The following is a 243,793-nucleotide window of genomic DNA, read 5'->3' on the forward strand; positions in this document are numbered from 1 at the left end:
TTTATTGTTTTTTATTTTGTATTTATTAGAACATAAAAAAAGTTAACATTTACAAATGTGATTGTTAACAGCTACATTAGCCATAGACTGTGTCGCAGGTATTAGCGCCCAACTCCAGAAAGCAGACAGCGTTTCTAACACTCAATATAATGTAGTTACTTATTACTTATATTTTCTTACTTACTTTTACTTATATAAAACTTAGTACGTTACGTGTATGTATCTAACTCCAAGTGACCGTGCCACAGCGAGCGGCGCACTCGCGTGACGGACGACGACAGTGACTACTTCAGCGCCAACAGCGTGTGGCTGAACGCGGCCGAGCGCGACGGCCTGCAGCGCTACCAGGCCGAGCTGCACGACAGGAAGCACGCCTCGAGGCTCCAGAAGAAGATGACCTTCGACTTTGCGGGTAATTACATACTTAATAAGTGCTGTGCTTCTCAGTTTTTCAGCGAACACTTTAATATTTTTTGAATTCAATGGTCTATTAAGAATATTACTGGGGATCCCACATGCCGTTTCCTTCCAATATATATCCCCCTAAAATCAATGGTCGTGCTCAAAATGGATTGGATAGGGCGCGGGATCGTTCGTTGTGACACATTTTCATTTAATATAAGTATAATGTGTAGGACGTCAAATTGTGGAGGATAAGACAATAGAACATGAAGTGGACGAGGATCATATCCGTAATATATCGAGCAGCAGCGCGCCCAGCATTCAAATGCTGCGACCAGATATGTTGGCCGATTCGTTCGACCGAGACGTCGCTCCCGGTGTTAACGCGCCCGTACTACAGGTACCATTGCCATTCGGCACAAACTCACAAGCCATTTAAATCAATCATGCGTTTCGTAGTTGACATTGGCAGAATATTTTGCTTACGAGCTTGCATTATTACAAAATTTATTAAAAATAATTTTTTTTTTTCAATTTTAAATGAGTAGACTTACTATTATATATATTGGTTTAATTTTAAATTTATTAAAATAATATTTTTCTTTTGCGTGATTAGTGAATGTTGGTTTTTTTTAAGTTCGATCAATCAGTAGAGTATCAAAGCTACTCGTCTGCTGCGAAATCGAGCTGGTCCCAGTCTTCCCGTATACAAGATCTTGAGCTGCAGGAGATGAGCGACACGGGCAAGTGTCTTTCGATGCACCAACCCTGGGCCTCCTTGCTCGTCGAGGGAATTAAATTGTGAGTGTTATTTTTGAGGTTGTCTTATAAATATGGCATTGTTCTATCATGTCATCTATCTCGTCAATTTTCATTTTCTGCATAAAATTTTCTACTTTTAAAATTTTATTGTTTTGGTTTTTTTTTTTGAGTGAAAAGTCTTTACGTAACTTGATATATGAGAAACATAAAAAACTGTCTGCGAGGCCCCTTTTTTGGCTAAGTACTCGGCTCTCCAAATTGAAATGTTAAGGCAGTTGAGTCAACTACGAAGATAAGCGATATACATTTAGAACAAATACAATGGATCATGTTAATATAATGAAAAATCAGTCACTTTTTTCTGTGTTAAATAGTAAATGTTATATGATAAAAAAAACCACGTTTCTGAATCACGCTAACGTTTGGTTTACTCCGGTATATATACGTTCTCGACTTTTCAAATATGGTTGACATTTTCCTCAACGCCTCGGGGTAAAAGTTTGGAGTGTATTCCACTACGTTGCTTCAACGCGGGTTGGTGGATACACATATGACAGAATTTTCTCCGACACACACACGCTTATTTAAATTATTTCCTTTCCCGCTCTTCACGAGATGTACCAGTAACAGCCTGTGATTATCCCACGGCTGGGCTAAGGCCTCTTCTCCCTTTTTGAGAAGATTTTGGAGCTTATTCCACCACACTGCTCCAATGCGGGTTGGTTTTATCACGATCACACATGCAGATTTCATCACGATCTTCACCGCCAAGCACGAGATAAATTATAATCACAAATTAAGCACAAGAAAATTCAGTGGTGCTTACCCGGGCTTGAACCCACGATCATCGGTTAAGACTCACGCGTTCTTACCACTGGGCCATCTCGGCACGAGATGTATATAAGCTCAAATTACAAATACTTAAGTGATGCTTGCGGGTTCAAATTCGAACAGGATTTGAACCCGCGAGCTTGAGGTAAGATTCACGTCTTCTAACCACCGAGGCTATCACGGCACTGAGGATTTGTGTTTTAATCGTTTTTGTATTGTGGTAGACACGAAGGCCGCACGTGGTACACGAGTCACCGCGGCCGCCTGTGGGTGGCGTCCACGGCCAGGGCGCCCGAGCCGAGCGAGGTGCGCGCCGTGGAGGAGCAGCACCGCGTCCTTCACCCCGGTCAATATATATATTTTTTTTATAGTATAGGAAGGCGGACCAGCATATGGGCCACCTGATGGTAAGTGGTCACCAACGCCCATAGACATTGGCATTGTAAGAAATGTTAACCATCGCTTATATCACCAATGCGCCACCAACCTTGGGAACTAAGATGTTATGTCCCTTGTGCCTGTAATTACACTGGCTCAATCACCCCTCAAACCGTAACACAACAATACCATGTACTGCTGTTTTGCGGTAGGATATCTGATGAATGGGTGGTACCAGTAGAAACTTTCGACATTCGAAAGAAGAAGACACTGTATTTTTAACTAAACCAAGTTTATAAGTAAAACCGTAAAAGTATAAGATAATTATACGTTAAGTGCAAAATGATTTGATTTAATGTGCTAACCGAATAATGTTACTTCTATTTATAGATAAACAGTTCAAGTTTCCCTCTTTCTATCCAACGGGTTGTCTTCTAGGCTGTGTCAATGTGGACGATTGTTTGCCCCAAGAAGAATATTCTAAAAAGTTAGTATAAATCATTAATTATCATTAATCATAAGCCGAGATGGCCCAGTGGTAAAAATGCGTGAATCTTAACCGATGATCGTGGGTTCAAACCCGGGCAAGCACCACTGAATTTTCATGTGCTTAATTTGTGTTTATAATTCATTTCGTGCTTAACGGTGAAGGAAAACATCGTGAGGAAACCTGCATGTGTCTAATTTCATTGAAATTCTGCCACATGTGTATTCTACCAACCCGCACTGGAGCAGCGTGGTGGAATAAGCTCCAAACCTTCTCCTCAAAAAGGGAGAGGAGGCCTTAGCCCAGCAGTGGGACATTAACAGGCTGTTACTGTTACTGTGTATTAATTATCATAAAAAAGTGCCCCGCCGCGTTTGTTTGTCTGTATTATTTATAAGCTTTTTTTTTTTTTTTATATGCCCCGGGAAGGCAAATGACTCTACTCCACCTGATGGTAAGTGGTAGTAGAGTCCAAACGCGACGACGGCCAGTACAGTCGGGAAGAATGTTCTGTACTAGCCGTCCCCGCCTTGCCGGCCCGCAAGATGCCTCTTCACGCCTCGTTTGAAGGAACCCGGGTTGTAAGAGGAGGGGAACACGTGAGCTGGTAAGGAATTCCATTCTTTGGTAGTGCGACAAAGAAAGGAGTTGCCAAATTTCTTTGTGCGCGATGGAATTGATGTCACAGTTAGGCGGTGACATCGAGAACCAGCTCGCGTGGAAAAGCTTGTGAAAATTGAATGAAATACGACAATAAATTCTCAGGGTTTGCGGCTTTAAAAGTTAGACATAAGATTAACGTGGAAGTCATGACATCTTAGATATTGGGAATATGGATAATATTTCTTACAATATTAACGTTTATAAAGAGAGGTGGCCATTTTCCATTAAATCTTCTATTAATTTGTAAAATCAAAATTAATTGCGATGAATGTACTAAACATATCGTTTTTGTTTTTTTTTTATTTCAGATATCCGGATGGCGAAAGTGACAGTCCTTACGTGTTTATTTGTTCCAATCCAGTCAGTTTGAGGCTTCGGTTCCCCGTGAAGGGACAGCATAAGATTTGTAAGTACCGTCCACAAAATATTTGTCAATAACTCTTCCCATATGTCTTAGGTGTCTTTTTGTATATATATATAATAATAATAATAACCAATAAATAAAATATAATAATAATAATAACAAATATATTTTGTATATATATATATACAAAATTATATTACCAGAAGTATGGCAGACAATATATACTATTTTTTAATATCTTTAGTATTGAGCAATAATAAGAAAAAGGACAGGCAATGTGCCACCTAATGGGAGGTGGTCTCCATCGCCCATAGACATTGGCGCTGTATGAAATATTAACCTTTCCTTATATAGCAAATGCGCCATCAAACTTGGAATCTAAGATGATATGTCCCTTGTGGAGTTACTTCGCCTCACTCTCATTTTAAACCGGAACACAATAGTACTACGTATTGCTGTTTGGAGCTAGATTATCTGATGAGTGTGTAGTACCTTACCAGGCGAGTTTGCGCAAAGCCCAACCACCAACTAAACATCTGATTCCACCTAGTTGTATTACAACTATTTATAATTATACATAATTTACGCTACTCTTAAAGTTCGTTATCAAATTCAATCCAATGTCGCTATTCTACTTCTTTTTTTACTTTAATTGTTTTTTATTACAGATACTTTAGACAAAACAATTCATCAAGCAGCAGTGAAATGCATTCAGAAAATGGCGAAGATGCAAGCCGAAGAGGCTTATGCAGGCTGAGTTACGATATATATTAATTTATTTCCATGTATAAGATAAATAAAACAATTATTACATTAAGAAAATAATTTATTTACACTTTAAATAACTATAGTTCAACATAAATATTTAAGAAACATCCTCGCACACATACAAAGGAATGACAAACACATACATGGTTTCAAATTAATTTGTACAAAGTAATATTAAATCAGAAGGCTTTTACTAATTTGAAGCCACAGATAATAAATATTATTTTAATTGTAAAATACCCATCTCTACTGATAAGTTATTTAGAGAATCTCTTGTCATTTTATTTTAATAAACATAGCTGTAAGAGGAAGATTCTTTACAAGCAAAACGGTTCACAGTTTACAGAGCAGCTCAGTTTTTTTATAGCGAATAATTCTTGATTTAAAACTAATGAAATAATTGTAAACTATAATTTAATAAAACAAAGTTAGTTTCGACTTAACGTTCGATTCGTATTGTTTTGAAATTTTATAACATTTGTACAAATTACAACAATGGATTATATTTAACGCACGCATTCATGTAACAGCCATACAATTATAATACTATCGACCATATCTCTAGATATGACAAACTTAAGCCTAAAATGAGCACCAATAGAATAAACAATATAAAATTGTCAAAGGTTTTAAAGAAATGCAGGTGGGGTCTTATACAACCACATTGTAAATGCTAGCACTAATATTGCATAAAACTAGAAAATAAATTTTGACGCTTTGGCAGTCGAAAAGATTTGGTTTCATCATTTAACAATAGGAACCTCACGATTCCTTCTTTTGATTTAGCTGAGGGAAGAAAGCCTCTATTGGTAGTATGGGGTCGTCAGTAGCTATTGTAAAGTAACTCGGTATTCTTCGGCTATTTGAAGCTATAGTTTTAAACATACCCGGGGTGTTGTAATCTTTACTGGCCGCGAGGGTTAAGTCTGACACTCGCTTCGAATGTTCGAAGAGGCGTTCAATGTGATCTTGATGTTTCTTATCTGCTATTTTCATTATAGCGCTCTCAGACCGTGTTCTTTCTGACGTAATGTCATTCCTATGTTCGTTTACAGTCGTTTCGGTGACAGCTAGATCTTGAACAGATTCTCCGATGTCTGAGTCTTGAATCCTCTTTCTTAGGGGTCGTCTGTTGTGGACTGTGGCTTGACTTGATGTTTCAGAAGGTTCTTCAGTAGGTCTCGGTCTTCGCTGCCCAGTACGTATACGGGATGAAATCTTCTGTGTACTTCCTTCGATACCCTCCGAATTCTGTTTTTGTCTTACCGTTTGCCTGGAATGAATTTCCTGCTCATTAATTTCTGTTCTGTTAAATTTATGTCTCGGTTCTTTTGGTGTGAATTTCTTCCTTTCTGTTGTTGTTTCGACGTCTGTGAAAATTTCGCTGTAGGGATTTTTCCTTTGTGGATATCTACTTTTAGGTGTGTTTTCGACAATTTTTTCAGTTGTACTCGTTGTAGAATTCAATCGATTTCTATAATCTTTGACACTGAATTTTGGTCTATCCTGTTTACTCTTGAGCCTCGGTCTTTGTATTTTTGTTTGTCTCGTATTGGCTTCTGTACGAGATGCGAATGTAGTTGCTTCATGCTCATTTTTGTCTTTGGCAGACTCAGTTGTCAGGTCTTTATTTTCTACAGGTGGAACATCCCTATGGAATGAGAATTCTTTTAAGGCATCGTTTGTTTTAAGCGTATCAGAGAGGCTCACTGAAACATCACTTGTTGGTGTATCTTTCTCATCTTGTTTGTGGCTATAATCTGGAATTTCACTATTCTTGAATTCGTAAGTATTCAACGGTGATTTTGATAATTGAGGACGAGACGATATTTTCATTATTGATGATTCTCTACTATTATAATCTTGTATTGGTTGAGTTGTGGTTTCGATTTTATTTGAAACAGTCGTTAGTGGTCTGCGATGTCCAATTAGCTTCTTTTTTACTATTGTTGGTTTTGTGGGCGAGGTAGTCGGAAGAGCACTTGTAGTTAACTCAGTTGTATCACTCGGAGTTGTAACACCTGTTTCAGGTTTTGCCTTAGATGGCCTTGTTCGGGGTCGAATGGTATGTATTTCTTCTGTAACTGTAGTAATGGTGCTCTCCGTAGAAGTTACATCGTTACGCGGACTAGTTTCTTCTCTATTACGGTTCGCGAGTGATGGACGACGTCTTCTTATTTTGTTTCGTTTCCTGATTTTATCCCTGTCTAAAGTATCGGATGTGCTTGGTCGCTTGAAATGTTTGTTAGGTGGTAGTGTTGGAAGCGTTTCGACTGGAACATCCGTTACTTCTTGATTGACATTCGAAGCCGTTGTCAATTCAAGTTTCGGTGTTTCAGTTGTCGGTTTCTTAGTGCGTCGGTAAGTTTTATGTTCATTATATGTCGGAGTTGATACTTTATAGTAGTAGTCTTTCAATTTGTTCTTTCCGATGGGTTCAAAGTCGTCACCAAGTGGACGTCTGCTTTGAGATTCAAATTGACTATCGTAATTGTAACCATTTTCATAACTTTTGTCGCCTTCAGTGACAATAGCGTATTCTTCCGGTAAATTGGGTAAAGGCGTCGTAGGCTTTTCAAAAACGTTATCCACGTGTTCATGTTTGGTAACTGACTCATCGGTTTCTTTTTGGTTGTATTTGTAGGACTGTGGAGTTACAGTCCAAGCAGCAGGTGAAGCATTTGTGATTACGTCCTCTGATACATTTTCTACTACAGCATATGAAGGACGATGAGCTAGTGCATTCAAGCTACTTTCTAAATCGAATAAACCTGGTGCGTTAACATACTGTTGTGATACTTGTTGAGTGAGACCGACATTATCAGATACTTGTTGTTTCGTATTTTCATAATTATTAATATTTTGAGTGTTTTGATTTTTGTAGTTTTGGAAGTGTATATTTTGGGAATTGAAATCATAATTATTGTACAAATTACTTGATAATGTCGACGTTTGTATAATAGGAGGATTGTACGTAGTAATTTTATTGAAGTCTAAATTTTGGACATTCTTTATGAAGGGATCCTGTGGGCTGGGTTTGAATCCATGTTTTGTTCCAGCGTTAGGGTCTATTTTTAATGCAGACACTACTTTTGTTTGTGGTGTTGGTACATTGCCAAGATCGTTCAACGTAGAACCGTAAAGCAAATTGAAGTTTTGTGTGGTTGTTAATTTAGGTGTCGTGGAAGCGAATAGAGATGGGGTCGTTTTTAGATTTGGTGAATAATTAAAGGAGTTGAAAATTGTCTGTTTAGTTGTCTGCGGTGGTAAAAATGTTGTTTTGGTAGTTGGGTATACAGGATCTCTTCCTTTGACTGATTGTAAACCAAAGGATCCAAATGTACCTGAAATGAAAAATAAAATTCCTTAATATTGAAGAATAATCTATAAGAATATATATTTTATAATCTTTATATACATACCTAAAATGCTTGGCGGAAATACATTATCTTGGAATGGATGTCCATATTGATTGATGGGCAACTTTGGGAATGTGTACGTCTGCTGTTGAGCAGTTTTCACTTGATGGTTTAAATATTGAGATGCCGTATCCGTGTCAGGCAGCTTAAATACTTCTGGCTTAAAGATCTCAGTCTCCGCTGATTGTGGCCGCTTTCCATCCGGTCTTGGGTACGCTTCGATCGGTTTTCCGAAAAAGTCTAATGGTTTCGCTGTAGAATACTGCCCGAATTGAATCGGTTGTACGTTTGTCAATTGCTGCAGTATATTGTTGTGGTATTGTTGTTTTTGCTTCGTTTGGTGCTTTTGCAAGACCGGACGAGCGGCATAAGGATTGTGTTGGTTACGAATAAGAACGCTGTCGACTGGGAAGTTTTGGACGAATTTATATTGATTTAATCCATTGTTTGGTAAAGAAAATGGATTTAAGTATGAATTGATTGGTTGGTTTGATTGAAGAGGGTGTGATGATGCTTGTACTGTCCGAAGAGTTGTAGGTCTATATGATTGAGCGATTGACGTTAGTTTCGTGATGTCTCTCGTTGTCAACGGTCGTGCAGATGAAGGATATAAATCTAGTACTGGTATTTTATATGATGGTGCATGAAGTGGAGCAGTGCCTAAGGATCCGTATAGCAGTCCACCGGACCCCACAACTGGTCTCCAGCCACCTTTAGAGACTGGCAAATTCTGAAAGCAAAATATAAATTTAAATAATTTAAATTATAATATTTTTTCGAGGAGAAATGAGTTCACTGATGCTATGCATTGTTTTTGTAAATCAATATAAATATAATTCTATAAAAGATTTATATCACGATAATACAAAAACTGCATGTGGATAATACTGGATACGTTAATTTCATTAAGACATTTTATTTTGGTTTATTTGAAGGTGAAATGATAATCAAATATTAGTTACATATATAAATATTTATATAAACACTTTCTAGTATATATAAGCTTTAGCTGAGTTTGAAAATAGCCGGTTCAAGTAAAATTTGCTTACCCCATGCCCGATTAAAGATCGGCGATGATGAAGACCCTTCCCGCAGAAGACAGTCGTCAACGAGGTTTGTATTATTAGCGCGACCAGCCATAGCGGCACCACTGGAATAATAAATAAAATAAGGTTAAAAAATGATTGGTATTAGAAATGGTAGACTGGCAATGGCAAAACCACATGAGCTTAAATAAATTAATTATATTTTTTTATAGTATAGGTAGGCGGACGAGCATATGGGCCACCTGATGGTAAGTGGTCACCAACGCCCAAAGACATTGGCACTGTAAGAAATGTTAACCATCGCTTACATCGCCAATGCGCCACCAACCTTGGGAACTAAACTAATGTTATGTCCCTTGCATGTAATTATTATATATTTATGAACTAAACATAAATAACATAATATTTCAATATCTCTCATAAATCATGGTTTACACATTCCTTATAGACCAAATAGACATTCATTCTCAATATTTAAATCAAGTACTTTATATAAATACTATACTAATATGAAAAAGCTTAATAGTGTATATTTGATCTTCCTTATCTTAAGGACTGCCAGTCCAATTCGAAATTATGTTTCCGTTGAATAGTTTGCACTTTTTTTTGTTATGGTACAAACTTAGCCCTTCTATTATTTTTCTGTGAACATATATTTCTTCTCGTGCTTAAATCGCTAAACAGAATGATGGCTTCTACTTATGTAAGTAACATAATATACGCAGATAATATTACATGAATGTTCGGTATATTATCTCTGGTGCGTAAAATAAAGTGTTAAATATATGTCCACTGATCTGCGAAAAGCGAAACGTCAGGTGCGGCGACGGCGGGATCGTGGGTCAAAGCGGTTTCTTACTTATTATATATTATTATAGCCATAAAACTAAAGTCGCTTAGTTTCAAGACATTTTTTTATGACTTTTCTTCATAAAATCCATGTTTGGTTAATAAAATGCACTAAGTTATGTGTTTGTCTAACCAAACCTAGATGTACAGTTACTTTTAAATAATAAAAAAATCTTAAGAGACTTTTAGAAATCATAAGGTAAATTGAAAATTTATAAAAGTTCGTATGCAATTGCTAGTACTATCTATTCTGTCTGTCCAGTTAATATTTTAACTATTTTATAATAAGCTATTTCATGACTATTATTATTTTGAACTATGACTAGGGGTCACGCTTTCTACTTATATCTTTTGTCATTTTAACGGCACACAGGCTTAAATTGACCAAATTACTGTCTTGCTGAGAAAGTGATAGTAATGTTATTACTGATTGCTTTTTCGTATCGTCCATTTAAAAACGTATTATTTAATTTATAGTTATTGATTCATTATTACTGTTTCGAAATATGACGGACTCGTTACTCTTCTGGCTATTTTATAGACTACAGATCTTGAGCCGTGTTTAAATCGAGCCAATATAATTTTATTTGGTTAGATACTCTTAGTGTTACCCTGGAGTTGGTAGTGTTAATAATCCCGTGTGTGGGAAGTAGGTTCAATAAGCTGCAATTAAAATCTTTACGCCCTTTATTTCGAGCAATTTTCTTTAGTTTAACCAATTTGACAATGTTTTTCGTTTTCGTCTTAAAGAGTTTGAAAACTGGTCGGCCTATCGATCAGCTGTGCTGACGATAATTGCTTGTGACTTGTATTTAAGACCATACGTGCGTTTATTGTGCTCTAAATGTTAGAATTATTACTGTTTTATAGTTTTTGGTATCCGACACATGGTTTCAATGTGATAATAAGTGTATATATGATATTGGTTTTAAAATAAGTATTGTTTTTGGATAATTCAGATATTTAGGACGAAATAACAAATATCTAAACTCACAAACTTTCACATTTTTATCAGTAGCAAGATAGATGATAAATTATAATGAAACAGGAAACAGAATATTAATTAGATATATGACATGTTATATAAAAAAATTGCTATGCGGTTTCCGTTATTTATTCTAAGTCGTGAATGGGTCCCACTTCAGAACACGCTGATACATAATTGAATTAAAAAAAACCAATCGATACACATAAATCAAAAAGATAGAAAGAAACGTGAAATATGTATTGGAGTCAGTTAAAAAGTCCGGCATGTAGAGCGGAACTGACCGTGACCGCGAAGTGTTCATCCGTTCCCACGACTTTGGACACGCTTTGAGTAGAGTCAATAATTTTATTTAGCTGATATCATTTCAAATACACGTTGTAAGAAGAAGTCTGTAAACCTTTTTTTTTAACGCTGGAAAAACGCATTACGCGTTTCCCCCACGGGAACAGTGAGGGGGTATGTGCGGCTCGCCGGTGTCCAAGGCTCCGAGTGCGCCCCGAACATCGGAATACCCACTAAAAAACCAGCGGTACCCTTTCCGTCTTAGCGAGGAGCGCCACGGGATCGCTTTCGCATGCAACCGTGGCGCAAGAAGTCTGTAAACCTAACATAACCTTATGCAGTTAATGCGCCATTAGACATGGAATCGAAGATATGTTTCTGGTGCAATTTTCTCCCTCGTTCAAATTAAGAATAACTTATAAGAGGTAAGTTACCGGTGTCATCTACTCCGCTTAAATAAAGCGCAATATATACATATTTCCATATGTATATATTGCATATATATGTATTCAAAGCTGACTGCCAACCTTCGCTAGTCGGAGTGGCACTCGAAGGAGAAGAAGAATATAGTGTTGATAGTGCAAAATCTATTTCACCATAAAGCCACGGACACACCAGCTAATAAAAATGCGGTATGCATAACAATTTTATATGGTGTTCAGTTTATCGCAGTAATGTTACAAATAATTAAGTGTTGAAGTATCACTTTCTAGCGATTGCGTTACGGGACGTGATACTATTTTATATGGAAGCACGTAACACCATATAATTCGTAATAGTCATGGGGCTTTTGAAATGTTATGTTGGTAAATTGAAAGTGTTTGAAGAGATTGTTTTACTTGGTCGAAGGGCTTTGTGCAAGCCCGTCTAGGTACCACCCTCCCATCATATATTATTATTCTGGGAAGGACCTCGGAAACCCTAAAAATAATTACCAAAAAATTGGTTTTGTTTAATTTTAAATACATTTTCTGGATTAATAAACTAATTTACTTTATATTAATTTATTTTTATTTCTTACAATGCCAATGTCTATGGGTGTTGGTGACCACTTACCATCAGGTGACCCATGTGCTCCGCCTACCTATTCTTTAAAAAAAAACCAAAAAAACATTTCCCTCTACTGACTTGGATAAAACTAAAAGTCATAGTTTGGATTAAATATACTTTTTTTATTTTTTTCGGTTATTGCACCAGATTTCCTGTAGTGTTCGTGCCCGCCCATGCCCTTTCATGTATGTCTATAAAGAATACAGATAATTGGCCCAACAAATATGGTCAGTTGTAGTTAGACATTAAACTTACGCAAAAAAGTATTTCCTTACACAAATAAATATTTTATTTAAATAAATATATAATAGAATGAAATTGCGATCACGACAGTTTAAAGATTGAATTTTAAAATTTTAATGTCAGTGAAAGTCGAAAAACAACAGACAATGTGAGCTTAATTCTTATATATAATTTACAGTACCCTTACTTTTCTTTTTATTCATTATTTGTTACTTAAAAGTGTTGTTTATGAATAATTTTAGTATGAGCATGTAGCGTAATTTACCAAAAAATATTTAATTAAGTACCTACATACGAGGGTTATGTAAATTAAAAATTGTAATAAATTTAATTCAATTGTTAATGGTGAAATCACTAGAGGATGTGCAAAATTCGTATAACAAACAACAAATAAGAACTTAACATTCCTATAACAAATTTTATTCGTTATAAAAAAAAGCTCAATTCCGTATAAGCCATGCCAAATGCGATTTTTATTTCTTTAGATTATTGTATCTCCAGAGACGTTTTATCTTTTCTATAATGTTTTTATCATTTGGATTAATTTTAATATTCCTGCATGTTCTTAGTACTATAGCTTTCATATTGTTTATTATTCGAAGCTTCTAATGGTTAAATGGTTTAGTAATAATGGTTTACAGACCACCTAGCGATATAAAAGTCGCGAGTTCGATCCTGACCCCTTGGGCTATTGTCGTCCCAACACCTAATACAAGCTTTACGCTAAATTGAATGGCTAAATAGAAATATTAGTAATTCCTTAAAAAAATGGGCTTTGCTGATATTCTTTTTGAAGAAATTGATTATCATGAATGAATGTTTCAGCGCATCAGGATTGTTTGCTGAAGTTAATGCTGGCTATTTATTTTCATACAGTTAATGCAAAAAAGATGATTGATCATTCCCAGATGCGAGAAGTTCTCATAAAATCCAGTACAGATTGTTAGCAGACATCTGTATGGATATTAACCACTGCTGTAAATTTCAACTACTCGAGAAATAACCTTAGAATAGTAATTTTCAATTTGATTGTTAATATTTCTATCATAAGCCAATTTGTAAAAACCACTGAGTATTTGCGACCTGAATAAAGTGTATTTTTACATAATGTTAACAATACAGCATATCTCACAATAGTAAATGTTTTTCTTCCTCGAGTAAGTGGGCCAGAAAAACTGGGACTAAACGTTTTTCCGTATACGATATCGCTCTATCTATGAATACAATGGCCTCCTATATTTAAGAGTGCACGCACCGTAGCAGACATTGTAGCTTCCTATTATGAAAGCCGTGCGTAGATGCGTGATATGGCAATGTATTTTTTTTTATCTCTTAGCCTTAAGGAATAATAATAAATGGTTTAAAATTATTAAGATTCGTATTTTCTTTACAAACTTTTCTTTCGGTTTTATTCATATACCAAGGTACTCAACCCATTGAGTTGAAAGTTGGTCTTTGGTGCTGTTGACAATACAATATAATAACTTAATGTAGTAAGTAATTTGTTTTAAATTGGCGCCAAATATGTTTTTAAATATTATTTTTATATATGATTTATCAAGTAAAATATTACTTATTATTTACGATGTAAACAATGAGCATCATAGCTTATTTGTCGATTATTTTCCTAAAATATAGATTTTGGTTTGGGGCTTACTTATTCTTTGTTCTATCTTGTGTTGATTACTACAAATGCGATGGAGGATGTGTTCGGCTATATATTAACTAGCTGTGACCTGCGGTTTTATCTGCGATAAATGATGCCGCTGCGTGATGTTAATATTATGCTTATATAGATATTTGCTCTTAAAAATTTTTTTTTTTTTACATAACATATATATAGAGATGTAAATATCGAAATATTATTTTACCGTTTCTTTTGCTAATTAATTTTAAGGACTAGATTCATTTTAATACAATCCTAATTCAAGTTGAACTAACTTGCGCATCTCGTGAGCTGGTGCTCAGCGACCGTGGCACGTTTCACTCTAGCTATTCGCCGAGAAAACACATACTTATGCCTCATCTTCACAAATACTGATAACAAATAAAAGTGTACCGTGTTCGAATGAAATTAAAAGTTGTTTTCCTATAATTCTATTTCGGGTTGCTGGACAAATGAAAACGCGCATTGCTCTCTATATGATTAATTGTGCTGTCACTATTACTTGATTTGTAACTTAGAATAATTAGCTTATAAAATATAATATATATCAAAAGGAAACAGTGAATCGTTATTAGTATATTACTAATTGTTTTCTTCTTAGTAATTGTGTGATTCGATGATTAATCATCATGTTTAATTATCATAATATTCTGTGAATTAAGAATTTTATATTACAATATCGTCATATTACTTCATCGTTTTATTTATCCAAGTGATTTTCGATATTTATTTCAAGAAGTTACATGAAGAGTTGTTTGTCAAAGTTAAAGAGACTGCATTTGGTGATGGGTGGATTATGGTTGGACTAACGAATAATATAACGATTGGGTTCTAATTAATGTACTAGGGCAATATAGAGAATCCTTTGATATCGTTAGCAGTTTATTTATGTAATAGGGAGGAAAATAGCAGAATGCTCACCAGATAGAAAGTGACTACCACCGCCCATGGACATGTCCAACACAACACTTGCAGGTGCGTTGCCGGCCTTTAAATGGCTAATAGCATACCAGTATAAACACTACTTTGTCTATCAAAGTAGAATTTTTCAAATATTTAGTACGCTATATATTTTTTCTGTATAGTTTGTTAAATACTCGTGAAACTAATATTACCTTTAAAATACTTTGATTCGATATATTTCATTAAAGAAAGTAATAGTAAAGTACCTAAGAGTGAAGGTAATCACATAGTACCTAATAAAATAATTTAAAATACTTTTTTAGTTATAAATTTATTAAAGCGGGATCCCGTTGAAGTCTAATGTATGAAACTTGATATTAGACGATAATAGAACATAATCGATTGGCTACATACCTTAAAAATTTTTTTAAACTGTGACTTGTAAATATTACGTACAAATATACGTATATAATGAATATAATAAGGAATTATATTTGTCATTTAACGTAATGAACTGTTAAGCCATCGTCACTATAATAATAATAATATATCCTGGGACATTTTTCACACACGGCCATCCGATCCCAAATTAAGTTTGTACAAAGCTTGTGCTATGGAAACCAGACAACTAATATACTACATATACTACTTTTAATTTGTAAATACATACTTATATAGATAATTACACCCAGACTCAGGACAAACAGACATGTTTATGCACACAAAGGTCTTTCCTGGGTGGGAATCGAACCCACAACCTTCGGCGTGAAAAGCAAGTATCTACCAACCAGGCCAACCGGCTCGTCAAAGTGTGAATACATTGATGGTATATCAAAATTTATTTACATTTAAAAGTGATAACAATATTGGTGGTCGAGTGCAAATTCCTTCAGTCTCATAATCCGAAAGGAGGATAATTTCGACAAGACTAGAAAGAGTAAGAGAAAGTTCCGTGCAAAAGCACGTTAGTAGAATCTCTGAAACAGAAAAAAGTCTTAAGAGGTGCTTTTCGTGTAATATAAAAACACTATAACTGCAGGCTGTCACTGAGAATCACTGGACATAAATGTCCAATATTTTATTGATCCAATGCGGGTTTGACTCATGACCTTGGAATTACAACCTCATAAACTAAGACCGACGAGAGACACTTAAAAAAATAATAAAAAAATTATGGTCGCGTCGGTTTAGATCCGGTAATGCACCACGGAGCTTTGCTAAATACACATTGGTATTTGTTTTTAATCTTCTGTTATGGTAAACATCACTCAAAAAAATTACACGTTTGCCTCAAAATTGATTAATTATTTAACAGCTACATTTATGTATGATACATATTATTTGCCATTTAGAGACTCAGATAAAGTTATCGTTTTATTGGTTGTTGCTGTATATAGTATGTATTTATATCATATACTTATAATTTTGTATGTACTGATAATATAATTTATTTATGGATATATGTATAGTATGTGTATTTTATATTTACATTTAATAATTGGTTTTGTTTTAATTAAATATTAATATTATTTTATTCATACCACCTACCCCATATCCTATCTGTAATTACTTACACTCGGTTACCTGGAAGAGATCGCTGTGTAGTGATAAGGTCGCCATAATTGTACATTTATTTAGGCAATATACATGTTTTGTATTTTTCTCTTTGTGTTGTGATGTACAATAAAGTAATAATAAATAAAATATACGTATATACATATAAAACATATCTATGTAAACTAACACGGTAAATGTATTTCTTTTCTAGCTTACCCTCATTGGGTATAAATAAAAGCAATGAATTTCTTTTCTATTAAGTTAAAAAGCAGGTTATGATATACATAAGTAGTTAAGTACGTAACAAAGGCACTTCAATTCGTTGTAACTGTCTGGATACATAAAAAATTGTCAATATTTAACGTTCACACATCGTTACGAACATATAAAAACATGCTTTCTATGTTTATAATTCCGTGACACAAAGCAGTTCACCCACTAACTGTATTCAAATTACCTAAAAATATTTCGCCAGTAGAGTATTTTGTTCCTTGATATTCTCACGCGAATACTTATATAATTTATAGAGATAACCTCCTTTTATGTAAATAACTATGTTAAATATGTCACATTTCTTAATTACTTTAATATTACGGTTTTAAAGTGCCATGAAGCGTTTTTGACTTCCTTTCTCAGCATAAAATGTATCAATATTCATTTAATTTATACATACATTCAAATAATTAATTAATTATCGGCGATAATAATTGTATTCATACATGTTTGAAATTAAAATAATTGGTAAGTTCCTTGTTTGCATCCATTGAACTTCTTTATAAAGTTACCAACACAAATCGAACCTTTAGGAGTAACGCGGATTGCCAGCACAAAAAGGTACTAATTTTTTATATGTGGAGAATGATATATATAAAAATATACATTATACGAATAAATTAAATTTTAATGTTAACTTTTATAAGATAATAAAATGTTAATATAAAAAACAAAGTGACACACTTACACACTTTAGCCTAATGATTTTAAATTTGACGTGTGTAAAACTAAATTACTTATATCATATAAAAATGTAGGTATGTAATTGAAAGTTATACATTTTTCTACATGTACCGTGTAGCCTAATTCTACTAAGTTACAAAATACTCACATAGATTGATTAGTAAGTTGCTATTGTGCATAAGTCATAAATTTTACTCTCAAAACAGTAAAAACAGTGTGGGAACTTCACAACTATTGAACATTCCTTTGTACCGGCAAAAATGATACGTTTGCGTAATATTGAATGCATAACGGTTAATTACATTTATATGTCATGAGGCGATTGATTAATTGATTTTATTTCTTTATTTTTGTAATAAAATAGCCAATTTAATTGAAAAATGTCATCAAATGATATCATAGCCGAGATTGGCTGTGCACAGCAACTGTATTAATATTTAAAATTCTAGTGTCTTCAAATAAATATAAGTAGATATAGTAAATTAAATTGTCATCAATTTTTTTTACAAATCTCTCTTCGAACATGTTTCAAGACGAGTAAAAATATTATTATTCAACAAGTAATTTTTTCCTTATTGCCATTCAATGCCCGTGACCTTCGACGAACCGTGCTCGACTCAATCACTTTCCACGCTGACGTGACGCGATTACTATATATGCTTCATGTATACTATGAACGGATGTAAATACTTTCCTTAATATTTTAAGTCGATAAAATTAATTTATACTTTATAAATATACTTAATTCAATACTTTTATTTTTATATTTATTATATGTATCTTACAGAAAGGGCACATATGGATATATCTCCAGAATGTGCCCTTTCTGTAGTAGACAATTATTTATAGAGAATACTTTATTCAAATTGAATCAAAATACTTTATTCGATATAGAAGCGTTACACTAACTCATTGATAGTCAAATTAGAAACTACCACCGGCTCGGAAAAGAAAGACTGACCTGAGAGGAACCATTTCAATGTTTTTACTATAAACTAGATGTGTCTCGTAGTTATACCCACGTTTTAATTAATTTAAACCATACAATATCTAATAACAGTTATTTGATGTAAATAATGAATTAGCCTGCAGTGTTTAAAATTAGATGACGATTATGTTTACTAGTTACCAATCCGCTTGTAAGGGCTGTACCGTGAAGTTACGAACCTTCCTCAATAATCGGGTTGTTTAATGTGAAAAAGCATTTTATTATTCATCTCGTGCTAAGCGGTGGAAAGATCGTAAGATATAAATGACGGATGAAAATCTGAAACATGTAAATTAACAAAATCGCTTTAGAGTAGCGTGTTGGAAAAGTCCAAACCTTCTCCTCAACGGGCGAAGAACCCATAGCCCAGTCAGGACATTTAAGGTTATTTTCGTGCAACCCTTCCATATTTATAATATCTATTAATGTGTAACCAATATGTTTATTCTTTTTTTCAAAACATTTAGTCTATTATCTCAAAAAAATTGTCTATTGTATCTATAAAGAAGGACTAATGAGGATGTTTATATATGTCTTAAAATTTGCTAATCTTATCAAGGTACTATAATATGTATTTATAGCTATGTTTCTTCAGGGACTATAAAAAAACAATTGAAACATGAAATTAGAAAATAAGGCTTGTGTTTAACTGTCATCAAATCATGTGTAAAGCACACACATGTATTGTCTATGAAAATTAGTCTATGTTCAGTTTTTGTTCAGTGATACTAAGATCACTAAAGTTATTCCTGGTAATTGTAATATCACTAGTGAAATTATAATATCACGGCTTTAACAATAAGCCATACATGTACATAACTTGTGAGTGACGGGTGAAATGCAATTTTTGTTAGCTTATTAGGTTTAAGCGTTGTGTGGTACCTAAAGTCAAACTTGTTGCAGTGGTGATTTAAATATGAAATTTCAAATTATAAATTAACGATAATTATTAAGAACTGTAAAAATGCTTAATTTTTATATTACAAAAGATTTTGCTGTTTTTGTATATGATATTTTATCTGTCATTCATAGACAAATATTATTTTAAATAAGAGAAATTGAGCGGCGCTGCTTTTTGGACATGCTCAAAGTTATTGTAAATGTTAAATAAATGTGCTGAATCATTAAAACAACAATTAAACGATTAAATTGATCATAACATTTTTTCCCTCCACGTTTGGAAACGAGAAATTAGGTTTTACCTATATATTAAAGTTAAGAAACTAATATTTTTCTTACTATCAAGTTTTAAAACCAAAATCATTAAAAAAAACACAAGACGTCTAATATATATAATAATTTTATCTTCTATAAAATCTTACTTGTATATATTTTAATAAAGGGAGTATTATGCCAACGAAAAACTTATCTATATAAAACAAGTACCCATTTCAACGAATTTAACATGTCCTGGTTTTATATCACACTTAAAAAGCAACATAAACATTTAACACATTACCTAACTGAACATTAAAAACAAAATGTCAATAAAATTACATCACAATTCACAATACACATTCCAAATTAGGACGAATTCATAACAGTTCTAGCAGTATGCAATAAAAAATACGCAATAGTAATAAAACCTCACCGATTTAGGTGTAGCACTTTTCCTTACGTGAAAGTTAAATTAATTGTTAACCGAAAACGGAGTCTTTCATTCGGTCTGATTAACATCGAAGTACTAACTTAGACCATCACACACGCTAGTCGTCCACCGTGCAAAAGTGAAATTGTATTTTCATTTATATTATAATAACAATAATTATCTTAAGCCCGGTTACGATATCCAAGAAACGTTTTGCTTTGCTTACGTACAGCAGAAAGGTGTACGACATGTTATTCCAAATGTCCCTACAACAAAACGTTTTTTTAAGTCATACATAGTTGTGACGTAAAAACTTATATGAACGACTTCAACGACTCGTAATTCAAAAACTATCAGTTACTGATGTACAATAACGATTCGTTAAATATATACACCGGGCTTTATGATTATGCTGAAAGCAGAATATAGTTATGAAAGAAAAGTGACTTCAAATAACATTTATTTTTTATTCTTGTCATTATGAAATTTTCTTGAGGAAACTTGCATGTGTATAAATGGTGTAGAGGATTATGATCCGCTAATTTTCTTAGTCATGAGAGAAAGATATGATGTACAGCACGAACATATTAATGTCCTTTCCTTTAACATATCTATATTCTAATTTGAAACTAAACATTTTGATTTTCTGACATAAAAACCCAATAAAATTGGCCCGACCTGGGAATTGAATCCTGGACCTCCGGGTCAGCGGCCTTATATATAGCCACTAGACTAGTGATTTTTTTTGTTGCGGCATACTTAACGATTTCAAAATTTGGCGGCACGCAAAGAAAAATATAAGTTTAAAAATTATTTACCTACCTATTTACCTACACACACTGCGTAAAATAGATTACGAACCCAATCAATTTTTATAGATTAAATTATATATTCCTGTTAAAAGAAAATTTCTTTTTAAATCATATTATTTAATAATATTAACATAATTATGTCTCAAATTTTGCGGCACACTTACAATTTTGCGGCACACAAAAGTGCTGCGGCACAGTGGTTGAGAATCACTCCACTAGACCAACGAGGCAGTTTGAAACCCAACTAAACAACATACACCCAACAATAATACAATTTAAAAACGATTGAAAACCTTTTTCATTAATTAGTTATACTTTTTTAAAACTAAAGAATTATATTTTAATAATAAATATTTGAAAGATGACTTGTGTGTTGAAATTCTTTAATTTATGATTTTTGTTTCATTTCATTTATTTATTGCTTTTATTATATTTTTTATATTTAACTTATTTTTCCCATGTAATTAGAAAGCGGTCGAATGTGTAGCGCGGAAGACCATTGAAACTTAATGAATGACAATGTAGGCATTGACAAGGAAAAACACTAGTCAGGGGTGGTTTGAAGTTCTTTGTTAGTTGTTTCCCACGAAAGGGAAAGCATAGGTTTTATTTAATTTCATCGTGTTATTGTTCATTTTTACAGTAACAGCTTGTTAATGTCCCACTGCTGGGCTAAGGCCTCCTTTCCCTTTTGAGGAGAAGGTTCATTTTTACGAATAATAATTTTTCAGGGAGTGCTTTTTTTTAATTTTACAAGTGCAATGGTCAATCACTTAAGTCGTATAAGTACGTTTATTTTTTCATAAAATTTTACATAACTGAAGGTTGTAAAAAAATACGATAAGGTATAAAAAAAATTGTAATCTGTGCCAGGAATATTTGTCGTGCTTTTGGTCATCGAAACTAAAAGCTATGTATAGTATAGTATTCGGCTCGAGACGTTTGTCTAATTTCTAAAAAGTATATATGATCATATTTATTTGGCTTGGTGTGTTCAAAATAATGTTATTTTAATTGAAAGGTCAACCTCAAATAAAGGTAAAATAGATTTATTAAATATGAATATTTTGCGCGAATCTTTATTTTATTTTTAAAATAAAATTATTGTAACTATTTGAATAAATAATAGTAGATACAATTAAATTAATCAGATAGCATGTCTTTCGCTATGTAAGTTTTCATAGCTTTCTTTTATAAATCCCTGTTATAAGTGGACGTAATCGGTTCCGGCTATACATAACCTATATTTTTCTATCCGCACTCCGAGCGTCTGTCCGTTCCACGCGAATTGCGATTACGACAGATCTCTATTAATATTATCAGAGTACCATACTGTCTTTGCCTTAATTGGGCTCTAATTTATATATGACAAACTTTGATTGTTTTTGTAAAATACGTATATTTAGACAAAAATAAGAGATGTCTAGTTTCGTTGTAATAAACTTATCCACAAAATACAAACCTATAAACTCGTGATCAGCTTAACCTCATTTTATAAATTTTATTTCATATATTTCGTCCTTTATAGTAATGCTAATGTATGTCAATAGTAAATTTCTATTTTTATGATAAACATTTTTTATTATAATTTTTAAAAGCATTTATATTATTTGAATAGTTCTAATATTGAATAAGTTACTTTGTTAAGTACAAACAATCGTTCGTTAACGACAATAAAAGTGAAACTATTTAAAATTGATCACGTTTTACTTTCTTTAGACAAAAATGGAGTTCATGAATAAACTAAAATCTGTATTTTGTAATGAATGTTGTATTGTGTTTTTTTTTAAAGATTTTTTTTCGTTCGTGAGACGGTTCCGTGGCATAAACAGTTTTTGACCTTTTTAATCAATATTATTTATGTATCCAATTTTTTCAAAGAATGAAATTAAAGAAACCTTTTTTCTATATATATTATAAAATACTTCTTTCTGTCAAGTACCTAATTGTAATTACATCGATATTTATTGCTTTGTACATTCCGAGGCCTCAAAAAGCACGTGAAGCCGTTGGTTCTGCACCTGAACTCTTTCCGATCGTGTCAGAGCTAAATGAGTTTTGTTTAATTTTAAATTCATTTTCTGGATTGTAATGTTAATTTATTTTACGTACAGAGATATGAATAATATAGCTATTATTCATATATCATAACTAGCGTTAGTTGTTTTTAAAACTAGTACTTAAGATTTCGTTAATAATTAGTCACATTATAAATATTCAGCTTGCTTTACGATGATTGAATGCTCTCGCTATATGTCATAATATGAAAAATATGTATACTATATAAAACAAAAATGAATACAGTTACCAAGATTTTTTTTTATCAAATCTCAATAAAAAGTTAGGTCGGATGTCCGTTGTCCGTTGGACGAGTGTTGATTGAAACTAGTTGAGTTATGTTATGTTCTCTTAGATATAATCAATAGGTATTTTTTTGGCTCATGAAACTTCGGGGGCGTACGCAAAAAAAAACACCATAGTTTCATGACAATAGGAAGAATGGCTTAGTAACGCAAAGAGGACAAACATCCAAAAGATTAATTTTGTTTATGTAAAATTAATATCTGAATTATTTAATGAGTACCTATATTTCGACTTTCTCTAATTTGATCAGTACTTTTAAAGGAGTTTGTACAGTATAACAGTACTGTTGCAATTTTTTTTGTTGAGTTGTTAAGTGCGCTATGGGCCGTCTTCGTGCAATTGTTATCTCGGAACGCACTAATAAACACTAACGGGGATTTTGCATTAAATTACAATGACTAAAGAAAATAATATATTTATTTTTCTAAACAAATTTAACACAGAGCACACACTGTTTTGGCATTTTTTTTTATTTAGGTAAGGAACCTATTATTTTTGGCAAACACATGAGTTGATCTTCATAGTAATAAACTAATAAATGATGAAAATCCAAATTATTAAAGAACGTTAAAAATATATTTTTTTTAAATAAGATAAAATAAATATTTGTTTCATCATAAAATTATTTTGTTCACATTTTTATACTTTAAAAAATTTTCTTCGTTATTAAATTGAGTATTTTAATCACTATATTTAAATAATATAAAGCTCACCGTTCATTTTAACACGGCTACTCCACACGTACGATCACAATTTAAAGCTGCGTACACACGTTTGCATCACTGTCACAGCACTCGCGGTAGGAACGCACGAACAGTTGCAATAGAAAATCGCTTCTGACGCGGCAAGCAACTGACCAAGGTGTGGGGCCTGTGGTGGTGGTGTTTGAATAAGGAATTACGTCTGTGTTTAGAAACTAGCCTCCCGTGATTTATTTTTCATGACTATATTGTCAGTTTGGTACAATGACATTAGCTTATTTTATCCAAAACCTTTAGAAAACTATTACAAAAAATAACAATTAAGCAATTTATACGTACGATAAGAATAATATATTATTATTAATCACATTATTATTCTATGTGGATTGATAAAACTCGTTGTATGTTCTTATTAAACCATAAGCTACATTGCCTTACCGTAAAACGAATTAATTAATTCTTTAAAGTACATAAAAATTAAAAAGATTTATAGATGTTTAAATATTTCGAATCCATTTTATATAACCGTAACCGTAACAGCCTGTGAATGTCCCACTGCTGGGCTAAAGGCCTCCTCTCCTCTTTTTGAGGTTCTCCTCAAAAAGAGGAGAGGAGGCCTTGGAGGTTTGGAGCTTATTCCACCACGCTGCTCCAATGCGGGTTGGTAGAATTCACATGTGGCAGAATTTCAGTGCAATTAGACACATGCAGGTTTCCTCACGATGTTTTCCTTCATCGTAAAGCACGAGATGAATTATAATCACAAATTAAGCACATGAAAATTCAGTGGTGCTTGCCCGGGTTTGAACCCACGATCATCGGTTAAGATTCACGCGTTCTTACCACAGGGCCATCTCGGCTTTATTTTATATAAACCTTATATAAATTATAATAACAATACTTTTTAAATACAACAAATAAAATTAAATAATTAAGTGAGATAAGAAGTGTTTTCAAGTCTGCTACATAAAACAAAAGAAATTAATTTAAAATAAAATTTGTATCTAAGCTGTTCCTAATAAATTAATATTTTTTTTTCTCATATTCTAACCTTTGTAATATACATCGATAATATAATCAATACAGCGAAATTTTTAAACTCATAAATTTCACAGTATTATGTAAAATTAATTTTTATTAAAATAATTATTATGTAAGATTTATATAAAAGTAGTATTGACAATCGAAATTCGATTGTCAATTGTAGTTAGATAACTGACAAAAAATGCAGCAGTCTCTATTATAATAATTTTCATATATATTATAAATAAATTTGAATATATTGCACAAAATTTATAACAGTATCAAGTTTTTCTTAATATCCTCTTAAAATATCTCTAGAGATGTAACACTTGTGTCATAATACATAATTTTGCTGAATTAAATACACATAATTTATCGTGTAAAGAGTAGCCTTTTTATCTGTTGGACGAGATGTACTTCTTATGTCACGGTAGCATGCGCAATCCCGCTTCTCGTTAAGACGGAAAGGGTACCGCTGGTTTTTTAGTGGGTATTCCGATGTTCGCGCTACACTCGGCGCCTTGGACACCGGCGAGCCCCACATCACCCCCACTGTTCCCGTGGGGGAAAAGAGTAATGCGTTATTCCAGCGTAAAAAAAAGTATTTCTTATTTTAATGTATATATTTATAGTTCATGAAATTTTCTTACACATGCCCTTTTTTTATTCAAAATTCCTCATCATAGGTTGTCTGGAAGTGATTGCTAGAAACAATAAGACCCCTGCACTTAGCATCCTACGCATTGTACTATGCCATAATTTTAACTTCTATTTACTTTTTCTATTCTTTTATTCTATGACGTGCATCTATAAACCAGAACGTTACTAGCAAGGAAACTAGCTGGTAATGGTCAGTAAAATATAAAACATGATATAAATAAGAATACCCCATTATTGACACATCGATAAAGAAATTATTATCTATAATACTTTCTTTCATACTCATTTCTATTCATTACGGGTTCCTTTGCGCATATTGACGCGTGATACTATAATTTCTCTCGTCCCTTAGAATGTGAAATGTATGGAAAGTGGTTCCGGAATATTTTTTGGACAATCGATAAAATAGAAAGTCAATTAGTTACATATGATTACGATATTGTAAAATATATACATAATACTGTCTTTATTAAGTTATTTTATTATCAACGCACAGTCTAATCTATAATGCAATCGAGATCTTTACGCACTTTTCGTGGCACGGGAGTGTACACACTTTCTACTTCCAGACTCCGGGTTGCTACTGAGAATCTTCGACAGAAAAACTCAATAACCTTGTGTGTGCCCGACTTGAGATTTGAACCCAGGACCTCGGGATCTGCGGCCTTTATATCTAGCCACTAGACCAACGAGGCAATCAAAAACATATACATAGATAAAAACGTGCATATTTTATTTGAGCTATGTACGTATTGTATACTAAGTTTTTTTTCTTCTAATTAAATAGTTTTTAGTTTCGCGGAAAGACCATATTTGCGAGTTCTTTTTTATATGCATATAAGCTATAACTAAATAAAAAAACTAATTTTTTTTTAGTAGTTTAGGATTATATTGCTGCTATTAAATTTTCACCAAAAATATTTCATAGGCTTTTGCAAACTTAACAAGTCTGTTAAGCATATTCTTTGCTTTCATATATTATTATATACATCTTAATATTTACTGTGTAAATACTATTATTTGCTCTATATATACTAAGAGAAGATTTAGATATTTCTTCTAGTATTTCCAACAGGTTTTAATGCAAGTTTTTCATCACTTTTTGCTATCAAAGAAAGTTACTACTCAAGTCTATCTATATGGTTGAACAAATCTCGAAAACGATGCACAGAAATATAGTGACCTAGTTTGTAATTTTATTACGCCTATTAATATATAATTTATTATTAATAACTAAATATTTTTTGTGTGGTTATATTTTATACCTAATAAAAAAATATGCAAAATTTTTAGGTTATAATAATTATATAAATAAATAATAATAATATTGACGCCATCTATCCTAGACAAAGGAACTAATAATATTAGTTTACGAACTGTATATAAATTTAGCAAATGGTGTAAATATTTCATCAGGTAGGGTATCATAAAATAGTGTCATTCTATTAAAGTAATATTATAAGCATAAACGTAAAATCGCTATTTATATTTTGCTAATATTTTATGCAGAAAAGAAAGCACTAAAACGTAACAAATAATATATGCATTTACATAATACCCATCTGGTAATACGAGGAAATAGAGAACGTATTTTCATAATTTACTGCTATTATCCAATTAGTTCAGGAATCGAAACTTCCTCGTTTAATTACTTCCGATTTACTACACGTTCATCTGTTTATATATACAGCTTTAAATTGTTTTTTTTTAGCAGTAATCAGTTAGTAAATTGATGGATTATTAAATAAAATAAAATCTGTAGTTTTTTTTGTATATTGTGATGTAGATACGATACTCACGGAAATCATACACTCTGAAGTTAAAATATATATTATGTATAGTGATGTCCAGGGCGCGTCAGCAGCGTTTGTGGTGTTTTTTTTACGTGGCTAGCTATTTTATGGTGACAAAGAACCATTCCAGGCGCAAAGTTCAGGCTCGGAAATTTGGCTCGGAAAAGCCTTTACGTGCTTTCCGAGCCATAATTGTAAATAAGTTCTGCATTTTGCGGATATGTACCCGACCCGGAATTTGAACCTAGAACCTCGAGACCTACATATTAGTTAGCCACTCGACCAACCGATTCAAGTCAAGCGACATTTAAACTATATATTTTATATTGCTTAAAGGTCACTTGCTAGATTTCTTTGATAGCTTAAAACGAATCTTACGTCTGGATACTGTTGGCTGAAGCTTGAATATATGGTTTATTATTAAATTATTAAATGGATGTTGTGAGAAAAAAATTCAAATAAAACAAATTGTAATTATTCTCTACTATTACATTCCTCTAAAGTTTCTCGAACAGTTATTAGCAAATTTTCTCTGGATTCCTTATGTTCATCCCCATTCAAATTATTCTTGAGAATCATCAAAGTTTTCATTATTAAGCTGTGCTTCGAAATATGTTGTTTTTTTAATTCCCTGCCTTTTTTAATTGTTATCTTCAACAAAGTTAGCCAGTTTTGTGTGAACGTGATGAACTCTTGTGTTATGTTTTGTGTTAATTGGAAACGTATGAGTGTGTGCGTCCAAGGTTGGGATGTCAAAGTGGCGACAAGTTTTAGATCGTTTTTGTAAACAATTGCATGTTTGTAAATTGAACTTAATGTTTTCCAAGCTGCTGGTGACTGATTTTTGGGATCCTGTCAAAAAGTGACTTATTTACTATAACTAGACAAATAATTTGAAATTGAATTATAAACGGGGATTGAAAACTAAAACGGCTAATGGCTAATCAAGCGCAATTGAATTGTTCAAATTAAAACATTAAATAAAAGTCATTAATAATAAAGATGATTTTTGAGTTCTTCCTCTCCAAAATCTTACAAATTTTACCCAACTTTATTTACGTCATATAGTTTTTTTTCTTCAATATTATAAAAATCAATTCCTTTAAAACGTCATGATTATTCGAAAGTATATACTAATTAATTATTTAATCTAAAAATATCTCAGAAAATCATATAAAAACCTAAAATCTTACTCACACGAGAACAAAGCATTAACTGTATTCTAAACATGAGTGCTCTTAACGCATAGCACTGTTGATATTGTGAAGGATGCTCCTTCAAATCGTAAGATAAGATTAATGGCGTATTAGAACTGGAGTTTAGAACCATATAAATCAATTGCAAGAGAGACGAACCACGTTTGTTCTCACTGTCCTGACGAAGAGATTTTATTACCAAAGCAGTTTGCATTTCAATAATCGATTTTGGCTGAAATAAATATTAAAAAAAATGGTATTATATTATTTATTAAGTCAATGCTTAAAACTTTTAATATTAATATCGTGTTTTAGAATCCATACAAACAACTGATAAAGCTAAATTGTATTAAGATTAGGTAAAATTATCGACTTTAAATTTGGCTGTATACCTATATATAATTAAATCTTCAAAATTGCAAAACACTGTTCGGAGCAAAGGGGCGAAGTACGGAGTAGAGTATTTCATAGACCTTAATTCTACGGTCAAACCTTACGTAATTAGAAGTTTCGGTATAAAGGATAATGACTCAAAAAAATTTTAATCTCGTAAATGGAAAAATAAGACATAGCCATTAACGAATGGCTTTTGTTGAATCAATGATATGGGTAAAATTGAGATCATAGTGTTTGACAATTTAGAAGGATGTAAAATAAGAACCGTTAGAGCAAATAGTGAAATGTCTCACCTGGTATTTATTCTTTGTGAAGCAATAGACAATATAAGAAAGGAGTTGCAGAGCGATGCATGCGACTCCGTCATCAGAACTATTTGTTGCTGTGAGCACACTCGGTAGGAAACCGGATCGGTTCATAAATGTAATCAATACTATAAAATTAGATTTATAAGATTGTTTAAATATATTAACAATAAATATAACTAAAAGTGTAATATTAGATATGGCACCATATCACAAAATAGATCAATATTATAATTCGCCGAGCCGGAATACAAAGCTGCTATTACTTCTCAAAAACAGTCTCAAAAAGTTTTTTTTTTAATTTGTTTACGTATTTTCTAATTTTGATGGACCTTAAATATGTGTTTACGAATAGGGCTAATATTTCCATTAAAATATAGTCGTAACAAACATTTTTTTGAAAGCTCTTTTGTACTATAAATTATTATTAATTTGATTAAAATCCCTAGCCTATTAACAACCTTTAAGCCTAAGCAGATAGAGCAGTTTGTGCTGATAGATTTGTATTATTTTAATTGTTTTTATTTTCTCGAAATATATATTTTTTTTAATGTTTGTGGTAAATAATTTTAAATGTATACCCTTATTTTCACTTTGATTTCTTGATACTCCTAATAATAATAAGCACAACTTCAAACAGACGTATTCATAGTGATATCTAGATTCGATATTATTGGTTTCTGGAATATTCTTCGAATATATTGTTGTTATAAGAACAGCCACTTTCAGGCAGATTGACTGATCCATTTCTTCTGGTAGTCGTTTCGTTGCTATTTCTAATATATAGCAGATATTTGTATCTGTCAAATTTTATAAATACTCGACTTAAAAAGAAGTTGGAAATGGAAATATATTTTAGAGTTCACTTTTCACTGCTTTAAATGTAAATTTGATTTACGATTAAAACAGCGGTGCCTATGTATTTTTTAAATAGTCAACCGCTCTTTATAAATGGTTAAGCCTTAAATATTCAAGATATAAATAATATAATAAATTAAAGCCTCTTTGTTAATATAGGTGAATATTATTGAATTAATAATTTTGCTAAATTTGGAATAGTTCGATGAAAACTAAAAAGGCGCTATCATAATTTTAAAATCAATAATGAATATATTGTCCTGTCGTGTATTTAGCAATTGTCAAGGCGATCGATTAACGACATTTAAGCTGATGTATTACAGCGCTAGCGAGTTAGAACAAAGTGGAAATTAAAAAACTCTCCGTGATAATATACATGTAGATATGTATGCGCAAAATATCATGATAAGCTGTACCTATCGAACAATACTTAACAAAATTTTGACCAGCAAAGTTATTTTGTAAGAACAGACTCGAAACTCACCGCAGAAAACGGTCGCTAAATGTCAGAAAGAAAAATTCGACATTGACAATAATAATCATACTATTTCAAGAATATACGCACGGAAGTATATCACCATAAGTCGGTTGTCAACATTTCACGGATGAGTAATGAAGTTCTTGCAGAATAGGACTGCAGACATGCCTACATCCATTTTATATGAACATATATAGAAATATAACAAGATTACCTAATTCATCATCACAGTCTATCAGTGCTTTGGAAAGAACACCAGGTAGCAGAGACCAAACTAATAAAGCAAATTCCTCCTTCGTATTTTCATCCCCATCTTCTAAACAAACGTTCAGTGCTTCCATACAGTTACTTATAATTGTAACATCTTTAGATTGCGTTATAACGTTAAGGAGTAATTCCCATATCACCGATCCCTTAGTTATGTCGTCTGGTAGAGAATTTTCTATTTTGAACCACTCCGATAGCTAAATGTTAAAAAAACTTGCTACATATACCTATATATACGTCTTTTCTAGTTTCTGGCTTCATAACTAGTGGACGTTTGATGGACAATGTTAATAAAATCAAAATAAGTAGATATAAATGATACTTGGAACTTGTCTCATATCCGACGGTAGGTACGAATTTTGAGTTTTGACACACATAGCTTTTAAAATATGGTAATCAGGTTTTTGTTAGACTTTTATCTTTTTTTTTGTTTTTAAATTTATACGTATTTTAAGTTTAGAATCGTATTCATTAGTGATAAAAAAATTGAAACAATACTTTCAATATGGATTATAAAAAATAAAAAAAATATATGAAAACAAAATGGATCTCAAAATAAACCAAGGACAATGTTTAAAATAAGAATTTAGTGAATATTTAAATCTTAAACTCACAATATGTAACCTGACTTTATTGGAGATACGCGAAGACGTAAATGCCCAAAATAAAATAGCTGGATTGTGGGTGTAATAAATTGCTGGCTCTGGATACAACATGGCTACTAAACGGTCTGTAGCTTTCTCTAAATAAACTCTTTGATCTAAAGAATCCAAGGAGCCATTTGATACTGTTGACATCTGTATACGGAATTAGTTAACAAGTTAATAATAATAACCTGAGACACTTTTCACATACGTCCATTTGATCCCAAATTAAGCTTGTACAAAGCTTGTCCTATGGAAACCAGACAACTGATATACTACTTTTCTTTTGTAAATACATACTTATATAGACAATTACACCCAGACTCAGGACAAATAGACATGTTCATGCACACAAATGTCTATCCTGGGTGGGAATCGAACCCACAACCTTCGAGGTGTAAGGCAAGTATTTACCAACCACGCCAACCGGCTCGTCGAAAAATACTTTTATTATTTCGTATTTCATTATTTTTTTGGAGTTTTAAAAAAATACGTACTGCAAAAATAAGCCATAATGCTTTAACAACGTATCCAGGCGGTTTTATAGTTTTAGGTATACGCAAGATATACTCTACTAAATATGGAAGCAAAAGCGCTGTTGACTCCTCGGGACTGAAAAACAATTGCTAGAGAAAATTAATATGGACCATAATAATTTGTAAAGAAATATAATTGTTAATAATACTATATAATGTCATTATGTACTTCTCTGATGATTGACAGTAAAAATAAACATAAATTAGCAAGCTGTATGATTGATGCTTCTGTAGTTGTATTCCAATGTTGTGTGGTTTCTCAATTCCGTATTGTAATTCTACTAAGCCCATCTATAAAAGTACAAATTTTATTAAATTATCACTGGTGGTAGGGCTTTGTGCAAGCTCGTCTGGGTAGATACCACCCACTCATCAGATATTCTACCGCAAAACAGCAATACTTGATATTGTTCTGTTCCGGGACAAGGGACATAAAATCTTAGTTCCCAAGTTTGGTGGCGCATTGGCTATAAGCGATGGTTGACATTTCTTAGAATGCCAATGTCTAAGGGCGTTTGGTGACCACTTACCATCAGGTGGCCCATATGCTCGTCCACCTTCCTATTCTATAAAAAAAAAAAAAATACTTTTGAAATTTGGTATACTAAGAAAGTATAATAGAGAAATATATAAAAGTATAATAAAATATATTAAAGAAATAATATACAACTATTGTCGGCTCTCTATTATTGTAAACATAGTTTTAGCAATTGTAAAATAATACATTCAAATTATAAAAACGCGCAAATCAAGTTGGCAATCTTTTTTTTTTTTATAGAATACGAAGGTGGACGAGCATATGGGCCACCTGATGGTAAGTGGTCACTACACTGGCTCACTCACCCTTCAAACCGGAACAGAACAATATCAAGTATTGCTGTTTTGCGGTAGAATATCTGATGAGTGGGTGGTACCTACCTAGACGAGCTTGCACAAAGCCCTACCACCAGTAAAATCTAAAATCTCTAATTTCTAGTTACTGAAATGCTGATCAGTCCGATTTATTAAACTAAATACTATATTTTAATTGGTCGCATATTGCGTCAATGACTGTCATTAACCAATTACAATAAAGATTAAAATAAAATAAATTCATTTGGCTTTTAATGTTCAGAAACTTGAGTTAAGCTTAAGTTTATGTAAATGACTCACTTGTTTCGTTATTAACGGGCGAAGCGAAAAGTTAGAGGTTCTTATTCCGACGCGTAATTTTTTTATATGTTATAAGCACAATATTTCGCGCTTATAACTAAATCATGACAGGTCCATATACGTAAAGTATTTTTTAATACTAATATATCTAGTATTTTTATTACTTACATTAATATCTTTAACGCATGTTTCAGGATTAGAATTATCGATCACAGATAAATATTTCTCAGCTAAAACTTTCAGCAATTCCCCGAGGACTAGCGTGCTAATTTTTCGAACGTTTGCATCATTTCTGTTGCTTATATAATAAAATTAAATAAAAATCAGGAAAGTAAATGTCCTATTGCTGGGGCTTATCCTACTTTTTTTAAAGGTTGGAGCTTATTTCACAAAGCTGGTCTATGTGTTTTGGTATATTTTCAGTCTGAAAATTTCGGGGGGCTTGAACCTTCTATAGGCCTTGGGTAGCCAAGGTGCCCGAGGTAACCTTCCTCTGATCCACATACAATTTTTGTCACGAGGTCCTTCACCGCCGGACACGAGATGAATTATAAACACAAATAATTAAGGACAGGAAATACAAAGGGCCCCTAGGCCGATTATTTGTAGTCCAAAGCATAAATGTCTGATTACATAAAGAATCTCTTAATAAAAATAAATTCCAGAACCTCTTTACCTGATTAATTGCGATTCTGGTAACAATACGAGATAGCCCTTGGAAAATAGTATGTCACAAAATTCCGGCAAAATATCTGTCTTTGTATATTCATACATAAAATTTAGCAGAAACTTTAAAAACACGCCATATTCATCAGTGTCTATAAGATTTCGATTTTCCTTTTGGTTACATAAAAAAATAAACTAAATTAAATATACTCCTACGTGGAAGTGTATATAATATTTTAGTATCTTATATACCTTTACAAAAACTACAAGCTCTTTCATGACATTGTAAACGGAATTTCTTAATTTTGAAGAACTTTCTCTAAGCATCGTCATTTCCTGTTCATCTATTAATATTTTATGAATGAAGTCTACTGGTTCTTTGCTTTTTTCGAATACATTTATAAGCCTATCGAAACAGTAAACACATATATAAATAATAATTAATTTAATTCTACCTTTATTCGACAAAATTATACCGAATACTGGTGTACAATAGTTTTCTATTTATAAATTATTTGAATAACGAAAAAATATGTTAAGATGTAGGAAGAAATATTTAAAGTCCTGCATAGTATTTAAGTATTTGAAATAAAGATCTTTGAATATAATTATTTAAGAGTACTAAACATAAAAATATATATATTACTGAGAAACATAAAAACATTAATTGTGTAGTAATAACTTAAGTCAAAATTACCTTATCGTATCAATTCCCAATTGACAAGTGATAACCAACAACATCCCCAAATCGCTTTGTCCAACCAGAACTATATGATTTAGCCCTGACATTAGCAACACGAACCATTTATCCAATGTCTCTACCAACACTTTGGCTACACTACCTTTAAGGTCCAATTCATTTGGTTGATATGATATAAGGGCATCGAGCACTAAAGCTCCACTAAGTATAGCGTTGGGCTTATTACATATACGACTTCCTAAGTTAAAAAAGCAAGCGAGCAGTTGTTCTATGTTGTAGGCACTTTGATGGGAGAGCGTTGATGTTGTTTTGTGAGACCTGATACTGAAGAAAATTCATTTTAAACGGATATGATTGAGTGCGTATTGTTATTTCCTCCTAATCCTATCCTCTATCATTTGAAGTGTAAAACTCGTATTGGTACCAATATTGGTACCAATACGAGTTACCCTTGAATAACCTTATCTAAAAGGAACATGCGGAGCAGATTACAACTCGGAAGTGCGTTTAATGATATTTATGAGAAACTGGGGAAACAACAATGTCTGGATATAGAGTTGCTTGTTACATGGATGAAGGTGCATTCTTCAAGGCGTGACCTCTCACCAACAGCTACATCTGTTTTTAAAGAAAATGGACGATCAGGCCATTGGTGAACATCGGTTGTACCAGCTCACCCTCTGAGGCCAAGACAAAGAGAGGAAACTCTTGAAAACTATGTAGCATAGCAGACGTATAAGTATGTGTGGTTGTATGCAATCACGAGGTTATCATTGCAGGTCGACAACACATATACATTCTTTTCAAGACCGCTTCGTCACGAGCGTATTGTATAATAGCGTATACAGATGATATATATCAATTTCCCACTGCATATGTTTTATTAATTTGTGTAGAAGTTAGTGGATTACAGTGGCGGTTATTGATCTTCAAGAAACAAATATACAAACCCATTTAAGAGATCGCAAATAAAATGTAGACATGTATCAACTGCATTTGAAACGTCAATGCTTGAATAATGTACAAGCGCTCTCACTACTGCAGCCAAGGCATGACTTGCATGCTCCTCTTCAAAGAAACGATGTTCACGCCAGAGTAAGCGAATACATTGTAGTACAGATCTACAGTAAGAAGTTAAATGTGTCTATAAATGTCCCATTGCTGAGCTAAGGCCTCTCCGTTTGAGGAAAGGAGATGAAGCTTATTTTACGACGTTGTTCCATAATCCATTGCGGATTGGTTCAGATGACATGCAGATTTCCTCACGATATTTTCTATCAACGCAAACTTAGCAACTATTATTGGGCGGTAATTTAAATTACTTTTATTTATTAATGCTATAGAATCACTGAATGATTTTATTGTACGAGGTTTCATTTATGTAATAAATAGGGTTTTTGTATATAAAAAAAGTTATTAAACGGTATGTATTCTCACTCACCGAAGAAGTAAAAAATCTAAATTTGAAGTTGCTTCACAAAGAAACACAGTAATATCGTTGTCTAATAAATATTCGATCATTCGAGTTCTTTCATTGGAATTGCAGTCATACCTACTTATGACTTCGATTAAATAACCGCAAGATTTATTTTGAGATTCCGTGTCCCTCGATGTCAATAGTCTTTTTATATCACACAAAGCATTTTGTCGATTGCTGGGATTATAATTTCGACTAAAATTAGAGTTGACTAAGCTGTACATTCTTATTCTTTATATAAAACTTTAAATAGCATATTTTTTAGTATAGTAATAGAGGTTAAACTATTCAATTAAATATATATTAAGCAGAATATTTAATTAGTTCTCCCGCCAATTTTTTTTGTCTATAGGGATTAGGGCATATAGATAATAAAAATATAGCATAATAACAATATAGTATCGGTGCACACTTGAGCACTATATATGTAAATGGCTGAGCTATCTTACAAGTAATTACAGTACTCCATGTTTTTTTAGTAGTAACAAAGCATTAAGCAATAGCTTGTTAGCATTACATTTATTTACTAATAATTTGTAAAATATTGTACTGAAAAATTGATACATGAATAGTAAATTACTTGCAAACTATTCAAATGAAATTCATATGTATGTATATTATTCATAATACATATGACCTATTCATATGTATTTTATATCCTATAGTGTCGGTCAATATAATTGATTAAATTATTATATTATTTTTTCAAGTCGTAGAATCAACTCAACTCGTAAGGCAACATTTAATGACAAAATGTCACTCTCATCTGGTTTGCCTTTGCTAACTATAAGTGTGTCTTTTTATTTTTGGATTATTTAGCGTTTGTTCATTAATTAAAATTGTGGATTGCAAATTTTGCACCCTGGAATTTAATAAAATTAACTTAAGATGGTAAGATTGCTATTGATTCGAACTTTATGTGTAAAATAAACTACTTTGCGAAACATACGCAATGGTACTTCACTTGTGTTTTAACATTAGGCGTTGATATTTACAGTCGGTAATGGAATTTTTGAAAGACTTGCCCTCGTACGACGTGCATAATTTTACATTATTCAACACCGACCATGGTATAAGGAATTGTTCAAAAAGACCTTCAATATATCTTCCCACCAAGGATATTCCTTCTGAACAAAGTTGAGTACACGATTTTATTCTTGTTTGAAAAATAAATTTGTTTTAAATTATATGTTACGTACATATTGTAATTAAAACTATATTTTAATAACAAAAGAAATAATTGAGATTACATAGCTATGGAGTTATGTATGCATAAGGTTTGAAAGAAATTATGTTACAAAAGATACTCTTGTCGAAAACATTTGATATAATATGTCTTATTCTCTTTTCAGTTATTGTAACAGAAAAAACAAACATATTACTAAGATATCTACATCAGCAATGGGAGAAAAAGGTTTGAAAACTGTTTTTGACATTAGCATAATGAAGTTGATTTTAATTAAGATTTATACCTACATCAATATCGCAAGTTATTTTCTTTAAAACTTTAAATTAATCTGTGATTTTAATTCATTAAATTAAAATAAGATTTTATATGTTTTAGGAAGTTTATTGTATGATAACAATTAATTTTTATTTTCACTATAGTCTATTATATCAAATAACAATGTTTTATTTCAGAATAATACTTCTCCAAAGAAACGTGATCAAAGCCATATAGAACAAAATGGAGATGAAAGTCGACCTCGTAAAAGGCCATGTTTAAACTCACCTCTAAATTGATACTGTTCAAGAATCATTTAATTTGTGCTTCAAATACAGACTATGAACTATGTAACGGTTTTGTATTAAAATTTGTAAACCACATTTTTAGGTTAAATTATACATTGATTCTCAAACACACTGGTTCAATGTTTATTAGAAAGTATTCTGCCATTTGATTGTCTTCTCTTCATGCAAAACGTTGTACATGCTACATTTTAATTTTCATTCCATACTATTTTCTAGTTACTATCTTTGTTTATGAGGAAATGACATAAATGACCCTTAAAAATGAAAATTATTTTATTTGTAAAGCTAATTTAAGTGTGCATACTATTGATGAAAATGTGTGCAGTATATGAATGCACATGGTACAAGGTTATATCTCTTTCCAAGTCAGGAAATGAAATATTTAGAATGTATGATAAACAGCTAAAATGTAGCTACGAAATTTATTTGTAGATGATTGTATCAAACTAAATTTCTAGTAGGGGTGATGATTCTGTTTATAGTTTGGTGTTGTATGCTATATTTCTTTTGTTTTAAGCTCAAACTAGATAATTTTTCAAAACCTTACATCATGTTTATTTGGAAAGTTTCACATATTTTGATTTTTTTTTAAATAATTTTTAATAACTTCTTGCACTGACTTTTCTAGATTTATTTGTATGCAATCTCTAATTTGTTAGGAATTATATTGCTATCTTCACTTCACTTCATATGCGTAAGTTATTAAGTAGCAAGTATTTTAGGTCTGTTTGATTGGCAATGGCTGTTTTAATAAATGATCATACTATGATGTTTATTCAATCAACCTGCTATAAATAAATCGTCTAGTTTTTGCTGTTATCATGTTTTGATAATAGAGGTAATTAGTGGTTTTATGGCTGCTAGGCATGACACATGCCTTATTTGTCTTTGTCATATAGCCTATTAAATTATTTGGACTTAACACAATCAAATTTAATATACATATTTCATCAAATATTTCACAGAACAGTAGGGAAACTAAACAATAGCTGTAATTATTATTTGAACAAATTTAATATTCTATATGGTGATAATATTTTCAGATTTAAGTAATTGATACTGTCGATTTTTAAAATATCAGCAGCCAAATTTTTTGTGTTCAAACATTAGTTAAATCCACAATAGTTTATTATATAAGTTATTTTTTTACTAATTATGTTTTAATTAGTGATCAGGATTCTTGTAGTAAAACAAGCAATAAGGTATAAGATATAAATTAAGATACATTTTATAGCATCAGATAAAATTATTTTTTATCTTTTTCATAATTTAACAAGAACTTGTCCTGTAGTGCTGATTTTAGAATTCCATAACATGTATGACACAATACTGATAAATATATTTAATATATAATGTTTTTCTTTTAATATGTGTAAAATACCTTAATAATAGAAACGGTTAATAATACAGAGATAATAGAATAGATATGTAGATAAAAAGCAAATTATATTTTATGGGTAAATTGAAATGAAACTTCATAAATTGAATGAAAAATAATTTTATTCTAATCAATTATACTTATTTCACAATTTGCAGAATCAATCCACAAGCCACAATGTCGGATTGTAAAGGGTACCTAATGGAATATTTTTTCCTTATAGTTAATAGTGATATCTTACTTATATATCTAAAACACCAAATTACTAGAACAAGCTAGTTTTCTTTCAACAATGTTTAAAAAATTCCATTTAGCCATTTTATTAAACACACAATGGCAGTAAATTGTAAAAAAAAAATACCATTTTGATACAATAGTTAAGAAAATGATCAAACCGTTTTAAAATAAAATTAAGGATTTATCCAGCTCTGAAATAACTTTAAACTATTATTATTGTAAATGTCTCAATTTCATATGAATATAATTTAATCTTTAGCTGGCACTTCAATGACTCGAGGTTTGTCAATAATTCTAGCAGTGCGATTGCCTTTCTCCACAATTCCAATAATCCAAGCCTGATATCCTTCTTGCTTTTCAATGTCCTTACAATATGCAGCAGCCTGTTCACGAGGCAAGCAAATTAAAAGTCCTCCAGAAGTTTCTGGTGCGTGGCCTTGTAATAGTTGGAACATATTTCCACATGCTTTAGCTACAGCCGCCATCTTTGCAATGACCGGTAAATTATGAATAACAAATGATACTTCATTCTTTTGATGGGAAGCAAGATTTTGAGCATGTCCTAGAAGACCAAATCCAGTGACGTCAGTAGAACCATGGGCATTATACTTATGCATAAGTCGAGCTGCAATCCGATTAAGTCTGCTCATAGAATCCATTGCACGGTGATATGCTTTTCGGACATCTTCTTCTGACACTACTAACTTAATTCTGTTCCAACGTTCAGGTTGATCAAGCCATTGATGGGCATTGACTGCAACTTGGGTACCCAAAGGTTTTGTCAGCACTAGTACATCTCCCATTACCGCATTATCTGGCACAATGTATTCATTAGGTTGACAGATAGTTGTGGCGACTCCCCCAATAGTGCACCAGGGGTTGATTACAGTTTGACCACCAGTGACAGATGTCCCTGCTTCTAACGCAGAATCTTTGAATCCTCTCATAATGAGAGGAATCACTACATCACGTTCCTTTTCAGTCATCTTAGTGGACACTCCGAGCAACATCAACATATTGTCACATTCAGTCACACCCATCGCGTATAAGTCGCTAAGAACATTGGCACACGCGATCTTACCCATCATATAGGGATCGTCAACTAAGGGATAGAAAAAGTCAGTAGTTTGCACCAAACAGAGCCCACCATGTCTAAGCGGGGTCACCGAACAATCCAAACCGATACCGATGCGCGGAATAGCCACATGCATAAACTGGTCCTGATCTTGCTGAGAATAGTCTTGTTGCAGTGATTCAACAAGTTTAGATAGAACATCTTGTGGCACTTTACAGCTTCTTCCTTTTAAATCGGCGAATCTCGTCAAGCGAAAACTGGCTTCCAAGTCATGAGCTACAGGATCGAATGGCCGACGCAGAGCCAATGCATTGGGGTTACCGGCCATCTCTAGTTGTGCTGCAGACAATGTATCCTGCGCTACACTAGATTGATACGACATATTACTCACAAACAAAACAATATTTTGATGCGCTTTACGGTAAGTTTGTTAAAAATGCCGAAACCCGACACGCCGCCAAGTGACGCTTGCAAAATGGCGTCTCTTTTACAAAGAGGAAACGGGACTAAAAGTGACGTTAAAATGCGGAATTTCTATTGGTCTATAAGGGATGTAAACAAAGAAATCTTGACTACTATTGGATATATTATGTGTGACGTTTCATAAATACAAAGAGAACATACTTTTGCGTGAATATATGTTTTCTTTATAAAAATATTTGAAGAAATGTAAATAGTTCAATAATTTACAAATATAAAATTTGTTTTTTTTTTAGGTCATTTCTTTATAAGAGCTTGCAACTTAATTTTATTAATTGTGTAGGTCCAACTTTATATTTGTCTAAGCATAACCAATATTTATCTTTGGTTTGCTGGTTTCTTATTGTAACCAATCATAACTTGTAAATGACTTTTCTCATTAGTTATTTGATCGTTCGGAATTATATGCTTTAAAATTTCATTGGATAAGACAATTACATTTTGAAAGCTTAGATTTCCACTTTTAAATATTTGTATTTTTATGGCGGTTACCCTTCCTACATATATAAGTGAAAAATTGTTTCTATGCTAAAACAATACTATCTTACAACATAAATTATTTTATGAGTATAATATGAAATAAATTGTAAAATGCAATTAATATATTAATAATAATGAATACGTTAAAGTGGAAAAAAGTTGAAAATGAAGCGGGTTATCCGTGTTACATCGAGTAAGTAAAACAACTTTCACTGTTTTCATTAATCTTTATAAATTATTTCATATATATTATTTGTTCAATATTTTCAGCGAATCTAGTGGTAAGCAATGTTATGACCATCCTCAGTTCACTAAAATTATGGGTACTTTGGAGGAATACAATGAAATAAAATACAGCGCTTATCGGATAGCTTTCAAAATATTTGCCTTACAAAGGAACCTTCAAGGTAAGCCGCAAGTTGTCGCTTAGCTCCAATTAAGGTGATTTTTAATAATACTAAAAACAAAGTTTTGATATAACGTCTGGTTCAATAATAAAAGACTAGAACAAATTAAATGCTTTCAAAAACTAATTGGAAAATATATTTTTTTTTAAAAATTGCTCATTGCATACAAATAAAATAAAATTTTAATAGCGACAAATGGATTGTTTGTAAAAATTTTGATTTTAAGTAAATAGTCTAACAAAAACATTGCAGTGCCTCCTCTGCGCATCACTTCAGGAGTATTTGCACGACATCAACTAAGTTTATCTGAAAGTAGTCTGTCTTTGGATACTGCAGAGTTGGAAGCTGTACTCGCTGATATTTACTTTGCAGCCGAGAAGGAAGGATTGTTTACGGGAGATGTAGATTTGACTGTGGATCTCTTGATTAATTTGTTACTTAATGTTTATGATAAGTGAGTATATTATTACCATGATGAAACATGAAAATACTAAAAAAATACACTACTTCTCTTATCATTAATACTTAAAATTATAAACATACATGTATGAATACTTTGTCTTGAGAAATCTTTTAATTTAGTTTATACCTGTTAATATAAAAATATGTAATGTAATGGAATATTTCAAAATGAATGGTTGCTATTTATTTCAAGATCTCCTCCAGACAACCTGTAGGAAAATTCGAAGTAAATGAAGATACACATATTTTTTAAATTTTCAAGTATTTTAATTATTAGTGATTTCATTTATAATAACATTAACATTTTTAAGACATTATTGGCTATTCTATGTTGCTACTAAATCTATAATTTTAATCTTTTCTTAATTTGATTAATATATTTTGTAATTTTTTATATAATTTTTGGGTATTTATATCTATTATTCTAACTGGAGGAACTATATAAGTTGTTACCAGCTACATAATGTAATATGATGAATAATATTAATTTCAGGGATAGAAAAACACCAATAAAAGTGTCAGCAGCTAAAACACTTTTGATACTTTTAAGTGAAGAGACCATAGCAGAGAAATGGCTAGCTCTCGCTAATTGTTCTGCTGATCACAATGGCTGTGTATCACCTAAAAGATTGGCAGCATTGTTGGTTCATGTAATGGCCCTACCCAAGTATTTGGGCTGCCAGTGTGATTACTTACAGAGTGATGTAGATTCCTGTTTTGAAAAAGTAAGTATTGTATTCTGTTTTGAAAAAGTAAGTAAGTATTATATACGTAATGTATTTCAATTTTTTATTCGTTTTATTCTTATATTGATAAAAAAAATATTACTACTAATTAAAAAATAAATAATAAGCAAAAAAATCTCAAATTGAAAAATGTAATTTGTCTGCATTTTAATCACAAGTAGACTAAAAAAAAAAAATCAGTTAAATGAATGTTGATCATTGTACTCGTGCTGGTCCCAGAGCGCGGGCATGCTGGGCGTGAGCGCGCGCTGCGTGTCGGCGTGGGGCGCGGCGCGCTGCAGCAGCACGCGCTGGCTGGGCGCGCTGCGCCGCGTGGCCGACAGCCGCCGCGCCGCGCACGCCGGCCTGTGCGCCGTCTGCGGGACTCCGCTCGCACAGGTCTTATTCTTGTCTCATTTCTTTGAATGGGTGCACTACAATTTAGCTTCATGTAAAGGATTCGGCAGTCTTCTTTGGCAACTGCTATGCTTGCTGTTTTAAATCCACACCTTCATATGGGTTTTTTAGGCACTTAAGTGTTCGAGGAGAAGAAAGAGGCGCAATAGGCGTCGCATAGGCGGGCCGTCCGTCAGAGCGTCACGGTAGCATGCGCAAGCGATCCCGTGGCGCTTCTCTATAAGACGAAAAGGGTACCGCTGGTTTTTTAGTGGGTATTCCGATGTTCGGGGCGAACTCGGCCCGTTGGATACCAGGCGAGGCCCACATACCCCCTACTGGTCCCGTGCGGGAAACGCGTAATGCGTTTTTCCGGCGTGAAAAAAAGTGCTCTTAAGTGCTCGATCAATGCCTTAAACAAAAAGTACCTTACTTGGCTCTTATGACACCTGTTAAGGTGGAGTGGCTTATTTCAGCTCTGTGGTACCTTCAACATCAACCATTAAATGAAGCTGTAATTGTGAATATTAATTTGTTATATGAAAAATTCAGCATCTGTAAAAATACACATACATACATACATAAACACAAATTAAGCACATGAAAACTTACTGATGCCCAGGTATAAACTGAGTCATCGCTTAAGAATTACATCTTCGAACCACTGGCCCATCACTGCTCAACGGCTTTCATGGCTATTTAATTGGTTCATTGAATGTTTTGACATTTGTAAAATTTCTGCATTTATATCGACAGGTACTAAAATTCAGGTGCTCAAAATGTAGTAATGTCCTTTTCTGTGAAAATTGCTACTTATATGATAAAGATTTATCAAGTGTTTCTGGACATAAAAAGACACATTTAGTTCAAGAAATTATCGATGGAGAGGTAAGAAGACTCACTATTATTTCATTTAAAATTTTGCCATATATTTGTAGATGATGTAACATATTGCAATTTTCAGTTAACATTTGTAAATAAATAAAATTGACCTTTTGACAAATTATCATACAAAGACTGTCAAAATGCCAAAATTATATAATAGTAATACTATTTTTAACTCTTAGATAAAAAAAGTTATGTAAAATTATTTTCAGATGAAGCCTCCAGAGTGTCTTAGTTTTATAAAAGGTATGAAGAGATTTTTTTTCTGCACGAAAACAAAGAAGAAATCCAGCAAGAAAGGTCGAAAGAATGGCGATAAACTTGTCAATTCTGTAAAACGAAAAGAGAGTAAGCCGGCAATATTCACTTCCACTGTCGGTAAGGCCTCTGGTAACAAGGCCAACCCAGCTGTTACATTACAAGATGTTATAACACAGTTGGAAAATGAAAATAAGTTAGTAGAAATATTATTTTTTTATTATTTTTTTTTAATATTCTCCACTGTATAATATTAAAGCAATATTAATTAATTATAAAGAGGGAAATTATTATCTATATAATATTTATACTTTGACTAATATTATAAATGCAAAGGTGAGTTTGTTTGTTACTCTTTCACATCTTAACTACTCAACCAATTATCATTTATTTGTGCATACAAGTTAAACTAGTATATGATTATATCGCAAAGTAAAAAGGAAAAATTGACCTACTAGAGTTATTTATTGATTATAAGTTTCTATTAAATTGAAATATATGTATAGAACATTTTTTAAATTGTCGAATTTGTTTTTTTTTCCAGGGCTATTAAAGATCTTACAGATCAGTTAGAAACTGCAGCTAAAAGTGACAGTAATGATCTAAAGGCGAAGGTTGATGAACATTATAGACAAATATCGACACAGATTAACAGACTTAAAATGTTAAAGGTATTTCCCTTGCTTTTGCTTACATATTAATTTAATTTAAGAATATTTTTTTAAATTACTGTTATAAATTACTTGAGTAGTCAGTTATACCAAATAGTTTTTAATTTATTTAAGTACAATAACAGCAAAACACAAATGAAGTCAGTTTAGCTTAGTTGCGTATGCGTGTGTGTGTGTGTGTCCTTGTGCCCTTATAAAAAGGGTAAAAACAGTCCTTCAAAGTCCCTGGTATGACCAACCAAGCCCAGACTTAGAGATGCAATTTAATTGGCGCGGCCCCTAGACCGGTGTCTTGTAGGCCTAGGCTATGACCCTGGGCTGGGTATGACATAATTCCCAAAAGCGACCTTTACACATCGTAAGATCGCGGTTGTAACTAACTGCTACACAAAATGAATACTAAATTTTCACTTAATAGGTTAAGCTATCAATACAATTTTATGTTTCAGGACAACTTACTCAACACACAAAATATTCAATCGGACTCAAAAAGCGATAAAAATGAAAGGCCACAGGCGTTTGACCTCTTTAGCCCCATTCCAATTGTCGATGAGAAACAGTCAAAAGTGATCGATAACATTAAAAATCAACCACGAGTCCTCAGTATGGACTCCGGTAACTTCTCAGTTGCTTCCAAACCAGATAGTCAGAACCTATTGACAATGTCTGGAGACGCGTTGAAGCCTGTAGTGATTCACGCTACTTCGGACAGCATATCAACAGTATCTATGAATGACATGAGCAATTGGTACAATGGTTAGTATATTGTTGTTGCTAAATACAAAACCTGCAACTGGGCGCTATTTGTGTACCTATGTGTGTGTTTGCAATACACCAACAAATAAATGTATTTATTTCATTTTTTTGGAATAGTTTTTTTCGAAAATCTCCATACCACATTTTAATAGTAGGAAATTCGTGGCACACTTGCGAATCTTAATTAAAATATTTGTCACTTGTCGCTATCATTCATGTGGGATCAAGCGAGCGTGCAGAATTTGATCTGGTCCGTAACGTTTCAGAAGCGGCCAGTTCCGGCTGTGCGGCGCCGGTCGTCCGCACTGCACGCGACATCAACGCGGACCTCGACACCGTGCTGGACCGTCTGCAGCAGATACTGACGCACAACTTCGCTATGGACGGTGAGTCTATTGATATATGTAATAAAAGTTGTCCAAAGACTTATTTTCTCGCTTAAAGATAAATTTTAAAGCTTCTACCATTCTGCTTTACTGTAGGACATTGAAAGTTTCATTTCTAGTGGTATAAAACAAACATATTTTTAATGTCTAAATTTTGTATCAGATTCATGTTTCGACAACACCCAGCTCAGAGAGACGGCCAACGAGATGGAAGGTCTGCTGGGCTCGCTCATACGCGGAGTGGAGCAGCGCGCCACGCTCACTGCTAAGGGACTTGTGTAGAGTTATTACAGTTATTTGTTCTTGTAATAAGTTGAAATTCAAATGACACAATATTATTGCTATCAAATGTTCTGTTAATCATTTGTAAAAGTTGTTCTAAAGTAATTTTAACAGAAATGAAAAATATGTTATTTCTTTTTAATCCGGTTTCTTTTGTCATGAGAAAGAGATAGCGATATTTTTAGTCGATTAGTTATAGCGATGATTTGTTCTATGGAGGTTCTGGAAATCATAAGAATATATTTATAAACCATACTGCTAGGTGATAGTTTAATAAAATGGATTGATCGATTAATTAGGCTTAATAACTGTAGATCGCTTTAGTTCAGCAGAGCCCTGGTGGAGCCGAGCCCTCCCTTTATTTACGGTAATATTCATTCCATATAGAAATAAGTAGAGTGAATACATAATACGAGTTGTAATAAAAATCTGAATAAAAAACAACTGACAACATTTTAATAAATACTTTAAAGGAAATGCTATGAAGCTTTTGTAAAGGTAATGTTATGTTGTCGAAATAAATGTATACATATTTTTAATAACAACAATACCTGATGAAACAAATGTGACCACTTCCCAGGTGGCTGCTTGCCTTGTTATTAGCATTCGTACATACTCAATATATATAAAGTTTCTGCAATCACATTTGAGAAAAAATAATGTCTTAATGAATAGAATAGAACATACTTTTGATAGAGGCTCGAAGAAAAGCGCGCTTCATTGTGTTATAAGAATGTTAGTATTGCTCAAATGTTGTATTGAAAAAATTTAAGCATTCCATTATTTTTAATGTTTCATACTTTTTTATTATATTTTTCTAAATTTTATGTTTCATTTGAACTGTTTCAGTGCTGGTAGATTTAAAGTTTTTTATCTTTTATGGAATTTACTTAGTTTGTTTCTAAGAACATTTTTCAAGTCATTATGACATGAAACATTCCTTATTCTTCCTATCTGAAAGTATTCACTAAATAATTGTTTGTCAATCTGTATACTTGTATACAATATAGAATAACATTATGACACTCTCAAAGCTGCCCAGTGTATGAATAATTAATGATTTTTAAAAACAATAACTTTTGTATTCATTTTTGTTTTTAATATTTCATTTTGGAATTGTTTGAAACAGTTGACTAAATTAAAAGGATATTTCATATGTAATACTATGTTTAAAATGAAAAGTGTTTAGTTTTAATTAAAACACATAACTAGTGCCTCATTCTTAACATTGGTTTAGAAAACCAAATTGACTAATACTAATTAAAATACATATTAAGATTCACCATCAGTACAAATGTTTTAAATGAATTTATTATAAGTACTTAACATTGCCGTCCCATAGAATCAGGTGCTCAATAATCTATGATCTGATTAGTTGTAAAAAAAAACTATTGTTTAGAAAAATAACATGCCATATATTTTATAAAAATTTACATACTGATTATTAAATATATAGTAATAAAATATATAGTATAAATTACGTACATCTTATTAATATGTTAAAATAATATGGTTTTTATTAATTACTTACATTTATGGATTAAGCGTAAGAGGAGTAATCTATTTACGAGAAATTATATTTCGATTGTCGGAATACGAACTATGCTTTAAAGTTTCTTTTTGTTTTAAAATTTTGTGTGGTTGTGATGTATTTAACTTTAATTAGAATTCAGTGAAAAAATACTGCTGGTTTTCATCTAAATTGTCATGGATATTTTTTTTTTCTATTGCTTTATAATATTTCTAATAAGTGGTTTGATTTTGGATAGTGTATAAAATCTTATTTATATATATCATTTGTCTGTTAATTTAGTTTTCTGTGCTTCACATACCTCTTTAATTTTTACTTTTGACAATTATACAATTTATAAAAAACGATCTTCAATGTTTATATCCAATAACATTTTATCTCTAGACACATTGCTCTTCAATACATACTTTAAAATTTTCCTCAATTATCAAGTTTGTTTATTAAACATGAATTATGAAACTGTTGTTGCAAGAAAGAGATGCAAACGTATAAGTACTCCTTTGTAAATGAAAAAAAGCCTCAAATTATAATAAAAAAATTGATTCTTTGAAATTAAACTTCTTTGGGTGCGATGAGAGTATTTCAAGGTCGAATATGATAAAACGTTTCTACTCAAAACGTTATGAAATGAAACGTTTCTGATGCATAAATGAAGGATAACAAGCAGAGATGTATGCGGTTTTTTAATGTGCCTATCGTGTTTAGTTATAATATGTTATTGAATATTCTTAATAAATAAACTTATTGTATTATATTTAATGAAATGTATCTTCAAACTATATTAATAATCTTTTAATGACAATGTTCATGTAAAACCAACGCACTCCTTACAACTAAGAACGCAATTAGATTGCATCGACACAACCTAGATTACTTAAAATGTAAAAATATAATTATAAAATAATCCATTTACAAATAATATATGTATAAATTGCATTAATAAATGAATATCTTAATGGACGGGTTTTATTTTCTAATAATATCTACATTTGGATATAATTCTTATATTATTAAAAATATATTTAACAAAGTCTTCTTGCGATTATAAAAAAAACTGGAATGTTCTAAATTGTAATAAATTTCTACACATCTATAATGGACAATATATTAGTTCTATATTTAAATTGACGGGTTACCCATTTTCATTATAATTTGTGGAAAATCTTAGTATAACAAATTATATTTAGCTTTTTATTTATAACTTTTTTGTAAAGTCCAGTTTATTTGCAATAGTTGAACATTACATCCATGTCATATAATCTTTCATTATGGAAAAAGGGAAAATTAATTTAAATATTTGGGAGCTTGGATATATTTTTTATATTATTTCATCCAATTCAATAGAACAAAAACATTGGTACCAATTCGTGATAGTATAAGTTTTGATTTCATTTTTAAGTTCAAAGCTAGTCGCTTTTCTAAATTGTTGTTTTAATCTAATTCCTCTTGCTACTGTTGATGAGATATTTGCAACAGTGAGTCAGGAGATGTTTTTCCTTTTCCGTTGAACCGTTCTGATGGATCGCTGTTGGTCCATTTCGTTCCCTCGTGTAGATGTCTAAGCCATATTGACCTAGAAATATAGTCATGTTTTATCGAAATATTTATTAATTGGTTATCGCTGTGTCAAAAATTGTATTAAAATGGTAGCTTTACGTTTAAGTTTTGTAAAATGGAGATAAGGTAGTCTAGTGTTGTTGACAAATATCTGCATAAAATTTGATAAATTTATAGAAATCCATTTAATTTGTAAGACAATTTGTAATTCACAATAAGCGTGCTTTCAATTCTATTACTCTCATACTATGGGATGGGATGGCAATCCTACACTCCTGGAAAGAGAATAAGCGCAGGTCTTAATGCTTTACGTGCTTTTCATTTCGAAGTACGGAAGTATGACACCGTCAACTCAACTAGGTGCTATTATTAAGAATTTTTAGACGCGAAACGTTATACAGTGTAACCTCAATATAACAAAATTGAAGGGAATTAAAAAATCTTCGTTTTACCAAGTACCTAATTTGTTACAATGAGGTTTGTTATATAGAGGTTAGGTTACTCTACGATGCGTTATTACAAGAAAAAAAAAACTTGTACGTTTACATACTTAATGATTTATTATTTCTCTCGCCATTGTAACTGTCAAACTAACAACAGTGACAAACAAAAGTGCTTACGTTACTTGGCATCAAACAACAATGATTGTCTTACGAAAAAATTAACTTGTCTGAAACCTGTCGAGACATTAATTATTTAGGAATTGAACGTGAATTATTGATTTGATACGTTATGTATAGGTTATAAGTTGACAAAATTCGTTAAATAGACGTAACTTAAATACTTATTACGTATGGAAAATACTACGATGTATAAAATTCTATGTAATGGATGATAACTCATTATAAAGAGATTTCTAACAAATGTATTCGTTATGGACAGGTATATTTTGTATTGGCTCTTATGGGCAGTTCTAGAGGATTTCGAAGAATTTGTTAAACCGAGGGAATCGTTACATTGAGGCTATTTATATTAAGGTTGCACTGTATTAACTTATCATATTATTATTATCATACCTTCTTCGGGAAATGTAATATAGAAAGTGACGATATCGTCCGACACGTTCTGCTGCACGTATTTCGAGAGTCGCTTCTCGTCTACTCCGTTCTTGTGAAGGGTCGCCATGAAGTCCGCCAGAGGACGTGACATACGGAACTGGATCTCAAGTTCTCGACCCGCGAATACTAATGCCTCCTGGAATTTTTTGTGAATGTGATGTTTGGAAAAACTTAAAACGATCTATATCTATGTGTTAAATAATTGTGGGATTTTACCTGATGAGTGATGGGAACCAGTCCAAAGAGTCTTGTAGCTTTGGTCGGACCCCATTCGCCGCTTGCACAATCTGGTAATGGTACCATGACGGTCTGAAGTTCCGCGCAACATATCTATAAAGATATGTAGCAAGTTATAATGCGGACATTTTAAATGGTTGAAAAAGGTATCTTAATATTCTATTAAGGAAATAATTTATTCTTGGTTTATTTAAATATATTTGAATCTTGTACGATATGTCTTCATATTTTCTATCGTTGATTCGTCATAACATCGAGATAAATTGCTATGTAAAATAAAATAAATACAGGAAGACACAAACTAATGGCGAAAGTGTTTAAATTAATAATTATGCACACCTTTCTTATCACTAGATACTTATTCCCATTTTTCTTATTATTTCTTATTATTTATTATTAGGTCTAGGCTTAACTTGAAATAAAAACTAAAAAGGGACTACTCATTATAAGGAATTCGTATGTTTTTTCTCTGTTGTTCAGCCTTATGACGTATCCTTTGAGTGTCTTAAATAAAATTACTGATTGTATGTTGGTGGATTTAAAAAGTTGACTAGATGTTTATTAATTCCTCTGAGATGATTAAACTTGAACTTGAACACACAATAAAGAGACAAACTCTTACCTTAAACTTGCAAACACTCTTAAATTTCATCGGTTCGCCTGTGAGGTACTCGCGAGGAGTCACCGCGTTGGCGAAGATGTCCAGTAAGAAGGCGCCGCTGCACGGAGCGTGCACTCGGAAGGATACCACATTGCCTACCACTGACTAAAAAAAATACGTATACTTTTTAATACAGATTATATCCATAACTTTTGATTGCAATAATATGTATTATTGCATTGCATTGCATGTTATGATTGCAGTAATAATAATCTATCTAAGGAAGACCTCAATTTGTACGCTTGAAAGTGTAAAATTGCTTATTCATACTTGGAATACGGTACATTTACCTACACAGCCCTTTACAAGGGTACAACTTAAGCTTATAGACATTTATTCCTCAAAAACACAAAAAACAGTCTCTTACATGAGAAATGTTTACAATTTTAATAACTTCTCCTAATCAGCTTATTATTAATTATCATTATTCATTAGGAAAATTACTAAATGTATTTATGTGAAAATGTATTTTGTAGCTATATGTGTTTGATATACTAATAAAAAATATCTCAGCTCTGGAATATTACAGTGTATATCTGACTAAAGATTTCGAATAAATTAATGTTGTTACCTGCATAACGAATCTTTTCAGGCTCACACCATCAAAGCCATCTCCCTCCGTGTCGTAAAATTTGAGGTTGTAGTGGAAGATCAGCGAGCTTTGCATGTGTGCCGGCATTGCTATGCGCATAGTCGCCGCACCTACACAGTCATCCATCAGTATTTAATAATGATTCAATAGTTTTTATTTTTATTTTAAATGTCAGTGGAGAATTGAATCCTGGTACTCACCAGTCGAATCAGTGTACATAACAGCTTTAGTGTTAGGGTCACTGAAGTAGAGACCGTAGCGGAAGAACAGTGACCTGACGAACGGCAGTTCTTCAAAGTCATGCAACGTTATGGGTGTCTTTAGCAATTGCCAGTCTGGCTGGAGCGGGTAGAACTCGTAGATGAATTCTCTTGGATCGGTCAGGAAGTAATGATCGTCGTATTCATATCTAAACAAATTAATAAAGATTTAATTTAATGAATAAAATATTTATTATGCTAAAGATATGATTTTATTTATTTAAACATTTTACAATAGAGTCAGAAATTAATCAAGCGGAAGGTACACAGAAAATACACATATAAAATGCCTCATACCTTAAGCTATCACTCTTCCCTCTATTTCCTGGTTTAGGAGCATCTTTAGCGTTCACTAAATGCCGAGCTCCCCAATTGCACTGCACGAAACGCCAAGCACCCGCCACATATACTGCGTTCCAGGAGTTACGGAACCGGTTGTCCTCAAAACGGACGCCGGGTTGGTAGCCCGCTGATTTACTGTATCCTTTGATAACAACGCAATGAAGACCTGCGTAACTGTAAAAACAAGGATATGATATTGTAAATCGGTAATATTTAAGTTCATAATTTCTAATCCCTAATAAAGGCCACATAACTCATTATATAGACATTGTTTGTTAACTGCCTTCAAGAATTCTGCGACAGCAAACTAAACCAGTAATATAATCGATCAATATAGCGATGAAAAAAGTATAATTATATACATAAGTTTAGGTACACATATTTTCGATAAAAATAATATTTTACCTGCACAATCTCTTAAACAGAACATGGTAACTTTCTGTGCCGTGCTTAATCCCTCTGAGTAGACCAAGTGGCGAATCTCCTCTTAAATTGTCATCAAACTGGATATTGTTTAAGTTCTTCACTGTGATCCAGCGGAATATCGTACGAGCCTTCTCTACGTCACTTGCACATCTCCCTACTAATTGTCGGACGAGGTCAGTAAAGGTCTTTTGGTCTTCTTGCGCCACCTAACATTGAAACATAAAAGAATACAATATTCTTAATTCAATTCCTATTGCTTATGCTTAAGTTATGTGACTAATTGTATATTTATAATATATAGTGAGCAGTAAACGAATAATTATTATTTATTGTTATTTAAATGATATATCGTTCAGTTCTTAAGTAATACCTAATAAGTAATATTACAATCATTTTAAGTTTATTAGCCAATCCTTAACGTTTTTATGGTAGCTATAAAATTTCGGAGAGTTAACTCCAGCTTTCGAAACGCAGATGTTAATAAGTTAAATTAGTTAATTAAGTCTAATTAGTCTTTAAGATTAACTAACTCGACTTTACGCAATAGGCGACTAATCTGATCAAGAGTGTCTGATATTTAGAACGAATATTAAATTTGACTTTAATCATCATATCAGGCGGAAAGAATTAATTAGTATGTATGTACTTACCGAGATGGCAATCTTATCAACATCTGCAAATTCCGCCGGATCTGTATAAATATGGAATTTAGAAACTAGAGGAGGTTGTGGTGCTGGAGCTCGAGCTGGGTAAGGAGGTGCTTCTTCCCCATCTAAGTAGAGTGATGACGCCGCCATGTACTCTGATCTTCGTTCTTGTATGAGCTCCATCATCTCGTGGCTTTGCTTCTCAACTAGGGCTGCTGTTGCTGCCCTGGTGGTGTCAATAATTTAAGTTATTGTAACAGATGTGAGAAAGGCTGTGTTCACATTTCTTGCTTATTTTTTATTAGGTAACCACGGTTTGAGTATACCTACTCAAAATATGTGCCTAAGCAATTTATGGTTCCTTAGCACGAGTGTTAACTGAGACAAGATGAGTATAAATCACAAGTTTGTATACAATATTTTTAACCGTAACCGTAACCGTAACAGCCTGTGAATGTCCCACTGCTGGGCTAAAGGCCTCCTCTCCTCTTTTTGAGGAGAAGGTTTGGAGCTTATTCCACCACGCTGCTCCAATATAAAAACAATATTTCTATGGCAGAAGAAAAAGGAAAATCTTAGGTTTACATATGTAATGCGATTTTTCTAAGAGATTTGTTTTGTTTTATAATACAATTACATTCAACTTAACTAAGATTAAAAAGCCATTTTTTCGGAAACCCATACTGAATAACATAAATTTTAGATCTCGACCAATGGTGTGTAAAAAGTTAGTTAAAGTTATTTATTTATGCCGTACTTTTTGCCATATTATATATTTTCAACATTACACCTATGTGATATTATACAATACAAATTTTTAGAAAAAGTATACCCAGTAGTAGCCTGTAAATGTCCCACTCCTGGGGAAGGCATCTTCTCCTCGTGAATAGAACGATTAAGAATTTTTCTTCCACATTAGTCTATACTCATGTGGCTGAATTTGTTCTGACACATGTCGGGTTTTCTCAGGATGTTTACCTTCACCGTTGAGCTCGAGATGAATATAAACACAAATTAAGCACATGAAAACTCAGTGGTGCTTGCCCGGGTTTGAACCCATGATCATCGGTTAAGATTCACATTTTCTAGCTACTTTATCAATTTTAAGGTGCAACAAAGAAAATAACATTTGGACCAGTGAGTTAGTTCAATAACGGGTAATTTAAATTTTATCACGTTCGACCGACTTTGCGACAATGCAAAAATTCATATGCACCGTTCTACGAAATCATTAAAATTTGATTATATTTTTTATCAGATTTAAAAAGTAATAAAACAAATTAGACCGTTAGTTTATATTTCTTGTAATCTGATATTCCATTCAAAGTAATATTCTCATGCGTTTTATTAAACATCCGGTTTTGTAAATGAGTTGTAAACGAAAGTAGCGACTCACTGCGTCGCGCCTCTTTTGACTGGCCGTCGATGATAGTGCCATTTTTTACTTGAACGAGCTTGTTTAAATGTTAAACGTGATGTAAGTTTATTTTCTCTTTATTAAATATTGATTATATTTAAATCACTGATTACGTTGCTTTGTGATGGAGAAGAAATTACTATTTGAATATGAAACTTGGGATATTTGACCGTAGTGTGATGTCGTAAACGTTTAATGTCATATTTGTCATTACTATTTGTAATATTTTTTTCACCTTTCGTGTTCCAACATTTTTCTTGTTAAACTTTCTTTCTTCTTATCTCTTCGGAGTGTCATGTTCTTTTCGAGGTCGGCTCTCTCCTGCTGATGGCGCAGGGTGAGGGCGCCGATCTCTGCGTCAGGTCTCCGCTTCTTAACTTGCATTTCTTGCTGGAATCTGTTTGTAAGCCTTTCTAATTCTCTTTCCCATTCATCCTAAAACAGACGTACTTATTAGCTTCGTTATTATAACATTATCATGAAATCAATATTAACATTGAGTTAAAGATAGTGGGATTGTTTGTACATGTTAAAGGGGACTTAGGTAATAAACTTTATGCAAAGCAAACTATATCGTTATATGCAATCAATAATTTCTTTCTCAATAATTGGCACTGACAAGCAAATACCGACCTAAATACTCTCGAACATTGGTTCGAATAAAAGCATCATTCAATCGATTTTTGGAAACCTGAATTATTTAAATTGTCTCTGGACATACAGGGCATAAATAATGATGTTATTACCTAATCAAAGGACTATTGAGTTTAATGAACAAATTGGTAGCTGATTAAAATATTATTGAACTCTAATTTGGTAATGTACATGCGATAATTTGGAGTAAACTTATTTTTGACAACATTATAATAATAAATACCTGTATTTCTTCTCTTATTCTTCTATTTTCTTCTTCGCGATGTTTCGAGAATTTTCTGTACAAATCGTCTTCTTCCTGTCTATGTTTCATTTCTAATTTTGTTTGTTCATCTCGATCCTGAAACAAGAATAATATTATTTATAGGTTTTTTTATTAATATACGTATGAATAAACAGTGTAAAAGATAGACAAATATATATACAGATAATACAGTTATCATCATTTTTTGGATAAAGGCTTAGTACAAATTGTGATCCATAATAAATTACAGAAATGTCAACGTTTTGTAATAAGCTACTCGCTTTTTAATAAATGATGTATATATTAATTACAATTTAAACAAACAGTACAGACATTTCCAAGTTTTCTATCAAGGTCACACAACCCGTTTTGTTTAAAGAATAAATATGCCAATAGGTTGACACTAAATAATTAAATAATTCCCAACCAACTAGATAAAGACTTTAGAGCGGAAAGTGTCGTTGATATTGCGATTAATTGTAAATATTTATAAATTTGTAATTATTTTTCATGTTATTGAAGCTTCAACAAACATTTTTAACATTAGAGTAAGTAGTTAAAAAAGCTACACACAAAAGCTAAGCAAGGAAGGCGAAAATATAAACTTCAACCTGATTACATCATTATCAATTTGACACATTGTATTTTATATGATATTATACTTACAATGTTTCAAAATAATGTAGGTTTTACACCATGAAATATATGTCACACTAAATGCGATATTAACACGACTTCCGTGACGAAAGGTTACTTGCAAACAATTAGGTATCTAGAGTGTGAAATTTTAACGAAACAGTTCTTGCTAAACTTCGTAGAACAGTTCCATTCTACTATCTATTGCGAATTGTTTCTAACTATTTATTGTATTCATATAAACGAGCAAAGATGGAGTGTTTATAATACGTGAACCTTAATCGACGATCGGAGATTCAAACCAAGAATGATTTTTCATATGCTCAAATTTACTGGTGGTAGGGCTTTGTGCAAGCTCGTCTGGGTAGGTACCACCCACTCATCAGATATTCTACGGCAAAACAGCAATACTTGATATTGTTGTGTTCCGGTTTGAAGGGTGAGTGAGCCAGTGTAATTACAGGCACAAGGGACATAAAATCTTAGTTCCCAAGGTTGGTGGCGCATTGGCTATAAGCGATGGTTGACATTTCTTACAATGCCAATGTCTAAGGGCGTTTCGTGACCACTTACCATCAGGTGGCCCATATGCTCGTCCACCTTCCTATTCTATATAAAAAAAAAAATTGTGCTTATAGTGTTCACTAAAAATGATAAAATTACACTGCACAGGCTTAGATATAAATTAATAGATTAAAAAAAATTATATTTGAAGGTCTCAATCTACTTATCGGTTTTTTTTAAAATAAATAGGTCCCAAATGAACGATTGATGATTACTACGATTCTTATTTCAAAATCTTAATTTTGTAAAAATACAAACAACTATCTGCAGATACTTGTTTGTATTTTAGTCAACAGACATAGTTTTAGGGTAATTTTTTTTTTTTTGTGTATTGCTATTATATTGACCTTAAGTGTTACCACTCGGGGTTCGCGTATTCAGACATCCAACATATTTTTAGGAAAGTACCCCGGGCCACTTGAACAGTGAGTGATTGGTAATACATCAAATTGAAGATGGTCCAGCATATTGAACACTCAAATGGGAATTATTACCGAAGTCATTAGTATTACTTAAACAATAATAGCAGCGCGATCTAAAATATGTGCAGCGCCATCTATTGATCGAAAGATTAAAAGTTATTATAATGTAGGCAGTATTTTATGACCAATAACAATAAAGTAATCATTAAACATGTGTTGTATTTGGCTTACAATTAATGTAAGCCAAATACAACACATATTTGCAAGTGTCTAGTTATCATAAATAATTCTGCAATTTATCATATTAGTATTCTCAGGGCACTTATACGATTTGATAATTTCAGTATAATCTAAAATTTTACATAACATGTATTTGATACTAGTTACGGAATAATTCTGTCTAAGAAATGATTTATGTTGTGGGAACGCGCTGTGAGTAATTCAAATAACCTTTAACATAATATAATGGTTACATCGCTTTGTCGCTGTTTCCGGCACTATGGGAACGTGTAACAGCAGTTACATTCCATATCGGATGAATCCTGCGACGTCATATTATACAGGTTTATATGAAATATAGGAACAGTTTTGCGATCTCCGTTCGCTTGATTATCGATATACATATGTATGGGCCATTGAATATTCTCACTATTTTGGTATTTCGTCTATCTAACTTATGTACATAGTTTTATAGGCTATAAATCCAGGTCAAGCTCACAAAAATAATCATTAACAATGGTCATTTCTTAATCATTTATTTTTATGATTAAATTCATTATTATTATAATAAAATAAAGGTAAGTCAATATTTATTTAATTATTTATCGAAATATTCACCAAAAATTAAGTAATTTATAATCTGTGGTTATTATTACAAATAGCGTTTGATGGGGCTGATGTACAAAATCTTTTAAATAAAAGTAATGATAGGGCTGTAAATATTGCTATATTTTGCACTGTGTAAGATTGAAAGATTAAATGAAGTTTCTTATACAAAAAAAATTGAAAGTCTACAAGATACTTTTATGGCCATTAAGCTACGCCGAACGTTATGGCTATATTTTTTTCCGTTCTATTTATTATTTATTTATTATTCTAGTCATATTTCACTGTTTCGTTGCTCATGTCTTCGCGCACACAGTCCTTTTACCTATTTTATGTCTTCTTTCTTACCTTGTAATTACTTAATTAAGTGATACTTCCATTTAATCTTTGTAGTGATGTAATTATACATATTTTACTATTGAACTTAAAATGATATTTATGATTATGTATTATTTCAGTTTTGTAGTAATAATAGCTAATTTATTTATTGCCGTGATTATAATATTGATAATAGCGTAAAACTCTTATCTTATTATTAATCCAAATAATACGTATTAATCATTACTTTTTGTAAAAAAAATACATTTTAGGTTAATTTATGTATCATTTATATTAATAAATAGCTTAAAACAACATTTAATATTTTGTATTAAATTTACATAAACGTATTACAAGTAAGTACTATATACGGAAATTTTAAATTATGTTTTTACGTATGAGACTTTGACTCATTATGAAAATTATGACTACGTCACATTGGCACCTGTGTCGCCCCCTCGTGGCGGTCATCGAAAGTGATGGAAGTCATTCACCTTTTGATTGTTTGATATAATACGACCGTCTGTTCGCCGGTACGTGCCGAGCTCTCTCGATATAATTAATTTCAAATATTCTATTGTATATCGCTTGTTCAAGGATTATTGGGTGATGAATTGATATGTAAATAAATATGAATAAGCATGCACAGTTGCACACACATCCGTGTATAAGCTCTGTTTTGCTTCAAGTATGGAAGCCGCTGCAGGAAGGTGTTGTCCAGAAAGATAACTTTAAAGTTTATTAAGATCTGAGTAGTATTTATATTTCATTTCACCATAATTACGTACGTTCTATTATTAAATTTTGAAATAGAATGTTATTTTCTGGCAAACACATCCCAGTTCTAAACTTAATTAATAACATTTGTAGAAATTATACCTGTTCGTATTTTTAAACTAGTAGTCTATAGTTTATACGAGTTTTAATTCATTCATTACACTAAAAACTTACGTCATCGCCGCCGTAACTAGGGCGTGTTATTTTATTTGCAATTTTATATGCGTTTAGCGTCGGTAAAACAAAAAGCGTGCCATTGTCATTTACTTTACTGCATATTATTATGCAAAGATAGTATAAGACGTGGATTGTTTGATAATTTTACGCGTATGTAAATAATAAAACAACGCGTTAACAATTCACAATTGTTTAATTATTCGAATTTTTATCATCGAGGGTCAACTCGCTTGACGAAACTGTAGTCATACAACGTACAACTTAATCGTTCTGATAACTGTTATTACATTATCGTCAGTAGCGAGAAACAAACTCGCGCTTCGGTCGTGTTTAATGCATGTATTTTTAACGCGAAAATGCTTAAATTAGTAAAAGGTTTACGGCGGTTGAATGTAAAGTGCCGGCAGTACAGTTATGCTACAGTGATAGGAAGTGAGCCAAACAGAAATGATCCTTACTATCAAGAAAATAAGACAAAAATGGAAGAACTTGTCGAGGAGCTACGTCTGAAAACAAATGACGCTATCAAAGGCGGCCCTGAGGAGGCGGTAAAAAGGCACACGGCGAGGGGAAAATTACTAGTAAGAGACAGGATTAACCGGTTAGTCGACGAAGGAAGCGACGTTTTAGAACTAAGCACATTGGCCGCCACTGATATGTACAAAGGTCAGGTGCCGAGCGCCGGCATCGTTACTGCTATCGGTAAAGTTCAAGGTCGGGACTGCATGATTGTTGCGAACGACGCTACCGTTAAAGGAGGAACTTATTTTCCTATCACCGTCAAGAAACACTTAAGAGCTCAGGCAATTGCACAGGAATGCCGGCTTCCTTGCATTTATCTCGTTGACTCGGGTGGAGCTCATTTACCTGACCAAGCGGATGTATTTCCGGATAGAGAACACTTCGGCAGGATATTTTATAATCAAGCAAATATGTCTTCAGAAGGTATACCACAAATATCCGTTGTAATGGGATCTTGTACGGCTGGCGGTGCATATATTCCGAGTATGTCTGACGAAAGTATTATAATTAAGAACCAAGGTACAATTTTCTTGGCCGGCCCACCATTAGTGAAGGCGGCTACAGGTGAATCAGTTTCAGCCGAGGATCTAGGAGGTGCTGACTTACATTGTCGTCAATCCGGAGTAACTGACCATTATGCTCAAGATGATGAGCATGCATTACACTTGGCTAGGAATGTCGTTGCAAACCTAAACTGGAATAATGATCAAAGAGTGAGAGTGTATAGTCCAAAAGTCGATAATCCACTACATGATATTGAGGATCTACATGGTATTGTGGGGGCTAATATACAAAGGCCTTTTGACATCCGTGAAGTAATTGCTAGAGTAGTTGATGGCAGTAGATTCCATGAATTTAAACAACTATATGGCGAGACATTAGTATGTGGATTCGCGTCTATATATGGACATGCTGTGGGCGTCATCGGTAATAATGGAGTGTTACAATCGGAAGCTGCTTTAAAAGGTTCGCATTTCATTCAACTTTGTGCTGCTCGGAAAATACCTTTATTGTTCCTTCAAAATATCACTGGATTTATGGTAGGTAGGGAGGCCGAAGCTGGTGGGATTGCAAAGAATGGCGCAAAAATGGTAACAGCTGTAAGCTGTTTCAAAGGGCCTAAGATAACCGTTATAGTAGGCGGTAGTTTTGGGGCAGGTAATTACGGTATGTGTGGTAGAGCCTACTCTCCAAGTTTCTTGTACATGTGGCCGAATGCCAGAATTTCTGTAATGGGAGGACCTCAAGCCGCTACCGTTCTTTCGTTAGTAGCTAAAGAGAAGGCTAATAGAGATGGCAAAACCTGGACAGATGAAGACGAGAGAAAAGTTAGAGGACCTTTAGAAGCTCAATTTGAAAAAGAAGGTCGGCCATATTATAGTACGGCTCGGCTTTGGGATGACGGTATAGTGGCTCCGAGAGATACACGAAAAGTTATAGGACTTAGTTTATCAGTTGCTTTGAACGCTCCATTCAGAGACAGTAAATTCGGTGTTTTCAGAATGTGAAAATGATAAGTTTGAAGGACAAGTTTAAATGTGTGATAAAGAGTGCTATTTATGATAACACTGTTTCGAAGTGGTAATTCTGTTACAATTTAATGAATCTTGATTTGTTTAATGATTACGTTTATCAGTGTTGATAGCAGTATCGCAGTCATTATTTTTATTTAAGAATAAAAAAATACAAACTGTTCACAATATTCGAATAAACAAATTGGATATTAATGAAATATATATATTTTATCGTATTCCGTTTCACAGTAAATTATACAACAACTATTATAAAAGTCAAAGTTTCATTCCGGACTATTAGATAACTTTAGTCTCAAACACAACACTTTTATTAAGGATATTCGTCTCATTAATCAATTTGGATCAATCTGTTTTGGAAACAACATGGCAAATAAATTTCAACTTTACTGTGTAAGTAATAAAATTTAGTTTAAATCGACGGTAAGCAGGGCACGTTTAGAAAGAACAACATAATTACATCGAGAACAATAGTGCGATAAAAACAATATCCGCCTCTTATTAATATGTAAATTAATACGACCTGTGAATACAGCTTGTTGGGTTCACGTATTTTTAATACACAGCTAATTTAGGAACAGTATCAATTGTTGTTTTTATGACTGTTGTAATGAAAGTGATTGAGTTATCTAAATCTTATATATAGAAAAGTATGTTAGTATATCTGATTGAGATTGAGAGGCTTCGAGACCGTTTGACCGATTGCCATAAAAGTTGGCACATATATGTATTTTTTATGGAGAAGGTTTATACACTATCCGTTTTGATGTGATTTTTTTGAGTTGGCGCTATAGCACATGAACTTCTACAGCGTTCAAGTGATCGCCGTAAAAAAAATATTAAACATGTTTTTTATTTGTATTTAAATATATTTTCGTTCGTATATTATTATACGTTTAAGTATCGTTCATCTGATTGAGTTGTTACTTTTTAAAGTTGTTATTAACAATTGCGTGTAGGTTTCCGGTATAGGAACATCAAAGTAAAATAGGGTGCGCGAGAGTCAAGTAATGCAACGCATGGCGGGCGTTAGCTATTTTATTTAGATATTCCGTGTTATATCGACAAGTTCACTGTAGACAGTATATTTATTTATGTAAATAAAGTTAATATATATGCATTTACGATGCTTTCAAATAAAAAGTAAGTGTCTTTTATTTAATCTGATCGTTACGCTTCACCGATAGATAACAATATTATTCTTAGACATTTAATTTAATATCACCTAATGAATATTCTAACAGTTGTAAACTATATATGTTTTTAAATACATGGTCAACTTACATCACTCGACATTAATAAATGCCACAACAACGCACATTCATCATATATCTTGCAGTACATTTTACGCTTTCCAATCTTAGCCGCACGCGCAGTTTTTGCCACATGCATTCTTTATAAGAAATCCTTCACTAGTAGCTATTAAGAGAGTAAATTGCCGATTTGTATGCCGAATGAACATCGGTGGCGATCTGTTTTTGTTTGTCTTTGTCTGTGCTGTAATCATTCTTCGAGAAAATTCCCATCGAATTCTAATTGGTTTAGACATTACATTGCCTTATAATTTTGAGTGGAGTTGGTTTAGTGGATAGAATCTTAACCGAACATCGTGACTTCAAATCCAGGGTGGCTGCGCTAAATTTTTGATGCGTTTAATCTTTGTTTATAGTTCATCGTGCTCAGCGGTGAAAGAAAACATTGTAAGAATGTGTCACATGAAATTAAATATATAAACTGTAATTTTATTTACTAATCACCACTGAAAACGTGCCAGAATATTAAATAATTTTTTATTTTTTATTTTTTTCATTTATGTTACATATAATTTAATAAAAAGTTTAAAATCAATAGTGTTAAAGTGAACTCTAGGAATACGCAACACATATTGATAATTATCATTCAATGTGTGTCATAGCAATTGTCTATCAAGCAATTGCAAATAAATACTAAACGATACTATTTATATAAAGGTATTTATTAAAAATCGCCTAGTGCATATCTCTGACAGGATATTTGCTTATTTACTTACAATATAAGCTTCGTTGGTTTAGCCTCGATGACAATTAAAGTAAATAATATTATTATTCAGCCATTGTTACGATTACGGCTTCGTTGAAAGCAATTGAACTGCATGCTTCGTTAATTTGTCGATTAATTTCTGCTATGTATTTTATAAGGAACAATATGACTTTGAAGACAAATATACATATTTAAAAGTTAAGCAGAATCTTGCAAATGTCCGCTACTGAGATAAGGCCGCCTTTCCATTTGAGAAGTTAAGGATTTTATGCCAGTTTGTGAATTAAACAGATTTGTCAGATTTGCATCTATCACATACATTTCCTCACGTCGTTTTCACAAAATAAATTTTAAACACACATTAACCACATGAATACTCAACGGTTCGCCTGGGTTGCAAACCTGCGTTACGGTAGCATGCGAAAGCGACACCGTGGCGCTCTCGTCAAGACGGAAAGGGTACCGCTGGTTTTTTAGTGGGTATTCTGATGTTCAGGGCCCCACATACCCCCCCACTGTTCCCGTGGGGGAAAAGCTTAATGCGTTTTTCCAGCGTTAAAAAAAGGGTTGCAAACCTGTTACGTTCTCGTCTAGTCGATCTACATCAAATACCCACAAAAGATATGTTACTAATGAACCAATAATGTAAAAACAATAAGCTTTCCATGTGACTCTTGGACATGGGTTTTCAAATAGTTATAAAAATAAATAAACAAAAACATATCGCCTTTATCGATAATAATGATCACAAAAATAAAACAATTTGAATTATTTAAAAAAAAAACTGTAAAAAGATGAAAAGAGAATATTTGATAATATCATATCAATTTGTATATATATTTTTAGATATGTACGTCATTGTATTCATTAATTTTACAATCTTGACATTTAATAAAGTTAGCATTGAATGAAGATGTGAATTACATTTTGTGTAGTAAGAAAAGTAAGAATAAAGGATATTAATAGACTTATTTTGATACATTGTGAATTTGACAAGCCGGTTGGCGTGGTTGGTAGATTGCCTTTCACACCGAAGGTTGTGGTGTCGATTCCCAGGACAGACATTTGTGTGCATGAACATCTCTGTTTGTCCTGAGTCTGGGTGTAATTATCTATATAAGTATTTATTTACAAAAAGAAAAGTAGTATATGTAGTATTTTTTTTTTTATAGAATAGGAAGGCGGACGAGCATATGGGCCACCTGATGGTAAGTGGTCACCAAACGCCCTTAGACATTCGCCTTGTAAGAAATGTTAACCATCGCTTACATCACCAATGCGCCACCAACCTTGGGAACTAAGATGTTATGTCCCTTGTGCCTGTAATTACACTGGCTCACTCACCCTTCAAACCGGAACACAACAATACCAAGTATTGCTGTTTTGCGGTAGGATATCTGATGAGTGGGTGGTACCTACCCTACTATATCAGTATATCATATATGGTACCTAGTATATCAGTTGTCTGGTTTCCAAGTACAAGCTCTGCTTAATTTGGGATCAGATGATATTATCCCAGAATATTATTATTATTTACTTATAAGTAGTACATGGTTCACAACATTAACCAACATCTATGTATTATTATACAATGTTTATTAAGTGAAACGTACCATGTTAATTAAATTCGAAGTTGTAAATTTGTTAATCGCCTAAAAGTAACAGTACGTGGGCCGTGAGTAATTGGTTGTAGATGAAGTCGAAGAGGCGCTGTATAGTGTGTAGGTTTTCTTTGTATAGAGTACCGCTAAAGTACAATAATTTCGCATGCATTTATGCAAAACGGAACGTTTCTAAAGGTTTTGCCTTTAATTACTTTGTTTACAAAAAAAATATATATAACGAACTTTACGATCAATGCTCTAACAATTGGTGAATAAATAAATAAATAAATATATCGATATATACCTAATCTAATTTATTATCTAGCTTAATCTAGTTTATAAGTCAGACTCAAGATCCAAATTCCAGGTCCAGCATGTTTATTGTGTTTTCTGTCAAGTAATTCTCAGTAACAAGCTGGATTTTGGAATTTGTCAGTATTTAGAATCGCGTGCCTTGGAAAGCCCGCAAGGCTAAGTTGGTTTCGCGCCTAAACTCTCTCCGTGCTGGATTAACCGACTCGGACTATCAGAATGAGGAAATAGAGTCTGCACTTGTGCAGTCTAGTCATTGAAATAGGCAGTGATCCGTGGTCGAAATCGGTTAGGAAGTTATTATAATTATTTTTTATATATACCAGTACTGATGCGTATTTTCCTATATGTAAAAAGATCCTATAGAGAAAAAGTTAAGTATATCAAAAATCCATATGTATTATATTGAATATTATTATTATATAGTAATATTATGGCCAAATGTTACCTGAAGAGATGAATAAGGGAATTTTGGGATAGGGAATAAAATTATTAAATACAACTAATATTTAATTATTTAATTGGAATCATCCGATTGTTAAAAGATTATTATTATTTATTTTTCTTTAATAACATTTTATAACGATAATTATTTCATTCTATTTCGAAATAACTTTCTTGAAAACTCAATGTAGTTATACTCGTAATATAGGTAAGTTGTTAGTATGTCTGCATATGTAAATGATTTAACACGTTAACATATATAAAATCAAGATAATGAATAAGCGGAATATTCATATCTACGTGTGATTTGAAGTTATAATAAGCGCATTTGAAAGCATAATCCCTCGGAGCAGGAAGTCGACTCCACAGCAATTAATAACTACACTTATATACAAGTACTATTGCGGATTATTTAAATAGCATGTTTTGTAAAGGTACTTTTATATTTGCTTATGTATTTTTTATATTTACTATTCCCTCGTCATTTCTCCGTAATCCGTAACAGCCTGTGAATATCCCACTGCTAGGCTAAAGGCCTCCTCTCCCTTTTTGAGTAGAAGGTTTGGAGCTTATTCCATCAAGTTGCTCCAGTGTGGGTTTGTGGAATACACATGTAGCAGAATTTCAGTGAAATTAGACACATGCAGGTTTCCTCACGATGTTTTCCTTTACCGTAAAGCACGAGATGAATTATTATCACAAATTAAGTACATGAAAAATTCAATGTTGTTTGCCCGGGTTTGAACCCACGATCATCGGTTAAGATTCACGTGTTCTTACCACTGGGCCATCTCGGCTTTCATTTTATCATGTCATTTCTCACTCATTGCAATTCAACAAAGAAATGCTGCTAGCATTTTTGCCACCTTTCAAACGCGATCATGATTCGTTATTCGATTTGAATTAATTTAAATAATTCTTAATACAAAAAACACATAAAAATAGCAATATGTTTCAATATTCATAACGAACTTTCTATATGTTACATGTTAGTTAATCTTAATTGAATTCACGCAGAAGACAATGTTTTAGAAGTTAACTTTAATTTATTTAATATTTAATGGCATAAGTAACGACTAAATAATTTTATGAGCAATTAAGTACATAATACTTACTTAATACCGTAAAAGAGTTATATGTTATAATAGGACTATGTTTTTCTTTTAATATTTATTATTTTATATCACCGAGATTTTAGAACGAAGACGTTAATTTTCGCGTGCGTGATAAAAATTCTGTATCAAATATTCTAAGATTGAAAGTACAACACGGATTGTATATTTGGAAATAGAATTCGTCACTTTCAGTGAAATATAAACTTATTTTATATATCAAGGTTGGCAGTACATTGTCAGCGCAAAGAATGATTTTTGTTTTTCTTTTAATGTCCGATATGGGCAGAAGTGATTATCAGAAAGCCTTTACGACCGTCTTCCTGTTATAAATTTAAAAAAAAAAACAAAATGAGAATTTCTTAAGGTCCTAAACATACAATCAGGCGTTCCTAAACAAACTTAATCCTTATGTATCCGTGTGTGAAAACGGCCCCTAACATTCCGCATATGCGTTTAATTCTGCGTGTGTAGTATTTTGTAATTCAAATAGACATTAACGAGATGTCTTACCACGTGATTCCTATTATTTCTTCTCAACATTCCTGTTTAGTATGTAGTATTATTGCAGTGCAGATGGCGTTAGTGGGCAATTCTTTTAAGAACTCTATTATCTTGTAAGCTGTAAACGGGTAACGATTACTCAAACACGTTAACATGTTGTTTGTGAAGTAAAAGTTCTTTAGAATGCAACACTTAGATGTAACGTTTTTAAATGAAACCTTTATGTCCTTTTAATTATTTTTTATTATTATTTACATAAGCCTAGATGGTCCAGTGGTAAGAACGCGTGAATCTTAACCGATGACCGTGGGTTCAAACCCGGGCAAGCACCACTGAATTTTCATGTGCTTAATTTGTGATTAAAATTCCTCTCGTGCTTTACGGTGAAGGAAAACATCGTGAGGAAACCTGCATGTGTCTAATTTCACTGAAATTCTGCCACATGTGTATTCCACCAATCCGCACTTTAGTAGCGAGGTGGAATAAGCTCCAAACCTTCTCCTCAAAAAGGGAGAGGAGGCCTTTAGCCCAGCAGTGGGACATTCACAGGCTGTTACGAACGAATACGAATTATTATTCACATGGAGTTTCTCGATCTTTTCTTCATTGTATATTTTAATTTACTCGTACATTTATTTTAATTATTAATTCATATATTTGGATGAATTAAGTTTGTTTTAAGTCAAAAAATGTTTTTTTTTGTATGTTTATTTTTAATAATGGCCAAATTTTACTTATTATATTAGATATCCTACCGCGAAAGCGAAGAATGGCGTTTGCTTTGTTTTGTTAAATTTTTCTTATTTAGTTTTTATTGAGTAAAGTTCACAAGATCCTCTTTGTTTCCTTTTAATAAAAAAAGTCAAATAAACTTGTAATTTGTACCTTTACAATTGATTTTCTCTTGTCTTTGCATATCGACTAATCACAATTTTTTTACTAGTATTACTAAAGCAATATGCTTCTTGTGGCCTTTGAAATATTAGCATCTCCCTCCAAAAAGTTAATACCACATATATCACGAGAAATGATAGTTTTCCATGAGTATTATGAAATTATAATTATAAACTTAATGAAAAATTATAATTATAATAATAATTAATAAACTTTTGAATAAGTTTTACAAGTCTATACCGTGTCAATAAAACGTTGATCTACTTCGGCGTCATCTACTACGCCCTTCTTTTTAATCTGTATAAAATATTATTCGTTAAATGACTTTTAAATATATTTTTAAATTAATAAATATCTTAATCTATGATAACCTGTATCTCTACAAGGCATGTATCATATTACTAAGGCGTGGTGATGAACGTTTAACCAATAACATCACACTTAGCAGTATCATGACTGTTTCATTTACTAAAGTTTATGCTATACTTAATTATAAATTGCCTTATACTGATCACAGCCTACGCAGTTCCCACAAGTGTTTATTAACATAACATTGCCTCAACTCACACATGCAAATAACGTAGAATTGCGTATGTGTGTGAAAGATTTTTTACCGATTAATATATTTTATTTGAACCATATATAGATAATAAATACAAGCTTAAATAATTTTATAATGGTTTTGTTATAATTTTAAAATAATATTTATTTCAGTTAGAATTAAAGTAATAATTTGCATTGTATTTTTTTTATGTTCGTTGAGTTTCTCACAAAGTTTTCTCATCGACGTTTATATTATATAATACGTTTCTTAGGAAATGTCGTTTCCTAAGAAATCGAAAACTGCCTACGTAAAAAACGTAATAGTAAGTTTTAATCAACGCCTAATGCCAATTACGTGTATGGTCATATGTCGTTATGTGTTAAAAAAAGAATGACACATTAAATCGCTTCGATGAATTTTGAATATCGAGGCTGCCCTTAAAATCAAGTTCCCAAATTTTTTTTTTTTTAGTATAGGTATTATAGTTTAGGATGTGCGTTGATAGTTTTCCGCTCATTTTTATAACGAGTTCAATTAGTAAAATAGAATCAAAATCTTGATTAAATATAGAAACATTATACTTACATATTGATTGAAGGAATACCTACCTACCTCGTATTAGAGAAGAAATATCAATAAACTTGAGTTTTGATATATTTTAACTTGAAACAGAATTGAATTATGATGTATTGACCATATTTAATTAATTTAATTATTAAGTACTCACAAATATTGGTAACTAACTAAATAAATTATAAGTTTAAAAATATATAATTTAAGTATATCAAATAATTAAATTCATTTCTCTTTGTAAATTTGTTAATATGGGTGTTATAAAAACGTTAGCTCTGTACACGTACTTAATAACTCAATTGTGTTGTTCTAAAAAATAACCTGATATTAAAAGTTTTTTGGTGCATATTAAGGAGGTAACTAATAATTTACCAGAGTAAGTACGTAAGGCAAAGACCTCGATTCACACAGCCTAAGATGTTTCGAAATAATGTGTGGGAATACAATTGACATGATTTATTTTTTTCCAACCTTTTAAGAAAAAATTAAACATTTAGCCATTTATTTTGAAATATGGTCGAAAAAGAAAAAAAATGTCTTAATTATTATATTTTGAATGACAGTGCAAAATTTGTTGATTTATATGTTTTGTGAATTTAAAAATCAATTCCTTATTTCAAATCATAGCAACTAGACATGTTTGAACTTAATTACCAAATATGCGAACTTTTTGTTGTTTCTTGTCAATTAAAGTAAGAAACATTTCTAAAAGCGACGAGACCGCCTCGAAGTATAATTTATTTCATATGCACAAAGTTTAAATATTAAGAACCACATCGTACCGAAAAGGTTTTATATTTTTTTACTCCAACGCTGTAGGCATTCAGCCGGTGCCGTTCATTGACTGTGGAAAGTTGTTAATTAAGACCGGATGATTGGCGCGATTGTGTAACCGAACGCAATGAATAGCTTTATAGGGTAATATTGTGAGAAGACGTTTTAAAATATACTAGGATAATAAAGATGAAGACAGACTTTGTTAATGTTATAATATTTACATAAAACAAATATTATGTACCAAACAGTTAAACTTGTAATAAATACAAAAAAGTCGTAATACCCAGCGAGCAAAACACGTGGATTTTTAAATCAAATGTTATGTTGTTTATACGTATGGCCACACTCGATGGCTGTTAACTGATAATGTCTATAATTCATTATTGTAGTTACGTTAAGGAAATCGTTAAAACTCTTGAAAGAAAGTCTTAACAAGCGTAACATTGTATTAGGAGTAAAATATACAATGTTTCTTGACTTTTGAAGATCAGAAGGCAAGCACGTTGTAACCTAGTAAAAATAAGCGCTAACATTTAATTAGTTGTTGTTTATTGTGATGTGACTTTAATTATATGTCACCTTCTTTCGCGTGACCTTATTTCATTTCTTTATGTCAAATATAGATTGGCGGACTGGTAAGTGGGCCACCCGGCGGTAAGTGACATAGAAATAGTGCACATAGAAATAGGTACTGTAAGAAATATTAACCATGTCTTACATTAATGCGCTATCAACCTTGCGAACTAAGGTGTTATGTTCATTGTGACTGTTATGCTGAATCACCCTTTAAACCGGAAAACCACAATACTCTAAGATTTGCTGTTTGGCGGTAGATTATGATATGATGATGATGATGAGTGGTTCTTTCCTAGACAGGTTTGCACAAAGCCAATGCAAGAAAAAGGATTTCAGGATGAGAAATGTTTTTACTGGTGGGTTTGTTTTCCATCTCCATTCGAATGGTTGAGGCACTAAGTGTTGATAGCAAGACTTTTTTTTTCTGCTAATGTAACGTTATTTTTTTTTGTCTTAATAAATTCGAACGGCCTAATGTAGAGTACCGGAAACAACACACATCGTCATATTTTTGAGAGAAGTTTTGTTCAATAAATGATACATAAGATGAGAAATTTATAAAATATCATAAGAATGTCCAATAATTACTACAGAGGTTATTAGTGTTTGTCGCAATTACAGAATGTTAGATGTGCAGATGTTTTTGCTGCGCCAGCGCAACCTCATGATTTATGCTCGCCTTTGTGCACAGTGTAAACTGTAAATAGACCGCTATTCCCACGGCCGGATTCAGCGGCATTCACATGTATGAATTCATTAAGGCTTCAACGTGTTAATGATAGCGCAGGGGAAGTATGATTAATCACAAGATTATTATAAAATAGTTACAAAGCGAAACAGTTAAAATATGTAAAAAATATGTAAAACATTTGTATCTATACAACTAGATATAAAAGAGATAATTTATCGAATTAATATTATGGAATGTTTTAAAGTATTAAAAAATCTGCGTAAGTTGTGTTATTTTATGCAAAATATAATAGAATATTGTCTTCGCCTTGCGTAACAAAGCACAGGTACTTCCTACGACTCGATAAAAAATACGGATAAGGCCACATAGAGGGAGTTCACAGAGTCATTAATTTATCAATTTTCCTAACAAACACACTTACATACTTACAAACGGACGATAGTAAGAATACATTCGTAACGTTTGACATGACTCGTTACGCGTCTTGATATGTCAAATCGCTTAACGAGTCATGTCGTCACAAGTCATCTTGTATGTTGCATCCTTGTCGAACTTAAAATGAAACTAAAACTTATCCTGCTCTTACAATGGGATTATGTCAAATAGATCGTTATATGACATACTTACTATTAAAGCGGTTAGTAGGGTATGATAGCCATTTTAAATTTACTAAAATTCGGCTAACATCAAAATTGAGAAGACATTAGACATATGCATGTATACTAGATATGTAGTATAACATTTATTATTGTTTTTTTTTGTATTTTTTCGGCCATCATTATAATACAATGGTCAAATTGAGTCGCTAGATATATCATTCTTCCCAATAACACGAGTGGAACCACCCGAAGCAGCTAGTAAATAATAAAACCGTCCACTCCATGAGCTATTTACCTAGAAGTTGGTCCTAGACATACTTTAATAATGTTAAGAATGACATCATTTGGGTGTATAGTGGCAATAATTATGTAAATATAATTTTTCGTTCCTCACGAACCGGTTAATTCACACATTTTTAAAACTTACTTTTGAAATATTTTGTTTATAAAACTTACGGTAATTTCTCGCGTGAGAATCAGACCTTTTGTCATGTTAGTGGGTTAAGTTTGAGGTGAAAAGGTTATTCACTTTGATTAAAATAAGTGCTGGTTGGGAACGAGGCCTCTGCTATAATTGTAATTGTTTTAAAACCTGAGATTTAATATTGATAACTCAAAAACAATCTTTTATTTTGGTACAATTTGATGAATCTGACTTTGTGTCTATTATTATAGGTGTCATATCATAACCGAAACTTTAACTGTTAGGAATCTATGATGTTAAATATTGTCTGTCTTTAATATATGGTTTATTAATATTGTCAGTTTAGAAAAAAAGTTGAGCGTTCGATTCTCCTTCTAAACTTGAATTGAATTGTTTTCGCAAAATTAAAAAAAATATATGTAAAATTAATAAAATCATTGCTGTCATTATAGTACAGTACATATTTTTAATTTTGATTGGTATGTAGAGACCAAAGGAAAACATATATTAAAAAAATTACACATACATATCTGTTCAGTAATTTTTACTTCTCAGTTTATCAACCGATTTTCTTTTCTTTTTGCTTGATAACTATTTGCGAACGGAACACTATTAAATTTAAATTAAATATTAAATTTCCATGTTTGACAGTCAAATAATTAATAAATGAGTCTTGCACAAAGCCTTGATATTAGTTAGAAATAAGTAAATAAGATTATCAAGCAATTTTCTACATTAAGCACAAAATAATAATCAGAGCAGAGAGTTTTGAAATTTAGTAGTTCCTGAACCTTCCGCGTTACGCCGTAACTGCGTCGTTATACTGTCGCAAGGAACCGCAGGCTGTTTGTGTTACAAAAGCAACTATTGTGGTAATACTTAACAAGGCATGGTACAAAATAAAATTATCTTAGATTTATATAAAAGTTTCCAGTCTTACTTAAATACATTATAAAGTGGGTGATTAGTTCAGCTATCAGTTTGTAGTATATGATAGAAGAGCAAGCAACATTTATAAAGTAATGGTTTAATATTATTTCTATAACTGTCTCGTTGTAGTGTTTAGCTTATTCAGCTGCACATTCAAAGATCCTGTGTTTAAATTTCGAATGGGAACAGCAACAAGTTTTTGAGTTTTCCTTTCAACAAGTATCTATGCGAGTACACCCATGATGGCGCACACGCTGGTAAAGCTAAATTTATTTTGAATGGCGTGGCCGAATTACGATCAAGAAGAGATTATTATTATTATCTCAGTACTAAGTTAAATAAAGGCTATAATTCTGGGGTTTAGTGACAATATTAAAATAATCTGAAAACAAAAGTAAGACCTTTCGTTTCTCTCGGTTTAGGTAGCAAACAGGCAATGAAATGTAGAAATTTTATAGTAAATATGACTAAGTATATATGTAATATGTTTTAGAATATTGCTGACATAAATACATATAATAAAATAAATAAAAATTCGGTTTCATTTACGGGGCAGTTACAAAGCGTACTGTATTGAGATGCGTGGGCGCAAGGTCGTTCGTACCCACTCCATTCATAACCTGATATACTTACAGCGGATTATATCATGGGTGACATTTATGCATTAATTTTGTTGATAGCAATCTTTAATTTATTCTTACAATCTACATCCATTAACCGACACGACGATAAATTATATTATACTTATAAAATAAATTTAAAAAGTGAAAGCGTTGTTTGTTGTACGTAATATGTCAAATTATTATATGTACTTAGTATTAAAGTGTTATTGAGTTTTGACGTGATTTGCTGGTACAGTATTTTTACGATATATTTTCCTCATTGAACGCATTTAACTGCGATAAATAGTGAAAATAAAGTATGTTCTTTATAATTTATATAATAAAAATTGTAAGCACCTTTAGTTAGATACGCATACAATTTGGATATTTTATAATATTTTATGTTAGCTATTATATTATAAATATATTATATTATTTCGATACAAAAAAAAATCATAAAATATATTTCTAAGAAACTGGTCCACACTTCTGGTGACCCAAGAGCTGGCGCTTATTTAGTCCAAAGGCTGAGTCTAGCGGTGCAGAGAGGCACTAGTGCCAGCGTCTTGGGTACAATGCCACAATCTTTGAGACGGCGTGTTTTTGCTTTTAATTTGTAATGTGTATTTTGTTAGTTTAGTTTATATACATACAATAAGTTATTGATATAGTTAGTTTATATATCTGATTGATTCGTGATTTTGTAAATTGAATGCTTCGATTCAATAACTGTGCTTAGAATTGTCCAGAAGAACCGTGTTTAGGGCACGTCGTACTGTTAGTGTGAAAGGTCGTATGTAAAAATTATATTCCAATTTATAACATAAAAAATCTTATAACTGAAGATTACATCATACCATACCATAGAAACAGCTGAGGTAAAACTATGAATAATATTATAATAAAAGATGGAAATTATATGTATTTTTGCTGAGATAATAAGTACACATACATGTACATACGACTTATTGACACCAACACTAACGATATGCAGAAATAACTCACACACAGAATACATTTTCTGCCCGTCCTTAATCTCGAGCCCGTATCCACTGTATAACAGGAGAGTTTCGCTAATGTACTCTGTTATGTGTAGTGTAAGAACACATTTGCAAATAAATATTCAATCTATTACTGTGACATACTGGGACATTCAAACACGGTTATCTGATCCCGAACTAAGCAGAGCTTGTACTATGGAAACCAGACAACTGATATACTACAAATACTATTTATTTTTGTAAATACATACTTATATAGATAATTAGACATAGACTCAGGATAAACAGACATGTTCATGCACACAAAGGTCTGTCCTGGGTAAAAATAGAACCAACTTTCGACGTGAAAGGCAAGTATCTACTAACCACGTCAACTGGTCGTCAAGTAATAAGTGAAAAGTTTTTTCAGTCCATAGAAATTTTCATTGTAAAAGGTATTAATTGTTTCTCAACACTAATAGTGTACTACCGACTAAAGTGTCATTTTTAATTCAAATTTGGAATGATCTGTATATAAATAGGCAAACGAGTTAAGAAAGTCTTTCTGCTCCTTTAGTCAATCCATTTTGTTCTTTTTTTTTGTTCGGTAACAATTGACGAGCTTTGAATTAATCACTAAACAAATTTGGAAATAAAAGTAAAGAAAAAACGAAACGCTTTAATTCTTATATGTTTTCCTCAAATATTCAATAATGATTACTTGATTATGGTCGATGTTTAAATATAATTAACCATTACATGATGGTTAGCATTAATATTTGTCTACCTATAAAACCTATAAATTATAGATACTCTACATATACTCTTATTTCTACTGCTTACGTACTTTAATTGTATGAAGTATGCCCTTTACACGGTCAAGGCAACCAGATGTTATGACTATTGTGCCTTCGCCCTTGAAATCTGAACACACTGCAGCTTACCTATTCACAATAGAATACTTGTATTGTAGTCCGGTTTGAAGGTGACATGATGAGTGAGCCAGTGTAACTACAAAACAAGGGATATATAACAACTTAGTTCCCAAGGTTATTTGCACATTGACGATGTAAGGATGCTGTTATTGTGTACAGTGTCTTTCGTATATATATAAATTGTGCATCATTTTTTTTTATTCGACAGTGACGAGTATTGTCTAACGCTCCTCGTAAATGTTTTTCTATGGTTTATTAAACTTTACACACGTTTGAGACGAACGTGAAACATAGGACGCTCTTAACAAAAACTGCCCTAACTCGCACTTACGACGCTCATAGGAAAAATTGAACTATTCCATTCTGCCTAAATCTTATTTATATTATACTTCAGTAAATGGTTCTCAATGAATATTAAATATTTGTAATTAAATAATCAATACGAACTATTACTAATTCACATGCTTGCGTCTATGTATTTCAACATAATTAAATATAGAGTGTTATTAATATGCTTCTCACGTTTTTGAGAAGTTGAACACAATAAACGTGATTCTTCAACATGCAAAATCCTTTTATTACTTTGTAGGTATAGTCTATTTGATCGTGGAAAGTATAGTTTAATAATATTACATTTATTATTCTTAATTTGAGATTTAAATAAATGATTTATTGTTAATAAATAAAAAAATAATAATAATTTGGTTGGGAATTAAAATGCGAGAAGAAATTACGCTCTGCAGTGAAGTGAATTGCTACAGAATACAGCAATTCACTTCATTACTCAGCCGCGAAATGTTGACAACCGAAGTGATATACAATTTTTTTGCGTGTATTCTTAAATTCTGCGTTGAGTTTCGAGTTTACTCTTATAGAATAGCTCTAATGTACTGCTTTTTTCACTCTTAATCAAGCGTAAATATTAAATTGAAAATGCAATTTATTTAAATCTTTGATTAAATATTATTTCGATATTTCTTTTAGTTCAACATCGTTAAAAGTGAAAATCCGTTTAACCTTGACTTTCAATATCAAGATCCGGTGTACTTATGCACCTGGCATGCGCATGCGTTGCGCTTTTCCTGTCCATACTAACATATCTACTTTCCTCATAGGTTTTCAGAATGTGTCACGAATGTTTAAGGAAAGGAAGACAAGACCGCATAATTATATATGAAGATTATATTGGTTATTTATTAATACTTTCTATTATTTTATATGCTTATATAGTGTTAATAGTACTTTTATTTTCATGCATTCATGGTTCAGTGGGTAGAAAATTTGAATCTTAAACGATTGTGGGTTCAAACACGGGCAAGAATCACTGACTTTTTATGTAATTAATTTGTGTTTATAATTCATATCGTGTTCGACGTTGAAGAAAAACATGATGTCGGGTGAAAATTAACTATGTGTGTATCCACCAATAAGTATAAGAGCAGAGTGGAGCAGAGTGGAGCAGAGACATTTTCGATTTACTTAATATAAACTCATGGTCACAAAATACGATTAAATATGAACAACATTTTATTTTGGAGATAACTACTTTCGAAAAAATAGTTGACGTTATTTAACTATTTAATATTCATTAGTAGTGCAATGAACATATGCCTCGGTATATTATTCTTCCTATTGCAAAATTGAGATGGTAAATTGAATGTCATTTAAATTATTGTTTTATTCTGAAATTACTCTAAGAATGAAAAAAGAGCTGAGACTGAGTTTCTTGCCGGTTATTGTCGGTATAATGCCGAACCAGTGGTAGTTTTACATTTAATTCTATAAATAAAATGATTGAAAAGTGCCCTTGTATGTCAACTTATATAAAGAATTATTTGATTTAATTAATTATTTTAGCTTACTATATGTACATATGTTTGGTTATAAATGAAAATAATCAGTCATATTCAGTCCGGCTCTGATAAGAATATATGAAACGTCCGGTTTTCACTAAAAGGATTGAAGGATTCAACCTCGTTACAAATCTGAAGTCGTGGTCATGCATTATTAAACGCATCAGAGCTGTCAACTCCAAAACGGACGAACTATATTTTTGATTCGTTCTACGTATTTATAAATTATTTATGTTTAAAATTTATTTTTCGAATTGAGTTCGAACCTGATTGTGCTTTAAAATAGCATAGTATCCCCTATGTATTATTGTAGCCGCTTTGTAAGATAGAAGAAGAAAGAGAGAAGAGAGAGTGACAGAAATACTTTGGTGGTCACGTGCAACGTTTGTGATGTCACGTGATCACAAATAAGATTATCTATTTTAACAAGTTCTTATTACATTTCAACTGTCAGTGTGACTATGTTTGGCTCAAACTAGTTTCACGAAATTGATTGCGGTGAAATTTAGCACAAAATTTTGGTACTGGTGACGATACAACCATATTAATATATATATAAATGGCGCAATTCACGGGCATGTTTGTCATTTGTCAAAAAAGAAATATTAGTCTCTGATGATAGTTCGTCAAATCTGAATATTAACTCAATAAATTATCAACTAAATGATAATTTGACACCTCTTTTATTGGGTATTGTTTAGAATCCGGTACCAGGAGGTATGGGTAAGAAGGGTAAGGGAAGGCAAGGGGTGGGGTATTTTTATGATTAGGAGCCAAAACCTTAACCTCATTTCTGTTTCTTATGTTCTTATCTGTTCAAATTAGAACGTGTATACAAAATTTCATGTTGATAAGTTACGACGAGAATGCGTAAAAAGCAAACAAATACACAAACTCACTTTAGCATTTATTATTATAGTTAGGATTGAAATCGATAGACTCAAATACATTTCTCTACTAAATATAGTTATTACGAATCTACCCACGTAAAACAGTTACATTAACGTTACAACAAACTGCCTACGAGAAATGGTCACGTGACTTTTTTGGACCTTCGCGACACACCGTATATGGACACAGTCCATTGCCGACTCAATTAGTTTTTCACCAAAAAAGACAATGCTGGAAGCGTCGTCAGAACAAACATATTTACGAAGTCGTATCTTTAACTTTATTTGGTAAGACGATACTGTCCTGAATCATAGACATGTTCTTTTTTTTTGAATAATTTTATTTTTTTATAATAATTCAGATTATTAAATATATAATGTAATAAATAAACGTTGCCGTCACGTCTACATACATACATTGAATTTTATTGTAATTAAAAGAATTTATAATTAAAGAGTAATAAAAATATATTTTTCTCATTATTATAATAATATTATAGTATAGCATAGCTATGAAGTATATAGTATACGGTGCCGGAGGGTACATGACGCATGAAGAAGCATCATGCCGTTTCCCGTCACGGCATACAGGTCGGTTTACCACTTAAACGCCAGATTTTGCATCAATAGTAATATTTTAGTTGCAGCTACACTATTATAACTACACGAAATATGTCGATTGGTAACAGCCTGTGAATTTCCCACTGCTGGGCTAAGGCCTCCTCTCTCTCTTTGAGGTGAAGGTTTGGAGCTTATTCCACCTCGCTGCTCCAATGCGGGTTGGTGGAATACACATGTGGCAGAATTTTAGTGAAATTAGACACATGCAGGTTTCCTCACGATGTTTTCCTTCACCGTAAAGTACGAGATGAATTATAATCACAAATTAAGCACATGAAAATTCAGTGGTGCTTGCCCGGGTGAAACCACGATCATCTGTTAAGATTCACGCGTTCTAACCACTGGGCCATCTCGGCTGTTTAATAAGTCGATTCCATAATTTAATTTATGTAGATTCTACAATCAAAAATCAAATCATCTTTTGATACATAACTGGCATAGCTGTGTATTTTTATTCGGAATTTTATATGAAAATTATGTCGATGATGTTTGTATAAATTGTTAATATTGAGTTTAATTTACTTTTTTAAATTTCGTCTTTATTATCTACCTATTTGGTTATTTTCATTTCATAATCTATATTTAAATAAAATTATACTAAGTATTTTGATAAGACTTTTTACATTACATAAATAAAGTTAAAGTATAATTATGATTATTATATAAAAATGCTTCAAGAAGAGCTCAGTTTTCACATTGAAACGCGAGAAATAATTATCAATACACGCAACACGTTAAAAGATGAAAAAAATCTGAGAACAGTGATTAAAATGAAAAGTAAAAAGAATGCAATACTATCTGCTCTCGGATCGTCCTGCAATCAGAAACCTTGTCGATTTCTCGTTACACTTAATGACGAACGATTGTTGAGTATTTTATTGATTCACAGGTTATAAGCGACAACGATTTATAGCGACGGCGTCGGAATATGTAACATTAAAAAAATTAAACAAATAAGGTTAAAAATAACTTAACTTTTGAAAGTTAAATTGAAAGTTTTGAAAGTTAGAGAGCGCTTTTAGCATTAATTCCGCATTTTGTACAGTATTTATTTGTTTTGTGTATCGTGTTTTATAAATAAATAAACATATGTATACATATATTGTCAATCAATCGCGAAATAAATTAATAATTTATTTTAGATTATTAATCATTCAAATATTTGAAACTAGATTTTGCATATGACGCAATAAATAATAGTGAACATAACATGAGGACATGGTATGAGTTATTACTGCTACAAAACGTTGTATGATATGTGGATCAATATACATTGGTGTTTTTATAAGTAAATAAAAAAAATTGTCCATGACAAAACTAAACCATCAATACAAATAAAAGATTATAAAGATAATAAATTCTTAGTTAAAACTTAAATATTATGCGGGTAAAATAACGTTTGTTGAACTCTCTTTTACTGGTGGTAGAGCTTTGTGCAAGCTCGTCTGGGTAGGTACCACCCAGTCATCAAATATTCTACCGCAAAACAGCAGTACTTGGTATTGTTGTATTCCGGTTTGAAGGGTGAGTGAGCCAGTGTAATTATAGGCACAAGGGACATAACATCTTAGTTCCCAAGGTTGGTGGCGCATTGGTGATGTAAGCGATGGTTAACATTTCTTACAATGCCAATGTCTATGGGCGTTGGTGACCACTTACCATCAGGTGGCCCATATGCTCGTCCGCCTTCCTATTCTATAATAAAGAGTCTCAATAAGTGTTTAACAAATATAATGTCACAATTATCAAACGATTCGCTTCTAGTCATAAAAGACTACGATTATTGAGTTGTATTGAATATTATATAAGAATACGCCAGCATTTATCAATTACGCCAAGCTTACTGAACATTCCGTGTGCGCACGCGATCGTTTCTACTCTAAGAGCAAGAATGCGAAGATCACTCGATATTAAATCTTGATCTACTGATATTATATTATTAAACAACTCCATTTAAATAATTATATCGAATACATCGCGATTGAGCTTGGAATGTTACTGAGAACAGAATTTTAAAAGGAAATATATGTATTTAGAAAACATTAGAATTTCTGAGAATTTATAAAAAACAATTTATATATCGATATGTAATGTAATAAAAAATAATTGATTGACATAACAAAGCACAGCCCATTAGTTTGGCTAGCAACCATGAAAATTTGTAAACGGCTTCCTTTTACGCAGTAGAATAGCCCGAATGAGGGGGACGATTGTCTATGCGAAAATCCTTAATATTTAACTTTTAAAAAAAATTAAGGATAACTATGTGATTTGGTATTTATCAATTCTGAATTATAAAGCGAGTGAAGCCGCGGGAAGCGATAGTCTAGTATAACATATTTTTTAAATTATATAGGTATGTTATAACATTGTCAATTTACACAAATAATTTAAGTTTATAAAAGTGTTTTTCGCGATTTGCATGTTGAGTAAATGTACAATACAGTTAACGTAAACAATATATCTCATTCATAATTTATGAAAACATATTTTAATGAGTTCAACGATTAAATAGGTATCGTCATATCATGTGTATTATTTCTCGGCTCAGTCAATGAGTCCTTAGAAACAGGGGCCCAATTCTCCCAATGTGTAACGATTACGATACGTTTCCGATTCCATTCCAATCCAACTTTGACTATTTTATATTTATTCGGATCGCAACCGAACCGATATGATATTAACATATACCACTATGTCAAAAACAAACTTAATTGTTAACTTTTATACAAACAGTCGATACTTAAATTAAAGAATAGGATAACGGACAAACGGCAACGATCACGCTTCGATTCGATTGCGATAAAGTGACAATTTGATATTAGAATTGGCCCCCAGCTCAGTTAGCTGTGTTACGCCTGCCTGGGAAAGCGCGTAGATGTCGGATGTAGGATATAGGGTAATAAAAATTGCATTCCTGTCACAATTCTACGAGTATATTTAGTTGTAATTGTAGAAATGTAGACATATATTTTTAATATTATATTCTAAATAGTTCAATGTCTATTTTTGCAAGAGAATAAAATAGTTTATATACCAATGTATGTAAATAATTTACAATAATATAACTTACCAAATAGCAGTCGATAGGCTTTTCTCTCGGCCTGTGGTATGCCTTTTGTAGTTCTGTCTGTTTAAGCGCATGCGCGATGTGCAACGCGCTGGCGTCGAAGCGTCCATATTGGTAGTCGGGCGTATCGCGGGACAACTCCCGCGCAGGCGACGCATGAACGCTGCCGCCGTTTGTAGCGCGAGTTGGTGACACTAATAACCAAAAACAGATTTATAACTTAGAAATATATATACATACATTTTTAACAATACAACCATCCAATCCAATTCAGGATAATTACCTAAGAAGCTCTAGCAAAATCGCAAGCGATAAGAATTTGGTCTTGAAATTTTTTTGTAAGTATATATTTTTTCAGTTTCACCCGCTTTAGATTTTACCAATTCTTTCCCACGACAAAATGAAAATGTTACAAAACGAAATTCGTACTGACCATGTAATTATTTAAACAAGTATTTATTATTAGTATTTGTAATACTATTATTTATTCTTCAGCACTATTCAAGCATAACTAAATTTTCATGTGCTTAATTTATGTGTATAATTCATCTCGCGCTCGGCGCTGAAGGAATACATCGTGAGGAAACATCCACACTGAGAGGAGGCTTTATCCCAGCAGTGGGACATTACAGACTGTCACATTACTTAACGTTCAAACGACTTAACTGTGATTTGTAATTTGTTTAACACTTTTGAATTGTGAAAATTCAAGTATTTTGATCAACTGTAACGTCATCTATTGGCTCAAGTGTTTTGTGGTGTCATGACGTTTTCATTGCCAGTGAAACGCTTGTAACTTGGTTTTTAGGGAAAAAGTAGTAGTAGTAATAGTAGTATGTTGGACGTTGGTTTTATTATTATTATTATTATTTTTTATAGAATAGGAAGGTGGACGAGCATATGGGCCACCTGATGGTAAGTGGTCACCAAACGCCCTCAGACAATGGCATTGTAAGAAATGTCAACCATCGCTTATAGCCAATGCGCCACCAACCTTGGGAACTAAGATTTTACGTCCCTTGTGCCTATAATTACACTGGCTCACTCACCCTTCAAACCGGAACGCAACAATATCAAGTATTGCTGTTTTGCGGTAGAATACTGATGAGTGGGTGGTACCTACCCAGACGAGCTTGCACAAAGCCCTACCACCAGTATTTTTTTTTCATTACTGAAATTCCATTATTTGAGATAATTTTCTTAATTTTTAATCTGTGGTATTATAATATATAGCAGAGGCTATATTGAAATAATCAATTCTCGTGTATTGTGTAAGTATTCATGAAAATGAATAATTTTAAAACGTAAAATTATTTAATATTTCTACAACAGTATGTCACGTTACACATTTTAGTAAGCTATTAACAAACACTCGCGTGCACGCGTCGATGTAGATCTGCCGTTATGCATGGCAATCGAGTTAACACACATGTTTTTTTTGCATTATTTATTCTTTATTTATTTTTATTTGTGCAAAAAATAAAAGGATATATAGGTTTTACGCTTCTTGCTGCATTATTATTTACTGTTAATTAAATTATTGTAACATCATTTTATTTAATCGAATCAAATCGTAAACAATTGAAATCATAATTTGAATTTATTGAATGATAATAAATGTTAAACATTTTTTGTACAGAATGTTCTCTGTATACACTTATTTATGTATGCACGCGTATAACGTTTTTTATTATGTATTTATGTACCCAAAAATTTGGAATTGGTGGTATTTACATTTTTTTGGAGAAATATATAGGAAATAGTAATTAATCGATATATCAAAGAAGTAATTCGAAACACACGTTTAAAATACATTACGCTGATCATAAAATCATTCGTCGATCATTCATCACATGAGTAAAATAGTAAAATTATTTACTACTCAGTTGATGAATAAATTATTACTGCGTAAACAAATTTATCCCTTATCACGTATGACATATAGGCGAAATTTCTGTGATAAATAGTATCAGTAAATTCACACCTCGGAATGGGGCCAACGACCTTTTATATAACCATACGTCACATACTGAGCCGTTCCGTAGAATTTACCTGCATACCAGTTTAAGCTAACCATTTGAAAATGAAAATGTTGATTGGATCCATAAATATATATACATACAGTTTATCTTACTGAGGCAATTCGCCTTCCTAATAAAACCATTAATATCACCACGGTAAACTTAATTTATGATGTATAGTAATTTATGTATTTTACAGAATTATAGTCCGAAGTATAATGTACCGTCCATTATCTGATCTGACATACATGTATCGGAATAAATACCGTTGTGTCATACATACTAGCAACTAGCTGGCGGATTAAGGGCGGCAAATTTGATTCACGCCAAATTTAGGGACCATTATTTTTATTAAAATTACTTTTGTAATGCCTCTAATTATATAAATTAGTTTTGGAGACATAACAAAATCACACAGAAGTCTTCAAGACATCTTTCCAATAATGACTCCTCTTTTTTAAATTTTAAATGTACTATACAGATATGTTATTTTTTTTAACTTAAATACAGAAATAAACTATGAATTCGGGTATTAATATGTTTATTTTATAGAATAGGTATGCGGACTGGCAAAGGAGCCATTGATGGAGTGGTCTCTACCGCCATAGACATTGGCATTGTAAGAAATATTAACCACCCCTAACATTGCCAATGCGCCACTAACCTTAGGAACCTTGTGTCTGTAATAGCACTGGCTACAAACCGGAACACAATAATACCAGACAAATTTGCACATAGTCCTACCACCAACAAACAAAGAAACAATACAAACAATTGCAGAGGGCAAAAATGATAAACCCTATATTTGATAAATATTTAAATTCGCACCTGCATACTAGATAAAGATATATTGCGTATTAGGTATGCTAAGTTCAAATCAATTAAGCTTTGTACTCTCTGTGCCTTTGTAAGGCTATATCATTTCTGGCAGCTATTAGTTAAGGCCGTGAATATGTTGCTGTTACCCTTTGCGTTCATTCCGTCAATCTCATATCATCGCGCAACTACAGAAGGAATGTGAAATACATCCGTTTTACCGTTTGTGGAGTAGCGCATCTTTAAACGTGTCTTAGAATGGGACTTTCCGAGATGGTGACATGTGTCATAATTTGACGTGTCAGCGCAAGGAATATAAAATTAAACTTTATTTACGTATGAATTATTTATATTATACTTAAATGTGTATATAGTACAAATCAAAATTAAAAATACCTAGCTACTGTATATACAACGAAAAATAGACCAGGCATCTCGCTATAGAATCTTACGTTAGAGTCAACGATAACAATTTAATACAAAGAAACTAATTTCTGAACGAATCGTTTATCCAATTTACTATTATTTATCTATTTCAAAATTATTAGAATTAAACACACTTTTTTTTTAAATGTATTTGCGTTATAACTACAGTATTGCTATTGCTTAACAAAACTGTTTTTTTTTTGTAATAGCAATACTTTATATGCGCAAGAAATTTAAACATTAACATATTAACCAATTTATCCAATTGTAAATACCTTATCAAACGAAGATTTGTTTTCTAATTATCAATATTTAAACTGAATACTTCGATAATTAGATTTCACTTCAAAATCAAATTTTATTTTAATTAAATTGACATTTACAAGCACTTTAAAATTGTCATTTTAATATATAAAATTAAAGCCAGGAATGTAGTTCCTGTACCTGTAATAGCTGCTCAGTAGTTACTCAATTTCATAAACTAAAATTAATTTTAAAAAAATGACCACCCACCATTTTGGAATGAAGATTTTACCAAGAGGAACCCGCAACAAACTCAATTGTTACTCGATATCATTAACATACAATAAATTAAAAAATGAATAAGCTCCAATACCTACTCCTCAAAAAAAAAAAAAAACGAGGAGAGGAGGCCTCTAGCCCAGCAGTGGGACATTCACAGGCTGTTACGGTTACGGTAAATTAAAAAATAAATTTTATTTTCTATATACTATTAAACTGTTAAAGAGTGATTTTATTTCATTACTAAGAACTGTTCAGTGTGTAGGTCTCTACACCATATAGGCATATTTCAAACAGCTGTGTTGCTCAAGTGTTACAAATGCTCTCGATAAGGTAACGACATTACAAAACTGACGATATCTACCATATATATGGAATACCATACGAGAATCGCCATAGCCGTATCGCTCTTACTAAACGTCAATAAAATTCATGCCTAATGCCCCTATTTATATAAGGATAGGAAGTATTTAGTTTGTGAATGCAAGTGATTCCATGAATTTAAAGAAATCAGAATTTAATGTACATTATCAGCATATGAATATTCATATGCAATATTAAGGATTTTAATTTTATAAGCTACTAGTTTTCGCCAGCGTTTTAGAGGGAGTTGTTAGGTATGTATGACTTCTGACAACGCGTGTGCAAATTTTATGAATATTCGGTTAAGTAGTTAAAGAACAGTAGTACTAGCGTAACAAACAAACAATTCGTTTTCTCATTTACAATTTTAATGATGATTAATGAGACGGCAATTGATAACTAAGAAAATAATTTGGGTGTCAGTATAAGTAATTTAGTGAAGTAATTGAAATTGTGGCGATTGAGTTTTTAACTTTTATATAAAATGTATATATAAATATATAATGAATTGGTCATTCATATCTTTAGACTCACAGGTCATAACTGTTGGTCTACACAGAGCTTTAGGTCACTGGGCTGTCGCTTGGAATGCGGCCGCTTTTGCAACAAGTTCTTTCGTCCCTTTCACTCTCGTAATAATTTATTTTCATCTCTTTCAATCATTGATTTCATCTCTTTTACTCCGCTGGCGTTATAACATCTCTCTCTAATGGCAAAATATACCGAATATTTCTTGTATGAACATCTTTGGAAGTTATGAAATTTAATAACTCGACAAAATACAGAAGTTATATTTTTATCCCTTATTTTATATTCAAAGCATACTTTCCTTAACTGACCAACTATTTGTATTCATAATTAAGGATTTATTTATGGTGTGTGCAATCTATTTAGATGGTTAAAGGCGTTGCGTGCGTTATACTTGTAAATCTTTTAGGATAGTACTTGGTTTATTATCTTATTGATATATATTTCTTAATTTTTTACCAAGAAAACTAATATATTATATATATTAGTTTTTATTATATACATATTAAGCGGATGCAAATCGACCATTTCAATAATTTGGAATTAACTTACCATTTTGTAAAGTATATATCTATTAGATAAGGCAAGTAGACGATAAATATTTTATTTGAAAGTGAGCATAAATTTCTGTCCATATAGGCAACTGGATCTCGCTAGCAACTTCGCCCGCGTGTTGGGGGTGGGCAAGTGTATAAAAAATAGTAAATAATTTTTGCTTCATACCAAATATTATCAAAATCGGTTCAGTAGTTACTTTCGCATTTATAATATCAGTATCTTAGGTATTTGGTTAAAACACACCTTACATCGCTGTCAAATCTGACGTATAAGCCTGTTATTATCATGTCCTTTAATATACCAGTTTCTGAAATTCTGATTAAATAATTTAAATTCATTCTGAATGGTCATTGGTCGATGGCGCTGATTATGAAATATGCGAGCAATTAGCGTACACAATTTAATAAGATTTGACTTAAAGCATAATTAGGATTGCCAGGGACTAAAATACAAATGTTCGCTCTTAAATTAGAATGCAAATTTAGCAATAAAATAAATAAAATTAATAATATACTTAAGTTTAATAATTTTTATATCTAAATCACAAGCTCTTAAAATATATATTAAAAACTACTTTAAATTGTAAAAGTATAAGTTTCTTATATTTTTTCTCGAAACATGTTCATATGTGCCAACTTAAAACATTTTATAGAGGAAAAAAGTGGAATTACAAGCAATACTGGCAACCGGTTTCAAATTGTACCGGATGACATAATATAATACACTATAATATCAATTATAATCGGTAACTTTTTATCAACGAAACCCATTGGTGTAATACGAGTGCAAACCAGTTGTTGAGTGTACTTTTATGTAACAAAATCGGTTTGTAAAATATACTAACATACACTTTAATTCAGACACATGTGATCAGGACTTTTTTATTAAGTTAGTTTACCAAGGAGGTCTTTTACAGTATTTTTTAAAAGTAGTTTTATTCTGAATCGGGTATTTTTAATACACACTTTTTAATTATTATCTATAAAGATTTTTGATTCTGTTCCATTGATCGAGAAAATTATTTGTTGGTTTCGCTGTGTTTATTGAATTCGATACATTTTCTTATATTACTATTTACAGACGCGGATGATGCGCTGATTAGTAAGATCAAATTAAGCAACCCGATTCCAGTCAACTTCTCATGATATCTGTTCTTTAGTCTGTAAATTTATTTACAAATTATGCATCCAGGAAATGCATCGACATATTAAATTTTATCTGATACACAGAAACGGATTGCACGTTTATTAACTGAGGTCATGAAAGCAATAGCATTGTGAGTGGCCGATAGACCGCACGAGCAAGGACGTGTCCATTTTTAGTCCCTACAGGTCTTTGTTATAAATAGAAACACTTTACTTTTTGAATTAAGACATATATACATACGCCATACTTACATATAATATACGCCAGTGTTTTCGAGTTCATGTTTGAGTCTGTAAACGTCCCACTATTGGGTAAAGGCTCTTGATGAGAAGTTTTAAGAGCTTATACCATACACATATGGCAGATTACAAATGTCCAATTCATGCAGATTTACTCACGATGTTTTCCTTCACCGCCGAGTACGAGAGGAATTATAAACACAAATTAGGCACATAGAAACTTAGTGGAGTTTGCCCGGATTTGAAGCCGCAATCTTCGGTAAATATTGGATGAAGGCTTAATATCTGATGTGACAATCAATATTTTAAAATTAGAACACTTACATTCAGTTTCATGGCTGTTCCTGGCGAGTCCTCTGATCTGTTCGTTCACGTAGTTGTTGCTCTTCGGAACGTTTAAAGCGCTGCGAATGCCCACTGACGAGTTGTCTAAGTGGCCTGGACCGATCTTGGGCACATGGCTCGAGCAGTACACTTCTTTATCTTCGGTCCAGTGCTGGTTGTTGTAGTAAGTCTAATAAAGAGAAATACTTATCAAATTTTTGTATTTATTAAAATTATCAAGATTATGTAACTGTTTAAATGTATTAAACTTTAATAATTATTCGACTAGAGATGGCACTGTGCGTCTATTAAATCTCGCTAATGATTCGATTTTTGAAAAGCTTTTACGAAGAGTTCGTAATGGTGATTTTTAATGAGTAGTTTAAAAAATATTTTCATTCTGATACAGTTAAGAAGTTTATCGAATATCATCATGTTATTTCCTTTAATAAAATTATAACAACGTAGAACTCAATGTGTTAAATTTGTTAATTAATTTAAATTGTGCAAAAGTCTTTAAATATTCGTATAACTTTGTATGTACTAATTAAGATGTCATATATAACAAATAACGGTCTAATTATATTTTTATTATACATATAAAGATTAATTTAGCATATCATTTCCAAGTTCATAAATTTCAAATTATCAGGCTATAAAATAAAATGCCGTGAAATCGCATAAAATATAGCATCAAATGCGTTAATTTGATTTTATGGTATTTTGTCGCAACCGCATAAATGAATTGTCATTCCGCTATCGATTTCGTTCAATTACAAGCGCTCATTACTGCGTTGAGCATTCATTCAAACAGAATGACAAATACCATTCATTATTCAATGACCCTTATCGTCATTTCCGTTGGTATATTTCCGTATATAAATTTATTTAAATTATGTCTTTAGTACATGATATTGTTTTTTAATTACAGTGGTTTTTTTATGTATTTCTATAAATTTGAAAAAGACACTATATTAAAAGCAAATAATTGAATTAATTTCGATTAACGCGGACATTAGCTGGTCTATACCTACACTTATTTAGTTTTAGTTTATTTGGCCTCGTATTGTGAAATGACATTTACTTTTTAATAATATGCGGTTTTGATAATTTACATTTTTACACGAAATTTATTGAAATAGTTAATTAGGTATTACAAATAATATTATTAGTGAGATTGTCGTCGCGACATTATTAACGTTATAAATATAGTTTAATTTTTCTTAACTTTCATCTGAACATATTTCCGGATCGATAAATATTTATGTATTTATATAATACGACTTTGTTTTTTTATAATATTTATATATTTTAGACGGCGTGTTTTTTCTATAAATGTGTAATGCGTATTTTGTTATTTTTTAAATTATAATTATACATATTATAAAAATGACTACGTAATATAAATAAAATAATATATTGAAAATAAATCAAAATAGTAGTCAGAGATATTGGACGGAATAAAGGTTGTTTTTTAATAAAATAAAAGAGTGATTTTTAATAATATGTATTTTTTGTTTGTTGTGTAATATATGGAACACTTCAGTATGATAATTATGTCATTATTATTAGTAAATAGCAGATACATAGGGTCAAGTTACGCTGGTGTTAATTACAAAAGTTTTAATCGAATGACATTGACAGTGTTGGTTAACAACACGGTTGGTTATCTTGTACAATAAAGTTATTTTCAGAAAAATACACTTAGAATAGGTTACCCCACTAACGATGTACCAAGTTTAAATAATAATAGTCCTAATAATTACATTTCATTAACGATTTGTTAAACATGCTCATGTATTAACAGGAAAGAAAACTTACTTTGAAATTATTATTCAGCTAATTCTTTAAATATTTAACATCACTTGTTCTATGCAAAAAAAACCATTCTATCTCCTTTCATAGTATTGGCTTTCAATAAACAAAAAATTCAAAAAAAAAAAAAACAATTCGAACGTGCCAAATTAAGATTGCCGCTCAATTAAAACAATTTTCCTTTTATTTGGTGAGCTTGGCCTCCAAAACAATACGTTACTTAACAGTTATAATTAGACAATGTAAGCAATGAGTAACAGGTTAGTAACATATGACTCATACTTAATACTACCAACGTATGATCTGTATCCATATTACTCACATATATTTACTTTGAATTAATCATAACAGTAAAATATTTACGTTTTTTTAAATTTTGAAAATGATTTTGTAGGAAGATGATTGAACAAACTAATGAATGTATGTATTTTTTATATTTATAATACTGTGTAAATTTAAAAAAGTTAAAAGGTCATTAATGTGGTTTTTACTGTTAGAAGGAAAGAACTTATACCTTATTTAAGAGCATAAAGTTTCGATTTGTTTTCTTTTTATAATTATACAAAAATATATACCTATAAATTACAAATAAATTTTAATTTCTATTTAACGAAATATATATATATATATATTATATTTAGAAACCTTGGTTTTATTGACCTTTGAAATGGCAAATAAAATATGTCTTTGGAAGACGTGCTTACTTACCTTTTTCCTTGTTTTGTGATAAAATACTTTTTTTTTTTGAGACAGATGTCTGCGTTTGCACGGTTGACTTCCAATTTTACAATATAAATAAAAAAATGCCTAGCTACAATAGATTTAAGAATAGCTTGTTCTTTTTTTAATTCGTGAATAAAATAACATCAAAAGTTGAGTCACATGACTACCTATTTACATTAGTCTTAAACATACAAATAAAAATCACAAATAGCTACTGCATAAATCATGACCGCCTGCAATGGTGGCAAGACTGCCAGCAACATTTCCCCAAAAGAATCGCAATTCCGATGCTCTGTTATATTTTAAATAAAAGTTTTGGCACTATTACTATCACGTCTAACAACAACAAGCGGAACAAAGACAATTTGGAATAAGAAACGAATTTATTTTTTTGCTTGGTATGATGGTGAGTTGTCTTCACCGTCTATAGACATTGGCGTGGTAAAAAATATTAATCCCTTACATTACCAGTGCGCCACCAACATTGAGAACTAAGATTTTATGTCCCTTGTGCCTGTAGTTACACTGGCTCACTCACCCTTCAAACCGGAACACAACTAAGTATTGCTATTTAGCGGTAGAATATCTGATATGTGGGTGGTACCTCAACAGAGGGGCTTGCAAAATGCCCGACCACCGAATAAATGTATTGTTCAGTTCAAACTGCACATAACACATTTACAGTAATACTTTTTACAGTCCGATTAGTCGTTTAATTGTGAATGCAAAAATATGTATATGCATTGCTTGCCTGATAGCAAGACAATCCAACAAGTACATTTTCTAACTTATAATATTGTTAAGGATACAACTAGCGTTTCGTACAGTTTGCCATATCGGTTGACGTGTATGGTAATGACTCTGGTTAGTGTTACAGCGTGAAACATAGCGTGTAACCTTCCTCAAAAGCCGGGCTATTTAACGCAAATAAGATTTGTTCTTATCATTAACGCGTTCGACACTTTAAAATCTCGAACTTTATATTATAAATACAGATAATAATTATTATGTATTGGCTGTTAGACCATTACATTGTTTTGCAATTATTAAAATATGTTTTAATGAAATTAAATTGATTATGATTATTAAATTAATATTCCAATTAATCACAATGATATAATACCTTTAATGTTAATTTCGTTCCGCACACCGCACACTTGAAGCATCCGCTATGAAAGAATGTAAAGTCCTTCAGTGGACCAACACGGTCCACTTGGTACACTATCTCGTTGCACCTGAAGCACGTGCTCTCGTAGAAATTCGGCCGATACATGGCGAATATGATCACGTCATAATTAGAAAGAAATTCACTTCACTTCACTTCTCAGTCACGTGTCACCTGGTGTCACTTGCACATAACAGCAGTTTTAATTTTCACTTAGTAAATTATTTTATCATGAAGTTCGCTAGAACAAGATTCGTAACGTTAATAAAGGTAAGCAAGTGGAAAATATGTCTTAATAATAAGATATACAATGAAGATAAAGTTAATTAAAACATAGTTTTTCTATTCGCCAGTTTAGTTATTTTACATGATATAAAAAATGGCAAATGTTTATTCCTTAGATAAGGCAACAACTTATTTGACACCGATTTTTTAATTTTCATATCTTTGTACGTTGTTTATTAAAAACATTAAATTTATGTTATAGTCATTGGTAGATTTCTATTCTGAAGTGTTTTTTTAATGGGGCTGATTATCTATTCTGTGCAACAATAGAAAGGTAAGGTAGAGATATATGATAATATACCTACCTAATCAGGAGCTAACGAAGAGATTATGAAATAAGTCGGCAGTCATTTGTCTTTATTAATTAATCAAATAAAATATGGTTAATCGAATATATATATCCTAAGAATCTAGTTTTTAATTATATCAAGAATGATATAGTATTCAAAGAAAGTGTTATTAAATATACTTTAAACGTAAGATTTTAGACCTTGTTCCAGATAAAATAAAAAAAATATATATTAACATGTTAGCAGAAGTATGTTTATATACATGAATGTTGAAATAAAAATGTAATTCGTTTCATAATAAGTAATAAAAATGCAATTCATTTAAATGATAATAACTTTCAATGCTTACAAATTGCTTAGTTAATTAAAACAGTTTAAAATTAGAGGTTAGTGGTATAGTTTTGTGTTAAGTCAGATATTACTGACCGTGTTACATTTTAAAAAAGCAGTTGATAATACAGCTGTCAATATAGTTTATAATACAAGTGTCTTTGACCAGAGGCTGTATGGTTTTGTACCTTTGCACAGGCAAAGTTACGATACAATTAGAATTGGAACAGTCAAATACATAAATTTGTCTATGAATATAAATGATTTATCTTTTTTATTTTATGTTATAATATTATTTTCATTTATTTTTTATTTTCTTTTTGTAATGTCAATGTATTATTATTATTATTTTTTGGCTGGTAGTGTTAGTATTCAAATAGTTACGTATGCGTCGTCAACGATGTTCCTTTACGAAACAAGTCGAACATTCTTCCATAAACATACATAAAACGCGTTTATTATATAATTATCTCGCTTTTGATATGTTTTAAATAATAATTTGTTCATAAAACGTTATAAAACCAAGATAATAATGAAACGTCCAGGGACTTGGGGTTTACTGCGACAACTTTATTGATTTAAATGCCCCTTGAATGAACTGCCCTATGTTAGCCCGTAATTATAGGAGTGAGGCGTGTGGCACGTCAGCACACAAGCACAACCCAACTCTTTCTCGCAATACAGGTCGAAGAAAGCAATAAACTATTATATAACTTTAGATAGCCAATAAAAGCAATCGAAGTTATATCAAAATCGATTTTAAATTTAACAACAAAAATAAAACTCGATACTACCTTGCAGAGATTTGTTAGATTCAATCAAAATGTTTTAATTTAATTAGGCATTCAGTAATAACTACTAATCTATTTCATGACTTCGTTCACATAATATATCTATATATTATTGAAAGTTTACTTAACTGAGTATATTTATAATTGTTTTTAACGTTATTCCGTACTTACGGATTTTTTGGATAATAAGTTTATGATATACTCAGTGTTAATTAAAAAAATTAGATATTTTTTTTAAATTTAAAAAAGTAGTATTGTTTTCAATGATTATTCTTGTAATAATGAACATATTATTGAATTGATGCAGTATTTTATGTATTTCAATTTAGAACTGTATTTCTCATAGAAATGTGTCGTTTACTTGTAATCGTAGAGTTAATATATTGTTATTGGTATTGTTCGAACTATTAATTTCAAGGTTTTTGAGACACCCTTAGCACTAGTAGAAAATTATAAAACTTCAATATATCTTCACATGCAAATGAAGATAACTGTCTTTAGCTTTCGGAGAATAAATCTACAACAATATAAAAAAACCCTAAAAATTACTAGGCATATAAGGTTTTATAAAATATGCATATATTAAAAAAAATGTTAGCACAGATAAAGAAAATTATATTAAACCTTTTTCATTTAGAAGTATACATAAGTACTAATGAAGTTTAATGTACATACGTCTTAATCGTGTACCGTTGATATGAATATACATGGGGAATGTATGTCTCTACTTGTGCGTAACGAATTTGATTTAACACAGAACGTAGTCTGATTGTTAGCGTTTTCTAAGCGATGTTTATTAGTAAATTAATACTTAGCAGACCAATAGTGTTGCTTCGAGCTCCGAATATCTATTCAAAAGCGTTAGCGATAGCGGAAACAGTTTAATATGACTTAACTCATAACATATTTATAGCACTATTTAAGTGAATTTGTTTATCTAAATGCAGGCGATAGAATATGTATTGTTTCATTTGTATAGAAAAATATTTTTTCTTAATAAATTTAAGAAATAAAATACAATTTTCTCCGTAGTCTTATGAATTGTGCCGATCGAAATTACAGTAACGAGTATTAGAGCGTGCCGTGTGGCCGACGTAATGATGGTCCGTACGAGTGTTCCGTGGTATTCCTTGTTACTAGTATCAGCGCTTGCGTTCCGATACAGCTAAACAGTTAATTGAATATCTGTAAGCGTTTATGTTTAATTAAACATGACTTAAACCGTAATATGAAGAAATCTATTGACTTACATTAGCTTGAAAAGTATTTTTGTATTGTAATTATTAATATATTTTATTTTATATTCTAGCTGCTCTGTCTGTTTGGGCCGAAGCGTGATGGTATAAAGTCTATCACCTTATATTGAGAAATGAATTGATAGAACAAACTATAGAGCGAAAGTATAGCAAACTATAAGCTGTTTGAGCTTAAAATATGTCTAAAGTAGGTATTACATCCCGATTAATGTATACAAAAAAAAAACCTTCAAATTTTCACGAATGACCTCGTTAGGTGAAATCTTTCGATTTTATATGTTCCATGGCTAAAAACAGCAATCTCCGCGTTCAATAAAATACTAGAAAGCTCAGTCTTCAATAGCCAATTTATGGTTAGTCAAGTTGGAACGTGAGCGAAATGATAACTAGGGGCAATGGTAACTACATTGTATGAAATATCAGTGTATCCGCATTTTGTAAGTAGACTATAGTCTATTCCGATCGAATAAGGAGAAAAGATAAACAAACCTTAGATTTAAATATTCCATGATTAATTTATCTTTATACATAACGCAACACTATTCCACTGAACTACTACATCAAGTTTAATTTTACTATCAAAGTTTCGATACATTTTTGTTTCATTTGATGAGCATGCACTTGTTAAACAATCGTTGTCTCTTTTTCATATCATCAATTTGACATTTGAAGGAAAAAGACAGTTTTATATTACTAACAATCACCCAAACATCATTTATAGATAAGTAAGTTTTTTATTCGTATTGTCTTAGATAAACCACATTATAAAAAATAGATTAAAAGAAATATTAGAATAGTTCTCAGACGAAATGACGAAATAAACGAGACGAAGTATAAAAGTTCAAAAGGCTTTAATCATATGCTAAATGTGTAAATTAATACTCAGACGAATGCTATAAAATCAGGTAATAAGCTCGTATGACATCACCTATCATAATATCACAACATATTATAAAACAAAGTACCCCCGCCGAGTCTCAGTTTGTCTGTCTGATCGCGTTAAATTCAAAATCTACCGAACGGGTTTACATTCAATTTGCACCAATGGACAGAGTGATTTACAAGGAAGTTTTAGGTGTAATTTATTATGGTTTTGTGTACATTGGCTGAAACATAACGATGATCGAAGACGTCAGAAAAAATCATACCGATTGGGAGCTTTGCTGATGTTTGCCGCGTAAACCATTAGATTTATTTGTATTACGACATAAATGTTCTATGTAGACTATCGGGACGGGTAGCTAGTTGTTAATAAATAATAGTTAATAAATACATAAGCCGAGATGGCCTAGTGGTTAGAACGCGTGAATCTTAACTCGATGATCGTGGGTTCAAACCCGGGTAAGCACCACTGAATTTTCATGTGCTTAATTTGTGATTAAAATTCATCTCGTGCTTGACGGTGAAGGAAAACATCGTGAGGATTTAATTAGACACATGCAGGTTTGCATGTGTCTAATTTCATTGAAATTATGTCACATGTGTATTCTACCAACCCGCATTGGAGCAGCGTGGTGGAATAAGCTCTAAAAACCTTCTCCTCAAAAAGGGAGAGGAGGCCTTAGCCCAGCAGTGGGACATTAACAGGCTGTTACTGTAATAAATACAGGAAGAACTACTACTCCTGGGTATCTAACCCAGTTTTAAAAAAAAAATTACTAGGTAATAAGGCCTAACCATATATTTCAATTTCCTGATTAAAAATAATCATTTCTTTTCAGAGCTTTTATTGTAATTTTTCTCTATAAATTTACTTTTTCTGTTAAATTGTAATTTTATAATAAAAGTATCATATCCTTTTGGACTTATTGTCATATTTCTTTGTTTTCAGTAGTTAATTTATTAACACAATGTTCTATGGTAACATATCATATGTGTTTGTATCGACAGATGTTAGATATTGTTTTAAAAATATTTTCTAATTTAAAATGTTGCCATGTTTAGTTTATACAAATAAATATAGACATAATTTAATTAAATATATCTTGTTTGTGCCGTTATAACTTAATGTGTAATGAATATAAGCTCAACGGTATATAGTATAACAAATAACGTCCGCGCATCAAATTTGGTTATAAATTCCATATTGGTTTTATTAAATTTTGCAACCGGATGATTTTACGACTGTTGCAACACATAAACTTCGTTTACGACAATAATAATATTTGTAAATTATGTCCATATCGTTTTAGTAACATATGCTGTTTAAAATCATTAGATTTAGTGACAATTATATTATATAAAATTCTTAATAAATATAAAATAATTGTTCGTATATTTTTTAACTATACTTTCCTAAAATTCACCTGACTGTGATGAAACTTTGATGAAGTGTTCTGCGTACGCCGTTGAAATAGAAAAAGGTTTTCTGTTTGTGTTTATACTTCGATATAGACCCTAATTCTATCCGTGCGTATCTAGCAATTTATAATTTTGGACTTGCTCAATTCGCTAAGAGAATCGGAATTACGATTCAACGAGAAAATGTTGCTAGCATTGTTGTCACTTGTCACACACTCACTCGCGGACCGAATTTTTAATTTCCATTTGTATTTACTTATGTAAATCATCAATGTGAATAAATATTATTTGTCACGTATATTATAAAAAATGTGTTAATTTTAAAAGTATTCTGATACAAAAAAAAAATTAAATGTTGGACCAACAAGCAGCATGAAAAGACATTTTTACAAATAGCTCTTTTTAATAAAATTACAAAAAATCTTATCAAAAATTATTTAATTAATTGCCGAGTCTAGCGGTGCAGAGGCAATAGCGCCAGCGGGGTACTTGGTCTTGGGTACAATGCCACAGGACAATCTTTTAGACGGCGTGTTTTTGCTATAAATCTGTAATGGGTATTTTGTTTTTTTTATATATACATTATAAAAATTACTGTACATAGTTTACTAATAAATAAATAAATATGATTATATAATAAATATAAATATGATATAATATGTCCAATAGATAGTAAATTAAACGTTTCTCAATATGGAGTTGCTAGTTTTTGAGACATTGTTGAGAAGTCGTATTGTCCCTAACCTCTACTAAACGTGGCTTTAATAAATTGCTTTATGTTTCATCTTTGATACACAAAATTGACAATAAATTCAACATAAAATATTATACAAAACTTTTCAAATCAGATTCAGAATTTGTGTATCTGTCCGATATTTTTTGACATTTATAATAAAGTGGATATTTTTTATAAAAAGAATGTATTTTTGCTATCAGAAAAATAAAATAAATTGAAAATGGAATAGTGACTTATTTAATAAAATTTAAATATATCATCATGCTCGTAGGTGGCTGTTTTGGCCAGCATTGGTCAATGGGTGTAGAAAATAAAACGGTGGGCGTTGTGTAGGTGAGGTGAACTTTAAAACCACTTTTACTGACTTACTCAATGAACGGTATTAACGCAGGTTGGAATTGATTGAGAATATATGTTTACGATTTAGGAAATCAACTCGAACGATTACACATGTAGTATTTGTTTTCGCGTAATTTTAATTATTGTATCGATTTTTAATGTTTATTATTTAATAATCTGAGCATGAAAAAGTTTGAACAGGTAAACATTAAACAAAGCTGTACGGCGTGATACCTTTGCCATAAGCAAATTATCGATTTTATCGAATACTTTATTAGAAATATCTTTATTATTATATACGAGTAAATTACGAGATATGTACATTCTGAATTATTCTATAGTCGCTTTTAAATGAGGTCTGATGTTTATGTGATTATATGTTCCAAAATATTAGATTTTAATGTAGGCGTTATTTTTTAATTTTCGTAATATTTTATAGGTAAAAAACTGATTGGTTATTGAATCATTTAAATAACACATTTATTTTATTAAGGAAACCGTACCTACACATACAGTACTTACGTAACTACAGTACTCTAGTATTTCCGAAATAAAAGAAAATATTAATGAAACATTTTTAGTTAAGAAAAAATCGACCATGTGAAACATTTGGTATTATATATAATAGTCTTGATATCTACTATTAGCTTTTAACGAAATATATCATTGATTTGTAATCTCATTCATGCGAGTTGAGCTAAATTGCATGGCATGTTGTTTGCCCACATTATTAGCGAAGGCAAACCGGAGCAGTACATGACATTTAATTGTATACATTTTAATATATTACTTACTATTGAAAATAAATTATTAAGAATATAAAGTAAAAAGTTAAGTAACAGACTTTTCGTGTCCTATTGCTGTTAAACAACCTCCCCTTTTAAGGAGAATGTTTAAGGCTGCTTCCATCACTGTAGGTAGATAGGGACAATTTTATTATACACATTCAATTTTCCTCAAGATTTTGTCCTGTTTTCCATTACCACCGAGCAGGAGACCAATTTTATCCTAAAATTAAGCACATGTAACCTCAAAGGTTCTTGTCTGGATTTGAACCTGCGAACTTCGGTTAATATACACGGCCACATTTCGACGCCATGTCTAATTTTTATTCCTAAAGCAAATACTTTGTCCCACAGTATGCAAATGAAATTTTAAGTAGACTTTTACAATCACTTACAAATTTTTATTTTATAAGATTATATAAACATAAATTCGCCACAGAAATAAAGAATCAACAGAGACGAACATATGTCAACATACACAAATTATGCACTGATAAAACACAACTTTCAAAAATTATTGCGTGCCCGATATTACGTTTCATATACTAATATAACAGAAATTTGAAAATAGAATAGAAATAGCTTTCTCGAAATCACTCTATTTTAACCGTTATTGACAGTGACATCATATTAAATATTTATATATAACAACTATGTATATTAAAGTGAGTTCTTGTTGTCATTTTTTTAAATTCTTTATTCAGTGGAATTGAAGCATTACTTATTCATAGTCAAAGTAAAAAAACGCTTTTGTCAAATCAAGACAGGACTGTTTATTTATTGTTTACCAAACTTTATTTTCGTTCTGTTAAATAAATGTATATGTGTATTACATTTTATTTTCATATTTATTAACTTTTCGCGTTATATTTTTTTAAAGAAACCTTGGTTTCTCACGACTGTATACATATATAAACTTGCTTTCACAGGAAGAGGTAAGTATATTACATATTCCTGTCTCACTGACATTTCTATTAAGGTATTGATTATATTTGCAAAATAATTTCTGTCTGACTGAATGAATTATGATTAATTTGTGTTTATAATTCATGTGCTTAATTTGTGTTTATAATTCACCTCGTGCTTGACGGTGAAAAATAACATCGTGAGGAAACCTGCATGTGTCTAATTTCATTGGAATTCTGCCTTATGTATATTCTACTAACCAGTTTGGAGCAGCGGGGTGAAATAAGCTCCAAACCTTCTGATCAAAAGGGAGACGAGGCCTTAGCCCAGCAGTGGGACATTAACACTGTTACTGTTAATTATGTCTCATATTTCTACAGTTATTTATTCCTCATTAAGGTCGCGGTTCTAAACAATCGCAAGATCTATCTAACTACACAAGATATATTAAAGTGGACACGAGTGGACGCAAATACAGGTGCAATCAATTTTTTTTAATACTATATTTGTAGCTCCACATATTCAAATAATGACTGCCTCGTTGGTCTAGTGGGTTGATGTAAGGCCGCAGACCCGGGTTCAATTCCCAGGTCAGGCCAATAAAAGTTATTGGGTTTTTCTGTCAGAAAATTCTCAGTAGCAGCCCGGAGTCTGGAAGTTGGAAGTGTGTACACTCCCGTGTACTTACTTTCCGGTCGTGTCGGATTGTCGTCCCATCGGATTATGAGAGTTAGGGAATAGAGAGTGCACCTGTGTTTGCGTACACACTTGTGCTCTATAATATCTCCTGCGTAGTTGGCTAATCTCTATTGAGATTGGCCGCCGTGGCCGAAATTGGTCTGGAGGACATTGTTTAAATAATATATTTGTATTTTCACAGATGTTGTTGTCTATACCTTTGGTGTATCATATCTTTAATTTATATTAATGTTACTCTAATGTACCTGGAATGTAATGTATTGGAAATAGAGTTTCAATTCCTTCACACTCATAATGATAGGATAACAATTCGACATTTGAATTATTTGAACCAATTACCTTGAAATCTGCTACCTTATAAAATAGTTACTACACCAACGAGTATTTTACAATCTATGGATTTATATAATTGCGTGTATTATGATTTTGCGCCCCGGGCACAATACAATGCCGCCACTTAGAAAAATACTTATAAAAGTAGGTAGGTAACTAATTAAACCTTTAAGTTCCTTTTAAAATATGCCCAAGACCAGCCCTTGGCACGTGCCCGCTTGGACATAGGATAAATACGCCATTGGATTTTGTCCAAATTTATAAATTTATTGTTTGCGCCTTCCCTTAGTTTTGGATAAATCATTCTTGTATCCGGTAAGTGTTTTGTAAATTCTTAAGATATTAACGACAGTATGTAATGTAAAATCATATTTTGAATAATTTATATGTCATCTATTTTTATTTAGCTATGAAGATATAACATTAAATGAAGGATGTATAAATATTTAGAAATTAAGAACTTATCATTTTGGATAAAAAAATATTTTCTAAATTATTTTAAGCATTAGGTACCCTTGTATGTACTTATAATGTTTAGGGGGTGTTCACGAATGATGAAACGAAACGTGAATCAATGATGACAAATCAATTTTTAACTAAATACACAACAAACAAACATATCAAATTGGATTTCTACCGTTTGTTATTAAATTTCTATTATATCTCATCGTTGTCCCAAATAAAAGGCAATATATCACAAAAATATTACGTGAAGTATCATTCTTAATAAGCGTCACAAGTTTTGTAATGATATAAAAAAAAATTATGAAATTTATGTAAGAGATTTCAATTGTTTACACTTTTTTTATAATTAGATTATTATTGAGAAATTTAATATATAGAGCTGAATTTAATGTTACGTTATTAAATATGAAGTCATAACTATTATATAAAAGTCTTGCTCGTATTAGTAATATTAAAATTAATAGTATTTGATAGAATAGAATTTTTATTGGATGTTTTATTTATGTATAATTCTTTGAATGACAGGCTGTCTTATTCAGGTTGTGGTTCCTACAGTTTGGAAGTACCAGAATCCGAGTAGAGATGAAAAATAACAAGAATCTTAAAATACTTCTATTACACACCGCTCATATAAATTGCAAACACGAACTAAAACAGGTTTTGTAGGAAAGAGTTATATACAAATGTTATTTTAATTCTCAACTTCATGTCGAAGGTTACGCTTTTTTATATATAAACACCTTTGTTTTTTAAATTTTGTTACCGCACTCGTTTTTTTAAATGATACGATAGTCTCGTTAGACATTTCTGCGGGTGCAATAAATTTGGTAACAAATTGAATATATTAAGTTAAAATAAAAAAAGGTTTTTATGTAGACGTTCATTTTAAATATTTTATTTCACGATCACGTAGATAATATAATTATCACTTTTTTATTTCAATACATCTCTAAGATCTTTCAAGTGTTAATGAACTACGCTCGCTCTATCGACATTGCCATCAAATTCTTAATGTAACATACAACCTCATCGCTAATCTAAATACGTTACGTGAAGCACAGCACAATAGCACAGTAACGGAACAACGTTAACTTCTAAAAGAGATGGGAAACAACGGTACCACACTTTGAAAAAGAAACGAATCTTGTCTATGACATGTTAACTTTTGAATTCTTTCGAGCGGTCGACGAGCGACGCTCGCGGGGGCCGGCCGGGAACTGCCCGCGATTGTTTACGGTTGGTCTCGCGTCGACAGCATAGAACCTTTGTGGTGTTCGGATTGCGGTTGCCGATTTGTCTCGGGGAGGCTCGATTGTTTTTTTTTTTTAACTTGTCTGTACAATTTAAAAAATGATTAGATCTTTTGGAATTGTGACCGATTTATTTCGCAGACATATAATAACTAACGGTTTTTTCAATATTAAAACATTTTATTTAATGTAAATTGATTTTAGAAAAATGCTGTAAATGTATATTATTAAATAGAAGAAAGTATTAATACTTTTATATAACTATTTTAAATTTATTATAAATATTAGTGTAAGGACAAATGTTGTATACCATGTGTAAAGTCTCGTTGGTCGTATGTTCAAATCCTGGTTCGAGATTAATACAACAACAACATCAATTATTTAAGGCTGCTATTGATGTTCCGATCTCATGTCTGCCTGTGTCTTATTTTATTTCATGCAGTCGGCTGTTTAAGAAGTGTAGACTTGACCAAAATTCGGCTAGGAGTATCTTATTATAATAGCGTATGAGTCAATAATGGAAGAACTTTATTATTTAGAATTCATAATTATATTGAATTAATAATTTAATTTTGTGGTTGTGTATATCTATCATCAAAAAAACTAAATGCATAAAAGTTAAATCGATTACATGCCAACTTGAGTGTTTATATTAAGTTAGTCTTTGATGAAAGAAGGTAGCGAAGAAGCGGCGCGGGCAGTACATCGGGCATTCCGAACCAAATCGCCTGCTGGAGAAAGTAAACTTCAATAATATAGCCTTTGCGAAATCTACCACGCTATTTTAAACTCTATATTTATAACATCAAAGTGCAAATTTCTATAAAAATTAAATTTCATAGTCATCTACGGTCAGCAGCGCAGGTAATATCAATGAACGTTACATATAATTTATGGATAAAACCTTAGCTAAAAATTATTGCATAATATTTACAATTAGTATTTTCTATTAAGATAATATATTAGTTAGAAATATTACATTTTAAAAAAGGATTACTTGATTACGGGATAGATTATCGGGCCTGCCTCGTTGGTTTAGTGGTTAGATTTAAGGCTGCAGACCCGGAGGTCATGGGTACAATTCCCAGGTCGGGCCGATAAAAAGTTATTGTATTTTTCTGTCTGAAAATTCTCAGCAGCAGCCCAGAGTCTGGAAGTTGGAAGTGGAAGTGTATACACTTCAAGCCGTTGTTCTTGCGCCTAACCTCATTCCGGTCGTGTCAATTGCCGTCCCATCGGATTATGAGAGCTAGGGAAGAGGTATACTCTCTGTGTACCTGCGTTTGTGCACACACTTGTGCACTATTGGCTAATCTCTCTTGAGCTTGGCCGACTGCAATCCAAACTCACTTTTTTTTATTATAGTGGTATATAAGAGATAATTAATATTTGAAGGACGCGAATATACATTTCTTAAAACATAGGAGTCGGACTTTTGTTTATCATTTTTTTAATTTCTATTCAATTGATAAGTTCTCTATCCTTGAGTTCAAATATATCATTAAAATAAAATTGGATAAATCCAATATATCGTTTTGTATATCAATAATATTTTATAATTATGGTATTATATATGTATAATGCCTCCAATGTGTTAATTTTTAACGGGAAACTAACTATGGTCTAAGCTGTGTATATGTTTGTATAACTTATATATTTATAGAATGTTTTCAAAATATTAATATTAATAATGTTACGTCATCACCCACGAAGTACTACCGAGCATTGAGAACGAATTTTTTTTCAATAAATTAATTTAAATGACATTGAAATATATAGGACTGAAATGTAGAGCGAGAGAGTTGTCTGATATGCTTATGCTTCACGTATGTTCCATTCAAGAGCCTATGTCTTCAATAATAGCCAGTAATTTATTCTGCAAAACGCTTCGAAACATGAAAGAAATTGATAAAATATGGTTTGATTAAAATCACTCACATATTTACTGCATCATACTTGCCTTACCTGGTAACAATCAGCAATTAATCGTAACAGGCATATAAAATATTACTAGGTAATCACAGCTTCATAATTAATATTTCTTGTAATGTCAAGCGACAAAAAATTTAAGGAACTACGTCAGGGTACACGCCCGTTGGAGTAACGTGAAACTTGCCAGCGAGTTGTGTTTACTGTTAAGTTTTAAACAGACGCTGCATTGTTATATAATATTTTTTATACTCGATGACAATTAAGTTTAAGAACTTTTTGTGACCCATCAAATATTTATTTTAAGAATGCAAGACAATTCATGATGTCGTCCGCAAAGTTTAAGTTGAGCATCTTACATGTGATCGATTCAGTCTCGTATCGTATATCGTAAGTACAGTACAGTAAGTAACAGTCCGTTAATGTCCCACTGCTGGGCTAAGGCCTCCTCTCCATTTTGAGGAGAAGATTTGAAGCTTATTCCACCACGCTACTCCAATGCGGGTTGGTAGAATACACATGTGGCAGAATTTTAATGAAATTAGACACATGCAGGTTTCCTCACGATGTTTTCCTTCACAGTCAAGCACGAGATGAATTATAAGCACTAATTAAGCACATGAATATTCAGTGGTGCTTGCCTGGGTTTGAACCCATGGAAGGCGCGATAAAATCCTGCAGCCCGTCCTAATTTAGGTTTTTTCGTGGCATCTAGCGACTTATTACAGTTTTTACATAAACGAAAATCATTTTGCCGAGGAATATAATAGTTGATAGTTTTTTAAATCTCTATCGGACCAAAGTCGATCACAAACGTTGCAAGATTGACATAACGGATTTGTTTCGAATACCGTTTGAAGCGTTCATTGCATGCCATTCTTGTATTGCTTCATTTTGATTGATGTTCATGTCCCTCTGTTCGGGGACGTCTTTGACAAGTGTCCATAGCGACATCTTCCCTCGTAAAAGTACTCGCTGCGTTGGCGTCGTCCAATAGGCGTGCTGTGCTAGCTTCGCGATGCTCTCAAAACCGTCTCGTTCGCTCGACACTGGACTTTGGGGTACCCGTGTGTGGTACACAGCCTAATCAATGTTAGACGAAATTTATATTTTCGCCTAAGTTTTGCACAGTCTGAGAACGATATATTTTATTTTAAAACTTGTAGTACAGTAATTTTGGTTTGATTATAAAAATTGTCTAAAAAAAAATTATTTCTTTTTACCTAAAACTATCGGTTTGTTTTTTTCCGAGTTTACCCTATTGTTAAAACAATGCAACTTTATTGCAACATTGAAAGGAAAGGGGCTAAAAAGCCAGTTTTCGTCAATCTGTGCGGTGCGTTTTCTCTGGCAACCTACTCACACCCTATGATTTTTCGATTTAAAGTTATTGAATCATGACATGGCGATATAGACCTTGTCGTTATAGCTTACATTTTGTCCTAGTATCCGTTTGCTTCTCCTCGTCTCTTCTTATTTCTTCATCGATGAACTTATTTCTTTAAACCTTTGCATTTCTAATCAATAGACACATCTGAACACTTACTAGGTCTTTTTTTTTTTTTTATAGTAAAGGAAGGCGGACGAGCATATGGGCCACCTGATGGTAAGTGGTCACCAACGCTCTTAGACATTGGCATTGTAAGCAATGTCAACCATCGCTTACATATCCAATGCGCCACCAACCTTGGGAACTAAGATTTTATGTCCCTTGTGCCTGTAATTACACTGGCTCACTCTCCCTTCAAACCGGAACACAACAATATCAAGTATTGCTGTTTTGCGGTAGAATATCTGATGAGTGGGTGGTACCTACCCAGACGAGCTTGCACAAAGCCCTAACACCAGTAGTAGTCTTACTCGGTGGTAGATCTTTGTGCAAGACCATCTGGGTAAGTATCACCCACTCATCAGATATTCTACCGCAAAACGGCAGTACTTGTTATTGTTCCAGTTTGAAGGGTGAGTGAGCCAGTGTAATTACAGGCACAAGGTACATAACATCTTAGTTCCCAAGGTTGGTGGCGCATTGGCGATGTAAGCGATGGTTAACATTTCTTACAATGCCAATGTCTATGGGCGTTGGTGACCACTTACCATCAGGTGGCCCATATGCTCGTCCGCCAACCTATTTAAAAAAAAAAGAACATACACACATAAGTACTAAGTAGAATTACGACTAAATAATTTGGCTACTGCTATTATTAGCACACTCACGACGATTATTTTTTTAAGCGGTTGTTGCATCAAGGTCGTAATAAACGTGCCTTGTTTGACAGAGACAATAGCATGTAAACGGCGGAGTAACTTCGTTGTGTTTAAAAACGAAGTTTTAAGACTAACGTCTTTGTTGTATTAGGTATATCATATGTCTTTCACTAACTCACTCAGTACAGTAACAGCCTGTAAATGTCCCACTGCTGGGCTAAGGGCCTCCTCTCCCTTTTTGAGGAGAAGGTTTGGAGCTAATAAGGTTTAACTCACTCAGGCTAAGGTAAATCTAAACAATCTACTTTCTGATAAGCACTTAATAAGAGGAAGTAAATTAGCGTAAATTACTAAAATCACAAATGAAAGGTACAATATCTGTTAACTATACTTTATGTATTATAAACTGATGTTTCTATATGATATTTTATGTTCTCCAAACCGATTTCGGCCACAGCGATCTCATGGGATTTGAACCCAGGTCCTCCGGGTTTGCGGTCTTACATGTAGCCACTAGACCAACTAGGCAGTCAGTATGTTATAAAAGTGGTATTAATGAAATTCTCATACTGGACATATTGCTTTTAGTATGATGGTGAAAAAAATGTAGTTGTTTTTGATTCGACACATTCCTCAGGTATCTTTTAACGTCGAGCTCTATATGAATTATTTATTTATCAACACAATTTAAGCCCATGAAAATTACGTAGTTGCTTGTGCAATAATTGTACGCACATGATCTAACATCTCAGCCATCTCGGCTTCCCTATAAAAGGGAGTGAAATACTCCCTAATATAAAATAATCGTTACGCGTTTGAAATGATTATTTAAAAATTCTTATATAAAAGACATCAACGAGTCATCTTTAATAAATCAATCGCTTTATTTTAATATTATTTATTAAGTCTAATAATTTTAAATACAATATCGGTAACTGTATACAATAATAAATAAATCTTAAAATTAATTATTTTCTTAAAATATTTTGTTTTAATACAATAACACTATATATATATATATATATATATATATATATATATATAAAATATTATATATATATATATATATATATATATATATATATATATATATATATATATATATATATATATATATATATTTTTAATATAATATAATATTTTTAATTTTTAAAATGATTTTAAGTAATCGTTAAATTGACAAAATTGTAACTAAAGGCAATATTTTTATATATTGCGCAATTGCTAGTAGGTTTTGCGTTGGCGGTTTTTTGGTTTATTTTTTTCTAAATGAGATCCTTTTATTACTTATTTGGTATACATAAGACACACATTTACATTTTTGCTACAAGCTCATAACTTTCACTCACTCACTCACGATATTAATGTTGACGCTCTACAATATTGTCAGAATGTAGAGTATGTACTCAATTATTCTGTTATTATATACCTTATATTAAAAACAATGTAATGTGTTGGTTAAAGCATGCTAACGATCATGCCGGTGCAGCCATTTGTATCTGTTGCATAGGCGAATCATGAAGCGGTAAACGATCGTGTTTCTTGTTAGGTTCCAATATATCTGTTCCCCATGTCCACTGTGAAATAAATAAATATAATTTAAAATAGTTTTTTGTAGTTTTTTTTTAAAGAATAAACATGAAACTTAAACAACATTTTCGACATTTCACAATTGCATTCTTACAGAATAGTGCCGCTGAAGAAAGTATTGAAGATATACTGCTCACATTAAGAACATATTTTATTTTTGTATAGTATATAAATGAAGGAATATGATATTATATTATGAACTAGATCACGTAGCTATTATTTTGTAAAATAGATGGATAATTATTTCTTTTAAAAAATACAGCTGACAATTTTCTCGTCAAAACTTACTATAAGCACAGCAAATGTAAGTCCAAGGAAGTAGCCAGCCAGTACGTCGCTCCAATGGTGCTTGTAGTCAGAAACTCTTGAAAGAGCTGTGAACCAGCTCAACATAACAGCCGCGAACTGCAATGAGTGACGCAGCACACGGGTCCCACGCCATACCACCCTCTTCTCTAAATATAACTGCAACATTACAAGTTTAAACTATTGCTTCTTTATTTGCTAAGGGGCAAAGTTTTGTATTGTATATTTCATTTATTTGTATCATCAATGGTTTTATGATTATATATAATGATTTTTAATTTATTTTTGAAGCTTTTGTAGACCATAATCTGCTGACCCTGGCGGTGGAGAAAGTACCAAAGAATATCAGTTCATTGATAACCAATTGTTTAACTCTTTTATATTTGTCTTTGTTGATCTAAAAAGACTGACAATATCAATTTTTAAATTGGATGGTGCTAAATATTTCTTCTCGATATTACAAAGCAAAGTTCGCTTTAAATTTTCAAGTATATGTATCGAGTCGGTAAAAAGCATCAAAAACTTCGAAGGTTATTAATAATGTGTACTCACAGCTAAATAGAACATCGTGAACGCAGACCACGCGGAGTGTCCACTGAGGAATGACATGTGCATGTCCATGAATTTATCCGTCTGTTCGCCCAAACATTGGTATTCGTTCGGCTGGATGTAACGTTTCTGCCATTCTGGTAAACTACAGTCTATTGAAGGCTTGCAAAGCTGAAATAAATATTTTAACTTTAATTAGGTTTGTTAGCTTTATATAAGTTCACATCAGAGCATTGGCACTATTAGGAAATACATTTTATTATTCCAATTTTCATTTGCTTTATCAACTTTTATATTATAAATTAAATTTAAAATATAAGCAAGATGTTACTTTAATATCGAACTCGGCTTAAGTTCATTAATTAATCATTCGAGGTTCTTGATTTGATGAGAAATATATTATCAATTATTTACAATTTATTATTCATCGTAGATCTTACCGTAATATAACACAATATATCACATTTCCGTATGAATAATAGTATGTCAGTTAGCTGATAACAATTTAATATTCCAGGCAATTGATAAATGTTTAACAGAATCTTCATTCTACATTCAAAATGAAATATTGAAGATGTATTGAAAGTTCATTTTATGCATTGTTAATAAAATACACAAAACTAAATATAGGTAAATTTGATATTAAATAAAATATTAGATAGAAAAAAAAATTCAAACTACACAGATTTTTTTTACAAAATAACAGAGAATTGAGTAATGTTAATAAACTCGAAAAAATTATTTAGCTGTTTTATAAATAAATTTCTTTATAAAATGGCAAAGTGAATTGTCGCCTTTTAGATTTTTGACTACTGTCGTCGGATTGGGAATATTTAAAAATTACTGCAATTAACACAAGATAAAAATCAACTTACATCAAAAAAATGCGGCCTCGGTCTGCCAATAACGTTCTTTGCGATGTTGGTGGTTAGTTCAATGAAACAAGTACCAAAGGCGAAAGATGCCAGCGGGCAGTAGAAGCCTCGGAGCCACGCTGGCACGCACAGAGTTAAAATGCGTTTTTCATCTGTCACGTTGCGAAGTAGCACCCACTCGCAAACGAGAAACTAAAACAAATCGTTATAGCTGCATTTATATAGCTTTTATAGTAGAGGTTCAGTCTAGTAGCAATTACGACAAAAGTTGATAGTAAAAAAAATCTTATCTTAAAATTTTACTTTATCATAAAGTGTCAATGTCTATTCATCACAAACAGATATACAAACACCAATTTATATACATATAAATATATTAAAATTATAACATTTATGAATTTCTATATTGTATAAAATTTTCAATTAAATATTACGTCTTATGTATATACTTTATTAAGTTGACAATTGTTTTTTACGGCTAGTCCGATTTGCATATAAACTTTGATTGATATAGGTCATATAGGAAAACCTTTCTCCCACTTTCGTATATATTATGCGGCACATATTTAGTTTATAAAGTTTTTTATACTACCTACCTAATATATAAAATTAACAGATTTATATTTCTCTTACATAGTTTCCGTTATTTTTTAATCGTTTTTATTTTATTTATTTTTAGATTTTTTTATCATCATTTATACTTATCATCTTTATTTGTGAAAAAAAAAAACTGAAAAGTATTATATTCGCATAGGCTTAATATGAGTTACCGTCTTAACTGACAAGAAACTTGATCCTTATTAAATAAGTTACGTATATCAATATATGGCTTGAACTTAGAAAAATAATTCTAGAGATTTATAAAATGCGTTGTATGTTAATTATTGCTTAATATACATTATATATGAATGTAGTACAGTAACGTATAAAGCATAGAAGTTAATTACATTATATCGGGCATAGGATCATTTAATCAATTACTTAACTGTAATTAATTTATTCCAATAAATAACAGATTGTAAATATGTTAATGTCATATAAGATATCTGTTTTATTTTCATTAATAATCATAAGAATTATAATTAATTATATAATTTGCTATGTTAATAATGCCGTATAGTAGAGTAGATGTGATATTTATAGCGTTAAAGGCTTTAAAAAGTCCTTGTGGTATTGTTGCGGTTTGCTAGAATAATCATTATTTTAAGTATTTATTAATCATTATTTTCAGAAATACCTTTAAATGTAAAAGATAGAAAAACAAAAAAAAATACCCAAGAATAATTAAAAAAATATTAAATTTATTTAGGTTTTCGTTTTATTTACTACTAAATATTAAAATATTAATAATAACGTATAGAAACATGAATAAGGTGAAAGTCACGGAATATTTTGTGTGAGTTAAGCGATTATCATATGTTTATATTCTATTTTTAAATACAATTTCTATCACATTCCAGATAGATTTCATTATATTGTCTGGACTTTGGCAAACGTTAAATTAAAAAAATATATATAATCGTTTGAATAGGTTGTATTTTATTCTATGAAATAATTTACCTCATCGCCGAATGCCTACTGAATCTAGTGTGATAGTTTGACTACTATACAAGCTTTAATAATATTCATAAAATGTAATACTTACAGCTAACACAGGTAACCCGAGGCCGAAAAGCCTAAGCATTGGAGTGGTTACGGTGTCATTCTTGTACGGAAGCATTAGAGTCTCGTCTCCACAGAAGAAACCCCTCTCGAAGGGCACCCAAAATGTTTGTGTTGCATATATAGCTAACACCACTGAAATAAAAGTGATTTATAGCAATTAACGAACACGTGCGTTATTGAAGTTGCCTTGGGGTAATGAGTTAAAGATTTTAGATTAAAAGTATCAGGATGTTTTAAATGAAAAATCACACATTAAGATATACGAAATTAAACTTCAGAATAATTTATATTAATAGAAATTTAACTTGATTATAATTAATAATGATAAATATATAAATTAGATTATTTTTTTGTTCATGCATAGTTTATGTATTTTAGTATTCAATTAATTATATCACAAATATCATTTATACGATTGCAATTATTGTATCCAAAATTGTATTAATAATATAAAATAATTTTATTTCGCTGTTCTTAATCAATTTATAAGTTATCAATAAGCACTTCATTCGCTTATTATTTGAAATTTGTGATAGTTAAGTTTAACTTTTCCTCACGGAACTTTTATTTTTTGCTTATAAAAAGCTATAATATAATATAAAAAAAATTGGACAAATATTTTGATACAAAATTCAAATACTAAAACTTAATTTTTAAACGTTTTTATAGTAGGCTCTACAGTAAAATCCAAATCAATATTTTATTTATCTAACTAAAATATACTGAATAATTAATCGTATTTATTAAAGTATCCATAATAACACATTTTTTAACAAAATATACGTATTCTAACCAGTAAAATTAAATATTAAAATATTTAAAAAAAAATTATGTAATTGTACTCACATCCTGATATTAAAAATATATCTACGAAAAACTTCCTAATAATATGAAGCGACTCTTCCCGGGACATCTTGTCAGTTAGTGTGTCACTCTTGGAATGATTGCCCTCCATATCTCGTTCTATATATATGTAACTTCTGCTCGATAAGCCGGAGGAAAACCTCAACGTAGATTATATTTACGATTATCTTAATGTAAATAGGAAATTGTTTATTTATTCATTAATCGATTTTTATTTTAAATAACTATTATTTATTTACTTGTTTATTGTCTATCCGACAGCATTATGGCAATGTATGTATTATTTAAGAGAAAGAAATAAAATAAGAAACTAGAAAGATTAGTTACTTAAATATATTTAATATATATTAAAATTCAAAATAAAACTTTTTGAAGTATTTGAAGGCTACATTTGTATTTATAATTATACATATCGTTACGATTATTACACGAATTATTTTTAATTTTGATCTATATATATTTTTTGTCTAATTATTTATTATTTGACATTAATTTTTAAATCATAACAAGCTGTTTGAGTTGTTATAATCTGTAACAGTTAAGGAGTAGACGAATAAACAATTATAACACGTCTTTTCGAGTCCCAACGCATAATAATTGAAATTTCTAATTGGGACAAGTAACCATTTATTTTAAAATTACGAGTTTCTTGTCGTTTCTACTCGCTAGAGGCGAAATGGTTAGAGTTAAAATATTTAAGCTTCAAAAACGCTTTATCCAAAAGTTTATTTGTAATAAATTCAGCGTTAGATAAGAAGCCGAAGAATATTATAAGAGAATCGAAATTGACATTGTAATATTTTTTTATATCAAGTTATATGTGCTATACAACTTGGAGTGGTTCTTCGATGACCATTCATAGTTGTAAGTACGTACATACGACCATATTCCTTGTTGTCTACGTAAAAAAATATATGGCTTAAAATGAATGTACGAAAATGTAGTAAACTTTTATTGAATCATGTGACTGCATTAATTGCATTGGTACAGCAACGCCACTGTCTTGTAGCTGTTACTGTATCAATCATGACTAAAGCAAAGTAAGAGCAATTCTACTAACAAATTCTCACTTTATCGCAATCGAATCGAAGCGTGATCGTTGCCGTTTTTCCCGTTTTCCTATTATTTAATTTAATTATCGACTATTGTTATAAGAGTTAAAACTTAAGTTTGGTTTTGAAAAAACGGTATATGTTAACATCATATCGGTTCGATTCCAATTCGAATAAATACAAATGATCCAAAGTTGAATCGGGAATTGAATCAGGAACGTATCGTAATCGTTATAAATTAGTAGAATTCGGCCCCAAATGATTGCTCTAAATGCAGTGCTGGATTGAACCTTAGCGCCGACCCGCCATTAAAAATGATGATAAATTATTGAAATTTTTGCATAAAATGGATTTCGATATATACTTTTTAGAGCTGCTGTACTCAACCTGCGGTCCGCCGGGCTTTTGTGGTTGGCCAACCTGATGTTATTTTATTTTCAACTATTTTAAATTTCAAAAGTTTTATTCATATCTACAATAACAGCTTGTGACCACGGCCACTGCAAAGTATCTGAAAGGTATCTGATGAAAAAATATTAAAATATACGCAATAAATCCTGAGTACGGCTTGATTAGAGGTTTAAGTATGCATGAAAAGTACATATAGTGTGATTTGTTGCAATAAAATATTCAAAAACCATTACTTAACCAAATTCAGAATTGATCTAGACAAGAGTTTTACAATAACGCGTAAATTAATATGAAAACCAAAAGCAATAATTAACGTCATATTTTGTATACGTATATCGCAATAACATAGCATGTTAACTGTGACGCACAGACACGCGTTAACGAACACAAACATATTTGTAAGAAAATATTTATTTTGAAACGATTCATTTTAAGATATTATTTATGTTATATATCTACGTTTTAGCTCGAAAGTTCAACAAGCTCAGGCAACATGTTATTTTAATTTTCACTGATAAATGTTTATATTTATGTACATATGTATAAAAATAGTATATTTTGAAATGTATTTACATCTCATTTGGTATTGTTGCGTTCCGGTTTGATGGGTGAGTAAGCCATTCTACAGGCACAATGGATAACGAGATGTTGACCATTGTGCCATATCATTATTTTTGTATAAAAAATGAAAATAAAATATATGGTGTCCGTCGACAGTGTGAAGTTAAAATAGGGGAATTCGCCCATTTTGTTGGTTTCACGCCATTAAAAGTCACAGTACCCAACATTGCTATTAGTGACCACTAGCAAAAAACGAATCCAACGTTTCTGTATGTAACGTGTCTGTCATAAGTTTCAGTTATATGTATCGAGTTCCACGCGTTTTATTTTTTTTATGATATTATTTGTTTATTTGTGCCACTGTTTTATATTATCAATTATACAATAACAAGGAAAATCACTAAAAATATATGCACACAGGTATAATAAATAAATGGCCCATATGTTCTTACTAATATTATAAATTTGAAATTGAGTTGTTTGTGAAACTCTTGAAATTTTGCATACAGATTATCAATGGTGCAGGACATAATAATACGCCACTCCCTCACAAGTAGGCGAAACCGCGAACGGAAACTGGTATATAATTTTTTTGGAAAAGATCAATGTTTTTGTAAATTGTTATCTAAACAAAAATAAATGATATTTTAATATATCGTTTCCTTATATTTATATCCAGAAGAATCTTCTATCAGAGCTAAGCGAATATAATTCGGAAGCTTTCCCAAAGATATATCATAAATTTGCGATCAATGATACTCATTGTTAATTCTATGTAATGCATGTACTATATGCTTAGTGTATTCCATCTTTAGAGTTGAAATGTCAGAGTCTATCGGACGCGCAGTATGTAGGGTCATCTATTATATACATGCCTATGTCGTCTTCATAATATTTCCATTAAGCTGTAGAGATTTTCATATTGGTACTAAATATAATTTACGTTGTATATAATGGATGAAATTTGTAAATATTTATTTAACTAGTTAAAGTTACGATGACGGAGAAAAAGTGGATCTCGACAGGCTTCGAGTCGTAAGTGTACTTCTTAATTCGATAAGGTTATGGAGATATAATGTATGGTTTCTACCATATAGTTCCCCTCAAATAGTTCTAAATAAAAGCCAGCAACACCATGCCTGCTACTCGTGCAAAGCCGGAGCGTGTCGCTAGGATTAAACAGCTACGACGACAAATTCAGTTTAAAAATAATATAAATTCACTATTAATACGTGATAATATAAACGAATTTCAATTAAACTCCTCTCTTTCTATGTAAATTTTAAATGTGATAGAAACTGTCAATTTGTGTTCAATTAAATTAAGAATATTATGATAGTCGTATTTTTTATTTGATAATGTTATAAAAATAAGATAAGACCCATCTAAAAATAAGAATATAGGATAAATATTCTGAATATAGTATTTAATGGAATTGATAAAATAATCGTGACAAAGATGAACGACATGCGGCAGGGACGCCGCCGGCGTGTGATTCGCTGTTATCGGAGGCGTGACACTATTTATTAAATTATACAATACTAGTCACCTGGTCCCGACTTCGTACGGACGAATTATTTTATGCGATGAAATATCTACAAATGTTATTATAAATCATTATCAATCATCGATTGAATTGCTCTAACCACTTGCAGATGTTAATCTGTTAACGTAAACATTGTTTTTTTACATGCGTTTGCTCATATGGTTGTCATGTATGGTTGGTAATTTGTATTAGATAAAATGTATTTCGTTAAATGGTTACTGTGTCGTTTTTATAATAGATATGGTTGTCTGATGGTCTCGCGGTATCATCCGCTTTCAATTTAAATTAATGCCCTTTTTTATAGACACGATGAGTAGTGTCTACAGATTCCCTAATTGTTTGGAGTTTATGGTTACCGTTCGCATCTCAGATTAGTAACGTAAATTCTGCCTATAAAGTTTCTCAATAAACGGCCTATTTAAATACCAATGACAGTAAAATGTAATACTTACCGTATTGCCGGGTTGCAATAAAATTTCTTTAGTATAGATATCACTGAGGTATATTTGGAAATAAAATTACGTACCATCTGCTTCGTGACTAATAAACAACAGGTATACTAACCTGTTACTTATTAGTCAAGTTATATATGAGCCATTATTACAAAGGAAATAAATATTTATAGTTGGCGGCAACTTGCAAGTTTCATGCTTTTCCCTATGTCTTGCCCAGACATACCTTGACCCAAATAGCTACTGGCTACTATTAATACATGTGTATTCCTGACTTAATGATTTTTTTTATACCTAATTAGCAAGGAAAGCGAAATACAAAGATAACTTTATTATTAATTAATATAAAATTAAATATATTTAACTTTTTTAAACCGAAGTCTTAAGGCTTAAGTCTTAAGTCAGTCGTTTGAAGTTTCAGATTTGTTTAGTAATATTGTATTATTAACTATTTTATAAATACACAAATTTATTAGGAAAATATCATTGAATAAAACTGTGTTAAATTGTGTTTTCGATATTTCTATGTAGGTAGGTTGAATTCATTTAAATATTTGATAAGATATTTTAATCAGCATGTTGAACAGCGGTTCGTTTTAAATAATATGTAGTTTTTCACATTTTGTTACTATGTAACTACTATACTACATATATACTTATATAATTTTATAATAAACTCATTTCCTCCCGCAGCTTAGTCCCCGTGATAGGGTGGTAAGTGTTAGGTAATACCTACCTAGGTACTAGGTTGGTTCTTCCTGCCGTCTTGTTAACGAAAATAATTTGGAGCTCATTTCACGACGATTCTGCGATGTGGGTTAGCGAGAATATAGGTAAGTGAATTAGAATTTGTTTCGATAGATTCAAATGACTCACAATATTTTCCTACACAAGCACGTGATAAATTTGACACTTGAAAAAATTGGTATTTGTGCAGTTTTGAAAAGGTGACCTTCTGTTAAGGTGCACGTGTTGTATTCACTGTGCCATGTGATATACAGTCTATGAATGACTGTCCCGAATTTATTAAGTTCACAATTTTGTTGACATAATATGAATGACAGGGTTAATGTCGTTGACCTCTCGTTCGGCGACTCGGTGCGGAGCGATTGTCGCCCTGCTATTGTCCAATAAGTGAGCATTGTTCAATTATCAGATCTTTATGATATTTCTATTGTTGTGACTTACACTTAATTTGGATATTGCTACATACATACATATTGGATATAAGGGGAATGGCCAGAGACTTATTAAGTGATAAATTTGTATTGACTATAGTCTATACCGTGATATGAAGAAGGATCTGCCCGTGTCAAAAGTTCTTAGACTAAAAGTCCGTAAAGAGCCGTATGTCGGTGAAAGATGTGAATGCCCCTTGAAATAGAGGAGAGCAATGGTGTTACTTGGCAGTTCTTCAGGCATATCTTATTGTAAGTAAAGTCGTTAGACTGTAAGGTAATAGTGGGATATGTTTTACATTTTATAGATAAAAAGTTTCATAAGAAATATTTAAGATAAAATAATTGATACTTACTTCAAGGTTACAAGTTTAGTTTAATGTTAACCTATGATTTTGTTATCACAGGATAATTATATTACGGGATATTTGGTATAAGCTCATCCTTAACTAATAAGCGTATTGTTTATTTTTTTTCTTTCTGACATCATTGATATTCAATTCAATGATGACTTTCGAAAGAATAAGACAAAGCATAAACTATATGTACAAATCTTATTACTAATATGTATTTTTAATATGATGAAATAAATAAATATTGTTTTTATATACAAATGTTATTGATCTCAGTTTTACTATAATATAATTGCAATTTAAAATTAAAATAATAACAATGTTTATTTTTTATCAGATAATTGTATCGAATACATATAATTACTACGTTATAAAATTTATTTTTATAATCGTGTAATTTAAAAAATATATAAATTGATATCAAGCTGCATAAAGTCAGCACGTGATGCATTTATAGGACAATATGAACATTGTAGTCTATTTATATTAAAACAGAATTAGGGTATAAAATGTTATACGAAACATTTCAAAATTCAAAATCACTTTTTACACTTATTCACCGGTTCGGAAAAGATATACCCTGACCTAAGAAGAACCCGTGAAAGAAACTTGCTAAAATAGCAGAACATTCTCAAAGGACGAGCTGGTTGGTGTGGTTGGTAGTTACTTGCCTTTCACGCCGAAGGTTGTGGGTTCGATTCCCACCCAGAACAGACATTTGTACGCATGAACATGTCTGTTTGTCCTGAGTCTGGGTGTAATTATCTATATACAAAATTAAGTATTTACAAAAAGAAAAAGTAGTATATCAGTTGTCTGGTTTCCATAGTACAAGCTCTGTAAAAGCTTAATTTGAGATCAGATGGCCGTGTGTGAATAATGTCCCAGGATATTATTATTATTATATTAAAGGAGATAATAAACTAGTAGCTAATTAACCTCTTACATAAAGCTTCATAATAAATAGAAAATATTATAAAGTAAAACCAATAACTAAGAAAAAGCTTTCGCATTATTTGACATTTGAATGATATGTTAATCGGTAAAATATAATAAATATGTGTAATAACGAAAATACTTATTGTTTTTAAATAAAATATTTTTTTTAAAAATATTTTTTTTTGTGTTCAGACATTTTCAAAACATTGTTGATAAGTATAAAATATTTTTGACACACATATTTTGTTTGTCTTATACATGTTCGGATATTTCAGTATAATTTATCTAATAACATGTCAGTTATTTTAGTATAATTTATCATTACTGACGTCAACCATTAAGTGATTAAATCTTGCATCAGTCTCCTCTATAATGTACTCACTAATTAAGTAAGTTATTATCCGTATTATTATATTATACATGCATTAGCTGTACGATTCTTTGAATCTATGAAAATATATTTTTATAGAAATAATGGCGCGTAGCAAGATTGTTATATTACGGCACGGTAGTATGCGCAAGCGATCCCGTGACGTCCCCCGACAAGATGGAGTGGGTACCGCTGGTTTTTTAGTGGGTATTCCGGCGCCTCCAGCGCCGGCGAGTCCCACATACCCCCCCACCTCATGTGGGGGAAACACATAAATGTGTTTGTCCAGCGTGAAAAAAAAAAGATTGTTATATTAAGTGGTTGAGAAATGATTCATTTCTGGCGATGTCAGTAGAGGCAATAAGAGATGTTCATTTTTTTTAATAAGTACACAGATGAATACCAGCCTCTTAACGATGAATTGTCGACCACAGAGTAGCACTATAAGTTAATCATTTCTTACAAAGTAAATGCGCCGCTAACCATGGTAATTAATATACTTAATACTATATCGTTAGTACGCGTAATCTCGTCTCATTAATGTCATTGCCCTATTCTCCCTTAAAATATCAAAAGGAGAGAAAGCAGGCGAGACTGAAAAAAGGTTTTCATCAAAAGAGATATTAAAAAAAATATATATAATAAAAAAAAATACACTATTACTCAGCTTTCGATAAAAACTATTTTAATAAAAATGTATGTAAACTACAGTGTATATTATCGTGAGATGTTTATTAAAATAATGATATATTTAGTTAAAAGATTATAAACAAATATTTATTTATTAACAATATGGTCATTAAACTAATTAATATATCATTGACATCCATTGACACCTTACTAATTTATTATATAAAAAGAGTTCAATTATCTTTTTTTTGTGTATTTGCTGTTTTGAGGGAGATATCTGATGAGTGGGTGGTACCTACCCAGACGAGCTTGCACAAAGCAATACCACCAGTAAAGCCAGTATAGCCTCAATACATTTTTTTGTCAATAGTATAATAGTCCTGGTACCAGTAGTAGGTTAATCTTAATCTTATTGATTTCGATTGAAGTGAAAAAATTCAAGTTTTTAAAAATGGATTTGTAATTAAAACGGTGTTTCACAAGGATCAATTCCTGTAGGGCTATTCTGTTAGGGGAATCTCGAAATTCACCGCAGAAATCGGCCGTGAAATTTTAGAAAGTGATATGCAAAATTGTCTTCAATTAAAAGATTTTAAGAATACACGCATCAATATAGTATATCACAATAAGTCGGTTATCAACATTTCACGGATGAGTAATGAAGTGAGTGTTTACAGAATAGCGCTGCATGTATTTATCTATTTTTGGTATATATCTATGATATTGCTTTAGTTGACGATACTTCATAGATTTTTAAAGATAACCATGGAAACTATGTACGGTTATTTTTATAATATATAAAATAAAACAAAAAACGAAATACACAACAAATTTATAGCAAAAACATACGTCTAAAAGATTGTCCTGTGGCATTGTACCCAAGACGCTGGCACTATTGCCTCTCTGCACCGCTAGACTCAGCCTTTGGGCTAAATAAGCGCCAGCTCTTGGGTCACCAGAATTGTGAACCAGTTTATAGACAGATCTTTTATATATTTTTAGTACCAGACGACCATGGACCTAATGTTTCAAAACCCAGCCCCGCAAATTCATATTCGTTGGAGATTAAGATAAAAAATTAAGATAGATTATTTAAGATAACTAAGTAATTATGACTATACAAAACATTATCACAAACATAAAATTAGCTTTCATACAACAAATAATTTAATTTTGCATATAATAAACGTGTTCTTATAGAAAGAAAGCAAAACTATTGCTTTTAAAGATTGGCAAACTTAATACAGTAGCTGCTAAGTTGTTTTTAGATTATTCAGCTGATATTATAAATAACATGACACGATATCAAAATTTTAAATATTAAAAACAATAAACCTTAAAAGTCGGTAAATAATATTAATTGGATTCCGTTGAGTAGCAATTTCTATTTTATGAGGTAAAACTTAAATACCCTTATCAGCAGTAACCTTTAAGAAACGTCAAATTGTTCTGTGGTTTTCAAATTTTTCTCTAAGTAACAAAAGTCATGAAAGCGGGTTTTCTTAAGATAAAGTTATCATTTTTTTATATTTTGCGCTATCATTATTTTATCGTAACGAGGTCATTGCGGGTCGACGGTTTGATAAAATTAATTTAAACTATAACATGATCCCATTATACGTCATAGTTAATTTTGCTTTATCATTTAGAGCAAAATGGGTGTGTCTCGTTGTGATTTAGAGTTGACGCCATTTCTAACCATCGACGCTAAAAAAGGGATGTGAAAAAGTTTGCCGTGTATGTCTTTGTGTCTATCTGTGGCATCGTAGATCCTACCTTTCTTAAAAACGAAAATAAATTAACTCCAGAAGGAGGGACAAAAAATGTAAAAGTATTAGAAATAATTTATAAGGTATTTTCAAGAGACAGCAGAATTTTTTTTCTTCTTAAAGAATCCCTTCCCGCTCAATTATATTTAATTTTATTGATTTTGTTACTATCTGTAGAGCGGAAGTTAAATAAGATTTGTTTGGTAGACTATCAATTATGTCACAGTTGCAGGATTATGTGGATTCTTAAAGAAAATATGTAATGGTAGGCTTGTGAGCTTCAATTTTCTTTTTGTTAACATGTTTCTCTATCAAGTATTTTGCAGTAACAGCTCGGATTTAGAAAGTTACTAGTATTATACTCCTTTACATGGTACCGATATTATAGATAGATTATAGATTCAGAAGTCAGATTTAGCAGGCTGAAGTGGCAGTGGGCTGGTCACGTATGTCGTAGGATCGATGGCCGTTGGAGCAGACGAGTCCTAGAGTGGAGACCGCGAATCGGCAAGCGCAGCGTAGGGCGCCCTCCAGCCAGATGGACCGACGACCTTAAGAAGGTGGCGGGCACCAACTGGATGCGGAAGGCGGAGGACAGGGAGCTTTGGCGCACCTTGGGAGAGGCCTATGTTCAGCAGTGGACAACGATTGGCTGTTGATTGAAGTCAGATTTGCTATCTCATCAGATTATGATAGATAAGGAATATAGAGTGTTCTTGGTTTTGCACACAAAATGTACAGTAAAAATCATCAATATCATAATTATAGAACAAATGTATGGGTTCAAATGTATGTGTACTCTCTGTATTGATGTTCCCTCGAAGTAGAGTTTCATGTTTCATAGTACGAGTAGATGGCGATCCACGGGTACTACATTATATCCTGCGTAGTTGATTATGTATGAATAAATATGTATAATAAAATGAAGTATTATTTGGTTGAATTAACTCTAAAATATCTAAAATTTCGTCAACCCTAACACAAAGTATATGTTATCAAACCAAGAAACAAGCGAGGCAGAATACTATTACAGAAGTATATTTTTCCACAACTGGCCTATATTAAAAATGTAATTAATAAAACTTACCTTAAGTTGAGTCTTATCAGGCAAAACATTAAATACTCAAAGAAAGAAGCAAACGATAATGGTACTTACTGTTGTTACACTGACGTAACAAATATATATAAGTTTGATAATTGCAATAATTAGAAAAACTAAACTAAAATAATTATTAATTGATTTTTTAGAGGTGTAAAAGTAACGAAAAAAAAAGCGTACCCGTATCGTTACGTTACTCGTTACTTCTCATGAAAAATTCGGATTTACTATTTTGAAAATTTTACCTGTGAGCTTATGTTATATCAAAGTAACATCGCAATCCATTATGCATCAATTATAAAGAAAAAGCAACAAATAGGTGTCGAAAATTATTTATTGATAATAATATTGAAATAACATTCTCACCGTAAATCAACATAAAAATAGTTTTGCTTAGAATTAAATTAAACATCAAAAATGAAATAAAACATGTTTTAAACAAAATTCGAACAACAACAAAAATCTTTTGTTCTTAAAATAAAAATAAACATAATAATAATAAAATAAAAACATATTTTAAACAAAACTAAAACAACAAAGAAAATCTTTTTCTTTAGGATGAAATTGAACCTAGAGTACAAAATTCACCGAATATGCTCGCGCACGCGTAAAACATACGATCAGCAAATGTTCTATACACACATCAATAATACTTACGTAAACTGAAACAGTGTAGATACCCATACTACGAAAAATGCGAGTAACGAAATGTATTTGTGTGTAACGTTTTGTTACTCGGTACTAGATGGCCCGTTACTCAGTACCGAATACATACGGTTTGCTACGGCTCTATTTTTTTTTATGAAATCGTTGCTAAGGATTAATTTGCGGGGACAGTTTGGTCTAATAACTAGCAATGAATTATTGTGATTTTTAATTATATATAAATTTACTCAAGGTATAATTGAGGATTTAAGCCAATTAATTATTTGAAGTGTCGTTGACATAATACAAATAATAAGCGTAATAAGAGCGGTGAACGTAGAAAATTAATTTCGACGGCACAATCATTCTAAATTTAAAAAATTATTTTACTTTCTTATAGCAAGTCCGTTGAGAACTGTAACTGGTTGTTACTTATTACAATTTATTTCACATTTGTTTAACATGCTTCTTAAAATTTATTAGTATATGTATTTCAAAATCATAATATTAATATTATATCTGACATAAAAGGAAGAATTGATTCAGGAACACTCCATTGGGGTCGAAGTGCATTAACGATACGAGCTCAAAGACTAAAGTAAGATAAGATAAGGTACAGTTGATAAAAAACATTATTAAATAGACAATTCATTACACGATGAAGTTATTCAAGTTGTTATACTGTAAAGTTAAAAATAGTTTGTTATCGATATTTAAGTTATTTTAGTATTAACTGATGGGCTACAAGCAACAAAGTTTCATATGAAAACTAATTTGTTTTGTTGACAAACACATACACTTTGATTTCATTTGACTTGATATATTGACTAATGCATCGATTTGATAAAACTTCGGGTTCAAATCTTGGATCAGGTAAGTAAAAAGTTATTGGTGCTTCCTGTCGTAAAAATCTCTCATATTGGACAATTATATAGAAAAAAAAAGTGTTTTTTGAAACAAATTTAATTAATTTTTTTCATAACAAAAATCCACACAAAATACCCTACAGACAAAATTGAATTTTTTTGTTAAAAACGAAACCAAACTTAAAACAATTTCGGATTTACATTGTTTATGTGTAACACTTAAAGTAAGCAAGTAACACGTATATCTGTAATGTTTACAATAAATTAAATGGCTTACGATTAATGTCATCGGAGCACAACCTACAAAGTTTCGTATGAAAATTAATTTGTTTTGTTTATGAATAAATAGACTTTGATTTCATTTGACTCGATATATGCACTTGAACGCGCCCATTAATGCATCGATTTGATAAATCTTCATTAAATCTATATATGTGTACGTGTGTACTGTACTTGTAGAGTGACCATTATTTTGTGAAGACAAAAAACAAGAATTTAACAACGCGGACCGGCTCAGTCTGTATATTTATATGTTTATTTAATTTTTATTTATTTAACAATATAAACAACTAACTAACAATTAAATGATGGCACTACAGAAACCACGAAAGTTTATCTTGAATGCCTTTCCGTCTATGGGTTTAAATACAATATACGCTATAGTTGTTTTAAATATATCTTCAACTTACATTTAATATTCTTAATGGTTATTTCTCGTCTTGTACTGTTATCTAAGCTATTTATTATGTACTTTTATTAATTATAACTATTATTATATTATTATTTTTATTTTATTTTATGTATTAATCCTTTATTGCACACACTTTAAAAATATTCAGTAACATATAATAGCAAGTAGAACATATAGTATGCAAAGGCGGCCTTATCACTTATGGTGATCTCTTCCAGGCAACCTTTGTAAAGATAAATGCTTTTTTTTTATATGTCCGGGATGGCAAATGACTCTACTCCACCTGATGATAAGTGGTAGTAGAGTCCAAACGCGAAGACGGCCAGTACAGTCGGGAAGAATGTTCTGTACTAGCCGTCACCGCCTTGCCGGCCCGCAAGATGCCTCTTCACGCCTCGTTTGAAGGAACCCGGGTTGTAAGAGGAGGGGAACACGTGAGCAAGGAATTCCATTTTTTGGTAGTGCGACAAAGAAACGAGTTGCCAAATTTTTTTGTGCGCGATGGAATTGATGTCACAGTTAGGCGGAGACATCGAGAACCAGCTCGCGTGGACTTAAGAAGGAAGGGGGAAGCAGGAATTAGAGAGAATAATTCCTCAGAGCACTCGCCGTGATACAGTCGATAGAAAGCGCTCAGTGCTGCTATCTCGCGACGCAATTGTAAAGGTTCAAGGGTGTTTGTGACCTTTACGTCGTCAATAATGCGTACTGCACGTCGCTGCAAGCGGTCCAAGGCCTCCAGTAGGTACTTAGCGGAGCCATCCCAAAGGTGCGAGCAATATCAACGCAAGACCGTACCTGTGTTTTGTATAACAGGCACAGTTGTTGTGGCGTGAAAAAATGCCGTACCTTGTTCAGAACTCCGAGTTTCCGTGAAGCTGTTTTTATAATAGCCTCGATGTAATCCCTTGGACTAAGGTCGCAGCGAACGTCCATCCCCAGCATGGCGATTTTGCTTTGTATCTTCAGCGGTGTGCACACAGAGGGAGGGATGAGGGTAAAATGGTGACTTTTTCGCTGTGAGAGCGCATACCTGTGTTTTCATGGCATTAAGCTCAACAAGATTATCAGAACCCCATTTGGCGATGAGCTCTAACGTTCTATCGAGTTCAATGACAAGATTCTCCCGCCTCTCCTCAGTTTCCGCCCGCCCAGCCATTGCGCGTCCTTGGTATCCACCATGCACTGTACTATCATCTGCATAACAATGTATGTTCCCAAGGGAGAGCATATCTTGGCACTATAAGTCGGCGGATTGGGACGGTATGCGCGATTACTATGCATCGGTCCCTTGGAAGGAACGTTGCTTCAGTGGAAATGACCCGTCAGCTAGTGCCGCTGCTGTTGCTGGCGAGATCATGCTGGGAATGGAATACTACATTCCTAGCTCAGATCTCGTCAGTAGGAGTACGCGTAACCGTTGGTTCACTCGTGAATGTGCCGATGCTGTATCATCTAAGCAGGCGGCATATCGCAAGTGGATCAACTGCTGTATTAGCGGGGCATCTAACATTGACTCACTGAAAGCAAACTATAATAAAAATTCCAAGTCCTGTAGAAAGGCATACACGAGAGCGGATGCACAGCGCATTGTACAGAATTACCCTTCCTTCTTAAGTCCACGCGAGCTGGTTCTCGATGTCACCGCCTAACTGTGACATCAATTCCATCGCGAACAAAGAAATTTGGCAACTCCTTTCTTTGTCGCACTTCCAAAAAATGGAATTCCTTACCAGCTCACGTGTTCCCCTCCTCTTACAACCCGGGTTCCTTCAAACGAGGCGTGAAGAGGCATCTTGCGGGCCGGCAAGGCGAAGGCGGCTAGTGCAGAACGTTTTTCCCGTCTGTACTGGCCGTCGTCGCGTTTGGACTCTACTACCACTTACCATCAGGTGGAGTAGAGTCATTTGCCCTCCCGGCGAATATAAAAAAAAAATAAAAAAAATATCATTGATATGCAAAAGAAAGAGTGTGGGAGATAGCACAGATCCCTGGGGGACGCCAGCATTCACTACATAGAATTGTGAAGCGCAACCATCTACTAAAACACGAAGGCTACGCTTGTGTAGGAAGCTGGCAATCCAGGTGGATAGCTGAGCAGGCAGACCATATGCCGGTAGCTTGGAGAGAAGACTTCTGTGCCAGACCCTGTCGAAAGCCTTGGAGATATCGAGGCTGACAGCCAACGATTCTCCATGCTTGTCGATAGCTTCACCCCAGAGGTGTGTTACGTACGCTAGAAGATCACCTGTGGACCGTTTTGGTCGAAACCCGTACTGACGATCATTAATTAGACAGTGATCTTCTAGGTAATGGATCAGTTGGTTGTTTAAAATCCGTTCCATCACCTTACAAAGTACTGAGGTGATAGCTATTGGCCGATAATTCGCCGGGTCAGACCGATCCCCTTTTTTGTTAACCGCTTGCACATTAGCTCTTCTCCAAGCTTCCGGCACACATCCCGAAGAGAGAGAAAGTTGGAACAGGCGCCTTAACACAGGAGACAGCTCCGCTGCGCACTTCTTCAGCACTATGGCTGGTATTCCATCGGGACCGCTAGCTTTCCGTACATCAAGTGATTGCAGCTCCGCACGCACATCACGTTGCCTGATTTTGATGTCAGGCATCGTATGGCCACATTCAGGTATTGTAGGTGGCAGTGCACTACAATCATCGATGACGGAATTGTCGGCAAAGAGTTTAGCCAGGAGATCAGCTTGCTCTTTCGGACTGTGAGCTAGCGATCCATCCGGATTTCTGAGCGGTGGCAGCGAAGGTTGGCAGAAATTGTTTTGCACAGACTTGGTCAGACGCCAGAAGCTACGGGAGCCCCTAGGATGCGACACAAGGTCATGACCAATCTGTACAATGCGCTGTGCATTCGCTCTCGTATATGCCTTCCTACAGGACTTGGAATTTTTATTGTAGTTTGCTTTCAGTCAGTCAATGTTAGAAGCCCCACTAATGCAGCCGTTGATCCACGCGCGATATGCCGCCTGCTTAGATGATACAGCGTCGGCACATTTACGAGTGAAGCAAAGGTTCATATTAGGGATATATTTTTTGGTAGTGCGTACCCCTATTGATGAGATCTGAGCTAGGAATGTAGTATTCCATTCTCAACATGATCTCATCAGCAACAGCAGCGGCACTAGCTGTCGGGTCATTCCCACTGAAGCAACGTTCCTTCCAAGGGACTGACGCATAGTAATCGCGCATACCCACCTGCCGACTTATAGTGCCAAACGCGACGTTTGCATACCATTGAAGGCGGCAGCTTGGCCTGTGGCACTTTGGTGGATATAAGGCCGTGATCCGAAGAACCAAGTGCAGCTTGAACCACAACCTGATATTCCACCGGATGAGAAGTCAGCGGAAGATCCAGTAGAGAAGGCGCTTGCCCATCAATGTCTGGGGTCCTGGTGGGCTGATCAACCAGTTGGGTCAAGTCGTGTGTGAGAGCAAAAGCATGAGCAGTTCTTCCAGCATGGTCAGTTTTGAGGGATTTCAACCATGATTCATGGTGAGCATTAAAATCCCCCAAAAACACTAATTCCGCGTTAGGAAACTGCTCTTTCGCAGCATCTGCCACCCGACTAAGATGGTCAAATAATCGGCTTGTTTTGTGTTTTTTAGTGTTGTTTATGTGTTTTTTAGCCAGGATCACTAATCGGGCATAGTGTGCGGAACAACTTATACTTAAAATTTATTGAGCTTAATACAAATATGTAATATACCAACTTACATACATATACACTTATACATACATACATATAAACTTATATAAGAAATAAATAACCATATACATATGATAATACAACATGCTATAGTTATATTGATAGATAATAATTATGCAAACGACTCTTAAAAATATGTACGGATTCAGCTTGACGAATTTCTCGAGGCAGGGAAACCCATAGTTTGACTGCTTTAAACGTAAAGGAATTGCTGTATATTTTAGTGCAACTCAGAGGGATTAGCAATTTATTGTCTTGCTCAGAGCGCAAATTGATTGGTGTATGAGGTCAAGGAAGGTAAACCGCTCTTTTAGGTAGGTTGGAGTTTGAGGATGGTAGAGTATGGTATAAAGCAAAGAAAGGACATGCATATTTCGACGCAACCGTATTGGTAGCCACTTTAGTGTTTTACGATGCTAGGTAATATGATCACATTTACATAAACCAAATATGAAGCGAATACACATGTTCTGTAAGCGCTCTAGTTTATTTAGCAGTTCCTTAGAAATATCTAAATAGACCGAGTCGGCATAGTCCAATAGGGGTAATAGCAAAGAGTTGGCTAAGGCGAGTTTGGTTTTATACGGCTAAAACTTTTTCCAGCGCCTGAGAGAGCCAATGGAGGAGAAAAATTTTCGACTCACCTCTGCTACTTGAAAAACCCAAGAGAGCGACTTATCTATTATGAGCCCTAAATTTTTAATCGTTGGGAGCAGTGGAAGCTCTGTACCACTATATTAATTTCTTTCAGTAAAGTGTTTATAAAATTTTCATCTCATTTTATCAATTATTAAACGAATCAAACATTTTACATTTGGAAATATACTAATATTGGTTCAGGAGATAAACTTATGATATTAATGTATCTTATTTGTGTAAGGTTTAGTTTTTGTTAAAGATTTACATGGCGTCAAAACAAAATGTTTCTTATGTCTCAAATCCGTGGTTACTCTACACAGGTCACAGTTCCTTTAAAAAATATTACATGATAGAAGATTCTTTGTGGTCTCTTCGATGATAAGAATTCCTATAGAAGTGGCATGGGGGAAGAGTTCTGAAGTGAGGTAAACGTTCAAAATATACAATTCTAATAAATTGTCATTTTTTCACAATCGAATCGAAGCGTGACCGTTGCCGTTTTTCCGTTTTCCTATTATTTAATTGTATTATCGACTATTGTTGTAAGAGTAAAAAATTAAATTTGATTTTATTGAATCATGTACATTGCATTAATTGCATTGCTATAGCAACGCCATTGTCTTGTAGCTGTTACTGTATCAATCATGACTAAAGCAAAACAATTCTACTAACACATTGTCACTTTATCGCAATCGAATCGAAGCGTGATCGTTGCTGTTTTTCTATTATTTCATTTAATTATTGACTATTGTTATAAGAGTTAAGACTTAAATTTGGTTTTGACACAACGGTATATGTTAACATCATATCAGTTCGGTTCCGATTCGAATAAATACAGATGATTCAAAGTTGGATCGGAATTGAATAGGGAACGTTTTGTAATTGTTATAATTTAAATATCAAAAAAATACTTCATTTATATGGAAAAGGTCTTTTTATTGCGAAGTAATAAAAATATGGTTAATATGTGTTTAAATAAAAATTTAATATATATCTTATTGTCTAAGTCTATAACAATACTGGCGATAATTTAGGTACATAATTTAATTTTTTTAAATAAGTATATATTAATAAAAATACTCTTATATTTACTATAAATAATGTAGATACCACATAAGCAAATTCAATTGGAATTCAAAAGTCCCAGTCCGTTACAGTCCGTCATGTTGCTTTTCAAGTTACGTCGCTTTTACATTGTTATAATATATAAGGATAGGATGTACAGTTTAGTATAGTGAAGCCCCTGGTTCCTAAACATTACAGAAGAAACTTAATAAGGTACGCTTAATAAGGTACAAAAAATGGCGTCGATGATATGTCGATGATGGTCTTTTGTAGTCGTCCCTGTATACCAATCATCAAAAATTATATGTACCTAAAAATTAACTGTTGATTCATATATACCAAATGGGTCCTAGGATGTCTATATAGTTGGCAGCCATTGGTCAGAAATGGTTTTTATTACTATAAGTGATTGTATGTCAAAATTAACGGTCTAACTTATAAACGTTTTTAGTAGGTATTAAGTAAACCATTGAATGTCTCTTTTTATCATCATTGGTTTACATTCGAAGGAAGAAGACAGTATTGTTTAACTAATCACCCCCTAGACATTTATAAGTAAAGTCGTGAGTTCCAATCGATAACTTAAACTCCTTAATGTACGAATTAATTAAGCTTTATTAATTCGTACATTAAATGCCATAGTAATAGCAGATGGTAAAATATTTTATGCTTTGCTAAAAGTAAGCGTATTTTACGAGTGAAATTTTCCATTAAATAATTACGTTACAGTGTAATTTTAAGCGAGGCGACTAATTACGGCGGCTGTTTGCTGTATCTGTTTTTCGATTTTAAATTATAATATATAATACGTTAAGGCTTTATGATGAAAACATTTGCATTGGCAAATGTTTTCATGTTATGTTTCGTCATACTTCGTTAAAATTAAATTGGTAAAAAGACGCTATAATAAAAGCCATCAATGGAGTCAATGGATTTTGAAAGCGTATACTTTACATAACATAAACTTTAACCTTTTTAATAAATAAAAATAATTAATCTTAGAATTAAAGTGACATAATTATATTTTTCTTTAACATATATTTTATTAGGTTTTAATAGTTTTGTAAAGAAGTATTTTCACAGATATTTATTGTTATTTAAGTTAAATTCTTATCTTTTGGACGAAATCAGTCTCCTGTATTCGGCTTTAATCTGAATGGACATTGGTCAATAGCTGTGGTTGAAGCGAATATTTAACCAATCAGCGACAAGACATATCTGTTCAAGAATATTAACAACATAGAATATTAATAACAAAGCGAAATCAGGTTGGAGACCTTTTTGCGTCTGTAGTAGTGCACTGTCAGTCAAATTACATTTTAAATGTAAATCTCGTATTTAGTCTTTTCGTCAAATATAATTATGTTATAGATTTGTTAATTAATTTACAAGAGATCATCGAGCGAGCACCGGTCTCGGTAGGATTTCTGGCTGTGTGATCTCCCAAGTGCCCGGAACTCCGTATTTCTTAGGTTTCAATATGTACACAAACTGAAAACAAACAAAATTATTTCAATTAGAAAAACATATTATTAATATTCGAACCAAGACGGCTCCGAGTGAGGGCGTGTCGGTATGAGTGTTTATAATTCTCTAGTGGCTAGATATAAGACTCCAGATCCCGATGACCTAGGTACAAGCCCCAAGTCGAGCCAGTAAAAAGTTATTGGTTTTTTTCTGTTGAAGATTCTCAGTAGCAGCCTGGAGTCTGGAAATTGGAAGTGTGGAGTATCCCTGCCTCGGAAAGCACGTAAAACCGTTGGCCCCAGCGCCTGAATTTTTTTCGGTCGTGTCGAATTGCCTTCCCATCGGATTATGAGAGTGAGTGCATCTGCGTTTGCGCACACACTTTTGCACTTTCTGCGCAGTTGGCTAATCTCTTTTGAGATTGGGCGCCAAGACCGAAATAGATCAGAAGGACATCATCAGTTCAGTGGTGAAGTAAAACATCGTTAAGGGACCTGAAATTTTGTTTTTTTTTTGCTACAAGCGATATAGTTTAATTAAAAAAAAATAATATTATTGATATCTTTATAAGGAAATAGAATTGTAAATTAATTACATTTTGCTAGGCTTCTTGTATTTTTTTATAGTATTGTAATATATCTAAGATAACGTAGCTTAATACTGCTTTGTTGTTAAGCACAGGTAACCTACCACAATAATTCCATACACAGCACCAACAGCGAAGCCAACAGCCACATCGCTCCAATGATGCATGTGGTCTACCACCCGCGACAGACCCACGTACCACGCAGCAATTAGTACAGCGAATTGTATCCCGTGTCTTAACAGCTTAGATCCCCGCCATTTGCCTTTCACTTGTATGTAGAACTGTTTCAATGAGAATACATTTAATATTAATAATGAAGTAATTAACTTAGTGGTAGGGCTTTGTGCAAACGCATCTGGATTTGTAACACCCACTCATCAGATATTACACTGCCAAACAATAGTACTTCATATTGTTGTGTTCCGATTTGAAGGGTGAGTGAGACAGTGAGATACAAGGAATATAACATCTTAGTTCTCAAGGTTGGTGGCATATTGGCGATGTAAGGGATCGTTAATATTTCTTACGATGTCTAACTGGCGGTAGGGACCCCTTAGGTGACAAAGCGGTATATTGTACAAATGTGTTTATTTTGATAAATACTTCTGTGTTTATATTACTTGTGATGGATAATAAAAGAGTATCTATTTATCTAAATTAAATCTAGCGGCTTAAAACGTAATCTGTCAGACACGATATGCAATACATAAATTTTTATACATATATACCATATTGCTACAAGAATTATTCAAATAAATAAAGATTATATCTTCTGAGAAATCTAAGGTGGAATCTTTTTTTATAAAATTCTCCTATTAGTAATTGCGAGGAAATAAAGACTTACGATGAAGAAAATAGCGGTATACATAGCGAAGCTTGAATGAGCGCTGGGAAATGACAGCCTCATGTCCTTTAGTTGAGCTGCATTTGTATTCATGCAACTGAAGTCTTGGATATAACCCGAGCTATTCAAGCTTGACATCGCCCTTGGGATTGGCTTGCATACCTGAAAATATAATAATACGAATTTAATATAATGGATAATTATTTAGAATAAAGGATCCTATACTGCTGGGACAGCTAGTGACGTTAAATCTTAAACGGGAATTGGGGGTTACCCCCAGGCAAGCATCACTGAATTTTTATGTGCTTAATTTGTGTTTATAATTCATCTTGCGCTCGGCGTTCAATGACAAAATTGTAAGGGAAACTGCATGCGATGAAATGCGAGCAGCGTGTTGAATTTAACTCCAAAAATCTTCTCAAAATAGGAAGCTAAAGCAACTTGAGGACATTCATAGACAGCTTTATTTAACTTCTTTACAATAATATGATTAAGAAATAAGATATCATCATATCATGGTATCAAATTTATAACCATGGTTAATACAATAGCATACTTAATTAACTTTATGACTGATAAATAATTTTAAATCTCAATTAACTTAGTACTTGGAAAAATGATGAATGTTATTTTATAGTTTATCCGACATATGTTTTTCATTGTTTTCTTATCGAAACAATCATATAATTTAAAGGTAATAAATCTTATCAATGAATTATGTAATAAAATGCATAAACTATCAAGTATATAAAAAATATATTTTATTGACGCTTAAGCCGTATCGCGTTAAAAATTAATGCAAATAATTATGCACAATAGAACAATAACTGTTACAATACACGAACATATTCTTATAGAACATGCTCGTATAAATTTTTTAAATCTATTGTAGATAACAGGCATTCAACGCACAGATACAATTAGAGACATGCATGAATCGTAAGCAGTTCTTAATAATACATTAATTATCCCAATACTGTAGTCGTGGATAATAAAAACAACATTTTCAAACACGCAACTTCAAACTTCGCAAAGAACACTATCCTTTGCGAAGTTTTTCTTTCTGTCATTAGTAATTTGACGTTTAAAAGAAGACAAAACATTCGGTGTCAGAGATGCAAGTCTGGATTTGAAGGATCATAGTCAAACGCACGCAATAGACACGTTGGAGCCATGTGTACGCCGTGGCAGGTGACTGTCTGTTTTCATTGTTTCATAGCCTGATGGAAGTAGGCTATGAAACAATGAAAATCTATCAAACAATGAAAATCCATCACGATCTGACAAATATCAGGCAACCTTGCCTTCCAATCTCCAGTCTGCTAATGAAACAGCAGTAAAAAATATAAAGCTTCTTATTAGTCTGGCCCCAGAGACTCGATCTGCAGCCTCATAGCTATAAAGCCAACGATATATATAAAAGTACTAGAAAACCATATTTCTAAGCGATATAAGTATGTAAACAATCTAGGACCATTTGTCTAGTAAATAATTTCCTATACCTACTCAGTATGAAACCAGACTGCTATCATTTACCATCACGTAAATAACTTCACCTCAAAAAGGGAGAGGAGGCCTTAGCCCAGCAGTGGGACATTCACAGGCTGTTACGAATACTTACATCAAAGAAATGAGGCCTTAGTCTTCCTATGACATATTTGGCTGAATTCACGGTCATCTGTTGGCACGCCGCGCCGAAAGCAAACACGCCAATAGTGGTGTAACTCTCCCATATCCATCCTGATATCAATGAACCGGAGAGGAACTTCTCGCCAACGCCCTTTCCTTGTTTGTCACGAACTATTTCGATTAATACAACCTAGGAATAAGATGTTTTTAAAGTCCGATGAACTTTTATACAGGCTTAATTAATATTCAAATGTGATTAGGTTTATTGAGACTGATTAACTAATTATGACATATTTTTAAATATGGTTTATGTATCTGAAATACTGTAATCAATAATAGTTTAATTTCGTGTAAACAAAATAAAACTATTAGAAAGAAGAGAAGTAAAGAAAATAATCTTAACTACTCAAATAGTTATCCATACCGATTTTTATGGAGATATGTTAAACGGTATATAAATTAAAAGTAACTCCGTACGTCTGTCTGTTATGATTTCACGGCTAAACCTCCGAACCAATTTTGATGTAAGTTATTCTAACTTGAAGCAAGCTTGAACCCGAGGAACAGGCAAAGGTACCGTTCACGTACATCTTCCCCCGCCCTTTTGAACACGTAGGTTCGCCGCGGCGAAAATTAGAATTCTATAAATTCTTCTTTATGTCGTAGTAACAGATTCTTCCTAGAACTTAATATATGACAATTATTACCGTGGCTACAATAAAAGCGAATCCGACTCCCGCCAGAAGACCCTCGGATACCGTTTGCTCTTTATATGGCAACTTTAGGCTGTCATCGTCGGCGAAGTAACCGCGGTGGTACGGTTCAGCGATTAGATGGAGGACTAGCAACGGTACACCCACTGGAAAAAAGGACGCAAATGTTAAGACAAGTTCAACATGGACCTGATAAAACAATGTTTGTCCTGTAAAATTTAGACCATCATGAGATGACGAGTTAGCGTCATTTGTTTTTGGAACAGTTGTTATAAAAAGTGTTATTTTATATGTTAAGGTTATTGTCCGCTTGAGTTTAACTGCTGCCGATTATTATACAATATAAATTTTGGTTAAACTTATTACTTATTTAAACATTTTATATAATTTTTTCATAACACACGATCGTCCGTTCTTTAGGTAAGCAAAAGGCTTGTGTATAGGTAACAGCCGTATGATGTACATATTATTCATAATATATATTCATAATAGCGCTAGACTCGTTGCGGGAATCGAACCCTCAACCCTGAAGCGGAAGGTCACTGTCAACTGTGTCAACGGAATCACCAACATAGTAAATTTTTATCTAAAAAGGGAAGATTCTCAATTCGACTGTATATACATGTATTTGTATGTATATGTTCAGGTAAAACTTTTTGTTTTTTAATCAAATTTTAAGTATTGCTTATTCCATAGATATAGTACCAGTTTTTATTTGAAGCGTATATTTAGCCAAATTTTGATGTTAGATTTTTTTTGGAAAAAAATATTCAGCAGTTGTAGAAAAGCTTGTTCAAGCTGATTTTATAGGCAAAATTATCAACACTTGGTTTGATCGAAGAATTGCAAATAGTGCTAGATTGATAGTCCATCGTAGCGTATTGATTACTAAGTAATGACTCATATAAACATATTATAGTAAGTTAGTTTATTTCAAGGTATCTGTAAAAATATGTAATTATTTAATTAATACGATAAGATAAAATAATTCCTAGAGAACACTGTCAAGTGATTCGTTCTAGTTTTATAAATGACTGGCTTTAACGCTTCACCGACGTCATAATCCAGTACTACTACTGACTAACTACTAAGTACCAAATTCCATAGGTCCTTCAAAAATGAAGGATTTTCATGCAAACTTTTACTCCCTTAGGGATTAAATATTAAAAAATCATTGCTTAGCTTACTATGTATACATAAATACATATATGTAAATATGTATTGATATATGTTGTATGGTATATAAATGTATATATGTATATTTATGAATATATTGTATACATTTAGATATATGTAGGTATATGTATGTATAACGCACTTGCCCGTTATGTCCTGCAAGTATTAAGATACAGGGTTGTCTGGAAGAGATCACTACTTGAGTGATAAGACCATCCTTTGCATGCATGCATATTACAGTCCGCAATTATGTTTATATAGCATGACTTTTCATAAGCTTTGTTTTCTTTTTTTACTTGTATGTCTTTTTTTCATGTGAGTGTGCAATACAGTTATTTCATAATAATAATAATGTGTAAAACTAACCCGTAGGTATTTCATGGTGCTGGTCCCAGTAGTTTGGGCTGTGCGTCAGTCAGTCAGTTATTCTTATATATAGGTATATGATAAAATTTATTAAATAAAAATAATACATTAGAATCAAACATTCTTAAATGTATTTATTGTATCTGTAGTATATAATGGATCTTGTGGCTAATTAGCCATTTCATGCAGATGAGCCGATTCAAATGATTTAAGCAGTTTTGGAGTTGGTGGTGTAATAAGAGGCTTACATATAAATAAGTACAAACGAATTCTCATAACATAATAGACACATAAATTAAATAAATAGTCTATCTATATTCCAAAAGCATTATTAGATTTTAGTTTATAATAATGTTTATGTATCCATGGTACTGTATTCGTTGAAGAATATTGAGACAGTTCTGATTCCTAAATACGTGTCGGATTTAACTAATCCTTGAGGAACTTGGAATTGAGCCAAAGCTATGAGGTGCATCAAACAGGCAACCTTCCTCACATCTTTAATTTGATTCGGGGGAAGTCCTCGAAGAGAATCCAGGCCCATGGAGAGGAACCGTCTTATATAGTTTTTTATCAACCCAAAACGTTAAGAGGATTTGTTTCTCAAAGCGCATCCGCTGTACATAAGGAACTCATCTCAAAGAAATCCCTGTATATCAACCCAAAGTTTATTCATAGTATATAAAAATATGTATGCACTTTGTCCATATGAATCATTTGTCTTTTGCGAACTGTAAAGGAAAGTGGTCGATTTGATATCGAAAGATAAGCTCAATGTCATTATTCATTGTGACTTTAAGCCAAATAAGTAGTGTCAATAAAAAAAAGATCATTTGTTGCAGCGGCACTGATACCCTGACCACTTCAAGGTCGTCTAGATCACAAGTTCGATACCTTTTATGATAGATATCTTTATTGAACGTACATATATTGGTTAGATCTGGTTGTTATCTGTGTACGCCCTTAATTCTTTATTGTATTGGTTTGTTTCAGTTGAAGATTCTCATTACGCATTCGCAGCACTATGTCCCGAATTTAGAAGTCTATACATTTTCGTGACTCATCATTCATCATTCCGTATTGTGAGAGAGAGGGAATAGAAAGTACATCTGTGTTGCGCACTATAATATGTTATGTGCAATTGGCTAATCTCTCTTGAGATTGGCCTCCGTGGCTGGAGTTGGTCAGGAGGACATTGTATCCAGGGGACGGTGATTAAGGTGCAGGCCCACATGAAGTATCTGGGCCTGACCCTGGACGGAAGATGGAGCTTCGGGCAGCATTTTGTCCAACTTGGCCCGAAGCTCATCAACGCTGCTGCTGCCTTAAGCCGGCTCCTACCAAATGTAGGAGGGCCGGAAACGCCATGCCGGCGATTATACGCTGGTGTTGTGCGGTCCATGGCTCTGTACGGTGCTCCCATCTGGGTGGACGCTCTCACCGCTCGGAACAAGGTTCTATTGCGAAGGCCGCAGAGAATCATAGCGGTGAGGGTGATACGCGGATATCGTACGGTGTCGTGGACGGCGGCAACACTTCTCGCGGGCGATCCGCCTTGGGAGCTCCAGGCGGAGGTGCTCGCGGAAGTGTACCGGTTCCGGGCGGAAGTGAGGTCGCGTGGCGACCGTCCAGGGTTGGAGGAGGTGCTGCGAATCAGGACTCTCGCCCAGCAACCCCTGATTCGCAGGTGGGAGGAGGATCTGAGGTCCCCATCAGCAGGCCTGGCGACAGTGGAGGCGATCCGTCCCCACTTGAGTCGCTGGGTAACGAGAAAAGGCGGCACACTGACCTTCAGACTGACTCAGGTGCTTACTGGACATGGGTGCTTCGGTAAGTACCTGCACGGAATAGTCAGGCGGGAGGTAACGCCCTCCTGCCACGAGTGTGGTGCGCCTACGGACACGGCATGCCACACTCTGATGGAGTGTGCCGCTTGGGGGCCTCAGCGCCTTTCCCTGGCGACTTTAATCGGCGGAGACCTTTCGCTGCCGAGCGTGATAAATGCCATGCTTGGTAGCGAAAGGTGCTGGATGGAGATGGTCTCCTTCTGCGAAAATGTCATGTCGCAGAAGGAGGCCGCGGAGCGGGAGCGCGAGGAGAGTGCCTCCGCTGACCCGCTTCGTCGAAGAAGACCGGGGAGAAGACGCCAGCGCTATGCGCATCTTCTCCTCCCGCCGTGAGTGTCGCCGGGGTCAGAGGGTCTCTGTACCCCGCGTACCCCCTAGGATTTGGAGGCCCGCAGAAGCGGGCCAACCGTCGGGACGGCACGGTAGTATGCGCAAGCGATCCCGTGACGTCCCCCGACAAGATGGAGTGGGTACCGCTGGTTTTTAGTGGGTATTCCGGCGCCTTCAGCGCCGGCGAGTCCCACATACCCCCCCACCTTATGTGGGGGAAACACATAAAGGTGTTTTTCCAGCGAGAAAAAAAAAAAAAAAAAGGAGGACATTGTATAAGAAAAACCTAATTCGTACCAAAGGGCCAATTTCGAATAAATTATTATCGACAGGCGATATGGCCAATACCATAAATAAATAAATGTTTAAAAATAATGTATATCTAATCTTTAGGATACTGAATCTGTTTTGGTTTCTAAATGCAAACATTGTAACGACTTTGAAGTTGCAATTTTACGGTGTACTGCCTCTTCCGCATTAGAAGTTGTAAACATTGACGATCTATTGTTTGGTCTCAATATATAACTATCCTTACTAATATTATAAATGCGAAATTTGTTTGTTTATTTCTTGGTAACAAGCATCTGTACTTCCCCCCATTAACACGTGAGTGAAGCCGCGGGCGGAAGCTAGTCATTGTATAAAATCGAGGAGTAAAGCTAAACCAAGTTTCCGAGTTCGTAAATTCAGTACATCTTATAAATTTAAATCACATGTCAAAACCATTGATGATTAAGACTTACTCAATAAAAGACTAAAGATAAAAATCGAGATGGTGGTTAGAACGCGTGAATCTTAACCGATGATCGTGGGTTCAAACCCGGGCAAGCACCGCGGAATTTTCATGTGCTTAATTTGTATTTATTATTCATCTCGTACTTGACGGTGGAGGAGAATATTCGGAGGGAACCTGCATGTGTCTAATTTCACTGAATTTTGGCCACATGTGTAGTCCACCAAACCACATTGGAGCGGCATGGTGGAATAAGCTCCAAAGCTTCTCCTCAAAATAAAAGAGAGGAGGCCTTAGCCCAGATATGAGGCATTCACAGGCTGTTAATGTAAACTGTACACTTTAGATCTAGATAAATATTATCTCCGACATTTTTTGTTTGAGTTGTCGATTATTATAATCCTAGATATTGACATCTTTAATTTTAATGAATATTTCATTCAGCCAAGTAATCAGGAGGTAGATAACCTCCTTGCGTAAAGTATGTTGTAACAGTTAAAAAATTCAACTTTTTTTAACTAGTAGATACGAACGCAATGTTTGTTTTAAGATAATATAAAACCATAGATGCTATTTGTAATATTTTTCGGTCATTGCCCTTGAAGAACAATTTGAAGTTTGATTGTATGAGAAATGCATTTATTATATACCTTCTTTTTTGGATTTTTAATACAAATATTATTCGATTTACATGTGTAAATAGAGGTTAGTTTTCTATGTATCGTTTTTTAAAAAATCCCTTTCTTTTAATGCCACAAACAATTATAACGCGATTAACACTAAGAACGTTATAAAGAGATTACCTTGTCTGAGTAAATTTTTATAGTGCCTTAGATAGGATGTAAAAAAAGATGCAAAATTAAGTTCGTTTTGTTTTTTTTTAATTTACCTAAAGATGACATTGTCAATTCGGCCATGAGCGAAAAACATCAGACGCTCCATTAAATACTAAATAGAAAAACAAGTTATTAACAAATAAAAAAAAATATTTAAGACATTTTTCATTTTCTTCCATTGTCATCCAATTTAGAACTATAGTCCAAACTCCACCTTCACATATATTGCCCAAAGCGAGTTAAAAAAAATCTGCTAAAATGCGGTTATTATTTAGACCTAAGCCGATCGCACACTATCGCCTAATTAAGAAAGTTACTAATGTCTTGTAACCTTAGTTTCAGAGGTGAGTCGGAAAAATATAAGGAAAATATACTACTGATCACTTATATATATGTATATAAGTTACTTTGTATGTGTTTTATATTTTTGCATTCTGTGTTTGCATTACATACAATTATTTCTTTTATTCTTATTTATTGTGTTCATATATGTATACGATCATCGCTGAAGTGATTAAGTGCATAACGTGGATACAGAAAATAAGTGTTGGAAATAATATTATAAAATATCTTTTGTTTCAGCATTTATGCTTATTTTATTATATATTTAGTGTCAAGTTTGAATATAACAGGTTAATCAAAAATATACTATTAAAGATTAAATATTTATAATATATTTATGGAGTCTTATAGTATTTATCTAAAATGTAATATTCAAATACATAATACATAATAGCAAAATGTTAAGATAATAAAAAATTCGTTCAATTGGAACTTATTTATTATTAAAAAATATTTAACAAATCAACATTTGTATTGACATTGGATTACATGAAAAAAATGATTATAAACTACATTATAAGTAATGTATGTTTCCAAGTCAAAGTTACAACAAGTCTGAGTACCACTTGACATACAAACACGTTTCGCACACATTGACAAAATCACGATCCCTATATTGACTAAGTAATTGGTAATAAAAATATATTTGTACTTACCACAAGCTAATACAAGGATATCCAAAATAATCTTCCATATCAATTTGTCCACGGCCATACTTCACATTAAAATATTAGGTACTGATTAATAAGATAATTTTGTTCTATTATTTATGTTATCTGTTGCATTCTACATTTGAATTTACACCAAACGGATCTAATGAAGGGCTAATCTATGTTAACAATAATTAAAACATTTTATTTTTTAAATGAAATTGTCCGATTCGCGTGCGAACAGAAATCTCAATGATAAAGGATTTGATAAAATGTAATCTGTAATATAAGGTAGGCGTTAGTCATTTCTGCCGTCATTGAATGAAAAAGTCTCGTGTGGATTATCGTGTATTGCAAATTAGACTTTATTCTTTGGTTATTAAAATTTCAAATTAAATGATTGAAATGGAAAAGTGAAAACAAAATTCACAACCTGTCGATACGTGGGCGTCAATAAGAACCTAAAGTAAATAAATGTTCTTCTTTTAGAAATTGAGTTCAATATCAAATGCATAAAGACTATTATCTATTTGATGCAAGTATTTATACTCTAGGTCATATTGTAACTAAAATCAAATTATATTTTGACTACTAGTGCCATCTATATACTACGTAAACTAATTATAAACTTCTTCTTAGTTGCCACTGTCTTTGATAGATGGCGCTGTTCGTATAAAATTAGCATTATAATAAGCACTTAATAAAAAACATGTCTTAGTTTAAAACGTATTTATTATGCTTCTGTATGCTTATTCTAATTATACTATTAAAAAATATAATAAATAGCTGCCAAAAAAAATTTAGTAGTAGGCAGTGTTCGCTCATAAAACTACACAATATAAATAATTTAAGTGCATTGTAAATGTTGTACACGTTATATTCTTAATATTTCTTTTTATAAAACAACAGTTTTTAATTAAAATGTGACTTAAAATATTAATTATTATAGATTCTCAAAAACTAATTACATTATGAATTACAAACACAATTTTTTTTTATAAACTCTTATGCCTCAACTATTTCCGTAATCATTGCATTTATATATAATATTTCTTACATTAAAAAAACCTTACATTCTTTAAAATACATAAGTGTGTAGGCACAAAGCAAATATAAATATTTACGTATAATATACACACAAAATTTTAATAACTAATATGAAATTAAGTAAAATGTTTTACACTGTTTTTCCCGCCAAAATTTCTATTTATAACACATAGAATAAAAAAGTTTTTGTAGGTATTACATGAATAAAATGCACCTCTGAAAATTCGCGTAATACTCATAAAAGTATAAAATTTTCTAAAAACTAATAAAACTGCAACATTTTTTCTTTTAATTATTTACAATAATATATCACAGAGTAAAAATACAACCCCTGTCTTCAAGACTTGGGTATTTTTTATCTACAACTACAAAAATAAATATTTTATATAAATGAGCGTGTTGATTTTCTTTATTTAACAAAAAAAACGGTATATATTACCTGAAATGCGTTCACATTCATTTAGAAATCTGGTAAAAAATGCTTCGAAATAAACTTAACATAATTGTACTGTAATCTAAATATTCAGATATGATTTTAAGCTAATATTAATATATTTGATGTTATAAACACACTTTTATGATTATTCAACTCCACCAAGATAATTAAAAATATTTTAAATGTACTTATTACAGCGATTTCTTACGACAGTAGGTAGATATTTTTATACATTAGTAATTGCACTAAGTGAATTAATTACTACAAATTGACAATTTATGATATAAGCATAATTGATATTAAAATTAAATTTTTGAATATTACGTTGTATTTTTATGGTATATGTATAGTGTAAGTTACAGAAAAGAAGAAAAAAAAATCATAAATTGTAAGTAGAGAAATGTATGCGAATGTTAAATAAAATTAAAACGAAGTAATTATGCATTAGATAATAATAGTTTTAAAAAACAAAGCTTTTTAATGCCTATTTTGATAGCTGCGATTGGATTAAATTTTTTTTTTTTATTTTTAATAAAAAATACATATATAAACTTCTTTGTGCATATTCTATTCAAATGCCATACGTATATGTACATAACGTTAAAATAGTTATGACATGTCATACAAGTACTTAAACGTGACAAGCCGACAAATTATTCAATATGAAATATGTATTCGTATGGAAGACGCGAGTTTAAATAATTATTTGTAGAACTTTGTTATCGATCACGTTGATCGATGTTCGTATGGAAAATTAGAATTTAAAACAACAAATCACGAACAGTAATATTTAGGAGAATTATTTTATTCAAAATATCGCTCTTCAAAATCAGTACAGTCCCGCTAATCCGGACCTAAATTTTCCAGACGGCATTAAGAATTAAAATTATTTTGCATTGAAAAGATAATGAAGCTAACGAATGCGTTTTTGTGCATTCATATCCGGTTCTTTCTAGTTTTAGCGGGACTCGCCTATTTACGTATACCTATCGCTGAGACATAAACGGCTTTTCCTTTAAATTTTGTTGGAGAGGGATGATTAATTGAAAGAGAGAAATTAGTGTTTAACGAAACCCCCGCTGAACAACGTTTATGAGTAAGCCTGTTATAACTTTAATGTAGTAACATAATAACATACATTTCGATGAAATAGACAATATTTTGTTCATGTCCATTTATTTTTTTAAATTTGGTCATTATTTTAGACCAAACATTTTTTTGTTGAAACTACATAGGCTAACAGTTTACAATTATTTACTATTTACATGTAATACGTTCGTGTAAGGTAATAAAACATTCAGAATTAATTTCCAATCAAATAACATACTATAATGAAGTCCTTGTCTTGAAACGTTTCATTTTACGTCAAATTGTCTTTAGTTTAAATATTTTGATAAAATAAATTATCTGTAGTAACGCTTTAATAATGTTTGTTTTAAAGTTGTATAATGAAAATATTTATCTGTACATATTTTTAGATTGTCATAAAGTTTGACATATTTATTATTTTTGACAACAAATGTCAAATAATTTGACATTGCTGTCAAGTGACGTAAAAACGAGACGCGCCCGTATTCGTAATGCGTCGTTCGCACTGTATGTTATCGGATACCAAAATAGCACTAAGTTCATATAATTACCACTGTCACACTTTTACGTGTAAAATAATGGAAAATGCTCACGTAAGCAGTTTCGTTACGAGTCCATGTATTCATGGGATATCCATGACACGTTCGGTGGTCATGGCTCCTCGCTCAACGAGCTATGGGAGTCGGGGGATTGTCAAACATTCCACCCGGTTGCTGACCGGGTGTTGCCGTTGGTGGTCAGCTCGTTGTCGTGGTGGTTGACTGTCTGTCTGCGTGGCGTCTTGCGGAGATCAGATATGAAGGTGAACTGTTGAGAAAACGTCAATATGTATTTAATTTATTTTAATAAATTATTTTTATTTTTCTTTTAAAAAATGTAAGCCAATAGTCGCAATATATATTATTCTTACAGTATTTGATGATTTGTAGTAATGAAAACAAGTATTCTTCACTTTTAACCGATTGTATTTATTTCGTGGTAGGGCCTTGTGCAAGCCCGTCTGGGTAAGTGCCACCACATATTCTACTGCCAAATAGTAATACTTAATATTCTTGTATTCCAGTTGGAAGGGTGAGTGAGCCAGTTTAACTGCAGGCACGGCTATATACCTTATATAAAATCTTAGTTCCCAAGGTTAGTCGCAATTGTCAAAGGGGTACAAAGTTTTTTTACTTCACGTATTTTTTTTTTTTTATAGAATAGGAAGGTGGACGAGCATATGGGCCACCTGATGGTAAGTGGTCACCAAACGCCCTTAGACATTGGCATTGTAAAAAATGTTAACCATCGCTTATAGCCAATGCGCCACCGACCTTGGGAACTAAGATTTTCGGGCTTTGTCGGGCTTAGCTGGTATTAAATATAATTAAATAATATATAAAAAAAATTAATCACTTACGACAACAGCTGCGAATATGATCCCAATGCTGAAGCCCGCGAGTACGTCACTCCAGTGGTGCTTGTAGTCGGACACTCGCGTCATAACCGTGTACCACGCCATCATGATCAGCACGAACTGGATGCCGTGACGGAGGAGCTTCGAACCTCGCCATGTGAAACGTTTGTGAAGATACATCTGGAATATATGTATTTTTTTCAATATTCTAATTTTATTTGATTCGCAAGTACAAATTATTTCAATGCTATGCGTGTATAGAAAGTGAGACAATATTTAAATTAAATGTGTAAATGTAATTATACTATTGCGCAATTATACTAAAATTTAATGTCAGACCAGGCTTATTTTTTTACATAAATAGTGTGATGATGTAATCCTGTTTTTATTCTATTTACTGATTAATTGTCCTGAAGTTACAAAGTTGAACATTATGAACTCTTGCAAAAGGTAAATATAAGGTAACATAAATAAAAAATACCACGAAGCTATTAGTTCTAAGACATTTGATTATACATATAAATAGACAGTTTATATTATGTATTCATAGGGTAATTTTTTACAGCACTTATTGGGGCGGAACGCGCTACGGTAAGACGTTATAGGGGAGAATGTGTCAGAACCGCTATGGGGCATGAGCAAGTGTGTTCAAATACAGTTAATGTAAATTAAGAACAATAAGCCGAGATGGCGTAGTGGTTAGAACGCGTGAATCTTAACCGATGATCGTGGGTTCAAATCCGGGCAAGCACCACTTAATATTCATGTGTTTAATTTGTGTTTATATTTCATCTCGTGCATGACGGTAAAGGAAAACATCGTTAGGAAACCTGCAAGTGTCTAATTTCATCGAAATTCTACCACATGTGTATTCTACCAACCCATATTGGAACAGCGTGGTGGAATAAGCTCCAAACCTTCTCCTCAAAATGGAGAGGAGGCCTTAGCTCAGCAGTTAGTCATTAACAGGCTGTTACTGTAGGTAGCCTTACACTTTAGCGATTAACTAATCGTGTAAAGTGTTACTGTACTGTAAGAACGATAAAAAGCAGAACGTTTAAAATTTATAAATCTTTTATATAATAAAAAAGTGAATATACAAAAGTATCTATTAGAAATGTTCAAGAAAGGTTTGCAATTCTGATACGAAGATATATTATGGTTGTCTTTGTAACATCGATGAGTAAATTTTGACTATCTTTTGTCAAAACTTTTGATTCCTTCCAAGTTTTTCATCAAAATTTATCTATATAGTTATATTTAATATATGTATGTACGCAATGCATCGACGCAAATGCATCCTTTAGGGATAGTTTTGAAGTTTTACAACGGTACGACGCATGCGATGAATGGCGATACTCGCGCCAGATGTTTTATTCAATTCTGCTCTCTCATTAATCGTATTTATCAAAATATATCAAACTAATAATTTTATTATTCATAAACATATTGATTGTAAATACTAATTTCAATATTGTACTCGACAATTTTTATCTATCAAGACAAATAAGTATATTAAAAATAATGTAATTTAAGGGCACTGATGGGATGATACCGACGATCCGAGCGAAGCGCCTCTCTTATAACCGAGAGTTATCAAATCTTCACTTAGTATACATAGTATTAAGTAAATTGTAAGTATATCTTACAGTTTAGTCTCTGCACGTTTACAGTCATTCAGTAATTAAGTTTTATATACGGATATGAATTTATATCTAGAAGATGAGACATGCATTTTAAGATGTATAAAAATATTTCATTAACTTCTGAATGGGAACTCTTTAACTGGCGTGCATAGAGAACTTTTTTGGATGTAAATTATATTTTTGTTCTAAAATTGGTCATTCAAAAAAAAACCTTAAATTGTATAATTAAATAACTTACCGCAAAGTAGAACATTGTATATGCAGAGAAAGACGAATGTCCACTTGGGAAAGACAATCTCATCTCCTTCTTCAGCTTATCATCAGTTCCGAGGCAAGTGAACTTCTCAATATACCGCCACTTGTTCTCCGGCAGAGTGCAATCGATATCAGGCTTGCACACCTGTCAACAAAAAAAAAACAATATTTAGATTTCATAATTTTTCAAAACAAAACAAAAACTAATAAGTTCAGATCTAGCGACTACGAGAAAATTTCCTCATATTCATTTAAAAAGATAATCCAAGCAAGACAACGTATCAAACAATTTAGTCTATTCTTAACAAATAACGTTATGCGAATTCAAGATAATAATAGCTTTTTTATCATATCGGTTAATTATTTATTGATTATTAATAATTTATTGAACACAATGAGAAATATTGGAATAAAAATTAATTATGGGTTATTAGGCTTATTGCAGTAATTATGAAAAAAGAAGATCGATATAGCATTGAAATTAAGGGTCTGTCGACCGAATTTCGGTCACGGCAACCAATTTTAAGTGGAATGCAAAATATGTTTGCGCCCACATTACATACTACTTATATTTTCTCCTTATTATATTTTGGACTTTCTATTCCCTCACTTTTATATATATATATATATATATATATATATATATATATATATATATATATTTTATAGAATAGGAAGGTGGACGAGCATATGGGCCACCTGATGGTAAGTGGTCACCAAACGCCCTCAGACATTGGCATTGTAAGAAATGTCAACCATCGCTTATAGCCAATGCGCCACCAACCTTGGGAACTATGATTTTATTTCCCTTGTGCCTGTAATTACACTGGCTCACTCACCCTTCAAACCGGAACACAACGGTAGAATATCTGATGAGTGGGTGGTACCTACACAGACGAGCTTGCAAAAAGCCCTACCACCAGTAATTATAATAGAATAATAACTTTTATATGTAATCGCGGCAATGCGACCAGAAGAATTAGGCACTGAGCAACAAACTCATCGACATTAGTCGAGCATATCAGGACCTAAAGCCTTATAAGGTAACTATTAGACAATCGATGCACATATATATATTATAAAGTCTAATGCCTTTTTCGTACACTTATATTAACAGAAACGTTTATCTATATATATGTACTAAACCAACAATAAACGATATACCAGAAGATTTAGCGCGTTTCGGAGAAGATTTTATTATATAATACTATCATATATGGAGTCGCGATTCGCAGTTTCACTCGCTTTAAATTTAAACTATTGACCTGATAAGCTTGAAATTCATGTTCATATTAAGATTCAATAAGACATCTAAGTTGATTGATTAATACATAATCATAAAGTTACATATCATAAACATTACAAAGTTAGCTCAGAAAGTATATGTAATCAGTCGTAACTGCAACTTTAATTATCATAGAATTACGACAGATATTCTCATGCCATTTTCGTTCATAAAATAATTGCGAAATCGAATTGAATGAAATAGGCGATAACCTATGAATAGCTACTTAACTCCCGATATTATAGCTTAAACGTAATTTTAAATGCAAATACTAGGCTATAAAATTATATCCCATTCTGCAAGGCATTCTTGACGAGTATACGCCAATCATCTTCTTTAGTGTAACCGGTCGGTATAGTTGTAAATTGTCAGATAATTATTATTTTTTACGGTCAAAGCGTTCCACTTTGTTTATTTGACTGATCGCCGCTACGTCTCAAGAGATACTTGATTTACAAGTTTGCATGTTATAATGCCGCCTCATTTGTAGTATCTGTTAAAATAATTTTGAGAAAATGCATTTAAATCAATTTTAAATTTAAACTTGTTTTTTTTTTTTAATTCAACTTAATATTAAATATATAACAATACAGGTAGTAACAGCAAGGCTTTAAGTGTAATTTCTCAACAATAATTGGCGTATCGCTGAGCAGCAATATCTTGTGCAATCTCTATTCCAATATGGTTAATGAGTTAGTGTGATATAACAACATAACAACTTAGATCATATGACTATGTAGATAAGGGCTACTGAATCAGCAACTACAGTACTAATGTTTATAAAGGAAAATACTTCAAATTAAGTAACCTTTTTGCTCGTTGGCAATTTAATCATAAATTTAATAAAAAGATTAAAACCTTATTCGACTACTTTAATTTTTTCCTTTTTGATATTAATCATACCATTGTTTACATGCCATACCTTGTTATTATACAATCTTTTCATCATCGCCCATACGTCAATCATTGAATCGGGTCCATGATCGAAAACAAGTTTCACATAGTCGATAATCGTTTTTATACCAAAATTGGCGGTTATAACGATCTGTTGCTTTTATAAACTGGGAAAATATTTATTTTTCGCGTTTTGCATACTAAGCCGGTGTAATTTAGTAATTACGTGGTCAGCGAGGCTGACTGGGGAGCCTTAGGCGAGCAATTTCACAAGGAATGAACGACAAGTAGCGTTCCACATAATTCATAATAAATTATTTATGATACTTTTGACCTTTTGATTTGATTAAGCGATTTCAGATGTTAAGAATCTTGTTATCGACGTTCGTTTATTTGCTTAATATAAGTTATTTTATTATAATTAAATGCATCAGAAATTAGACAATAGGTATATTTAAACAATGTATCTCCACGTACACTTACAATATATATTTAATGATTATACAGAGATTAAAAATATTATGTAAAAGCAAACGAGATAGCAGTCAAATTTATTTTTATTGCACATTATATCGACTGCAAGTCTCAATCAAACCAATTTGCACGAGATGGTTAATTTAACGCAATGCAAAATACTTTAAATGAAACTTTATATTTTGGTGTCTTTCGGGGTATATATTATTAGGTCCCCCACGCTCTAAAGAAGCCAGCCAGGCTAAAAAAGAGGATGGATCTAATGTCTTTTCTTTGCTTTGACTTTCTTTACGAGATATGGAAAAATTTTAAGTTTTTCCATGTCCATTTTCCATATCGTTCAACAAAAGGATCACAAATGGCCGTCAATTGGCTGCTATAACTGTAAGTCTAAAATTAATTTTTCATTTTCATTAATCAGACACTATAGAAACGTATAGAAGCTTTCGAGATGTGGGCTTATAGACGTATGTTGGCCATTAGTTGGACTCAAAAGGTCTCGAACGTGGAACGCGTCAACCAAAAACGGCAACTTTTGGAGACTGTCAAGAAGAGAAAAGTTGCATATCTCGGACACGTGCTTAGGCATGAAAGATATGAACTTTTGCAACTGATTATGATGGGAAAAGTTGCCGGAAGGAGAGCTGTTGGGCGCAGAAAAAAGTCTTGGCTGTGCAACATCCGTGAATAGACGGGAATCGCGAGTGCTGCCGAACTCTTTCGCCTCGAGGAGAACAAGAAGGAGTATTTAAAGCTGACTGCCAACCTTCGCTAGTCGGAGTGGCACTCGAAGAAGAAGAAGAATCAGACACTCCATGAATTTGATTAAAAAATAAATAAATAAACGAAGGTCTATATAATTAATAGAGGCTTCACTACAAAGTGTAAGAAATGTATATATTAAAAATAAATGCATAAACTATTAGAAATGAAACTTTTTATCAATTCACTGTAGGCTTGTATTTATTAATGGTCACGATCCTCGCTCACAGGCTTTGAATTTAATGAACATTAGATGACAAAATGACACGTAAAACAGCCTTTACATACCTTACGGTTTAAAGGAACATAGATCTTCACATAAGCCCATAAACATTGTCGTTAGTAGATTTATCTTTTGCTATGCATAGTTTAAGCACGACCTCTTATGATGTTAAGCGCTTTATTTTCTTACTTTATTTATTTTAATATTCTTTTATGTTTAAACTAACATTACACTCCCCATATCTTGGAAGGCGATCGCAACCGAATTCGTAATCGCTACAAGGTAAATAAACTTACATTGTTTCGCGTTTACAATATAAATCTTTTTATACTTTTCTCCTTTGAAATTTTTACTGATATGTCATTATTGTATTGAAGATAACTCGCCTTGAATTAAAAGGATGAATAAAATTAATCTTTTGTTATAGTAATTATTGTAAATTGATACTTTATTATTTTCTAGGCTTTAAATGAAATCCTAAGTAAGATAACAAGTTTTTGTATTTTTTATTTTTTATTAGAAGTCGTTGAGTCATTAACTCTAATTCGGAATAGCTGTTTATAAAGTCAGTGTAAATTTATTTTAAGCTTAGCGAATAAATAATGCGAAGCGATACTTGAATTAGGTTTATTTCGTTTTTAGTGAGAAATATATTTTTCAAATAAATTAAGGTAATTCTTAGTTATGTTTATTCAAAAATTAGTAGTTTATATACATAAATTACGTTACGTAAGTCAATAATATAAGAAAGTGTGTATATAAGTAAGTGTATAAATGCGAAAGGATATACTTGTTACAAGCATTAAATCAACAGGCAGACTGCTTTAGGAAAGAGTCTAACTTTATAATCTACATTTATATTTCGAATGTGTGGTTAAACGCGCTCATCCCAGGAGCTGTCAGTCCATTCTACCAGTTTAATGCCGAAAATAGAAAGGAGTAATTGCCGTATCTTTTAAAACTTGGACACTATGGAACATCAGCAGTATTCATAAAAATCAACAAATACGACAAACAGTATGAAACAACCCTGTCCTGTAATGTATACCAAATTCAAAGCTCGTGATACCCTCGCGGGTCAGCTAACGAAATATAAAAAGAAAAAAATCTGTTTATACTCGTGTAAATCAACAATATCGTAGCTAGGTATAATCCGGTATTCGTGCCGGAGCTAAATTGATTCGCCGGGAACGTGACCGCGGCAAATCATCTTGTGATATGTGACGTATATTGTGATGTACGCGATATTAAACTTACGTTTATTGAACTACAAACACGTAACGTCACGAATGTAAAACGATTTATTTAATAAGTGACCATCTAATAAATTGTAATAATGCAATACATTTTTAATAGTGGAGAAAATCAAATACAGGTGGAATTTCTAGGGATACCGTCACAAGGCTGATAGTGTTAATAGATTTATATACATATAAATAGCAGCACTTTCTTTAGTAAAAATGATTTTATTGCTGTTGTATTATGTCATACATCAAAAACATAAATGTGAAATGAGAGCCAAGTTCAATATTATGATATATGCCTTGGTTGTTGACTTCAACGACAAAAGAATTGAGATCTAATTGGGTGCCAAGTTCAATGGTCAGTCCTGAAATTTATTTATAACAACATAAAATATCATTTCTTAATATTACACACGGTGCTGCTCGCCAATTCTGTTAGCTTGAACTTGGCTTGACGATAGCTTTTACGCGACCGCTTGTCAAAATTTGAGTAGTAAACGCCTCAAAATCTAACCTGTAGTTTACAGGAAGTTTTCGACGTAATGAATAGATGCGAAAAGCAAACATTATAACCTAAACATTTTTTTATATATTAATTTTTAATATTTGTTAAAGCAGGCTTTCTACGAGTTAAAATAAGTTACAATGAACTACAACTCACGAATGATTGTAAAACAACAATAATGACGCGGAAATATGCTCGCGGACAGATTGTCTGTGAAAATATTGTGGCACTTACAATCAACCGTGCAATTTCATAGTCAGAGCCGTTCCCCCCTAGGGTTCTGCGAGTTCGTTGAAATTACGAGGCATTGTTACTTTTTATTCAATATACTTGTACATTTAACTATATTTTCTCAAACAGTCCATTTTCTACAGACGCGGTCCGTGCTTTTGATGTATAGTTTTACTGTTTTGATTTGCGTTATAAATTGTGGCTTTCAGGGGGTTCCCTAGCAAATATGAAATATAAAACTGATACTTATTGATGTCCTTCGGCCAATTTCGGCTACGGCGACTAATCTTAAGGGAGATTAGTCAACTGCCCCTAAGACCTATTATGGTGTACAAGTGTTTACGTAAGCACAGGTGCACTCTCTATATCCTCATTCTCATAATCCGAAGGGCGCGGCAAATCCGACACGACCGGAAAAAGTTCAGCCCCAGGACCAACGTCTTTACGTGCTTTCCGAGGCACGGGAGTGCACATACTTCCAACTTCGAACTCCAGACTAATAATAATTTGTCGATAGAAAATATAGTAAATAAGGCTACAGAGCCTTATATAAAGACACTTACAAGACCAATGAGGTTTCCAGAAAAAAAAAACTAATAAATAAATATATAAAAACGTAATTTCATTACTAAAATAAATATATTTTTCTAATTATTTTCATTATATTATACATAACTTCTGTCTGTCTGCTGATAGAACAGTTATCACGGAGAAGAGTGAAAAATCTCATTTAAAAACAGAGTAAGATATTGTTATGTAATAAGCCGAGATGGCCTAGTGGTAAGAACGCGTGAATCTTAACCGATGATCGTGGGTTCAAACCCGGGCAAGCACCACTGAATTTTCATGTGCTTAATTTGTGTTTATAATTCATCTCGTGCTTAACGGTGAAGGAAAACATCGTAAGGAAACCTGCATGTGTCTAATTTCATTGAAATTCTGCCACGTGTGTATTCTACCAACCCGCATTGGAGCAGCGTGGTGGCATAAGCTCCAAACCTTAGCCTTAGCCCAGCAGTGGGACATTAACAGGCTGTTACTGTTTTATACATAACTTCGACACAAAAGGGAGTAGGGAGTCGAGGCGGAAACGAGACATGATGAGGAGAGTCGTAGCGTTTGTCGTTACGGCATCCGAGTCGGTCGCTCTAGGCGATAGTTATTTCTAATCAAAATATAATTAAAATCAAATATTAAATATTCCCATTTCCTATATATCCTAAGCTGGTACATGTAAATTATCAACCGCTACGTTCAATCATAACACATCGTTGACAAGTAATATACCTGCATTGATACAAGATGCCCGGAGGCTCGAAACTGGTTCGAGATATAAACGAGATAAAACCAATCGTAAAATCTTCTCTTATAGATAGCGACTAGTTGCTATCGTGTCCCGATTTAATAGATTTGTAATAATATTCTATCTGAAGTTAATAATTTATCTGCTTGCAGTTGCTGTGATTTAATTTCATAAACAGCCTGTTATGTCCCATGGCTGAGCACTTCTCTCCCTTTGAGGAGGTTTAGAGCACCACGCTGCTCCAGTGATCGGATTGGTGGATACACACGTGTGAGAATTTCAGTGAAATTGAAGTGGGCGACGCATTGACGGTGTATTAAATGATTTCTATTTTTAAAGTAAACACAGGTGCACTTTCTATCATAATTCGATGGGACGGCAAATCCAGCACGACCGGAAAACAAACCAGGCGCAGGAGCAACGGCTTTAGATGCTTTCCAAAGCACGGGAGTACCTATATACTTGTTACAAGCATTAAATCAACAGGCAGACTGCTTTAGGAAAGAGTAACTTTATAATCTACATTTATATTTTTAGTCTGTGATTGAACGCGCTCATCTCAGGAGCTGTCAGTCCATTCTACCAGTTTATTGCCGAAAATAGAAAGGAGTAATTGCCATCCATATCTTCTAAAAGTTGGACACCATGGAACATCAGCAGTTTCCATAAAAATCAACAAATACAACAAACAGTAGGAAACAATCCTGTCCTGTAAAATATCCCCAAATTCAAAGCGTGTGTATATTTCACTAGCTGACCACTGACTGACATAGTTGAAATGAGGTTTGCATATAGGCTTCTAAGTCACTAGGCAGTACAGTCTAAGTCAAGATGGCTATTCATAAGTTGATCGTAAATTCTCAAATGAAAGATGTTACATGTACAAGGCAGTAAGGCCGTTGACGGTAACAATGGGTACCCGGATGTTTAATGGCTCATTTAAACCGTGTCAGGTTTTATTGAACGATTATATTGGTAATGTTGCGGACAGATCTATCTATATAAAATATAATTATTGTATTATTGTATTGATCGGCGTTGAAGATAAACATAACGAAGAAACTTTCGTGTTGTATTGTTTTTTGTGTGTCGGATAATTTTGCCTGCCATATATATATATAAAGGTTGAAGGATATATTATGTATAGCAACGTGTTGGAATACAAAGATTGTTAATATTTTATACAACGCCGATGTCTATGGACGGTGTTGAACACTTACTACAAGATTGCCCATTTGCACGTCCGCCTATCAATTTATTAAAAGAAAAAAAAGAACAAAACATATATTGAATTTGTTTTTGGTTTTTGAAATTCGAATTCCTCAAACAAACTCTTGGTTTATTTGACAGACGCAACAATATGTATACTTTCGTAAATAATACGAATGTTTTGATTCGTTGACCCAGATCGAATATTAAGTTTGTAATACACTCGTTCGCTTTTTAAGTTAGCCTATCGCGCGATTAACTCTCCTCCCGTCTATCGAAGCAAAAAAAAAACATATTTGAAATATTTCGAAGAACTTTTCATGTATACAGAAATCCATCACATTAATGAAACATGAGATTACCTCCTTCAATGTTATTTAAAACTCGAAAATAGTTAGCTTTAAAGAATGTATTTATGTTCTATGTTGTTTGTATCTTTGTATGTTTTTATAGAATAATATTCGCATTTGGTCTACTAACTAACAGCGATGTTTTAACGTTCATTATTAAAACGCAAAAAGAATCCTCAAAATTGGTTCAAAATACAATAAAATTATACTCGAACGAATATACATAAAAAAATTCAATCAAATCAAACTACAGGCAGTTCTATATAGGCTCTTGTTGTCAACTTTTGATTACATATAAGTATGTACAGACAAATAACTGTGAATCTACTTATTTGAAGCGGGTTAAAATGCTTACGTTTTATTAGCAGATATATCTTTGCACCGCATTCAATTCTTTAGCATATATTTACAAGACATATTTATGTTTTATTAAAATACATAATAAAATCGTTAATTCGTTAATTGATCCAACTACCACTCTTGTTAATCAAACCGATTACGATCGTCGAACGAGAGTGAGGCGACATAAAATCAATCGCGAGTGAAATAATTGAGTGTGCATTAGACCTTATTGTAATCAAAGTTGGTATTTTCAAAACGTGTAAAGAACAAAAACAATTCGCACGTGGATAATAACTGATTAACGGTTCCGGGTTTCTAAGCAAGTAATTCCAATACACCGAACTATGTATATTCAAGTGCTTACTCACCGAAATAGATCGCTATTACTATGTTAGGTAACAAATTGTGTTGGCAGTTTAAGTTAATTGCATAAACTTTAATGACCGATGCGTTTTGAACATACAAAAGTTGGCGATTATTCTTTTGTAGCGACGCGACTTTAGATTGTTTTCTATATAACAATACTTTTTTTTTATAAATCCAGATGTTCGACCCTTTTTATTAACTGATATCTCTGATTTGGAGTCACCGCGTGTTTATTTAATAATTTGTATAAACTGAAAACATTATTTTTAAAAGTTGAATAATAATATATGATATATAACTTTTTAATGATAAATAAAAAAAAAAAGTAAAACTGATAATTTAAGATCTTTGCAATTGAACTTAAAAAAAATCTTCTGATTTTTACATGAAACGTTTTCTATTTTCAAAAAGAGACCAGCGCTATTGATCATAAGTAAGGCGCTACACGTGCATACTTTAGACATGCCTGGAGGGACAGCTGTAGTATCTAACCTACTTAAGTCAGTGGTCGGTCAAGTTAAGTAATTTGTAGTGAATCGTATACTACTAATGCTACGATTATTTATTGTACTAAAATACTATGTTGACAATCGTTCTTTCGTTATACCGATTCAAAAACTAAGCTACCAACTTGTTTACAAATAAAAGCCAAATTCCTTTTTTTTTTTTTAAAGAATAGGAAGGTGGACGAGCATATGTGCCACCTGATGGTAAGTGGTCACCAAACGCCCTTAGACATTGGCATTGTAAGAAATGTCAACCATCGCTTATAGCCAATGCGCCACTAACCTTGGGAACTAAGATTTTATGTCCCTTGTGCCTGTAATTACACTGGCTCACTCACTCTTCAAACCGGAACACAACAATATCAAGTACTGCTGTTTTGCGGTAGAATATCTGATGAGTGGGTGGTACCTACCCAGACGAGCTTGCACAAAGCCCTACCACCAGTAAAATTCTGAATTTAAGTCCTGTAAGTAAAAAGTCCTGAATTTAACCGAGTATATATTATGACATTGTATACTTTCCTTAATAATGTCCTAAATGTCTTATCAACCTCAATGATTATTACTAAGCAGTGGCATAATTTTACAGCCGGTTTTAAATATCGAATAACTTGTGCGATATCACAAAATCCTATTTTGAAATTACGGATATATTTTTGCATAAAACACGGATGTTTCGAAATATACACATACAAACGTACATACTAATACAAATCCAAGCCGATCTTCTTATCTAAACAGCTTTATACCACGTTTTTTCAAATACCTTTTACATATATACAAAGATACGAGATTCACGTTTTATGAACGGACAGATCGCTTAACAAGTGTCAACACGTAAAGCGAGAACGCTGAATCAACATATCGCTCTAAATTGCAATGTTTTGCTTTGTCAACAAACACATTAATTGCAGTCAACTTTTATTACAATGTTGGCAAAAAGTTACCTAACCGTTATTTTTATCAGCATTTATTTAACTTAAAAAAAATTGGCATATACAACTATACAGGTAACTTCAGCATCATTGCAATAATATGGTATTATGGAGGTGTGGAGGTCTCATGATGACGATTGACAGTAATTTCTTATCTACTGTCGAGTAGTCTCCTTCAAGTCTGAGCTTATTGGATTTGCCTTGCCAAGTGCTATAGATCTAGCTGGTGTCCAGGGTCATATCAAGAAGCCAAGAGTGGTCTTCATCATTTTACTCGACATAACTCCATCGTATATGGACTTCTTTTCTTCATTTTAATACACGGCTTTAATATTTAAGTTTTGTTTTTAAAATTTTAAATCTATTCCTCCTTATAAGGAAAACATACTACATGACATATAACAATATGTCTTTACAATTTTTCATATACAAGTCAAAAGTCAAAAGATTCTTATATACAAACATAAATCTAATAAAAAAAAGAAAAATCTACTCGAAGCAAATATAAGGCAATACGTACATTTCTAAACGAAAAACAGGAAATAGAGCCACCTGATAATAAGTGGTCGGTTTTTTATTGTCTAACAATAGTTAACCTCTTCGTTTGAATGAATGAAACACACACATACGCGCATACACACACACAAAATGTATGATCAAAAGAATTCAAATGCACTTCAATAATCGTGTGTTCAGTCCAGTAAGTCTATAGAATTAAGACCATTTAACTCTTTCTTCCATCACAAAACAATTAAAAAGTCTCTCGCCCTTTAAAGTAAACGTTTTTTCCCATTCGGTTCAGTAATAACGACCAATTGTCATCAATAAAAATCGTTACGACAACAAATACTCAATCAAACGTTCATTTGTTTTGAACATTTTGATTTCAACAGTATTAAGTTTCAATCATTTCCTTAGGACGAATATAAAGAGGAAATAAAATAAGCGCTGTTTTCGTAGCGGAAGGGATATGTCGAGTTACTAATATAAATTTTACTGCTAACTTTATTTATAAATCCATAAGCAATATATTTCTTTGCAGACGGTACGTAACCAGTTATTACCGGTTATATAAAAGAGATATTATAAAATTTTCTTTGATTCAGAGCATTCCAATTTTGGATTCCCAATAACTGTCTAATTAAATATATACACATTTATTTCAAAAAGGTTTTATATATATTTGGATTAAATTTATCAAGTTTCACACATGGAGAACGACATTTTATGTGTAACCAGATAAATTAAGATCCCGAGTGATCAGTAGTTGATGCAATGTAAATGTTATTCAAGTTAATTTGTGACAAGCTTTGCGGTCGCACTAAGCGAGATTAAGTGTCTATTTATGAAGTATACATTACATATGAGGTAATCTTTCTAGTATACGTCTTGTTTTTGTGTAACTTTACGAGCGTTAATAAGAAAAAGGCCTATACAGTCACTTTCAGTGAATTTCATATATTAACTTTTGAATAACGAATACATTTATAGTATTTATTATAAAATTAAACTCATATTCTAATTCTTATCTATATAATTATGGAACTGTGATAGTATGATATTTAAGCCATATTGACGATCCGGTTGGCGTGGTTGGTGGATGCTTGCCTTTCACACCGAAGATTGTGGGTTCGATTCCCACCCAGGACAGATACTTGTGTGCATGATCATGTCTATTTGTCCTGAGTCTGGGTGTAATTATCTATACAAGTATGTATTTACAAAAAAAGAAAAATAGTATATGTAATATATAAGTTGTCTGGTTTCCATAGTACAAGCTCTGTAGAAAGTTAATTTGGGATCAGATGGCCGTGTGTGAAAAATGTCCCCGGATATTATTATTATTATATTAGGTATTTTTTATGTGTATCTTTCGCGACGTATATTTTTTTAACTATGTTATATATTACATCATAGTACAAACAAAGAAGGAAACAGTATTATGGATGTAGTATAAGATTGCCCACATATCGAATTCGGTGAGGGCGCGGAGATCTCAGCCAGCATCTCGACAGGTGCAACATTGTCGGAATGTCGGGCAAAATAATAAAAAAATATATGATCACATATAAACTCGAATGTATATTTAAGGTCGACTTGGCTTCATGTATCATCGTAATATTGTATCGAAAAAAGTTGTGTTAAGAGAAGTTGGTTCAAATCAACTTGACAGTTTTTTTTCTACTTACTTTCAATAATATTTGTTAGGTTTTTGGAATGTTGGAACAAATAAATAGGACTCGCACTATAAGCAAATTTAAAGACAAACAAATTATTGAAAATTACTCATAAAAAATTAAACTGAATATTTTCACGTAGAAATTAAAAAACCTTTTCATGTTATAAAATATTTGATCACAAACTTTTTTGAATTTGAAGGTAAAACGGGTGAGACTGCGAACCGAAGCTTCTTATATAATAAAACCATCTCCTAAACGCAATGAATCTTCAGGTATAAGGTTTAATATATTAGAAAAGTATGTTTTTCAGTTACAATACTGTAGGCGTGATAAGCGGAATTTAATGAAAATAAGTGATCCATTTCATTAAACGGGGTTAAATTAAACGACAAATACAATAATCACAACTATATTAAATAACAAAATCGATAATTTGACTTTACATTTCGTACCTACTAAGCCCAAGACACCTTCGATAATACGACAGACACACATAGCGCCCATGACCTTCATTCATGCGGCGATGAATAAAATTGTTATTATTACAAATGTCCAATTTTAGAAGACCCATCGAAATAGAATAGTTCTTTACAAAATTTACATATAAGACAGATCAAAATATACTGAATATCCAAAAGAGGTTAAAATAGGGGCGCGCGTATTACAGAATGCCATTGAATTGTGTGATCAAAGCAGGGGTTCTGAGATATGTCATAATTTTTAATTAAAACGGTACATTAAGCTGGATGTTAGAGATGAAAGAGGGAACGATAGAGGTGATTCAATAAATATTTAGCGTGTAATTGATTGTGTTAGCGCTATGGGAGTTATTATATATAACAATTGTAGTTAGGGGGTGATGAATGCTTTCATGGACGATTATTACTTTCGTAATAATCAAATATATTTACCCCACGCTATGACGTAACACGTTAGCAGTCCAAGTTGATAAAATTCTTGTAACAAACCTCTAAGTTATAGACAGTATTTGTATTGTTCCTATAGGTATAATGTGGAAGTATTAACTTATTTACGCGCGTTGCGGTTGCTGGTTTATCGTAAAGGATAGACTCGTGCTTTCGCGTCACCGACATGCTAATATTAAATAATGAAATCGTTGAAAGTACAAATACGTAATTAAAGGATTGTTTATTTATTTATTTATTTATTTAATATTTGGGAAACAAACAGATATAAAATATAATCTAATTACATAATACAATTTAAATATCACATTATCCAGCGAAGTTTCCACCGATTGATGAAACATAAAATGCACTCAAATACTTTAACACAATAAGAGAAAAATTATTGGACAATATTAAAAATATATAATTAAGTTAATTTAAGATTGTTACAAATATTATCTTTAAATTTAATCAAAGATAAATGAAATATATCAATGTTCCCAAAATGCTTATTATATTCGCGACAAGCTCTGATTAGAAAACAGTTAGCATTATGTGATGAATGACAAGTGGGAGTATAAAAACATAACGGTTGACGAGCGTTGGATCGAGGGCAGTTCAGAGACAACTTGCTAAGTAGAAAAGGGGAGTCAACAATATTATTAATAATTTTATATAAGAGAACTTGGTCTCTCATAGATCGGCGTTTTGAAAGAGCTAATAAAGGTTCATGGGTAGAATCGCTGGATTTAAAAGACAAATATTTTAAAAATTTGTATTGGATCTTCTCGATTTCATTTATATGAATATTGTACTGAGGATTCCATACCGTAGATGCATACTCGAGTATAGAACGGACGTACGCGTTATAAAGCAGGTTAATAGTAGAAGTATTTTTAAATTCAGATCCTGTTCTCATGATGAATCCTAGCATGCGATAGGCTTTTGTTGAAATACTTCTAATATGAGAACCAAAAGAGAGCTTGCTATCCAGTGTCACGCCTAAGTCTCTCACCTCGTTCTTCCTTGATATGTCGTTATTATTGACAGTATATTTATAAAGCAAAGTTTTACGCTTACGAGAAAAAGAAATTATAGCACATTTGATTATGTTAAGATGAAGAGAATTTAATTTGCAGTATGTCTCTAACCTATTTAAGTCAGATTGTAGAGCATGACAATCATCTAAAGATTTAATAGATTTGAAAATTTTTGTGTCATCAGCATATAAAAGAAAATCTGAAGACACAAAAACATTATTTATGTCATTTATGAATATATTGAAAAGTAAAGGACCGAGGTGAGAGCCCTGAGGAACACCTGAACTTATCGGTATAAAAGATGACAGATAACCTTTAATTGAGACCGCCTGAGAACGGTTGCGAAGGTATGAATCCAACCATCTGAGCAGGTCGCCATGTATACCGAAACTTTCAAGTTTGTAAATAAGTATATTATGAGACACTTTATCAAAGGCTTTGCAGTAATCGGTATACACGACATCCACCTGATGTCCTTGATCCATGGAATTAGAAACCTGATGCAAAAATTCACATAAGTTTGTCTCCGTCGACCTTTTATTAATGAAACCATGTTGCTCATTTATTAAGTGAGGACGTATAATAGGGAATATTGTGTCGTAAATTATTTTTTCAAACAACTTCGCAATGCAGCAAAGTTTGGATATGGGCCTATAATTTTTTATATCATGTTTGCTACCGGATTTTAAAATAGGTACAATGTAAGATTTTTTCCACAAAGTTGGTAAACATCCGGTGTGGAGAGACATGTTAAATAATAAAAATATTGGTAACGCTAATGCATTGCGAAATTGTTTAAGAAAACAGGGAGGTAAAGCATCGGGGCCGGTACCTTTGCGTGTATCGAGGTTTCTAAGATAATTCTTGACAATTGGAATTGAGAGTTCAATAGAGTGTAGATCCACGAAAGATCGACTCTTCGGTGGCAATGAAACTGAACCTCCTTCCGGTTCAAACACAGATTGAAAATAACTATTGAACATGTTGCTAATCTCCTCGCCATCAGATGACGCTGTGTCCCCCAGAGCCATAACGTTTGGTAAATCGTTAGGACCTTCCTTCTTTGATTTTAGGAAAGACCAGAAATATTTGCTGTTACGCTTAATTTCGCATTCTGCGCGATCAATGTAAGCATTATAACAGTCGATTTCAATTATTCTCTGTCTATCCCTCAGAAGCAAAAATGTGTCATAATCCTTAAGTCTAGAGTAAGTTTTCCATTTTCTATGATATTTTAATTTTTCATTAATTATTTTTATTAAAGGTTTAGTGTACCAAACAGGATATTTATGTGAGACCTTGACTATTCTGGATGTTGAAATTAATGAGGATAATAATGATTGAAATTTATGTAAATACGAACGGTGTATATAAATAATATTAATATTTTGTACAGAGTTTGCGACATACTGTTTATTTTAATGAATAAAATGCTGTATAATAAAAAGGGATAGAATTATTACTTACAAGTAAAAAATTTATTGCCACCATATGAAATAAGAAATGTAATTAAAACGAAAAATAACAATTTATAAGTAATATTTTTTTTTTACAATAAAAAAGGTAAACAATTATATGAACAGTGTTGCAGTTATAAAAATAAAATAATACCATATATACATATATGTAAAACTGTTTTATAAGATGAAACGGTTTTTCATTTTTAATAATAATAATATCCAGGGACATATTTCATACACGACCATTTGTACTCTGGAAACCAGACAACTGATATATATTCTGACATATATATATATATTTTGTTCCACGACATAATGTTCAAAAATGATTGGTGGTAGGGTTATTCATGTGACGTTAAGTTTTAACCAAATCAAAACAAAACATAATATATTAACGTTATAAAACTTTACGATAAAGTAATATAATTTTCAATGATATTAAAATGCTATTGTTATGATATGCTATTGTTTATTTGTTTATGGCAGAAAAACAAAAAAGGTTATAATTACAAAGATAAAACAAAAACACGTGCAAACATTCAGACGGGATAATACTTAAGAAAGTTATTATCATTATAATTTGAAGATTAAGTAAAAGAAAGTAATGTACTTATAATGCACACAGTAACAGCCTGTTAATGTCCCACTGCTGAGCTAAGGCCTCCTCTCCCTTTTTAAGAAGGTTTGGAGCTTATTCCACCACGCTGCTCCAATGCGGGTTGGTAGAATACACATGTGGCATAATTTCAATGAAATTAGTTTCCTCACGTTTTCCTTTTTCACTAGGCCATCTCGACTAATAATGCGTACAAAATTTAAAATATTACTAAATTATTTATATTTAAAATACATACATATTGAAGAATAACTAACATTATAAATTATGTCAAAGATATATAGATGGATATATCAGCGTTTTATACCGATAACTCTAAATATGCATTATTTCAAACGAACTAACGGAAAAATGGCGTGCAAGAAGAAAATAAGGCTGTACTCAATAATTATCCGCACAACTACACATGACTAGTCAAGACTCAAGAGTCGCAACGCATGAAGCGGACCTCTCGAATAAATTGCGTGTAATGGAAAGTGAAGTCTTCAATTTAGTCGAGAACGACTGTTATTTAGAATGCATTTATTCTACTTGAAGTAATGTAGGTGATTTAAGCACGCTTAACGTTCGCTTCATTTAAAACTTTTTCACTTTAAGGAACTTATACTATATACAGAGTGACACTTTCAAATGTCAATTTTACTGGTAGGACTTTGTGTAAGCCTGGGTAAATAAATAAAAAATAAAGGTAATGGCGAGATGGCCCAGTGGTAAGAACGCGTGAATCTTAACCGATGATCGTGGGTTCAAACCCGGGCAAGCACCACTGAATTATCATGTGCTTAATTTGTAATTATAATTCATTTCGTGCTTTACGGTGAAGGAAAACATCGTGAGGAAACCTGCATGCGTCTAATTTCACTGAAATTCTGCCACATGTGTATTCTACCAACCCGCATTGGAGCAGCTTGGTGGAATAAGCTCCAAACCTTCTCCTCAAAAAGAGGAAAGGAGGCCTTTAGTCCAGCACGGGGACATTCACAGGCTGTTACGGTACGGTAGGGTAAATAAAACCACACACCAACCGCTGTATTCCAATTTGAAGGGTGTAATGGAATAGTTACTGTTTCTTACAGTGCCACTTACCATGTATTAGCACATTTACCAACTTTAGATTTAAAATGTGATCACGACAATCTTTGTTGACGGCTATGCCTTTCATCGATACAGTAACACCTTTTAAGGAATCAAATCAAAATTATTTATTAAATATAAAAAAATACACTTACTTATTGATTTGTCATAATACGAAAAAATATTATGTACAGGCTTATGACTATTGTAGATCCTTATTTCTTCTATGAGGTTTAAGCCATTTTCAAGGCCTGACTCAACTGTAGACTCGAATTCATAAAGTCGAAAAGGATATTGTATGGCTTCATCTTCCCTATGAATAGATTTCGTTTACGCAGTAGCCATTACTTCATAAGCCTAAGGTTTGAATTACTGATTAAATTGATCTAGAAATCGTGATATCTCCATAAAACGACTACTATTAGTTGGAGGTGAATTTATCTCTCCCACTCTTGTAATATTTTATCAAAATCCGTTTAAACGTAAAGACGTGATAAAGTATTAACCAAATAAAAAAAAAACTTTTATACTAAAACAAACAAACTATAAAACCCAAGAAGTGGCTTCGAGAACGTCAATAAAAAGGAACTGCCCCAACTTTAATGACAATAAACCTTTACGACATTGTTCTGAATGAGGTTAAAGATACCGGTTAATTAATTGACTTATCGAGGCTGTTAACTACATCTCTTTTTCCATCAAGAATAGAATATATATATATATATATATATATATATATATATATATATATATATATATATATATATATATATATATATATATTATATAAAATTTGTTTTGTGTTTGACGGACAAATGGGCCAACTGATGGTAAGTGATCATCACCGGCCGTAGATATTGGCGCTGTAAGAAATATCGTTTCTTACATAGCCGGAACACAACAATATTAGTCCTTGGGAGAGCCAAGGTGCGCCAAAAAAATAATATTAAGTATTAATTTAATTACAATATAAGTACGCTACTTACTTTATAATATCAATATTTTTATATACTACAGTATAATTGGAGAAATGGACAAGTTTAAAAAAAGAACGACGACCGTGACATGACTTCAATTGCCATCAATTATTTTCTTGTCAATTACCGTCCACGTTGACGTTATATTGGAAAAGCGCATTAACCTCCAATTTTATTTAAAACAATCATTGTTTTTATCAAAAAAGTATCAATCACGTAGTAATTGACAAATATGTACACAAACTTTTCATTCAACGTTGTGTGTGTGATTGCTGTGGTATTTGCATATCATATAAGCATTGCATATCATTAAATATATAAATATATTATATTGTCAAAATGTTATGTAAATATGTATTATGTTTATTAAAAGGTAAATAAAAATATATCATATGTCAACTTTTAAGTGCCAAATATATTAATAAAACACAAGTCGGAGACGAAAGAAATCACCTCCGAACGAACGCTCATACGACGAACCCACTTACCGAGCTGACAGATTGACACAGATATATGAAACAAATATTCAGCATTACTTATTAAGATAAAAGTAAAAAACATACTTCTTAAGAATACCAAAAGTTCCGCTCAAAATAATTATATTCAAACTGGCACGTGGCCGTTACGCTCCGGGTTGCGTTTTCGATTCCCACCCGACACTCGGTGTATTGTGTATAAAAGTATATATTATATAGTTATGCATTTATTTCAAATAATATTATATATGTAAATGTGTATATCAGTTGGCAATTACCTATTACACAGGAATTAAATTTGTCTATCTTAGGAATAGATGACCGTGTGAAAAAAACAACTTTTATTTTATTCTATCTAAAACTGTACACATCGTTAAAGCACAAAGGAACCAATTTTGTCACAACGCATTGCTTTTCAGAGCTGATTGAAAATAGAAAGTTTTATTATAGTCTTTATAATGTATACGTTGGATGTAATCGTAAATTACTTTTTTTTATTAAAAGAACGAAATGGTCCATAAAATTTGAATCCGATTTAAGAACACACAGAACGAACACTTTTCATGGACGTTTAATAATATAATTATCTTTAAGAAATGAAACTAAGTTTACGATTTAAATACGACTTTTCCATATTATTTGATCATTAAAGTCGATGGAATGTGTCACCCATTATTTCGTTAGAATCGTAAATAGAAAATTAGTAAGGCACCGAATGACCCTGTGATTCCACTAAGCTAAGCGAGAGCGAAGCTATTTTGGCGCGTTGTGTCTACTCTTACAACGCCTTTACTTTCTATATGCTCCAGTTTCTGGTGAGAGATAGTCTGAGTCCAAGATCATTCATTCTGAACAGTTGCATCTGGTTTCTTTCCAATAATTTAGGCTGCAGTCACATGACGATCCGTTTTACAACTTCATTTTATCGTATCCGTTGTTTTTCGGCGACGGCGTATGTATTTGTTAACAAGTTCACAGTAAAAGATACTGTTCCGACATAAATATACCGTCCATTTACAGGTCATTCAGTCAGGTTCAAAAGTAGGTCGCAAATACGGTTTGCACATGAAATTAGCGACGTTAGAAACGGACTTTTATACGAATGTCCACTTAGACTATTGTTTCTCAATCTCAGAAGTTTCTCACTTCTAAGTGTCAGGGTCGCAATTCGTCAAAAAAATACCGCATATACAAGAATAATGTACTTTAAGAACAATCTTCTTTTATAAAACCGTATACCGATATGAAACAAACAATATAAATTAAATGCTATAGTTATTGTAAAGTAATTGTAGTAGTTACTTTTTTGTTTATTATGTTTGTTTGTCGATTATATCAAAACGACTTCACCGATCTGTAAACTGTTTATTTTATTTTTATAGAATATGAAAGCGGACGAGCATATGGGTCACCTGATGGATGGACGCAACGCCCATAGAGACATTGGCATTGTAAGAAATGTTAATCATCGCTTATATCACCAATGCGCCACCAACCTTGGGAACTAAGATGTTATGTCCCTTGTTATCTAACAAGGTAATCTCACATATTTTTCTTTTATGTATCTCAGTTTAGAAATATTTAGCTACACGGTCAGTAAAGAGTCAATGTACGAGAAAATGGTAATTTTTAATGTAAGAAGGGGCAAACGATCTGGAGGCTCACTGAAAATGACTACCACCGCCCATGGACATCTGCAACACCTGAGGGCTTAAAGGTGCGTTGCCGGCCTTTAAGGAATGAGTACGCTCTTTTCTTGAAGGTTGCTATGTCATATCCGTAAACCGTAACCGTAACAGCCTGTGAATGTCCCACTGCTGGGCTAAAGGCCTCCTCTTCTCTTTTTGAAGAGAAGGTTTGAAGCTTATTCCACCACGCTGCTCCAATGCGGGTTGGTAGAATTCACATGTGGCAGAATTTCAGTGAAATAAGACACATGCAGGTTTCCTCATGAGGTTTTCCTTCACCGTCATATCATATATGTCATATCGGTCGGAGGGATTCAACGAAAAACGGAAAGAAAAATGAGCTCCGTGATACCGTTCACGTCTTCACTCTTCAACCTTTGTCAGTTTATGATCAGACCAGTAGATTCGTTGTGATGAAATAACCATTATCTTTGCTTATAAACTTTAAATTAAGCAGTTGTTTAGTTAAACCACAGGATAAACACTAATTTCGCTCTTTCTATCATTATTGATTCGACATTCGAAAGAAGAAGACTTAATTGTTTAACTAATCAACCGCTAAAAAACGTTTATAAGTAAGGCCGAATAATAAAAGTCTGTGTCTAATATTACCATTGAACCAGCCTTTCACAATTATAGAAATAATAATAAAGAATTGTAATATATTTAAATATAAACAAGACACTTTGTAAATATGGCTCGGCGATGTTATATTTGTCACATCGATATATCAACATTTCCAAGGTACAAAATTTATATTGCCATATGCGTAATCGATCTCTAAGTCACGGCACAACTCGGACATAATGGACTAAAATATACATTCTCTAGTTTATATTTACTCGAATGAGTAATATCTTGTCCAATCTTATCACAGTTACTGGGTCATTTGTCAAATTGCTTCATATTTTGACGTGTAACGCGAGACGAACGGACGGAACTAGTTTATCGATCGAAACGCGTATTAGGGCAAAATAATTCTCGTTTCTTGAAAATCGGGTTTTGGTGAGATACTAGAAATCATGTAAAATATTATAATTAATGTCTTATTGATATATGTGTAGGGCTATTTACAACGTATATTAAAAAAAATATTAAAAATAGAATACAGATAAAAATGAATCTTAACTAATATTATAAATGTGATTAATACTCTTTTACGTCTTAACTTCTCAAGAGATCATCATAAAATTTTGCATACACGTTGTCAGTTGTACAGAAAAGGACATAGGTTACCTAATACGGTAAAATCCGCGGGCGGAAATTAGTAGTTACGTAAAATACTTTTTATAAATCATAACTACGGGGAATGATATAATTATGTTAAAATGCATTTTATTTTATTTTTTAACTTCCTATGTTAAAAAAGCTTTTAAGGTCATAGTCAAAAATATATTGGAATTAATTATCAATAATTATAGCAGCAGGCAGCTTGATTGTGGGTATAGAGATTGGACTTGTATTTACGCTGAGGTCTATAAATGTATGTATTAGCAAATACAACGTTGCCTTCCTAATAAATAACAAAAAAATATGTAATAAGAGGGCATTATCATATATTTAACTTATAGAATTTAAGATTCAATTATTATAAAAAAATATAAAAATTTATTCGTTAGAATAAAAACACAGTGATAAAAGTAAGCGCATATTCTTTTACATTTTAATAATGAACTTGGTATATATGTTCATCGATATCGTATTGATTTCAACATTTGATTAATACCTTATTGTCTCGAGGAAATGGTTTTGACAAACGAAAGTTGCCTCTCGACATTTGTACAAACGCCGCGCACTAGATGAATTATTTATTATAAACAAAATGGTAGCATATTAAAACTGAATGTTGCTTGGCCGAATGTAAAACTTATATAAAATATGTTTGTTTTTAACGAATAAGTTGACCCATTAACAAATCAATAAAAACAATTAAAACATAAGTATAGGTAAACCGATTTCCTATTCTGTTATATTTAAATGAGAAGCTCTCTCTTACTTACGTTTTCCATTCCTTTCAATTACAAACTTATGTTAGAAGCCAAATAGACAACTCGGTACAAGTGATGAGCGGAAAGAAAGTGAGAACGAGGGAGGACAATTGAAAACTTTTCACCATTTTTTTTTTATAAAATAGGAAGACGGACGAGCATATGGGCCACCTGATGGTAAATGGTCACCAAACGCCCTTAGACATTGGCATTGTAAGAAATGTCAACCATCGCTTACATAGACAATGCGCCACCAACCTTGGGAACTAAGATTTTATGTCCCTTGTGCCTGTAATTACACTGGCTCACTCACCCTTCAAACCGGAACACAACAATAATAAGTACTGCTGTTTTGCGGTAGAATATCTGATGAGTGGGTGGTACCTACCCAGACGAGCTTGCACAAAGCTCTACCACCAGTAAAAAAGTTTGGTGGTAGGGCTTTGTGCTAGCCTGTACCCATTCATCATATATTCTACAGCCAAACAGCTACAGGTAAAGTAAAGTATAGTTAATATTTCTTACGACACCTGAGTCTTTGGGCGATGGTGACAATTTACCCGTCCACCAACCCATTTTGTAAAAAATATTTTCGAATTGACCCCTGAAGTGTTACGATTTGCTCACGGTTTTAAGTTTTTTTTTTACTAAAGAAATTCATTGAAAACACAAACATCTGCGCGCCTCAACCAATAAAAAACATCAACATACTTTTTTACACAAGTATTACAATTCTATTCATATGTCAGGTAGGTCAAAAATATTACTTTATTAAAGTAGGTTTTACTTTGAGAGAAATATTTTTTTTCGTTAATTTTTATTCGATTTATTTTATTCGAATATTAACAACTACAATTTTATAATGAATTTAACATTATATTTTTCAATTTCGGAACGTCGCTCGAGGCTTGCAACTCGCGTCTAACATTTGAATAGCGTTTCAATCGTCACTGGATAGATAGCGCTAATTGGCCGTTTGAGAGGCACCGCTAATGCGCCGGAGCAATAAATCCTATCCGATCAACGACCCTGCGCATTGATCAAGATCATCGGGATTAAAGGCAACATCAAATAAAGCACACGTTTACAATTCGAAAGCCAAGAATAGGATTTAATAGAAATTGAAAAGAATAACACACCGAAGAATCGATATGGTCAAGTAGAATTAAACACAGGAAACGTCTCAATAATCAATGACCTATTTCAAGTGATAAATTTCAGTTTATAGTTTATTCATATCCGTGAGAAAACAAGTATATCTGATATCTGAAAATATACTATTTATTCGCACTGGATAAGTGTTATGAACTTACTCAGAAATGACGTTACGTAATCGTGAAACATTATTACATAAATAATGCAATGTTAATCGAACATTAAACGAATATTTGTAACTAATCTATATAAGTTAGCAAAGTTGAACGATAATCTCATTAATCATATTTACTAATGTTATTTACAGCATTAACTAGGTTACACGTTACGTTCGAATATGGTATATGGTGTTTATTTTAATAAAATCCTGGACTGTTTAATCGCGAGAAAGTCGCTGGTTCGTCATTGGGGTTTTCTTTCGAGAAAATTTTAATTGCAAACAGTCTCGCCTCGGAGACAACGTAAGTTGATGCTCCTGAAATATTTCCGGTCGTGCCGCCCCATCGGATTAAATGAATGCATTTGTTTTTGAGCACACACTTGTGCACTATAAGATATCATGCTTAGCAGGATAATCTCCCTTGAGAATGGCTGCCGCGGAAAAAACCAAGAACACACGAATTAAATAGAATTAAAAAAACTTATTATACCAATGACCTTCTTATCAAGATCAACGTTATAGTTTAAAAAATAATCATATAATTTATCTTAATTACTTAAATTTAATAAATAAAAGTAAATACTACATAACATTTTCCTCAAGGTAGGAGATATGTGGCATTTGTACTGAGAACGAATATTATAATCACAGCAAGGCGATCTCGGTTCAAGAACATGAGATAACGCGAGTTATTTACTGTTATATTTATTAGTGTTATTGGATGTGACCGAAATTAATAATACGACCTTGGTGCAATTAACAAAATAATTATTGCCTAAAAATATTGAAGTGTTGGAAATAATTATCACACTTGTGTATATTTTTGTAATTAGACAATATCTAAATTGTCAATTTTAAGCAAGCAAGGTTTCAGTTGGTATATCTTTATCTATATTTACTGGTGGTAGGGCTTTGTGCAAGATTTGTGATGGATTTTGACGATCAATAAGCAAGTGTTACTCTTCTATCCATATATAAAAAGACAAAGACAAAACATTACGTTAGCTCTGTTCTGTTTGTCAACTGATTTTATTTTATTCATATTTGATAAGTAATATGACTATCAGCAGAACATTGCATTTGAATATTAACAGTAAGAAATATATATTTTTGTTACCACGATGAAAAGCAGCATGGAGTGAAACTGCATGGTAAGTATTGCATTTGCTTGACATGGCTTGCTATTGTGTTTGTTAATAATACTTACATAAAGCCTAAATATTGACAAATGCATGATGTACATTTTTACAACCATTGCTTTAATAATAATAATCGATCGACGAATTTACCTAATGATATTTATAACCAAATGGTTGCTAGTGTTGAATAAACAACGACTCTGTATAAAATACAATTTTATCATATTAACAGTACCAATAAAATTAAACATAAAATATATACTCTATTAAAAAAAACAAAGTACTGCAAATCATGATCCTTATTTAGATAAAAAATAAACGCTCGCCTGAGAATGACACTACAATATAAAATCGGATATTGTCACGTGAATGTACTTCAAAGAGCTTTCAAAATAAACAACATTTCAAACACACACATCAGAAATAGAACATACACAGACTATGGACAGCGTCTTCATTTTATTTCAATCGACGGCGAACATATTTGACAGATATAAATAAATATTCGCTATATATATTAACCTATACTTCCTACTTTAGGATATGGTACGATATTTGTGAGGAATTGCAGTTTGTTTTTATATTATTACGTGTCAAATATGTATTATATTTACTGGTGGTAGGGCTTTGTGCAAGCTCGTCTGGGTAGGTACCACCCACTCATCAGATATTCTACCGCAAAACAGCAATATTTGATATTGTTGTGTTCCGGTTTGAAGGGTGAGTGAGCCAGTGTAATTACAGGCACAAGGGACATAAAATCTTAGTTCCCAAGGTTGGTGGCGCATTGGCTATAAGCGATGGTTGACATTTCTTACAATGCCAATGTCTAAGAGCATTTGGTGACCACTTACCATCAGGTGGCCCATATGCTCGTCCACCTTCCTATTCTATAAAAAAAAAAATGTATATAAATTGAAAGACTATACGAAGCAAACTAAAACTAACTATTTGTAAAAAAGTCCGTACGAAAACCAATACACACACCTATATAATTAGGTGTGTTTGCGTGTGTATATCTGGAATATATATATGCATGTGTATGTGTGTGTATTTAAAGCAGTTTATAGTGTGACGTAGCTGTCCGGTTTGTACAAGCAGTGTTGGTTTACGAGTATCTTTCGTCTTCTAAAAGGAAACACTGAAGTGTTCCGAGCGACGTAAATTGCCGCTATCAATCAACTGACACGCGAGGCTAGATGCACATGTACTGAGATATTGCATGTGGTATATACGGATACGAGGATTTATCAATTGCGAAACGCGATAATACGTGTTGGACCGGCTATTTCGTTCGTGTGAACTTTGATCGTTAAGCTAAGGTCGCAGTACGAAATCACACCGAGTAATTTGTATTTTTACGATTAATATTACACTAGTTTTCGTCCGTAGCATCGTCCGCTTGTTTGGGGTGAGACGTAATGTAAACAAATTTAGCCTTTGTCCTTTCTTAGGGTTTAGGCTACCTAATTACATCACATGAGTTTTTGACTGAGACGTCCAAAAAGGCAATAGAAATAAGATTAACATACTCACGTCAATTTTTTTTTTGTATAATTGGTAGGCGAACATGCAAACGGTCCATCTGATGGTAAGTGATCACTACCGCCTATAGACATTGGCATTGTAAGAAATATTAAGCATACCGTACATCGCCAATTCGCTACCAACCTTGGGAACTATTTCCCTTGAGAGGGTAGATTTGGCGGTAGAATATCTGATGAGTGGTGGTACCTATCTAGACGGGCTTGCACAAAGCCCTACCTCGAAATAAAATAATTATATGATAATAATAATAATTATATGATACTATGTTATTAGAGATACCTTTTTTGTTTACCTTATTATATAATTTTAATCATGTTAAAATATAAGATGACAAATTATATGGAAAGTAAGTGGATATAACCGCAGAATACCAGTTTTCGTGAAGAAGCGAAACGAATATAACCGCTTCTGTCTAGTTTTTGTAAACTATAGATTTTTGTTACGTTCCACTGGTCTCATTCATTCTCTTACTTTATTCCTGCGTTGTCAGTAGGTCGCCGCTTTTTGAAATAAATATAAGTAAAATGAATTGAGTATACCATCAAAAAAACAAGAATGGCTACCGGTTTACGTATGTATGGATTTAGAGAATAGGGTTCATTCAATAGAGGTTTTTTCAAAGATAATACAAAAAAAGTGTCATCCCTTTGTTACTTTTACGTATATTGTTATATAACAAAGGTGTCGAAACGTGACTGTAATGTATATTTACTTTATAATATGCGAATTGGGAGTATTTATATTATTATTTTGTCGGTCACGATGACAGTTGATAGGGTCATTTAATTTGTTGATAATTATCTTAGATCTAATAGAAAAAACATTGTAGGTTTTATAAGCTTATGTACTTATTTATTGATTATTGCATTCCAATAACGCGAATGAAGTAATTAAATAAAAGCTACAACTTTTAGGAATTGAGCGTACTTGTCTACCCAATTACTTTGATAATACGTCGTGAGAAATCTTGCATGAGTCGAATTAAATTCTATCAAATGTGTATCCACCAACCTGCACTGAAGAAATGATGACAAAGGCTCATACCCAGCAGTGATATATTAACGATTTGTTTCTTTGTGCGAATCTAGTCTCAAAAGGGTAAGGTATCGTTGGCAAAATAAACAAAATGTCACTCAAATGCCATCACGTCGGCTTCGTCGTTTTGCGACGAGCAGTCTCGCTTCGCATCGTCACTTGTGCCGTTCCCAGTGGTTTTATTTCCACTTGAGATTTATGTTAGGTATCATAATAAAGTAATATAGCGCTTTATTGCAAACAATAATAATCGTGTGAATTGATATTGTTTTTTTAATCCATACTAATATTATAAATGCGAAAGTAACTCTGTCTATCTGTTACGCTTTCACGGCTAAAGCATTGATATCGATTTTAATGACATTTGGTATGAACGAAGCTTGAACCTCAAGGAACATAAGTTATTTATTTATCAAATTAAAAACTAGCTATAAAAAAATATAACAGTAACAGTACAGTAACAGCCTGTTAATGTCACACTGCTGGGCTAAGGCCTCCTCTCCCTTTTGAGAAGAAGGAAGAAAAAAAAATTTTGTGATAAATTAAAAAATTGCGAGTCTTTTAAAATTTCGCATCTTTATTTACTGTCAAAACTTTAGTCACTGTCAAAACTCCATAAATGCAAATATAAGTTGACGGTAGGACAATTAATTACAGTTTTATTACAAAAGCTATGGGATTCTCTTCTTGTTAGGTCTATATTTATTATACGGCATCTAATGTTATTTGAACGGTAACTCTTATGGGGATGTATATTTAAATACTTAACGAAAACGTTTAACCTACCACGGGTTATCCAAGAACATTACGCTTAATATATTCTGGTAAAACTCTAATCAGATGTTTGAGTGATCATCGCTCAAATAGATAACGCGATCATGTTATATTCGATAGTTCAATGACACGATTGTTAATATTGAACAGAAATGTGAGCGTTTCTGAAGGTAGCTAAGCCGCGATTTGTGTTAAATTGCTGACGTAAAGCTTTTTGGAACAAAGTTCTTTTGACGCAAGATTTTTGATTCACTTTTATCGCGTTCAATTGGTTGGACAGTTTTTTGTGTCAATCAACATATAATATTATTTCTCAATTGTGGTCGATTTTTCACAATTAATAAGATACGCTTCTATATGTAAATATATAGTTAAACAATGCTGTCTTCTTCTTTCGAATGTCAAATTAATAATGAAAGAAAGAGTAAAGTCAGTGTTTAACTAATCTGTCGCTAAGCGACGTTTATAATTAAGGCCGTAAATTGATCAGGACACCCAAAATATACGTAACAAGTAATAATTATGTAATGATCACCCAAAATTCCTTTTATAATTTCATATTTTCAGCTTGATATTAATAGTTTTTAAAATTGAGAATTAAGCGACTAGGAGGAACTCGTCTTTGTAAACATTTATTCTCGAAGCATGAAAGAAATCTTTGAGAACTAATTGTATTTCTCAATGACTTTCCTTGTGCAACTGGTCCAAGACAAATTATACCAAAATACCTCAATAATATATAAACAAGCGGTTGAACTGTTCAAAGAAAAAAAATAGATATTTATAAAAATGTAAACGCCTTACAAATGTAATGTCAAATTACATTTTACTGTCTATGAATCATAAAAACTATTATATAAAAATCGTCATTCCACTAACACACGCTACATCTTGATATTCCGTTGGTACAATATGTCAAACAAACAGCCGGCTGGCGGCGGAGCGTGTCGCCGGCAATTATTTATACCATATGTAGACATTTAGTACGAAACGTCAATTGTGATGCTTAACCACGACGTTTTAATTAAAATGACAAATGAATAATGCCTTGAAATGACAATAATTTGAGAAAATATTTCGTAAATGTTTTGCGGATAAAATTGTTTGGTTCATGTTGATATACTCTATACCTCTATCCTCTGATCCGACTAATTTAAGCCATTTACTCTATATTTAACATTAAGGAAAACGCAGCACAGATGTAAAGTATGAACAATGTAGCTTTACTAATAAGAATTCACGTCTTAACATAACATTGCAAATAAAAGCAACGTACATCAAAGAAGAGACTAGATTTGACAAACATACTTTCAACTATAATTATAGTACTGAAACATATACAGATAATGATACAGATACTGAATACGATTTAGAAAACCATTATCAGACGGTGTGTTTTAAATTAATACCAACTTCGGTTACAAACCACCCAGACGGTAAAACGTCACCTAAAACCATAACGCGAGACGTGTAAATATAGCACCGAGGGTTGAATAAATGGCGGCTATCCTTAGATTTATGGATACGCACTGACAAACATACAATCAATGAGAGATAACATCGCCATGAGATCATTAAGTGAATTTATAAGCAGATTAATGTAATATAATGCTTGCAATAAAAATTTAATAGAAAACAAAATCGCAATAGGTGCTATTAGATTTATAAGATACAACCATTTGAAATTCCAATCGTGAGTTCAAATCTTTACTTTGTGTTAGTATTAAAGTCAACTGACTTTTAACACTTTCGGTGACATTCTGTCAAAATCTGGTATACAAAATATTGTAATTTATTTAAGAGGAAAGTTATAAAAGTTATAAATTTAAAGTTCAAGGTATGTTTAACGATAACAATTTATAATAAAAAACAAAAGAAGCAACGACAACAATATACCATTTCATATTACTGGTTAAAAATTTTATATTGGTTAGAATAATAAAATAAGATAAATCAAAAAGTTTACAAGAGACTTTCTTCGAACAGGACAACGTATCATTACTTAATAACCTGTCCTCGAGCGCAGCACAAGTACAAGTATTCAATTTGTTAATATATTATGCGAAGCAATCAACAATCTATCAACGGTTAATTGACTATTAATATTCCAGGGAAGTAAACATCTGTTTATTTCTTATCAACGCTTTATGGAGTGGATTGATAAATCATGAATGGATTTGACTTACACATGTGTGTTGGTATACAATAGAGCCTATTACAGTTTTTGTGTGTGGACTTTTATATTTTATCCAAATAATTAATTGATATCTACAAAACACAATATGATTACATAAATGTAATTTGATAGGATAAAGTAACTACTGATTTTCTCGTGGTTGTGGTGTGGTGGTAAATTTTTTATTTAACATTTAATTTACATACTTTAAAACACCTTGACGATAATTTGCTTAACCAACATTAGGAGCTTAAGAATTTCTTTATTGAACTTCTAAACCGTTCAATTAAGTCTCTTCTTCTCTTTTATGAAACGGACGTTGATAACGTTCAATTATTCGCATTAATCCTCTCTCGCATATCCCATCAATACTCGTATTAATAGGAAATGGGTTAATGATGATATTTTATAAAATTACTTTCGTCACAAGTTCTTCTATTAACAAATCAACTTATCTCAAAATGATCACCTCATGACTATTATTAACCCGCATAAATGTCCGATATAAATTTGCCCAAAGCGTATGCCGGTAGCTTGCTGGAATAAGCACATCACCTTCTCCCTAACAAGAGGAAGCCTTAGCCCAGCAGTGGGACACTTAAATAGGCACATTACTAACAGTTTATAGTTTAATTTGGTCAGTTTGTGGAATCAGTAAATTTACGGATGTTACAATTTAAAATGTACACGTAATGAGAAAAGTTGACTTACTGCTCTGAGTAATACACAATGGAAGGATCTGGATCACCTCAAGTGGCTCTAATTAGATGATTGCTCAGGTCAATAGAATTATGTAAATTGATAGTGAGTGATCCTTGTATATAGTATTACAAACATGACACTCGTATCTTTTAAATGGTGACTTCTTCCGACGTTGGATGATGATGATGGTGTATGTGATTCTGTTTAGATGTTTGTCTTGCAGAGTTTGAAGGATTTCTTATATTTTTGTTCTTGTAAAATTGACAATATAAGCATTTATTTACGTCAGTATTCTATGCAGAAGTTTTTTATCGACCATAAAATACTAGACTTATATAGTAACTTTATCGAAAGTAACGGTAATCAAATTTCATAATTTATTACGCTACGGTGTCAAAACGACCGGAATTTACTAACTTAATAATGGCTTAATAATCGTTTTAATTACGATTTATCGTTAAGGCGTAATGAATAATATTTTTTTTAATATGTTACATATTTTTTGGGTTAAAAATAATAAAAGAAATTATCAATTACGTGCATCACACTTTTTATTACACAAATTAAATTATTAGTGTAATTTCAAGTCTAAACTTTTCACTTATAGCCTTTCTAATAATCACCACTAGACGCGGCTTCTAATCTAATCATCAAAAACCAATATCATTAGGACTTGTAATTCTTTTTGCTATAATTGGCAAAGATTTAGGGGCTAGTCACTATGCCAGTAGTTATATATCCATGAAACCCCGATTTGTAGACACCTCAAGTGTTTCGCGAGAAAATTAAGTACAGAATCAAAACCGTCTCATAACTAAATAAAATAAAATACGACACGTCATATTAGTTTTAATTTTCTATAATTGACTTATTTTTAGGAAAAATCTCCTTTTTGTCATCGCGCTTGAAATGAAAAAGCTCGACGTTGATTGTTGACTATCAATCATTTTGATTGATAGCCTCTGATCAAGGTAGTTGCATTAATCTTCTAGAATCTCACCTTTTAGAAACTCCATAGATATTTACATGAAACTCATGTCTTTGTTTTTATACTTTTCTGTTACAGAGATATAAGTACAAGATTCTATAGTAAGTACTCACTCTTGATTAAAGTTATTTTTAAACCTTGAAAATCTTCATCTATTGTTAGCGTCGCTCGTCGTCGGAAAGTTACAATTCACTTAACAAGGAAGCGATTGCGTCACAAATCCTTTCTAAGCCGTTTATTATGTTAATTAATTTAATCCATATTCCATGTAATTTTTCCATTTCATTGCAATTGGTTTAAAGAACCAACAGCTAAACTGACAAAGAGGTTACGTTTCTTGTAATGTTTTTCTGTAACTTATTCAATTTTTTATTTCATTGCTCAATATATTATTTTTGTGTTGACAGCCTTTTAATATCGGAAGTGGGTGAAATAATACGACCATTATCGAGCCTTCAACATCAATATTAATATGTATTGATGTCGAAGGCTTGCTGGAAAGCCATTAGATATTTTCAATAATTAAAGTAATTAATATTTAATGTAGTAGCTTTGGATTTTATGTTTTAATTTAATAAATTAATATTTAGAATATATATTAGATATACTTGATTTTTTATTAGCTGTTTTAGGTATGCCGTATGTAATAAATCTATTTCGCCAATGTCATGTAATCGAGTACAAAAATAATGCAGAATTTTAAGTCTTAAAAGATAATATTTGTAAAAAAATTAATTAAATTTTATTATGAATCAAGTTGTCTACATTTTCAACCATTACATTTTAAATAAACTATAGGAAGAGAGTAACTAGAAAAAAACGCTTCGACGGTCAAATCGGCTTATGTTCTTATCAGATGCCTCACTTCAGCGGCTTCCGCCGACATTTCTATAATAAGGATTATTTTTAACCGTTCTACTATAAAAGGAAGATAAATTACTTGGCTTCTTGTGCATTTATTTTAATAATACTTGTTAAAATACATAAATATATATTTCTATTAAAATAAAATTTTTATGAAATTAAGTTATATTCTAATTATAATAAAAACAAACAGCTTTAAATAATTTGATATCTCTACAGGCTTCGAATGGGCTATTTGATAAGCGACTGTGCGCACTCCATCTTTAAAGTTACTTCCCACTCCTATACTTTTTTGAATATAGTAAACGAACATCAATCGAACGAACTGTTTCCCTCGGTAATAGTATTATCAATAAACAATTTGATTACTTACATAGAAGAAATGCGGCCTCAGTCTTCCAATTGTGTACTTGGCGACGTCTGTCGTGAGCTGCTGGCAGGCACACCCGAAGAGGAAAACCCCTATAACCCGGTAGGCTTCCCATACCCAAGCTGGTATCTCTTTGCCGAGGATCACTCGGGATCGACCGCCTCTGTAGTCTCGCAGCCTGATCCACTCAGTGAGACACATCTGATGACAAATCAAAATTATAATTAAAAAACGTCACCAAAGTTTTATTTGAGATTTAATTTAATATCATTCATCATTCCATTTTTTTAAAATATTTTTTGTAAAATCAAAATTCGTCATTCAAAAATATCGTTAGTCTACTTGACTGTTTGGTAGGTGAGTGAGTCAGTCTGCCACATAAGATTTTAGTACCCATGGTGGGTGGAGTATTAGCCATATAAGCAATAGTTAATTTTCTTACAATTTGAATTTTTAGGGGCGTTGGCGTTACCACCAAGTGACCCATTTGCCAGTCTGACTACCCATTTTCCATTAAAAAAAAAGGTCGAAACTATAGAAAAAAATACATCAATAGGCAAGGACAGCGCGTCCGCCGAGAATATATAATTAAAAAAAAACCTTTTAATAATAATGTAAGACAAGGTAAAAGACAAGATTGACATTGACATTACAACCACCATTGTTTTTCATGCGAGTTGGTTTGGTTGAATCGGCATTTAAATATCAAATTAATTATATAAATAATTATGAACAAGAACCTCGAGAAAAAACGAAAAAAAAAAACATTAAAGACAACCTTTACATAAGAAAGGACATAAAAAATTGCAATTCGTGTACAAGTGTACATGACATGATAAAAATCTATCGATGTGGGTCAATAGGACCGCTAAATTATTCATTACATATAACGTGACCAATATATTGATTAATTATTGATGTCAGTCGTATGCTGAATGATTTATTGAATGAGCCATTATATAACATACATATATTACATAAATTATTTTATATTAGATGGTTAGCCACAGAAAAATATTTATATCCATTAATAATCCAAATCTCCATCACAGTCTATATATTCTTATCCATTATTACAAACATGTTTTAAAATCTCCAAAACCTTATATTATCTCCTATTTATTTCTACCTCTTTTATCTTCTTCAAATTCCTTCAATTACTGTCATCTACTAAGTCTTATTCAAAAGCCCTAAAATAACTATTATTTAACCAATATAATTATTTAAAATATTTTCAGAAATCACAACAGCTTCCCAGTGTTTGAGCGTTACCATTTTTTTGGATCGATGAATAAATGAATTGGTGTATGTTTTTGGAAAATATTGAACAGATGCGCATACGATAAGAGGTGACTTGTCTATGTAATACTACCAGGATACAATTAGACATGTTCCTTGTATCTTCAATCACATTGTCGTACAAGAACACACATTGAAGTACGTATAAAATTTTTATACAGTACATGCAGGCTATCAAGAGTCCGATATGTAATCCCGCGTCGAAAGGCGCATGCGACGCCACCAGAGACGAGGCCATCGCGAATTGCCGACGGAAATCAATGACTACTACACATACACATTACGTACTTTTAAGGCGATGTTTTAAACTTTGCACTTGTATATAGCAAATTACTTTTTGTTTATATTTTTGTGTTAATAAATATTATTACAATAATATTTTTTAAGTTATCATTACAGTATCATTATCGTTACACGTGTTTAACATTTTTATTACGATGTTTAATTACATCATAATGAGATTTAATGAACATATGATTCTTTATAGCATTACACCGTTGATATATACACGCTCATGTCATAGTAATTTGACCGCGTGTTTTTATATCATACATTACGGACTTGTGCGAACGTATTCCAAGAATGGGGCATTAAGGTGTAAGGAAAACTTAAAGCTGCATTCATTTTATTATTTAGACGTGAATTGCATGTCCAATTGTAAGTAAGTACATCCTAATCATGTGTAAATGAATGGACAAAGTGTGTAAACAAGATTCAGACATGGCTCATATACTGTCCAGCTTTAAAACGTAGTAAAGCTTAAGATTTACAAGCAAATATAGCGCCAATGCTAATACAATAAGATTTATTATTGTCTGTATCGATTTGATACATGGATTTTAAAGAGTAATTCGATTATTTGTTATGTATCGATAGTTTGCAATTACTAAAGACGATGGTTCACAAATAAGATATTCGCATTATTTGCGGAATGAAGTCCAGGCTCGAAGGACCATTGTCTTGCGTAAAGAAAACTTGCAATTCCACTTAGTTTTTGTAATACAATATTCTTTCACTTGCGACTAATATTAAACAACAAATATTCTTATTCAGAAAGCGTCATACGTCGTTGAATATTTATAAGATGTTATAAATCTTTACGTGTTTATGGTTATTGTACTAGATAAAATTACCATAAAAAATTCCATGCAATATACTATGCCGTTTGACTATACCCTTTTTATTCATTAGTCCAAGATATAAATAAGATAATTGTAAAACGTCACTATGAAATTGAGAATGTGTTTGAAACAACATCGACTGAAGATATGATTATTGGGTATTTTAGCAAAAATGTTAGTTTATTGCATTCAAAGAAATTCGAAGGATTCAAATAGACAAAGATTTGTTATTTGGCGGTAGAATAATATGAGTGAAAAAAAAAAATAGCATAATCATTATTTTCTTTGTCAAATTTCGTTAGAGCGGTCTCTCAAATACAATCTTTAGGTACAGAAAAGCTTCATACAGATTTATAGTAAAGAACCACAAAATCTTGACATATATCAATATCAATCATTCAATCAACAGCCAATCGTTGTCCACTGCTGAACATAGGCCTCTCCCAAGGTGCGCCAAAGCTCCCTGTCCTCCGCCTTCCGCATCCAGTTGGTGCCCGCCACCTTCTTAAGGTCGTCGGTCCACCTGGCTGGAGGGCGCCCTACGCTGCGCTTGCCGATTCGCGGTCTCCACTCTAGGACTCGTCTGCTCCAACGGCCATCGGTCCTACGACCGTAGGACCGATATCAATAATATATTATATATTAATTTTAATTAATAAAATGATTCTATGCAGGTTCTGAAAAAATTAGTAGCATTTCTTTTATCCTTTCAAAACGGACAAGAACGGACCAAAGTACTATAAACGTTATGAATAGTCTTAACAAGGTCATAATCCCATGTCTCTGGCGCTATTTAGTTTCTGGAACGTGTTTCGCATGAACAAACCTCATGAATATGAGACGAGTCATACTTCATTACTCCGCTGATGGTCTGATACCGATTGTTCGATCGAATGCTTTTGTGTTTCAAATGATATTCATGTTGTGTTAAGTAGACTTCAATCATATTAATATTTAACATATTAATAGTAGAACGTGAAGGACTATTTACATACGTTTTATGTACGTATAACGTCATATAAACTGATGTTCCTTTCACAAGGGAGGCTATCTAAATGCGTGAGAAATGAGAGGTAGGTGCGCGAGTATAAATGCCTCTCTATTCTAAATCCGACATGATCGGGAAAGTTCGTACGCAAGGCCAACGGCTTTTCGTGCTTTCCGAGGTACGGGAGTGTAAGCACTGCCTGATTCCAGACTCGGAGAGCTCCTGAGAGTTTCTCTACATAAAAACATTTTTATTAATAATTATCAGTTTCTGAAGCTTTATACGAGGCAGTCGTGATATAATGTACAGCGTGTTAGTATTTATGAGGCGTAAAAAGTTCATATCTTAATAGGTCGTAAAAAAGGCAGACGAGATGACAGAATTTCTCAGTGCATGTAGTCATGGAAATTGGTATTCTAAGAGATGTAGAACATACTGCTATTTGGCTTATCGCCCGCGTATAATATGTGTTTTTATTTTATAGCACGAGCTTTAAATAAACAAAATTATAACACAAAAAAATTGTTGAATTAATGAGGATAACTTAAAAAGGGACGTTCATTCATCATCATCATCATCATCATCACCCTTTTCGCGTCCACTGCTGGACATAGGACACCGTTCACCACTTCTTTTATACCCAAACCGCAAACAGAAAAAGTAATTTAGACATGAAGCTAGACTGAGATTATCTACTGTTCGACAGCCCATTTCCGACACTCTTTTCCAATCATAATTATGATTCAAAAAACTAATAAACACTAACTAACCAGTAAACTTTATAACACGAATCCTAATGTTACACTCACTTCTCGCATTGTATAACTTACACACTCATTAGCGGTCTGTGGCCCGCCATTACATTTTACCAAGAAATTAATTTAAAGCTCATATAACAAAATTCAAAAAATATATAATATTTATTCTGTTTAAGATAAGTATGTATGTTTTGGGTCTTTTATCTTTAGCGATCCTACTAGGAAATATGCTTAGTAATATATAAATCCAAACATTGGTCTAAGATAAGCTTTTATGATATAAAATATGATATCGAATGATTAATACTTTATCTATACACTTTGATGGATAATCAAGAGGCATTTCGGTATATTTACGAATAACAAGATTTTACTGTGTATTAGTCATTTCGGTTTCCTATCGCTTCATGATAAGTATTTCCCGAACGAAAAATTGTCACCCATAATTCTGTATAGGTAAGCTGAGAAATATTTAAGGACCTCCTCTTTTTTTGAGATTTCGAGCTTTTTCTATTATGCCGTACCAATTCGGTTTGGTAACACATGGCAGAATTCCATTCGACATGTCAGGTTTTCTCTCGATGTTCTCCTACACAAAATTTATTGTAAACAAAAATTAAACTCAGTATTGTCCTAAAATATATCCGAAAAAACTGACCAAAAGCATTCCAAGCGAAGCCTACGACATAGAATATGTAAATATAATATATAATACATAAATACTACAATAAACTAGATCTTCATGTCCGTTTACTTATTATATATTTATTTATTGATATGCAAATCGAAACATGTGTAATAAGCATAAGCATAAGCGGATGTCACTGCGCAGGCGAAGTACAATCAAAGCAAAAATTACATGAGAATATATTTTTTTTTTAATATTTTAATTTGTAGTTTTATTCATCGAATATATTTGTAATTATTAAAAGAATACTCATATTACATATACACTTTCAAAATATACATCTGAAACTAGGTAGGTTGAGGGTGAGTTGGTAATGCGAGGTGTAAAATGCCAGTGAAAATACTATAATATAGTAATGAAACTGTCACTATAATACCGGTGTTAAAAATGTATCGTACAGGTAAGCTTAAAAACAAGCTCAAAGACATGGTTGGTGCAATAATCGATAGCGTATTCGAAATCAAAATCATAGTTTGTAATGATAAAAATAGGCTCTTACGAGTACTTTTAAATCATAATATTAAAAAAAAAAAAACATTTAACCTCTACCGATAATTCGGGATTTAGATTGAGAAGAACCGTCAAATAACTCGGTCGTTATCTTTTCATCACTGTGACTGTGACTGAAGGCAAGGTAAGATTAATACGTCAGACAGTGTCAATGTGGGGGAGGTGACCATTAACCACAATTTATTACAAAAGGCATGAAGAAGAGTGACCACTTATCATTGGACTTTAGATCTGCATTCCTCTTAAGAAAAGGTGACGTTGCTTATATTTATGCATTAGACCATAGACCGCTTTCACATTTCGTTATGTACAACACTGTATGTTTAAATATAATCCACAAAGGTCAAATCATAATAAACAGAAACGAATAAATAACAAATTAAATAATTATCATAATAGAATGCTTCCGTGTAATGCACAGTGGTCCTATTCTATTTGTGTAAAATAACAGTACATACCCTTATTTCGCTCTCTTCATCCACCTACACTTATATGTGCGTGATAATAACAAAATATGTTAACTTTAATATTTGTTTATATTATGAAATTAAATTTTTAACCTTTTGCTTGCAATAGCACACGCGCAACGCCTTATTACGGCTAAATTGGCATCCGAGATATACAATTGTTCAACAGGTACATGAATCGAGCACATATAATCAGAATTTGAAACCGCAATCATCATTTAGAAATTTACGTGCTTCACCACTCGACCACCTCGGTTTACCAAACATATTATGAACTGTTAGTCACATTCAACTTTGTATAATGTTTTCTACTTAAATAAAGTACATTTTGATTAGTCGCACTTTTAAAATAACCAATAAAAAAGACATACAACTGATTTTGGAATTTGTATTCTAAGAATGATTATTTAAGAAAGTAATTCGAATAAAAGCATGTCTGGTTATGAAACAGTTGTAACAGTAAATACTGAATAAGGGCACCCAGGTTCCTAAAAAAGAAAATGATTTGGATCTCAACTTAGGTATTCATGTCTCAGAATTTCCTCTAAGAGGTTACTGTTCTCCATCCACATGGAACACGAAATGAATTTTAATAACAAATAATGTTGGCGTTTTATCTTCAGTAGGGTGACATTCTTTTTTTTATTGTATTAGGTAAGCAAATTGGCATTACATCGCCAATGAGCCACCAACCTTGGGAACTAAGATGTTATATCCCTTGTGGCTTCTGTAGTTAAACTGGCTCACTCAACCTTTTACCCTTTCAGTTACAGTAAAATTGCTACTTGACGGTAGAAAATTTCCAAAAAAAAAAGAGTCAATTGAAGTGAAAAAATTAGTGTTTTTCGCTATGATTTGGTAGTCAGTCAGTGGAGACAACGCTTTCATGTTTTATTTTTATGAAATATAGTTTAGAGGTTGGCGTTTACAACTACAAAAAAGATTGTATTTTTGCAGTGTTATCGTTTAGTGAATAATTTTGTGATTAAATTTGTAACAAATTCCTAATTAATTCATCTTTATTTAACACATGCCAGTTTTCACATGATACATAAATTAAGCACGTGTAAACTTTGAGTTACTTTACGGATATGAAATACGAATTATTAGTTAAAATGCCAGCATTCTATTCCATGGCTATATTAGCAAATTATAAGTTGTTATTAAAATATATAACGAAATATTTCTAAATAAATACTTTCAGATGTTATACGTTTTTTTGGTCCTCACTGTAACATTATGCATATTCGTTCGCAGCGGTTGCGTAATTCGGAGCATATCATTAAGTAAATGCATATTCATTGGTTGATTTTCTGTATTTTCTCTGCGATAACATTCGCAATTTAATAATGCAATTAATATCGATTATATTAATATGAAAACCAATTGCAATATGTTAATTATAAACTGAAAACCAAATAAAATATAAGGCAGTATATGTAACTGACTTACACGTAAAAAAAAAATACTTTAGTCAAAGTAGGTACTATATAAGTACTTTTGAGTTGCCATTTTACAAAATAAAATAAGTAAATTAAATAACAATAATGCAAAACACACCAAGAAGAACAAGCACGAAATTCAGTAGTAAGAGTAAATATGATAATTAAATATAATAAATTATTATAAAACATATTATTAATGAAAATCAACGACAGCTTACGAATAGAAGTCGACAAACAGGCAACCTTGATTTTTTTTTTAATTCAATTTACTTAGTTGTTTATAATAATTTATACCAGACATTGCTTTGAACTTCAGAATCCAAAACGAATTTGACAAATTCAAGTGTTGTTCATTACTGTATTCACGTCAGATAAGAAGGATATAACGCGTCAATATAATTTATAGCGCATAGCTGCCATTTAAAACAGTTAAGAGGCGTATCTTAGTTCAATCGTAAGTTAGTCTTGTTTGTCGTGTTATATACTGCATTGTACTTCAAACTTACAATGTTAGTTTGAAAGTACAAAGTAAGCGAAAATTTTAAATTAAGAACCCACAGCGTGAAAGTGATAGAATTGTAGTAATTCCAACCGATATATCGTTTTTAATGGCAATAACCGTATGAATAACTGTTAAAATAAATGTTACTAGAATATTCGAAATATTGTGTAATAAATGTAATATTTAATTTAAAAATTGTAATGTTTGAAATACGTGTAATGCCATATTCACACAGATTTATAATTTATAGTTTGCACACATAGCTATTGCTTATGAATATGTCATTGGGTGTGCCTTTTAATAAAAACTGTAATAATTTAGTTATAAATATTAAATATATAATATTAAATTATTTTATTAAAAATATCTTTAGTTACTTTAGAACGAAATATTTTCGCTCGCTATCCATTCCTACACCCCGTTTTAACGCAGACAAGTCGATTGATAGGAGATACTGTAGACAATTTGTGTGTCCGCAAACACTGGTGTAAACTTTTCACCTCATAGTCTTACACGACCGTAGAGATCAGACATACCCACGACTTTACATTGCCAAAATTTTTGGTGGTAAGATTTTCTAGACGAATAAAGAAACAATACGTTTACTTGAACCGACTCAGGATTATAATGCAGGACAGATCTACAGCGATAAAAGCACTAAAATCAATTTTTTTTTTATAGAATAGGAAGGTGGACGAGCATATGGGCCACCTGATGGTAAGTGGTCACCAAACGCCCTTAGACTTTGGCATTGTAAGAAATGTCAACCATCGCTTATAGCCAATGCGCCACCAACCTTGGGAACTAAGATTTTATGTCCCTTGTGCCTGTAATTACACTGGCTCACTCACCCTTCAAACCGGAACACAACAATATCAAGTATTGCTATTTTGCGGTAGAAAATCTGATGAGTGGGTGGTACCTACCTAGATGAGCTTGCACAAAGCCCTACCACCAGTGTAATATCCAGTTATATTGAAATATAAGCAATAAAAGGCAATAAGAAAGAGGATATATGTATAGAGGTTGATAAAAAATTAAATGAGCACTGACGAACAAACAGATCAATTCAGTATAGTAATGCATATTTACGATCACTAATACTATCAGATGTTGCAAAGCATCGAGGAGGGTGAAAGGATTACATTAAGATATGCTACGACATAAATAAGGATTTCTTGGCTATTTCTGTAGTGACACATTAACATAACAACGAACACACGCACACAGTGCCAATACAATACATGAATGCATTTAAGATATATTGTAATATGTTGTAGCTCCAAGATCGTTCAGTGGAACATATAAACTCTAACTAAAGATTGCGTAAAGTGCCTTTAAACAGTATGTACGTGATTAAAGAAAACATTATGAGGGAAGAACGTCATGATTTTCACAGGCGATATTACTAGTCTCTTAAGACTTTTTGTACTTGGGACAGAAGACTGATTAACCTTAAAATTGCATAGATTATCCGCGCGCAACTTTGGTTTTTGTTAATGGCTAAAATTTTTTTAATTGATTGTTCACAACTCTTTCACAGTAACACTGGTCAGGTTCTCATCATTTATGAAAAACTGTGATGTATCTCTTAGTTTAAACATAATTCGTTTTAAAATTTAATTAAAACAGAAAGAAAAAGTAGACACTCTACTTTTTCTTTCTGTTTTGTTTTTTTTTTTTTTATTTAAATATATTTTTACTTCTGTTTTTTAACTTTACTTACACAATTTGTTATCTCTATTCGAAATCGTGATTGGGAACGGTGTGTTCTCCTATAACTGGTAGTACTTTTTTGTACAGTTTTAAGTTTTTTTTTTTATAGAATAGGAAGGCGGACGAGCATATGGGCCACCTGATGGTAAGTGGTCACCAACGTTCATAGACATTGGCATTGTAAGAAATGTTAACCATCGCTTACATCACCAATGCGCCACCAACCTTGGGAACTAAGATGTTATGTCCCTTGTGCCTGTAATTACACTGGCTCACTCATCCTTCAAACCGGAACACAACTAATAATAATAAATTTCTGCGCCGCGTTTTTGTGATTACTATCTCGTTTGGGTATCTTTTATTGACTTGCATACAAAATTTCAAGTTTCTAAGTCAACGCGTTCAAGTATAAGCAACAAAGTACAGTACAGTCGCGTAGAAAAGTTTAGGCTCAGGAATATCATCTGTCGGCTAGCTCTGTCGGCTAGTTTCAGCGACGTGAGTGGGTGGTACCTACCCAGACGAGCTTGTGAGCACAAAGCTCTACCACCAGTAAGAGTAGAAGAAGTAAATGTAAAGCATGTGTAATAAATAAACAAACGTGTAAATTGCAAGCATTGACTATGATACCAGAACCATATACACAGTAAACTGTTAAAGGATTTCCGATTGCAACGCGTGCGTTAGTCAGTCTATTATATTTTTTATATTTCTATTTACGCAGCCTGTGCTGTGTAATCTGTATATTTATAGTTAAGTTTTTGTTGTATCGGTATACGCACTAGCGGTGAAGTCAGTGGGGAGATCTATTTTAACCGAGAAGTAAATACCGTGCAACTTAATTTTATTATCCTTTGTAACAACACTGAGTTTACATTAAACAAAGAAAACATAATTAACCTCCTACGATCCTAAGCCTCACCGGTCCACCCTAATTGTTTGAGTTTAAAATTTAACCGTCAATTTGAATAATTTCTTCTAACGCCATTTAAACTTTTGTAGTAATAAATGTATAACTGAAAGATTCACACGTGTTCCTTATTACATATATATAAAGCATATTATTGTTATATTATAAAACAAGACATGATAAAACTGTAGCACGATCCATCTGCAAGTTATTATTTTATCTATAGAAATATTATACAGCCAAAGAGCGAAACTATTCTTTGGAAAGCGTTAATAACTATTACGTTGGATTTTTCATTTCTTGTCTATATTGTTAGTAAAAAAAAGCCGAGATGGATCAGTGGTTAGAACGCGTGAATCTTAACCGATGATCGTGGGTTCAAACCCGGGCAAGCACCACTGAATTTTCATGTGCTTAATTTGTGTTTATAATTCATCTCGTGCTTGACGGTGAAGGAAAACATCGTGAGGAAACCTGCATGTGTCTAATTTCATTGAAATTCTGCCACATGTGTATTCCATCAACCCGCATTATAGCAGCGTGGTGGAATAAGCTCCAAACCTTCTCCTCAAAAAGGGAGAGGAGGCCTTAGCCCAGCAGTGGGACATTAACAGGCTGTTACTGTACTATATTGTTAGTATTGACTACGAAATAGCACTATGGGGGCGGCGAGGAGCTAGTGATCTATTTATAAAAAAAAAACTATTATTAATTAAGAAGAACAAGAATATTTTTTTGGACTATATATTTTTTGTAACTGTACGTTGATTAAAAATAAAAGAATACTTACTAGCAACGTGTTTAAGGAATTACTAATATTCATATTTACTCTTCTAATTAAGCTTACAGCGCGTGTTAGGAGCGGAGACGACAATAGCATTTTTTCGTCTTCTGCGTCTTTTACATTGCTAGGCGTCCCATAAACCATACCGCTATTGATGCTTCTTAATTATGTTTTTCTTAATTCGCTTCTTAATTAATTGTATCTAAGTTATATAATATATAGTTAAAAGAAAATTCTACTATGTAACCTTGCAAGAAGATATTGCGAAACGAGTGTGCAACAATCGGAAGCAACTTCGCTGGTTACAATGTGACAGTTAAAGATTTCAAATTGTCATTTACCTACATTGATTAAGCGTTTTGGCGCGAATCTGTCGTTTAGTTGTTGTTAATTCAATTACAAGTTTTCTGTATGATAAATGTTTTGTTTAATTAATGCAGTTAACAGTTACGGCAAATAGCATTAAATTCATTTTGTATTTCACAAAGTGCCGGTGTATCTCTTATACATTAGCACAGAAATCGCGCGGACATTTTTCTCGTAGAATTGTTTTAATTAGGCGACTATATTTCACAAATAATACGAATTATATTATTAACGACTGACTTGTAATATTGACATCGTTATAATAATTATATCCTCAAAAAAAAAATATAATAGTGATTAGTATGTAACTGGAACGGCAATCCAACAAGAACGGAAAAAACTGCAGGCGCAAGCAGTCACAGCTTGACTGGCAACTTCCAAACTGAGGGTTGCAAGAGGTTTTTATGGATCAGACTATCCCAAGATTTGAACCCAGGACCTTGCAATCTGCATCCTTATAAGTTAGCTACTAAAGCAACTTAATTATATAATATGTAAAAACTACTATGTTCATCTAATTTTAAAATTAACGTAAATAAAATATCTACTCTATATATTGTTAATGTGAACATTACTATTACTATAAATAACGAGTTTGTTCGAGTAATGCACGAGAGACAAGTAAATATTTTCAAACATTTAACCGTCTGATATGTTGATAGCCGTAAAATTTGATGCGGAAAATCCTAAAGGACTTAACCTATAAGGAAACGTCACTTGTAAATATTAAGCCAAAATATTGTAATAGAAACTTTGTATAAAAATAAAAATATATATACCCAAGTGAATCACGTGTGTGTCGAAATGTAGATTCTACCGAGACAAACCAGCGAGACACTCAGAAGTAACTATTTACCACCATATATTGTGTGTACCTAAAATTGAAAACATTTAAGAAAATCATACATCTCATATTTTCCATTTCGAATTCGAAGCGAATAGATGTCTAAACTAAACTTAAGTTTTAATATTATTTAATTCTCCATAATGAATAAGAATTCGAAGATTCAGGTACAAACGATTAAGTATAAACAAGATTAATTTAATAGTTTACAAAAGATACTCGTGGTAGTAAGAACTAAATGATTTATAAGATTATATTATTATTATATTATTGCCGATTACACAACTTATTATTATAAGTGCTACTAGTATTACAAATATAAGGCATGCTATACAGGAAACATGAACAATTAACGATGCACGTGCTGGAGGAATACGTCTTCAACATTCATAAAAAAAATAACCATTTTTAGTTTCAGACATAATATCACAATGTCAATATAATAAGCTTTATGTTGAATGCAATAAGGTTCATGTTATCGAAGGAAATGTTGCTGTAGGGCCTAACCTCAAAACGTCAACATTTCAAAAGTATCGTATCGTAAACATCGATTGTAATGGTGTCATTGTCGTCGATTCTAATTTTAGCTCATGCGGGTCTATGGTGTTTTCTAATCGTAAAGCTAATTTTACAGGCTGTTACGTCGAAGCAAGCTTCGTTGTTAGAACCGCTTCTTTATATTTTCAAATCTTCGTTATTTACATAATTATATATTTACTTTAATTGGTAAATAAGAATAACTACGGTCAATTAAGTTTTCTAATCGTAAGACTAGCTTGTAATTACAAAGCTAACTACGGTACGTACAATAATTCATTATATGTACATTTCTTTCGCTTCTTCGCAAAAGATTTTAAACTTTATAACTAAGATTTAATTAATATTTACTTAAAATTTTAATTCATTTTTATAGGTAAATAATAACAGTAATTTTACAAGTTTAAATTAAATATAAAACCGCCACCAGTTCGGAAATTAGTTATTACAATTTTCCGACGATCAAATTGCACAGATAATAATTAAATACAATTAATTTATTTTTATTTCCTGCATGGAAATCAACAAGCTCCACACTTTTTATCATCTATGTATGTGTTTCTTGCCGGTTCCAATTGGTAAAATGTACATACCTATAGAAATAGCTTTAAATTTTATTTATACTTGCGTAATGATCCAAGTGGTTGTTAGAGAAATATACTCCTTAAATGTAATATATTTGAAATTTTGATTTTGAATACAACTGACTCAAATAAAAATTTAACTTTTTTTATTATCCTGACGTACTCATAGATAAAGGAATATACTTAAAGAAAAGTACCTAGAAAAATTTAGTTTTATAAAAAAAAAAAAAAAATTTTAAAATTAATAAGTTAATTAATTAGACGTAAATGATATATATGTAAATTAGTTTAGTCTTAGCTTTCATCGAGAGAAAATATCTAGTTAATTATTAATAAGAAACCTAGTTTGACATTTTTTACTATTAATAACTTTGGGTAAAGCTATTTATATTGAAGCATTTATCACCACATGCGCATGTTACAAACATGTGGAAATAAAGCACTTCTTATAACGACGGCTATCTAGAGGCTATCTATCGTCGAGTTAGCATCTGGCGATCTCTTCATATTTCGATGTGTTTATTTTATTGAATTGCATTAATTAAATATGAATTATGTCATGATCAATGTTATGCAATGAATATAAATTAATTCATTGTTAGGATACATGCTGAGTGTTATATTTGTCCTGATCGTGTTGTTTACAATCTGCCAAACATGACAACGTAGATGTACCTTGAGCCCGTAATTATAATATCCTGCCAATTGAACTTAGTGTAGAAATTATGTAAAATATAATCAGATTCATTACTCAATTAACGTAATAATTTACATTAATTCATATTATATTTAGGATGAATAATTAATGATTAATCTATCTAACGCAAAAATAAACACGAACGTGTACCGGCGGCTCTTTAACTGGCGTAGCGTGTGATCGCGTGTTTGCATCAATTATCCGAACACGCAAAGGTAGAGGACCTATTTGATTATATTAGCTTCATTTCCATAAATATGCCAGATTATGTTTGCACATGAGAGGACTAGGAGGATTGTGTGAACTGTTTTGTAATATTTGCGAATTCACCAAATATTTTATCAAACAAAGCCATATATCGCAATGCGAGCATGAGCGAACCATATATTTCAATATTAAAACTTCACCTACTTCATCTAAGAAGTCAAAATAATTCCACGTGATAGCCAAAAAAATTACACGTGAATTAATTTAAGTTTATTACAATTTAATTACTATTATATATATAAATCTTTATGTACCTACTATATATTCGATACGGAAAATACGTGATAGTTATATAACACGTTTGATAAGATACTTACAGGTTCAGAGATGAAATAACAATCACCTTATCAAGAATCTCAATGTTAACAAATTTAAATTCGACAAACACTAAAACAATGAATAAATGTCATGAAAATGCATGATAAAGAATAACATGCTTGACAATATTTATAAACATCTTATAGTGTCAGAAAAACTAATCACAAGCAAACGGTAAACCTGACACTGAATGCTGTAGAACCGAGTAAATATTTTGAAGTCTCGTATCTCGTACGTAATCGTGTCATCATTATTCGTAAATATAATCATATAATCTAGTGTTTAGTTCGAGGTTTTGAACTCGAAATTCATCGGGCCAACAAAAAAATGGGCACTGTAGCAAATCAATACCATTCAAGCAATCGTCATACACATATATCGGTATACACAGAGCAATGTCTGCCGGATTTTGCAGTGAGGTTACAATGCAATACGTCAAACATATTAATATCTTTTGTATTTAAAAAGTAGTAAATTGGTGAAATGATACTAGTGTATTTAATCTAATTAACCTTAACAAACGACTTCGGCCACGACGGCCAATCACGAGAAAGATTAGCCAACTGCGCAGGACATATTACAGTGCTCAATTGTGTGCCCGAACACAGGTACATTCTCTTTATTTCATAATCCCATTGGACAGCGACACGACCGGAGAGAGATCAGGTGCATGACCAACGGCTGTACGTGCTTTCCAAGGAAGAGGAGTGTACAAACTTCCAAATTTCGGAATCCGAGTTGCTGCAGTGAATCTTCGATAGAAAAGTCTGATACTTTTTATCGTTCAAACCTCGAATTTGAAACCAGGACGTCGGGATCTGAGCTCTCATATCTAGCCACTAGACCAACGAGGCCTAGTCACCTATATTAATTAAATGTTATTTAGAAAGCAATACAACTCGTATTGGTTTTCCATGAAACCGATCTTGTTCAATCGTGTCTTGCTTTCGTTTATACAATATCCATTTCACTGTACTTAATTTTTAATGGATTAGCTTATAATTTTCTTAGACAATTCAATGTATATTATCGATAAATTAGTGATAAGAACAGTCCGTTGTGTATTTAAATGAACGTGCGAGTGGTTTATTACTTTCAATTCGCTTTTATTTAACTTCTCCCGTTAGTAAGAGTATATGGGTTTAATCTTACGATTACATTTTAGGCCATTTTTTTTTCTCGCACTGGAAACCTTCAGAAAGGTACCTGGGTCCTATGGAGGTGGAACCGGGTTATGTGGGATTCTTACCCACTAAAACCACTGCGATGGCCGTCCTCAGTACGGATCGGAGAGGCTGCGGGATCGTGTTGATATAACGCATCCGCGGCCTCTCCCGTCCTTTGCTCCACTCGTGGCTCGGCGGAGCTCTCATCAGGGGGCGAATCTCGCCCCCCCCCGCACTCCTCGCTAGTGCATACGGCAGTTTAAAGCCATCACGGCTGCCGTCCTCCACAGGGCCGTGTGAAAAAGGACACGTGAGCCCCCACCTCACGCATCCACGGCCCCAGGGTTACGCCCTATCTTTTAAGCCCCGGGCGTTTGGGCTATGGGAGGGCCGAGACGCCGCCGTCATCGTCTCCGCCGAGCAGGATCGGCCCTTTCCCGTTCCCGCTCCGCCGTCTCCTTCTGAACCATGACGGTCTCACAGAAGGAGGCTACGGCCCTCCACGCCGATTCCCTGCGAAGCATCGCCGACACGATTGCTCGCAGGGACAGGTTTTGTCCGACTTCACGGACCAGGATCTCCCTCTCCGCACTCCACGCGGAGCATACCTCCAACGTATGCTGAGCTGTGTCCCGGTCCGCGCCACAGTGGTAACACATCGCCGATTCGCGTCCGATCTTACACAGGTATTCTCCAAAACAACCGTAACCGGTCATTACCTGCGTAAGTCGGAAGGTGACTCGTCGCTTTCGTCTCATCCAGGCTTCGAAGGCTGGCAGGATCGCTCCAACGACGCGTTTGCGTGGGTACCGTTCTTCACAGAGACGGTCGCGCCACGTCGTAAGAGCCCTCCGGTGTTCCTGCCGCTTCAACGCCTCGAGCGCACTCGAAGTGGGCGCGCTTTCACTGTTCTGGCGGAGGATGCGGGTCTGTTGGTAGACCCTCGCATCCATATCCGCCAGAATATCCAAGGACGGAAAGCGCGCTAGGACGGTTGCCACCTCGTAGGTACATTTTAGGCCAGTTTCAACATGTTATCATGTATTCTACCGTGAAACAGCAAAACTTAGTATTGTGATAAAGGTTTGAAAGGTGAGAGCATAGTACACTGCTATCATATACGAACTAATAATAATAATGTTCTCCAGACCGATTTCGGCCACAGCGGCCAATCTCAAGAGATATTAGCCAACTGCGCAGGACAGATTATAGTGGACAAGTGTGTGAGCAGACACAGGTGCACTCTCTATTCCCTAACTCCCATAAACCGATGGGACGGCAATCCGACACGACCGGGAACAGGTTAGGCGCAAGTCCAACCGCTTTACGTGCTTTCTGAGGCATGGGAGTGTACACATTCCAACTTCCAGATTCCGGGCTGCTTGCTGAGAATATTCGACAAAAAAAACCAAAAACTTTATTTGGCCCGACCTAGGAATTGAACCCAGGAGCTCCGGGTCTGCGGTCTTATAACTAGCCACAAGACCAACGAGGCACTCAATCAGTCAGGCAGTCAGTCAGTCAATATATGAACTACAGACACAAGGAACATAAAACCTTAGTTCCCAAGGTTTGGTGGCGCATTGGCAATGTATGAAATTGTTAATATTTTTTACAGCACTTATGTTTATAAGCGATGGTAACAACTTGCCATCAGGACACTTGCCAGACTACCTATCTAATACATTGCTGGTGAAAATAAAAATACTAAATAATGAATTTTGTTAAAAACGTCCGTTTATGTTTAAGTGTTCTTTGAGAGTTGCGTTGCTTAATCTAATAGACGTTAAACTTTAAATTAGAAAAAAAAAACCATTTATGTTCATTACATATATAGAAAGTAGATAATATATTAAATTCGCAACTAACACCCAAATAAAACTCGAAAAAATAAATAAGATGTGGCAATAAAAAAGTAACCAAAACGGTTACTTCAAAGAGTAAAAAGAGCGCTCTCGTTCAAAAATACATACATTCTAATAGCTGATAATACGTGAACACATTTCTACCTATTATCAGAGGCAATACGAACAATGGACAAACACGTTAATGGAAAACCAATATTTGGTAAAAGATCATTATCGCTGAGTAAGCAACGTGTAAAAAGGTTAAACTATCTCGGAGATGTGAATATTAAAAAGTAATATACGGATGTATTGTTTGTTTAAATATTCATCTGTCATATTGTTTAGTTACATAGATAGAATAAGAATAAAAAATTTAGGCATAATTAAGAAATTTAAATGAAACTTTGATTTTGTGTTGTTTTGCGATCGTTTCTATATATTATGACGGATTTAGATTAAATATATAAATATGATATTGGAGACAGGCTTAACCGCTAATACCAAAATAAATGAAATTTGTCTGAACCTCTTAGAACAGTTTACCGTCTCTTGAAAATACCTTAATGTAGGTCTTATACGAATAAGATACTTACTTGTACAGTCGCTATTCATAATAACGTATCCAGGATCTACAATCTATTTAGGTACAGCTGTGCTATAAAAAGGCTATTATAGGTAGGTACTTAATATTTAAAAAATCGCGTAGAAAACCCGCACGTTGATAATTAAATAGAAAAAAGAACATTACTATTAGAAGCGATAAATAAAATTCAACGATATAATAAAATTTACTCAACATTTGGCGTGAGTATCAAAACGTGAGCCGCTTCAATGTAAACATTTACTCACGTAGCGTAAAAACATATCCAGCGTAATCAGTAGTCTTAAAAATAACAGACAATTATTGGCGCAATGCCAAGACGTTTCTATCGGTCAAGGTAAACATGAAGAGAGAAAGGACGACCTGCTGTTGTGACTTATAATTATAAAGTATATTGTTTAATAAACGATATAGGGATAATTTAAAAAGGAATGCTTGTATGCAAAAGGTTATTATACAATTAGTGAGTTTATTTGATAACAGTTGGGATGAAATGAAATGTAAGTTTGTTACCCACAGAAACCCATGCAATGGCCGTTCTTGTAGCTTTTTATGCTAAATTATTCCGGCCTTATACATAAACTGTAAAGTCTGTAAATGTCCCACAGCTGGTCTAAGGACTCCTCTCCTTTTGAGGTGAAGGTTACTGCACCAGCGTGGTTAATACTCATGGCAGATATTCATCTACCACATGCAGGTTTCCTCACTATGTTTTCGTTCTTCGCCGAACACGAGATAAATTATAAAAATAAATTAAGCACAAACAAATTCAGTGGATTTTAATTCGGAATCATTGGTTAAGATTCTCGCCTTATAACAATCGGTCATCACGGCTCATATATATGGTATTGAGTTTTCAATTCATATATAAATAAAGGTTTACAAATTAAATTTATATTTATAAATTCATTTATAAATATAAATGTAATTCTACAATTATTCTCACGCGAGTTCCGTGCGTTCTCATTGCTAATTCTAACATATCATACCACAAAGTTACCTTTTTTTTGTATACGTTCTTTTGAACATCTTAATTTCAATACACGCAAGCGAAATAACAAACACAATTATGATAAATAGATCTCATATAATTTATATATAAACAGATAACATTAAAGTAGTAATTATATTGTTAATGTGATTGAAGCGTAACCAATTAAACATGTTAACACTTCTGCAAATATATATAGTTTATATTTAACAAGAATTTTCCGTAACACAATCTAATCATATAGAGCGTGACAATCTTATAACAATCACATTTAAAGCAGTATACAAAGATAGATCTATAATAATAATACTAATACTGTCCATCAACCAGCACTCGAGCTTCGCGGTGAACAGCTTGAAGCCTTCTTAAGAACAAGGGCTTAAGTCTGTGTAAAATTTATTCGGGATATTTAATGTGAATTAAAACTTTAAGATACATCAACCCGCATTGGAGCAGCGTGGTGTAATAGCTCCAAACGTCCTTCTCAAAATAAAAGGGTCAACACTGGGTTTCAAAGCAGTCGTCAAGGTAGCATGCGCAAGCGATCCCGTGGCGCTCCTCGTTAAGACGGAAAGGGTACCACTTAGGATTACAGTTAATATTAAACAAGTAATGTTTATTGTATTCATATTATATACTTGTAATTTTGCGTATTGATAATATAATTTTTAATTGATATATGTGTATTTTACATTTAAAATGACATTTATTAGTTTGTTTTGTAAAAGATTTATGTTATTTTATTTATTGTTATTATACGCAACGACTTAAATCAATCTAAAATTTGTACGGAAAATTGTTGTCTAGTGTATACACTGCACAAGCAACCTTGTATTAGTTCGCATAATAAAGTAAGCTAATTAAAAAGTAAAACGATTACACACAAATATTTATTTAGCGCTAACTACTATTTCTTAAATGTGCAGTTTGTTTGCGCAATAAAGCGCAATGTTATGCTGTGAGTTACGAACAACGAAAAACAACTCAACATAATATAATAGGTTTTTTTATACTATATTAGGATTTGGAATGTACTCTGCTTAACAAAACTCACTAAATAGTTCAAAATGTTTAATGTTATTGCGGCTATATATAATGTTAGGGCTATTGTGGAATACTATTTTGCAATGCAAATAAATAGCCTTTCAACAATTTAGATAAATCTTGAATCATTAAGTAGATTGATAAGCGATAATTACTTCCTCTTCAATGATAACTTCCTGTATAGTTCTACACGTCTTTTTCGATTTCATAAATCAACTTGTCAGGTTTATAATTTTGCGTATGTATAACTGCATAAATATTCTATAGCCTAACGTATTTCTGCGCAAATAAATATGAAACATGTATTTCAGCTTTGGAAATTGAAAAACCTTCACCAGTGGCATTCTGTAAGAACTCACTTCATTACTCACCCGTGATACGTTGCCAATCGACTTATGTTAATATATAATACTTATGATCATAATTATTATGGTCAATATCGCATATCACTTTCTGACATTTTAAGACCGTTTTCAGCGGTGAGTTTCGAGTTTGTTCTTAAAGAATAGCCCTACAGCGCGCCATAGTCTTGTCAGATTAGTATCAGAAGGATGCGACATATTAGATGATTATCAATTAATTACACTTTTCTACTTGATTTAATATTGAAAATCAATAACATAGTTAATCCGTAGACGTCAGACATCTATTGAAATTCATCAATTTTTAATTAAAAATTTAAGCCAAAAAAAATTGTCTGTACAACGAACACCAGTAAAGAGATTACGATCGACTTAAGTATTTCGATTAAATTACGATTAACTCAGACCGTTACGTATCTTAAACGTTTCGTTTGATTAAATAAAATTAATTTTGTTTTTTTAAAAATTTATGTTTCTATGGAAATGTATTATATAATGTGATTTTATATGATGATATTGTGAAATTTTTTATGTTCTACTATCTAGATATTCCAGTAAGAGGTTATCTTAAACGAATATCGCATGATCGAATCCGGACACTGAATTTTCATGTTAATTTGTGTTTATAATTCGTTTCGTACTCGTCGGTGAAGACAAACCGAAATTTGAACGTGCCGTATCGGATCGGGCCATCGGGACAAATTAAGCAGAGCTTGTACTATAGAAACCAGACAACTGATACTGATACTGAACTACTTTTCTTTTGTAAATATATACTCATATAGACAATTACAACCCGACTCAGGACAAACAGTCATGTTCATGCACAAATCACATCACAAATGTCTGTCCTGGATAGGAATTGAAACCACAACGTTCGGCGTGAAAGGCAAGTATCTACCAACCACGCCAACCGGCTCATCGAAGTTACTTACTATCAAGGGGAAAAACTGCTTGTCTGCCTTCTTATAATAAAAAATAATAATCTTCAAACGTTTTATTGTAAGTCAAATAATTTATACAATAAATATAAGTAGCAATGATTATTCCAACACAATTCCGGTCATTCGGCGAAAATCTAGATCGAAGTAAAAGTGGAAAATGATAATTCTAGAAATTGCAAAGATTTACGCGGCTCTTAGTTTTCAAACACTACTAAATCACCTGCTTAACTACCCTGATAAAATATACATGTGAAAATGAGTCACGAACGACGACAATATTATTAGATATTATGATTCGAAACTCACGGCTATCCGAAATTTATTTTTACAGCTAAAATAACACAAAATTATTTACGGATACAATTTTATGACAATCGTTAAATCGACAAGTTACGTCAGAGATCAAACCGTTTATTATAAAATTGGCAAACTTTTATAAACACGCACATGTAAGTGATAATTAAAATTAAATATCCTCGTATCGTATGTTTTTATAAAAAAAAAAAGTGTAAATTTTCCACATACACACAGCAGAGCTGAAATGTTTAGATTTTGAGCTCATCCCATCATGCTTATCTATTACGGTTTGGTGGATACAAGGATTACGAGATTTATTTTTCATCGTCAAGGAATCGATGAATTATAAAGACAAATTAAGTCAGTGACAAGCCGCGTTGGGTTCAACCATGACCTTCTCTAATGATGTAGTGTTCTATGATCTGGGCAATATTAGTTTAATATATACCATAATTTTTTTATAAAATTGTTACGCAGACTGGCAAATGGTCTACCTGATAGGAAATGATCACCACCGCACATAGACATTGATGTTGCAAGAAATATTAACCATACCCTACATATCCAATGCGCCACCAAACTTCAAACAATATTAAGTATTGCTACTTGGCGGTAGAATATTTGACGAGTGGGTGGTGTCTAACCAGACGAGCTTGCACAAAGCCCTTTCACTGTATGTACTGTTATTATAGCCAGATATAATAAAAAAAAACTGACAAATTAGATAAGCCTAACTGTGAATTATTAAACAAACTTCCGGTAGAATACCTCTCCATAAAACCTGTTTTAATAATCAGAGACCATAAATCCGTGCATATTTTTAGAAAATTTCTTGGAATATAGAAATGTAATAATAACGTAAGAAAACTTATATAGGCAGTGGACAGTTTGTCTCTGTCTAACATAGATGACTTAATAGGAAAAAATAAAGATGGATGTATGACAACAGTATAATACAGTCACAATTAGGATGCTATTTGCCCACACTTAATTTCCATGGACTACCGTAATGAAGTTCTCTTTTTATGTTTTTTCACTTAATTTAGCCGATTTGGAAACTTATTTTTTTATTTAAAAGGATAAACTTAGATTTATAAAGATATACCAGATTGATCCCACCCTTATCAAAAACCAGTTCTGATAATGGAATCCCAGAGGAACTCATCAAATATTACGAGCAGACTATCTATTGATTTTGGTATTTCTTTTACGAAAATACTTACGATTTTGTGAAATAGAACTAATGAAGACTACAAATGGCCACCGAAATCAGATTTTTTGGTAAAATTTCACTATTATTAATGTAAAGCAAGTAAGTAAGATGAAATTCTGACACGTCACCAACCCGCCTTTGAGCAATGTCCACTACATTAAGCTTTAAACTTTTTCACGACAGGAGAACCCCTTAGCCCAGCAGTTTACAGACTAATAAATAAGTATCGAAAGAACGTACTAACATAAACAAAGACAATCTTCTAAAAAACGTAAACAGGAACCTTCAAAACGAGGACTTTCATACAGTTTTCCGAACATTGGTAGCATTAGTGTACCTTCTAAATGCCAGGGGATTTATATGTTAAATCAATACAAATAATTCGACACCTGGTATTTATTACACAGCCTACTATCAATATTATCGCTTATATTCATACAGAGGATTTTCAACCTTAATAACATAAACCTAAAAGTCTAAAATTGTATCTATCCAATAATAAACTAGACGCAATCATCCATTCATTTTATAAAATATGATATTTATTTTTTAGTTTCCGTCAATAAATTTCCAATACACTTTTATTTCCGGAATTTCAAATTTAAACTTTATATTCATTAGAATAAGAATCATTTTTGTTATAGAGATAAATTTAATGTGACAAATATTGGAATAGAGAAGCATAAAGTAATCGATACGGATCGACAGATATCGCTTTCGAGACATCGATTGTGACAAGTTAACAATATAGGCTTTAACTAATAACATTAAAGTAAAGTAAGTCGTTCTGTGTGGTATCTTATATTACAAAAGGGTCATTCAATGACATTCCAACTTACTCGAATAAACTTCAGTGAAGCTCATTTGATTGGTGACGATTATTAAAATAAAAGTGATCAATATTTTTTGAAACTATAGCTTAGAATTATATTTATATCGCTTTAATAATGGCATGCTAATAAGACCATTTAGCTTTTCCAGAATATTCCACCATTCTGCTCTCCAGGATATTTGTGCATTTTTGTTGTTAAAGAAAAATATCGATGTTTTGAAGCAAACTGATTGGAGGAAGAAACTCTAAGCCTTCTCTTTAAGAGAAAAGTTCTTTGATCAGCAATGGGATATTTATAAATAACTAGCAAAACTAATCGTTCATAAGATCTCGAAGTCCAATATATTTTTATATATAACAAACACAGAAATTAGAAATAGAAATTTTAGAAAAAAGTTACAAAGTAACGTTATAAAGATTCAAAGACTTTCGGAGCAAGTTATAATAAACTTAAAGTGGACTCGATATTTCTTGTACTAACACTAAATTAAACTCTCTATAATAATTTCAGTAATATTAATAACACCATCTTTCAATATTTGGACAAGATTTGCAGTTATCGTAAGTTAACTCAGCGCTTATTGTGAGATTGTCTTTAAATAGCCGAAGCACTATTTTCATAACGTTATTAATGGTTATTGGTTTTGTACACTGAAAGGGCTATTTATCATGATATTAATGAGAATTTGTTATATAGATCGTTATAATAATTGAGATCAAATACTTTCTATTGATGGGTTCTGTATGTCTTAACGTTGAAGTATTCTGTTACTTAAATATTTACGGCCCTAATTATTAAACCTTGTTTAAAGATTAGTTAAGCAATGCTGTCTTATTCTTTCAAATGTCAAATCAATAATGAAAGAAAGAGCGAAATCGGCGTTTAACTGAACAGTCGCTAAGCAACGTTTTTAAGTAAGGCCGTTAATTTTTTTTTACGATTTATCTGTTCTAACTATGACACTTAACCCATATATTCTGTTGTCTTCAATCAAGCTTTTTTTTATTTTCCTAGATCTGGGACTTTACTTTGACTATCAATAAAAAATGCAATGCTAATATATATGAATATAGAAATACTTAATAAAAATATATATTAAATAATATTAATCATCAACTTTAAGAAGTATTAAGTTCTAAAAATAAATTCGTCAACCAAATCACTCAGATCTTCGTCATAAACGTTTATAAGTGATTATAGAATCATACAAAGAAGATTAAAAAAGGTGACAAGAAAACGTCTTAAGTTTAAACACATAATTATCAGTTAAAAACTTTTCGGAAATGATAAGGATCTATTGGAGAAAATAATGAAACATTCATTTCCATGTTTTAACGATTTGATAATGATCGTGTAAATGATTGTGGTAGCTGTGAGGCTTTAATTAAATAAATATTATCTAATAGGAAAATCTTTATGGGAACCCATGTTCAAATGTGGAAGTCAACACCCGTTAGCGTACGTTTAAATTTAAGATAACGTGACATATGTAACGTATACCTATATAAATAGCAGTATAAATTACTAATGACTAAAAGGTTGATTTCAGAGGCCATTTGAAACAAAATATTCTTTTTTTTATTTACTGTCTTTAATAATCATTTATTATTTACCGGTGGTAGAGCTTTGTGCAAGCTCGTCTAGGTAGGTACCACCCACTTATCAGATATTCTACCGCAAAACAGCAGTACTTGGTATTGTTGTGGACACAAGGGACATAACATCTTAGTTCCCAAGGTTGGTGGCGCATTGGCTATTTAAGCGATGGTTAACATTTCTTACTGCCAATATCCATGAGCGTCGGTGACCACTTACCATCAGGTGACCCATATGCTCGTCAGTTTATAACACAAATTTTCTTTTCATTTCTTCTCCATATAAACTTTTCTCATAACAAATCTCACAATTCTCATGCGTGCAATGTATTTCAAGAGTGGTACAAAGTTTCCTTTACACGTATAGATAGAAAATATAACCGTTGGGAGTAGACAAACACACATATTTATCTGCTTCCATACATAAAATGTGGATACATTAATCGAAGCCGTAAAAAATACCGTGAAGTTGTCTCGTACCGAATTGTTCCCAGCGTTAGTTCTTTGAAGGTACGGTCAACCCAATATTTGAAGAAAAGTTTACAGCCAGAGAGCGGATAGCGACAATAACTATTAGTAAACCAAACATATTGACTGTAAATATTGACAAAAAATCGAATAGAAAATTCTCATAATAATTTACAACTTGTTATCGTCGAAATTATTTTGGGGACGTGGAATTTATAAGTAGGCTCATAATTTGTTAAATCTTATAGAATATTTAGCGTTGTTATATTATTATATACTTCTAAAGATATTTAAGAACAGTTCAAGTCTATATCTATCATATATTTACTATAAATAATGCACTAGATTTGTCCTTCAATTAATCTTAAGGATAAAAGGTTAGATCGTCCTTTGCGACAAATACAATATAACAATAAATTGTTAGTGCTTTTTACATTTTCTGTATTAATTTATTTATTAGAGTTTATAATTTCATCTCGTGTTTGGCAATGACGAAAAACATCGTGTGTACGATCTGTATTTGTCGGATGAATTCTGTCACATGGGTTTCCACTATAAGCAGTGTGGTGAATTAAACTCCAAAACATTCTCTTTAAAAAGAGAAGTGGTTTTTGTTCAACAACGGTAATTTTTAAGGGTTACCTTTATCTAAATGTGTAGAAAATACAATTTTAAACAGCGAAATATTCAGAAATCTATTATTAAAAAAATAACATACCGTGACTACTGGAAGGCCGATTCCAATGATGTACAGCATCAAATTCGTGACGGTCGATTCTTTATAAGGGTGTTTGAGTGATTCATCGTCGCAGAAGAATCCACGCTTATACGGCGATCCCCATAGGTAGAATACTAAGATTAGGAAGCCAACTGAAACGAGACAAAATATAAATTAGACAAGCATTTCTTAAATATATAACTTACTTTTTACATGCTTGCATATAGCGTATAATGTTAGATTGAGTAAAACCTACTATTAATTGTCGTATTAAATTGAAACGTTTGCAGTATACCATATTCGAATGAAAATCGAATAACTATGTAACATCGGGCTGATTGGCCGAGCCAGGTGGTCAATGGAACTCTTCAATACACAAGTGGCTCGAGTTCGGATTTTTGTTTATTTTGATAAGCCCCATACTGACAAAAACGTATTTTTAGGTTTTTAAACTGTGATTGATTGATTATTATAAGCAAGGTCTTGCACATTCTCATCTTAGTAGATTACTCTATTCAACGTATATTATCACGAAAAATCAACGTTATTTATAATGTTTTTATATGAATAAAAAATCTATCATCGGATTTTATTTTTGAATTTTTGTACTATTCTAATACATAAATGAATACACTTATTGGTAATCTAAAGAAGAATGCTTTAGGAAAATTTTGGAATAATGACATATTAATAATATGCGTCATCAAGTTACCACTTTTCTATTACTTCACATGTTGACAAAATAAATATACGATTTAGTCAACACCGTCCACAGTCGGAGCTCATATAGTTTATTGACACAGCCGTTATTTCACGGAATGAACTTTTTATTGCTCAGTACAGCTGTTTAGTCCAGTTATAATATAATGTATTTAATAAACGAGTTTTTTTATTGATATCTTACGTGATAGTTTAATGTTTTATTCACTAAGTGAAGAGTTACTTTGATGATGATTATTACATATGGTAATTGTAATAAGGTACAATTTCTTGGGGTCGTGAATAATTTTTTTTTATCCGTAACAGCCTGTGAATGTCCCACTGCTGGGGTGAAGGCCTCCTCTCCCTTTTTGAGGAGAAGGTTTTTGGAGCTTATCTCATCTCGCTGCTCCAATGCGGGTTGGTGGAATACACATGTGGCAGAATTTCAGTGAAATTAGACACATGCAGGTTTCCTCACGATGTTTTCCTTCACCTTAAAGCACGAGATGAATTATAATCACAAATTAAGCACATGAAAATTCAGTGCTTGCCCGGGCTTGAACACGCGATTATCGGTTAAGATTCACGCGTTCTTACCACTAGGCCATCTCGGCTTTTTTTTAGACATCATTATTTTGTATGAGCGAGAATAGCACAGTGATTAGAACGCGTGCTTTCAAGAGAGTTTAATTTTATAACTCAATTTTTTTAACCTATATTAATATTTATTTAATTAATGAGAGTTTTTGTTTTTGTAACAAGAAATATCTGAAGTTATATCTATTAGTCAATATACTGAACGGCGTACATCATACATTTAGATAAAAAATATACATGTATATACATAATACGATCAGCTGTGTCGTCTGTTTGCTTATGGATCAGATTAGTACAGTTCATAGAAAAAGTTCGCGTGATCAGTTAAGAAATTGTTTTTATCTAATATAAATTTTATAACACATAATGTAATTTAAAAAAACATCACATTTATATTTATTATTGCATGAGTAAACCGATTTTGTTTTATTTATTCATTCATTTTCTTTATTTAGTTTTCTTTAGCACATCAGAGTGTTTTTAACATTCTTTCCTGAACATAGCCTAACGTTAGCTGGTAGAGAATGCTTTAGCGTTATGCCGCCACATACAATATACATTTTGTGTTATACATAGTACATTATAATAATAGAAAATAAATATATAATTATATTAGCTTATAGTTTACCAATATAAAAAGTTACAATATTTTCCTAACACGATAATATCCCTTATAAAATTATTATATAATTCTTAAATTGTTTTATCGTTAAAATAACGACATAAAACAATGAAAAAATAAATAAACTTAAAAAAAATGTTCAAACGAATAACACAGATAATAAATCAAGCCACCATGTTAGACACTATTAAATCAACAGCTTGCCATCACCGAGGAATTTAAATTGGTGCAGACTGATACCATTCCTGGCACATTAACTATTGTTCCGATTGTTTCCTTTCCAAACATCGGGACGAACGGACAAAAAACATCAGGTAGGGGACGCGAAGACGCAGAATTAAATTGTTATGAAATACCATGTGATAATTGTCATGTGTTTTATTTTTATTTTTATGATGTGAGTGAGTTACGAGTGAGTAAAACAAGATTTGTATAATTGCAAGATGAGTTGCTATGTATGGTATAAGTTAATGTCACAATAAACTGATAATTTTATGTGACATATATTATATATAGCGCTGGCTTCCTATATAATAAGTAAATGTGTTTATGAATATAACAATAATTTAACGTGATTTAATTCAATTGTTTTATTACGTAAATTGTAGTTTTTTTATCGCTTATGTCACCTTGGAATATGAATAATATTGTATTGTTTTGATTAGTCGAACAAATAAAGACAACGTTTCTATTTTAATTAAGTCGAGATTAAATTGTTTTTTTTTCTTATTAACACTAAAAAAAACTTATTTATTATTATTATAGTATAGGTAGGCGGACGAGGATATGGGTCACCTGATGGTAAGTGGTCACCGACGCTCATAGACATAGGCATTGTAAGAAATGTTAACCATCGCTTACATCGCCAATGCGCCGCCAACCTTGGGAACTAAGATGTTATATCCCTTGTGCCTGTAATTACACTGGCTCACTCACCCTTCAAATCGGAACACAACAATACCAAGTACTACTGTTTTGCGGTAGAATATCTGATGAATTTGTGGTACCTACCCAGACGAGCTTGCACAAAGCACTACCACCAGTAAATTTATATTTCTCTATCTAATTGCTAAACACTATTCTTTATATTAATTATATTCAATGTTTAGTTAGTAGGTACTCAATTTTTGTTATAATAATAAAACAAATAAAATGCATACAAATCAATAACAAATTACTCAAACAGTTGACATTGGACTCTCATCGCGACCGAAAGGCGGGCCGGCAAGGCGAAGGCGGCTAGTGCAGAACGTTTTTCCCGTCTGTACTGGCCGTCGTCGCGTTTGGACTCTACTACCACTTACCATCAGGTGGAGTAGAGTCATTTGCCCTCCCGGCGAATATAAAAAAAAAAAAAAGAAAACCCTTCTAAAATAAAATGTTGTCCAAATACTTCCCGGCACATCCAGTAATTAATACATTTGTTGCGGCAAGGGATTCTTTGTTATGATCTTGGTTAAAAATAACAAACACCCCATTATCGTTAGTATGGCATGTAAAGTAAGGCTGAAGCTTTTACTATGAGCACTTAATACTGTTGAATTTCGTTTGCTGTGGACTGAAATATAGATTTTTTGTAAACAAATTTCAATTAAAACTTTTATAAATGATCTACATCGATCAGTAAGCATATCGAGAGATAGATGAGTGCCACAAGACGAATTGTAATTATTAATTTAATATGTTTACAATTCGTCTCGTGGTTTTATGGTGTATAATAATAATAATATACTGGGACATTATTCACACACGGCTATCTGACCCTAAAATAAGCATAGCTTGTACTATGGAAACCAGACAACTGATATACTACATATACTATTTTTTTTTTTTAAATACATACTTATATAGATAATTACACCATGTTCATGCACACAAATGTCTGTCTTAGGTGTCAACCGGTCCGTCTAAAATCGTCGTATGATAACGTCGTGAAGAAACATACACGTGTACCCTAATTTATAAAGTCTCTGAGTATATTTACTGGTGGTAGAGCTTTGTGCAAGCTCCTCTGGGTAGGTACCACCCACTCATCAGATATTCTACCGCAAAACAGCAGTACTTAATATTGTTGTGTTCCGGTTTAAAGGGTGAGTGAGCCAGTGTAATTACAGGCACAAGGGACATAAAATCTTAGTTCCCAAGGTTGGTGGCGCATTGGATATGTAAGCGATGGTTGACATTTCTTACAATGCCAATGTCTAAGAGCGTTGGTGACCACTTACCATCAGGTGGCCCATATGCTCGTCCGTCTTCCTATTCTATAAAAAAAAAAACTATTTCAAATTTGATTACCATCAGTGGTAAGCCGTGATGAGATAACAAATAGAGCAGAACTTTCGCATTGAGCATATTATAATGTGTAGGGCTCTATAAGAACAAACTTGAGACTCACCGCAGAATACGGTCGTAAGAAATCAGAAAGTGATACATGACATTGACCGTAATAATTATAACATATCAAGAACACACGCATCAAAATATCACCATAAATAGGTTGGCAACTTTACACGGGTGCGCAATGAAGTAATTTCTAACATAATAGCACTGTTGAAGTATGATATTAAATATATTCTCAATGTTCTAAACATCAACAAGTATACATGAACGATACGAGCAAAGTTATATTCCTATTACACGAAGTAAGGTAATGTAACCTATTAAAATGGTTACCTAAGTAAATAATAGTTTATTGATTATTTTTTATCGGTCTTACATAATAACCATATAATAATATTTTTTATATATATTACTATATATTAATTATGTATTTAAAAATATCAAAAACGTGACAAAACTAAATCAATGTATTTTATAATTATCGAAGTTAATTCGTTCTCCATTCGTTTAACGAACGCTCTCGGTACACCATCGAGATCTTAATAATCCGTGATATTCGTTTTTGATTCATCAAAAATGGCGTTTTGAATGTCGGCGACATTTTTATCGGAACTTTGAAAGTGAAATTACAGTTAAGTAGAATATGCGTGTATTATAAATGATATAATAATCAAGAATTGTTTGCAATGCACAATATGAGAGAGTTATCAGTAAAGCACTTTGAATATTTAAATTTACGGGTTGTTTATCGTTAATACTTTTGCGATTGGAGTAGACTATACGTTACAAGTGAGGTATTGATACGTCACCGAGCGAGATCTAATTAAGGCGCAGCTTCTTACACCATAGAGGTTAATCTCGTGAATTATGAATCACTCCAACGACTAAACAGGTCATTGACCTTTTAAGGAGATTACGCTGACCTAGATCTTTTCTTATAATATTGTTTACCTTGAACGAGTAGAGAAATATTTACAAAAGATTATTTGTTTTTTTTTTAATATATCAAAATCCGCCGGACTGACAGACTTGTTATGCAGACAACACATCGTCTGTCCGTGTATATGTATATAAATAGTCATGGGGATCAGTTGAACGATATAGATTTTGATCCTCTTCGCATCGCTGTCTAGTGGCAAGTTACAACAAGGTGTATAGTATAAAATGATAAATAATGTCCTCCAGACCGATTTCGGCCACGGCGGCCAATCTCAAGAGAGATTAGCCAACTACGCAGGGGATATTATAGTGCACAAGTGTGTACGCAAACACAGGTGCACTTTCTATTCCCTAACTCTCTTAATCCAATGGGACGGTAATCTGACACGACCGGAAAGAGTTCAAGCGCAGGACCAACTGTTTTACGTGCTTTATGAGGCACGGGAGTGTACACACTTCTATTTTCCAGACTCCTTAGGCTGCTACTGAGAATTTTCTGACAGAAAATCCAATAACTTTTTATTGGCCTGACCTGGGAATTGAACCCAGGACCTCCGAGTCTGCGGCCTTACATCAAGCCACTAGACCAACGAGGCAGTCAATGTATAGTATATAATATAGTAATAAAACCATTTCTAAAATAATATATACTATGAATACTTTTTTATATAAAATTTAAATTTATTAACAGGCTAAGTTGAAAGTGAAGTCGTTTGTTTCACCAGTTACGAGTATCCTAACGCCTCACATCAATACTTATGTATTGCTGTGTTCCGGTTTGAATGGAGAGTCAGCCAGTGTAATAGTCCATCGTAGCTACTGTGAGTACCGGCGCATTAACGATGTGAGAAGTCTTTTATATTTCTTATAGTACCAATGTCGAGTGTGTGAAAAGGAATCATTAAATAACTATTAAGTGCAATACTTAATATTTCGTTCTATTATATAAATAAAAGTTTTAAAATATTTCTAAGTCTTAATTTGAGTGATTATTATTCGTCTTTATACTTTAAAAAAAAAACAAAATTGTGATTCAAATATTGAGTGAAATGTGAATAATTTTTTTTTATATATACTGCACATAAATAAACAAATTTGAAATGTCTGTTACTGCCTTTCCGTGCTTAAATTTCAAATCTATCAAAAGTTATAAAAACATAAAGTTTACGTACATATTTATTACACGTATAATACAATTTTAAACGCCAGCGGTTTAAATTAGCGCAGCTAGTTAGTAAAATATAATTTCGCGCACTCAAACTCAACTCTTTAGTCTAAACATCAAGATAACATGTATCAAGATTCAATCGATACACAAACGTTACATTAAATATAAATAGTAATATAAATTCAGATCCATAATTCAAACGGTACGGTTTTCCTTCAAACGAGGCGTGAAGAGGCATCTTGCGGGCCAGCAAGGCGAAGGCGGCTAGTGTAGAACGTTTTTCCCGTCTGTACTGGCCGTCGTCGCCTTTGGACCCTACTACCACTTACCATCAGGTGGAGTAGATTCATTTGCCCTCCCGGCGAATATAAAAAAAAAACACCTATAATCGATTTTGAAATCGATACATAATCGTTAATGATTCGAAACCCTACTCGATAAGAAATCTTTATTTAAATACACACTATCTTAAGGTTAACTACAAAGAGGAATTTATAACTCGAAAGGTGTAAAAACTGATAAAACAACTGATAGCAGCGGATTTAAGACCACAACAAACATGAAAGTGTGTTAGACAAAGTAGTATTTAGTTTTAATATTCTAAACTATATCTTAACGTATTCAATTAGAGTTAAATTTAGAATAACATTGGTCGTAGGCATATTGTGTAATGTTAAATTTCAGTAGTTGCCAAAGTAGGGTCAACGACTCGATGATAATTTTGTATGAAATGCTAAACGCATTCAAAACCTGTTGTAGAGCTGCGTCTTAGAATTTAGATAATGGGTGCGCGTTTATTACGATATGACGATTGATGTATTGCTGAAGAAACGTATTCTTGTTTATAATAATATATTACTTACTTTGTGCCAAGCTTTTCTTATTTTACAAATAATTATACAGAGTTAATTTTGTTATCGAGTTTTTGATCGTCATATCACTTGCATGTTTCGAACATTTTTTTCTGCTCTTATTTCCAATTTTTTTATTGATAATACTAAATCTCGTGAATAGCTATCAAACACAAAAGAAATAGAAAATCAGTCGAGAAACAAACGTATTGAACTGTTTTGTGTTTACCTCTATAAATTTATGAGTACAAATTAGAAAATTATATATAAATACTTGGTGGTATGGCTTGGTGCTAGTCCGTCTGGGACATCACTCATCAGATATTATACCGCAAAACAACAATAGTTAGTATTGTTGTGTTACGGTTGGAAGTGTGAGTGAGCCAGTACTTACTTCTGGCACAAGGGACATATACATAACATATTAGTTCCAAAGGTTAATAGCGCATTCGTGATGTAAGGAATGGTTAAGGTTTTATACGGCGCCAATGTCTATGGGCGGTGGTGGCCACTTAACGTCAGGTGGCCCATGTGACCGTCCATCTACCTATATTATATAAAAAATAAATAAAGTATATAACTTTATTATATATATACTCGGTATTAATATTCAAATAGATATGGACACCTTAATTTAAATATTATTGTTATAGCTATAAAATATCAAATAATGCGTAGTTTTAGCGCATAGGTATAAAAAAAAATTTCGCTTACGTCATGTAAGCTTTTTTTTAATTACGAAAGCCATGATCGGAACAAGATAGAAGTATAAAGAATAAATTTTCTTGTGACATACATCATATGGCTTATTTATAAGCAGCGCCGCCTACACTATAAAAGCAAAAATTATGCAGAAACCCACACTGCAAAAAATACGACGATTGTTTTGATTACAATAAGAATCGCATTTATCGCCCACATCTCTTGATCCATATTTAAATATATCATACCATTGATCTTTACTATAAGGATATATTTAGGAGTAAAAATTCAATTACATTTATAATCTTTAATTACTTATCATCGAGCTTATCAAAATTACTTATCAAAAGACGAGATGGCCCTGTGGTAAGAACGCGTGAATCTTAACCGATGATCGTGGGTTCAAACCCGGGCAAGCACCACTGAATTTTCATGTGCTTAATTTGTGATTATAATTCATCTCGTGCTTTACGGTGAAGGAAAACATCGTGAGGAAACCTGCATGTGTCTAATTTCACTGAAATTCTGCCACATGTGAATTCTACCAACCCGCATTGGAGTAGCGTGGTGGAATAAGCTCCAAACCTTCTCCTCAAAAAGAGGAGAGGAGGCCTTTAGCCCAGCAGTGGGACATTCACAGGCTGTTACGGTACGGTACTTATCATCGAATAGTTTTTAAGCAATTAGACCACCGTCTGCTAACCGCCTTAGCAAACGTAGCGTAGGACACCCACCGGCTAGGTGGAGTGACGATATACGCAAAGTGGCTGGCAGCTGGAATGGAGCTGAAGCTGAAGATCGAGCTCAGAGGCGTGCCATTGGAGAGGCTTATGTCCAACAGTGAACGACGAAGGGTTGATGATGATGATGATGGTGAATCCATTCACATAAACCAGTATTCTTGTCAGTATAATAACTTGCACAAAGTCCATCCATCAAGTCAAATTGACACGTCACATCACATTTGTTTTATTATTATCACCGTTAATATCATACCAAAGCTGTTAAACGCTTTTAAAACTGAATTTGGTATATAATTACAAAATCCAATGACCATCTTGAGCCAAGATAGATCATGTGCCTAATTATGGTAATAATTCATCTCAGTGTTAAAAACCTTAAAAAAAAAAAAACCTGTATCAAAAACTTCTAAGTCTTTAGAGGGAAGGTTTTTACCATTACTTTACATAGTTCGATTATTTCATACATTATGTATATGATAATATACTTAATATTAATATTGTTAAGTATTCATCTTAATTTATAAAGAATTTCTACATTTTTATACTAAATTACTCGTAAATTAGAAAAAAAGATATAAAAAGAAAACGAAAAACAAATTGCATACTACGACATTTTTATTATCGTATCTGAACTTAGACCTTCGCTAAACGGAATACCACAGATACGTTATTCGGAATATTTAATCACGTACGAGTTATAAACACGAAACAAAAGATAAACTGCTCATCGTGATTCGAAGAATCAAAGTTTTGTGAGATTTGCGCGAACAATTGATCAAAGAAACCGCTCTTATATCAATTTCGTTAGCAATCATCACAACAAAACGTCTTCAAACATTTTAAATTGTATTTAAGAGCTATATATAACAAAAAAATAGATTAGAGATTGTCATAGTCTTACAAACAAATAGATATCCCACAAATTCTATATAACAAATTTGTTTGGTTAACTTCAATACATTTTTATCTTAAAATATACATAACAACAAGAGAGAAAGAAGCGCAGGGCGAGATTTTAACGAGTTTGTGAGCGCCTGAACACAAAAGTAGGAGATATATTTTCTGATGGTAGCGCTTTGTAGAAGCTCGTTTGGATATTACAGCCTACTCATCAAGTAGTACCGCTGTGTGTGCTGTAGCATACACTGTGTATTGCTGTTTGGCCCTATTTCCGTTTAAAGTTTGAGTGAGCCAGTGTAATTATATCACAAGAGACATGACATCTAAGTCGTTGGTTTGTTTGTAAATCGGCGCTTATTATACCTTATAGTTTGGTGAGAACAGTATTCATATAATTTATGGTACCAATATCTAAAGGCGGCGGTGATCTATAATCACGATTACCCCCTCTGTCTTCAGATTATAAAGTAATTTTATTTATGTGTCTGCTATAACCAACGTTATATTTATATTTTATTATTTATTAAATATTATATAAAATCCAAGAATAATTTATGAAAAAAAAAAACAAATAATGTTCTTCGTAGTTTTATTGTATGTATTTTAATTACACTGAAATGAAAACCGAAATGTCGAATCGAAATCATATACAATAAGTTTAGGGTTGCACTTAACTCGTGTATGGAAGTTGAAATAAAAACAACCATTACTGCATGAATGGACCCGCTGTATCCATCCCAAGCTGACCCATTACGTGAACTATGGCAATAGGAACCAATGGCAGTTCCATTATATTATTTTTTCATGAATTATAATTATGACAAGCATATTTAAATTAGTTTTTTATCTGTTCTAATTGTATTAAGTACTATATAATATAATTAATAGAGGTAGGTATTAAAAAAAATTTTACACTTTGAAATGGCAATTCGTCGGCATGTTGCTTTGTAAACAGATTTTTTTTTTAATCTTCCTTTCCAGAATAGAATAATTATATATTTATCTAAGTTCACAGATGATATCATAATAAATTTTCTAGTAAGCGATATTAAAAAAAAAACATACATTACTCGTAAACGTTTTGTTTGCGATATTCTTATGTGATAATCTTGCATATATGTCGTATACGATAAATATAAAAATTAAAACTGCTCAAGAGAAAACTGAATCTTTGAAATTGTGATATAGATCTGACGTCATTATGGCGTATCGAGTTATAAAGTCAAATAACAAACCATAAAAGGGATAAGAGATAATTCTAATGATACACAAATTGAAATCACATAAATGATTTTCCTATTTAATTTCTTAATTTAATTACTTGTTTAATATTGTTAATAAGTGTAACGTATACATGACGTCACTCCTTGTTCGTAACAATAATTAAAACTAAAATGGTTATCGCCATCGCCACATGCAATAGGGTATGGTCATTTAATGGAGTCGAACGCACAATGACCCCGCCGCAGGATGGAAGTCGATACATTTGTTTTGGGGTACATAATCCTATGGTATATCCTTGTTACGTTCTATTAATAGATTTAAGTGGAGTTTTATAGCTTGAGGAGTCGACAGTGCTATTTCTATTTAACGATACTGAAAATACATAGATGCAAGAGGATTATGAATACTTAATGTAACGACTTGCAGCGCTTTGACGATATAAGGTTTAACAATTTCTAATATTTAGTATATCTGAGGTATTGAAATCTTTTGGTGATATATATTCAAGTCGTAACTGAGTCAGTAATAAAAATAAATAATAAACATCACGATAAATTAATTTAAAAACAAGCGTTTTCTGTTTGTTTTCATAAAAAAAAAACAACAAACTATTATACACATATATATAATATTAATAAAATTAAGGCAAGAAATATATATCATATGTCGAAACGTTTCATGTATGTTACGTTGTAACGGTATATATATGTACATTATGAGAGAGCTACCCTGTTTGGTTACCCATCCAAATTCTTCTGTCAATGTAAATTAGCTTTAAAACAAGCCAGCATCAACATCTTTAACATAAATTTTAATATCAATGAGCGGAGACAATAGCTAGTTTTAGGGTTTGTCGAGACCAAAACTTGTCAAACACCAACTCCCTATTGTGTTTATACTAAACACTTATTAGAATAATCTGACAGCAAGATTGACTTATGTCAAGTTATCTTTATCTAACAAGAGCGAGGACTATTCAAAGGATTATTTGTTAGGTCATTATCACTAATCTCTTATATTTAATGAAATTTAATGGAACGTTCTTGATTTTTAATAAGAAACACTTTACAATAAAAAGATACTTTTTTTTATAGTATAGATAGGCGGACGAGCTAATGAGCCACCTGATGGTAAGTCATCAACGCCCATAGACATTGGCATTTTAAGAAATGTTAACCATCACTTACATCGCCAATGCGCCACCAACCTTGGGAACTAAGATGTTATATAATACCAAGTACTGCTGTTTTTCAGTAGGATATCTGATAAGTGGGTGGTACCTACCCAGACGAGCTTTCACAAAGCCCTACCACCAGTAAAAGTACCACCAGTAATATGCGATGAACTTTAATTAAATTTAGAAATACTGAAAATGGTTATATATTTGTAAATGGAATCTTAACTGATAATGCAATACAATAATGTATTATATAATTTATATATAATTAAAATTGTATTTTATCCAAAAATAAATACATAGAAAATATCGGGGCGTCAGTTCTATGCGTGAGTGATCTCGTGACGTCGCACCAAGATGGAGTGATAACCGCTGATTTTTAATATACTACATACCGTGGATTACAGTGAGATGTATAAATGAATTTATCACCAAAAAAAGGTGGACAAAGTAGATACAAGTTTCACAAAGATCCAACGATTATACAATTACGACATTATTAATATCATTATTTGTAAATAAATATTCAGTGGTATAAAAAACATTCGCGTTTAAATAAAAAACTAGTACAGTTTCAGTTGTAAACAAAATAGATTTTATTACTTTTATGTAAATTTTTACGATAATTTGTGTACACATACAATTGAAAAAAAAACTAAAATTCGAATTTCAAATTTTAGTTATTACGCCTATATGAGTTTCACTGGCCAACATAACCTATAATCTTAGAAAAATAATAAAGATAAGAAATTACAGCTATGGAACGGTTTTTATCGAAACGTTACGTAGAAGGCTATCCTACATTCGTGAAACGTGATGTACGGTACTTGTTCACAGTGACGTTTCATTTGTATTAAAAAAAGACATGATTTATGGATATACGTAAGTAGAACATGTCAAGAAGTCACGCGAAGAGACGCGGTCGATATACTTTTGGTTGTTCAAAGAAAATATCTGAACAAACTTGCACCACTAAGATAGAAATTAAAAAAGTCACGTATTATTGTGAAGTAAAGTAAAGTAACAGTCTGTGAATATCCCACAGCTGGGTTAAGGCCTCCTCTCATTGATTCATCATCCACTTCTCATAATTAAGAGTATACTAGTTTTGTCCAAGGCTTCACCCACATGATAGATCAGGGGCCATCCCCGTTATTAGGTGTAAAAAATTAGCCTATATCCTTCCCCGGGGGCCAAGCTTGCTTCGTGTTCATTAAAATCGGTTCAGTGTTCTAGCGACGAAAGTGTAAAAGACAGATTTACTTTCGCGTTCATAATATTAGTATAGACTTTATGCGTTTCAAAAATACTTGGTTGGTTCCTGTAACGTAAACGTTACGTTACTTGTATTAAAGTTAAACAAACATTCGATTTACATATTCCATGCGATTTATGTCATATAGTATCGCGTTCTATGTTATTTATTAACTTTACGCCTCCTGCTATTGAAATCGTTGATATATGGCATGCGCAGTATCATATTTGAATAATAAAACTAATCAAATTGACATATAATAATATAAGACCTTTTCCATTACGCTATCTTAATTATTACACTATTAATTACGTACCCATATATTTTTTACAAGCTTTTATTTAACTTCACCTTTTAGTATAATTGGTTAAAATCTTGCTACTGATTTTAAAACAAATTCTAATCAAACATTTAAACTAAATTTTTCACGCACTTTTGGTGTCATGTCATGTATAAAATATATGATTTCATTTTAGTGATTAAAAAAGAGAGAGAAGTTATTTTAAATTTCGAACGTACCTAACGAACTAATGCTTGAGCTAGTGCTTTTAAAAAAACTGTAAGATATTCCTGTCTATATCTTGAACATTTCGTGTTATAAAACTATTCTGAATGTACATTATTACCCTTTCAGGCGCCGAAAATATAAACTTTATTGTCTGTTTCCATAGTCTAAGGAGAAAGCACTAAATATAATCATTGCTATTTGTGATATACATTTAACTTTATAATAATATAAAACGCATTTTTTTAATCCGAAAACTAAAATAAATAAAACAAGTACCTAAATCACAAAAAAATTTAATGTTTAATATAAAATAATATTTCCTTAAATATAATATCAGTATCGAAGAAATATTTGAAGTGACCGCAGACTTATTAATTATGTTGGCGCCATCATAAAAAGAGTAGCATGCGTTTCAGAACGCATTGTAATCACTTCATTAAAAGAACAATTAATCAAACTATTGAACAATCGCGCCGGCTGAAGCGATAATTCTAATACACATTAATAAACATTATTATCTGACAATTGTTTAACGTAATAGTAAAAGTGTATGTTTTGCTTCGAACGAATGAATGTAATGTGAAAATGAATGAGTGTAAGAATGAAAAATTAACTAGAATTTGCTCACGCTTTCGTTATATTGTAATGTATTATATGAAGTTAGTTTTAATACACATACATTAATAACATAATTATTTTATTGACAAAATATGCATATTGTATAAGTTTTCGAGATTGCTGTGTGTGCTCGTATGTACAACTGATCCGAGTCCAATTATCCTTAAAGGAAAAGAAGTATAATGAATGACGGACGTTAATTATTATATAAGTAGTATTCATTTATTTATTACATTAAATAATATATTACCTATCGTTCTATATTAGTATGAACATATTATATCCATTTTAATACCAATATTTTAAAAGCGAAAGCGCTGTCTAGTATGACTTTGTAGATGCATGAAACTTGATGATGCATGATTCTTACGAAGTCGGGATATGTTGATATATGGAACATTGTATACATTGAAACAAAAACAAAAAGTATTAAGTCACACTAAATATTGTGAACAAATGCCAGCCTTACTATGGGTATAGTAAGGCTGGCATTATTTTAGTTACATACATACATATACTCTTGGGGAACGTAATTATGACAAGGTATCATATATGACCAAACTTGTAACAAATTGTATGTTTTTCATATTTATTTAAAATGGGTAGGCAGATTGTCACATAGCCATCTGACGATAAGGTTTACAATCGCCCAAAGATATTGATAATGTAAAAAATATTAAACATCACTTAAATCGTCAATGCGCCATTAACAACAACTCCCTTGCGCCCGCAGTTACATTGGCTCTGGACTAAATTACGAGTATTTACATAATAAGGCAAAACATGGCTTCCGTATGTCATTCAATGCACATTTATCGAATAGAGCATCAAATTCAACATTTCCATTTACACCACACTTAACTCGTCGTAAATCTCCCATCTCTTCTAGCTGTTCTAAGGAGACATTAAATCTATTACTTTTAGGTCATTCACACCGGTACGACTATTTGTAAGTTCTAGAAATTATATTTTTATCATAGTGATCAATCAATACGTTTGAAATTATTTCCAATATTTTATTATGTTTGGGTTGGTCACACATGGTAATAACTGGTAGGAATAATCATATTTTTTAATCTAAATTTAAATTGTCTGTGAGACTTGGAATCCACAACATTAATTAAGTAACACAAAAAATACAAAGGTGTCCGGATTTACCATCACGGCCTTTGATTAAAGTAGTTTTTTATTTGCAAAGCCATAAACGTTTTGTTTACAAATTCACTGTTTCTATTAAGATTGCTACAAAATCGATTCTATAAAAATAAAATATCAGACAGATAATATTTCACTGTTGGGCAAAGGGCTTTCTTAAAGGAATGGAGCTTAATTTAATATACAACGCTGATCCAATGCGGATTGGTCGGTACACACATAACAATATCGTTGATGTTCATTCTCGCTGAGCAAGAGATTATAAATACAAATTAAGAACGTTAAAATTTACTGGTGTTTTAGCGGTGGATTAGATCCACTGACGAGTATTCTATATACCGGGCGAAAACGGCTCACAAAAGTATATAAAAATCATCAACAAAAAATAATCTTTTGACAAGCTTCTTTTTTACAAACGTTCGCTTTGTAAGACGAATTAGTTCTTCACACACGAGAGACACTTCCACTTATCCTATAGAGTTGAAATTACATGTTAGTTCAGTTACGATGAAAATACGTTTTTATGAAATGCATTGCTTGATTTTACACCCCGGATTGGCTTTTAGTAGTAGCAACAGCCTGTTAATGTCTAACTGCTGGGCTAAGGCCGCCTCTCCCTTTTGAGGAGAAGGTTTGGAGCTTATTCCACCACGCTGCTCTAATGTGGGTTGGTAGAATACACATGTGGCAGAATTTCAATAAAATCAGACATATGCTGGTTTCCTCACGATGTTTTCCTTCACCGTCAAGCACAAGATGAATTATAAACACAAACTAAGCACATGAAAATTCAGTGATGCTTGCCCGGGTTTTAACCCACGATCATCGGTTAAGATTCACGCGTTCTAACCACTAGGCCATCTCGGCTTGTTTTTGATTCTCGGCTTGATTGGCTTTAGACGAAGAAATTCCTTAACAGTCAACCGCATAGACGCAAAATGTTGTGTACAAAAGCTTGTTTTAAAAATGTGTTTAGTAATATTCAATTATTAATAGTGCTAATCCAACCCTAAAAGTAACATGAACAGCATTTTTAAAGTATTTATTCGTGATACCGTATCACGACGTGTTTGTTTACAGTCATTATCTGGTAGGAACACTATCGATACAATCGTCTACTATATAGTATCGTGACGGGAATTGGCTAATATAATCGTTTTAATGATTCATGACAGGAAAGCCGGTACGTGTTCTATAAAACAAAATTAAGAATGATTAAGACTGTTTTATTTATATTGTACGATTTATTTTATTCGGTAGTAGGGCTTTGTGAAAGCATATTCTACAGCAAAACAATCTTCTTATTGTTCAGGTATTAAGAGTGACTGAGCCAGAGTAACTACAGGCACAAGGGAATTAACATCTTAGTTCACAAATATTGCAAATATGACTATCAAGAGTTTAGTAGTATTTAATATAATTCTTCACCCCGGCGCTGGAGCAAACATCGCGATATAATTTGCACTTGCCAGGAGTAATTCTATGATTCTGTATATGGTCCGGCCATTCAATGAAATTCCGTGGTAAATAAATTTCACCATTTTGCCTTTTCGAGATACGCCATAATAGCTCAGGAAGTTATTTACGATTACATCATGTTATACAAGTTCTTGATATTATTGAGCTAAGTTTTTAAAAAAATATTTTTATTTTAATGAAATATAAAATTAAAGAAGAAGATAAAAATAATTTCAATATAAACAAGGAAAAAATGATCGTTTATTAGTTATGTTAATTGAATACCCGACACCTTCCAGTTTACTTGATGCTTTAATTTACTGTCAAGCTTAGTGTTATTTAAAACAAAACTTCAAAAAAAAAAATGGAGCTTGTTACCTTTTGACTCTTATATTCTTCAAAGGTCCAGGAACTATATTTTTATGAACTGAGAAATAAGGCTATGGTAGTTCTCGTTGAAAAGATGCCTTAAGGAATTTAATTCCGATTTAGTAAACGTTTTTGACCGAGATAGTGGTAGGAACGCGTAATTCTTAACCGATGATCGTGGGTTTAAGCCCGGGCGAGCACTACTAAATTTTCATGTGCTTAATTTCTGTTTATAATTCATCTTGTGTTTGAGGGTGAAGGAAATCATCGTGAGGAAACCTGCATGTGACTTATTTCACTGAAATTCTGCCATATGTGCATTCCACCAATCCGCATTGGAGCAGCGTGGCGGAATAAGCACCAAACCTTCTCCTCAAAAAGGGAGAGGAGGCGTTAACCCAGCAGTGGGACATTCACAGGCTGTGTACTGTCTGTTAGTAAACGTTTAGTTGAAGGCATTTTGTAATAAATTTAATTATACTTATAATGCATGTTCCATATAAAGTTACTAAAGATCGTGACTCATAGATAACCATTGGTAATTTAAAATAAAACGATTATTAAATATACAAACCCTAATATGGTTCGACTAGTTGCTTATTATTAATATTAATATAAGGATAGGATATTAAAAGTTTAAATATATGAATAGCCTTGTGCTTTATCGTTGTCTAGTCAATATATTTTTGGTAAAAATAAGATTTTAACTGGTGTTGCTAATAGTTTCGACACTTAAAGCTCAAGAGCTTTAGTTCTTTTGGTGACCTTTAAGAGTTCGGAGTTTTATTGCACTCACTCTCTCGCAGTGGAAGTTAATATAATATAGATTTCACCTGGAAGAACCGACAACTCGGTAGTTTTTTTTATCTACATATTGAATTACTAAATAATGTCATTAATGTTTACGTTGATGTAAAACAGCGATCTTCATTATATATCCACGTGTTACAACCACTGAGCCATCGGTCTATGTTTTCTCGTTTTAAACCTGTAGGCAATTAATAAAGTACGCCTACGGAGGCGGCTCGGAGTTAAACCTCTCCTATAATTAATTACAATGATGCAGCAGCCACAGTATCCATATGTTACAGGGTATTGTATACCTCGACTTGACAATGGGCACGTCTGTTCAGGAAAGATTTATGTGATCCTGATACCATTGTCTTATCCCATTTGAATGCAAGGAAATTGATAATTATGAGAGAGTTGAACAAACTCTTAATCAAAGTGTACGAGACGAAATATTTCTTTATCGTTTTAATATTTTCTTGTACGAGTGAGTACGAAAAATTGTAATATTAATGAATTTAAATGTTTTTCTTAACTTATTGGCGATCATTACTTTCTTATTTTTCCGACTTACAGTTATGTCGATACATCGGCCAAATAAAAATGAAAATACGCAATATCATACCGAAAATTAATTTATATATTTTCGCTCGCGTTTTAGTGAAGTAATAAAGTAGCGTATGTCATTTCTTAGGGTTCAAGCATTCTTTATAGCAAATTTCATCAAATTTGATTCAGTAACAGACAGGCAGAGTTACTTACGCATTCATAATATTAGTATAAATTAAATTGAAAGTAATTTCGTAAATAAGTAAAAAATAGAAATTCTTTAAACGTTAATTATAAAGGCGGCTGACCTAGAAATAACATTACTAATGTTTGAGGAAAAATTAATAATAATAATTAAATACAAATATATTGTTCAAAATAATATGAATCTTCAACAATTTCTTCGGTCAGGTACAACCTACACTTTAAACATCATTAAGTTAGATCGAGATAAATACTAACGCGTAGGTGTGGCATATTAAGAAGTCATAAATCTACGAAGGCATTCATTATTATCGTCTACAACGAACATGGCGTTCGAGCTTTTTATTTTATTAGACGGTGATAAAAACTGAAGTTGATATATTGGCCGTGATAATACACCCGAATAATTAAGACGCGGGATCACTCATTTTTATCGGCTTTGAATTTGACGTTATTAGAATACTGGAACCTTTATTAAAATATATGTAAAAGAATAATTCGAAAACAGATCAATTAACAAAACAAACAAACAACCTTAAGCATTAAAAGAAAATCGATGCCTGGGATTATTTCAAGTAGTTATTGAAATACAATAACGCAAGTACATCCCATTCACAAATCCCGATTGTATTAGATTACGTTCTTAAGTATTAAAAAAATAAATCCCTAGGCAAAAAAAAAAACAAATATTACACTAATAAAATGAATTGTTTCAATAATGGTTCCTTGTTTAAACCTACATCCGAACCGGTAGTAGCTTTACATTTAAAATAAGGCTATTTGAATAAAGTAAATCTTGTTATGATTTACTAGCAAAACTTGATTCCGAGTTTAGTTAATAGTCACAGGAAATACTATAATAAAACGAAATAGGATAGAACAGCTTCACCGATGGATCATAACCAAGTGTTTGAGCTAATTTTGAAGTAGTTATAAGCCAACATTCCCAACCAAATTGTTCCATACAATTGCGGACGTTATAATTTCGTAGCTTCCTCTGCAATCCAATCCAGTACCATTAGGGCCAATCTAGCAAAGTACAGTGAAAAGTACGACGATGAGACCAGGAACAATGCACGGCAAGTTAAGTATGGTATCGATAACACGGCGTGAAGCTAGTTTGCATGTAACTTGTGATTTAAGGAGCGTTAAAAATTATACACTCATAGATAACACCTGTAACTAGAAATTGCAGCAAAATCAGCAACCATTTCGAAGATATAATAATAATAATAATAATAATATCTTGGGACAATATTCACACACGGCCATCTGATCCCAAATTAAGCTTGTACAAAGCTTGTGCTATGGAAACCAGACAACTGATATACTACATATACTACTTTTCTTTTGTAAATACATACTTATATAGATAATAACACCCAGACTCAGGACCAACAGACATGTTCATGCACACAAATGTCTGTCCTGGGTAGGAATCGAACCCACAACCTTCGGCGTGAAAGGCAAGTATCTTACCAACCACGCCAACCGGCTATATATATATAAGAGATATTCAATCAAGTACACTAATGTTAATATTACCAATTTATTTCCAATTTAATACTCACAGCTCGAGGGCTAATTTTAATTTAAATGTGTAAGTAATAACTATTTTAGTATCACAGACAGAAACCATTTAAATATTATTTAATTTAATTATTATTATCATATCTTTCTCCACAGACACGTGGCTTGGATTGCATTTTCTTTTTAATAATACCTACCATTTTGCTTCTAATTAAAAAAAAAATCACAACATAAATACACTAACGCAATAAAATACTGCAACTACACTATGCTAATATTCAAAGTTTAAAAAGGACTTAATATCAGGAAGTATATGTAGGTGTTCATGCTTAGATTAGAAAAGGTACGCCTCATATTAAAAGCATTCTGCGTAGGAACATGATTAAGTTATAAGAGTTATAACGCCGTGTAAAGTTAAAAAAAATTGTAGTATTATAGTTTTTTTTCCACAGATATCACGTGATCACTCAAGCGTAATGTTTATTGACGTGTGTGTTCTTATTTCGAAAGCTTGAACAATTCAAAGTATTGTTATTACAAAATCATTTAAAAACACAAATTGATTTGACGAAATCCAACGCTTGTAATCAACATACAAATGGAAACCTGTAGGTGGTCCATTTGTCTTACGAGATGATATCAAAAAACTTTTGATAATCTTTATAGAATGCATTGAGTACCGTGTTTCGTAACAAACAAATACTTTACACATTCACAATATTTTTAGATGCGCACCGCAATGGCACTTTGCTTTAGGGTTACGTGCTTTGGGGATTAGCATAAATATATTCCATTTTTAAAATAAACTTTTTTTTTTACTTTTGTGACAATGTTATATAAAAAAAACTCTTTCGAAAATTCCAGTACCAATATATCTCTTAAGGTGCGTTCGAATTAAATATAAAATTTAAACTTAGAATAGGTGTATAATTTCATATTAGCTTTATAACGGATGTTGCCCTATAAAATAATATTATCCGTATATCAAATTTATCGTCACCTTACTTAATTGACTGTCGGTCTAGATAGCATTAAGCCCACGTACTGGCAGGATGACATCGTTTAGACCTCCGCCTGTATCAATTGAAAATAATACTTCCCATTGTGATGGTGTTAGTATTAAAGAGTTTAGTATTCCCGTATAAAATAATTATTTTCGGTCGCTTTCAACTAAGTACGTGGAATAATAAAATAACTCAGCCTTAATATTATAGCTGTCATTGTCATAATCTTAATAAACGTCGTCAAAAATTATTATGACGTCATTAAAAAATCCAAAATGGTGTCCGCGCTATAAAAATTAATAACGTGTTATAATTTGATTCGGCGTTCATTTCTTTGTAATAGTAAATAATACTTACAATTTATACTTGCCTTTGTTTTTATAATTGTATTTGTATGAAGTTATTAATAAAGAGTAATTGATTTGACTAATTAATTCGATGTATTCAGTAAATAAATACTGTACCTATAAAATAATTTTTATTAACGAATTCCAGAATAGATTACTGTAATTATAGGAAAAAAGGACAAAGAAAAAGGTGGATACATTGTGTGAGTTTATAATTGAGTGAATAAAGAATATAGTTCATTAAAAAATAACCGTAATTATTATTAGCACAAGAGCAAAACTCCGTAAGAATAAAACATAAATAACTCATAATAACTATAACAATTTGCGCTTATTCGATAGGAATTTAGATAACGCAAACGAAACAGTTTCAAGCAAACGCTGTCGTTTTATATCAGTTAAACTATTTAGAGCAGCAATTACTGCACCAAGACTCACTTAACACTGGCTATTAGTATTAAACCAATAGTAATGCTATTGATATAATCTATGTCACCAGATAAAATTTATTGAGCGCTTTCATTAATCGTTTTTGATTTCGATCATGGCCTCAACAGTATGTACGTATATATTGTAATTTCAGAAATTGCATAAAAAAAAAAAACGTGATAATAAAAAATTTGGGTGCGAAAATGACGACTGTTCTGTTTTGGGGAGACGGAAACTCGGTATACTGAAGAGAGATGAAGCGATTCACATTTTAACGGTTTAATTGCCTGAAACTAGTTTATATTGGCTAACACCTAGTCTTAAAGAGAAAATTAAATGAAAATTAAAAACATTCGGTAATAACATGAATACATACAGTAAGTTTTAATACAAGACCTACGGACGACTTTCTTTATTGTATTTCATAAACGGTGTCTTATATTCATAGGCGCCACCCCAAAAAAGTGTACGCGTATTAGATGTGCGTAGGACAGTCAGGGCAGGGCATCAAAATCGAACAAGCTACTTTGACCGTGAATCATTGAGCTATTCATGTTATATTTTTGATCAATGAAATTAACTGAAATATTTTCAGGTTATCATCATTACAAACATTTGAGCAGCTTGTTGGAATAAGGTCCAAACCTTATTATCAATATAAGAGTAGGCTTTTGTTTAGCAGTAGGACTTTTACATACTGTTATTTCACTACGTAACGTTGTTTAGTTGTAGTGGTTTAGAATAAATAAAGTAATAGTTAACTTCTTTTCGTAATTGGGTTTACAACATGTCCATTCTCTGTGGCCTCTGTCGACGTAATGCCGAGAGCGGGCGCATCGCATGACAATTAGGTTTATTAATATACTAAACATCACACTATTCTTTATAATTATTACTGGCCTTTTCTACAGTGTTCTCAACTAAATTCCTAATTGAAATGACGAAAAACAAACGTCAGGTGACACTAAATTAAATACGAAAAAAATGTAAGGTTCAAGTCGCCTGTGAACACCGTACACTATACATAAATTAATAATTTATTCAAAGAAGAGCAACCGTTGAAACCTTAGAACAGTGACAAAATAGAAACGACATTGATTGACGAAAAAGTTTACGAAATAATTATAAAAACGAACCTAAGTTTTAAAATCCCTTCAGTAGTGCTTCTTTAAGATTACAAATCTCATATTCTATTCGCGAAATGTTAAAAACCCACCTACGGTTTTACGCTATTTTTGATGGGTTTATTATTTAAATGTAAGTCACTATCGTCTATATTCCAATGAGACAATTTTTACTGAATAGCTCGACAGTTCGACATTTACATACCGCAAAGCGCTATCTCAGTTACTCTTGAAGTTACTTAGACAATTTATTTATAACTACAGTTACCATAAATCCTTTTTGTTTTATATTACGATTAAATACAAACTACCGCTTTAGTTGATAATTATATTTAGTCTGTGTGGCCTTTAAATTTATTGAGTGCTAAGTGTCATGTGTTTATCTTGTCACATTAATGATTAATTTACTTCGCAAAGTTGGAAACTCGATGTTATTAAATTATATTTAATTCTTCTATATGCTTTCGATAAATAATAATTAAAGCCAAATAAACTATAATTAAATTAAATGATTTGAATATATTGACTTTATAATAGAGTAAGTTATACATCTTATATTTAATAATGAATAGAAAAGCCTACTGTGGTTTAAGCAAGCCAAGCTATACTACTTCCACTAAGCAAACTGTTCTGTGGTTAAATTAATGACAAGCTCGTGTTGAACGACCGTTGGCCGCCCTATAATGGACATGACCCTGTCTTTTAGAATACAAAATGTGCTGTGGTGGTTTTTACAAACAACCGATTGGTGGTAGACCTTGTGCCGAACCAACGTATCTAGCAAATATACTAATCAATGCCAACCAATAGACAGAGATAGAGTAGTATGGCAACACAACATTAGATACTAAAATATAATTCTTTTTTTAAAATGTCATCTATTTAATGGAATCAAAACCAGCAAGGCACAAACAGTACAACCAAAGAGAATTTACTGCAAATTTTTACTTATAAAATCAATAACTTTATTATATTATTGTATATATATAATCTATGTATTTTCTTACTTTGAGAAAAGAGCCGTCAACGTCTCTTTCAACATCAAACAAATAAACCTATTGCTTCAAATGTGAAAGAAAGCAAATGGAACACCTGATGATAAGTGTGACACCACCCGTACACATTGGTTCTGTGAGAAACATTAAACACTCCTTAGATCGCCAAAGCGACACTAACCTTGTGAACTAAGATATTATGTCCCATGATTCTGTAGTTACACTGGCTCACTCAACATTTAAACCAGAACACGACAATATTAAGTCTTGCTGTTTCGCGGTAGAATATATGATAGTATATACCAAGTATAAATATTACAAAAAAAATAATTAAATACTATTTTAATTCCATAATATATTATGAAGGTTCATTATATAGATGTATTTTGAATGCTAATCACATATTGCATCAAGTGGTACGGATACAGTCACTGATAGTGCGCACAAATATTGACGGCGATGTGTGAAGAACACGTGGGAACTTAAGTCCCCGATCTTGTAATGCCACAGATTATAAAACAGATGCGACGCAAACCATCCAGATTTCATTATATTATATTTTAGAAAAAACTTTTTAGTAAGGTTACTTCTTAGACAGTTGAAACTGACGAAGAGATATTTAGGAAGGAAATACTGATTGATTTACCAAAATACAGTCAAACCCTAATCCAGATGTATTTATTATTGTTTTAAACTTTTTAAAATAAAAAAAAAATCTGTTTTTTTCGTCATGTAATTAGCAAAGAACGGGTAAACCTAAATCTATTAATTAATTCAGAGCGCGAGCCTTGAGATTTAAATTGTTTATTTTTAATTATCATAGCAATATTTTATTTTACTTTACTTTTTACTTTATTTAATCGATATCACGAATATATCAAAATACAATATATTAATATGATTTCATACATAATGATTAATTACTTGAAAGATTTACTAAAAAAGAATTATACACTAAACATATGTAGGAAGTTTAAAATGAAAATTAAAAAACCAAAAAAAAAAAAACAAATCGAACTGGTGTCAAGATTAGCACGTTTAAACAAAGAACATATTAATGTATTGTAATTTGTCAGTTAATCACTGTTAGTTGAACAATGAAAGTAAAATAGGTTAAGTAAGATTAGATAAGCTTATGTTAAACGTTTCTACTGGCTGATTAACTTAAATGTCGTTAATGATAACAGCTGTGTTAGATAATCGACTATTTGATTACACTTTCAGAAACCCACAGACCGTTATAATGGAATTACGTAAATTTTATGTAATTAATATAAATGAATGTTACATTTATGATATATAATTTAAAAAAAATCTTAAGCAATTAACTATGGTAATTATGTGAAAGTATACGCAAGTAAAGAGCCGAGATGGCTTAATGGTTAGAACGCGTGAATCTTAACCGATGATCGTTGCTTCAAACCCTGGCAAGCACCACTAAATTTTCATGTGCTTAGTTTGTGTTTATAATAATCACATGCTTGACGGTAAAGGAAAACATCGTTAGGAAACCTGCAAGTGTCTAATTTCATCGAAATTCTACCACATGTGTATTCTACCAACCCACATTGGAACAGCGTGGTGGAATAAGCTCCAAACCTTCTCCTCAAAAGGGAGAGGAGGCCTTAGCTCAGCAGTTAGTCATTAACAGGCTGTTACTACTACTGTATACGCAAGTAGGTATATAATAGAAATGTAACAATATTTATATGTCTGATTTATTAATTTATATTACTAACTTTGCTCGGTATAAAAACAATAGTTATTTTTTGTGTAATAATCATGTTCTTAGGAAATATAAAATGTGTTATAAAAGAAAGTTATCTCTAGAAGATTTCTTCGAGACACTCTTGATATGAGTAAGTAATTATATTTTATTTTCACGATGTCATCATACATTTGAGCATGATTGAATAACAAACGTAAAAACACAAAATAGTTCACAACTATTTCAGGCAAATCAGCCGCCTGGTAGATGACCGTCACCCACAGACATTATCACAGCAAGAATAAGAATTGTAAACCACGGTCACCACCGTCAATGCACCCGAGCCGCCAGACTCACGTTTATACAAAGCTATTATTACAATACGTGTGCAAATAGTAAAAGATAAATTTAATCACATTATCACACAAAGGTTATCGTGCGAATGCTAATTATTATTGTCATTTGTCAATTTATACATTAAGTAACGAAATATATTAAGATGTTGAATTAAAGTTTTTTTTAATAAAAAAAACACATTCATTAATAATGAAATCTAATACGTCAAGAAAAATTTTAAAAATAAGATGCAAGATCATCCCTTCGGCTTTACTTGCATTCCGAGCACGGGTATGTTAACAAGCTTAACTTCTAAAATCAAAGCTAATGAGCTTTTCTAAGAAAGTACCCCAATAATCGGTGCTCTCCGGGCATGGAACACAGTTCCTCGTGATCTACAGACTTATTAGCTACCCACTATCCAAACGAGGCAGTCGATTTCTAGATTATTGCCGACATATGCGGTTTAGCGTAACTGAATTTCAATAAATAAAATTAAAATTGCTTTAAATGTTTGTCCTCTATACTTTCCTAAACGATTCATTTGATTGTGTTGAAAATTTAATGTGTTGTTCTGCTTATGCAAAGGTGCCTGGTCAAAAAAGGAAGAATTTTTCTTTGTATGTTTTTTATTCAATATGCACGTTTATTTTACCAGGACGCGAACGGGTAGCTAGTTACTACACAAAAACGAACAAAACCCCAATATGCTTTTACATATAAAAACAATTATGCGTCATATTATACTGTTAATGATTATTATTTAATACATTGTATAATAAAATATTTAAAGAAATATTTTAATATAGAATACGTTCTCTCGCGTTTATTATTCTTATATAAATAACATTTAACATTATGTAGTCAATTGCAAAATACATTGTAAAAAAATACGTTATTTAGGACTTTCGAATCGTATAAATTTATTATTGTTTAATAAGCCGATATAAATTATACATATAATATATTGAAATTTAAAAATATTTTAAGTGTTTTTTTTTAACATATATTTATAAAACCTGAAAGACAAAGACAAAATTTGTCATCATGATCACCGATTTACGATGCAATATTTAAACTTTTCTTGTTTTTTTTTAATATCTGTTTTTATAATCTTTGGTAACCGCGAGTCGGTTAAAGGCACATCCTACCGCTAATTGTTGTGGGCAACATGTTTGTAACATAAAGATAACACGCATTAGTCCCCAATATCTTCGCCACTTAAGTCTGAGTTCAGTACTTAAGATTTAAGTACGTACAAGCGGTAACCGAAATATGTTGCAATGGAAAAATAAGCGCGCAATGATTTACATAATCACATAAAATACAATTTACGGGAAGTAAATATGTAAATGTTTTTAAAGCGATTTAGAACATAAATGTTTATTATTTTTACCTAATATCGCTGCTCAGTGAAAAAAAATACTGTTCGTATATTTTTATTTCACTTATAAGCGAATCTACATAATAACTGTAAGCCATATAAGATAAATTTGACAGTTCCCTTTCGGTTAATGCAAAAACATTTCATAACGAGTTTAGTATACATTTCTCATAAAAATGCAAACCTACTTATATTTAATATTGAGAAAAGCTGACATTTCATGAAATTGACGGCAAACGAGCTGTCATTTTATCGTGCCAACTTTTTAATTCTCACAAAGCAAAGCATCCTGCCGTAATGCCAATGTATGAAGGCCTCTTTAACGGATACTGTTAATCTGACAGATCGCGAGCGTCGGATGTTTTGACAGCATCGCAATTACCTGCCACTTTGTTTGGCGGCTCACTGTACCAACCGTTCACATCCTGTACGTTTCAAACATATTACCCGAGATATTAATTGACGTTTAAAAATATTTTTATTTAACTCATAAAAACTTTTGATTTTTTTTTTGAATCTGTCATAGCTCGAACATAACTTAGTTCTATAAAAAAAACTATAAGAATAGAGCCAAGCGATCTATCCCGTAATGAGGCTAATGCACTGCTTGGCTGTTTAGTCAATGCACCTCACTGCAAACCGTAGCATCTTTTGTCATGAGTTTATCAGATACGTAACTACTGTTGATCTAAATTTTAAACATCAAATAAATGTTAAATTCAAAAAAATAAATAAATTTGTGTTTTTATTTTTATATATAGATATTTATTAATACTTTTATTAATAAGCTGAAATAAAATAGGTTACTATGACATTGTACAAAAATAGTAACGTTCGCTTGGAAGGCGCCTGGAGCGTAAATTTTCTGTCCGACTACAATGACAATAATAAGCTAGGTTAAAAAAAAAAACATTATTAAACTCTGAGACCATCATAATACAAAAGATTCATATATTTTACTTTAATAAATGAACAAACAAAATTTGCCTCTTTATAATATCAGTATGTAATGATAAAGAATTATCTCTAGCAGAAACAATTGAAGAAACTAACACTATTTACTTGCTTCTGATTCGTGAATTAACATTTGTCATATTCGAAAAAAAAAACAATACAACATATTTAAGAGATGCATGATAGAGATCATTCAGGTTCCCTTATTAAACTAAAAAAGATAGGCAGACAGCTGAGCCGACATGGCCCAGTGGGTAGAAGACGTCAATCTTAATCTATGAACGCGAGTTCAAATCTAGACAAGAAACGCGCACATTTACATATGCTTAATTTTTGTTTATAATTTTCTTTATAATAATATTCTAACATATGTATCAGCCCAAAAAACCACTGCGGAATAGCGTGATGGGATATGCTACAAAACCTACTTATGAGGAGAAGCATTTTTTTTATGGTATTCAGACACCTTTGTGACCTTAATTATGTAATTTAGACATGCCATCCCACAAGGAATACAATTATCACTTGAAAACCATCATGAGTCATTGCATTTCATTAATTAACTTTATATTACAAACTTAAGTACCTATTACCTAATTATATTAGCAATTAAAATATCATTAATATATTTTTTTTCTTTGTAAAAACACAATGTCATAAAACACATTTCTGATAATACCTACAATTAGTTATAATTCTGTAATTACTTAATTATATATTCAAATTCCTATAAGTCAAATCAGGAAATTTCTATCCTACATCCTTTAAAATAGATTACAAATAATACAATTAAACAATTTGACACATCAAACTCATTTAAAACATCGTCTAATCAAATTATGCCCACAACATTTCTGAGTACTGAATGAGAGATGGTCAATGATGAATGGTTACACTTGAAAATGAATGCATTCACTGTTCACAGTGAGAACCGAATGCACTAATGTGAATAAACTTTGTTTGTTACTCGTTAAATGTTACTAATATATAAAACAAGGTTTCGAATGTATATAATTCAATGTTTACAAAATCTGAATAAACCTAATTTGGTAAATTAAATAATTAGATTATCATTTGAGTTGAGATCAAACAATTTTTTTTTAGTTTATTTCATTTTTAATTATTCATTGATAAACTAATTTTGGCTGACTTAAATTGTATCATGTTATTGAAAGTGTTTTACAACTTTAATTAAAAATAAACCCCTTTCGGAATTTTAACTGTTTTTAAAAACAGTTAAATAAATATGTAACTATTTTTATAGTTGCAATCATTCAATATTTTTTATCTATGTAATAAAATGGGTTAGTTATAGTTTCATTCTGATTAATAACATTATAATATATACATAGCATTTACATACTTTATCATATTGTAATATGTAAAAATCACAATAATTCTTGGTTATTTTTTATAAATTTACCGGTTTATTTATTTTCATAAATATTTATGCCAACATACTGCAGTAATATTGCAAATGAATTTTCAGTTTTTTAAATTGAGCTTATCTTTTAGTCGTTATCGGATGACCAAGATTATCAAATTTGATTATGTCTATGATATCAACATGATTCAGAAATCATTGATTCTTTGTTATTTTAATTTATAATATTTACTAATAATTATTTAAAATTATATAAGAATTTATATACTTAATATATTATCAATGTATTAATTTTTCATTCACTGCTGATATCTCCTTATATATATATTTATATTAATCAATCGAATGAGGTATTTAAATACATTCTATTGCAAACATTACTATTAATTCAGTAAAAACATGCTACAAGTCAAGCAATAAATAGGTAATTTAGATTAGATCCATTATTTATTTAACAAAACTACATTTTTTTTATTATTATTATTATATTTATGCGAGCGTATTTTTTAGTAAATTTAATACATAATGTATATTTAGCTCTTAAATTTTGCATGCAATTTTATCGCAAGTGCGAAAAGTATTTCGATACTGATAACACAAAATAGAACTATTGTGGAAGTTGTTAATCATCCGTTCTAGTTTTTCTTTAACAACTAGACAGTTCACAACATGACATATTTTCCATAACATTGTTATTTCATAGCCTTGAAACGAGAGTTCAATGTCAAAGATTACGAATAAATGTAAATCGAGAACCTATTTATTATTCAAACTATAGAAACTATTTTACCACATTTAACAAATGAAACAAAAAACTGGAGCGAATATTAAGTATAAAAAATAGCAAATATCGTCTTACCTATAAAAAGTATCGTAAAATCCAGCAAAACTTTTCGCAAAATAAATTTGGAATCACGATCAATAGTGATCGAATGATTACGAGAGTTCGCTTTGCGTTCATTTCTTTCCATTTTGATTGTTATTATTATCAATACAATTTATATATTAAAATAAACCACTGAAAAACTGTTACACAAACGTTACGAAACGTCAAAGAAGAAAACTGAATGCACGGATTGTCAACTCTACACGCGTCAAACACAGAGCGCATGCGCGCGTCGACTGCGCCATGATCCATGAAACGACGACGGGTGCACTTACAAAATTAAATACACATCGATCATTATTATACTTATACCAAAAATAAAATAAATTATAATTTAAATTGTGTGAAAAAAATGTATAAATCATGAAAAAAATACTGAGTTACAATCACAACATATTGCGTTTAATATAAAATTTACTTATTTAAATAGTTATGGTACTGATAAGGCTGAATTACACATTACACGTACTAAGTTGTCAAGTAGTAACTAAATAAGTTACTTTTAAGTGACCTTAATTTAAGTAACGACGCTTTAAATTTAAAAATGTAGTATATAGTTTAAAAAATTAAAAATAAATTAAAAAACCTATGTATATTTATAAAATTGAGGTAGGCATATCTTTATAAGAAATAAAACTGACCATGAGTAGGCACAGAATTATACAGCTACTGATATGAATCGATTAAATTTCACAGTTAAATTTCTAAGCTGCGCACAATTATACTACGCTTGGTTAATTCTCACCTTCCTTTTTAAATATGACAGCCATGGAGATCCAATGTGACAAGAAGGTAAGTCCTTAATATTTTTTTTATTCGATAAAGCAAAAGGCATGCCGCATCAGTAATAATCGGTAGCTTTGAACTGACACCTGTGGACCCTTAGACCCTTTTGTTATTTACTTTCATTATTATTGGTTGTGCTTACAGTTTTTTTAGTTAATTTTAAATAAATGTCATTTTTGATCATTTTTTGTAAACAAGAACCAAATTTAGTTTTACATCTTCATAAGCATGTTATTTTTACTCGACATTATCCAACAGTAGGACATTTATTAATATTAGTGAAAAATTATGCCGTTTGAAATACTCACACCTTTTTGGATGGCTAGAAAGATGCTGTAACTACGCAGAGATGAGATTTGTATGTAGTTATCTGTATAATGTACTATGCTGCTATTTAAACTCTTTTTTAATTATATTAATTTTCTAAACATGACATTTTCTATGCTAAGATGCCGCACACACAGACACACTTTAGGTTGTTTCAAAATTAATAACGCATAAAAGAATCTTTGTACAGAAATATATTAAAATGTCAATAAAACGGAATGAAATGTTCAATAATTATTCTTTTTTTAAATCATATATTAATTACCCAAGTTTTGTTTTGTTTTAATTTTAAGCACATATTATATTGTATATTTAGCTGGTTGTAACAAATAATTGAAAATTTGATAAAAAGTACTTAGGCCAACATTTTTTCTAATGATTTTAGTATTTTTCATAAGAAGCTATATAAAATATGAGAAAATATCAAAAACGATATGAAAACTATATTTTCTGGCACTTCTTGTATCCTTCAACAATTTTTCGTCGACCATTAAAGAACTACTCATGATGGGTATTCATAAGTTAAATTATTGTAGATTACCTTATTATTTATTTAAGACAATTCTACTTGCTCTTTTCTCTTGCCATTTCGAATTATTTATGTTTGAAAATTTGCCTTTTGTATTTGCGGAATTGGCGGGAATAGATAGCAAAAATTAAGTAATCCTAATCTTAACTATTCTAACGATCATCATGTATGATCATCATATATTGATGAAGTATACACATTGTAAGGTGACAGAAAAGTACATGGGGTACCTAATACTGGAGGTATACAGTTACGCGGGCGTAAACTAGTCTTCAATAAAATTTTATTACTTTTGTTGTGTTTGTGTACCATAAATATTTTAAACAGTAATAATAATAATAATTTCTTCCAGATCGATTTTGGCCACGGTGGCCAATCTCAA

At 32.3% G+C, this 243,793-nt stretch overlaps 11 protein-coding genes across 17 annotated transcripts in view; 4 read left to right on the forward strand and 7 right to left on the reverse strand.

Moving 5' to 3' along the window:
* Positions 1–4,698, forward strand: part of LOC126774676 (activating signal cointegrator 1) — a 6,923-nt gene extending 2,225 nt beyond the window's left edge. Inside the window, exons 6-12 of the mRNA XM_050496211.1 lie at positions 249–412; positions 636–802; positions 1,040–1,203; positions 2,220–2,341; positions 2,764–2,860; positions 3,832–3,929; positions 4,556–4,698. Of these exons, the coding sequence (XP_050352168.1) occupies positions 249–412; positions 636–802; positions 1,040–1,203; positions 2,220–2,341; positions 2,764–2,860; positions 3,832–3,929; positions 4,556–4,644 (901 nt within the window). The 3' untranslated portion in view covers positions 4,645–4,698. The remainder of the gene's footprint in view (positions 1–248; positions 413–635; positions 803–1,039; positions 1,204–2,219; positions 2,342–2,763; positions 2,861–3,831; positions 3,930–4,555) is intronic.
* A 719-nt stretch (positions 4,699–5,417) lies between these two features.
* On the reverse strand, positions 5,418–14,558 carry LOC126774744 (uncharacterized). Its single transcript, XM_050496281.1, has 4 exons — positions 14,474–14,558; positions 9,124–9,224; positions 8,078–8,804; positions 5,418–7,999 (listed from the first exon to the last, which is right to left on the reverse strand). Exons 1-4 carry the CDS (start codon positions 14,556–14,558, stop codon positions 5,418–5,420), a joined length of 3,495 nt encoding a protein of 1,164 aa, XP_050352238.1.
* Positions 14,559–28,018: 13,460 nt separating this feature from the next.
* On the reverse strand, positions 28,019–36,443 carry LOC126774745 (uncharacterized). Its single transcript, XM_050496282.1, has 14 exons — positions 36,184–36,443; positions 35,693–35,863; positions 34,740–35,066; positions 34,295–34,448; positions 34,053–34,213; positions 33,545–33,668; positions 32,394–32,515; positions 32,186–32,300; positions 31,659–31,841; positions 30,992–31,241; positions 30,023–30,241; positions 29,430–29,569; positions 28,742–28,972; positions 28,019–28,396 (listed from the first exon to the last, which is right to left on the reverse strand). Exons 1-14 carry the CDS (start codon positions 36,441–36,443, stop codon positions 28,019–28,021), a joined length of 2,835 nt encoding a protein of 944 aa, XP_050352239.1.
* A 504-nt stretch (positions 36,444–36,947) lies between these two features.
* LOC126774692 (DET1- and DDB1-associated protein 1) lies at positions 36,948–39,325 on the forward strand. Its single transcript, XM_050496230.1, has 4 exons — positions 36,948–37,110; positions 37,217–37,355; positions 37,572–37,633; positions 37,861–39,325. The coding sequence occupies exons 1-4, from the start codon at positions 37,108–37,110 to the stop codon at positions 37,960–37,962; spliced, it is 306 nt and encodes a 101-aa protein (XP_050352187.1). The 5' UTR covers positions 36,948–37,107; the 3' UTR covers positions 37,963–39,325.
* A 128-nt stretch (positions 39,326–39,453) lies between these two features.
* Positions 39,454–41,134, reverse strand: LOC126774677 (inactive selenide, water dikinase-like protein). The gene has a single exon (XM_050496212.1). It carries the CDS (start codon positions 41,041–41,043, stop codon positions 39,835–39,837), a length of 1,209 nt encoding a protein of 402 aa, XP_050352169.1. The 5' UTR covers positions 41,044–41,134; the 3' UTR covers positions 39,454–39,834.
* Positions 41,135–41,639: 505 nt separating this feature from the next.
* On the forward strand, positions 41,640–47,698 carry LOC126774672 (dystrophin-like). Its single transcript, XM_050496206.1, has 11 exons — positions 41,640–41,814; positions 41,892–42,028; positions 42,281–42,482; positions 42,984–43,215; positions 43,456–43,614; positions 44,368–44,499; positions 44,709–44,950; positions 45,299–45,425; positions 45,875–46,181; positions 46,448–46,567; positions 46,731–47,698. Exons 1-11 carry the CDS (start codon positions 41,756–41,758, stop codon positions 46,847–46,849), a joined length of 1,836 nt encoding a protein of 611 aa, XP_050352163.1. The 5' UTR covers positions 41,640–41,755; the 3' UTR covers positions 46,850–47,698.
* An 835-nt stretch (positions 47,699–48,533) lies between these two features.
* Positions 48,534–104,574, reverse strand: LOC126774665 (hillarin). 7 transcript variants are annotated; one of them, XM_050496189.1, is made up of 15 exons: positions 104,485–104,574; positions 93,807–94,089; positions 90,146–90,335; positions 83,206–83,396; positions 56,455–56,571; positions 55,813–56,012; positions 54,164–54,386; positions 53,493–53,719; positions 53,043–53,261; positions 52,686–52,894; positions 52,465–52,595; positions 51,855–51,998; positions 51,212–51,325; positions 50,954–51,131; positions 48,534–49,953 (listed from the first exon to the last, which is right to left on the reverse strand). In XM_050496189.1, the coding sequence occupies exons 2-15, from the start codon at positions 93,954–93,956 to the stop codon at positions 49,817–49,819; spliced, it is 2,430 nt and encodes an 809-aa protein (XP_050352146.1). In that variant the 5' UTR covers positions 93,957–94,089; positions 104,485–104,574; the 3' UTR covers positions 48,534–49,816. The 7 variants fall into 7 exon arrangements, with proteins under 7 accessions (XP_050352146.1, XP_050352150.1, XP_050352149.1 ...); XM_050496193.1 differs by having other exon boundaries at positions 104,490–104,568; XM_050496192.1 differs by having other exon boundaries at positions 104,457–104,568.
* LOC126774673 (probable methylcrotonoyl-CoA carboxylase beta chain, mitochondrial) lies at positions 60,505–63,377 on the forward strand. Its single transcript, XM_050496207.1, has one exon. The coding sequence runs from the start codon at positions 60,551–60,553 to the stop codon at positions 62,222–62,224; it is 1,674 nt and encodes a 557-aa protein (XP_050352164.1). The 5' UTR covers positions 60,505–60,550; the 3' UTR covers positions 62,225–63,377.
* A 5,297-nt stretch (positions 104,575–109,871) lies between the features above and the next one.
* On the reverse strand, positions 109,872–114,680 carry LOC126774682 (putative phosphatidate phosphatase). Its single transcript, XM_050496218.1, has 6 exons — positions 114,583–114,680; positions 113,717–113,868; positions 112,072–112,263; positions 111,200–111,367; positions 110,630–110,806; positions 109,872–110,328 (listed from the first exon to the last, which is right to left on the reverse strand). Exons 1-6 carry the CDS (start codon positions 114,647–114,649, stop codon positions 110,227–110,229), a joined length of 858 nt encoding a protein of 285 aa, XP_050352175.1. The 5' UTR covers positions 114,650–114,680; the 3' UTR covers positions 109,872–110,226.
* A 17,824-nt stretch (positions 114,681–132,504) lies between these two features.
* On the reverse strand, positions 132,505–144,361 carry LOC126774683 (putative phosphatidate phosphatase). The gene is made up of 6 exons (XM_050496219.1): positions 144,129–144,361; positions 137,837–137,988; positions 137,122–137,319; positions 135,501–135,662; positions 134,761–134,937; positions 132,505–134,094 (listed from the first exon to the last, which is right to left on the reverse strand). Exons 1-6 carry the CDS (start codon positions 144,184–144,186, stop codon positions 133,999–134,001), a joined length of 843 nt encoding a protein of 280 aa, XP_050352176.1. The 5' UTR covers positions 144,187–144,361; the 3' UTR covers positions 132,505–133,998.
* A 475-nt stretch (positions 144,362–144,836) lies between these two features.
* Positions 144,837–242,001, reverse strand: LOC126774679 (putative phosphatidate phosphatase). The gene is made up of 6 exons (XM_050496214.1): positions 241,743–242,001; positions 210,819–210,970; positions 183,942–184,139; positions 149,975–150,136; positions 148,094–148,270; positions 144,837–147,501 (listed from the first exon to the last, which is right to left on the reverse strand). Exons 1-6 carry the CDS (start codon positions 241,852–241,854, stop codon positions 147,388–147,390), a joined length of 915 nt encoding a protein of 304 aa, XP_050352171.1. The 5' UTR covers positions 241,855–242,001; the 3' UTR covers positions 144,837–147,387.
* Between the last annotated feature and the right edge of the window lie 1,792 nt (positions 242,002–243,793).

This window comes from Nymphalis io, chromosome 17 (genome assembly GCF_905147045.1).
Source record: "Nymphalis io chromosome 17, ilAglIoxx1.1, whole genome shotgun sequence".
Taxonomy (NCBI): domain Eukaryota; kingdom Metazoa; phylum Arthropoda; class Insecta; order Lepidoptera; family Nymphalidae; genus Nymphalis; species Nymphalis io.

Bases quoted from the DNA above. Each gene is read 5' to 3' on its own strand.
- LOC126774744 (XM_050496281.1), bottom strand. From the start codon at position 14,558: ATGAGGCATAAGTATGTGTTTTCTCGGCGAATAGCTAGAGTGAAACGT. The intron at 9,225-14,473 runs GTTAGTTCAACT...TTATTATTCCAG, and splicing joins CCAGCTCACGAGATGCGCAA to TGGTGCCGCTATGGCTGGTC. The intron at 8,000-8,077 runs GTATGTATATAA...TTTTCATTTCAG, and splicing joins ATTTCCGCCAAGCATTTTAG to GTACATTTGGATCCTTTGGT.
- LOC126774745 (XM_050496282.1), bottom strand. From the start codon at position 36,443: ATGTACAGCTTAGTCAACTCTAATTTTAGTCGAAATTATAATCCCAGC. The intron at 30,242-30,991 runs GTAATCTTGTTA...AAAATTTGACAG, and splicing joins AGACTGTGATGATGAATTAG to ATACAAATATCTGCTATATA. The intron at 29,570-30,022 runs GTATACATTTAA...CTAATTTTATAG, and splicing joins AAATCAAAGTGAAAATAAGG to TATTGATTACATTTATGAAC.
- LOC126774692 (XM_050496230.1), top strand. The intron at 37,356-37,571 runs GTTGAGTACACG...TTCTCTTTTCAG, and splicing joins GGATATTCCTTCTGAACAAA to TTATTGTAACAGAAAAAACA. The intron at 37,634-37,860 runs GTTTGAAAACTG...GTTTTATTTCAG, and splicing joins ATCAGCAATGGGAGAAAAAG to AATAATACTTCTCCAAAGAA.
- LOC126774677 (XM_050496212.1), bottom strand. From the start codon at position 41,043: ATGTCGTATCAATCTAGTGTAGCGCAGGATACATTGTCTGCAGCACAA.
- LOC126774672 (XM_050496206.1), top strand. From the start codon at position 41,756: ATGAATACGTTAAAGTGGAAAAAAGTTGAAAATGAAGCGGGTTATCCG. The intron at 41,815-41,891 runs GTAAGTAAAACA...CAATATTTTCAG, and splicing joins GGTTATCCGTGTTACATCGA to CGAATCTAGTGGTAAGCAAT. The intron at 42,483-42,983 runs GTGAGTATATTA...TATTAATTTCAG, and splicing joins TTACTTAATGTTTATGATAA to GGATAGAAAAACACCAATAA.
- LOC126774673 (XM_050496207.1), top strand. From the start codon at position 60,551: ATGCTTAAATTAGTAAAAGGTTTACGGCGGTTGAATGTAAAGTGCCGG.
- LOC126774665 (XM_050496189.1), bottom strand. From the start codon at position 93,956: ATGTATCGGCCGAATTTCTACGAGAGCACGTGCTTCAGGTGCAACGAG. The intron at 56,572-83,205 runs GTAAGTTATATT...TTCTTGTTTCAG, and splicing joins AGCCTATCGACTGCTATTTG to GATCGAGATGAACAAACAAA. The intron at 51,326-51,854 runs GTAAGAGTTTGT...ATATCTTTATAG, and splicing joins AGAGTGTTTGCAAGTTTAAG to ATATGTTGCGCGGAACTTCA.
- LOC126774682 (XM_050496218.1), bottom strand. From the start codon at position 114,649: ATGTCCCGGGAAGAGTCGCTTCATATTATTAGGAAGTTTTTCGTAGAT. The intron at 110,807-111,199 runs GTGAGTACACAT...GTAATGTTGCAG, and splicing joins TCACGATGTTCTATTTAGCT to TTATATTTAGAGAAGAGGGT. The intron at 110,329-110,629 runs GTAAGTTTTGAC...TTTATTTCACAG, and splicing joins TTACATTTGCTGTGCTTATA to TGGACATGGGGAACAGATAT.
- LOC126774683 (XM_050496219.1), bottom strand. From the start codon at position 144,186: ATGGCCGTGGACAAATTGATATGGAAGATTATTTTGGATATCCTTGTA. The intron at 137,320-137,836 runs GTAATAATTGTC...TCTTATTCCTAG, and splicing joins TCGCTTTTATTGTAGCCACG to GTTGTATTAATCGAAATAGT. The intron at 134,095-134,760 runs GTAGGTTACCTG...GTTTGTTTTCAG, and splicing joins CTGTGTATGGAATTATTGTG to TTTGTGTACATATTGAAACC.
- LOC126774679 (XM_050496214.1), bottom strand. From the start codon at position 241,854: ATGGAAAGAAATGAACGCAAAGCGAACTCTCGTAATCATTCGATCACT. The intron at 184,140-210,818 runs GTATGTTATTTT...ATTTGTCATCAG, and splicing joins TCGGCCTTCCAGTAGTCACG to ATGTGTCTCACTGAGTGGAT. The intron at 147,502-148,093 runs GTAAGTGATTAA...TTTTCTCAACAG, and splicing joins TCATATTCGCAGCTGTTGTC to TTCACCTTCATATCTGATCT.